At 38.7% G+C, this 248,446-nt stretch overlaps 1 protein-coding gene and 1 long non-coding RNA gene across 21 annotated transcripts; one reads left to right on the top strand and one right to left on the bottom strand.

Moving 5' to 3' along the window:
* Window positions 1–30,426: 30,426 nt before the first annotated feature.
* On the top strand, window positions 30,427–243,393 carry PEX5L (peroxisomal biogenesis factor 5 like). Of its 20 annotated transcripts, none has more exons than XM_070583179.1 (16): window positions 87,129–88,216; window positions 89,718–89,789; window positions 153,835–153,900; window positions 156,184–156,288; window positions 166,117–166,228; window positions 174,047–174,241; window positions 177,129–177,255; window positions 178,174–178,270; window positions 187,691–187,786; window positions 223,267–223,383; window positions 225,637–225,780; window positions 228,362–228,432; window positions 229,738–229,935; window positions 230,617–230,782; window positions 231,214–231,371; window positions 236,721–243,393. In XM_070583179.1, exons 1-16 carry the CDS (start codon window positions 88,124–88,126, stop codon window positions 236,923–236,925), a joined length of 2,022 nt encoding a protein of 673 aa, XP_070439280.1. In that variant the 5' UTR covers window positions 87,129–88,123; the 3' UTR covers window positions 236,926–243,393. The 20 variants fall into 20 exon arrangements, with proteins under 20 accessions (XP_070439287.1, XP_070439298.1, XP_070439292.1 ...); XM_070583180.1 differs by having other exon boundaries at window positions 87,135–88,216; window positions 177,132–177,255; XM_070583186.1 differs by lacking the exons at window positions 87,129–88,216; window positions 89,718–89,789 and adding an exon at window positions 30,427–30,967 and having other exon boundaries at window positions 177,132–177,255.
* LOC139077100 (uncharacterized) lies at window positions 215,464–225,707 on the bottom strand. The gene is made up of 2 exons (XR_011529350.1): window positions 225,573–225,707; window positions 215,464–215,745 (listed from the first exon to the last, which is right to left on the bottom strand). It is a non-coding gene; the product is annotated as an uncharacterized lncRNA (long non-coding RNA).
* Window positions 243,394–248,446: the final 5,053 nt, after the last annotated feature.

Here is a 248,446-nt window from a genome sequence, read left to right as displayed (position 1 = left end):
CTTACGAAAACAGCTACCCACTTAACTCCCATCAATAAACCGTGAGATACTTATTTCCTTACACCTTCATTAATAATGGGCTTTATCTATGTTTTTAATCTGTACTAATCCAAAAACTAAAATACTTTTTATTATTTTCACTTCTTTGATTATTAATGAAGTCAGATATATTTTCATGTTTCCTAGCCGTTTGTATTTCTCCTATCAATCACCTTTGTATGACCATTGTTCATTTTTCAACTAGGCCATTGATTTTTTTCTCTCATTGTGGGTCTCATTTTTTTCTCCTGCTTTGCAAATTTGTAATGTTTGTAATATTAATATTTTGTCATTTTTACTGCCTAGGAATCAGCTTTGTTTGATATTAATATCATTCCCTCCTATTTTCTTTCTGCCTGTGTTTGTCCGATATACTTTTGCCATGTATATTTATCTATAAATTCCTCTAACAAACTCTAAAGTTATTCAATTTTTCTATCCTCTCAAAAAGATGTCCTCAGTACCTTTTTACCCTCATTCTCCCAACATTTCTTGATCTTAACTAGATACTTTTGTTCTGTTTTAGAAGAACCCACATAAAAATTTATTTTTTACATTTAGTAGTTAATTGCTATTTCAATATGTTTTACCAATTTCTGAACTCACTGTAGGTCCTTACACCCTAGTCTTTCACTTTAGGTTCAATTTTAATAGGTTTTTATGCAAGAATTTATGAGTGGTAAACTTTCTATATCGAACTGTGTTTGAAAACAATGATTTATTTAGCCCTTATTCTGGAAATACATTTTAACTGAGAACAGAATTCTAGCTTAACAGTTATTTCCCTCAGTTCTTTGAAAACTTTCTTCCTTTGTCTTCTGACAACTGTTGCTACTGATGAAAATTCTACGCCAATCTGCCTCTTCTTTCCTGTTATCTTGCTCTTTCACCTTCTGAAGTTTCACTTTATTTTTCCTGTTCAGTATTTGGAGACTGTTATGGGTTGAATTGTGTCCCCTAAAAAAGATATGTTGAAGTTCTAACCCCAGCACCTCAGAATGTGACTTTATTTGGAAATAGGGTCTTTTCTGGGGTAAAGTTAAAATTAAGTGGAATGGACTTTAATTCAATATGGCTGGTGTTCTTATAAAAAGAGAAAATTTGGACATAGAGACAGAAATACATAGAAGAGACAGAGACAGAGAAAGAACGCCATATGAAGACAAAGGCTGAGATTGGGATGATGTGTCTACAAGCCAAGGAACACCAAAGTTGCCGGAAAACTACAAGAAGATAGGAGGGAGGCAGGGAAGAAAGTTTCCCTCACAGCCCTGAGAAGGAAGCAATGCCGCTAACACCTTGATTTTTGACTTCTAGCTTCCAGAACTATGAGACGATAAATTTCTGCTACTTTAAGCCACCCAGTCTGTGATATTTTGTTAGAGCAACACTTGGAAATTAATATAGTGGGCATTTTCAAAGGAGGCTCATGTGTTTCTTTAATTTTAGAATATTCTTAACCATCATATTTTTGAATATTTACTTTCTGCTATTCTTTCCATTCTCATTTCTGGATTTTTATTAAATTAATATTAGTCAGTTGATCCTCCATGTTTTTTAACTTTTCTTTCTATAAGTTTTGGTTGAATTCCTATGCTATATTCCAATTTGCTAATTCTCTCTTTGATTTTTTCTAATATATAGTTTACCCAAATATTCATTTTTTTATTCCAATATTTACACTTTTAATTTTCAGGATTAACCTGAAAGTTAATTAGCACAAAGTTAACCTGAAGTTAATTCACTTCCTTATTTTCAGTTTTCTTGGTTTTCTTAGTATTATTTTCCTTTGTGTGTTTGAATATTTAATTTGAACTCTTACCTTCAGTGGAAATTTGTTTTTTACTTCTGTGCACACTCCTCCTTGCCTAACAGTTTGACAGCTATCTCAAGCCCCCCTTGTCCCAGGGTCCCCTTTCAAGTACCTGATGACATTTAGTTGTTGAGCCAGGCAGTGGGTGGATTGGCCCAGGTCTTAGCTTTGAATCTGTGTCTGCTTGCTCCTGTCTCTCAATATACGTAATCTGTAATCCAGAAAATTGTTGGTGACAGCTTTTTACAATTTCCTTTCATGGATGATGGAGCTCCAACACAGCCCTTGTTTTTAAGCAGTAAGCTTGACCCTAGTCTCCTGTCTTACATGGGCCACATTTAGTCCCTGTTTCTCCAACCCACCTTTGCCTGCTTCTGCTCCCAAAGTCAAGCAGGCTTATGGTTGACTAATTTTGGTTTTCTCTTACATTTTCATATTCATAGGTAAACTTTTAGTCCAGCCATGTATTTTCAATTTTTTTGCCTTGGGGTTTTTTTTATCATTGCTATATATTTAGAGTGGCAAGTATGGACTCAAACATGAAATCACAATTCCATCTTGAACAGAAATCCTGGAATGCTTTTTAACTTTAAATCTTTGTGAGTCATTCCTAGTTAACTACTGTTAACACTGATTCTACAGCCCAAAGCAGAGAACTTTGTTGGCCTGGAATGGCCTGTGTGAACTATTCCCAGGCTGTAAGCAAGATAGATTTAAATAGCTTTGACAAAATCAGGCTAAGATAGGCCCTATTTCTTTTCTCCACATTGATAAAATACACATATACAAGCACCAGGTGCAATGTAAACAAAGAAACATAGGTAATGATTTTTCCTTAATTCCAAACGCTGATCTGGGATTATTTTCCTGCCATAGTGCTGAGTCAAGGTTCTTGGTCCTTACCACCTCAGCATTATAGAAGGGAAATACAGAAGAAGGAGACATATCCACTTGCAATGATCTTTTAACTTTCACTACACAAAGCCTCTCCCCACTAGCAAGCCTAGAATATGTGTTACTGTAGGCTCTGACTAACTAAGATCAATTTTCCTCTTTCCTAGAGTGGAAGAAGTGAAGAAGAGAAGCCTTGAACTCCTTCATTGAAGACTAACAACATTCACTTTTCTCAAAACCCTTTAATGTTGTTCCATTATCTTCTACTTCTAATGAATCTGCTAAGTCTGAGACCACACTGATTTCTTTTGCCCTTGGTGGATGTTCTACTTCTTCTGTCAATCTAGCTGAAGTGCTCTTTATTTGTTATTGAACTTCACTAAGATTCTATTCCTTGTTTACCTGGGTATGGTTTCTATATTCCCATGGAGTTGGAGATTAAAACCTTGTGTTCAAGCGCATAGCTCTCAATTAGTCATTCACTGACTACAGGCTGTGTGAAGATTAAGCTGGAGAAACTGGTAGCCAAAGTTCAGGTGAGTTGTATCTGCCTATTTCTGTGAAAATTTGAGTCCCTTGTTCTGGGAGCTTTCCATTATCTCTAAGGAAAGAGTAACTAGCATTTAGCTGTTCCCAGCTTTGGCCTCCCTAGTCAGTCTTTTATAGATTTCACTAAGTAGCTGCAAATCTCCCACCATCATCACCACCAACAACAAGTATTATTTATAACCTCTCGTTAGGTTTAATCTTGCCTCCAATTATGCACCAGATTCCTGTTAAAAACCCATCTAGGGAGTTAAAATAGTGGCACGATGTGATTTTTCCATTAGACCTGCTCCTGTCCTTTTCTGTGGAAGAAGGATGAGTCTCAAATAGGCTACTTCCTTTTTTTCTCCCATGGCTCTTTCATCACTGGAACTTCCTCACCCACCTACCAATCCAAACCTTAGTATCCTCCTTTGTCTTCATTCAAATGTACTACATCTAGCGAGCTTGAATATGATTTTGTGGTTATGCTGCTAGTATTCCTAAAGATGAAGTTTTATCTCTATTTTTGTTATTCATTTCTGTATCTTTTAGGCAAAGGCATAAATTATGCAAACATGCCCTGACTTTAAACTCTTTCCCATAAATCTGACAATAAAGTGGGCTTTAATTTAGCAATTTATAATGAAAATTGAGAGCTAGTAGGCAACCAGCTGAAGAACAGGACAAGTACAGAGGGAAGTCAAAGACACTGAGGAGGGCTGCTAGAAGTTTGATTTGGCTAAAATAGATGACATCTAAGAGAACCATATTTACTTCTTAGATTCTTATCAGAAGGTATCATAGACAAAAATTATAAATAGTAATAGTATAGTAAATTTTATTGCTCCTTATATTATCATAGGACAATGCGTTTGACAAAGTAGAACTTTGTGGAATAAAAAAGAGCGAAGGAGTAGGATTCATAGGACCTTTTTTTCCTTTTTCTTTTTTATTTAACTAGAAATAACTCCTGCTAACTAGCTATGTGTATTTGGATATGGCCTCTGACATCTCCAGGGTTCATTTACTGCAAGCGTCAAATAAGAGGGTGAAATTCTGTGTTCTCTAGGGTCAATCCGTGCTACATTTATTTATGCTCAAATGGTAGAAAGATGACTTCTTCTCTGTAGATGAGTTGCCTGCCTACAGAAAATGTATCTTGATCCGTGGCTACCTACTTTTCACAGTTTTGGTATCTGTGACATCACAATCAACAATCATAAAAATAATTGGGAAAACTTAATTGAAGACATTCAAGACTCTTCAAGCAGAACCTAGAAGAAAAGAGTTCAAAATTGCACTCAGATGAAATGTTTATCTTTGTTTAAATTTCTACTTCAATGGATTTTGAAGCAGAACTATATTTTATTCAAAAATAGAGTTAAGACAGTCATCATTAATATTGTTTTGGGAATAATTCATTATAATATAATTTAAGTTCAGAAAGTGCCTTCTGAAGAATCTTAAAGACTCTTTCAAATTGTTTTCACCTACCTTTGAAGTGAAGGGCATTTTACACAAGCACAAAGTGGAAAAAAAAATTATAATATAAACAACTATGGTTATTAATAGGAAGGCAGGTGGCATTGATTAAAAGAAAATAGTAAAAGCTTCTCATTTGGAAGTAATTTCACAATTATGTACTGGGATTAATCTAGTCTGGAAACTACTACATGAGAGTAATGCAAATTTTGCTGAGCTTTATAATTATGAAGTATTTAAGGTGAAAAATTATCAGCCTAATCACAGTATCCTATACATAGGAGCCCATGCTTAGATGTTCTTGCATCTGAATTTCCCTCCAATCATAAGTTATTGCTGTGATTATCGCTATCTTCCAAGCAGTGGAGTTCAGAAGAGGGAAATAGTATTTGAGTTTTTGCTCTATTTCTTAATGCCCAATACATAATGAATACTCAAAAAATACTGATCAATAATGTCTTTAATGAGAATTCAGATTAAAATAAATGTTTTATTACTAATCATCTTTCTCTGAGCACAATAAGTAGCATCATCTTGACAATTGACATAAATCATAAACTGGGCAAGTCTGGGCAATTGGCTCATGTCACCACTTATCATTTTCAATATTATGAAGTCTTCTTAGATAAGAATAGAGCAGACCTTTGGTATGGTGTAATCTTCTCTGACATCTCATAATTCACTTATGCAATGCAGAAGTAGAAATATTTTCAAGTTTTTGGATAATGACACCTTTGGCCAGGGAATGACTTTGAATAGCAGGGAGAAACTTCTCCCATTCTGCTCTTCTTTTATAAGACATTCTTCTTTGCAAACGTATGCACTGCCTAGTTCTCAAAATCAACTGTGACTAAGATAACTTAGAGATGTTGAAAAAACACTCAGTTCCTGAATCTGACCCAAAGAGATTCTAATTAAGTAGGAAATAATGATGGCTGCCCTCACCACTTCGTAGAACTATGAGATAGCAGGTATAAAAGCTATCTTTGTAATCTGGAATTGTTTTCATGGTATTTAAAATATTATTATAATAATTAATACCTCTCTAGGAACTGTATAGGGAAAGATTCTTTTAAATACAGTTTTTCTAATTGTAAGAGTATTATATGCTCATTATATAGAAAATTTGGAAAATAAAAGAGGTCACAAATAAGAATCTAAAATTTGCTTATATCTCACTATGGAGAAATAACAGCCATAACTTTTCTTTCTTTTTTGGAGCTTTTTAATTGTTTCAGAAAAATACAAAGAAAATCGTGAAAATTGTATGTATTTAGGTAAGCAAATTTTCACAAACACACCTGAGTAACCAGCTTCCAGCTTTCTGATCAGGAAATAGTATATTATTAACACACAGAATCCACCCTATTTCATGCCCCCTTTTGTCACAACCCTCCACCAAAGACAAATACCGTTATCCTGACTTGTAACACCCTAAAGAAATTGTGTCTGCTTTTGATTTACACACAACATCTTCTTTCTCTCAACATTATGCTGAGAGAACACAGACGTTTATGAAATTTATTCGTGTTGCTGTATAGTTACAGTTCATTTGTTATAGCTGTGAGCATGCTACCAGTTTTGGGCAGTTACAAATAGTTCCCCTATGAATATTCCTGTACATGTTTTGTGGTGAACATAGACATACATTTATGTTAGATATTTACTTAGGAGTGGGGTTGCTGGGTCATAGGACACGTACGGAATATGCATCTGTTCAGCTTAGTAGATACTGCCAAATGTTTTTTCAAAGCAGTTACCAATTTACACTCCTACCAGCAGAGTGTGAGACTCTTGGTTGCTCCACATCTTCTCCAAAACTCGGTGTTTTCTTTCTTTTTTATTTCAGCCATTTAGGTGGATAAAGTGTTGTCATATTATGGTTTTAATTTATATCTTCCTAATGACTAATAAAGTTGAGCTCCTTTCAGTGACACTTTGATGTATTTATTTCCAGTCTTTTTATCTGTGTATCTGTGCATATGACTTTTTAAAATTAAGAATATATTGCATATGCAGTTAGGTGAACACGTAAAATTACATCATAAGAATTCTCCATGTTTATAAATATTCTTCAGAAATACGATTTTTAGAATACCATTCTGACCCATTTCATTAAAAGTAATTAAATTATCCTCTAATGTCTGGATAAAAACAGGCCCAAGAAAACAATACCCGAAGTTTAAATTGAACAACTGATGTCACCAGTTTGGTTTCTAGTTCTGTCTTTTTCTCTTGTCTAAGTCGTGGACATCAAATTGATTAAATTGTGATTATTTTGTCACAGGATGAGAATCGGGGGAGTGGCTCTGCAGTGGTCCAGTGAGATCAGGATGAGGGTTCACTCCCCGGCTATGCTGGAAGTGTTTGTGCAGATCAACGAGGGTCATTTGAATCTGAAAACGGTTTGTGCTATAAAGCATTGTGATAAATTAGGAACTATTATTCTAATTTTAGCACAGCCTCTTAAATATGAAGCTCTCAATAAATGTTTGCTCAAAGTCAAAAGTGCAAGTGGCCTCTCCACAAATAAACGCTATTCTGTAATGTTCTGTAGTTGAAATATTCAGAATTCCAGACTCTGTACAGATGCCATGAGGATTAATTTCACTTCTAATCATTGTAAAGAAATTCAGTGCTGAATATAAATTTGCCCCATTAGAATGGACATAAAAGATTCCAAGGTTTAAAAAAAAAATAAGAATACTGCCGTTAGCCAGAGTTTAGGCTTAACCTGTAAACATTCATGCAACAAATGGTAGTCTATTACTTGCATACTCCTCCAGAGAACTGATTTAGTGGACTCACTTTCTGCAGGCTCTTCTTAGCATCAGATTCTCAGTAATATTCTGGGCATGTTGGGAGGTATTTTAACATGTATTCTACCTGGTGAGCCACAGCTGGCTCAGTAACCAGGTACAGCAGCTACTAATATGTTAGAACAACATAACAGAGATCTTTTCTTGGTACAGAGGGAGAGGGTCTTTCCAAAGAAGATTTGAAAGGAAAAGAGTAATTATTCATTGCGTATGAACCACGTCTTATGAACTTCACAAAGTAGTTTAAATGATAAAGATTTCATTTAACTGGAAAATAAATCAACAGCTTAATTTCTGTCACTGTATGTGATAGGTTAGGATTAAAAACGTGAGCATTCAAAAAATTGATGTGAGCTATACTGAGAATCTGCTTGATTAAGGAGGACAAGTCTGAATTCAGTACATATTTCAACACCCCCTCCCCGTCTTATATTCCCCCTTTTCCCTTTGTTTGTGTGGTTCATACAGTTATACCTAACACCCTGCACTTTCTTGCCTATACCTAGGCCCATTCAGTAATAACTTGCATTGCTCAGATAGTGAACACTACTAGCTTTCCCTTTTCTCTTATTTATTTGTAGATTTTTATGTAGTTTTGGTTCAACTTATCTACCGATACATTATATGGATCTCAGCCACTTGGCGGCCAGATGTTGAGAGCACCCAGGTCCACATAGTGACATTTCTGGAGCTAATTACATATGCTATATATCACAGGTCACCCAAGAGCTTACAAGACAAAAGATAAGGTCACCAGACTGAAATCCCAAATACAAACATTTCTGAATTTGTATCAAAGATCACATGCGTAGTCTTGCTTATCGCAACCTTTCCCGTGTCTTGCAATGCAGTAGGATGTGGATTGTCATGGTGATGCAGCATGGAAAAGAGTACAGCCCAGCTTTTCTCAAAATATCATTCCAGAGTTTTCTGCATCAGAAGCACCTGGAGTGCTTACTAAAAAATGCCACACCTGGACCCTCAGAATCAAAATCTCTACGGGTTAAGCGAGTAAAGTTAGATTTCTATGAGTTCCCTGGGTGATTCTCATGCATGGTGAAGTTTGAGCTTCTTTGCTACAATGTATAACAATATTTATCAGTTAACTCCATCAAGCTGAGAAAATAAGCAAGGGGCATCATGAACACAGGTCAGGACATTTTTCTAATGTTCTTTAAGCCAAGCTGTTCTCGGTCATCACCCTCCCACCCGGATGCTGAAGGGAAACCATGTTGACTAACAGCAGGTCCTGATGGCGGGAGCAGTGGATTCCAGTCGGCAAGTCCCAGATTCCTTTCTGGTTCAGATTTCCCTTTGAAAGTGCACACGGAGGCATATGCACATATGAACATGTGAGGCACCACGAAATAGCGAAAAATAGCGTGGAATTAGAAGACTTGACTTCAAATCTTAACTCCAGTAGTTACCCTTAGTTAGCTAATGCCTTACTCTGCTCAGCCTGAGGCTTTTCTGTGACATCTTAGGGAAGTTGTTTACATTTAAACCTCAGTTTCCTCACCAGAAAAACAGGTTCATAAAAATCACTTCACAGACGTGAGGACTAAATGAGTACTAAACACAGTTCCTAAAATGTAGTAGGTACTCAGTAATTCCTTATATAGACGTGTGTGTGAACAGTGTGTAAATTATGAAGAGCTACACAAAAGGATGCAGAATTGTGTGGTCAGAATGAGCCAGACAAACCTGTGTTGGAATTCCACTTCCATCACATGCTATCCATGTGATGTTGGGCAAGTTACTTAATCTCTCTAAGCCTCAGTTTCCCGTAAAATGGGGATCATAATAGTAACCATCTCATAAGACAATTGTAAAAATCAAACAAGACAATATATGTAAATCCATTAGCACAGAGTCTGATACATCATAAGCATGCAACAAATGTTCCCTAGCATTATGTTAATAGTCTAAGATGTTAATAGTGATGGTTGTGTATTATATAATCATTATCTTAATTGACCTCCATGATAACTCCATCAGGAAGGTTGATAAGTCTTGTTTTCCTCATTTTACAGTTGAGGACACTAATGCTATAGTGGCTAAGAGCGCTGCCATCACCACACAACTAATAAATGGCAGTCAAGGTATGAATCTAGGTCTTCTGACTCCAATGTGGTGATGCCTGGTTCCCTGTTCCTTTTTCCTCAGTAGCAAGAAGTTTGCTCAAATTATCTAGACATTTATTCCAGACGTCCATTTTACTTTGACTGTCTAAACCTAGTGTAGGCCTAGTAAAACAAATTTATTTTCAGATAAGTGTTTTTCATAAGGGTAGCAATCAGAAAATTCTAAAGACTGGACAGAGTAAGGAATCATCTCCCTAATTTGTTTTAAAGACATTTAAACAGTATCTCCATTGTCGTAGATCCTGGGATTTTCTATTAAAGATATGTTTATTTCTATATTGAAGACTTCCCAATAATCAAAGACCACCTGTAAAAATACTTTTTTAGCAAGTTGTTGTGGCACTAATGGTTCTCTCATAGAATTAATTCTCTTTTGAATTCTGCCCCTCCTCTCCAGTTCAAATACCCCTAACCTGGTTTAGCACCTCATTGTCACTCCCCATAACCAGCACAGCAATCTCTTATTTAGTCTTCCTACTCCGGTCACTTCTCTACTCTGTTCCCAGAAATATTCTAGAAATTAAATCTCATTGTGTAACTCCTTGGCTTAAAAATCTTCATTGTTCATGGTGTCTGTTTGAAAAAAATCATGTTACCTTGACTGGCCATTAAGACCCTCACAACCCAACTTCCTCTCCAGCCTTGTAGTACCGCCACCCCACTGCGGCCATACTGAACACTCCAGGAGATCTCACTTGCTGCTCCCTCTGAGTGAAATGTCCTTCCCTCACCAGACTGCTTTACCTGGAAAATACCTACTTATCTGGCAACTCTCAGCTTAAATAGAACCTTCTTTATAAGGCCTTCCCAGAGGACTTTGTTACGCATGGAAAAATATAAAATGCGTCATGTTGCTTCTGAGTATATGGTAATTCCTTCCTTTTATGCCCTGAAGCCTTTCTTCTATGGATTCAATCCTCAGTAGCTGTTGATTACTGTGCTTGGCACATAGTAGATGTTCAATGAATCTTTAATACGCAAATGATTAGACAATAAGAGCTAGTTTGAGCCGGACCTTGTGGGAATGGATCCCAGGATAGGAGAAAGAGACAGGCAAGATGCTGGAGAGAGGAGGCAGGAAATAGAACAACTTTTTTTTTGCTGGAGTTCTGCCTGGAGCTAATGTTTGCTGAAGACACTCCCTCGGGCTTCACACAAATCTTGAGCTCTGCTTACCTGTTTGCTATTTCCCATCCAGGTGGTTTTGAGCTACAAATGTCTGTTGAGATCCCCCTGAACCAGATGAGTACCAAAGATAATAGAAAACAATTTTTCGAAGTTCGCGCAGAGGATAATATTGCCAGATTTAGCAAACAAAAATGTAGGATGCCCAATTAATTTGAATTTCAAAGAAACAATGAATGCATTTTAGTATAAATGTGTCCCATACTTATATCCTGTATTCTATCTGGTGACTCTAAAATAGGGCCATCAATTGGGTTTGGCGATGACGAGTATTTTATTGAATTTATAAATGTCCCACTTTTCTCCAAAAACGATTTATATCAGCTTAAACAAAAGACACAAGATAGGTTCGTAAATTAGAAATAGAAAACTAGGAATGAGTAAAATCTATAATTAATATGTGAGCTTTAAATTTTGCCCCAAGGCTTCTGAAACAGTGCAACAAGTCCTGATAAATTGCAGATGTCTTGGGATTAAAAAGACCATTTTTTATAGTGAAAAAAAGTATTATTATTATAATAGACTGTATTTCTAGCAAGACCGTTTGGATTCAAATCCTTAAGCAAGTCACAACAGCTCTCTGAACCTCATTTCTTAGTTCATCTATAAAATGGGATTGTTATTGTCTGTTCCAGTTATCTACTCATGGCTGTGTAACAAATTATCTTATAACTTAATGGCTTAAAACAACAACCATTTTATTATAGCTCATGATTTCTGGATCAGGAAATTGAGGAGCAGGCCTTAGCTAGGTAATGTGTCTGCTCTGTGCAACATTGACTGAGGTCACTCAGAGCTACTGAGGTTGGATATGGGCTGTTCTGAAGGTTAAAGATAACTTCACTTACATATCTGTGCCTTAGCAGGATTGTGTGAAAGGATAGGCTCAATTGAGACTGTGGCCCAAGGTACATACACATAGTCTCTCCAGCATGACAGTCTCAAAGTAGTTGGCATTCTAACAGGGAAGCTCAGGTCTCTCAGAGAGGTTGTTCTAAGAGACAAGAAGTGGAAACAGCCAATCCCTTAAAGCTTGGACCCAGAAATGGACACAATGCTGTCTTCTCCATATTCTACTGGTTACAGTCATGGGGCTAACCCAGATTCAAAAAGCGGGGACACAGACCCCATCTTTCAATAAGAGAAGGATCAAAAAAATTGTGGCCATCTTCCGCTCTGACTCTTCGCCAGTTCTTGGGAAGATAGAATGAAATGGTGTGTGCACAAGTATAGAAAAGATAAATGGTGTAATAGGATCTAGGGTGCCAGTCCTACCAAAATCTTCCTTAGCTATGGCCTCCACCTAGTCCCTGCTGCAGACAAGCCTTTAAGCCAGGGAAAACGTACACACGTTCTATGTAAATCAGTTGCCTGGGATCCTCACAGGCACTCCTTGAAAAAACACAAGAACCCTGAAGTGGGGGCCAGACCCAAGGCCGAGTGGTTAAGTTCGTGTGCTCCACTTCAGTGGCCCAGGGTTTCACCGATTGGGATCCTGGGTGCGGACATGACACTGTTTGTTAGGCCATGCTGAGGTGGTGTCCCACATGCAACAACTAGAAGGACCCACAACTAAAATATACAACTGTGTACTGGGGAAATTTGGGGAGAAAAAGCAGAAAAAAAATTTAAAAAAAAAAACCCTGAATCTTAAGAGCAGCTGATAGATCAGATACTAATTTCCAGCTGTTTCTAGTGTGCTGAAGCCTGTCTTAGACCACTGGACCAACACACCCAGCTTGGTGTTCTGTGGAAGTGACCCACATGCCTAAGAGTATTCATTTTAACGATAGTTCCCAAGATTGGAAAGACTCTCAGTATATTAGGGAGTCAGAATACTGTAATTAAAAAAAAAGTAGCTGGTTCATAAGAGAAAAAAATAATTTTCCTTAAAAAGATTTCTAAGGATTTTGTGCTTTGTTCATTCACAAAAGAAAACCTTTAAAACTTCACTTCACTTAATGAGTTGCTAGCCTGAGGAACGTGCACCCAGAATTGATTCCCTGCCAGTGTTTCTCCCGGAATGCTGGACATACCGTTCCCATCTCCAACAGCAGCACCAAGATTCTGAAACAACCAACGCTCCTTTCATTGCTCTTCTTCCCCAAAATAGTTCTTCTGTTATCACCTTTGGGTTATTAATCACTTCCTCGAGCTGAAGAGGTGCTTTACAGAGACCTTTGTTAACATGGCATTTAGCACTTGTTGGCCTTTATGACCCAGGGGACTTCAATGCTGGAGAGGCCTCCGCTGTCTTCATCCTTACCTATAGCAAAGGAAACAAAAGCCCAGGTAGGTTAAGTGACCTGCATGAGCTCACAGGGCTTTGAGTAGTGGACACAGAACGTGATCATGACAACAAATTTACATCTATATAATATTTGACAAGCTACAAAGCTCTTATGCTTATTTTATGCCATTTGATCCTCATAGCCTCTTACAAGGAAATTCTAAATGCCAAAACACCCGAAGACCAGCCAGGACTTCTTTCCACTGTATACCTGCCACATCTTGGCCCCGAGAGAATGGGACACGGGACAGGTAAACTTTGCTTTGCAGGATCCAGGTGGGAGAGAGCTGAGGGTGGACCAGGCAGGCTGGTCTGGGCGGGTGGGCTGAATGGGTCATCAGGGGGAGGAGGAGCCAGGGAGTGCAAACTGGGGAAGGAGCTCCCAAAGGAAAATAGCTATTTCCCAAATTTCCTTAGGGGTTAATCCGAAGAACTTCTTCCTTTTCCATGAGTCATTTTAATGGACTTAAAGGACACTTGGCCTCACGCGATCTTATCTGCAGAAGAAGGGCTTGCCCAAATACAGACTGCTTAGCCTTTCTTTAACTGCTTTTGCTGAACTGCCAATAAATTCCCAAATGTTTAGCTAAGCAATGAGAGGAATAATTTCCATTCCTGCTTCTCTCAGCATGAAAGAATTCCAATCTAGGGAATTTGGGTAGCAAATGTTAAGAAGCACCAAGAACCACCAATTTCTCTGGCCCTTTTTTACTTTTTCAAAAATAAAAGAAAAACAAAATATGATTTTTGTTTGTTTCTTTTGCAGCAGGAAGTATTTGCCCTGAAGCTTCTGAGATGTTATTTCTAGGCTTGTTCTGTCATCTGAAGAACACTTCACAGCAATGAGATAGCTTTTGGGTGCATGCGGAGAAAATGAGCAGCATACAGACCCTCAAGGGACACTGCTGCAGCCATGGAGCCCGAGAATATGGCTCCTACCCTTTATCACTGCCAAGGGCCCCCGAATGGCGGGTCTTTCATCAACAAATCCAGTGGTTGCATTTCTAAATTGAAGTTCCTGGGGCCATCTTGCAGTATCTGAATTTAGATATATTAGACAGACAGATAGATAGATAGATAGATAGATAGATAGATAGATAGATAGATGGATGGATGAGAGGGATGAGAGAAAGAGCGAGATTGATTGATTTAGGTATACACTTATATATTAAAATAGCTAAACTTATCAAACGTTTTATGAAAACACAATTATAAGAAAGCATAACTGAGGGTAAATACTGGTCCTGCTGTGGTAAGAAGATAAGGAAATAATGGTGCCATCGACCCCAAATGTGTCTTGGTGCTGGGGACACAAAGTGACACAAAATTGGCATGGATGGTAACAGTAATCCCAAGAGATGTTATGGTACTAGAAATTTCAGATACTCTCAGGAAGATTTTTTTCCAAAATTAATATATTTAATTGTTTTATTATACAATTATTTTGTAATTTTGACTTCAAAGATCAAATAATAAAGAAAGGAGACCAAAAGAGTTCCCCTCCACCTCCACACACTGTCCTCCTTACCCCTGCAATGCATACATCTGCTGTGATCCCAACCCCTACAGGTATCCACTGTTAATAGTTCTGGCCTTCTATGCACAGATAAATATTTTAAATTAATGTGTTCATACTTTCCATAATGTTCTATAATATACTTTTTTAATCACCAGTATATTTTAGCCATCTTTCTACTCCTCACATAATAAAATCATCTTGTCTTTTGTAGTGATTACATAAAAATTCATTTCCCAAAGCCCACTTTAACCAAGACCCTACTGAGTTTAGATGGTTTCCAAATGTTTCTATTTCAAAGAGGACATCCTTGAATTTATATCATCATACACTTTAATGAGGCTATCCTTATGGTAAATTTCTTGCAATGAAATTTTGCGCCAAAACATTTGTACATTTTGTAATGTAATACATTTTTCTAGATAGCCTTTTAGGAGATTATAACATTCCTCACTCCCATTAAGATCCTATGAACATTCCTGGAAAAACTTTTGTGCTACCCATGACTGCTTCACGGGAAGAGAAGATCATCTCCTCCATTCATTGACTATTGAGTAAGTGATGATTTCTCCAGAAGCCAAAGAATCAGTGGATAAGACACACGGACTCAAAGACTGGTTCAAAACCCTGATAGTGGCTGGATAGCTTTTTTCAAATCTGGTGTCGTATAAGATATATGACTGAAAAGTGTATATTCCAGTGTCTTCACTGAAGACTATGCAAGTCCTCCAGCAGCTGCTTGATGGGATGTATTTGAGTTGTTTTCTTTTTTCCTTCCATACAGAATGCACTTAGAGCACAGCATAATAGGGGAAGCACTGGGGAGGAAGTTATGGTGCATGGAGCTGATGCCACCTGTGCCACCAAGTAGCATGTGAAGTAGGGAAATTGATCTGTCAGGGCAAACCACAGATCAGGCTAGGCAAAGCTATCTAAAGTCAGGGAAGTATAACAGTTGCAGCTATTGCCTGTGTTTAGATGGGATCTGAGGCAGAAATACTGGTTTGCATGAGCAGAAGTCAAAATTAGGTGAGAAGATGAGAATAACACACTTCAAAGTAAGCAGAGCGAGAGACCAGGCAGAGAAAGTGCTTCACAGAGGAGTAGTCCAGGTTCTGAACACTGTCCTAGATACATATAACTTAGACTTAGTTGAAGGTCCTCTGAATTGTAATCTATTCAATAAAGACATAAACACAACAAACATAAAGATATGTATGTGTGCACATATATGTATATATACGTACACACACGTGTATGTGTGTGTATATATTTTTGTGTTTGTATATATATGTGTGTGTGTGTGTGTGTGTGTGTGTGTATTATATATTTAAGGATATATCAGTAAACAAAGAGTATCATTACGGAAATAGTGTTTCTGGATCCTGATCACCAATTTCAAATTACTGTTTGTGTGTGTTATAAAAGGGGTTTTCCCCACACTACCAACAATTCTTAGATGCAAGCTGGGTGTCCTACCATTCAACTCAATTCTGACACTATTTATCCAGAGATAGCATCAGATTCCAAATGTTAAGGGCTCCATCCACAAGGCTGCCTTCCACTTCAAATGCCAATCACAAGTGCAGGTTCACCTGTGCTCTGAAGGGAGGTTCCAAAAACCCCCTCCTTGAGTTCAGTTACTTTGCTAAAGCTACTCACAGAACTCAGAACTTACTTATTAGATTGCCAGTTTATTATAAAAGGATATAACTCAGGAAGAGCCAAATGGAAGAGATGCATAGGGGAAGGGATGCAGAAGGGACGGGGAAGGGATGGGGAGCTTCCCTGCCCTCTCTGAGGCTACTGTCCCCAATTCTGCACATGTTCACCAACAAGGAAACTCTCTGAACCCTGTCCTTTTGAGGTTTTATGGAGGCTTCATTAAACAAACATTATTGATTAAATCATTGGCCATTGGTGATTAGACTCAGTCTTTAGCCCCTCTCCCCTCACCGGAGGTTGAGGGTAAGACTGAAATTTCCAACCCTCTAATCACATGGCTGGCTCTACTGGCCATCAACCCCCATCCTAAAGTATAATCCAAAAGTCACTCATTAACATAAGAAAATATACCTTTACCACTCTCATTACTGGAAATTCCAGTGGTTTTAGGAGCTCTGCATCAGAAAAAGAGGCAAAGAACAAATGTATATTTCTTATTATAGATCACAATATCGCTGGGATACAAAAAATATGTATGAAATCAGGTGATGACGAATGCTATGAGAAAAATTAAAGCAGGATAAAGGGCATAACAAGTAATCAGAGTGTTATTTTAGACAGAATGATCAGAGAGGTATCTTTGATAATGACTTCTGAGCAAAGGCTTAAAAGAAGTGAGAAAGTGATCCATGTAGATAGCTGGAGGAAGAACCTTCTATGTGCAAATTTCCAAGATTGGAGTATGCTTGGGATGGTGGAGGAGCAGCAAGGAGGCCAGTGAGCCTGGAGCCAACTGATGAACAAAATGAAGTGTAAGAGAAGACAAGATCAGAGAAGTTACGAGGGCAGATCAAGTAGTGTTGCAGGCCTGAGGACTCCAATTTGAGTAGAATAGTGTTAAGAGTTATTCTGGCTGTTGTGGAGAAGAGTCTGCAGAGGGGCAAAGGTGGAAGCAGGAAGACCAGTTGGGAGGCTACCACATGTCCAGGTGAAAGATGATGGTGACCCAAACCAGAGTGGTAGCTGGAGAGGTGGAAAGAAATGGTCTGCCTATTTCAAACGTAGAGTGCACAGGATCTGCTGATGGATTGGATTTGCAGTATGACAGAAAGAGAAGAGTCAAAGATGATTCAAGGTTTTTGGCCTGAACAACTGGAAGAATGGGATTGCCAGAGGGAAAGCTGTGGAAAGAACAGATTTAGAGGGAAGCAGGAAACAAGATCTTGATTTGGGGAGCCTGTGAGGTTTGAAATGTTTATTAGGCATTTAAGTGGAAATGTCAGGCAAGCAATTGGAAATATGAATACGGAGTTAAAGGGTGAGAACAGAGCTGGAGAGTAAAATGTTGAGTTATCATTGTAAAGAAGCCATGTAAAGAATCTAAAGAAGCTATGGAACTAGATGAGATCAGCTTGAGAATGAATGACGATAAAGATAAGACCCAAGGACTGAACCCCAGGACACCACCATGTTCAGCTGATGAGGAACCAGCCAAGGAGAGGAAGACGGAGCATACAGTGAGGTAGACGGAAGCGAAAAAGACAGTGGTGTCCTGGGGGTAAAATGAAGGAAGTGTTTTAAGAAGTAGGGAGTGACAATCTGTATCAAATGCTTCCAACAGGTCAAGTAAGATGGGGACTGAGAATTAACCATTAGATTTGATGATGTAAAGGTCATTAGTGACTTGACAAAGCAGTTTGGTGGTACTTGATGGTCAAAAACCTCAATAGATTAGATTCCTGAGATATTATAGAGGGGAAATAAAAACATCTGGAATAGCCTCAAAGAGTTTAGCAGTAAAGGAACAGAAAAAAAGAGTTGACAGCAGGAGAACGACGAGGAGTGAAGAGTGTGTTGTTGTTTGAAGGTGGGAGACATTATCCATATTTTCAGGCTAATGGAAATGAGCAGTAGAGTGGGAACAAATTATAATGTAAGAGAGAGATGGAAAAAGTGCAGGCATGAAGTTCTTGAGGAGATGAGAGAATGGCATCCAGTTCACAAGGGGGAAGTTTGGCCTCAGGAGCAGAAAGTTTTGTCTTTTGAAACAAAAGGAAAGTAAAGCATTCAGGCATAGATCCAAGTAGATTAAAAGATGGGATGGTAGGAGATTGTGGAAATTATCTCCTTGGTTCTTCCTATTTACCCGGTGAAATAAAAAAATGACATAGTGAGCTGGGAGTGAGTTGAGGGAAAGAGGCTGAGTGGATCAGGAGCATGAGACAGTGGGTTGACCAAGGAAATGAAGCAGGATTGCCTGGCAGCACCAAAGACCTATTTGAGATTTGTGGTCCTGAACTTAAGATGAGGCCAGCAATGTTTAGCAGGTATGAAAATAATAGAAGATTGGATTTAATCAGAGTGGGGGTTTTGCCAGGTGCTTGTGACAAAGGGAAAGAGGAGTAAGGGAATTGAAGATGTAATCCTCATCATCATAATTAAATCACAATAGTCAAAATTTATTAATCATCTATGATGTGCAAGACACCATGCTCTACAGAATTTGTCTACAATCTTTGCTTCAAATCTTAATGGTAGGTATTGTTAACTCCATTTTACCAGCGAGGAAACTAAGGCTCAATGATACTCAGTGATTTACAAAAGCCGCATGTGTATAATCTATATCAGAGCTGGCATTCAATGATATTTTGAGTATCTTAAATTAATAATAATGACTGCAGTATTACTAATTTTACTTTCCCAGCCGTGGCTCATTAGAAGGATAACGGGAAAAAAGTACGACTGCTGGAGTCTGCTTTGGAATCTACCCCCCTCACACATCCCCAAGCAATCAATGTTAGGGCTGCCACGACATACTAATTCAAATTCTTGGAAAAGTTTTCTATTTGCAAAGACTTTTGAGAGAATTAGGGGAGAATGGGAAGAGAGGCCAGGTTCTTTTAGCTGAGCTAAGCCCAAGAAATTGATTCTAAGAACCTTGAAACTTTTTGAAACACCCTTTAATTTCAATGTTTCTGCATTTCTTTCTGTTACTCATGGTGGGGGCTTTTGGGCTCAGGACTCTGGTTTAAAAAAAAACAATTCAATGGGTCTTTGGCAAAGCAACTAGAAGAGCAAGATCTTGATCTCAAATGGACGCTGAGGAGTGACATTGTTGTGCATAATAAATAAAAGGCCCTCTTCATTGAGTGTCATTTCTGGAATCCAGAAATGCCAGGTTTGGGGGCTCTGGACTCAAGAACGAGAGTATTTGGTCAAAGTCACTCCTAAATGATGAAGAAGAGCAGGCCCCTCTAACACGGCGTTTAGCCAAAGAAAATGGATGAAGGGCAAGTTGGAAATAACAATATCTACCCTCTAGTTGTGTTTTCCATCTTCTACATTGTAAACCCTATTCTGTGAACCTCAAGACTTCTGTAAGTTTTATTAAAAACCAAAGGCTGGTCTTACAAGTTTGGGGGATTTCAGATGGGACCTATGTCCACACATACAACAAAGTGTCATATGAATTACTGCAGTAGACTGAAAAATAGTTATGAGAAAGCAAGAAACTCAAAGAAGCCCTCTAGATGAACAGGGACACGTAAATATTCCCTGAGAAAGTACAAAGAGGACTTCCTGCTAATCAGGTGGTACAAAGAGCCTCCACTGCTCTTACTAAAGGAAGAGACTCTTGAAGACCAGAGAACTTGGGGACAGCTGAGTTACAGGAATTGGATCTTTCTTCTACTCAGTTTTAACAGTATGTGTAAATATTCATGTTCCTTTTTTATAGATAATATAAACACAAAGTATTCATCCTAATGTTAAATGCCTAAAATTTGTGATTTGTCACCTAGAGTTGGTGGCCCTACCGTCTGGCCCACAATGCCACTCAAGAGACACCAAGTGACATGAATTCCTAAGATGCAAAAGAGAAAGAGGATCTTGCTAAGTAGTTATTCATAGACTCTTTTCTCAGATCCCATGTCATAAACTTAAGTTTTAACTGTGATAAATTTATGCAAAAACACTTCCCACGCCCCTCATACAAATGTGGTCCAACTTCTTCCCCCTTCACTGAAGTCACTGGAGTGACGTTCTGAGGCCCTCATTTATCTCTCTTCCTTCTTGGCCTTATTGGAAAAACTTTATGGCAAACCTCATTTTACAAAATTCAGAAAACATGGAAATACAATGTAGAACTCAACATAAACTCACAGTGTCACAGAGGAGACACTGCTAACACTTCATGGACATTTAATTCCAGTACAAAAGTCAAAAATACACACCCACACACAGGCATCTCTCATCTGAATATTATCTGTGTCCCAAAGAATGTTGGGTAGCAAATTCTCAATTAATAGGAGCTATATTTCATCACTCTAAATACAAAAAAAGTTCTCAGCCCATCAAAACCTTCCAAATAATTTCCTCAAATATCATTAAAATACTCTTAAACACCAAGAATTTCTGCATAATGTAAAACACAAAACAGCAACTACTTAATTATTAAACTCTTAATAAACTCATTAGTAGGTATGCTTACACACAGTACACACAGAGCAAACACAAATTGCATTTTCCCTCTCTACCACAGGAAATATGTACTATAATGTAAACAATAAAATAATGAATTAGATAATAAAAATAGCATCTGAATTGGACCTGGGCTGGCAGAGATCTTAGGGGCCTCACAGAAGCGATTAACGGTAGTGTTGAGTGTCTAGGCAATTGGGGAGAGGGTTGGAAGATGACAGTAATTGTCCATGGCAGGTTCACACACCTGCAAGGCACAGGTGGAGAGCAGGCAGCGCTCTATAAATCCTCCTGCCAGGACTCAGGAGCAACTGAAGAGTCTTCCCTAGACAATGTTTGCAAATGCCTTACAATTTTGTTTTTAATTTAGATAATGAATTTGGATAGTGAATTGGCTGGTAAATTTTTGATAATATTTTTTACAAGTGATCACAATGAATGTTCATACAGTGAGAATCAGATAGCAAGGGATTATATATATATGTATATATATGTTGATATATATATGTACATGTATGTGTACACACACATACACCCCATATGCTCATACACATTCTACTATACATAAGATTATGACAGAAATCATTTTTTTCAGTAATATTTACCAACACTTTTCGATGCCATTTCCAAATCATTATTTTTAATGACGAATAGTGTTTTATCATATCTAAATTAATTAATTACCATTTTCTTATTGTTGGCCAATTGTTTCCAATATTCCGTTATTGTAAACAATCCTTTAGATATAAATCTTAGGGTAAATTTGTGATTATTTTTAGATTCTTGAAAGTTGAAATGCTAAATCACCAGGTATAAACATTTTTGAAGCTCTTGATCCATATTGCCAAACCATTTTATGGAAAAGTTGTACTAATGACGATGCCCCCTGCAATGTAAGAAAGTATCCATTCCAAGCACCTGTCCAATACTGAGCATTTTCTTTTAAAAAAAACCTTGCCAACCTGATAACTGACAATGATGTGCCTATACTTAAATAACCATTTCTTTCATTACCTTTTTTTTTTTTTTTTGAGGAAGATTAGCCCTGAGCTAACATCTGCCGCCAATCCTCCTCTTTTTGCTGAGGAAGCCTGGCCCTGAGCTAACATCCGTGCCCATCTCCCTCCACTTTATATGGGGATGCCTACCACAGCATGGCTTGCCATGTGGAGTGTGGGTCTGCACCCGGGATCCGGGCCAGTGAACCCCGGGTGGCCAAAGTGGAATGTGGGAACTTAACCGCTGCGCCACCAGGCTGGCCCTCTTTCAATACTATTTTTGCCAGCTTTTTTATTTGTTGATCATTTATTTTGATTAACCATTTATATTTCTTTATTGTGTGAATTTTCTATTCATGTTTTGCCCATGTTCCTTTTGGATTATTTTTTTAAATTTATTCATAAAGGTATTTGCATATTAAGTCTAGTTGCACATTGTCTGTCTTTTATGTTGTGCATATTTTTTCTTCTCAGGATCTGAGAGATTTCAAAGCTTGAGCTATATTCCCATTTACTGAACTGAATCGATCCCCTTAGGAGTACTTGCTGGTATAAAATGAGCCTCATCAACTCATTACAGGAGAGAATCTATCAAATTTCCCACCCACCCACCTCACCTCGAAAGCTTTTCTTCTTTATATCGGGTGGGAGGACCACATCTTCAGCACTGGTCTAGGCCTCCCCAGGATGGGTTTTCAGGAAGTTCTGATAGGCTGGTGGCGCGGTTGTTAGCCTCCTTTTCCTGAAGTACTCGAGAGCCCTGAGATTGCAGCACTTTTGAGCTGGGCAAAGAGGGCTGGCCAGGTCGGAGGCTTGATCAAGTTAGTCTCTTAACTTGTCTAGGTCTGGGCTTCTTTATCTATAAAACCAAGTGCATGATCAAGGTGATTTCCATCATCCCTTAGAGTTCTACCCTTCTGTAGGTCTTAATTTAGTTAATACTGCATGTGCCTGAAAATAACTTTTTATTAGAGGGCTTAAAAGACTCCACTTACTTTGAATGCCTAATTCCTTATTTTACTAAGTGGATAAAACCCATAATTTCTTTTCTTGATTAGCATTGACATGTTTCTTGCATATTTACTCACTCAACATTGACTGCATCGCTTCAGAAAACTCAGGACATGTTATTAATGAAAAGATAGAAGTTTATTCATTCAACAAACATTTAGGAAGCACTCATAGTGTGCCAGGCACCGTGCTCAGCCCTGAGGAAACAGTGATGGGTAAGAACAATCTCTGCCTGCAAGGACCTCGCAGCCTAGTGGAGGAGGTAGATTTGCAAAGAAATAATTACACTCGTGAAATAACACTGATGACATGCGTATAAAACTAGTATGCAGTCACAAACAAGGTGTGCCAGAACAAAGGAAAACTTACAGTGGAGATGATATTTGAGCAAAAGCCTGAAACAAGCACATGGATCCCCCAGCACGTGAAGAAGAGGAAGGAAGTAGAAGAGCTGTGAATGGAGGGAGCAGCGGGCCAGGAGGCCTGGAGGTGCAATCCAGGGTGGCACTTTCCAGGGACGGCCAGCAGCTGGATAACCCTGTCTTATACTTGGGGACTTGTGGGAAAAGAGGCTTGGAAGGAACAACAATGAAGAGCTTTGCTTGTCCTGAAAATAATGTGGATTTTATCCTCCTGTTAATGGAGAAAGGTGAAGGATTTTTTTAAGTAATTTGTACTTATTTTGGAATGTTAGCTCAATACATTATAGAGAATCTTTTAGAATAAAGAGAGAGAGGAGGCTGAAAAAATTTAGGAGGCTGTTTTAAATTAGTCCAGACGGGATATAATAAGAGACTAAACTAAGGCACTATGAAGGTTTATTATAATAATATACAATATTATATAATATATAAAATAATATATATAATATATATACAATATATGCACAATACAATATATAAAATTATATACAATATTCTGGTGATTCTAGTGATTCACTCTTTGTGGAATTAAGAAAAAATTAATCTTTACCATCCAGCTAAAAAATGCCATGAGCTTCACCAAATACCCAGATTATTTTATTTTTAAAAAGCTATAATTTAACAAGCATTATTAGCCCACAGGCATTTTATTTCATATTAAAATCTTATTTCTTTCAAAAATAGCCTGAAGTTTTCGTTTTCCTCCATACAACTGTCTGTCATAAGAGTAGGTAAATGTGAACAGGATAATCTAAGAAAAGAGAATTATCTGAACCAGGATTAGAAACCATGGATTTACTTTGAGAAATAATTCCTGCTTCCCTGTAGATTATATCACCCCTGTAAATTGTTTTAATGTTGTGTATCTCTCCCTCTAACGTGAACTCTTTAAAAATCAAATACCCTCTTTGTGATGTGGCAAAAACAAGGTCATTCTCATTGATATAAGATAAACCTTTGGTTCTATCACACTCTTAAAATGCGTTTGCAAATCTTTATGAGGATACTGGCTTTTCTGAAGTCCAACTATTCATCCATTGCATTTTCTCCCTTAGAGTACTAATTCATAAAAATAAAAAAAAAATCAGATATCAGCATTTTGTGGCACGAATTGAATTTTATCATCGCTAGTGTAGTTTGAGTGGATTATACTCCCAAATTCCTTTATTCAGTCACAAATAGAATTACTTGTTTCACATCAGTAAAATCACGTCAAGAGTAAGGTACTTGACTTGATTGCTTCTCACATTCTTCATTTGAAAAAGGAGGGAGTCAGCCCACAAAAGCCATAAGCTTTTTTCCAGCCTTAGCATTGTGTGATTCTACATAAAATCAACACATTTTCACAATTTTATTTTAAAAAATTATACCTGAAATGTGCCGCTCGAGTAAATTATTTTTAAATTATTTTATTTTCAAAGCTTTTATACTGTTCCAAATACTTACAAAATAATTTATGTTCTTGAATTATCATTGAGAATTTTCTATATACAAGATGTTGTAAGTTATTGAAGCAAAACAAAGAATAAAATAAGGTTCTTGTGTCCATCTGCCTACATCTAATAGGGAGCAAAAAAGCACAGAAATAATTAAACAAGGGGAAACTTTATGAATTAAGAGAATTTCGTAGCATAAAGGAGTTCCTAGCAAGGGGGTGGATTCAACTGGAGGATCAACAAAGGCTTTATGAAAATAATGGAATTTGAGACTAAACTTGAAAAATGAATGATTTTTCATGCCAAAGGAGTAGGGAGAGAGAGAACATTCCAAGGAGAGGAAAGAGTCTGAGTATCACTTGGACTGTCTTAGGGGAATAATATAAAAGTAAAGTTATTACAAAAGAGAATACACAGAACTAAAAAAAGGACAGGGGCCAGTTTGTGGAAGACCATTGTATTAATAAGTATTCTTTTGGTTGCAAGTAATGGAAAATCCAACTCAATCAGAAAGAATGTACTAGCTGAAAGAACTAAAATTTCATAGGTAGACTAGCTTAAGGTGTGGTTTATTTAATGGTTCAAATTTTGTCCCCCTGAGCTTGCCTGGACTCTGCCTCCCCAGGCTGATTTCCTTTCCAGGTTTGGAGTGCTAGATTGTGGCAGCTTCCAGCTTACATCATTAGAAGACCCAGGTCAGAGGAAGATTCAGTCTGCTCCCAAATAGTGCTGGAGCTGAGTCTATTTGCCCTGGTTGGCTGACTTGGGTCATATGTCCATCCCCCCCCATGACCAATGGGGATTGACTGCACTGGTTGGCTCAGCCTGGATCATATATTCCACCCCTAAAGCCTGGTACTGAAACATTGCACGGCACAGAAATGGGCCAGAGTCGGAAAGAGATGGTTCTTCAAAGTCAAGAGACAATTCCTCCTGCCACTAGAAGAAGATGTGTCTCTGGAAGGCAAACTATATTCCATGACTATGAGTAAAAAGCTGAAGTTTTTGGATATTAGTAGGCAATAGGAAGCCAATAAGCTTTTGGAACTGGGCAGTAATATGAACAACGCTGGCCTTTATGAAATGAATCTGGCTGCAATGTATATGATAGCTCAGAGTGGGAGATGGATGGAGGTGATAAAACTAGCTTTGAGATTGGTAAGAGGTTTAGGGAGTCTGTGCTAAGATGGTGGCGGTAAGAGTAGGAAGGAAGAGTCAAAAGCAAGAGATATTTGTGTTCGCAAATGTTTTCTCACCAGGACTAAGAAACTCTAGAAAGCACATTTAATATTAAAAGCAATATTGGATCACTGAAAGAACATCGCCATAAAGACAAAAGCAAATGAAAATTATTTTAGTGTAATTTCTTAAATTGGTTTAACGGGAGGGCCAACTCTGAGGAATCCAGTCTGTTTGTTCCTTTGGAAGAACACTGCTGCCATCTTCTAGTCACCAGAGTCCACGTACTTTTCTTCAACCCTAATTCCCCCTGGGGTCTGCTGTGTGGGCTTGCGAAATTCTTTTGGATCTGATGCCCTGAATACCAGCTAATCCCATTCAATGTGTCAGAGACAAAAAAGGCAAGCGGGCAAACTTTAACAAAATGTTTCTCCCTCTGATTGAACAATAAAAACCAATTCGCCATTTTAATTTGAGTCTACAGTTATCTTGACTTTTGTTCTCTCCTACACCATCTTTGAACAGCAGGATTTGAACTGTACAGATTATTTTAAAAAATGGTTGAATTACCAAAAAGACTGTTATCCCTGATTTTTTCAAGTCCACAAGCATACTGACATCACCATTATTACTCAGCTTTTTAAAACATTTTATAAATCCTGAATTTTCAATACCATTTAATATTCAGGAGGATTCACTTACTAATAAAATTTAATTTGGTCAATACAAAACATTCTGCCACCACTCAACTCTCTAATTTTATTATAGTGATTAAAATTCCAAGTGGGATTAGAACATTTCCTGCTGTAAGAAAGCTGGATGTGCTATGATTTTATGTCAAGTCCTCTGACCGCTCAAAATACAGTGAGATTATCTTATAAATGGAGATGGATATGCATTGTGCTTTTTCCTTGGTACTGCTGTTGCTCATGTGCTATTATTGCAAAAGGCAAGAGCTAGCTTTGCCACTTGCGTACATGGATAAATAAACCTTCCAGGACACAGTGCTACTCAAATTTGATGGTACATACAAAGCACTTGGGGATCTTGTGAAAATGCAGATTCCAATTCAGTAGGTCAGGGCTGGGCCCCAGAGTCTGCATTTCTAACAAGCTCCCAGGAGACTCTGATGCTGCTAGTTGGCAGATCACACTCAGAGTAACAAGGGTCTTTGAATTTAAAATGAGAAATATGTTCTGGACCTGAGATCTGGTATTTAATCATGCCCATTTTAGGTTGCAAAACAACAATGGGAAAGGAGTGAGGCATAGATTATCTTTATTTTCCTCAGAGACAATGCATGCCTTAATAATATGAATGATTCTGGGTTTAGCTGGGCAATCATGGCCCAGCTACTTACAAGTCAGACTTGCTGATGGCAGCATTATGCCAGTGAGATGTGTACCTGTGAGCAGGTCTGCTGAGGAAAGATTCGTTGGTAACTGTTTCTTCCACAGTGTATATGGAGACGTTCTTCTTTTGCTTCATATGATGGATGTAATTGTTTGAGTTGAAACGTTACAAATTCATCTTCACAGTTGTTTTTCCATGATTCCACTTATCAATATGAAAACTAGAAAATCTGGGGAAAGGTCAAATAAAGCATGCAGATGTTTGGCAGAGATTTCCATTTTTATTCAAATATTTCTGGTATCAGAGAAGCAGACATACAGCTGTTACCACTTGCCTTTGTTCCGAAAGAACCACACCTTTTCCAAATGGCGGCATCTCTGGTTTGTTTATTTGCCTTCTGCCAATTTACCTTAATGATTCCCTGGGGGGAACACAGGTTACACAAAAAGATGCTTCTGGCCATTACCTCGGGCAAAGGCTAGAGAAAGTTATGGACATTTTCTCCTTTCAAGATCTGGTAAAAACAACCTAATATGCAAAAAAGATTTCCACAAATATAATTATATTATAATTCAGCTTTTTGTTATGTGTATCATAAAATTCTTAGGCTTCACCAGAACACAACTCACACCTGCTATTCCTATTGATTTTCTACTGGTTTATCTACTTGCACGTGAAGTTTCTTTTGGCAGCAAAACACCATATTACTTGAGCTAAAATGCTAGATTTGGATGACAATTTTGGGCCTAGCCAAGTGAGATGTATAAATTGCTAGATGGTTCTGTCAATCAAAAGTATCTCAAGATGCTGATACTTGAATTGATAATTAGCCAAGCATTTTTGCTCTCAACACTCATAGTTACAGGCTTTAAAGGAAGTATTTGTACCACAGGGAGGGTTAAAGTTCAAAATTGAGGGGAAGACGTTGACTAGAAGAGATTAGACGTGAACTCTTCGGGGAAATGGGAAAATTGTGGAATCTCTGTAGACAGGTTTATCTTTCTTGGGATGGTAAAATGTACTCCTGTCAGGAAGCTGGACTGTGGGTTCCATGGAGATAGAGACCATGTCTGTCTTACTCATCAGTGTATTTCAGCCCTTGGCACGGCCCTCCCACACACTGAGTTCTTAATAAATATGAAAGGATGAATGAAGAGAGGGATGCCTTCACAAATACACTTGGATTCCTGAGATTTTGTGAACGAAGGGAGTAACCAAATGAGTTCCTTAGGTTTAAAAGAGGATATATTGAGTTCTATCTTCAACTGTAGGTAGATGCCATTCAGGTCCAAATGCTTTTATGGTTGATGTCTAGTTGAACCTGTCATTAGATAGTAATAAGCATATAAGGGATTGGAAAACTTTGGCCCCACTGGTACTTCACAGATTTCTAGCACTTTCAAATCAAACAGCAGAATTTCCACCAAGGTTTTTGTATCAATATGCTAGCATTTCATAACAAACAATTCCCCTCTTTTAAATTTGTAGAACTTGAAGTCTCAGGAAATCATCACTCATCTTTTCTGGAATGGAGAAATGTCTGCTTGCCTACTCATATATGGTGGTTTATAATTTAAACTCCCTTTGCATGCATTCAGTCCTCAGCAGCCTTGTACAGAGGCTGGACAGATATTTGCCTTACTTCAAAAGTAAGGAAATAGAGAATTAGTACACCTGCCCAAGAGAGCAGTGAGGGAGTAAAACAGAACTAGCACTTTCTACTTGCTGAATCTTAGTCCAGTGCTCTGTCCTAAAAAGGACAATAAAACAAGAACTGGATGGTACTTTACAGTTTGCAGTGATTATGCACATATCTCAAGTTTCAGGATAAAACCATGAGTTTATCATGCAGAGTTTAGACATGAAAAAGCTGAAGTCTAAAGAAGGTAAAGGAAATTGTCCAAGGTTAACTACTGGTGGAATCTAATAAGAATCCATGTCTCCTGCCTACAAGTCTTGGTCATTTTCTGTTTGGTTGGTTGGTGGGTTGTTTTAGGACCTCAGATGCATTGAATTGGATTAATCAGTTTTTTCATTCATTTCATGTTATCCTCATTAGTCCATGCATGGCTCTGTTTTATTTAGTTACATAGTAATTTTTATAGCATAATACATGCCTGTGAATCTCAGCCCAACATACTAAGACATTGCCAATTATCCTTCATATGAAATGCCTCCCCACCCCTTTCCCGTGCCTTCCCTCACCCGATGTCACTGACATTGTGAATACTCCATCCATTGTTCTACTGCTTTCCTTTTCATATAGTTACATATGAATATATATATTTATATTCCTGGAGGGGGTATATTTTTATTTTTTTAACTTTATGAAAAGTATATCATGCTATAGGCAATGTTTGGGAGATATCTCATGCTGTATATAATTTGGGGGACATGTTATTGAGTGATTGGAGATCTTTTTACCAACAAAACTAGGTAATCACAGTATACATACGTACACCAGCCCACGGTGTGTGTCTGTGTATGTATACACATTTATAGTGTAAAGACTATATCAAACTATCCAGTCTCTTCAACTTGAGACATATTTAAATGTGCTCTACCTGTTTAATGTAAAGACTCATTCATTCAACAAATATTTATAGGGTACCTACCATGTGCCAGGAGGTACTGTACTGTGCTGTTACACATCGTGCAAAAACAGATACACTCCTCCCCCCAAAATCCCTGATTTCACGGAAATAACAACCTATGTATACAGAGAGATAGACAATAAATACAACGCGTAAAATACACAGGATGTTTGATGATGCTAGGGAGAAAACGAAATCACGGAAGGCCTGGGGTTTGCGATTTTATATGGAGTGCTCAGCCATGAACTGGGGATGGGGTGAGTGGGGAGAGTCCTTATTCACCAAGTGACATAGAGGTAACTTGTGAGAGCTGAATCAGAACAGAAGTAAACTCTTTGGAAACCCCCATGCTCAGCCTATTAAGTCTGTAGGATGACGGGCCCCGTCGGTATTGATGGCCCCCAGGAGAGACAATGCATTTTCCTTCCACTTTTCTTGCAGCTGCCATCGGCTCGCCTGAAGCCTTCCTTGAAGCCGAAGCCGCACCTGAACGCCTCTCGCGACCACCACCCGCGAGCGCTTCGCCGCCGCGTGCGCGCATCCTGGAGCACGTGCGCGCGAGGGGCGCGCACCGCCCTCGGGCCGCTCCCGGGCCCTCCGGAGACGCGCGCGCGTGCTTGGGCCCGCGGCCTCGGCAGGGACGCGGCCGGGAGGGCGGCGCGCGCCCCGCTCGGCAGCTGCGGCGGCGGCTGGTGTGGGAGCTCACGTCAGGGCAGGGAGGAGGAGGGGGTTCGCACGAAGAGAGGGAGAGAGACATGAGGTAGCCCGGCAGGAAGCGAGAAAGAGTTCCGCGGAGAAGGAGGGAGTTTTAGAGCCGCCCGGCGAGCAGGACCTGCGCCCGCGGAGAGCGTGGCCGCCCGGGCTCCTCGCCGCCTCCCGGCGCTCTCCTGTGTGCGCTTTCAGCACCCCGAGCGGAGAACAGTTCCCTGCAGCCCGCAGCGCGGCCAAGGGCCGGGCTATCCGGAGCCTCCCACCCGGCTCAGAGACACCCTCTGAGAACCCAGCGTGCACGCTGCCTTCTCCTCTCGGTTGGTGTGCAAGTAAACACGAGGGAAAAGCATCCGGCGGCCTCAGGGAGCCCTGAAGAAGCCGAAGCAGAATGTACCAGGGACACATGCAGGTAAGACATTTCTATTGAACTGGAAAGAAATCTTGGGGGCTAATTTAAAAGCAAAACGGTTGACCAAGTTACTGTGGTCAAGTGCTGCCTTCACACAACTCAACAAGTGAAGTGGTGCAACATGACCATGGCATTTCTGTCCGGTGCTATCCGTAACACTAGACGGGTTTCCGAGGGTGGGAGAAGGGGAGGAAAGACCTCGGAACTTCGGTTGGGGAAGTTTGCTTTCTGTGCATCCCCTGAGCCTGTTTCTTTAAACAAGATCAAAGACTCCAAACAGAGGAAACGTGGAGATGACCGTGTTTCCGTTGTAATCCTGTTGATGCAACTCGGCATGTATGTCAACTGAAGGGCAAACTAATAGGAAAGACAAAGCTTTTTCCTTACTGTCTGCAAAGGTTTCTTGACAGAACACTTTGCCACTTCCGTATTATTTTTTAAAGTGATAATTTTTAAAAATTGTTTGTGCTGTGTTTTCCCCCTTCAGATGATGGGACATTGTCGCCTATCCCTATAGTCACAGGATGACTTGGGAAGATGAATTTCAAACATATGTCCAAGAGGCTCGCGTGTCTTTCAGGGGAGATGCTGCCTCTGATTATTAATGCTCATCTGAGCTGAGCCGCTGCTTCTCGCTAATGCAAACACTCTACTCTCTTGGGCAAGATTACTTTAACCTTGACTCCAGTTCTCATTCACATGGTTGGTTCTTCATTATAAAGGCAGGCGTATGCTTTGGGGGATAAAAAGGAAATACTAACTCAGCTTCCTAAAGTATGAACTGAGTTCTTTTTGCTGTTCATAAATGCTTTAGTCATCAGATTTGATGTTTGGGCTTTCTTCCCATTCCAAAGATGGTCAAATACAGTCATCATATGTGATGCTCCTATCCTGCTGTATAGCATGTGTGAATACTGAGGATGTTGCTTCTGTGTCTTTTAGAGCAATTGAAAATAGATAAATAAATATGCTATTGCATTCATGACTTAATATTACCCAATATTTAATTTCCAATCTGTGGGGAAATTATTTTGGACTAGAATTTACTTCTGTATAAAATGGTATTGTATTATACTCCTAAGTTTTGTAAGAATTCTGAATCAGCACTATCAGAATTCCAAAAGCATTTCCCCTATTACTGACATCATCCTGTTTTGAAAATTATTAATGGAATTATATCACAGTTGATGGACAGTAATTAGTGACTGAAGCATATTTGTAAATATATGTAGTAAATATGATGTGCATATTTCTTATTAAAGCTACATTAACTGGAAAGTTTAGTAACAAAAAAGCATTCAAACAATGACTGCTGAAAAAATTACCAAAGGATTATTGCTATAGTTTTCTGCTTCATCTTCGCCCAAGAATGATACTTATGATTTTACATATTATGTATTTATTATCACTAAACAGTTTTCTCCACAGGAGGAAAATAGGAAGATTTGACTAAATAGAGTCAATCTTCAGAAACTTGCTAATTCACACAAAATTCATAATTGACTACTTGAGCAATTTACAAAAACTTTCCACATTATTCTTTTGTTTGAAAATATGTTTTTGTGCATGAAGACTTGAAACAACAATCGGGTAATTTCAGGCACTCAAAAACAATGTTAACTTAGTTTTCTGAATATTTCAAGGGAGGATGTTATTGAAACTTGAATTGTCTAGAACAATGTCTGAGGGTTTCGTTTCACTTTGAGAGAATAGACAAAATGTAAGACTCTGCTTATGCTCCCAACTTAATGATTTCTGCTTGTGCACTGCTGTAAGAGCAAATATGATGGCTTGCAGTAAAACACACAAATCTTTGCTGCCAAGCTTAACTTGAAAACGTTACTAAATAAAGATTGTAATCAATATGCTTGCCAAAATTTCAGAGCACAATACTTTTTCCTATTTACTACTGACCATTAATGTTAAACGTAAAACTTCTAAAGCTTTAATAGTTTAGTAGCTATTAAATGATAATGGTCATCTGAATGGGAACCCCCCCAAAAATAGCACCTATTACGAACTGATTTATAGTAGAGTTATTTGCTTACATTTTAAAACCCCAGTCTCTTTCCCAAAGAATGGTATTTAGCCCAGAGACAAAAATCTCCATTGTATTGGTATATTTAAATACATATTAGATTTAATATATATATTAAATATATCTTTTGTTATCAGAGATAGCATCATCTTACTATGTGTACCTGACTCTAAACATAAGGGAGGAGAAACATAGCTGGAACACTCCAAAATATTTGTGATTAAAAATCTGAATACATGTTTGCTAAAGTGGACCAGGGATGAGCAGATTTACTAACATTTCTGCCAACTTTGGAGTTTATTTGAAACACTGGTGTTACTTGGCTAATACCTTAGAACAGGAGTGGAACAGAAAATATTTGCAATCATTTGCTGTGCCTTCTAACTCTTCTCTTTTCTGTATCCAAGAGATTTTAAAATGAAATGCTTTGTAAATAGGCAGTCTGGAGTGGGGGAGGTGTTCACATGAAGCCTTAAAAATAGTCTAATTTAAAACTCCTGTAGTGCCTTTGTTTCATGATTTTAAATAAAGTCTATTAATTCCTATACATGTGGCTAATTCATCCAGTTTACCATAGAAACTGAATTCATTTTAGAAGCCACAAACTTTTAAAAACACACATTTGGTTTACTCTGCTAATTCAAAAGAAGATAAAAGTTGATGTCTATTGTAGATAGATAGACAGGGCATAGCGTAGCAGCCTGTATTTCTTGGTTTCATAGTAACGGCCACAGGTATATTTCTGAGGATCAGGGCCGTAGAGTTGGGCTGTTTTCCAACTGCTCACCGATTATTTCCAAGGAGAATTTATCACCCCAGCAGCTTAAACAAATGTTGTTTTCTTAGGGACTGTTTTAGATTTACATTTTTTCCCCTTTTGACCAAGGGGGCCGGTGGTGATTAAATATACTGTAGCATCAATTCTGACCAAACTCTCTATTCCTAATAGATGATCTGTGGTCTTAAACCCTCTGTGGTCTTAAACCCCGTGTATTCTCTACTGTGATGCTCATTCGTACGCATACATGAGTTAACACTGTCAACTAGAGCAAAATAATTACGTGGCTCTGAATATTTCCTTAACTAAGGCTTTTTTTCTGAAATTATAGAGCAATGCAATTTCAACTTTGAACTAAGATTTGTTTTATAATTGTTAATAAAGCACCCACAGTAATGTTTTTTGTTATAAAAGAAAGTTATTTCAGAAGGCAATCAAATCTATTTCTAATTGTAACTGATGTGTATTGTAGACATTCAAGCTGGCTAAGGAATCATTCCACACCCTCTGGCTTCACAAAACATAAACTAAAGAAAATTTAAAGGACAAAAATTTTAAGATTATTAACAGTTCTAAAAATAGCCATTTTATTTGTCTTCCCCCAAAGGGGTTTTGTGTTTGTTTTTATTTATGACTTGACTTAAGCTTTAAAAAAATCTTTTTGAAGGGGAACAGCTTGGGTAACATAACTTATGTTAATACGTTAGATCTGGCCACTTGGGATTCATTTGGGTTCACTAGAAACAACAGACGTAAGAAGTCAATCCAAGGTAAGATTATGGAATGGTGTTTTCCACATCTATAACAGCAGTTTGTCATAATTGAGATGCTAAGCAAAACTGCAAAATAGGCAAGATTTAGCATGGGTACTTCCACTTCTCTGATGGATCCATTTTTCCCTCCTGATGCCACCATTTTCTGTCCTGTGTCATTTCTTTATTAACCCTTTGCTAACAAAGATATAATTAATACCAATACACCACACATACCCACACACACACACACACACACGCCCCACAGTGGTATTTGCATTTACAGTAATCTTTGAAGATTACTTTGGGGGTGGCATGTGTTTTCAGGAGAATGAAGCAACGCTGGCCTAGGGCTGGAGTTGGTTGTGCTGTTTTGGTCAGGAGTAGCTGCTGCCCTCCCTTCTCTCTCCAGCTCCAATGGCACCTACGCCTCCTCCTCACAGTCTTCCTATGAGTGATCATGGGCATTAATACAGTGAATTTATTGTCCGAAATATTATTAACTAGAGCTCTATTGAAGGAAATTCATGTAGAGTGAAGCTGATGCTCAAAATTATGACACAAGCTCCAGTAAGATTCTGAAGTACCATCCGATATATTTACAAGCAGATCATGCTTGATATGAGTGCAATATTGAGCTTCTAACACTTAAAAATTATAATTCTTATGGTAGAATATTGCAGAATATTTGATTAACCTGAAAATTTCATTCCCCAGCCATGCCGGCCGACAGTTTACATTATATACTTACTGTAAGAAACACAATATGTTCTTCCTAGATTTTGTTTGTGGTTGATAAACATTCTTCCTAAAAATATGTGTTTGAAAGAAAAAATTCCAGCATATGAATGTTTTGACTATAAAACATTTTTAAAGTAAAGAATAAGAAAAGGTTAAAATAGAACTTGTTAATTTTAAAATCCGGAATCTCTAGTATTGCCAGTGCCAACCTAGGAAACATTAAGATGTGGTGCATCATGTAGTCAAAACATCTGGCAGGCTGCTTTTTTACACTTTTCCTTGAGATCACATGTTGCCAACACAGGCATCAACTAGAGCTGTTTAAAGGTTTTCTATTCCAGAATTAACTTCTTGGTATGTTTGTAGAATAACTAATGTGCGTTTCCTGCATTAAATGCGAAGGTAACCCCCAGCCTGATGTTTCCTTAAAAGAGACCTAACTCTGATTTGAGTGTTTTCGGACATCTAAACGTGGTGAATTTCAAGTACACTGATAGAGAAAATGGCATTGCCAAGTTTCTGAAACATGTATCACCTTTTCATAATTCAGATTTTGTAAAAGGGAAAAGTCATCTTGTAATGCATGGATCAGAGACCAGAGTGCTATGAATTGGTGGTTATGTTTCTTTCAATGACCTCTTCCTTCCTCTCCACCTCACCCACTGGCACCCCTCCTCACCCATGCCATCCCCTTTACAAGGGATACCAAACAGAAGACTTCTTCCCCAGTCTGCTAAGAAAGATTTTGATCTCTTACGTATTATTATATTATACAGAATTTGAGTAGGGAGATAGTTAATACCCTATTGGTTAAACATCAAGATTATTCCTGATTGTTCAGAGCTCAGAGTATAATACGACACACTGCCAATGTTGTCTTATAATGTCATTTTTGACTGATCCTTATTACTACCAGTATACGTCTTCTCCTGTTAAAGCTCCATTCGATAAATGAGCATTATTATTCTCCATGTGGCATTTTACTAAATTGATCATCCTTATGTATTATTTTTAGACAATCACTGTTAGAAATTGGACAGATGAAAAATAATGAACTCATTTAGATAGGAAGAGGCTACTTATCCATCGTTTCATTCAAGAGAAATATGTAGAACCCCGCCAGCAGCTGAAATGGGGTGAACCGGCGCCAAGTGGGCGAGTTTGCATTGCAGGTGCATATACAACTCCCAAAGCCCCTGCTCGTGCATGGATACCTCTGAAAAGACAGAGAAACCCTGCAAGTGGGACTTGGTGTAGCAAAACCTTTTTTTTTTCCAAAGAGAATGCCATATGGTGATCTATGAATCATGGTTCCAGGAGAGGATTGGTGCTGTTGTGATGCAGAAACCTACCTAGGGAGCTACAGAATTCCCACTCCCACACACCCTCTCAAAAATTATGTATTTTTTAAAACAACTGGTATGGCAGAGGAATTCAAAACCTTTTCACATGAGTAATGATTAAAGGAACTGGGGACGTTTAGCTTAGAAAGTAAAGACTTGAGGAGACCGTGATGACTCTATATAAGTATTTGAAGGGTTATTATGTAGGAAGGGGATAGAATTGTTCCATACAGCCTTGAGGGTTAAAACTGGTTTTATATCAGGATGAGGTAAAAAGTGTCCTCAAGGCAATGACAAGACCCTGGATACAGTACCCAGTTCCCACTGTGTTAAGATGCCTACTTGGAGCTGGAAGAGGCCTAGGGTGTTGAGAGAACTGAAGGTGAGCATAGTGTCCCTGTGCACACATAGGCCTCTGTTCCAACACCATTGTGCCTTGTATATGAAATCCAGTGAAAGGCTCCATGGTATGTGTATTTGTGTGTGCATGTCTGTGTGTCCTAGCAAAAATGGTTGTAGTCAACTAAAGTAATCACCTAAAATAAGCAAAATCCAACTTGTCCTGGGAGGAATATACCCTGGTTACTGGAAAGTATATGGGTGAACATCACACAGAGCCACGCCAGTACCATCACACAAAGTGATCAAAAGCAGTAAAGGGTCAGAAAATATGGAAGCTGTTTAAGGAAGTGAGAAAGAGCAAAGCATTTAAATATCAAGAGAAGATGAAGCTGCTAGAGCTGCAAAACATCTTTTTACCTCCTTTCACACATGTGATACCTGTAACATGCGTGCTTATACTAAATGGTATCCTTTGATCATATGGAGATGTAACATCTGATTGATGGGTGATTATGTGCACATGAAATGCCTGGAAGCTGATTGGAAATGTGGAATCTCAGGTCCCATCCTAGACCTACTGAATCAGACACTGAATTTTTCAAGATACCCAGTAATTTATATGCACATTAACATTTGAGAAGCACTGGTCAGAAAATGTCTACATAGAGAAAGGGCGTGATCTGTTGCACTGAGACCTTAGCAAAAAGCTTGATTCTTGGATAGCTTTCTGATATCACAAAGGCAGGATGAGGTCCCTGCCAGATTTACTGGAAAGAGCAATTATCACAACTGTATTTGAAGAAAATTTCTTCCTTATGCTGACACCATAATCTCTGCCCAATTGGTTGTAGTTTTTCCAGCTGGAGAAAGTATGGCCAACCTACTATGTTCCACCTGGATGAAGCAAACCTCCAAATATTTAGTGAACTATCATATCCTCAGCCCATTAAATCTTTTCTTCTCCGAGATAAACAGCCCAGTTCACTCAATCGTTTCTCATAATGACATTTCTGATGTTTTAATGGCTCCATGAAAGTATGGCCCTCTGAACAAGACACACTGCTCGAGATGTGATCTGACCAGTGCCAAGCACCGTGAGATTGTTTGTCTCTTGGGAAAGACATCTACTCAGACAGCCGAAGACTGTGTTAGTGTCTTTAGACTAAATTGTTCTCTAAATTGTTCTGATGTTTCTATTATCTCTATAACTTGAGAGTTATCTCACAGGCATTAGGTCTTTATACCAGAATAATGTTGGATCCAAATGTGCTGGTTAGAATACTCTAGGTTAGCATTTCCTTATGTCTCCTACAATTGCACTAATGTTCAGTTTTGAGTCATAGAATCCTGAGTGTGAAGGACTCGTGACAATGTTGTGTTCAACCATTTCATTTCACTCAGATGAGGAAATTGAGGTCCAGAAAAGTAAGAGACTTGCAGAAAAAGTCCCACATGGTTAGTTAGCGGAGCTGGTACTGGAATGAAAGCTGCCTTACCCCAGGGTGCTGTTTCCGTTACACTATTATTTTTTTATTTTGATGTTTATTACAATAAAAAAATCTAAATGAAAAGTAAACATTATAATAAACTGCTAGACTGTTTCCAAATATCCCAGTGTTTGGCATTTAGTCACAAAAATTGACATTTTCTTGCTTTTCAGTTTTAGCATAACTAGTATTTGATGTTTTATGTATTCAATTTTGGTAGTAATTTGGCTGACAGTGGAAAAAAGTCTGGTCTGTAAGTGTGTTTTGAAAGTGGAATCAGGTGCCATAAAAAGTTGTCATTTCTGTTCCGAAAGGTGTTCCCCACTGTCTCTCCTTGGGCTGGCTAGATTGACCATTTGAATGAACTGGTTGACAGGCTCTTGGAGCTAGCTGCCTAAATATGCAAATAAATCAATCAGGCGTTCTTAGCTGTAAGCAACAGAAACCATCTCTGGCTCATTTAAGCAGAAAGGGAGTTTATTAAAACTATATTCAGATAATTGATAAACTTAGAAGAATGATGATGGAAAAATCACCATTTTACAGTCAACGTAGTAAAAACTGATGCAAGCGAGAATGATCAATGGATGCTAAGTTTGAGGAAGGGGAGAGAAACAGAATATTTATATAACATCAAAATATCATCCACATAAATTACCAAAAAAAATAGTAACTTTTCAATGGAGAAATTGGACAACACCCTGAGTAATCAAAATCAGCGTCACCAATGAGGTGATCACCTGGATGTCCATCTCTGGATGCGGTGCTCTGAGAAGGACACAACGTCGCTTATGTAACATCACTACTGAGAATGCACAACCTGAATCCAGTCATTGGAAAATCTCAGACAAACTCAAATGAGGGATATTCTACAAAAGAAACAGATTATGTTTTTCAAAAATATCAATGTCATGAAACACAGGAAAAACTGAGATGTTTGCAGATTAAAAGAAGACTAAAGAGATATGACAACTAAATGCAATCCATGATCCTGGACAGGATCTTGGATTGGGAAAGAAAATTGTTATACAGTGCACTGTTGGCACGATTGAAACTTGCATATGGACTAGAGATTAGTATTAGTGTTATATTTATTGAATTTGATAACTAAACTGTGGCTACGTAAGAGAATATCCTTGTTCACAGGAAACACATGCTGCAGTGTGAAGGGGAAAAGGGACATAGTGTATGTAACCTACTCTCAAGTGATTTGGAATCATGAAAATAATAATATGTATGCTATAATTACAGATATATATATAGAGAGAGAGAGAAAGCAAATATAGCAAAATGTTAAAAACTGGTAAATCTGAGGAAAGGGTATTATGGGAGTCCATTGTACTATTCCTGCAATTTTTCTGTAGGCTTGAGGTTATTCCAAAATGAAAAGTTTTTTTTTTTAATGTTTAAAAAAAAAAACACTGGGGCACTCACAGACGCCTAGAACTATGCTCAAAATGGAGGAACCAGGCAACAGGCAGGGGCACAGCCCCAGTCAAACCCCAGACCAGGCTAGTGTGGCCCCCACTACTGCCCTCACGAAACAAGGAGCATCAGAGCTTGCTCCCCTGACACCCTGGACGCGGGCACTGGTTCAGCCGCTTGCCACTGCTGCTGCCCAGGAAACCCCATGTTAGAGCTTCAGCTGCTGCCCCCACTGCCGGGCTGAATTATCTACCATGACTGCTTCTGTCTGCCCCCAAATCCGGATTCCAAGTTGGGGTGGCTGTGGCTGGTTGGTGGAGTGGAGTCACATGTCCATACTCTATCTGCAAGATAGTCTGGGAAAGTGCATATCTGCTTCCCACGAAGACTCCAAAAGTGGGCAATTTCCCCAATACAGAGTTTAGATTTGGAAAACAAACCAAAACAAAGCCAATGTCCACTATAATATGTTATAGATATTGCTTGAAAGTGAAATAGACTCCTGTCTGTCCTGACTAGACTAGAGTTCAGTCTGCCTTGAAGGATAGGAGTTAAAAGAAGATAATTCTTTTTAGCCCTATGCTTATTTGGTACTACCTGCCATTCCATGCAGGCCTGTAGGAGAATATAGTAAAGCTAAAATATGTTGTTTTTTTTAAATTGTTCAGCAAAGAAGAGCAGAATGATCCCTCCATCGTTCATCAATGTCCATCTACTGCTCACTCCTATTCTTTCTGAGAAATTGGAAAGAACCCTGTGAAGAATTTAGTAATTAATCAGGGAATTAAAATACGTATCATGTACCTTCGTGATAAGAACATTTTTTCCCTCCATATGCAGGAATTAAATGTGGAAAACTGGGCACATTAGTGTTTCATATTCATCCAAAGGATGATTATAATCAAGATGCCCTGTGCATTTGAGTCATTAATATTGATACGCAGTCTATTATATGTCTTTAGGACGATTTATGTAAGACAAAAAGAACGTGTTCTTAAGCTTGGGGCAAGATTAAATTAAAATGGAACTTTAGAGATATGAAGGTCTTTAGAGTTCACATAGCACAACTTTGTCATTTCACTTATGAGGAAACTGAGGGCTACGTCTTGATGACTCAGACTTCCGGAATTAATTGCCTGTTGCCAAAATGGGGAAAAAAGGCATGCTGAAAGGCTTTTGATGGCGTGCATCAGACATCCCTTCATAATTCCTCACATTTGAAGACGCTGAAAAAACATACTGGTTAAGAGCTTGTGCTCCACGATCAGACAGCCCCAAGTTCAAATCCTGGCTTCACTGCTGGGTATTAGCTGTGTGAACTTGCACTAATGACTCATCCTCTCAAAGCTTACTTTCCTCATCTGTGATGTGGGGATAATAAATGTACCCGTGCATTGCAATGACTTTGTAAGGATTAGCTCTTCTGTTTTCATGGAGCTGGCAGAGTGTTCCATGTACGTTGTGTGTGGAAGAAGGAGTTTAGCCACAGCAGTGCCCATCATACTTGGTTGTTTGCAATGGTGGCAGATACTTGAGTTCCTTGATCTCTCACAGTTCTGGATTTTTTTTCGCTTCCTCATCCCCGAACTCTTGCCTTTCGTACACTGAATATTTACTCATCCTTTAATATTCCACTCAAGTGCTGTCTCCTCAGTGAGTGTTGCTCTGCGCCCCAACCAGCAGCCCCCACATTCCCCCATGCACAAGGTAGAAGTAGGAATGTCTTCCTCAATGCTTCCTTAGCACCTTATATGCGTTGCTAATACTATTATTAACATACAGCTTTAATTATTTATTTTTGTCAGTCTCTTTAACTACTTGTCAGCCCTTCTGTGGCAGTGACTATATTCAGTACATCTTTATATCCCTGGAGACTAGTAGTCCTGGGTACATACTATTGATCTGGTATTTATTGAATGAATGAATGAACGGATGATAGAAAGAATGAATGAATGGATGATAGAAAGAATGAATGAATGAAATACTCAAAAGAGTCCCTTACTGTCCTGAATAAGGACTCCAAATGTCTTCCTGAGACACACACGGCCCCAGGATCTGGTCTATTCCTGTGAGTTTTAAGAGCAAACGCATATCAAGTGAAGTTTCCACACACTCTTGAAAGGGAATCAATTACAGGGAAACCTTATAATTAGATTGCCACTGTAATTAACCAACACTCTGCTGTCAAAGCAGTCTACGCAGTTTAATGGGTTCAACCTCTTTAAAGCCTGAGGACAGTCTGAGGCTGCAGATTTAGAAACGTAATAGATTTTCCTAATGGTTTCTAACTATATCTCTAACTGGCCAAGGTCATTTGGAATTAGAATCCATGCTTCTAAGGTTCCGGACACCTCCTCACCACCTCAGCTAGTTGTCAACAGCGATTTTGATAATAGTGTTAACACACATGCCCCTGAGAGCGCTGAGACGGCAGAACATCATAGTTAGAACTGCCTAGGAGGCCGTCACTTGCTTACACCCACTTGTAAGGGTTACTTATGCCTCCAGCCCTGACCCCCTCAGTTATTCACAGACACACACACACACATTTTTCCAAGGATCCAAGGAAGGAGCTGCACTCACAATGGTCATCCAGGAGATGTGTCTATTTTGTGAGCCTGTCTGAATATAGAGTTCTTATTATGTCTCCCACAGTTACGCTGAATAAGGAAGCCTGGGTTATGGAGGAGTAATTCTTCCCATTCAGATACAGGGTGAAAAGATTGAAAAATCACATGTCAAAGCTCTCTCTAATAAGAGAGAAGAAATAACTATGCCAGTGAGATGTGCCGCCTCTGGGCAAATTATAAAAAGGGACCTTCTTTGGGTAAGCCTAACACACAAAAACTCTTCTTTTCCGTGGAGAACACAATCCCACACTCAGGCACATGCTTTGGCAAGTGGAGTTAGAGGGTTGGATTTCAGACCTGACTTGTGCCCCCTCATCCAGACATCCTTGCACAACCAATACGTACAACCACACATATGGCTCTGAAAGGAGTCTCCTCTATCAACAATTGTGTGTGTGTGTGTGTGTGCAGGTGTATGATGAAAGGTGAAGAAATGAGCTCTATTTTACCAAAGATATTCAAACACACATTGGATGCGAGTTTGCTAAAGTCTTAATGGGAGACGGTAAAATGGTTGGCTTAGAGGATTACTGGCGTTCCTTCTAGTTCTAGGATTCTGTTATTATCAGGCTGTTAATTAGTGATACAATACATCTCTGAGTGTTCGGTCAGGGCAGATTTCCCCTGTTTATTAATAACCATATCATAGAAAATAAATTAAAAAGCTTTGCTAATATCAAGATACTCTATTCTTATGAAGCGAAAGATCAACCTTTCCTAATTCTTCAAAGGATGTGCTACTCGGGAAGATCCTGCTGTGTTTCTCCTCCCCATTCTGCAAATAGCAAGAGATACTTTTCTGCAAAGCTATCCCCAATATGGCAGAACTCTCAGCTGCGATAGAATGCTGATTATCTCCGCTACAATAGTCACCTTTTGTGAGAGCTTCGTAAAAGTCAATCTTTAGACTGCTTCAGTGAGGTTGGCAAAGGATAGATATTTTATCTTCATCACGCTGATAAAGAGCACGCAGCTCACAGGGTTTAGCTGCCTCTCCCAAACTTCCACATCAAATCAGTCGGGGACTGAGGGCCAGAATCTGGGTCTTCTGTGTTTCACTCTATTGCTTGAGCCCACATAGCAAATTCAGGCCACGTCTCCACGTCAGTACCTCAGCTCTTGCAAAATGACTCAACTAACAAGGGACAAATAGGATTTTGCACGTTTTCTGGAACATTGCATAGCCTTGGAGGGTAGAAATCTCTGATGCATTCTTCCTACCATTTACGCAAGACAGATGCTAGATCCGTACAGCTTTATCAATTCTCTGAACTCAACATCTGTGTATATTAACTTAGTACCTTGAGAGTACCTTTGCGTGTGGAGGGGCACACTCTCCTAGTGGAGTACAGAACAGCTGTGAAACATCCATCTTTTTGTATAGAAAGCTTCCCTAGAATGAGAAATGCCCTGGCGGCCGGGAAAATAGTCAGGCTGTGAGATTAACCAGACCCCAGAAGCCCAATGTGGGTCACTCTGTGTTGCCTGTGTAGAAGCAGAATCTTGGGTTGTGTGTATAAACTAAGCCAAAATACCACCATCATTAAAGTCTGTCACTGACCTAAATATTTTTCTTTTACGTTTTATTTTGTACTTTGTTTGCTATTATAAAAATTCAAAAATAATATGGTGGTGAACCAAATGTCTTATGTTTTACTTTAATGCTTTAACCTTTATTAAACCCATCTTTAAAATTCCTAACTTCAGTCTTGAGAAATTAGTCATTACTGATTTGGGGAGCTCTCTTCATTTCTTCTGCTCTCAGAGATCCATTTTTTGCAGGGAAAGAGAAAATATTAGTTTTGTTAAAAGAGAACGTCTAAATGGCAGCATCAAGATTACTGTGGAGGAAATATGTATAGATTTTCCCAGTTTCAACTGATCTTAAATTATCTACTCAAATGGAACTACTATTCCCTAGTTTCTTAAAATTAATTTTAAACTTTCCATTACTTTAGAAGTAGAAGGCCAAGAAGTAACATCATAAAAATCAGAATGGACAGTATTGATCAACTAACTCAATGTAAAATTAAAGGTATCAAAATAAAAATCATGTTTTCTTTCATAGCTGATTTTGTTAAAATTAATTTTTCTCAGCGATCAACTTCTAGCACATTCATGTGATTATGTCTTGGTTTCAGAATCAATGATAAACGAACTTAAATGTTCTATGGTATATTAAGGAAGCATTAATCTAACTAACCTTCTATTTTAGGAGTTCAAGTACAATTATTGTGCACCTAGCTTGTCAAAAATTACTTTACCTATGGCTTGTACTGCGCATAATTCTGCCATTTTAGTATATATTTAAATGGATAGTCAGCCTGTTTGCAGGTAAAGAAATGTTAAAGTAACTAAGCTGAAAACGTCATCTGGCATCTGTGCTCATTCTACATATATATCTATGAAGCAGTTGTTTCTTCCCAATTAAATACCAGGATCACTGCCTGATCCAACTCAAAGTCAACGTGTCCCAAACTGGGCTCCATGTCACCACCAACGACCTCCGTAACGCCCGCTTCCTCTCCTCTTTTCCTGGATTGTTTAATAGCACCACCACCTGCTCGATTACTTAAGTCAGAAACCTAGGAAGTCTCTTCTCCTCTTTCCCCGCTCATCCACTCCTCTTTCTCCCTCCCTTCCCAAATCAAATCTGAACGCTCTAGCACTTACTTCCTAATTCACTCCTACCCTGCCCTCTCTCTCCATCCTCACAGTCACCATCGTAGATCATTTTATCATCTTTACCTAAAGACTCACTGTAGCCCCAACTGGTCTTTTTGCTGCCAGGATCTCCTGTATCTTACCACCCTCTTTGCTACAGCATTAGTTTGATAATATCACACTTCTAATTAAAGTCCGTTCAATCTATACCATCATCTATATCACACCATCTAAGTGCAGTCTTCTCTAGAATCTTTATCTAGAATACTTGTTAAAAATGTAGATTCCTGGACCCCACTGCAGCCCTATTGAATCAGGCTCCATCAAGGTAAGGCCTGAGAATCTGCATTTGGGCATTCTGCAGGTGAGTTTAGTGCAGGCTGAAGTGTGAAAAACACTGGTCTCCAGGATAAGCTATGACTTATGAGGCCTACTTATCTGGCCTTGTCGTCTACGCCCTCCCCATAAGCACCCTGGACCCTAGGCTTGCTCAGTTTCGGTGCTTCCTCATATTGCACCTGTGCTTCCGTGCCTCTGGGCCCTCTCTAATGATGTTCTTTCTGACCAGAACACCCACCGTCCCCCCTACTTGGCTAATCCTTGCTCATCCTCCAAAACTCAGTTAAAGGGTTATTTCCTACGAGGAGTCTTTCGTGAGTCTCAGCGCTGGGAGGGCTCCCCTCCTCTGTGCTCTCATAGCACCTGCGCCTGTGCAGACCTCTCTCACCTCCCCTCACCCTGCTCTCTGGTGAGCTCCCTTCGCTGCATCTTGTTCATCTTTTTAACCCTGGCACCTCGCACAGAGCCTGCTCATGGTGGGTGAGCAACACATGTTGGATTAAGCCATGAATCGTTGAACGAATTCGTCTTTTAATTAGTCTGAATGAATCTGTTTGGTTTGGTTTAAACTTCTGGAGCTTCCCACAGACCAATATAGTTTGCGCAGCTTATCTGGGCTCTTTGAAGATGGAATTAAATGAAATTATGAAAATAGACTATTCCCTTTAAAAATCAGTTAATCCTGAGTAATGCATTCAAATCTCTATCTGATTAGTTAAAAAGGAGAGGAGGGTCAGGTGTGAGGAAGCAAAGATAGGGTATGAGCCAGCAGACAAAAAATTGGACACCACGCCTGTTTCCTACCTAGGTAGTTGCACTACCTAGTGTATGATTTGGGAGCTCCTCTTAATCTCTGTGAGTCCCAGATTTTTCATTGACAAAATGACTAAAGAGAATCTTAATCTTGCCCCAGTACTAATATTTTATCATTATAAACTAAAATTTAGTAAGTTAGCATTTTGAGATATTACTTAATGCAATAAAAAAGCAATTTCAATAAGTGATATGTAGAGTCTATCATATGTATGAAATAAGATTTTGGAGAGGAAAAATTATTGATCCAACTTTACCATAATTATATTTACTATACTTTTTTTCTACTTAGTTTTAATATTTTGTCATGTGGGTTTGGGTTTTTCTTTTATCAGTTCATTCCATGATTTGCTTGTTGCATGAAACAATAATCATCTGTTATTCATCCTCATGAATTATGTTATTATGAAATGAATGTCATAGCATTATTTGATGATCTTCACATTTGCTTCACAGTTTTCAAAGACATGGGGAAAATTTTGAGTGAGGTATTAATCGAACATATAGCACTCCCTACCTGTGTGACCTCGAACAAGTCACTTAACCTCTCTGTGCATCTCAAAGTAGAAAATTGAAGTGTGCAATAAGGCATACAAAAGCCTGATTTCTTGGTTTCTGACTCTTAACAATAAGAACACAGATTTTTTACCAAATTTTAATACTGGATTCTTTGCTTAAGAAATATTCTTATGTTATTGAGGATGAAAAAAGGTTGCTCACAGCATCCAATTAATGGAGTGTCTCATTAAAACAGAGACTAGCACTTCCCCTTTTTAGAAATTCGATAATAAGATTATCATAATGGAAATTATACCCTCAAACTAATTCAGGGAATAAGTTGGTTGCAGTGAGAAGTGCTTCTGTTTCCTTTCATCCGTCTGCTTTGCTCGGTGAGCTCCCCAGGACCGTGGATATTGGTGTGCTGCTCCTCTGGTACAGCTGCAGGCCCTTTGTAACTGCCTTTGGTGTACCGGTTTAGAGAGCATTGGAAGAGGAAATGTGATGATGAATAAAAATGGGAAACCAGACCCTAAAGCTGTGCTTCTCCCCTAAATCACTGAAAGTGCCTGTTTGAAAATTTAAAATAAGGTGACCTGGTAAGTCAAAAGTAGAGACCAGAAACTAAAACTCTAAGCAGAGCCAGGAGCTCCCTTTTCCAGGAGGCCAGCAAATTCAATGCCTCGGGGCAGTGAAAGTTTAGGACTAACGTTGATTCTTTAGAGAACAAAAAAAGCTGATCAAATGGGAGGAACATTTATGCATTCATTCATGCACTCTTTAAGTAAGCACGATTCTACAAATGAATCACAATCTACGTAAAAATCTAAAAGCCCGGAGACTCAGCGTTCGTATTTTTAGCTTGGTTCCCAGCTATGACTCCATATGGCCTTAAATTTGATCCATTTGATCCATTCCCTGGCCTTCTGCACAGCTTGTCGGATGCTCCCCAACTTAGTAACGAGAAAGATTATTTGCTCCTTCTTCCCTCTCCCTTCCCACCCCCTTACGCACACAATTAAAACAGACACCAATACACAGAGCTGGCAGAAATGCTGTCTACTTATCGACCATTCACACCTGACCGTAAAATGCAGCTGGTTGCCTGGACCTCTGTTCTCCAAAATGCCCTTCATGGAGCAGCCCAGGAGCTCCGGCCCTGCTGCTGTGGATCACAGCAAAAGTCCCAGACAGTTTGCACAAACAGATCTGCAGCAATCGCCAAGAGCCATCCCAGAGGCAGGGGGAGCCCTTTGAGAAGCGTAGCAGCTGGATGTCACCAGAGAGGACAGGCAGGCGTGGATGACAGGCTCGTTGGGAGCTGGCTAAACGCTGGACCTTGAGCCCTCTGTGAATGGTGTGCTGCTTTTCAGAGCAGCAGCCGGTCTCCTATTACAGGGAACAAAGTCTCCAGGCCAAAAGAAGCTCTTCCCCTCCTCCCTAAAAGCAGACCAAACAGGAGGCTGGTTTGGAAAGAGCTGCATAGTACAAATGTTTGCATTGTCTTTAACCAAAACTTTTCACTAAAAAGAAAAACAATGGGGGCCAGCCCAGTGACCTAGTGGGTTAAGTTTACACACTCCACTTCGGAGGCCCAAGGTGTGCAGGTTCAAATCCCGGGCACAGAGCTATGCACCACTCATCAACCCATGTTACAGCTGCATCCCACATACAAAATAGGGGAAGATTGACACAGAAGTTACTTCAGCAACAATCTTCCTCAAGCAAAAAAAGGAAGATTAACAGTAGATGTTAGCTCAGGGCCAATCTTCCTCACCAAAACAAAAAAAAAAAGTTCAGATTTATATCGTAGTTTATGTTCACAGTACCAATTTCAAATCAAAAGGATAGGTCATAGCACTAACAGGCACAGATTGTTAGTCACTTGGCATTTCTGGTAATTCTCAGTTACAGCTGGTTACTGGTAAAGCTAGGACTAGCCTCCCAGTGCTCCATTCAGTGTTATTTCCTTTAGGATATGCTTGCATGAGCTACATGCTGGCCAAAATGGCTACAGCCCATTCAATAATAAGGTTAACACAGACCTACCAAATGATGGAAAAATTACAGGTATAAAACTAGTCAGAACAGCAATTAATATATGTATTTTGTTTTTGTTCAAATGAGGTATCATGGTATATAGGTGCAAAATCAGAACACGACCTGAGGAGGGGAAGGACACGCTCATGTAGTGTGTATGCTCCATACACTGCCTGACACACTGTACAACCATAATAAACATAAACCACTGAAATGCAATTTATTTTCTGGCCATACTCCCAGGAAAGCTTATCTGATTTCCAAACTGTGGGTGCTAAAATAAAATCTGAGAAACACAGAACAGAATAAGAAATAGACGTCTTCAGCATATCTGATGTCCGCCCACCCCGAGTCCTCATTCTTCCTCTTTCTTTTTCTTTATTTTGAATCCTGATCCCTTTCTCTGAACCTAAACCTTTTATGAAAGTCACGTATCCAAGTCATGTTGATAGAAATAAATGCTCATTCATTCATTATCAAATGTTTTTGAGTAACTTCCTTTTTATAGAAACAAAGTTTTATGATAATCCCTCTCATTAGGGAAGTTAAAATTTATCTGAAAAGACACAAGAAAACTTATATAAGAAGATCAGTTTTAAATAAAATAAGGAAATGATTCAAGAATTTTCACAAGGCAATATAAGTAAATATGAAGTATATGGAAAATAAGCTTTGAAAAATATGGCTCGGTTAGAGGCCAGCCCCCTGGCCTAGTGGTTAAGTTCAGCACGCTCCACTTCAATGGCCTGGTTTGGATCCCAGGTGTGGATTTATACCACTTGTCAGCGGCCATGCTGTAGCAGCAACCTGCATACAAAATAGAGGAAGATTGGTACAGATGTTAGCTCAGGACCAATCTTCCTCAGCCAAAAAAAAAAAAAATATATATATATATATATATATATACGGTTCAGTTAGATATGACTTATAGAAATGGTACAGTTTGAGCATAAATTAATAGACCATATATACAGTGTTTTGAATTACGTGTTAAAAAATAGTCGCCAAATAGAATAGTTTTTTAAAAAATTCCTCTATCGAAAATAACAGTTTTTCACATAGTTCAAACTGACTATAGCTTTAAAATACATTTTAGGAATGTACAGAGAGAGAGAAACCTGCGAAGGCGTCCTGGGGCCTGCGTCAGTTATCCATATATTCTTTTTTTCAGTGTTATTTCATAGCCTAGATGTTATGTGAGGAAAAATGTCCCTTTCCCAAAAGAGCAGAGAGAAAATCATAAAAGATATTTCCATCTGGGGATAGGTAAACATTAAAGTTTGGTAAAGTGCTGTATCAAGCTGTTCGTAAGTCAAAATATGGTGGCATAGTGATTCTCCTGATTTCCTTCATACTGAAGAAATCAGAGTCAAATCTGTAAACAGATCTTCTTTCCTTTTATCATGACACAGCAATTTACCCACTAGAGAGAATCTCTTATAGCAGTTAACCGAGTATAAAATTTCATCGTGGAAATATAACTTCATATATGAATATAACATGTTAATGAATATTATTCACTCTTTTACAATAAAAAACTTTAAGAATAAAATTTTAAGTTAAATATTTGGCTTCATGAATCAGTGATGCTCTGTTCTTCAGGATTCCCATTGATTTAAGTGTATTGATTAACAAAGCAAACAACCCAGGTGATAAAGGCAAATTTATTTACATTTATAAAAAATGTTCAGACATTGATGCAAATAAATTAAGTAATAAATAAGAATAGTGCTTTACACCTAAATATAGTATTTACATCCTAAAAGTGATAAAAATCCATCAGCAATCCTCTGTCTGAGTCCTTGGGAGCTCAGCATCATTCACCGTGGAGGTAAAGGTCAAGGCCAGGCGTTTACTGAGTGCACGTGATTTCCAGAGCCAGACCTGGCTCCAGCTGCTCTGGTGGTGTACATCCATTTCTTTTGAGAGAGAAACCAGTAAGAATTTTCTATCTTGTTCATCCTCAGATAGATAACCCAGCCAGATATATTCAAGGACAAATGAAACAACTGAATTAAATGTCACGTGAGGATGGCAGTTTCATGTTAGTATCTTTCAAGTCTCATCTATTTTAAATTAGAAATTCCTGAAAGACAGAAGCAGGATCTTAAACATTCACATGGGGAGAGAAATGGGTATAAATATAAAAAAATATTTCATAGCGCTAGGCTGACGTCTAGTTCATAAGAAGTTAAACATTGGAGATAGCAGTAAGGATTTCTGTGAAACTTGGACTACTCTGTTCTAATGATCCATCAAAGTCCTTCTTCTCCATGGTATGACCTACCACATATTCCTGAGGATAAGGCTGAGATATTAGAATAAAATGAAGGATCAAATTAAGGACAAGAAGGTGGGATATTTTGTGTCGTGATTGGGGTGGTGGTGGTGGTATAACATTTACTTTTGTTTTTCCTGGAAAAGATTCACCCTAAGCTAATATCTGTTGCCAATCTTCTTCTCTCTTTTTCTTTTTTCCCTCCCCAAAGCCCCAGTGCATAGTTGTATATTCCAGTTGTAGGTCCTTCTAGTTCTCCTATGTGAGCCACTGCCACAGCATGGCTACTGATAGGCAAGTGGTGGTGTTCTGCTCCCCGGAAATGAACCTGGGCCACCGAAGCAGAGCGTGCTGAACCTCAACTGCTGGGCCATCAGGCTGGCTCAGCATTTGCTTATTGCTTTTTATGGGAAGGAATGTTTTCTCCTCAAATTAGTCATGTCTATTTGTTGTTGCCTAAATAACTATTAGCCATTATTTTTCTGTCTCTATAAAATTAAGCCCAAATACCCCCATTATATTTTTCTATAATTCTACATGTTGATTATTCATTCCACTTTTATTCTTTTATTTATTCATTATACATTGACTGAGTGTCTACTATGCATCAAGAAAAAAGTCCAGTCCATTCGTTTTAAATCTTTTCCATCATTGCCTCCCATCCTTCTAACTTGAGTCCTCTCTGGAATTTGGCTTCCTGACCTGCACAGTGAGGAGATTAACACACAGAATGGTCTGAGGGCCCCTCCAACTCTGAGATTCTAGTTCAATGCAATGGGCATCAGGGATGCTGCTTTGTTTTGGTTTTTAATAATACAAGATGGTGATCACTTTAAGGAACATGTCACTATATGAGACGGTTATAGACGCCTGTACCATGAAAGGGGCTTATTCTTCTCATTCTTCTATTATACTGAAAGCAGAGAGTACATAACATTACATCAGAATTAAAAAAAAAAAAGCAAGCTTATTTTGGAGAAAATGGATTTTCTGTAAATGATGATTAAATTCTGGTAGCTTAGTCTCTAACTTAGCAAAGGTGGGATTTAAGCCCAGAAAATCTGGCTCCAGAGTCCACCCACTTGTGTATGATATTATTAAACAAGCATATTGTAAGCGTTCACCAGAGTGTCAGCAGCAAAGGATGTGGAGATGAATGAGGTACGGTCCTGTCCTCGCGGGGCTTACAGAGCCAACCCCTCTTTCAGTGAAGTGTTTCTCTAAGGCTCTGCTGAGGAAGAAGACAGAGCCGCTTCTGCCCCGGATCCCCACAGCACTTCCTCCATCCCTTTCTCACAGCGCTTGTACAAGTGGGTTATTGTTATTTGTGTTCACCTCTCAGATCCCTCGCTTGAAAGGAATATACCTTATTCATGTTTATACTCTATGTTGGTGCTGAATAAAGTGGTTTTAAAATAATGGCAATACTGCTGATGTTTACAAGTAGCAAGCATCTTCTAGTAAGTACAGTGCAAGGATGAAATAAGAGCCTTTAGTGAAATAGCTGCAATTGCAAGATCAAAATCACCATAATAATCCAAATTCAGACTTCAGGGTGGTTATTTTTTTTCCCCTGCCAGAAGGAAAAAGAATTTAATGGAAAGAGAGTTGGCTTATTTTTTAAGTACGTATAAGACAGAGCACACTTTTTATTATGCATTTTTAAGACTATCCTTATAGGACTGAAGAGTTCGGCTTCTGCTAAGCCAGACCACTCTCTGTAGTTTTTTGTTGTTTTGGGGGGGTTTTTTTAGCAAATTCCCAGATTTAAATTTCTGACTTGCTTTCTGGAAACTATAACCTCTTAGCTTGTTTTTAAAATTTTAATTAAAATAATAGCTTTGGATGCCTGTAGTTTGGGAATTTTTCGTCTCCTTTCTTTGCCTTTTCTTGGCCTGAAATCATGTCCATTGCACATTGTACCTTAACTGAAGCACAGAATTCAGAAGGATGCTTCTTTCCTCGACTGAGAGTTTCTCTAAGACACATCTGCCAACATGTCACAGAAAACATGAAACACATTTCATTAATTTTCATGCTGCTCTCAGACTCTCAAGGGCATAAGCTTGGATGCGTTATCACATTTCCCATCCGATGGTGCTAAGATTTCTCAGTGCCATCAGTCCACGCTGGTAATTTTGACAGTTCACGATGGAATATGATAAACAGTCGTGCTAAAGAAGTTCTTTAACCAAAACTTGAAAGACGATTACAAAATTAAGATCTGATTTTTTTTCTGGTCATAAAAATCATAGTTGCCCATTGTAGAAAATTTGAACAAAAAAGAAAGGTAGGAATAAATACAAAATCATCCACACTACAGTAATTATTAATTTTTTTAGTCATATTTCCTGGACTATTCTTTCTGTGAGTGGAGGTGAATATCCTCTGGAAACCATGAAATGATAATTATATTTCATTCCTGTTGTATGAATAATAATCATAATAGCCAAATATTGTAGGATGCTTACTATCTATTAGGCATTCTACTGGGCATGTCACTAATACATTGTTGAACCTAGTTCTCTCTGGAAATGAAGTTCTGAGGGAATGCTTTGTAGTTCCAAACCATGGCTGAAGACATCGGGTAGAGTCAAGACTAATGGTCTTAGTCACAAGTGATCCAAAATTGTGAAAAATAAGCATTAAAGTGATAAAGATTAAGACGTAGATTTAAGGGATTTCTTTATAATGAAAGTAAGAATTTTAAACATAGTAAAACTTAACCTTAGGTATTCTTGTTATCCAAAAAATGTTCTTTGCCATCATTTTGAGTTACTGAGACCTAATCTGAAGGTGAGAAAAGTTAGTCTTGAGAATTTTAAACTTACACTCATACATATTATGTTTAATGCTTTCACATTACTAAATATATCATGGACAATACATTGTTGTGCATTTTCTTTATTAAAAACCAATCATTTATACTTTTGTATTTGTATAAGGTAATTCATGCATGTTTGATTACATAAAAATAATACTAACTTAAGGGAACAGAACTGATCATTTTTCCTAAAATGAAAACAATCTAGAAAAAAACTGCTTCTATGAAAACTCAGAAAGCTCAATTGAGAACCATTTGCAACTTCTAAGTGAAGATTGCTGAATAATTAAAAAAGAAATTTCCTTTGTAACATAATTATGAATAGAATTCTATTCTTTTTAGCTCCATGGAATGAATATTTGATTTTTCAGTGTGATTCAGAGAGACATATTTTAAAATTAACTCTGCATCCCAAAGAATTTCTTGATCGTATAAAATCAGAGTATTTCCTACAATAAAAATGTTAAAAAGGGATTACCATAAGTAATTTATTTTTTCCCATGTATGCTGTATATTCCATATACTGGAATTTATCATTCTCTTGCATAATGTATATTCCATAAAATGAGGGTCATTAACCTTTTTATTTCCTCCTTGTTGAAACCTTCTGTCTATATTACTTTATGTCCTCGACTTATTAAAGTATGTTAAACATAAAATTAAACACAATTCAACAATTTTTTTTGTAGTGCCTGAACCAGGGCCAACATTTTATACATCAATTCTCCTTGCTGAGTACTATAAACATCTAATTCTTCTAAAAAAGATATTGGGCTTAAATTGCACTGACTCCAAGACAAAACCTACCAGTTTGGGGTTGTTGCTTTCTTCTTACTCACTTATTTATTTTCAATGAAATCTCTGTTATTAGTTTGTTGTGATAGAGATGGTGGGAGAGGGGAATTATCTGCTTCTTTCTCATAAAAAGATTGTACAGAAATACTCTACTTAATTGAATATTGTTTTGTGCTAGTGTTCAAGTAACCCTAAATAGATCATGGTTGATAGATGCTGGCATTAAGATATAGATAAGGCAAAATGTCTGTCTATTACCATAACTTTTACAAATAAATTGGGAATCCTTTTCTTCCTTGCTCATCTCAAAATAGTTTTTAAAAGTCTAGTTACAGATTGTATCACTTCTCTTCGAGGGGCTATTTACCAAACCTTGGGCAAATGGAATTACCATGAAGGTGGTGGATAGAAAGCCATTTAAGGATTAAGTTATTTTAGGCTCCTTGATTCCCTTCCACTAGGCAAATTGCCACAAGATGATGAGAGGAGAAAATAAAATTAAGAGGGCAGATTGTTTTCTTTCTGTAAGGATTCCAGCGGCCGCGTTAGATGTTGAGTTTTCTGGGTTCTTCTCAGACAGGCAGCGCTAAGAAGCTGCTCTTGCCATTGTTCTTGCCTTCCAAGGTTCGGCGCCTGGTTACATTTCGCCTTTGAAAAGCTCTTTTCAGTTTTCTAGAGTTTAAAAAATAGCCCTTTAAATGTGATCTGTTGTCATTTCTTTGAAAAGGATAAAAAGAAAAGAGAGAGGATGGAAGGGACAAAACAGACACTGAGGGATCGCTCGCTAATTGAACCTTACAGTTCAGGCATGAGGAATACAAGACTGCATTAGGAAACTATATCTTATTTGCATTCAAAATCAAATATTCCATTTCCTTTAAAGTCACTTAAGCAAATTATCACAAAGATCTATTAAACAGTACTTTTTATAATTTTCTGTAGTGGAAAAAGATGGGAAGGAGAAGAAGGTCATGTTATCAAAATGCTTGGCAACTTCTAAATTATTAAGCATCTTAGTAACCATAAGTGGCATGCGTTTCCCCAGTCATCTTTTCAGGAGAGGATGCTACTGTTTTCTTACAATATAGCTTACACTGCCCTTTTTGGTAATTAGTGTAATTTGACACGTTTGAAGATAATGAAGCCACCTGCTCTGAATAGCTAAATCACCATTAATGCTGAAAAGCTTTTCTCTCAGCAGCAAAAAAGTACGAAGGAACTCTTAATCCAGCTTTTCTTTTGAAGTTTCATTTCCCAGAGAATTTTTAGAATCATGATGATTTGGATTTCAATAATACACTGTAATTGACAATGATCCTTGTTTTAGGTGGTGATCAACAAGGGAATTTTATACGGTGTGTTAGTTTCAGGTAGTTCAGAGTGTTGACGGGGAGGAAGGGAAGATGAGGATGGATGCAGTCTTTTATGGCGTCAGGCCCGGTGCCAGGTGCTGTCACTTTTGCCTCTCATTTATATGGCTCATCTTACCAAACAAGATAAACCCAAAGAGGCCCACGCCAAGACACATTATAATTAAAACGTCCAAAATTAAAGATAACAAGAGAAACCTAAAAGCGGCAAGAGAAAGTCAACAAGTGACATACAAAGGAAAGCCCTTAAGGCTATCAGGGGACTCCTCCCTCAGCCAAAACCCTGCAGACTAGAAGAGAGTGGCACAACTTATTTAAAGTGCTGAAAGGAAAAAACCTACAGCCAAGAATACTCTATCCAGCAAGGTTATCATTCAGAATGTGAGGAGAGAGAAAGAGTTTCCCAGACATGCAAAAATTAAAGGAGTTTATCACCAAGAAACCAGTTCCACAAGAAACCCCTAAGGGACTTATTTAAGTGGGAAAAAGAAGACCACAAATAGGCATAAGAAAATTATCGAAAAAACAAAAAGCAGGTAATAAAGCCACTGCTAAAGGCAAAAATACAGTAAAGGTAGCAGATCAACCACTTATGAAGATAATATGAAGGCTAAAAGACAAAAGTACTAAAATTACCTATTTCCATGATACGAGGGTAATGGATAGACACACATAAAATAAGAGGTTAGATATGATTTCAAAAACATGAAATGTGGGAGGAGAGGAATAAAAAAGTAGAGCTTTTAGAAAGAGGTCAAACTAAAGAGACTGTCAACTCAATATAGATTGCTATATGTGTAAATGGTGCTTCTTGCTCAAGGCCACACAAGCTAATCAGTGGAGGACCCTGTATTGAACACGGGTCTTCTGTGGACCAGCACCCTTTCCGCTACTCCTTGCCAATTCTCTTTTATTACTTAATCCATTTCACAGGGGAGATCGAAAAGGAGTATATTAAATGAGAATTTTTAAAAACACTTCAGTGAATCACACAAAATTAGTAACAATTAATGCCAATAAGCGTGCACAAGAAAAGTCAGTTGGGGCAATGGGATATGGCAGAGATGAAAAGAGAGGACACTATTGAAGTTTTTAAATGAAATGACAGTTTTATACAGATAAAAGCATGAGACTCATACTAAATGAGAAAAAAGTCAGCTGAAGAATATTAGTTTTAGACATATTTTAATTTCATTTGCCTTAAATACACATGAACTAGGAAAAAAGCATGAGTGGCTGCATCATTGGATAAACCACATCTATAATTCAGTTTTGCCTCTCCAGTCTAAATGTTATATTTTCTCAGTGGACAATCCTTATAGAAAGTCAACTAGAGTTTCTTGTCCACCCACTAGATGCCAGTAGCACCCTCCCAGATCTGACAATCAAAAATATCTCTAGACACTGCCAAATGTCCCCTGGGGGGCAAAATCACCCCCTGCAAAGAACTCTTGAAGTCAACAAGCATTTACTGAGCACTTGCTATAGACCAGGCATATAGAAGTGATGTAAACAAAGACCCTGCTTTTGGAGAAATTACATCCTAGTGAGGGAGACAGGGAAGAAAAAAGACAATTATATAATGCAGCGACAAGTCTTGAAAAGAAAGATAAGGCAGGGTAAGGGCATAAAGAATGATGTGGCTGACATCTAGATCAGCCCTCTCCAAGGAGGGGTCCAGCAGAGACCTGAAATGAGATGTGACCATCTGGAGGAACAGTGTTTCAGAAGGACAGAATAGCAATTGTGAGGGCCTTGGGGCAGGACCAGTTTCCCAGAATGTCTGAGAACAGCAAGGGGCCTGTTGTTGCTAGAGCTGAGTGAGTACGGTGAAAGGAAGTAAAGGGTAAAGTCAGAGAGGCAGGCAAGGGCCAGATCATACAGAGACTTGGAGATCAGCTCTGCCCAATAGAACTTGCTGCCTCGATGAAAATGTTTCATATATTGTACTGCCTAAAACAATAGCTGCTGACCACATGTGGCTACTGAGCACTTGAAATATGGCTACTGTAACTGAGAAATGAAACTTTTAATTTTATTTAATTTTAATTTATTGAAATGCGCGGAGACACAGGTGGTGAACCAGTATATTGAACAGTACAAGTCTAGAGCATAAGGACTTTGGATTTTATTCTAAACATCATAGAAAACTACCAGAAGATTTTGAGCAGAGGAAAGACATGATCTCCTTAGCTTTAAAGGACAGTAAAAGTCATAAAATCCAATGTATTTCTCCCCATTTTAGGAAATCACATCTAAATCCAGTGAGAACTTCAACTAAATAACTCATGCTGGGTTCCTACCATCTTCTACTTCCCTGGTCCTTTTAACTGGCTTTCTTCTGTTTTTATTTTTTAAATTATTGTTTGCTTGTTTGATTGCTTAATTTTGCGAAACTGTTTCAGATCCTTTTTGGAGCAAGGATAAATATAACCTAGGTAAATAAATGGTAAAAGGTAGGAACAGTCTCCATTAATCAATGACTGGGAAAAGAGAAGTAATTAAGCTATTATACTTTATGAAGACATATAACAAGATGGAACCAAAAGTTGAAAGATATAAGAAAAGTTAAGGAATGTGATCTGTAAACAACCATCTCCATCTACACATTGTACTTGCTCATTACTTGTTTAGTAAATCAATCCATAAAGAAATGCTCTCTGCAGACTGTCTCAATTCCTGTGACCAAGATATGGAGAAGAGAACATAATATATTAAGGTCAAATGCTGATGAATGGGAAAAATAAATTATTTAAAAAGTGGAAATATCTTCAACCAATTGGAAATAGCAGTGATGAGTAAAATTATCATTTACCCATCAACAGTATGTTTATACACAATGAAATGAGGTTAAACTTTGGCAATTATTTGATTAATCTGAGGTATGCAAATAGATGAATTAAAGCATTTCATTCTAAAAATCAACTGTTGAGCTGAATGAAAAAGCCAGAGAATGGCGCCAAAAGATCAATGTGACCTGAGGGTTCATTTCCATTTTCTGTATTCTTCCTAGGACCCTCACTCCATCTTCCCCTAATTTTGGTACTTTAACAGAAATAGATATGTTTATCTTCCACAAGTTTAGGACACACTTTTGACCTTGTATGTATCTTCACTTCTGCAGGCTTTGGGTTTATGTACACTTGTAACAAATATAATTAATAAATAAGGAAGGCAACGGTGAAGAGAATGTGAGACCTTGAGATGAATGAAAATGAGGTTGCAGAAGTAATTAATTAAAAATGTCATAGATTGCCATCAAGGGAAGGATTAGGAATTAAAGCAGAGAGGTTTTGTTAATTACTCAAAGTTGAAGCACAGGGCAACCTTAGAGCAATGAACCATTAACAAGCATCATTTCTAGGGAAAACTGGGTAATTCTTTGTGTCACTTGATTGAAGTTGTATTGAGAAAGTTTGAATGAACAAGAATAGCGAGAGGCTTCTCAAAGAGAAACATAATAAGATGGATGCACTTACACCTGGATATTCCATGTCTAATAGGGACATATCACATTTGTACAAATTTTAATTTCGAACAGATAGGAAAGGAAAACATACCTGTAAACTAAGACTTATCAATTCATTTACCCTTAGTTGTTTTCAATTTTATTTTTCTGTTCTAGGAAGTAGTCATTTGGGGCCAGCCCTATGACTGAGTGGTTAAAGTTTTGTGCGCTCCACTTCAGTGGCCTGGGGTTTGCAGGTTCAGATCCCGGGTGCAGACCTATTCCACTCATCAGCCATGCTGTGGAGGCATCCCACATACAAAATAGAGAAAGATTGGCACAGATGTTAGCTCAGGGCAAATCTTCCTCACAAAAGAAAAAAAAAAGCAGTAATTTAATCCAGAGTAATTCATTATAATTTCACCATTCTCAATGCCTATCTTTAATACATTATTTCTCTTCCAATCAGAAAGATTCACCCTCTTGCTATGTATTACAAAAAGAAAAAGTTATTCTCTAATGCTTAAACATTAACACAATAAGACAAAAAATGTTCATGAGCTGAAATTTTATTTTAAAAATATTTTTAAAAACCTTTGGCAGATTTCATAAACTTACTTTAATGTATTCTAGATCCTGCATTTATAAAAATATTAAGCAAAATTTTGACTGATCAGATTTATATGAAATACCTAAGTTTTAAGCAATTCTAGTCTGTGTTTCTCATTTGTTTTATTCAAATTCTTATAGAGTGATTCAGATCAAACAGCTGATGAAGTCAGCTAGATATTCTGCTTTGTCAAAGTCAATGATGTTCAAACTTGAGTGGATTACAAGTCCACCCAGGGTGCTTTTGAAAGCACAGCCCCCTGGACCCCATCCTGGAGATCTGACTTCAGTGTATATTGGGTGAAGCACAGGGATGCCATTTTTAACAAAATTCCAGGTAGTTCTGATGCAGCAAGACTTCGAACCTCTGCAAAAAACAACAGGTTAGATAGCTCAGTACCAAACTGTTTCCATTTTGTTTTGTTTGCTGTGTGTTTTGGTCCCAGTGTAGAACTGATATCATTTTTGTTCATATTAATATACCCAGTTGTTTTGGACATTATTTCAATATTGTGTGAACCAGATATGGTTTCCTTTAGACCTAAAAAGCTTTATCTTCACTTTGAGTCTCCATTCTATCTTATTTCCAAATTTTGCCAAATGATAACCATACAATAAAAATTCTTAATAACTAACAATGAATTTGGCTTGCCTATCATAAATATAAAACTGTGAAAACATCATCTGAAATGGTTTTACTAAATTTGACCATCTATACAGCTAGCAACAGAGGTCTCTAAATATTAAGTCTGAGGACCATAGTGGATACTGGTAAAGTATCCAAGATTTAACTTTCCAGCCGAGGTTTTTGTAGTCAGTTCAAGAGCAAAAAATAACTTATAGGATGACCTTTCTAAACTCTTACTATTCAAATAATATCACTTCCAAATTGGAAAGGCTATTCCAAATAATACTCTCTCTTCATAACTGAAGTTGTCAGATATCTTATGGAAGGGAAAAATATCAGATTCTCTGTATAAATAGTCATGGGAGATATTGACTGGGATAAAAACTGTGGTCAGTAGCACTTTTTAGGGCGTTACTTCACAGACCTCATTTGTAAATTCAAATCATTATCATATAAACCCTCTTCCCTTATTTGTGCATCAGATTTCTACTAGTCTAGTGGGGGTTTTTTGTTGTGTGTTTTTTTTTTTTTGGTGAGGAAGCTTATCCTGAGCTAACATCTGTGCCCATCTTCCTCTATTTTGTATGTGGGATGCCACCACAGCATGGCTTGATGAGCAGTGTATAGGTCCACACCTGGGATCTGAACCTACGAACCCTGGGCCACTGAAGCAGAGCTCCCAAACTTAACCAATACACTGCTGGGCCTGCCCAAGATTGCTACTAGATTTTAAGAAGTTTGATTACTCTTTTAATATTATCACTTTAGTAACCAAAGGGAGCCCAAGAAACATTTTAAGGAGCATTAGGTAAGATGTAATTATTATTTATCTGCCTTTTGTCCTTCTTGAAAAAAATTTAGGTTACATTCATGACATTTTCATATAAAATATTTAAAAATATCTTCCAAATTGAAAAATAGTTGTACTGTAATTAAACTTGAATCAAAGATTTGAGGCCTCTGGAGCTTTTAGGTATGAGACGTTTTTGTTTTTATTAAAGTTTTTATTTTTTGTTAAATCTTTGAAATAATAAAAACCTATGGTTTTCCAGTTTACATAGGTTTGGGCACCTTATTTGAAGGATTTAAACACCAATAATAAAAATTTGATCAAATAATTATATGTTTCCTCTCTTGCACTTTGGTATTAAAATGTATGGCAGTTTGGGGTTTTTTTTAAATTGTTTTTATTGCACACATTCTGCAATAAATTCTATAAATTTATAAATAAAATATAAATAAAATTTAAAATAAAATATGTTTTTATATATTTATATGTAAATATATTTTATATATTTTTATATTTATATATATTATATATTTATATATAATATGTTTATATGTTTAAAATACAATAAAATAAGATTTATACATTTATAAATAAAAATAAATAAATTCTGCATTCTGAGGCCACAGAAATTAGACAATCTTTTTTGAAACCTAATATGCTCCTTATTCAGTAACACATAAGCATGGGGCATAATACAGATTGTTCTAATAATGGATTAGACCCAGATGTTTTCTGTTTCGCATGATAGAATAGAGTGAGCTAAGCTCCCTTTGGAGACTTGAGTTTTCTGAATCAACTTGTTTACAGAGCTGCTAAGACTTCTGGCTTTATTTAGAAAAGTCTCCATAGGGTATTTGAAGCCAGGTCCCAAATCCTCACCTGAATTGTGTCGGTTTACATCTCTGTTAATAACCCAGAATGGATAAGATTTATATTGCTTTCTTCTCTGTTTAAAAAGAGAAATTCTTTAGTCGCATCCATCATAGTTTCATAGCCTGTGAAATGAGTGAGGATTTATCTAAAGATAATATTTAATGTTCCCCTCCAGGTTTAACATGCTATGAAAATGTAAGATAATTTAGATCTTTATGGGACATTCTATATTGCTATTGCAATCGTCTCCTGATTTAGCAAGATTATTAACTATACCTGTTGAATTTTTCTGAAAGGAAGAGTTTTATTATGTTTGCCATTATCTCTGTTTTCTCTTGCAAAATACTGTGTTAGCTGGCCTCTCCACAATTCTAGGGCAGCTGAATTTCTAGCAGCAGTTAAAGCTCAAGGAAATTTTTTCTTGATGGAAAAATTAAGAATATGCACCAAAAAAGGATTATATCGATAGACAAAAAATAGGTTAGGAAAAATATTTGTAACACAGCTGACAAAGGGTTAATAGCAATACTATGCAAAAAGTGCTCACAAATTGGCAATAAATAGACCAACAACCCAATTAAAAACCGCGGAAAGGATACAAATGGGACTTTTCTAAGGAAGAAACTGCAAATGGTCGACAAACATGAAAAGATGTTCAAATTAACTAATAGGGAAATGCAATGAAAGATAGCACTTTACATCCATCAGATCAAGAAAAAAATTTTAAAGCAATTAATACCTATTGCTGTCAAGGATGGAGGAAAGCTATAACTGTATAATGCTGATGATCTGGCAATATTTTTAAACAATTTTAAAGTTAAAACTATGTACACTCTTCTACTTGGCAATCCCACTCCTAAGAATCTATCCTATAGAACTAAAACAACCAGAACCTAAGGAAATAGGCACAGGGATGCTAATCGCAGCGTTATTCAGAATTGGATGACAAAGGAAACCAAGTTAATGCCCATTTAAAAAATGGTTGAAATTTTTTTCAACCACAGTACAGCTATACCTAGAATAACATGCAAGCCTTAAAAAGAATGAAGTAGATGGGGCCAGCCTGGTGACATAGTGGTTAAGTTCACACGCTCTGCTTTGGCGGCCCGGGGTTCACAGGGTCGGATCCTGGGCGCGGACCTAGCACCATTGGCCAAGCTGCACTGTGGCAGCATCTCACGTAAAATAGACGAAGACTGTCACAGATGTTAGCTCAGGGACAATCTAACTCAAGCAAAAACAAGAAGACTGGCAACAGATGTTAGCTCAGGGCCAATTTTCCTCACAAAAAATAAAAATTAAATTAAAAAAAGAATGAAATATAGCTATGAAGGTTGATTTAGGTGATTGTATATGAGGTACAGTTGTGAGAGAAAAACAAGACAGAAAGAAGTATAATATCTTATTATTAGTAAAACAATGACAACCCAGCTAATGTATATATGTATATGATTAAATGTACTCACCTACAAATATGTGTTTGACTATGACTATGGCTAAAATAGAGAAAATACATATTACGTTGTTAATTATTCATGAAATGGATAGACTCTGTATTTGGTAATATGATTATATCGGGAAGCAGGAGGAGTAGGCTAGCAAAAAAAAACAAAAAACAAAATAAAGGCTAAAGGGTAAAAATAACACAGATGATATGTGTGTTATTAAAGCATTTATGTCAAATTACATTTGTGTATAAAATGCTTAAAATAGTCAATTTAAAATGATTAAAATTTAATGTTTTTAAATCAAATTCATAGATCATTGCTGAGAGCACAATGAAAAATAAATAACATTATTTATCAACTTCCCTCCAAAGGATGTACACATAGGTCTAACTACAAGGACGTGGTTTGAAGCTTTATTTTATGAGTAAAGACAACAAAATTCAACAAAAACTTAAAACATCCACCAGTGATAAACTATGTAACTGCACAGCCATTGAAGATGATATTGTGAGAGTACACATATTTACACAATGGAAGTTCCTAATATATTAGATTAAAAAACAAGTTATAAAATGACATATATGCTATGATTCCTTTTTTATTATTTATATATCTATCAAAAACTTAATAGAAAAATGGGCAAAATCAGAAATAATTGATAAGCTAGATTTTGTTAAAGTTAAAAACTTCTGCTCTGCAAAAGACAATGTCAAGAGAATTAGAAGTCACAAACAAGAAGATATTTGCAAAAGACACATCTGATAAAGGACTGTTATCCACAACATACAAAGAACTCTTAAAACTCAACAATAAGAAAACAAACAATTTAGTTTTATAATGGGCCAAAAACCTTAACAGACACCTCACCAAAGAATATATACAGATGACAAATAAGCATATGAAAAGATGCTCCATCATATGTTACTGGGGAAAGGCAAATAAAACAATGAGGTACCACACACACCTATTAGAATAACCAATATTTGGAACACTGATAACACCAAATGCTGGTGAGGATGTGGAGCAACAGGAACTCTCATACAGGGTTGGTGGGAATGCAAAATGATACAGCCACTTTGGAAGATGGTTTGGTGACTTCTTACAAAGCTAAACATACATTTTACCGTATGATCCAGTAATCGTGCTCGTTGGTATTTACCCAAAGGAGTTGAAATTTTACACCCACACAAAAACTTTCACACAGAGGTTATAGCAGCCTTCTTCACAATTGCTAAAACTTAGAAGTAAGCAAGATGTCCTTCAGTAGGTGAATGGACAAGTTGTGGTACATTCAGACAATGGAATATTATTCAGTGCTAAAAGTAAATGAACTATCAAATCATGAAAAGATATAGGAGAAACTTAAATGTATATTACTAAGTGGAAAAAGCCAATGTTAAAAGGCTACATACTGTAGTGATTACAACTATGTAATATTTGGAAAAGGCAAAACTATAGAGACAATAAAAAAATCAGTGGTTGCAGGAGGGAAAAGGCACAGAGGAATGAAAAGGCAGAACACAGCAGATTTTTAGAGCAGTGGAAATACTCTTTATGATATTATAATTCTGGATATATATCATTATACATTTGTCCAAACAAATAGAATATACAATACCAAGATTGAAGCCTAAGATAGATTGCTGAATTTGGGTAACTATGATGTGTCAATATAGGTTCATCCTTGGTAACAAGTGTACCGTACTGGTAAGTGATGTTGATAACGGGGAGGGCTATGCAAGTGTAGGGGCAGGGGTATGTGGGAAATCTCTGTCCATTCCTCTCAATTATGTTATGAACCTAACAATGCTCTAAAAAAATAAAGTCTTTAATGGGCAAAAGATAGGAGTAGACATTTCACCAAAGAACGTGTGCAAATTGCTGACAAACTTCTGAGTTATATGTTCAAATTCACTAGTAGCCAGGGAAATGAAAAGTAAAGAAACAAATACTTATATAAACTCTGGGAGAACATACACCAAAATGTGAACAGTGAGCTCTGGGTGGTAGTTTTATTAATTTTTATTTCTTTCTGTGTCTCACCTATATTTTGTACAATAAACATGTGTTTGTTATAATAACGAGGGAGAGTTTTTTTTAAAGTGCTATCCAAACCCAGTAGCTATGGTCATACAATCTTTTAATTAAATCTTATTTTTCATCACTTAAGAGCCAGGTCAAGAATCAGATATTTCATGAAGTCTTCTCAAACAATTCCATCCTACATTCTTCTTAACCGTTTGGGACATTCTTGTGCATTTATAGTACATTCCACATAGTTTAATATTTGTTCTTTAGTTGCTTCACTTTTGGAAATTTTATCTATTCAGCAAATAATTATTGAAGGCTTCGGTGCTACACACAGTACTTCTTTATGAGTAGGAACAGCTTGTTACACTTCCGTTACTTCTCTTGTTTTACCTACTCCTGCTCTGGCATAAAATCAGTGTTTGATAAACACACAGTGGTTGATTTTTCTCATCCGCATAACAAACACTTATTGAATGCCTACCAGGCATGATAAGTATGCTAACTACTAAAATGAAGCTTTGAGGAGATCTTTACTCCTGATAAAGCAGAAAGAACACTATCCTAGATGACAGACAAGCTCTAACCCCAGCTCTGTCATTAACTAGTTGTGTAACCTTAGGTAAGTCACTCAACATTTCTTGAGCCTCATTTTTTCTCTCGTCTGTTATGTAGGGGGAACAGAGCTTGGATTAAATGTTCTTAAGATTCTTTTCAGCTCTAAAAATGAAATAATTTTGTTTCTACGTTTTCGAAATGTACCTGGCTTGACTAAATCTTTGACAGTCTCACAACCTGGGCACTTGTGTGAGCCTGGGCACAAGAGACTACATAAAGCATCCCTTCAGAGCTTTGTCTAGGTCTGCTCTGTTCATTTGAGTCACTAGACTGCTTGCTCTCTGAGGCACAATCTGGGTGGAATTCCCTCATATTCCTCACAGACCCTCACACATAAATAGGGCTCAGGAAGTGCCATCACTAATACCTCCTTCTGTTTTTTAAGAACAAAAACAAATGTCTAACGTGCTACTTTCATCAGTAAGCACAATGGTATTTAAACATCTAGGAGACAGGATAGTCTATATTTGATTTGTTGGGTCAAATGAATGACTAAATAAGATATACTTCGTTATGTGTTTGATATGATTTATTATCTTGAACATTAAAGAAACAGAAATATTGTGTATTTTAGAGGGAAGGTGGAGAGAGAGGATATATGGTCTTAGCAATAATTTAGGCTGCAGGAGAGCTGTGCCTGTTTATGCACAGAGGGAGAGAACTGAGGGAGAGACGGAAGATGCAGGTGAGAGAATAATTGGTGAAGCAAAGTGACAAAATCCATGTGAGGGGATGAGACCTGAGCCACAGGTGCAAAACTTCATCCTGTCAGGCAATGCTTTCTCCTAAAAAATGGGCAAGAAGGAAGAACCACAATGTGAAGCCCCAGCGATGAGTACAGAGAAAGAAAGGATGTTGAGGCCATGAGCATTCAGAAAGCAGCCAAGTCATCCTGAAGAGGAAAGTCCTCCAGTTGGGCCCTAGGCAATGGCAGTCAGTCTTTGCAGCAATGATGATAAGAAATTGCCAGCAGCTGTGAGGACCCGGCTATTATAAAACAGCATGAGTCTGCGGTGGATATAGTCACCATGGCATTGTGACTTTGCTTGTAAAATTTGATGATCTGGATGTGCCAATGCATCCGGGATGCAGTAAGCACATCACTGAAATGTCTTATGGGCAGCCCCAGTGCTATGCTGTCAAGGGACCCTGGAGAGGGTGAAGGTCAAATGGGGAGAAGTTCGGCAGCTCCATGTCAGCTTAAAGACAAAGAGTAGGTCTGGTGCTGTTCCAGTGGAGGTGAGGGGAGGAAGCATGCTGCTGAAAGACCAAGCTGTTGTGGTGGAGGGGAATCCCGATGGGAGTGCCCAGGTTTTGCAGCCACACCCAGGAATGGATGTAGGACCCAAGGAGCCAGGCGGTCCCTGTCTGGGTCATGCTCTCAGATTTTTCATGGATTACAGACTGCAGATCCTCTATCCTTTGGGACTATTATAGAGTTGTTTACACACAGGGATAGGAATTGTACAAAAGGGTCTGAATTACAGCTCCCAAACTAGCCAGATGAGCTAATGGAAATGTGCTGAGTACCTTCACATCTCAGTTTCCTCATCAATAAAATAGGTGTAATGAGAGTACTGACCTCAGGAAGTTGTGAGAATTACATGAAATAATGTAAGTAAAGTGCTGAGCAAAGTTCCTGGGACAAGGTAAGCACTCAATAAATTCTTGGTACCAACAATCAACAGTTTGGATATTATCAGAATGACAGAAGTGATGAGAAATAGGAACTCATGGAATAAAAAGAGTTTAATGTTATTTAAAAATGTAGGGAAAATATGTAAGTAAGATATAGGCCAAGATCTTTTCTCTACTGAAAATAATTGATAATAGCACCTACTCAAGATTTCTAAATGCAGCAACCAAAGAAACATTCTTTTGTGAGCATAGACATATAGAATGATGGAGCTGGAAGACACTAGAAATAATCTCATCTGATCCAGTTATTTCATGTAGAGGGAAACCAAGATTCAAATGTATTAAATAACTGACAAAAGGTCAAATGATATTGACTGGCAGTGGAGCTCTAGAACAATGACATGCTTGACATATTTACATCTAATATTAGAACCATATTAAGCAATTTCATTTCCCTTTAATTTTGCCTCATGCATTTAGATTATAAAGGCAAAATCAAGATATCCTGATTTTTAGCAACAAAGTACTGTCCAATGTACCTACATATCATTTTTACCTCAGTTATGCCGTATTTAATACTGTAATTTGATAACTGCCCTCCATGTGAATGTTGGGAAATACATGCTAAGGAGTTGATCAGAAAGTGGCAAAGTTAAAATGTGATTTTATAATATCCAACAATATATTCTTAATTTCAAGTCACTTCTGTATCGATACATGAGTCACATTTTTATCATTTGAGTTGAAATGTACCTGTGAAAAACGACTAGGTTTGATTCTTTTTTATGGCATTCTTTTAGGTGACCACTTTTGTCACAAATAAGATTCTTGGAATGATTCTGTCAAAGTTCATTGGAAAAGCTACCGTTCCCGGTGAATAATTTCCATGATCTAAATGCATAATACAAAGTTAATGAGAAATGAAAATTGCTTAATATGATTACGAATACAAGATATAAATGTGTCAAGTATATCATTAAAGAACATAATACTATTAAGCATATCATAACATAGTTAGTATGGTAGAAATACTATATATACATGGTTAAATTTCGTGTACCAGTTGTCTGATAGTTATGTGCTTTAATTTTTGTCTACTAAAAAGAAAAGAGGGAATATGTGTCCCTCCCTGACAAGTATTTCGTGAGAGGTTTGTAGCTAGGAATTTGAGTATATAAAATAAGCATGGTGAGCATTTTTGAAAAATTTATACATAAATATAGAAGCTCCCTTCAAAACAGCAAATGATTAGTACAAATAGTCCCTTTGAAAGCGTTGTCATGCTCTTCTGGTAGACCGTAGTGACTATTTATGTGACTCTAAAGCATCTACGCTTTCCAACATTTGCCAAAGAATACATTGAAGATGCCAGACCCCATATATTGAGTTTTTATACTGGGATGACTGCATAAAAACTGTGTTTATATGAAGATTTTTGAGTCTCTATTCATAGCAAAATGCCATCTCATTAGAATAGTGAGACTTAAAAGTTCAAAGTATTTAATATTTTTGTGATAATGGGACACCTTATTTATGGACGGTATGATGGCTTGACGGAAAATGGTAGCTGTGGCACCACTCAGCTTCCATTTAATGTTTATATTGGAAGCCATTATCTAGATGGCCACGGCCGCCTCAAACTAGGGCGCCCAGAGCGCAGCTGGGCTGGTGTGTAGTGGTTCATCCGTACAGTCCAAGACGAGCAAACCTGAAAATATCGCTTGGCGCACTGTGGACTAAGCTGGTCTCTGGTACATTGGTCTGTCCAAATCTACTATGATACGTAATTTAGGTAAGCTCCTTCACTCTGTTGTAAATAAAAAGAAAACTATTGGCCCTGAATGTAGGAACACTAAGTTTTAAAGTTAGCAAAGGCAAACTTTTGAAAGCTGGTTATAGTTCTTCAAATGGATACATATAAGAATCACCCTAGTCCCCAAAAATCTTGGCTGCCCCTGTACCTGAATCCTGAGTCCAGAACCTTGCCTGTTCACTTGTCCCATTAATTCTCTCTGATGATATTTACCCCTGTGTGTCCTTTCTGGAACTTTTTCCTTTCGTGCAATCTGGCTTTGGCATTCCACTCAAGCTTCCTGGCTCCCACACTCTGACCTTCCCACCTGGCTTGGCTTAACCCCACCTTGGCCTACAATGATGGTTACACTTGACCACACCCCATGGTGCAATGGATAAGAGAAACCTCCAACTGCACAGCACCAGATTTAGAAATTTATGTCAGAAAGGATTTCAGTGCATCAGTTGGTACATTATTTGACTGCTGTAACTCAGGGAGCAGCTGAGTCTAAGGACTTATGCTAACAGGGGCCATATGGTCCCTTTTCCCTGTGCTTCACATCTCTGCTGCAGACATTAATAAATCTGCTCTCTGTAATTCAGCCAATTCCTCAATACATTAGATTCTTGGATTTCATGGGGTCTATAGACTGTCTAGATTGCACTGAATTTGATCATTTCTTACATTAGTCAGAAATGCAATTGTTCTGATTGTAAACCACTGTGTAGTTGGAGACGCTGACTATGCTCATTTCAACCTTTAGCTGCAATTTAGAAACATCTGAGGGGTTTTTTAAGTGATTACTTTTCTAAGTAATACTGATGCTCAAACCCACCCCAGACCTATTGTGTCTGGGAGCGGGACCTGGGTATTTGTGTAGATTCAAACTCTGGCTCTTCTTTGGGAAAGCTACTTAACCTCTCTTTTCCTTAGTTTCCTCATCTGTACCATGAAGGGGTTAAAGTTCTCATAAGGATATCATGAGAGCTGGGTGAATAAACATGTGTAAAAGACTTGGGATAGCCTGGCCCATCAGAAATACTCAATGTTGTTTTACCTCATAGTGTTATCACGAGAACAAAATGACGATATGTCCAATAAGTATTAAACAGATGAATAAAAGAACCTTGTAAACACTGATGTGCTATTCAAGTGTAAAATATTTGCGCTATTTTATGTGGCATGTAGTATATAGGTCTGCACATTACAGAAATTTAAAGTTTATTTGAACTTTGCATGGCTATAATGCCAATCACAACATATGTACTTAATTACAACTTTAAAGTTGATTTGATTGCATTTTAAACTATCGCGACCACCAGAGACAATTCTGTAATGATTATTGAAAATCTCTTGACAATCCAGTAGGATGGGAAATTGTGGGAAATGGTTTTATCTAGGTAGTGAGATTCTGGAGGATAGGGTACTGACCTAATTCATTTCTGTGTCTCCTGAGCGTTGTACAGTGACTGGAACATATTAGGAACTTGATAAATAGAAGGAAGGAATTGGCAAGTGAGGACAGGAAGGGTGTACATCTCTTAGTTGAATTTATGAACCCAAAGGAAAATATTATGGGATATGTTTTTAAGGACGTACGTTGTCTAATCTTTACTAATTTTGATTTTGAACAAGTAATTTAACCTTTCTCTGTGATTCAATTATTTCATCTTTAATATTAATATTATCATATAAATTAGTATAACTGTTCAGTTTTAACAAATTTGAAAGCATTTTTTAAAAGTTTAAATAATTCTTAATACAATGGTGGGGAAGATAAAGAACTGGAGGGGTAGGTTGGTTTGCATTAATTCAGTTGTTTTCATCAATACAACAGTGTTATGTAAGCTGGGGGATGCTGATCCTTATCAATTAAGTAATTAACTTTAAATATTTACTGAATGCCTACTCTGTATCAGAAACTGTAACCACTGCTGGTTGGACAGACAAGGCAAGTAAGAGCCGTGGTCCCTGGCTGCAGGTGGTGGCCAGAGCCAGGCAGCATAGTGCTGTTCCGTGGCCTCAGACTTATCCCTACTGCTGAGTTCTGCCGGTTTCCTTGGAAGCCTGTGCAAAAGAATGCCGGTGAATTCAGGCAATTCCAAGACCAATGCCAGGAAAAATATTCCAAATCCATCCTCCATTCTTTGTGACATAATAGTTATACTTGTCTTTTAAAGTTTGATCTTGATAATGGCATTTTACTGATTTTTCAGTAAAGAAATCTTCCAAAATGGTACAAAGAATATACATCCAAGTTTAGCTCTATATAAATACCAACTTGCCAAAGCCTGGCAATTCCATTCCTTTTGCTGGTACCTTCTTTCACACTTGTTACCTGTGATTTGGCTTCTAACTATGTTTGTTTCTCACTTTTCACTCCCTTCAATGAATTTTATACTTCGTTGCCTGATTAGTTTTCCTGAATAGGTGTTTACACATCCACTTAAAGACGATTCAACACCAACATATTCCTTCTTGAGAAACATATTTTCACATCCAATTTCAACTGCTTCTACTTGTTGCATTAGAATGGAGAGTTAAGTTTGTGGCAGCCCTTGCAGTTAGTTATTAAGAGATGTTGAGTTTGATAGATATGGAGGAAGTGTATAGCAGCTTGTAGAAGACACTGAATCCTCCTCGGTATTTGAATTAATGTTAGATTTTATTAGGCTTGTCTTCTTTCTTTAATTAACAATGGTCCTCTTAATCACTACAAAATTACTAATTAACTGACTTCCCAATAGTTTCAAAAGAAATAATAGAATTAACAACATTAGAGATCATCTAGTACAAACCCCTACTTTGAAAATAGAAAAACTGAGCTCAAAAGAGTTGAGATAACTGGCTCTCTAAGAAAAAAGCTATAAAAACAAGGCTAGGACCCAGATGTTGACACTGACCAAAGTCCTTCTCTACCTACTTTCCAAATCCACCATCTGTAGTCATTCTTTTTCTGTATCCTTAATATATTGCACCATCTCTGAAACATACTGTAAAAAATCCAGTTCGTGTTAAAAGTAGATTTAACAAAGCGGTGAACTTCAAAAGGTTAGCAGCAAAGGCTCTCTGCTGGGCTTCTGCTCCAGTTACTTGACAGCAGCACCTGAGTTCGGGTTAGTTGGCTTTTTGTAAGGGGATTTGATCGGGCCAGAACTCTTCATGTTGCTTGGTTTTAGGTTCACAGGAAAGCGAATCGTCAAGGGGATGTTCTGATGTATCCGTGAACCGCAGCTAAGCCATTCAGGGTCTTCTTAAAATAAAGCTCTGCTGGCTTTTCTCAGTACAGCATTCTAAAGTTGACACAGCAAGAATTGCTTCTCACCAGGTCCTATTTTTAAATACCAGTCAAAAAAATTTCTTTAACTTCAAGGTTGAGTTTCTGAGCCATCTTTGGTGAGTCTTACCATCGTGCTAGAAAGATTGCTTAGTGGTTACACACTGTCAACTCAACTTGTTAGAAGAGGGAAGGGAGAAAGGGATGGAGGGAGGGAGGGAGGAAAGCAGGAAGGAAGGAAGAAAGGAAGGAGGGAGGGAGGAAGAGGGAAGGGAGAGAGGAAGAGAGAGAAGGGGGAGAGGAAGGAAGAGAGGGAGGGAGGGAAAGATATCAGCTAATAATAAGTAATATTTATTGAGTGTATTGAATGTGTTAAAAACTGTTCTAAGCACTTTACATGTCTTAATTAAATCATTTGCCCCAACAACTCAAGAAGATAGGTTCTGTCATCATCCTCAAATGAGAAAACTTAGTCATAGAAGAGTTAAGTAATTTGCTCAAAGCCACACAGCTAGTATATGTCAGAGCTGGCTTTAAACTAAGCAATCTGACCTCAGGGACTGACCTCTTACCTCTCTACTATATGTGTTTGAGCTGGATGTTTGTCTAAACAAATACTGAAGGACTGTTGACTTTTCTTGAATTTTTTCTTTTTCTCCTCAAACACATATTTTTGCCTTATGTCATCCCAACTTTCAATCAAATGGAAATATGCTGGAGGCAAGGGGCTGAACTGAAAAGAATCCAACCTTAGGTTCTAATTCTGCTCTGCTACATTTGGTCGTGTGACCTTGGACATGACCCTGAAAAAAAACCCTAAACTTTTAGGACTTTCCACTTCCTCATTTGAAAACTAAGAAAAATATAAACAAACTCCTGGTATTGTTTTGAGAATTAAATGAGATAAGAAATGTAAAGTCTTCATTCGAGTGTATAGTCAACCATCACCCCCAAGTAAATTTACTGTCACAAGTTGAAATTTTTAATGAGTCATTCTCATTTTCTTATTATTGCATGAAGTTGTATATATCTGTTTAGAAATAAAAATGAGATTTTTACTATGACTACTAGCTGTAATTATCTTATTAGGTATCAATATGTACATGTACTATGTTGGGATCCATGTGCAAAGACAGCTAAATTAATATCATTAATATTCCTCTGCTAACAAACTACTTCTTCCACAAACTCTTACCTCCCTTAACTGCCGGAATTTGGCTCATCTTCTGCTTCCACACCCAGCCAAATCTTACCAGTATGGCTCCTGAACATCATGAGGTTGAAGGGCTCTGTTGGAGCCACCAGGAAGGCTGACTCTTGCTTTTACACTACGGGGCCTCTTTTCAGGTCTAGTACTGAATCCTCCTGCCTCTACAAGTAGGGCTCGGAAACCTGGGTCATAAGTAGGTTTCCTTGTGTGCACCCAAAGTGGGACTGGGGTGGGGCAGCTAGGGCCCCAAAGAGGCACTAATCAAGATCCTGGTGAGTCATCCAAATGGTGCATCATTCTGAAGGGACTGGGTGGAGAGAGGCTCCAGGTGTGAAGCCAACAGGACCAGAACAATGTTTATAGAGAAAAGAGAGTTTAAAGCTAAGGTTGGATGGCCTTGCCTGGATTCTCAAGGCCTTTTATTTGCCTGAAGCAGCCTCAGATAGGGACAGGGAAGAAACCATTAAAGGTGGTGATGTCCAGCAGCCACTCAAAGCTTGTTTGGACCAGGCCCGGCAAGCAGAAGAGTGACGTATTGTCCTGTCTGCTCACCTCTAAATTTGAACACTGAGTCAATGTGTAGGTCCACGGAATATATAGATTCACTTTCTGGCTTCTGGCCTAGAAAAGGCTGCATTTCCGTTGTTGTTGTTCAGGCCTGCAATTGTTCTGAAGCTTTTTTGTATGCTATTCATCTATTTCTGTCTTATTGACTGAGTCCTTTCATACTTGACCTAAGAGTTGAGTGCAACCCAAGCTACTCTGGTTATATTGTTATGCTAAATAGAAAAAATAATAATAAAGGAACTAATATATACTAAGAACTATTCCAGATGCCTTGGCATATATTATTTCCTACAATCCTTATATATAGGCAGAGGAAATGGTCTGGGAGAAGTCAGGAGCCTTGATCAAATCCAAAAGGTATGTCAGTACCCAACCCTCATTTCTATTGTACAACAGCTGAAGTGCATAGTCTATGCTGATGATAACCACAAGACTATTTGTTTCCATCTAAACATGAAAAAAGAGCACAGGCACACAAAGTCAGCAGACCTGAATTTGATTTTGTGTTCTAGCTCTTTCTAGATGGACAGAGCACTTATTCTCTCTTAGAATCCATTTCCTCAGCTATAAATAAGGAGAGTAATACCTATCTTCATGGAATTGCCTATGAAAGGTAAAGGATATAACCCATCTATAAGTATCTGTAAACTCTAAAGCTATAATAATTAAATATAATTCAGATAAATGCTAAGTAATACACAGAGCATGGGATAATTTTTGACATAGGCTATTATTGAATTTCCCACCAGAATTTAAAAGAGATAAATTGGCTTTGTTTATCATTATTAGAGAGAGGGAAAATAAAAACTAATTCTCCAAGGCAAATTGTTCTGTCACCTCAGAACAAGTTTACATTCTTTCTAGTATATCAGTGGTTTTAAAACTTTTGTCTCAGCACCCCTCTGTACTCTTAAAAAAATATTAAAGACCTCAAAGACCTTTTGTTTATGTGGATTATGTCTATTGACGTTTACTGTATTAGAAAAGAAAACTAAAAATATTTTAACTATGTACTTACTAATTCATTGAAAAATAGCAATAAAACACTCGTTACATGCTAGCATCAATAAAATTTTTTAGCCATTTTTAAAAAATAGAAGTTTTAGTGAGAATTGTGGCATCATTTTACATTTTTGCAAATCTCTTTAATAGAAGCGCTTAGTAGGAGCAAACTGAATTCTCTTATCTGCTTCTTCATTTAATCTGTTGCAATACATTTTTTGGTTGAATATAAGAATAAAAATCCATCTTCACACAAATATGCAGTTGGGAAAGGAAGGCGTATTTTAATAGTCTTTTCAAATAATTATGGATATTCTTCGACATTACACCAAAACTTGACAAATGTCATTTCTTCAAGTTTAGTAGCAATGTGGAATCTAAAGTGATAACAATGAACTTTGTGTATTTTTTACATTAAAATCCATTGATTTTCCTTAACTTTGATTGGGTCTTTAACTCATGCATAGTTTTGATAACATGCCATGTATGGGTTATTTGGAAAATATTGGTTCACTGAGTTATTTATATCTTCCAAATGTTGCCGTACTTCATTATACAATATCAAAAAATTCTTCATCAATATCACCGATCTTATCCAGAAATGTCTTTAACTATTGAGAAAGTATGAAGCTTATAGTGACAGCTACAAGTTTTCCAAAATTCTGTTTCATTGAAAGTTTGAATTTTGGCAACAAATATCGTTGGTTGTTTTCCTTGAAATGAAAGGTCTCTCCATTTATTTGGGGGACAAAAATGCCAGATTCCCAAGTTTGAGTAACCGTAATTTGTCTGTCAGTCATTTTTTCAAGTAAATGGCAGTACGTTTATTTTAAAGTGGCTAGTTCAGTTCCCAACTAGTACAGTTTGGTGTCACCAACTTGACTTCTGCTAAGATGCTAACAGTTTTACCCACTGTTGCTTTTGCATCACAAATGCAAATGTCAACACAGCAGAAAAGGTAAATAACATCTTAGCACTATTATGAAAATGGTTTTAATTTCATAGACCACATGAAAGAATCTTGTAAACCACCAGAGTCTGCAGACAAAACTTGTGTGCTAGCATTGTCTCTTAAGTGTTAAATGCATTCTTCATTCTGATGGTTTCCAGGATTTCTTAAACTTTCTTAACAAAAACTGTGAATGTAAGGTGGATTTGGATGTGTGAGGTAGATATGGATGTGTGTTAACATGAAAAGATATTCACAATATATCGATGAATAAGAAAAGTAGCGTTTACGCTATAGTCACAATTAAGTCATAATTATATATATGTAAATATGAATATATTTATTTATATATATCAACAAGAGAGAATAAGGTGGCTTATGAGTAATGGAAGTAATTAATCTTTTCCTTTTTGCTATAGAGCAAAAGTATTTCATTACATATTTACTAAGCACCAACAATGTGATAAGCACACTTCTGTACTTTTAAAAAAATTTTTCAGTGTTTCTTATTGGGAGAAGTTGCTGCTTTTATAATTTTACAAGGCTTTTTCCATTTAGGGCACGGTACTCTCCATGGTAACTTTGCTGTTCCTTACGAAAGCCTTGCTTCATCTCTCTTTAAAAACCCCACACTCACCTACCCAGGCCAACTTCACAAGAGTGCAGAAGTCTTTAAAACACTCTTTGTTAAAGTCTATAGCTACTTCCAAAGATATATTTAAAGTAACGTATTTAAATAATATCAGTATACACTTCACTTGGGGGTAGTAATCAGAGGTTGCAAGAAAAGTCTTCAAAGGAACCCTTCCAGTGCTCTTGAGTTGATTTGAGCTTCATGCCCTTCGTCACTGAAATTTCTCTGCTCTGTGCTGTTCAAGAAGTCTTTCTCACTGTCTTTTTAAAATTTTATGATGACCTCTCTAACAGAAGCATCTAAGATTTGGGGTTTGATTCCTAAAGAGGAAAAAAGGAAAAAATGCAAAGATTAGAATTGCAGATGGAAGAAGCCGGTCGGTCTTTATCTGTACTCACTGAGATGCTGGGACCTTGTAGAAAGAAGTCCGCTCTGTGGCTCTGAGGTTTGCTTACATGTAGTTAATATCCTTCAATATTTTGCATGTAACATGTAATTATTTTTAAATATTAATAACAAAAGAATGTCTCATTAAGTGGCAAGAATTCTGAAACTTTGAGCAAGAAGATAAATATCATGGTTGAATCTACCTTACTTTACCTTACGTTACTCCAGCTTTCTCCCATTATAAAGTGTTATCTTCTAAGTTAAAAACAAGTGAAATGCAATGGAAGTGACTGTTGTTGGTTTTTTTTAACCAGGCTCTAAATATGCCATCTCAATTCTTTTAAAAACACATTAGGCTTGATGATATCCCAAATACACTTGAGTAAATACATTTCTTTTCAATATCTTATACTCCCTGGGCAGTTCAGTTCCTAGGTTTGCATAAAGAATTCCTGTTGTTGAGGTCCAAAAACCACAATAAATCCTTTCAGAGGCTCTGCTGCACTGAACAATTTCACACTGTATTCTTTTAAACAGACTCCCTTTGTTTTTGTCAAATAGCAAGAAACTACAAGAAAAGTTTAGATATTGCTTTAGGACTTTACAGAGTCCAAAAATATATATCCTTCAGTAAGTGCAAAATGTTTTCCTATGTTAGTCAAATTACGTTCTTTCTCTCTAGTTATGTCTATGTCTCAAAAGTTTTTTGTTTCATTGAATTTTTCCTAAAACGATTTTACATATCACTAAGTTAAGGAGTGCCTAGAATGTGTCTGTTGTAGACTCCTTCACTGCTAATTTAATTCCTGACTACAGAAAATACGGATGCTTTTATCACTTATAGTAACCAGTATTGAAAAAGCAATCTCATGATACACAAAGTGATGAATTAAGCATGTCGTAATAAAATTGGTGTATGGTCAGCTATCTCAACTTACGTTTTAACAGCTTCCTTGGCGGTCACACACCCACCGCTCCATTAGCCCCTGACTGCTCTCCTTGCCTCCAGTCTTCTTTCCTCCAATCCATTTCTCACACTTGCCAGAGTGGGCTTCCTAAAGCACAGATTTGATAATATCACTCTCCTGCTTAAAACCCTGCAGTAGCTCCACACGGCCCTTAACATACAAGTGTAATTTTCAAGACTCCTCCTTTCACTCCAGCCTCACCTGGGATCACTCCCTCAAACCCCAGCTCTGTTCTAGCCATACCATCCTTCTCTCAGAAGTTAGAAGGGCCTACCATCTCTTGCCTGTGGTCTCCCCTCTGTATCGCTCTTCTGCATGCTTACTCCCCAAGCCCACACACACCAGCCCCTCTGCTCTATCTGAGTGGCTTCTATTCATCATTCAGATCCCAGTGTCTCTTTAAGGCCTTCTCTGACCTTCACACAAAGTGAAGTCCCACAGCTTCTTTCAGGTCCCAAGACTGCTCTGTCATAGGCTCTTCAGGTTTTTATAATTTCTTGTTTAATTACCTCCCTTCCCCAGGAGGCATCAGGCAGGGACCATGCCTGCCTGTGTGCTCTACAGCCCCAGAATTCAGCACATTCATAGTAGGTGATCAAAAATACCTGGAGAAGGAATGAGTGAATAATGCAGCCCCTGACCTCAAGAAGCTCACGATCTAGTGGTAAAGTAGACCAAAAGTAATGCAAAATCTGTTTCATTATCACCTCACACACCCAAGTCTCTTTTTAAAAAAGAAAAAAACAGCAGATATTGTGAATCTGTAGAACGTATTAAAAATAAAAGTTTAGTAATGCACTTTTATTGTAAAGTATAAAATACATAAAATGTTTAAAGTACAAGAATAAAATGAACATACTCCACACTCATGCCAAAGAAAAATAAAATTACCGTATTTGAGAAGCTCCCTCTATCCCTTATCTCATCACAAAATAAGGGAGGTTTTATAGTTGTTTATTTTTTGAATACCATTTCTTTCTTATCAGCTGATTTAGTCATATGGAATTTCCTGTAAAAATCAACAAAGTGCCAAAAATGTGATGTGTATTCGAATGCATTTGTGCTTATTTTTTCCAGTAATGGCTGTCATATTTGCTGAAAATGTCAGCAGTAATCCCCTATTACTATTTTTGTGACAGTAACACAGAAACATATTGATTGTATCTACCATCCCTAGTGCTAAAAGAGTGATCACACATCCGCATGAAGCAACCATTGTTCTAAACTAACATAATTTTGCCTAAGCAAAATCATCAAGTACTTGAATGTCCAACTTTGTCACACACTCTACATTGCATCTCCTCAAATTAAAAAATTTTGCCTTCATGATTCAAATACACAGTTTCTAGACATTAAACACCTTTGTACTTGAGCCAAGGATTCACAAAATATTTGAGTTCAGGTGGTTAGTGACAATACTTTACAGAAATGAAAATTATTTAAACTTTACCTTTCATTATAAGCCACTATATTTTTCCCCTCATTAGCAGCAATATTTTTCATATCAAGCAAGATGTTAGTTGATGTTTGTCATAAAGTACTGTATGCAATTGGCTACGTGCTCTCTGGACTCTGATGTTTTAATCTTTTAACTGATTGTCACATGTCCAGTAGATAAACAAGCTGTCTGTGGCCCAAATATTTCTTGCCCCTGTGTATCCTGCAGCTTAGAAAAGCTCCCTCAGCAAGTAGTTGCCCAGAAGGCCTCATCCATGAAGAAGATGGATAGGAACCCCAGACCTGCCCTCCCTCTAGGGATTGCCATGTCTTATCTGTAATGTTGTCATCAGTGAATTTAGAAGCCACTGGAGAAAAGGGATGAACAAAAGAAACTATAGAGAGACTGATGGAGAAATGACAAGAATTGTGTGTTGAGTTAGGATTCCTGAGGTTATCAAGGCCATGGGGGAGAAACCAGAGGTGAGAGTAAGGGGCCATACCGCCAGAAAACATTGTCACTCTCAGGAATAGGAAAGATTTATTCTAAGCTGTCATGGCTGTGAGGAGATCCATGTAAAGAAAAATCCTCAAAAGTTATTTGAGCCATCATAGAAAAGCTGGTTATAAGTCAATCAGTCACATAGGTATATCTTAATGGTAAACAACTTTAACTTTCCGCGTGGATTTTATGGCTGAAGCACAAACTTTGGGTTGACTCTTGTCAGAAACAAAATTTCATAGACAAATTTTTCTCAAGCATGTGTCAGTGTCAAAGCAATGTATGAGTTTAGGGAAAGTGTGAAAATAGAGGCATAATATAGTTGGGAAACAGAATGCTCACAGAAACAGCTAGGTTTTTCTTTCCATTTCATTAAAGTAAAAAGATTGCTGTTTGCTTTCAAAAGGGCATAGTACCATCATGTTCAGATCAGCTGTTATAATGGAAGTCAGCGGCAGGTGTGCAAGGCCAGGTGCACAGACTGCTAGTGAGAGGGAAAAGAGGCCACTGGAGAGGCCGATATAAGCACACCTGTGTTTGAGATGGTAGTAACACGATTCCGTCCCCCATCTAGTAGGGCCGACTCGTATAAAAAGAAGAAATGTGTCAACAGGGATCAGAAACAGAACATCAAGTAATAGTTTTAGTTTAAAATAGACTATTTCTTATTTTTTTCAAGCTGCAAAGATATGGAAAACATAGTTTACCCTTTTATGTGTTTTTTTGGATGAGGGACACTTTTTTTATGTGATAGTAGTGTTCATTTGCCATTTGCATGTCCAAAATAATGTCATCTCTCTTGGGCTCTTTACCTAGCTACATCAACAACCACTCCAGTCCTGCCGTTTGAGTGATGACGTTAAAATTGCCAAATGGGAGTACTTGTTAGATTCACCTTGCCTTGGAAATAGTGCCAAGAGCAGATAAATGCCAAGAAATCTAGCAGATTAAAATATATCATTTTTCAATCATTATTGTCTTCAGCAGGCAGAAAATAATTTTTAAATGTTAGTCATTGCATGCTATACCGCTACATTGACAGCTTCAAGAGCCGAGTCTAGAGGAAATGAGAAAATGATTTTTATAGAGACAAAAACCTTCCAGATGAAAGCAGTGACTCAGAATTTTCCTGTTAAAAAGGACATCATTTTTTGTTTTTGTTTTTGTTTCCTCTTTGAATGTGGTTTTGTTTGGTTTTGGGGGTGAGGGAAGGTTAAGAAGAGTTTACTTATTGTCCTCCAAGTTATGTGGAACGTTGCTGAATCTGACATAACCGAAATTTCAAGTTTAGTTTTTGTTTTCTGTCTACTTAATCTCGGTAAACCACCCAAGTACTGTTCCTTAGAGCATATGCAACCCCTCCGAGAACGCATTAGCCATCCTAGCTGTGTCCTGAGGCTTGCTACTTTTGTTGCATGTGCCAGAGGTAAATACTTATCATCTAGCTCAGAGTAAAGTGAAGTTGTTTGCAGGAATCATTGATGATCAAAGGATATGAAATTGAGGATGTGGTGATTAGTATCAACTGGAACTGTCTGTCACACCATGGATTTGTCTCAAAAAGTTGAGTTGTTTGATCACTAGAACTATAAAAACCCCAACCTTTTGATCAGAAATCCTCTTCCCTAATCTTAGCGATAGGACCCATCACTAACACTTGAGGCTAGAAATGTAGTTCACTGATTTCCTTTTCAAATGCAAGCAACAAAATCAATGAAGAGGAACAAATCCTGAACTTTTAGTGCTCTTATTTTGGAAACTTACTGAGCCAATGGTTTTGCTTTGCTGAGTTTAAAAATTAAGTTAAATAAAATAAACCTTGAAGGAAAGAATGCATAGAAATGTGATGGCATGTACTAGACTTTAAAAATATATCACAGCAGATAGATGTGCAAAGAAGCAAGTATAATAAAATATTAGTGGTAGAATCTAGGTAGTAACTATCTAGGTGCTCACTGTAAAATTCTGATAACTTTGCTGTATGTTTGAAACTTTTCATGGTAAAATATTGGAAAAGACATAGGAAGGTACATACTGAATATTGAATTTGCTTATTTAAGAAAATGTCATTGCACAATGACATAAGATTGAGTAATCTTAATGGCTATTTATGTTGGAGAATGCTCATCTTTGGAAAATAGAAAACACTTTTAGGAAGATTTATAAACTCTTCAGGTAATTCTCTTACAGACCAAGAGCCACCCTAAAGATAGGTTAGCCAGCATAAGGGAGGGACTGTGAGGCCATAGTGAAAATTGTACTGTATGCCTGCCATTTTATTATTCAACTAGTAAGTAACTGGAGTATCTATTTTCCCAGTTAGATTTAGCCATACAGTCAAAAAAATGCTAAATATCTGGACATATGCATATGACTTAAAACATGGTTTGAAATGCATCAACATATTTGTTGTCCTTGTATTTGTTTTCACCCAAGAATATACCTTTAGAGCTGAGTTTGATTGCCATATGTTGTTTGCCCAAGCCCGGCCCAAAACTAAAAAATTGCACTCTGTGGCTATTTTGTTTAGCATAACATGATCACAGTTGGGGGGATAAATATGACTGTGAATGTTTTTTAAAAAGGAAAAAAAAATAGTTCTTGAAAAATGCCAGACTTAAGCCCTTCTGCAAATGATTTTCTGTAATGATGACATTTTTTCTTCAGAAAGTTGATTTCCTCCAAATATAAGAAAAATAAAAGTTCTGAAAATTGTCTTTGTAGTTGTTAAGGTGATTACTTTCTATTTAAAAGGTCTGTCCAGGCTTATGTCCTAAACAGGGGGAAACTCTGAACTTATTTCAGGCCTTTAGAGACACTCTTCCATCTCCCTCATTTCCTGTTTTCTTTTCTCATTGTTTCTTTGGCTGCCACAGCAGTGGTGTTTGTGGCTGTGCTGACACTGTGGATCTTTAAAAAAAGAAGGGACATGGGGCCAAAATAATGTCAAAGGACTGAGAAGCTTAATATTATAAGGGACAGTCAAGAGGAAAAGAAGCATATTAAATGCAATAAACAAGCATTTGCTCCACCATCCTACCACACTTGCCACAAGGGACAGAAGCAATAACTGCAGCAAGAATCTCTACATTTAAAAAAAAAAATAAGCCATTATTCCTCCAGAAACATAATAAAGGAAGGGTAAAGCCCTGACCTAGTCGTTTTTCTGCAAAGTAGACTTTAAATGAGTCTTTTCAATGGCAATTTTATGGATCTCTCAAGCAATCACCTTTTCTTTACTTTTTTTTTTATTATAAAAGAATTCATTCTTATTTCAAAAAGTACTCCCAAGTATAAAGGGAAGACATAGATCATGCATAATTCCATCTGCCGTAGAAAAGGACTTTTAATATGTGGTATATATCTTTCCAGATTTTTCTTCTATAAATATATGTCACATAATTGTAAATTTTAAAAGAGAAACATGCAGGTTTTCTCCAAAAAGACTTTGTTCTTACTTTCTTGCTTCATGCATTAGCCCACCTCACCCTCTGGTATCTACATTTTCACTTTTCTTGGTAGTTCCTTTTTGAACTATAAACATACTCAATACCTTTACACAAGGGAATGGGGGAAAACTATAATAACTTTCCCATTATTCTTTCCCTATAATTTTTGTCTTTCTACTAGCATTCTTGCTGCCTCTTTCCCCCTTCCCTTTTTCTAACTGTGAGTAAGAACACTTAACATGAGATTTACCATCTTAAATTTTCCCCTTTTCATGCAAGCTTTCCTAGGGGAAAGTAAGTCCTTTCTCATTACCTTCACTCCCTTTCTGCCAATTCATTAATTTACTCTAATCTTGCTTCCATCTTCACTACTTCTGCTGTTCCTAAAGTACTTGACGACTTCCAAAATGCCAAATACAATGAAAGTTTGCAGTTCACATCCTTTCTTGACCTCTCAGCAGCATTTGACACCGTCTAGAACTCTTTTTCTTTCAACTGCTTCTCATGGTTCTCCTCCTACATCTATTGACCACTCCTGTTTAGCCTCCTTCACTGGGTTCTTTCTTTGGCCCATTCTTTAAATGTAACAATTCTCCAGGACTCTGGCCTTAGTCCTCATCTCTTCCATCTCTACATTTTCTTCTTTAATGAACTCATCCACTCCTGCAATTTTAATTATCCCTAGCAATCCATATGCCCTGCCGTGATCTCTCTTCTAAGATATAGACCCGCATATCCAAATGGCTGACTGGATCTTTCCACTTAAATGAACTTTCCAAAGACACTACAAACTCAGCAAGTATCTTCTTAGCACATCATCTTCTTTCCCAATCTTCCTCCCTCTCATCAATGCTCTCTCTCTTCAATTGGTAGTAACACCATTTAATAGCTGTAATAGTATAAATAACAGCAAAGACCTTTTTTGAAAACAGTTGGTACAAACTTGAACACTGAAAGAAGTAATATTTGCGTTTACTTTGACATCTCAGTCAATTACAAGTTTCATTTTGGGCTAATTTATACGATTAGCTCTAAAGAACTGCTAGAGAATTTGATAATTAGGAGTCCATTGGTGACTGTCAAGAATGCAGTTATAGTAGATTGCAACCTGATGGTGACTGGTTCAGAGTGAAGAGAAAGGAAGGAACTGCTGCTGGTGAGCATGGACCACTCCTCCACGTTTGACAGAGAAGAGATAAGAGAAGTTAAATGAGTGTCTTTAGGGGAAAGCAGTTGTGACGAAGTCATATTTCAGAACAGAGAAAACTGAGCAATTTTGCAAGCTTTGAGAAGGAAGGTGGTGAAGAAGAAGGGATTGAAGATAGGGAAAATAAGAAGGTAGCAATTGAATACTGACAGCCGTGAGGAAGAGAGTAGGAAGGTGTTTGTTTCTTTTGTCTATGTTATTTATTCTTCTTGTAACATTGCTTTAATAAATTCAGGTTTATCATTTATCATTCACTGCAGTGTTGGATAAATAATAGTGAAATTTTTTAGTATTTATATGCAATCTTTAATCTTTACATTTATTTTGACATCTGTAATTAGGCAAAAATTACAATTAAGGCTAATTTGTACAACTAACTAAATCATGTATTCCTTTTCCCTTTCAAAATTTCCTTTATGTATTCCATTCCTGATGAGATGAAGAATCCTATTTTTTTTTCCTCTCCAAAGACCCAGTACATAGTTGGGTATTCTAGATGTAAGTCCTGCTAGTTCTCTGTGAGCTGCTGCCACAGCATGGCTGCTGACAGACTAGCGGTGTGGCACTGTGTCTGGGAACCGAACCTGGGCTGCCAAAGCAGAGCACACCGAACTTTAACTGCTAGGCCATCAGGCCTGGCTCAAGAATCCTTTTAATTCAACCCATACGGAACCAGCATCTTTCAAGTAAAACACTTACTTTTTAATAAACTGTTATTCTAAAATGAACATAGGGTGCTTCATTTTTCAGGTCTCTCTCCCATTAGATTCTGTTGTTGTTTTGTTGTTGTTACTTACTTACAAAATTTTCTTATATAACATATCCTCTATCTGTGGCCATATACTGTTTTCCTATCCAGTTTCCAAGTTTTATGGTTTATATAATTCAGGTGAATAAACCCACCTTTCTGTTCTACTTTTGCGGAGGGGAGAATAAAAGGGTGGGAAGCAGGAGGTAGCTAGGGTTGAGAGACGGTGGAATGTCTGCAGAGAGGAAAGGTTACCAGTTAAGCTCGATGTTCCTAAGAAAACTGCAGAGCTGATTCAGTGGTATTAAAGAAGTTATCAGCACTAACAAAGAACTAGATGGTTTTCCTTCCAGTTACTCAGAAAGGATTCAGAATGGAGCGTGGAAGATGGGAGATACTGTGTTTGGGGTTTCAGAGATGGGGTGCTTATCCTGACCTGAAAGCTTCTTACAGGGAGTGAAGCATTCTCAGCAAATGATGGCTGTTTCCCTTCTCTCTTTCCTCACTTCTCCCACCTCAAAGTGCTCCCCATTGTAGCTGCACTGCACTGATGCTCCCCCCTCAGCTGCACGTAGGTGAGCAGAGCAGAGAAGCAGCTATCAGCAGGCAGCATGCTAAGGCTGAGGTGGTGAGGGGCCTAACCTTACTGCCTCAGTGGAAACCCTCAGCTCCAGAGTCGGCCAGGGAAGGTGGGAGGAGCACAGGAAGTGATTACCCTCTGGCTTCTCCTCCCACAGAAGCCCTGCCTCCTCACGCTTGGACAGTGGAGAGGTTAGCTTTCTTTCTCCTTCTAGTTCAGTCCTTTGGCTAATGTGAAAGACCACGCAGAAGCTATGGAGTTGCTTTTGGTGCTTGACAAAAGTGCATAGATAAGAAGACAGGGATTCCTGGCTGGGAGGAGGGAGGAGAGCTGAAGATCCCTGCCTGTACTGGCTGATCTAAGCAGGCAAAGTGGGAAGCTGAGTGCTGGAAAGAGGATTATGCTCGCACTAGAAATAAGCAGTAAGTGAGCGAATAACCATTATGGCTTAGAAAACGATTAATCCCCCAGGGGTTATGGGGTGAACTAGAAAATAGTGCTTGACTCTAGTGTAAAACTGTAAGGCTCCTGACTCTTTGTACAGTTGTGTGCTGTTGGGAGACTAGGGGCTTAAGTACTAAATCAGAGCTCTAAATGCCTCCTCCCACTCTTGGAAAATGCCAACTTCTACTTACAATAGTTGGGATATAACCTCCTTTCCTGACCTAGCCTCTTTCCAGGAAAGTGTCCCACTAAGTCAGATAAGGAGTTGAGCTTAAATTGGAAAAGTGGAATTTGGTATTGGTAGAAATTGCAATCTTGAATTATGTTCTGTGAATGCTGACACGTTATATCAAGTAGCAGTGATTTGCTAATCACAGGAAAGTCTGGGGCAGGGCATTAAAAGGGGAAAATTGAAAGCTTTTATGACAAAGAGGCTGAGCAGTCCATGTGCATGGGATGAAATATAAAAATGTATATAATTAATAATAGATGGATTTTTTAAAAAAAAGTATTAAACTAGAACAGGAGTCAGGGAAGGTAGAAATACTTGGACGAAAATTAGTTAGAAAAGAAGAAATTTTAGTTTCAGTGACTTTCTGTGCTAGCCAAAAATTTCACAATGTTTACAAAGTCAAGACAATGATTCAGGGATACTTCGATTATTGTCATACATTATAAATACTGTTGCTGGGCAAGATCTGTGGTTCTCTGGTCAGCAAGTTCTGGCAATGAAGTCACTGCCGCTGGGGCAAAGAATTCTGGGATGTCTGACAGTGGAATGGATGGAAGGACCCACATTCCATCTCTACTTAATGTCCTTTTGTCCAGAAATCGGGTCATGCAAATGAACTACTTGGTATGTATACAGATCAATATTCGGAAAGGCATTTCTAAATGTTTTGCATTAGAGGGTCTCTGGACAATATCTCATGGCAACCAGTGGACTAAAAGGATGCGAAAGCAAAGTGATAGGAAGGACATTGGCTTGAGTGAAACCGACATTGTTCGTTTTATTTTCCATCAATCCTGAAGTAGAACCTCAAATGAGGACAAGATTAATAATAGAGAGAAATACTGTGGTCGTCTGTTCTAAGTGGCTAAATTCATTAATATATGAATGAGAAATCAGATTTTATTTATGCATCCTAATACTTGAAGATTCAGAAATCTGTTACAGAAAAAAAAATAGAAGGTATGTTTACCAGGGAGGAAATGTGGAAATCTGATCTTGAAATGTAGTAGAGGGAAAAACTGACAAGAATTGTGTCCCACAGCGTAGAGAAGATTTATATCATGTTCGCTGAAGGATATAGCTCTTCTCCTGAGATGGGGATCCTAATATGGCACAATAGGTGCAAACATAGGAAATATTTTTAATTCCCTTAATTCTAGTTGATGTAGTTAATACCTAAAGCAAGGATTATTTTTTTAAAATAATAACCTTGGACTACAGCTAACTGTGTAGTGAGTTTTCTTTTCCTTTTCATACTGGTCCTCTACAGAGGTACTATGATTTCTAAAATTATGAAGAAGCAACCTGTGGTTTCTGGTATTTCCATCAGCCAGTGCATTGGGAGAAAGAAAAAAAAAACACTCAGACATATTCCCTTGCCCCTGTAGCACAACAGTAAAATGGTTGTCATGATCTATGTCCTTTTCTAACTTTACAACTCTTGCTATGGGGGAGATAGACGGGGAGTGGTCATTGGAGAAAAATAAAAGACAAAATGCCAATAAAGTGCATTTTAAAACATAATCTGTATTATTCCAACTTTTCGAACTACCTATGAAAATTATTTTATTTATCTTTTTAAAATTAGTTCTGAGTTCTTTTTTCCAATGTTAGTTTTCATTGGATTTATAAGCCAACATAGAAAATCTGAAGATTTGTTATCTGAGTTGTGTAATACTTGTATTATTCTTAAGAATATATAAGAGATTAAAATAAAATATTTAATAGTTGAAGTCTTAATCATAGTACAGTTACTCAATACAATTTCAGTCTTTAAGAAAAACGAGCTGGGACTCTTGAAAGAGTTGCTTATTTATCTCAAAGTATTAAAGAATCTTTTCTGAAACAGAATTGAAAAGAGAAGCATAACGATATTCAGAAGAAGATTAAAGGCATGGTTTGAATGAGAGAGGCTAAGCAAAAATACTTAATGCGTAATTATAAGCCAACAGTTGAACAATAAAAACATTTGCTGTTGTCCGTGAGAGACTGACATAAAGAATGATGTATTATGACTAATGAACAAGGCTAAGTAATGACTTTTGTCTTTAAAAAGTGTGAAGGGGGAATTAACATTATTAATGGAAAGAAACTAAATGATCATTTAAAATTATTCTTTCACAAGAAAAGTAAAGAAAAAGGATATGGAAAACTAAGCAGTGATGAAGACCTCGAAATAATTGTTGATCAAAAGCAGGTAAGTGAACGCTTCCATACATTTTCTACTGTTGCACTGTAGATTTTTGACAGCTGAAGCCCTTTGAGCATTCAGCCCTGCCCTGGCCGCTGTATTAGCCTGTCTAACTGAGGCCTGCATAACGGGATAGATTTTGAGAGCAGCTAAGCCTCCCCATATAATGCCTCTGATCCACTGACATCTGCATAATGTCAACATACATGTTCTATATGTAAGAAGGATGAAAAATAAAGCAGAACAAGAATAAGAGATCTTTTGGGAAATTAAAAGCCCCACTTGAAAAATGAACCAAACAACAATGATAATTTGGTTGGAAAAAAAAAAGATTTAAACAAGAACCAGAAAGTATATTATTTTGAAAATGAGAAAGTCTGTCATTAATGTAAAACAGCAAGTATGATTTAGAGGGAGGGGGATAAGAGACTTTAAAAAACTGAGAAGTTTAAAACATATATATTGCCAAATTTACTTTCTCAGAGTGTCTGCAGTAAGTTTACAGATGATTTTTAAAAAAACAAAAAGAAGCAGCTATTTAATATTCTTTAATACTGCCTGTAATTTAAGAAACATCCAGCTTGGACTTTATATTGGCCCATAAGGTGAAATGAAAACTGCTTAATAGACCATAAACAATGACATACCAGGTAATGGAAGGTATCCAGCTCCTGCCACTGAATTGGCATTAGTCCTTGACATCTTTGTTAATTATTGGGGCGACGAGATAATTGCATATCTATTTACTGTGTAAGTGGTGCTGATTCTGAGGGTGATGTAAGCTCAGGTGGAGCTAGAAAAATAACTCAAAGGGATCTGAGCAGATGAAGAGGTTGGAAAGAAAGCAGTCACCAAGTTACAGAAAGGCAAGTTGAATTTGGACAATTTCCTAATCACGCAGTAAGTTCGTTTTGCATCACAATGATTACATTAAAGGAGCCACTGTGAATATTTCCGAAAAAGAAAAAATGACCACCAGAAGATAGCAACCAGAAACAGTTGACTTAGAGTCCTGCTTATTAGGCCTGGAATAATTGAGGTAACTGAAGTGATCTTCTGGGAGAAACTGGCCAAAAAAAGCATTCTCTCCGGGAGGTGCAGAATAGGGCGATCTTACAGGGTTCACTCAAACTGCCTTCAAGTTTTTCCTGCCTTGTCTTCACTCTCCTACTCCAGAGGGAATCGGGGTGGGATGGAGAGGGTCTCGGGGCGGGGGGGTGCGGGTAGGAGGTGGCCCTGTATTTCTTCTTGGTGCCAAATTGTCAGTTTAGTTAATAAAATAAGTGGGGCTGAAGCCTGAGTGCTCTGCTGGGCTATCAGCTATCATTTTAACTATGCCACATTAATTACTTAGGTTGCACAGTCTGCATCTCCCACAGATCCTGCCTGTAGACTGGAATTCTGACTGTAGGACTGGACCCCCTGGCAAATGAGCTAGTAACATGTGTTTGAGTATATCATGTGAACACACACACCTACACATTTCTCTCTTAAAATGAAAAGTTAATTTTTTAAATTTCTTCCTAAATCATGTAAAAGTTAAAGTTTTGCTCTTTTTTGGTACTTTAGTATCATCTTACCCCCAAAGCTACTTTTCTTTTCTTTTTTTTTTTCCCTAAAGCTTCTTTTTGTTTTAACTAAATTTTGGGATTCAGAAAACTATAAAAGTATACATTGACATCTTTGAAGTAGAAAGCCCAAGGGAGTCGTTAATCTTTTTTCCTGATGGCACCTTTCCCAACATTTATGTTGTTGTGCCTAAACACTTTTTAATAACTGTTAAGGAATCTTTAAAAAAAGGAGAACCAACTTTCTTACTTCTTCAGAAAATAACACTTTCCTTACCTGGAACAAATGAAGGAGGATTCTGTTTGCCCTGTCATTGTTTATCTCTGTAGTTATCATGTTTCCTCCAGTGCCATCGCACCAGTTGGCACCAGTTGGCAGTGACCCAGCGTTGCTGAGTCATTCATGTCAAAACACGTTTCAAAAGATGAGTAATTATGAATATGAGTTGGCTTTGGTGTTTGCTGTTGGCAGCAAGAGTAATCCATCCTTTTTGGGAAGGTTTATTTGGTGTTGATGTTGTGAGCAAATACTAGTTTGAAACAATGACAATGTTGATACTTCAAAGTAAAATATTTGAAAAAACACTCTAATTAGTCTTTATAATACTACAAAAAAAATGTTTCCCATGTTTAAGAAATCAACATTAAAAGTGTGGGTGTGTTTATGTTTGTAAAATACATTTGTTGAATATGGCTTCATCTCACAGATATTATCTATATATTTTGGGAGGAATTTTTACGTTCAATCTATTCTCCCTACATCTTTTCAGAAACATGGTAGAAATTTGTTAGTCAGTCTTCATATAATTTCAAACAGCTTTTTCTGTAAGTGGTGCCAAAGAAAATCTAAAAAAGATAAATAAAATAGTTGGAGTGCTGTGATGAGCACAAGTCTGCTAATCTCATTAAATCTGTCATTCGGAAGAAGCTCTACAAATGCTGTGCAAGCTGTATGCCATTTTATCAGTCATGTAATTTGAAAGTCTTGTTCTTCCACGGAAAGCCCACAATTTTGCTTGTATAAGCAAATTAGTAACAGAAGCAGCACAGAGTATGTGGATTTTGTTCTCCCTGCCTGCCTGCATTCAAGGGGGTAAAAGGTAATTTTTCCATTATTTCTACAAGAGAAAAAGTAATTTTGGAATTTTGTAAAGTTTTATTCTTAAAGGCAGTATTGTGCTTCTCTTTTTGTGATTTTTTTTTTCCATGAGGGTGATTGGCCTTGAGCTAACATCTGTGCCCATCTTCCTCTATTTTGTATGTGGGACGCTGCCACAGCATGGCTTGATGAGTGGTGTGCAGGTCAGTGCCCAGGATCTGAACCTGCAAACCATGGGCTGCTGAAGCAGAGCATGTGAACTTACGCACTGCGCCACCAGGCTGGCTTCTCTTTGTGAAATTTTATTGGCAAAATTTATTTGTGATGCATATAAAAACATTCCAGAGAATTCTTAGATTGGCGTTGATGTCCTAAAGCAATCAGTGTCATATAATATGTACTCACACACATACACACACATCTATAGTCATTTAAATATAAATGTATCACATTGGCTTGGAGTTCATATTTTTCACCAGAAATCCCTAGAGTTTTCAAACTTCAAGCATAGGAAAGCAATCAAAGGAAATGTTATTGAATTAAAACCTTAATGCCTCTAAAACCCAGACATTTGACAGAACTACATATAGATTTCATTATATACATAATTATATCTGTTCTATAATTGCATCTGTTGTATAATTATATATAATACCTATTATACATAACTATAATAAAATATATACAATTAATGAATTCTATATTTGGCTTTCTAGAATATTGAAAGAGAAGTTTTAAATATATATTTTGGATCATTTTTGTTATTTATTAAAACATTCTTTTCTGATTGGAGGGGGTAGGTCTTGTTTAGGAATAAATTTCATGTAAAATTGAATTTCCTTTTGAAGTTACTGAGTTTTCAAGGTGGGAGTGGGGAGTAGGTGGTCAAGTACCTTGTGTAAGGGATTAGAAACATTATCCACTTTGAATAAATGTGTTCTATTTTTAATGATTGGAGTCAGCTTAATTCAAGGTTTATGATATGCTGAACCGAGAAAGCTTTTTTTCTAAAATGTTTGCAAATTCCAAGGAGACTTAAAGAAAGTAACAAAGACTAAGACAAAATTATAGAATATTGTAATTATATGAAGGATACACTTAGAGGTACAGCATTTCAAAAATGATTTTAACAGGATACTGTGGATGCAGTTGGTTATGGGACTCAGAGTTGTAGCTGCATATCCTTCAGTGAAATAAAGTGGGGAAATGTCAAATGTCAGCCAGTTACAAGGGGAACAAAAGTACAGAGATCAGCGCATTGGTTCTCAAATTTCATCAGCCTCAGGCTCCCCTGGAGAGCTTGTTAGCACACACACTGCTGGGCTCCACCCTGGAGTTTCCAATTCTGTAGGTCTGGGGGATCCAAGAACTTTCATTTCTAAGTCCTCAGCTCCCACTGCTGGTTCCAGACCACACTTTGAAAATTACTGGGTCAGAGGAAGCAATTATTGCAGTTCTAAGGAAAAAATAAATATATATGACTTGTGATAAATTTGACATTCTTCAGCTGGGCACTACCTGGAAATCTAAAAGCTAGAATTCATAGACGTCCGATGTAATGATGCTGAAAACAAGAAAACCACAGCCATTTACAACCAAAAGTGCCTTGAAAGACCCAGGTTTGCTGTCTGACTGAATTCCACTTGGTAGCCTTGTGATCTTGAATCTGTCTGAGGTATTTCCTTTTATTTGTGAAATAATACCCTGTCCTTCCCACCTCCTAGAATTTCTCTGAGAAGATAATTTTGTACAAGTGCTGTATAAACTGTAAATCGTTATGTCATTTAGTCATCACCACCTGTGTTAGTCTGCTCGGCCTGCCATACAAAATATCAGAGACCAGGAGGCTTAAACAACAGACATTTATTTCTCAGAGTTCTGGAGGCTGGAAAGGCCAAGATCAAGGAGCTGGCGTGGTCGGTTTCTGGTGAAGCCTCTCTTCCTGGCTTGTAGATGGCCACTTTCTTGCGTATCTTCACGTGGCAGAGAGAGAGAGCTCTGGTGTCTCTTATTATTATTATTATCATTACAGCCCCACCCTTAAGGCCTCATTTAACCTGTATCACCTCCTTGCAGGCCCTATCTGCAAGGAAAGTCACATTGGAGGTTAGGGCTTCAGCATATGAACTGGGAGAGGCACAAACATTCAGTCCATAGCACCAGCCCACAACCCCAATTTGGCAAACAGGAACACTGAGATCTAGAAAGTTGATTCTAGTTGCTCTGAGCCCCTAGTTAGGTACAGAGAGGGCACTGGAAGCCAGCCCTCCCTGGATTGACACCCAGTCCAATGCTCTACCACCCCACCTAGCTCTCTACAGTTGCCCGTTACTGATCTTGAGAAGCTGTCTTGCTTCAGTGGTCTAATTATATAAAATAACCATCTACTAGGAAGTGTCGTAATTGGCCAATATTTCTTTACTGAATCCTCACAGGGATAACCTTTTCTACAAACCCTCCTTAACCATTTACTTCCCTCTTGGCCCCTATGGCTTTGTTAGGAGAGAAATGCCCTTCAAGGCAAATGCAAACTGAATCAGAGCTGAAAGGTGGTTGTTGACATCCACTCGCCCCTGTCTTTCTTCCCTACGCAGCCACCTCACGGAGGGCCTCTACCAGGCCTGAGAAGCCCCAGGGAGAGACCTCACATTCCTTTTTTAGCCCAAAACCTTTCTGAGAGTCTCCTTTTGAATCTGTAGGGGAGGCCAGAGCAGAAGGCAATGGAAACTAGAATTTCTGTGACTTTCCTCTAAAGAAAAAGAAGAGACACAGGAGAGCTGTCCCCTTGTGTTTCCAATGACACGTAAACATTTGAGTGGGACTGCAATTCTATCCTACTGGTTGTTGAGGGAATGAATCCTGAAGAGGAAAATATAGGCCAGTGTGAAAGAAAAATGGAAGAATGAGAAAAACAGATTAATGGGAAAAGATACCCAGCTTCCTTCTGGTACTGACAGATAGTGTGGTCATACCACCACCTAAGCAGCTGACCTGAGTCTCAGATTCATCATAGTGAAAGGGGTGGGCATGACATGTGTCACTGCCTTGTTGTACTCGGCACCATCTGGCCAGTGCTTTCTTTGCCATATCAATGTGCTTACTTAATTTAAATATAATTCAGATCCAATTTACTTCTGAGGAGACTTATAAAGCATGAGACCCTATCTCTTGGTATCATGTATAATGCTCTCCCTTGGTCACCAAGGTCATCATTGGTCACCAAGAGCAGAAACCTCCTCTAGAGCTGCAGAAAAGAGACAGCCTGGTCAGCCTGGAGGTTCTGAAGCAGGAGACTCTGAGATCCTGAAAGGACAATGCATATTATGCAGTCATTGGTTGCCTGGATTACGTGCATGGCAGAGATAGGCTCGTTAGGGATTTCCTCAGGAAAGACTGAGAGGTGAGACAGGGTTCAATGAAAATAAGCCGTATTTATTTGTGATGAGAGAGACTGAAGCTGTGCAGATTTCCCGTAAACAAAGGTTCACTGCCATAGACCGATCAATGCCATCGTGTCTGCAAAAGTATTTATCATCAATGAATATTGCACAAGGAAGGAGGAAAGTTTTCCACTAAGTTAATTAGAAAAATTACTGGAATAGAGGCATGATTATCCTGTGATTTGTTCCTCAATATTCCCCGTTTGTGTGAAGTAGGACAAAAATAGTTCTGAGTTACTGGTAATGTAGGGGTGGAGGGGAATCACAGTAATGCAAAGTATCTTACTTTATATTTTCCTTGTAAACCCACAATGGTGAGTTTATTATTTGCTTAACTTCGTGCATTTCAATTTAGTGTACTGATTCCCCTCAGCGCCTCTGACTCTAGGAAAAACAAAAAGGGCAGGCCTAATATCTTAATTTCAGAATCTTCTGACGTGTTGCTGAGATCTGAAGGTAGAAGGCCAGAAAATGCAGAGGGTCACTCTTCAGGGAGTGACACAGAGGCAGGCAGGAGGGACCTGCAGTAGGAGGTCATCATCCTAGTTTCTAGTCTTGGCTTTGCCACTTACTGAGTGGAAGACTTTGGAGGGAGCAATTTAAGTTCTCTGAGTTTCTGTTTCTTCTTCTGTGAGATAGAATGATACCATCTGGCTTGACATCTGTGGTGAGGTTCCAATGGGGATACCCCTCTGGAGAGCCCTGTGTCCAGCTCAGTCTGGAATCCAGGGACACCGCTATTTTGTTTCATGCTCTTGCCACCAGCATCTCGCACTTCCTGAATGTTGAGTTTTTGTTGCATCACAGCATTTTCACTTTGCTTATTCCCACTGCTTTACTGCTAAGCATTCTGCGTGCCTTCTGTGGGACACTGTTAGATAATCCAGTCCAGTGCATTTTCAGGGGTGCTGGCCCCTCTGCCACTGCACCTGCTGGACATTGTGAATAGAACAAAGTTGTTACACAGTGGTTAGGAGCAGGGCTTTCACAGTCAGGAATCTGAATGAAAACAGGCTATAGCCACATAGTAGCTATTTTACCCTGGGAAAGTGAACCAGCGTCTCTGAGCCTCAGGCTGCTCTGCCATAAAATGAGGAACATACTATCTGCTTCCTAAAGTAGTTGAGAGAATTAAATAAGTTGCTGTTTATCAATGCTTAGCAAAGTGCATGGCGTGTAATGAGTGCTTTACAAACGGCAGGTACTCGGGTGGGTGAGTGGTGGGAGTTGATGGTAAAACCCTTAAATGTATTAGCTGTAGAATCCCCTGGGATTTCTTCAGGACTGAGTTATAATAATTCTAAATATTGAAGTCTATTCTGAACTCATAGATACAAATGCCTCCTTGGATCAGTGAGGTACAGAAATGAGGGGAAGAGACTGCATGTAAGAGAAACAGGGAGTGAGGGGGACAGTGTCATGTTCTAAGCTGGCGCTTCTAGAGGAGGCAGCACCTACCGGCTCCAGTTAATTGCTAACTTGCTGGAAATGAGCTCAGTGTCACCACATACTAACTTTTCAAGAGAAGCAGTTAAGCTGATGCTTTTAAAATGTTTAAAATCAATTAAAAATTTTAAAACAATGCGTAGTCACACAAAACAGTCCGGGTTTATATACAGCCCTAGGGTTCCCTAGGACTATTATACTTGTGAGACTCTGGGATCAAAGCGGAGTAGGATGTTGACGTGGACCTGCTTTATACCCTCCCTCTTGAAAACCGACCTAACCTCACTGTTGATCTGATCAAAATAATGGATGTTAAAGTATAATTGTCAGATGGCCTTATGTCCCCCAGGAAGTTCAAGTTCCTCAAAAATGTAAAAAATCCTCATCGGATAAATTGAGTAGGGCAGATGTTTATAAGCAGAAGATATTGCTGACATTTCTACCTATTCAGGACTTTTACCACCTTCTATTCTTGCCAAAATATCATCTCAGTGAGTAGATAAGGTACCAGCCTTGTTGAGTAGCAAGGCCCCAGCTTTCTTCCACCTGTCCATCTTCCCCGGTTTTCCAAACAGTAATGCAAATCACAGGAATCAGGCAAAAACCATAATCACCAAGAGAGAGACCATGAGCTACCACCTCAAGTTCAACAAATATCTGAAATGCCATTATGTATCTTTATTTTAAGATATTAATGTACAGCCTATGTTCATTATGTGCAGCGTAAGATAAAAAACTGGACTCTCAAGCTGGAAAAATATATAGATGTTAAGTAATTTTCAAATAGCCCATGTTTTTTTCTCTTTAATCTAATGGGAAAAAGTGCTGGCAGCATGTTTAGTCCCTGAGAAAATAAATACAAAATTGAAATGACATGAGCTGACGTGCTGAGTGAAAAATGATGTGATATGTGAAAATAACAGCCAGAGACGGTAACACTGAAAAGCAGGCTCAGCCATTTGGACTACAACTTGACAGGAAACCATTCAGCCTTTCTCTGTGGAAGATTTGTTGTGCTTTTACTGGTTTTGTTTTTGTTGTTTTAGGTTGTTCATTTGATCAATATGAGAACTGTAGACATTAGAGCTAGAAGGAACATCAGAAGATAATCTAATCCAGTGGTTGTAAAACTGTGCTCTGTGGAACCCATTTCCAGCCATTTGGAATCGAGGGTGGGTCCACGTATGTGGTCGCACCCCTCGGAGTGCCAATGAGCCCTAGGTGTGCAGACAAGCTTTGTTTGATGAAGGGGTGCTGCTCTTAAGAAGTTTAATTATATTGGTTCTAGTTCAATCAAACAGGTTAAGTGAGTCTCAGGGGATAGAAGTAGCTTGGCTGTGTCACTAGGTTATTTCATCTCACAGGAAATTTTAGAACTTGGGTCTACAGCCTCTAGTCTTGGATTCCTTCATCTACCCCTATAACTGCCTTTCTAAATTAGGCCAGTTCTTATCCTTTCTTCTAAACTCCCTCATGTCGGTAAGCTAAACATACTCAACCAGCCAGAAAAATCACTTGAAGAATGAGATCATTTGGCCGAAAAAAAAAATACTATGATGGGGATAAATAACAATTGTATTGAATGATCATTTGTGTGTGTGTGTGTGTGTGTTTTCTAGATCACAAGATAGGAAGGAAGTGGTACTCACTCTAATTGGGGGTAGACCATGTGAAAAATTAATGACTAAAAATGACGGAATTATAGAGTTGTATATTTCTAGTGCGTATCTAAATCTGTTACATTTGTCTGATAGATTTTTATGAAAGAATGTTTATATGAGATGCTTCCTACTTTGTAAAGAGGTTTTCACAAACTTTGTGACAACTTCCCAGTATATATCAGGGTGCAGATAGTCAAGATTTTAAAAGTGGAATTTGAATCTCCTAAGATGCTCCTAACGAAATTATCAGTGTTTCCTCCATGTTGAAGCAGACGGCTTTTCTACTGCTCATCTCTCGGGTTTTCTCCACCTGGATCAGTTTAACATCTCCCTTCCATTTGGCGGTGAGGATTGTGAACCGTGCCCACAGTTCAGCATCTAGCTTCCAAGACCTTGCATTTTGAAGCGAGCAGCCAGCACTTTTGTGTAATGGCTCCTGCCAGTGAACTCACTGATTACTGATGGGATCAGTGTGTATTGTCATAAGGGCTTTGAAAACCAGTTGTGGGTGGAAATATTTACACTGAAATGATTTATGTTACAAATTTAAAATCCGATAAATAAAAATGACAAAGGAACAGGCAGACCACTCAAAAAAATTCTTCTGATTCTGGTACTTAAATAGCAGAGAGAGTTTCAAGAGTCGACTTCCCTTCCTTCTCTTCCAACTTTGGACCTAGCTGCCTATGCTCTGCCACGGCCCTGACCTTGTCATTTCTGTGCTTGTGCTTATATTTCTCTCCTACCCAGACTTTGCACTGTATGTCTTTCCTTTTCTGCTCAGCCCCACTCTCTGATCCCCGTGTCTGGAATGTGTCTCTTATTCTGACACTGCATATATAAGGTTTGACAGAGACGCAGTTCTTGCAAACCTGCTTTTTTTTTTTTAATGCTCCATTGCTTTCTTCCCTTTCTCCAAAACAACTCTATAATTCTGTCATTTCCGTTTTTAGTCATTAATTTTTCACATGGTCTACCCCCAATTAGAGTGAGTACCACTTCCTTCCTGTCTTGTGATCTAGAAAAAGCACACACACACACAAATGATCATTCAATACAATTGTTATTTATTCCCATTATAGTATTTTTTTTGGCCAAATGATCTCATTCTTTAAATATATGAATAAGTGACTTATTAAAGAAATGGTGAGAGAATGTACCATCTCGGCTTTGTGCTGGATGTTCTGAATAGAAAAAACCATTCATTCATCACTTTTTTCTAACAAAATTACCTCATTTGTATAATTTGTGAATAATTAATGAATTCTTGTTGTAGAAAAACACTCAGCATGGAAGTAGTTTTCTTCCAGTCAAAGATGGTCCAATTATCACTTCCCTACACGCCCAGCTTCTATCTATAAACTTTAAATGTGCCCCCAAAATTGACACAGTTAATTTTTGTGAACTATAGGAGTAGTTTCTGAAAAAAATGAGTGATGGTGCATCAGATGATGGGTTTTTTAATCCAACTATTTAGTACAGAATAAACCAAATTGAAGCCACAAACAGGCTTAGATATTCTTGAATTTTTAAGCTAAAGATGTAGAACCTTAGAAATTTCGCATTTTAAAAAAAGGAAGCAGTTTGTCTTTCACTAAATCAATGAGTTAACTTACCCTTCCATCCAAACTCCAAGGAATTTGATTTAAAATCACCCCCTTGTGGGTTTATGAACCACAGTAGCCATGCAGGACATGCCCTGTGGACCCCAAAACTGCTTGGTTTAGTGCCAGCGTGCAGGTGGTAGGCACTCAAAACATGGAGAGAACTGATACTTCTCATCATTTCCCAAATAAAATGCCAACTCCTCAGTTGGGCTTACAGGGCATGCGTGGTCCAGTCCCTGACCACCCATTATCCTTATCCACCGCCACCTCGACTCCATGGCCCATTCATACTGAACGACTGGAAGCACCCCAAGTGTGCAATGTTCTTCCTTCATTTTGCCTTTGCCCTGTGTATGCATACACGTATACGATATACATCACAAATCTTCTGATCAATATCCCCCAGGAGTGGAGGGGTATGGATTGGAGGGAAGGAGCCCTCCTCACGGTTCTGACTGAGACTTGCCCCTTTGAGAATCCAAATGCTAAGAGAAGAGAGAGAGAAGAAACAAGTCCCTCTTGGCTCTATAGACGAGCAGACTTCTTAAACCCTATAAATGTAGGGCAAAATGAGAAGGGAAAAAAAATTCAAAACCAAAAACAGGTATAAAGCCTCTTCCTGGAAAGAAGAGGGAGCAAATGGAGAAACAGAAAAATCTGAAAATACATTGTTTATAGGAATTTGGTATGTAAACAATTATGTATCTTCTGGGACTTGGTTGTGGGAGAAAATATTTAGTTGTATTTAGTACGCTTATACCTCTTGTGGTTCTAAAAAAAAATGGGCTTGATTCTGCCCTGTTCCCAAGATCCGTCCTTCCATGTGCTATGCAAGGAAGAGCAGTGGAGAGCGCTGCAGAACCAGCTCACAGGACGCCGGCAACATTTCACTTTCAGTATTCAGGGGCGACAACTAAACAGAGAATCATATGTTCAAAAACTGGTTCTAAGATAAACTATGTGAACAAAATTAAATTGTCTTTTCTTTTTCTCTATTATGAGATGAAATAAAATAACTTCAGGAGGAAGTTACATGGGATGCTGCTTTTGAAAAGAACATTATCTCGATGGAAATGATCTAAACTTCTGGTTCATTCTCTTATTTTACAAAAGCTTCCTGACAGCCTGTTTCTCGCTAGGTGTTTGCCAGGTGCTGGGACACAGAGATGACATAAACACAGTCATGGCCCTTAAGAAGCCGACAGTATGGTACAGACCTTCTGTCAATAGACAGTTACGGAGCTGATGCTGCAAGAGAGCTGGAACCAGGACTCCCAGGGAGCCCTTGGGGCCCTCAGGACTCTAATGTGTGTGTTATTCCATAATCACGGTCCTGAAAGAGTTACAGAGTCTTTCTAGTGCTCAATGTATTCCCAAGATAGGACTTGGGTTTGGGGAACAATGACCAAAGATGTTTTTAGAGCTTGGCTGCTCAAAGAGAGATTCATGAAGCAGCAGCATCAGCATCACCTGGAGCTTGTTAGAAATTCATAATTAGTCCCAGACTGAATCAGTCTCTGAGAGTGGGGCCCAGGAATCTGTTTTAACAAGCCTTCCAGGGGATTTCTATGCACGCTGTGGTTTGAGAAGCACTGTGTCAGATTATTCAAATTTTTAATGTCAAGAAAGGAGCAGTTACTATTTTGGTAAAGACATGAAACTTTTATTTTCTAGACCTACAAAAGAAAGGGAGTTAAGGCAAGTTAAGTATCTTAAGTCACTTATCTGAATGTCCCTCTCAGCCTTATTCATTAAAGTGAACCTACACAGTGATCAATCCTGTGACCCAGGTTGTTACAAAAAGAAAGTATAAATGATGGAGACCAAGAGGTAAAGCTTATTAACATAATCTTTATCTTAAGTTTTTCTAATCTTAGACCACTTCATTGAAAGATTAATAATTATAACACACTCTTATATAGTATTTACTATGTGCTACACACCATTCTAAACACTTTATATATCTTAACTCATTTAATCCTCTCAACAACTCCACGATGTAGGTACTGTCATCCCCATTTCCCACTGCACACCAAGGCATGAGGAATTTTATGCAGGGCCGCTGCATTTCACAGCCCCAAGAAGATGTGCTGTGAGGCAGTACATGGCAGCCCTGGGTCCAGGGAGCTCACAGTCAGGACGTCATCCTTTCACCATCCTTCCCTGACTTATCAAGGAGATCCATTACTATCCTGACTGTGCTGGGAAAAATAATGTAATATGGTAAAATCTGTTTGTACAGGAAAGATATATATGATAAAGAAAGGCATACATAAAGATAGGTAAATTGGAAAAGAAATATTCTCCCTTCAAAAAAAGTATCCTTGTGTGTGTGTGTGTGAGAGAGAGAGAGAGAGAACTAGAGACTGTGTGAATACATGGCCATAAACACACATAACTAAAAGCAAATCTCTTTGAGAAAAAGCAGTGGCCCAGTCCTTGAATAAATGCCAACTTCTGAGGCCGTTGGGACACTGCACTATACTGTATGGTGGCACCAGGTGACCGGACAGCCTTATAGAGTAACCAGTAAAAGACAAGTATTCCATTGGAGTTGCTACGTGTGTTTTGAGTTTTCCCATCTGAGGTATTTCTCATGATAAGTTAAATCCTTACTTTGTGCCTAGAATTACCTCTGTGCTCACCACATTTGAAAAATTCCATGCCTAAAACAAAACCAGAAAGTCCGTCACTTCAGCATTTGTTGAGTAGCTTTCTGTTATGGGAGGAGATTACTGTGCTCTGAAAATGTCACTCTGACAGCTGCCCTCCAGGGGCTGACCTTTCTTCTCAGGCTGAAGTCCCTGCTAAACTGCTCAGTAGAGCTAGCTTATCCCAAGTTGTTGGCACATCTCCAGTTTCCCTGCATGGCCATGTAGACTGGTGATCTGAGAATTAATATTCTGCCATCCCTTCAGACTTTGACCGGACATGACTCTGCACTTCCCAGCTCCCTCAGGATGCCTACATCCTCCCATAAGCAGCACTCCAGGCTTCCTCCATGAGCCTTACCTGTTAGTGCTCCAGGGCTGACAGGCACCCTTGGGGTCCCTTCTCACTGGTTACTATGCTTATGAGTATACAAAACCCCCCTCAGAAACATGGAACAAGATAAAAAGTATCACCCATATTCCTAGGGACTCTTCATTTTGCCTACTCTCTCATTTTTCATAGTCACAAGCGTAATTTTAATTTTTTGCATAGTTGCAGTCAGTATGCATTCAATTTTGTATCTGCTTCTTTATGTAGCATTATGCCAGACTCATTTTTCCATATTGCTATTTAGTTTTTATAAATGTCATTTTAGTGGTTGCCTTATATTAAATCAAGGTGATCCTCAGGCATTTTTTTCTCACAGCTTTCCCTGGCTTATGCAGTGACCATCAAAATCTTTCCCTTCTTCTTTCAGTATGCAAGTTACCAGATTAAAAAGGAAAGGATGGGATTGCAAGAAAACTATATATATTACTATGATTAGACATATTCTGATTTACCATGAATTATGCATGATGTTTATGGAAATTTGCACAGTGTCATCTTTTCATATTCCTGCTGCACCTTTATTTTATTTTTTTTCATTTTATTGCAGTAACATTGGATTATAGCATTATATATAACGTTATAGTGCACCACCTCACATGTGAGCCTAGTCACCCCTTTTTGCCCTCCCCTCTCCCCCCTTCCCCTATGGTAACCACCAATCTAATCTCCATTGCTATGTGTTTGTTTGTTGCTGTTTTTATCTTCTACTTATGAGCGAGATCATACAGTATTTGGCTTTCTCCCTCTGACTTATTTCACTTAGCATAATATCCTCAAGGTCCATCCATGTTGTCATAAATGGCCGGATTTCATCATTTCTTATGGCTGAGTAGTATTCCATTGTGTATATATACCACATCTGCTTTATCCATTCGTCCCTTGATTGGCACCTAGGTTGCTTCCAAGTCTTGGCTATTGTGAATAACGCTGCAATGAACATAGGGTGCAAGTATCTTTATGCCTTTGCGTTTTCAAGTTCTTTGGATAAATACCCAGCAGTGGGATAGCTGGATCATATGGTAGATCTATTCTTAATTTTCTGAGGAAACTCCATAGTGGCTGCACCAGTTTACACTCCCACCAGCAGTGAATAAATGTTCCTTTCTCTCCACATCCTCTCCAACACTTGTTGTTTCCTGTCTTGTTAATTATAACCATTCTGACCGGAGTGAGGTGATACCTCATTGTAGTTTTGATTTGCATTTCCCTGATAGCTAATGATGCTGAGCATCTTTTCATATGCCTGTTGGTCATCCGTATATCTTCTTTGGAGAAATCTCTGTTCAGATCTTTTGCCCATTTTTTGATCAGGTTTTTGGTTTTTTTGTTGTTAAGAGGTACCGCTGCACCTTTAATATCACTGGAGATGCCAGCACATGTGTTGCACTGCTCTCATAAAATCTCAGGTTTAAATCAAATCCTACATGACAGTTATACGGGATTCTGCTTCCTGAGGCTGACCACAGCCAAATCACAAACATAGATTTGCATAAATTTGGTTTGCATGAATTTTTAAGTTTGCTGAGAAAGGAAATTGACTAAATATTGTTAGAGCCACAAATAACTTGGGATATAATTTACTTTGATACCATATGCATTGAGGACACAGATGTATGGACCTGCTAGGATACTCCTATGCCAAACAAATACATAGATTTCAAGACCCATATTGAAGTCTAAGCAACTTATATGAAGGGGGTACCGCTAATGAGATTATAGAATTAAGACCTATGACTTCTTCATATTGAAAGGCAATGGTAAAAAGAAATAATTGTGAATGCACTTTAGAATATATAGTCTTTTTCTAAGCATTCTAGATTTTAAAATTTTTGCTAGGGTCCCAAAATGCAAAACTCTTACATAATACAGATTCAAGGAGTACAGGAAGTTACTAAGCCCATTAGCAGAGCTAAAATACAAGTGAGGATGCTAGGATTTAAGTTCCTGCCTCTGCCAATGACTTTCTCTTTGACCTTGAACAAATCTCTAAGCCTTGACTTCTCTATCAGCAAAGTGATAATATTTTTCCTACTTCTATCTCACAAGACTTCTGGAAGAATTTCTTAAAGAAAACTAAAAAAATAATCATCTGAGCCACTCAAGAGGATTATTTCCTGTGAATAAATCCAAGACAGTATCATCTGTAAGGAAGCCACTCACTAATGCCCTGGGGTTATGAATCAACCTCTTGTGTTAAAGAGCAATTTAAAAATGATATCCCCAGTAGAAAAATGAACACATCCGTAATTATTACTTTCAGATCAGTAAAACTTGAGGAAGGAAGCAAAGTGTGGCTTCACTTTATGAATGTACAAGTGATGGAATTACATTGCATTTCTTTTTGAGTGATTCTTTTCATAATTTTCTCTCTAATCATCATGAGAGAAAAAGTGGATAAGTTTTCATATTTATGTTTTTCAACTGTCTTGGAAAGATTACGTAGAAATAGATAGTTCTAAAGAAATAACATTTACTGTTTTCATCACTACTGATTCTATTTTTTTTAATTAAAAAAACTTATTTCCTGGAAAAGCAAAACTTATGCTGAGGCTTCTAAACTTTATTTAGTAGTCAAGAATTTGCATATTCCATGTAAAAACCACGTATCTGTCCCTCTAGACTAGAAAGAGACCTCCTGAATGAATTTTGTTAACACCTGAGCCTTCTTTGAAAAAAAAAAAAAAAATGAAAAGCCTGCAGAATTCGTAATGAGTCTTTCGCAGGAAAGTCACATAATATCTCTCAAAACACGGAGAAACCAAATTAGCTTCCGCAAGGAGTCAAGAAAAGGAAAACTTCCTCTCACAAAGTAAGCTGACATTTAGAACCGCTCTGTATCGTTTTGAAGGGAATTCAGTCTTCTCTCAATAAGCTGTCTTTGGAACAATTATTTCAGGGTACACTGCGGCAAAAAGTTAGTAACTACAAGAGTTCTTATTTTTCTTTCTTGTTTTCTGTTTCTGACATCACAAGGGAGGCCTATGATCAGTTTCCTCAGAACTTTCATCATATCAGGAAGGAAAAATAATCCAAAAAATACATATAAGTTTTAAAGTTCTTGGTGAGGCCAGATTTGGGGACAGAGGAAAGGAGGGTGCAGAGAAATTCAGGTAAATCAGCTGGCGCAGAGGTCATTTTAAACACATGCATAAGCAGTGGAGACGAGATTGGTGGAGGTGGTGGGGCAAACTGTATCCTCCAACTGTCTGATTTAGTCACGTTATGACAGGAGTCGGGGAGGGGAATTAACACTGCTGAGCACCTACTAGGGACCAGACAACAACCTGAGAGGTATTTTTACTATTATGCCAATTTTGCAGAATAGGAGGACAAAAACAAGGCTCAGAAGGGTTGAGAAACCTGAAAAGAGTCACATAACTAGTAAAGCAGCAAAAATGGAATTAAAATAATCTGCCTCCAAAGCCCATGCTCTTCCTGCCAACTGCCTGCCCACAAGCCATCGAGAAAATTAAACTGCAATGCCTCTTCTTTAATTTAAAGATACAGTCATTAGTTACTGTATATGGCTTAGCACCCGTGGGAGTTTAAATAAAAGTCTTCTTTAAAAGAAAAAAAGTCACAGCAAATAGAATGGTGGGGCTGGGTCAGGTCAAAGCAAAGCCCCTGCTGGTCACGGGCTGTGGAATTGCCAGTTCCTTCCTGGAGTTTCTTTGGAGGAAGCTGAGGGCTGAATAATGGAAGTGGGCCGACAGAGTGTTCTCTTGAAACACAAGAAACAAATAAAAATGAAGAATGTGGTGTTCTGTTTCCTAGTTTGCACACAACTGTGTTTGTATTTTCCTCATAATTGGCTTAAAGATAAATTGTACTGGAAAAATGGTTCATTTCACCAGGTTTTTCTCCCATTCTGGGCACCAAAGCAATATTCGTGGCAGATTTTTTTTTTTTTCCACTAAAAGTTAATTCCTGGGTTTGTTCTTATAGAACATAAAGAGTAAAGCTACCCAAGGCAGGTGCAAAAGAACAAAAAGAAATCTCTTCGGAATTTAAGGAGCAGCCAGGTTTTCCAGTAGCCAGATGAGATCACCACTCACGTCCCTTCTGGGATTTATAGAATTAACAACGCTGGTAAACACAAGAGTTAAAAAGTTTGTAATCTTTCCAGATGGCTAAAGTAGATAAAGGAGGTTACCTAAGCAAAATCTTTCACCTTTGGGGATATTCTGAGTCCTTGCCCGCTTTTAGCTTCATTAGTTGCCAAACGTTTGCTTTCTCACTGTATTCCTGTTGGTTGACCATGGTCTCCCTTCCAGCCCTTCCACTTCCCTTGTGATTGACCGCACGCTGGCCTTTGAGTCTCTTCCTCAGAGAGGCTGTTTGCTCCTTCACTTTCAGTGGAACGGATCTCCTAACATCATTCAACCATTTCCATCCTGAGTCGTGGCGAGGCCCCCAGAGCTCACAGTCTCTCCATGACTGAGGATGGGTCATTTAGAGCCCTTCCTCACAGCACTAAGGAAGCCAACTTAAAGACGCTTATAAATGATACAGACTTCTCGCTTCTAAAAACAAAAGAAAATGAAATCTTTTAATGTTATACAGATCAAGAATTTTTCTTAAACAACGCAAACTGCCTTGATTACACCTGCATACAAATAGATGGCATGGCATCAGCAGCGGAATCTTTAAATAAGAAATTATGCACGATGTAAGCCACTTTGTTTCATTGCTTTTAATTTAATGATCATCATCATCATCATCACAAATTGTTGAACACCCACCGTGGACCACATGGCATAAACACTGTTCCTGCTCTTGAGAAGTATGTGCTTTATATATATTTATGAAATTAATGCCTAAATAAAGTGGTTTAAAAGGCATAAGTTTATTTCTCTCGCACTTAAAAGAAGTCTAGAGTTAACCCCATCCAAGGCTGGTTCAGGAGCTCCCCAAAGTCATCAAGGATGCCGGCTTCTTCCAGCTCTCTACTCCGCTATCCCTTGGAAGGAGTCCTACTTTTCATATTCTAAAATGGCTACTTAATCCCCAGCCATCATCTGGGAGTTGCGGCAAGCAGGAAAGAAGAAAGGTGGGGAGAGAAGAGCAAGGGACCATTTTTTTAATCCACCTCTCCTCTTGAGGATACTTCCTGGAAGTGCCATAGAGTCCTTTTGCTTATATTTCATTGCCCAGAACTTAGTCATATGGTCACAACTGGCTACTGGAGGGGGGTACTCCTAGGAAATATAGAGTCATGTATTCCACATGGTAATATGTCCTCCTAAAAAGGATGTTACTAAGAAAGAAAGATATTGGGGGAGAAAACTAGCAATCTCAGCCATAATGCTTGTCCCTCTCGATCCCTTGCCCGTGACCACAAAAGTACTCCAGACTCCACCTGCTGGTGGAACTACCAATTCCTCCTACCTCTGAGGACTCAGTTGGTCTCACTCTGCATGAGGAAGGTAGCGTCTGGAGCGGATGGGAAGGCCACCTGCCCCCACACATGCTCCTCCCTGCTGTGGACAGCAGCCCAGCATTAACACGGGCAATTTGGTGTGCAGTTGTACCAGACAGGTTATATAAAAGTAGGAACCTCAAGAGCTTTAAGTTCAAAAGCTGGCAATTGGTTGGCCTTTCATTTTTTTAAAAAGGGAAATAATTTCTGGTGCATCCATATTATAGAATAGTACATACAACTTAAAATCATGCTGACAGAGTTTATGACATGAAAAATATGCTTACAACAAATTAAGCAAAGCGCAAAGGCAAGACAAAAATTTGGAAAGATCCAATGGTGTTAAAACATGCTTGGCAAAAAAGACTCAAAGGAAACATTCTAAAATATTAACAGTGATTATCTCTGGATGCTGGAATAAGAAGTGATTTTTAAACTACTTTTCTTTTCTTTTCAGTTGTGTATTTTGCAATTCATTAATTCTCCCAAAAACAATTTTTAAAAATAAAATACTACAAAACTGACTAAACGTTAAAAATAATGAGAAAGACCCATACAATAAATTAGACTAGAAATAATGCTGTTCCAAACCTCAGCTACAGATAGAGCCTTGTGTCTCATCTAAATAGAAGAGACACAATGGAATTGGAACCAGGAAAGCTGGTCATAGGATCTGCTCACTGTTGATGTGGGCTTTGATGAAATATTATTAGTCTCTTCCCATGAATGTGGATATACTGATTGCTTGTGTTTAAAAAGCCACGTCAGGGCCAGCCCGGTGGCATAGTGGTTAAGTTTGTGCACTCCACTTTGGCAGCCTGAGGTTCACTGGTTCAGATCCCAGGCACAGACCTACACACTGCTCATCAAACCATGCTGTGGAGGCATCCCACATAAAATAGAGGAAGGTTGCCACAAATGTTAGCTCAGCGACAATCTTCCTCAAGCAAAAAGAGGAAGATTGGCAACAGATGTTAGCTCAGGGCCAATCTTCCTCACACAAAAAAAATAAAATACAATGAAAAGCAACATCAGCAAATATGCTCTGAAAAACTACTTCGTTGCCAGTTTACATAATTGTGTTAAAATTGCATTTTAACAATGAGCGTTAATAGCTTTAGCGGCTTCAGATTAATAAATGAGCCCTGTGCTTGCACAGAGGAATGTCTGAGGTCGGCATTCCTTTGGTTTATCTGGGACTTTGGCTTTTCAGAGGCTGGTGGGGATGGGGGATGGGAGAAGTGAAGAAATACAGCCTGCCCCTATCCAGTTTTAAAACTGATCGTCTCATTTATAATTTTCCAGGATTGAACTGGTAACTCCTGCAGAGAGGAAATTTCACTGAGCTCTAATTCTCTCCTTGGCTCCACACACCTAATGTATTCCTCTGGTGCTTCTTTCCTATTTGTCTCCTCATTCATCTTCTCTGGTGAGGTGACAACTCTGTCGGTACCCACTTCCAAATTCTAATTTCCCCCCTCGTCATTTCTCACCTTGCTGACCACAGTCAAATAGGAGACAAGGGAAGCCAAGCTGTTTTTGGCAGATGCTTTAGATGAAGACCAAACAGAAGCTAAAATCCTACAGGAAAGAAAACAATTTGCTAAATAAGGATTTCCTTAGGGTTCTGCCTGCCGCTTCTTTTGTGACGTTTTACCATTTAATAACTTTAGGAGGTGTCTGTGCCTCAAATGTAAAGACTGTACTATGAAAATGTGGACTGAACCTCAGGTCCGTTGCTCTGAAATACAGACCCATAAAATTTATTTATAATTATGGAAAGTCAAACATGTTTTTATTTATTCCTGGATGTTAATGTTTTTATTTAAGAAAAAGCATCTAATTAATAACAATGTTCTGAATGATAGATCTGATCCCTCTTCTTACCAGTACTTTTCCCCCCTTTCAAAATAGCTTTTGATTATAACATGTAAAACACAGTTATCGCAAAAAATTTGGAAACTACAGACAAAGGAAAGCTGTTTACTTCGTAGCACTGTCTTTACATTGTTTCTGCTTTGTTTTGGAGAGTCAAGGTCCTGTAATCGAATAAGCTTTTCAGACAAACCTGGGTTTTAATCCTAACTCTGACTAGCTGTGATTATGGACAAGTTTCTTACCCTCCTTAAAATTCTTTTCTTTGGCTCAAAAATGAGGGCAGTCATACCTGCCTCACGAAGGTGGTGTAAGAATTAGGAATAATGTATTCTGGGCCCATAGTAGACGATCAATTAACAGCAACTATGATAATTATTATTATTACTGTTTAAGTTTAAACTTTTTTATACCATTTTTTAATGCTTAGGAATTTCAATCCTGTTTTGTAGTAGATGAATATACCTAGTCTATGGAACTGAGAAAGGCCACCACCAGTTTCTCAGGCAAGTGTACGTTCTCAGTGCCTCAGGAAGGGCTTTGCCATGTCTGCCCTGCTTGCTAGTTTGTGAGTCTCCATTCAGTTGGAAATTCCCCAAGGAGGGGGGTCCATGTCTCATATACCTTGAAATCCTCTACAGCCAGCAACCGCTCAGGGCACACCCACTGCCACGGGCATTGGCCCACAGAGTTAATAATACACATCAGATATTGCCCATTGATTCTTCTCTGTCTTTTGGTGCAAAAGTCCGTGTACATCCCAGATCTATTTTATACCACTTAGAGGTGGGCCCTTGGTGTTCTGGAGATCCCAAACCAGCAAAAGCTGCCTCCACTAATTGAAGGCCTTTCTGGCACTGTGGCTATGTGCTGTACCGATGGGAGAGCCTCCAGCTCCAGGTTCTCAATCATAGCTGCGCACTGGAACAACCTGCAAACTTGAAAAATACTGATGCTGGGGCCGGCCCAGTGGCATAGTAGCTAAGTTCACGTGCTCTGCTTCAGTGGCCCACAGTTCGAGGTTTGGATCCTAGGCATGGACCTACACATCAGCCATCGGGCCATCCTATGGCGGCATCCCACATACAAAATAGAGGAAGACTGACACAGATGTCAGCTCAGGATCAATATTCCTCACCAAAAAAAAAAAAAAAAAAGCTAATATTGGGGTCCCATCTCCAGGGATTCTGATTTAATTGGTCTGCAGTTGGGCTCAGCTGTAGCTCACCTCACTCCGAGTTTCCACCCTTTCAGTAGCCATTGAAACCTTGTTACTGACTCTGCTCAGAGTTATTAAGAGTCCAGTATAGCTTTGCAAATTGGTTGTTTTATCTTCTTCTTCCCTGCTTCTTGTTCTCATCATCAGTTCTCTGCTAACATAGTTCTTCACCTAGCTTCCTCACCTCTGATATTTTTCTTTCTTCAGTCTCCATGTTGGGCCTGTAAACAAGGAATTTCAGTGGGGAGATAAGGGCTGTCATGCAGTGAATTTGTATTTCTTCAGTCCGTGCCCTGTGCCCAGCACTGTTATAGGCACTTTATTTCATTTAATCTTCACAGCAATCTTGGAAGGCAGGAGGGAGCAGACCAGTTGCCATTAAGGAAACTGTGATTCATGAAGTTCACTTACCCTGTATTATACACCAGCAAGAGCATGGATTCAAGTTCAGATCATTCTGATTTCAAAACACTTCCTCTTTGTGCTCACTATGAGTCACAAAATCAGAGATTGGGGGCAGAGGGGAGACCACAGAAAAGAGTGAAGCTGAGGGTAAGGCAGTAGGGAGAGGTAAGGACTGTGGCAAACTAGAGAATGAATGCCCAAACTAGAACATTCAGATACAAAATTTTTCAACACTGCAAGTCAACAAGACACTTCTAGGTATACACTGAATTTGGCTTGCAGGTCATCAGCTTTTAAGCCTTTTTTCTTTTCAATTGAAAAATACCATAGTCATACAATTTCACTCTGCAACCACATAGAAGAGGCAGGGAACATACTGTGTGACCTTGAGTGGGATAACTGAGACGAATGAGTGGAAGTAAAAGGAGGAGGATTCTGATCTGGTATGTTTAACAGACCTTCCCATCAGAGCTGTACAGCAGAGGAACTGGCTGCCGTGAAGCAGCAAGCTCTGCACCAGAAGAATAGGGCATTGAGCTACATAAATACCACGGCACTCCTCAGGAAAACTTTCTTCCCCTGGGTGGAAGGTACAGCTCTGTTAAACATTTACTGAGCTTCTAGCATGTGCCATGTGCTGTGCTGGGCACCGTGGAAGCCATCAAGACCCAGAACCCACAGGGAGGCTGCAGTCTTAGCTAGCCTTGCATCATGCTAAGAAGTTTCTATACATTATTTCTTTAACCTTTATCATAAGCTTGAGAGGTAGGTGCCATTAACCCCATATAGAAGATGAGCATATTGATACTTAGATTGAGGAAGTTGTTGAAGGGCATTAGATGGTATGTGACAGAGAGAGGACTTTATAATTAAAAGTCTGTGCTCTTATGACTGTGCCAAATATCCTCCCTCGGTGGGGACACCAGCTTGGAATCCTGAGTCATCCCTCAGGAAATCTGTCCAGCCCTGGTGTCCTAGTGCTCAAGCTTTAGCCCGTTGCACACTGTCTAAACCATATCAAGAAAAAGCAACCTAAGAACTCCCATCCACCAACCCTTCCTGGTTACTGTGGATGTGATACAAGGACTGCAGTTAACTTGGTTCCATCCCATCGGATCACAGGGGAACCAGTTGCAAGCGTCTTAAATGTTTCACTCTGCTGTGTGTAAAGCAGACTGTAAGACAGGAGATGATCTGAGGGCAAGCACTGCACAGCTTTCCTCATTTCAAATGACTTTGAGGTCAGCATGACAACAAAATATCAAGAAATAAACATATTGAGAGGCAATTTTGCATTGTGAGGAGGACAGAGAGAGAGAGCTTCAGAGATCTGAGTCTAAGTCCTGATTCTGCCATTTACTAGCTTAAAAAGAGCTTTGTAATCTTGTATCTCACTTCATGTCAGTGAGTTTCTGTTTCTGTATGTATAGAAATGGGGTTGGCAGATTGTTATAGGGAAGCACTTTGGTGTGTCATAGGTGTTCAATAAGTGTTTGTGTTCCTTCCATGAATAATAGAAAAGCTGCTAAAAATGCCTTAAAATCAGCATAAATTGAAATCTAACAAAATTTGCAATTAGTTTACAAATTGAATATAGCAGTAACATGTGATATGGTCATTTTAAGGAGCATAATACATTTTGTAAAAACTATTTATTAAACTGAAGGGAGGGACAGGAAAGGAAAACACATTTATTGAGCTCCTGGTACCTGCCAGGCCATGCTAGACCTTTCCAGACATTTCATTTACTCCTGACAACAGCCCTGTGAGACAGGCAATTTTATCCCCACTTTCTCAAATGATGAACCCTAAGACTGCGAGCTTGTGGAAACTGCCTGACTGGATTTGAGCTCAAGTTCCCAAACTGCCTGAGCCCTTCCGGCAGGGACCATAGAGTCTTTTGATTTATGTTGAACAAAAGTTTCTTCTTAAAGGGCTGGGTTGACTATAAACTCCCATCGTTTATGCATCTCTGAAGGCAGCAATCTGTTATCATCTGAGTTAGCAGTTGCTCTTCCAACACAAACTCCTGTGGACACATATTTCTAAAATTTCTGGTGTATTCTCTCTGCTCTGTACAATTTGCAATAACTCCTGATAAAAATATATTGGCATTGTGATCTGTTTTTATATGGAAAAGTAGTCTGTGCATTTATAAATGGTTCTAACTGTAATTTGAGTTGCTATAAGTTTACAAACTTCTTTACTCATTATAGTTTCTCTAAGAGGATATATTCTTCTGGAAAGTTCGTCAAGAGAGTCCCATTGAATTAAGCATCTCTTGCTCTAAATACTTGTTACACAGTTTTACCGGGAAATCTTATCTGGTCCTGTTTCTTTCTGTTTTGCCCAGGGAATCTGAACAGTTGATGTAGAAAGGAAAAAGGAGATAGAGTAGAATTGGTAGAATTAAGCATTGTGTTGAGAATTGTGACTGAGCCCTTCAAGAGACCTTTGTCTGACTTAACCATCTAAGAATTCAAGCCTTGTTTTTTTTTTTCTCGTATATAATGACAGCAGTGGGCCACAGATGTCACATGCTTTGAATGCACCACCTCATCTGTCTTTTTGTGATTCTCCACGTGGTAGAAGAAACATTGCTCACAGAATTCAGATTGCATTCAGCTTCCCAGAGAATTAGCTTCCAGTGGGCAGAAACTGATTTTCCATATCCAAATACTATAGCAAAGAATTTAACTAATTCAACATGAGTTTCTGTTCTTCTCACAATAATTTAGTGCAGGCTAATTGTTACACATTTAAATACTTTGAATAAATGAATTAAAAGCCAGTTTTCATCTTCGTTCATCCAATTCATTAGATGATTTCATTTTAGGAAATGAGGAAGTAGTTGTAATTCATTGTGCAACAAATGGGCAATTCACTCATTTATGCAAGGAGTAAGTGTTGGCTTGCTTATCTCTGTGCTAGAATATGGCATGATTTGTTTCCCTGCTGCCAAGATGACCACCGGGCATACTGTGAGCACTCAGGCAGTGCAATTGCTGATGGTGGAGCTAACTTAATATAGAGATACTGCCTTAAATCCAGGGCAACCTTCATGCGCCATAAATAGAAAATCAAGCATGGTTCTAAAAGTAAATATAGTAAAAGAAATAATAGTAAATTCTTGGGGGCCGGCTCCGTGGCCGAGTGGTTAAGTTCGCGCGCTCCGCAGCTGCGGCCCAGGGTTTGGATCCTGGGCATGGACATGGCACCACTCGTCATGCCACGTTGAAGTGGCATCCCACATCCCACAACCAGAAGGACCTGAAACTAAGATATACAACTATGTACCGGGAGAGTTTGGGAAATAAAGCAGAAAAGAAAAAAAAAAAAGAAGGAAGATTGGCAACCATTGTTAGCCCAGGTGCCAATCTTTAAAAAAATAAATAAATAAGTAAAATAAAATAAAAATAAATTCTTGTGTAGGTGCATTATTTATTTTCTTATTTTTTTAACAAATGCCATGCAAGTTTGGATTTTCTGAATCCCTCTTTGATATTCACACCTAACACTCTTTTTTTTTTTCAAAGGATGCTTTTTGGTGAGGAAGATCGGCCCTGAGCTAACATCTGTTGTGAATCTTCCTCTTTTTTTTTTTTCTCCCCAAGGCCCCAGTACATAGTTGTATAGCCTAGTTGTAAGTCATTCTAGTTCCTCTAGGTGGGACGCCGCCTCAGCACAGCTTGATGAGCGGTGTGTAGGTCCATGCCCAGGAACCAAACCAGCAAACCCTAGGCCGCCAAAGTGGAGCACGTGAACTTAACCACTCAGCCACAGAGCGGCCCCTGTACTGCTTTACTTTTGCAAGTGCTCTGATATATGTTATATCATTCAGTTGTTACACAACATTCCTGGATGTCAGTATTATTATTATCCCCATTTTACAGATGAGGAAACTGAAGTTCAGAGAACATTAGTGCATTGCTCAAGGACGCATAGCTTATAGCAGCAAGCCAGAATTAGAACCCAGGCATCCTGATGCCAAAACGTCATGCTCTTTCCACTATATCTGCTATAATTAACACAAAAGGACAGAATGGGGAGAGAAAGAAAAGGTCAACCTGAAAGCTGTGCCCTTTGGTCGTTCTAGCTCCTATCAGCAGGAGACGCAGCCTGGCTCCCGGGGCTAAGCCAGGGTGTGGTATCTGGGAAGCTCAGTTGAAAAGTGAGCTCTGTCCCTGCCTATTGTCTTGAATGTGTGCACCCCAGGGAAGCAAGAGCTTGGGAAGAAACCGTCCATCTCATGGGCCTGAGCAGAGAGAGAATCTAAGTGCAACATGAGGCAGGTGGGGACCAGAAGATTCAAATGGGGCAGATTTTGTCTCTCTCAGATCTGCGGGCCTTGAACATGCGCGAAGAGGGAGCGTTCAGAGGATGCCCCGGAGCACCGTCATTGCTCTGGCCTCTGTAGACACATCCTACTCACAAACAGCAGCGAGATGTTCAGCACGTTGGGGGTGACCCTCCTCAGGCTCCAGTTGCAAACTGCTGTAAAACAGTCAAAACATCAGAAGTATCAGCCACAGAAAGGAGCCCCGGGAGGGAAAATGCAGCCCTTGTTTGTTTGTAGAGACACAGAAAAGGCCTTCACAATTATTTTCAGTCTGGCAGCCGCTTTCCGGGAGGATTCCATAGGGTAGTAGATGTTTTTACGACAAAAGTTTTTCCTCACTGTCGTAAAAGGCAGTGAACCTTAGCTCCAGATCCTCTTCCTCCTATCAACCCTCTTTTTGAAATAACTGATTAGTAATCTTGTTACTATCAAAGGTAGAGATGTCTTCTTCCTATAGCTAGAGTGACCTATATCTAAAAGGTTTGGGTGGGTTTTTTTTTTAGTTTTTGTCCCTACCCTGACTCCCTACTCTTCCCTGCCAGGTTAATTAGTGTTGTGGTGAGGGGCTTGGGTTTGAGCACTACACATGCTAGGGTTCAAATGCAGGCTGTGCTGCTGATTAACTGTGATTTGTGAGCCAATAACTTCTCTGAGGGTTGGTTACTTCATCTGTGAAATGGGGGAAATGCTACCAACCTGATAGGGCTGTTGTGAGAATTCCATGAATTACTGAGTGTTAAATGCCTACCATAACATGATATTTAGTGAAGTAAGCCAGACACAAAAGGACAAATATTGTATGGTTCCATGTACAGTCATGGCTTACCCAAGAACAGTAACACATTCTGAAAAATGCGTCATTGGGCAATTTTCATTGTGCAACCCTCCTAGAGTGCACTTACACAAACCTAGATAGCACAGCCTACTACACAGCTAGGCTATATGGTACTAATTTTATGGGACAACCGTCGTATATGCCATCCATCACTGACCGAAACATCGTTGTGCAGTGCATGACTATATATGAAGTACCTGAAATAGTCAAATTCATAGACACAGAAAGTAGAATGGTGGTTGCCAAGGGCCGAAGGAGGGGGTAATGGGGAGTTTAAGGTGTCTAATGGGTACAGAGTTTCAGTTCAGAAAGGTGAAAAAGTTGTGGAGATGGATGGTGGTGAGGGTTTCATGACAATGTGAATGTGCTTAATGCCACTGAACTATACACCTAAAAATGGCTAAAATGGTAAGTTTTATGTTACATTTATTTTACCATAGTAAAATAAAAAACTAAAAAATAGTTTGTGTTTACAATAGCACTTTGCATATGATAACTAATAAATAATTGGTACTTCCAATCCTTTGTCCTGCCCTTTGCACACTTGTATCATATGCCATTTTTTGCACTGTATTTTTATCCACTGTGACTGTCACTACTATTATACTTCAATGTCCCGGAATGTAAGGAACTGCCGATTGATTACATCTTATTCATCTCCCCTGCCTTCACAGTGTCTGGCACATAGTAAGCACTCATTAAATGATTTGGAGCAAGAGAGAAGATTCCTAAATACCTTTTCCCTCTTATGTTTTACATCTGAAAACCTCTAAACACAGTAGTGGTAGGTCACTTATTTCTCTTGGGTGCTAGAACATCATTATTTGGACTAAAATAATGAGCTCACACTACTGTACAAATGTATTAGTTTCTTTAATCTTTAATAAATGACAAGGATATTTCTCTAAATTGGGTCTCTGAGGATTGAATCCATGTTGTTCTTAAGGAGTTATATCTGGCTCTGAAAATACAGGCAGAATGAAAATGGACCATAAGGTTGCTGTTCCTTTAGAGGGAAATGAATACTACATACAGTTTATTTAACCTGAATATAGCTGGAGCCCCACACGATCTGGTCTATGTGCGGTGGTATTTCAAAGAAACAGTGGCCAGATGCCGTAGCTTTGAAGAATAGTGTAGATCACCAATGAAGTGTCCTGACAGTGGTGACTGAGTGGGTCCCACAGCACCTCACACAGAAAGTCTCTCAAAAACCTTCTGTGGATCTCTTTCCTTCTCGTTAAACTTTCCCACTCACAGGAAGTGCTAAAATCAATCTCTCCTCTCTGTCTACCTCCCTGCCCATCCCCCTCCTCCATACTCGGTTCTCACCCATCTCTGCCTCATCCATGCCCAAAGGCCAAGCTCCTGGGACATGACTGTGCTTTCTGTACACAGTCTCTGGGAAGCATGATCAAGTCCACAGCTCTGACTGGTACCCAGCAATAGTCAGCATGTGCTCCCTCCGCCTTCCTGGAATTCCAATGAATAAAATTAAAATTCTGCATCTTATGAAATGCTAAGGAGTCCCAATGCCAAGCATTTCTGGATGCTCTCATGGATAACTATGTGGTTATGATCATATCACTCTCACTTAAATTTTTTTGTCCATCCTCGTTGTATAGGATGATAAGTTGACAATAAATGATGTGAACTCATTCTTTCTCTGGGTAAGTGTGTCCCAACTTTTTTCAGCTGTATACCATCAGACCCTGCTCTTCTCAGGCCCCTCTCCATGGAGACTTGCCTGGTTACAGACTTTGCCTATACCCCCAACCTGCCTGGTCACTCAGTGGGGATCAAGGGCAGCTCATGGCCCAGCTGTAACCTCTTCATGGCTCATGAGTGTGTTAATTGGGATGCTTGGCTCTGGGTAACGGAAGAAGTTTAGGAATGTGAATTGTCAACTCATTGGACCTCTCTGGACTTGTATAAATGAGTCCTAAATGGGCTGTATGTGCTCAGATCTCCTTCAGGCCTGAAAGTCTCTGTTTCTTTGGTTAACACAGAAAGGCACATGCATTCGAACCTAAGCCCTAGCTTCCGCTTTCTTTAGACTTCCTTTGAAGCTTTAATTCCCCAAAACTTAAATATTTTATTTGCTCTTCTAAATGCTCTAGAATATCTTGCTTTAGTTTAAACTTTCAAGGATGACCATCAACACGTATTGCTGGGCCCCACCCCGGAGTGTCTGATTTAGTAGAGAATTTGCCTTTCTAACAAGTTTTGGAACCACACTTTGAGAACCACTGAACTAAGAATTTCAAGAAGCTTTTACCAGCACTTTCTAGTGACAGGTATTAATCCTGTTTTTCAGGGCTGATCATTCTTGTTTTTTTTTTAACGTATCTTTATTTCAAAGGATGCCTACTCTAGGCACAGACAACAATAAAAAATTATTGTCCTAGAACCTCTTAAAAAAGAAGGCCATTTAGAAGTCTTTATTTTTAGGACAAGGAAACTGACATGTAATTCTTAGGTGCAGTGAATTTCCCAGAGGAGTTCAAATAGCACCAAGTCATGGGGCAGAGTTCCAATAGCACAAAGCAGTCTTTTCCCCAGTCCACGAGCCATTTGCTAGGCGAGGCCATCCGTTTGGGGCTGGTGTTTTATGATCCCTGTGAATAAAACACTTCTGACAATTGCTGCATCAGAACTTAACCTCTAATGCAATAGGTGATTGTACGCTGAACTACAGACGAGATTTGCGACTGGGGTCTGATAGTTTAAGACAGGCCAGTGCTGGTCTCAACCTGCGGGAAGCAGCAGTTGCAGGTCCCAGAACATTTACAAAATGCAGCCCTGCAAATCAGTTTCTGAAATTGAACAATGTCTCCCAAATTTGAAATACTCTAAGAAAAGAAGCTTTTGAGCTTTTAGCCTACATCTGCATCCTCTCCTTGAGGCATAAAGCTCCTTTCCCTCACTTAAAGTATTCACCTTTTCATTGTGTTGCTCCGTGGTGTTTTCCCCAATAAACTCTTATTTTGTATGGATATGTTAATGAACCTTATATTGCCAGTCCCGATGGATGCAGTTTTATTAAACACACTATTTCCCTTACCCACCAGGGTTAAATGATGCTTTAGAGGTTTGAATTCGTCATGCCAATCTAATTACACCAGACAGCTCTCATTGTATTTCCAGAGTAGCCGGATTTGAAGGCCTTTTGTGCAGATGCACAATTTTGAAGGGATTTACAGATTAAGTATCTTCTAAACCTCTCGCCCATCGATGTTAGGAATGGGCAGGGGGCCTTCTCTAGCGTCTGTACTCCAATGAACCTAACGGAAAAGGGTAGTCAGCTAGCTCACATTTTAACAGGTGAAAGGAGGGATTTCTTGCCTGGATGTCATGAGCAATTTCATCTCTATGGAACTTTGCTTGAGAGGATTCGCCCTCATTTTGTATGTTCACTTCAGCAGAGTTCATCGTAAAGATATTTACCTCTTCAGAGTCATATGTTTAATAAGCCTTCTAATGCCATAATTATGTGGTGGTGTTGATAGCAGTGGGAACGGTGGTGGTGAAAGTGATGTTGGAGCTGGTGGAGGTATGGAAGGCAGTGGTGTTAATGGTGGGTGGTGGAAGTTGTAAAGGCGGTGGCAGAGGAGGTGGAAGTTGTAGAAGTGATGGAGGTGGTAAAAGTGGAGATGAAGGTGGAGGTGATAGAGATGGTAGAGGTAGAAAAAGTGATGGAGGTGGTAGAGGTAGAAATGGAGGTGGACGTGGAGGAGGTGGACGTGGAGGTAATAAAAGTGATAGAGGTGGAGGAGGTGGTGAAGGTGGAGGTGGTGGAGGTGGTGACAGAGGTGGTAGAGATCGTGGTGCTGGTGCTGCTGCTCTGCTTGGACATAGTTAGGGGGGACCAAGCAATGCTAAAACTGGTAGATACCACTCTACTTTTCAGATGAAGAAACTGAAGCCCAGAGAGAAGACAGCGTTATTATGTCACACAGGGGAAGCCTCACATTCCTGCCTCCTTCCTGTTCCAAATGCACAAAACTTGGTGAATGTTGGACTGCCCTGAGAAACGACACCAACACCCTTGAACTAAGATTTCAGAATTACCAAACCCTTAGAAGCAGGCCTTCAGAAACTGGGGACACCCTGCTTCTCCCAAGCCAAAGAGGTGACCTGATTTCCACCTCAGCTGGTGATATACGTCTCATATCCATTGCAAGGGCAACCCCAAAGCCTAGATTCTGTGCAGCTGAGACATGCAGCTGGAACTAGTGAATATGTTGGGCTTTCCCGGAGAAAATAAAATTAAGGTGATTGATTGTTATATGATGGTTACATGAAAGGAAGCCAGGGTTGAAAGATTGTAAGTGTGCTTGCAGGCAAAAATGTTGAGTGTTTAACAAATGCTGTTTGATTTTTTTTAAATAAACTTTTCTTTTAAAATAGTTTTAGATTTACAGGAAAGTACAAATATAAAACAGACAGTCCCCATATACCCTGACGTCAGTTTCCCCTATTGTTAGCATCCTACATTACTATGGCACATTTGTCACAACTAATGAACTAACATTGGTTCTTTGGTACATTATTATTAACTAGACTCCACACTTTATTCGGATTTCATTAGTATTTCTCTAAATATAAGAAAATAATGAACTTCTTACTATTGCAGGGTGGTAAACAGCATCACTCAAGGTTGCTTGAAGCTCCTGAGTGTAGGATCTACTTTTATACATTTGTTTGTATTTCTTTTTGCACCTTGTATATGTGAAGGACACAATAAACATGTGTTGGCTGACTAGATGACCGTAATATCCCACTGATTCCATTTTAGTACACAATAACGCACCAATCTCACTCATTCCAGTGGTAGTTTTATACACGTGGAACATCACTGAGTAACTAGGGAAACTCATGCTGTTGTGCATGCTGTCAAGTGTATTCCACTTTTATTTTCAGAAAGCTCAACCCAGCACACCTCACAGTGCTGAAGACAGTGTTTGTAGCCATGGGGTAAGGGTTAAGCCTTTCAAAGCAATCTCAGAGAAAGCACACGGGAGAAAGGCTGGTAGGTCGAGAACCCTAGAAACCCCAGCTCATCCTGATCCTTCTCCTTGCTGACTAGACTCTCAGAGAGGCACGGGACACCCTGTCCCTTCTCCTGTCAGGGACACCTACATATAACTCTGTCCAGCCCTCCCAGCAAAGGCCTGATTCCTTGGTAGTCAAGCTTCCTGTGCAAATTGAAGGTTTTCCTGAAAATTAACAAAGCAAAATTACGTTACCTAGAAGGGACATAAAGGGGAAAATCATTAGACTCAAAGCTTAGATTAGAAACTAAAAGTAGCTCCTTTTGATTCAATCGTAATAGCTATAATTTCCTGAAGGCCAAGCAGTGTTCTAAGCGGTTTATTAAGTGACTTTATCCTTCAAGAACCCAAGAGATAGGGTCTCTCTTACACAGACGAAAACGTGGTAAGTGGTTTATTAACTCACTTTGTCCTTCAAGAACCCAAGAGGTAGAGTCTCTCTCACATAGACAAAAACTTCTTCCTCTCCTTCCTACTCCACATGCTGAACTGTATTAGCATCTTTGATCATGAAAGATGGTAAAGTGCTTTGTCAATATGTGAACCTGATTCTAGAACCCTGAAAATAATGGCAGGAGAAACATATCAGCAGTCATGAACTATTTGGCCCAACCCTACCATCCTCTCTACCCTATTCCCATCTCTCTCTTTCCTTCCTTCCTTCCTTCTTCCTATCCTTCCTTCCTTCCTTTCATCTCTCTGTCCATCTGTCTGTCCCTCTCTCTCTCACACACACACACACACACACACAGTAGAAGGCGGGCTACCACGTTAGCTTTCAAAATAATTTGTACTGCGTGCTTTAGACTTTAATAGAGAAAGAATCAGTAGGTTAACTTTTTTAAAAAAGATACATTTCCTATTATTAAAGTAATACATATTCATGGTAGAAAATAAACAACAAAAAATTACATACAGTTTTAAAGAAAGCAAAAATGACCCATAAGCATATCCCCAAGATAGCCATTAGTACTATTTTGTTGTAGTTCCTCTAAATCTCTTCTTTCTGTGCGTATGTAGTTTTCCTTAATTGAAATCACACTGCAGACAGACTTTGATTTCTGCTTTTCTCACATAACATTATACATTATCGTTTTCCCATGTTATAAATTCTTCAAAAATATATTTTGTGGCTATAATAGTATATTTCGTATTGTAAGTGAGGGGTAATGTAAATCTCTCCTTCACTACCTCCCTCAGCTCTCCTGCCTCCACGTACACAACTCTTTTTAAAAAAGAATTCTCATTTAATCACAAAATCATACAGGACTTTTCATAAGCTTGGTTTCCCTTCTAGGTTTGATTCATGGCCAGATTACTTCTGCCAAAACCTCGTCCTCTGCTCTCCAAAAAGCTTTAAAGTTGACATCTGACTATTTGTAATGGGGAGGAACATAACACAATTACTTTTTAATTTACGAGATTACACTATAAAAAAATGATGTTTAAAAAAAGTACATTAATTCAATCAAATACTCCTACATAAAACAATCAATATTTTAGAGATGGTAGTTTCCAGACAATTAAAGTATTGATATTGAACCCTTTTGTGTACTCAGCAAAAACCCACACAATCACAGTAGTAAACGGTCTGCGGGATACAAATTGATATTAGATTCATAGTAATATTTTCTTGTTAGATAATCTTTTATTTCCTCCATATTCTGTCAATGAGAATAGAGTGGAGAAAATATAGGCTTTTGAAGTCAGATATAACTGACATCAAATTCCAGATCTGCCATTCGGTAATTTCATTTTTAGTATGTGAGTTGTTTAATCTCGGAGACTCAGAGTCCTCATCTACCGAATAAGGATCATAGAGTCCATTTCATTGTGTCATTTGTGTTAAGGATTAGTTGAGACAATTTGTGCGAAGGTTCTTAACAGTGCTGGGTCGATAACAGAGGCTACGTGAATGCTGATTCTCACTTCCCTTCCTTCTCCCTAAATAGCCCAGTTTACCCAACAGACGTTAGGCTTAATTCCTGGTTCAGTCCACACATTCTTTCCAGTCTTCCTCCTTTGTATAGACATAGATCCTGCCATATCCGCTTGCACAAAAATGTGCTATATGTAAATGAAAATTTTACTCTATGCAAATACATACAGGATAACTTCCAGAGTAGCAGCTATTCAGATGCCTCAATTGTATGCCAACCTGCTCAGACTGAATAGGGTTGGTGCAGACTGGATGTGAAAGCAAGCTGGCCAGGACATCTGCTATGCTCATCAGTTGCCAGGCTAGATCTGCCAGATCTTCCTGGCTGGTCTGAGAGGATAGTCCCTTCTTCTTTTGTGTCTCATTGGGTCCTTCTGAGCACTAGGACAACCTTCCCAGATAGAGAAGCGCTCTTCTTCCATCAGGCCTGTCAGAATGGGCCACAATTCAAATTCTCAAGTGTCAGAAAAATACAAGGGACAGACTGCAGTCTAAAGCAATGTTACTCAAGGTTATCCATTGGCACCACCTGGAAACTCATTAGAAATGCAAATTCAGGGACTCCCCGCAGACCTACTCAATCAGAATCTCTGGGGAGGGGTCTCTTCTGGCGCTCACAGAAGTTTGATATAAAGTGGAACTACATTCATTCATCAAGCGTTTTTTAAGCACCTGCTACTCTCCCCCTTGCTCGCTTGACACCAGACACACAGGCCTCCTTGCTGTCCCTTGGGAATAGGAAGAGGAAAAGTAAAAACTTCAGCATAATTAACTGGAACGGTTAATATTCTATCTGTATTTTATCAACGTTTCTAGTTCCAAATTTTAGCCTATTTTCCAATTTCAGTTAAAAACTCATTTTGAAGTGCTTGCTTTTTAGTAATAGCTCTTTCACTGGTATTGAAATTAGTTTTCTCAAAAGAAGGAATTGTGCATTGCTCTGCTGCCTCCAGTCACTTAATCTAGGATGAGCTCCCCGAAGGGCCAACGTTGGCAGCATTGGCCGGTGCAGTGGGTGACAGCTCCTGCATGGAAAGCACATGTGCATGTAGCAGTTGTACAGCAGGAGGCCATAGTCATTTCCATGACTGGCCATAGATTTCCTGATAACAAGAGTCACTGGGGACATGAGCAGGAAGAACACACTCGGTCCAGGACGGCCGTCTCTGCTGGAACAATACAAGACGTGTGTGGATAATAGACTGGGGTCATGAATTATTTCATCAAATGAGTCTTTAAAAAAAGTTAAGGACATAAAGGGAGCTGAAATTAACCTTTATTTTTCCAATTTGGAATAAGAATCAAATCGAATTATATTTGAAACTCTATCACTTGTGACTTTGAAATCTCTTACATGGCTCTGCCTAGCATTCGTTCCTCAGAAGATCATAGAGCAGAATTTGACAATACCAAAACATATTGAGCTTCATTTTGTTTAAGATAGGATCAATTTGGGTTTTTTTCCCCTTTCTAAGAAAAAGCTTATATCTGTTCATGTATAAAATTCAAGCAAACATAAAAAGCAAAAGAAAAAAAAAGGCAGGTCAAATTCACCATCTTGAAGTAATCACTTTCAACATTTTGAAGGTTATCTTTACACCTGCTTCCGTTTAATCATATGCACACACAAACACACAATTTTACATAAATATGATCGTACTATACCTGAGGTTTCAAACGCTATTTTTTCCCCTCCTTGCTATGTCCTGGAGATCTTTCACTCTCTGTAAATGTAAGTATGATTTATATTTTTTAATAACTATGTAGAATTTTGTTTTATGGATTGTCATAATATATAACTAATCTCCAATTCATAGACTTTGGGTTGTTCCCAGTTTTTCACAATTCTAAATAATGTTGGGATAAACATCCTTGTATATGAACATCTTTGCACTTTTCTGATTATATCATTAACATAATAGCTAGAAGCAAAATTGGTGGTAGAAGACCAGGAGCACTTAACAGTTTGATTCCATCAGCAAGTGACCCCCCATTTCCTTCCCATTGACAGTGTATGACTTCTTATTTGCCTATTCTCCAACCAAAATGGTGTCACTCTTTAATTTTTGCCAATCTGAAAGACAAACATTGACATCTCATTTTTATTTCTATTTCTTTCATTGCAAGTGAAGTTAAAGAAAATTGAGTTTAGGATCCAAGTGAATTTATCTGAATATCTCAGGACCCCTCTGGTTAGCATGTGACTAAATTGGACCATGCCGTATCCAAGGAATTTTTCGTTTAGAAGTGTGGAAACGACACTTCTTTGAACCTCTTCAGGAGAAAAACACAGAGCAAGTTTCTCTTAAAAGAAACAGATAAGAATAATTTAAATACATCGGAGCATAAGGCTTCAGGCATCTTGTCATTTTTAAAGATATTTATAATCTTGAAAAAAGTATTTGGGGAAAAGTCATCCTTTCCAATTTGGTTCTATCATTATAAATAATTGCCAAAAGTGATTTCAAAAGCAGACTGGGAAAAAATTGATAGGAGGCCTCAGCTCTGTTTTAGGTTTGCTACCAACCAACTTCGTGGTGACCTTATAAAACTGACTTCAACTGTATAGCTCTCAGTTTCCTCCTCCAGAAAATGAAAGGGGTTGAATAGATGTTCCTCAAGGTCTTTACAGCCTAAAATGGGATGAACACCTGCATCATAAGGATAGTAGCTTTGCCAGGCCCTTTATTGACAGAAATACCCTACTCTGGCACTAATTCAACCCTAGGTCCTCATCTTGAACATGACAATAGATACTGAGCTTAAATCTTGGTCAAATGTAAACAGTCTGTTTTTATTTTGGTAATATTTAATACTCTAGACATTCCAGAGAAATCTATGTTTTATTTGTGCCTGTGAGTGTGTGTTTCCATTCACTCATTTGTCAGACATTCATTGAGCATCTACCGTCTTACAGGCTAGTGCTGGAAATACACGAGTGAACAAGACAAAAATGTCCTTCCTCAAGGAGCTCACCGTCTAGTGAGGAAGTGGACAGATAAGCAAGCAGGTGTTGTCTGAAAGAAAATTTGAAGTGGTGCTTAAATAATACCATTTCTTTCTCAAGATTCATATTTGTATGAGATGGCATTTTCGCTTTCCTCCATTTCACTACACAGATGAAAATGATGAAAGGTTTCAGCAAGTGTAAAATGTCTTTTGGGACAGAAAAAGGGGAAAAATTTGGGCCTCTTTTAGAGTGAAATTATCTACTTTGAATGGCAGATCCTAACATTTCCTCTTATTTTAACTGCTCAAATATAATTTTAAACAACTCAGACAGCCTTTACCATATTTAAAATCCAAAGATGGTTGATGGTCATAGTAAGTTAGAGAAGGACCAGATGTAGCAGAGGATCTGCCTGCCAAAGCAGAACAGGTCCTCGGGGCTGGCCCCGTGGCCGAGTGGTTAAGTTCGTGCGCTCCGCTGCAGGCGGCCCAGTGTTTTGTTGGTTCGAATCCTGGGCGCGGACATGGCACTGCTCCTCGAGCCACGCTGAGGCAGCGTCCCACATCCCACAACTAGAAGGACCCACAACGAAGAATGTACAACTATGTACCTGGGGGCTTTGGGGAAAAAAAAGGAAAAAATAAAATCTTTAAAAAAAAAAAAAAAAGCAGAACAGGTCCAGGGGGAAAGCCCATCTGCAGGAGACTCGTGTGGGGTGGACAAGGACCAAGTCCTTGGGCAGCACAAACTCCAGGAGCAGCTGACACTAATGGTCACTTCCTGGGTTCCGCCGGGTGGGCAGAGGCTAACACTGTGGAACCCAGAGTGGGTGATATCAGCATCCCAGGAGGGTGGCATCTGGCAACCAGGAAGTCATTCCATGCATAGCAGGGGTCCAGCTACGAGCCTGGGATTCAGCTGAACTTTAAGCTGCTAGGAAGGAAATTAGAAACTGTCTAGAAAAAGGCAGTTGTAAAGGCCATTGACAACAGAAAACAAAGATCAAAGGAGAAACTCACCTAGTTCAGTGGTTCTCGACTTTCAGCATGCATCCAAATCACCCAGAGGGCTTGTTCAAACTCAGATTACTGGACCCCACCTCCAGAAGCTCTGTAAGTTTAGAATGGGGCCGAGGATCGGCTTTTTTAACAAGTTCCCAGATGATGCTAACACTTCTGGTTCAGGCCCTGGACCAAGCTTTGAGAACCACTGACAAAAAACAGACCAAGAACTCACTCAAGGCTCAGCAACTCAAACATAGAAACCTTGTTTTCCAAATGGGGGCTCTGAAATGAAGGCTGTGGAGCCCGTGATTTTAGCTGTAGCGCTGACCTGGTCTGATAAGCAGTGAGAGTGATGGAGACAGCAAGGTGAACTGGGTACCAGGACAGAGCAACAAAGTGAGCACAGATAGGGGGACTGAAGCTGAAGATGTGATTGGCTCAGGAACAGACACCATAGATGGGGGGTGGGCAGTATCCATGATCTCAGTTGTGGGGAGCAAGGAGAGGCAGAGGCAGGGGATTAAACAGGAACTGGCTTCATTGTCCACGAGAATTCATCACCGTCTCTGAGCTGAGGGCTTTTGCTGCGTGCAAACATGTGCCTGTCCTTAGTGTATACTTGAGAGACTTCTACATCTACATTCTGCTCCGGAATAGTAGGTTTAACCCTTTGAAATTGCCAATATTTAATAAGTTTAGATGCACGCAAAAAAATGGCAATTTCATGAGTTCAGCCTAATACAAACTAGAATATGAACTGAAAATAAATGAAAAATTCTTATACTTAATTCAGCTCTTTAAAAAAAATAAATTTAAAATGAGGAATCAACTCTTACGTTTTCCATATTTAGATTTAAGCACTTGGAGGATTTTTCCACCGCAAATTTTCCATCCGTGAAACCATTTTCAAGAGCCAGTGCGGACTCTGATCTGCTGCCCCCTGCTGTCAGCTGGGGAAGCAACCTGCTTTTAACTGTATTTTGGAGGCTGGAGCCATTCTTTAAAAAACAAAATCCGGATTTTTAAACATGTCACTTAGGATTATCCCTTATTTCGAATAATCCTTGCCACAGGTTTTCTCCTTTATAAGATTATGAAGACTTGATGGGATAAGTCATTATCATGTGAGTCCTACTAACTTGACATATTCCCCTGTTGGGATATAACTTAGAGTCAGAAAAGAAGGAGAGAATTACACTTGGACTCTCGATAACTCACACTAAGGACAGGGACAACTGCTTACAGATTCCAGTCATCAGGCTAAAGAGGACATAGGGAAGGATAACAGAATAAAGGGGCTTCCAGCCTGGATCTGGGTGATTTTGCTGGAGAGAGTTTGCATTTAATTACCTTCAACAAAAACTGGGGTTTATACTCTGGTGGTTTTGTTCTCCTTGTGATAAAACTGAATGAGTATAAGCCAACTCCAGTCCTTTGCCCTCAATTCTTCTCCGTAACGTCAAAAGAGACTGCTGAGTTTTTATAAGAATCACTCAGTTTTAGATCTAACACAGAAAGAACTGTGTGCTGCTGCTGGTAACTGATGGTTGCTTGCAGGAAATGAAGGAAGTGCTTAAAATTCAAGCCAGAATCAGTTGGAAAGTCGAAATTTTAACTCAGATTCGCACTGTTTGAATTTCACCCCCTCCCCACTCACCATTTGCTCTCAGTTGTTTTTAAAGGCCACTCAGCGCACTATTTCTGAATCTTGGGATGGGAAGGATGAGAGTCCTCGTGAAGCCCTAGCTCTGCCTCCTTCCCCTATTTCAGAAGGCTCTTCTCTCTCCTGCACAGTGAGCCTTGGACAAACCAGGGGTCCAAAAGGGAGTGGTACAAGTGCTCCCAGTTGGGTCACGGGCTGAAAACTTTGAGAATGACTGTTCTGAATTATAGGTGTAATTTAATTCAGCAAATATGGGTGAACTTTCTGTAATTAAGTAGACTCTGGAGACATAGGAACAAATAAGTAAGTCTCATCTAAAGGCTCACAATCGAGTTTCCCATAAGTGCATGCAGGTTGGTTTTACTCAGCTATTATTGAAGTAAAGGAAATTGTTGGCTGAAACAATTTTCCTCCATTCAAACTGTTCATTAGTATGCCAGCAACATGAACATTTCACACCCTTTACACCCGTATCTCACAAGATGAAGACCCAGATCTTTGACTTGGCTCACAGGGCCCAGCCCAGAGGTGCACAAACTATCTTTACCGAAGGGCCAGTTTTGTTTTGTTTTTTATTGTCCAATCTGTTGCTGATGGATGCTTTTATAATTACAATAAAGATTAGTTAGTCAGATAAATAAAATAAAAACGAAAAGTCATGCAAAAGGCAAGGCCAACTTTTCTATTGTTAGGCTTAACAAACATAAAATTACCTTGTGAAATTGCTATAAAAATTTCCAAACGCATCCTTGCCATCTCTATACTTGTTTCCTCACAGTATAGTAACAGTCCACAGGTCTACACAGCACACTTTGAGTAACACAGCTCAGCCCCTGCCTCCCTCTCCCTGTCCCTCTGCAGACAGCACGCTAGCCTGCTTCCCCTTCTTAGAATGTGCACCCTCCATGCACTGGCAGGGCTGTCCTCTCTGCACGGGAGTCTCCCCAACCCCTCTGTGCCTAATTAACTAGAACCACCCTCCAGATCTCAAGTCACACGGCTCTGTCTTGACATCCTAGACTTGGTTAGGGCCCCTGTTCTGTGCTCTCATTGTATCATATATGTCTCCTCATCACGGTTATCACCATTTGAAAAATGTGACTCCCTCACTAAGCTGTAAGCTCCAAGAATGGAGTGCTGTCATCAGTCCTGTTCACCAAAGATCCTAGATGCCTAGCACAGTGCCTGGACATACTAGATATTCAGTAAATATTTCTTCAATTAGTAGACAATTAAAATATAACTTGAGTTCATATCATTCAAATCTTCATTTTACAAATGAGGAAGCTGAGCTACAGAGAGTTTAAGCAATTTTCCCAAAATTCCAAAAACACATATATACTTTTAAAACTAAAACCCAGATCTGCCAATTTCCACACCACTGCTTTTCTGTGACATACTAAAATGGGGCATTACCCAGACATTATGAAAGCTGTTTTGGATGATAGCATTTCTATGAGTTGAAGTCTAGTTTTCAATACTATTCCATTTCCAAACTATCCAAAAATTTTCACAGTTACAATTTTATTTTATAATCCATCTATTCATGCCACAGATATTTACTGGACATCTACCATGTGCCAGATACTACTCTGAATGCTGTAGATGTAACAGCACATGAGAAAACCCAGGCTCTGCTGAACGGTCTCAGTCTAGTAAGAGAGACATCAGCAAACACCTAGAAAAATACCCATAATAGGTGCTGAGTCCTTTGAGGAGATTAAGCACAAAATAAAAGGATAGAAAGTTATGGAAGTAACTATTTTTGATAATGTGATAGTCTGAGGAGGTGACACTTGAGTTGAGACCCAAACATGAAAAGAAGCCACAAAGGTCTGGTGGAAGGCAAAGTGGACAGCAACCGCAAAGCTTCGGGGTGGAAATGAGTCTAGTTCTCTTCCAAGATCAGGAAGTGTGACAGGCACGGGAATGAGCAGGAAAGGGTCTAACTCAAGGTTGGAAAGGAAAATGGCGGCCAGTCGTGGCTGGCTGGGGCAGAGGGCAGTGACACAATCTGATTTGCCTTTTCAAAACACCACTCTGATTGTCAAGGGGAATACTACGGGAGGCAGGTGGAAGCGGGCCATCAGCGAGGATGCTGTCAGCAGTCCAGGTGAAAGATGAGGCCAGGATAGCAGCAGTGGAGGCGTTAAGTGGTCAGATTCAAGATTTATTTTGAAGGTCAAGTTGACAAAACTTGCTGATGGGTTGGATGTTGGAAGTGGGAGGAAGAGAGGACTCAGGATGATTGCTCAGTTTTTGACCTCAGCAACTGAGTGAACACTAGTGCCCAAAACAGGAACGTCAGAAGACCTGGGAGGAACACATGGGGGTTGAGGATTGGTTTGAAATCAGCAGTAAAGAAATGTGTGGAGGAAATGACACGCAGTATGAACCACAGAGAGAAAACAATTTTCAATATAATATATCAGAAATCTCTTGATGCTGACATTTTCTTTAATAACTTTGTGCTTATATTTTGGGCTATAATTTAATTATTATGTAAGAGAAGATTTAGCCAAATTTAGATGGAATAATAAAATCAAGTAATTGAAACACTAACCCTTTTACAGAGTATTGGTGTAGTTTTTTTGTTTGTTTCTGTCTGGCCTAAAATCAAGATAATTTTCCTAAATTTAAGGATAGAGAGTTAATATTGCTCCTTGAAAATACGTAGCACTATGTTCAAGGTTATTTACTACAGCAATGATCATAATGGCAAAAAATAGGAAATAATCTAAATAGTCATTAGTAAGATACTAGATAAATAAATTAAGGTATACCCTTACAACTGAATATTATGCACATATCATAAAAATGAAGAAATTCTGTGTGTACTGGTAAGAAAAATCTTTAAGATGTATTAAGTGGTAAAAGCAAAGTACAGAATAATTGGTATAGTATGTTACCTCATCATTAAAAGGGTGGGACAGTAAACATATTTCTAGTATCTGTGTTTATTTGTATAAATATAACGAAACCCTGGAAGGACACCTAAGAAACTAATCACGGTGATTACTTATGAACGGGCACTATGGATGGACGGATTAGGAAGATGGGGAATGAGGTGCAAAGAAGATTTTCCACTGGATACTTTACTAGTTTTTTTATTTTTGAGCCACGTAACACCTATTGAAAAAATTAAATTTAAAAAAAAAGGAAACATAACATTAGGCAGAGTTCAAAGAATGACCAGGGTTGTTAGTGAAAACATACTGCTGCCAGTGAAAACCTTTTTAAGCAAGGCACTTCCTCTGGCCCCAGTGCATCCTCCCTGAGGAAGGGGAAGAAAAGTTTCTGATGCAAACTCTTCCCTCTACTGGACTTTCCAATCCTTACCCACCAGATTCTGCCCATAGCCTTCCAACTTGAGTAGGAAAGAGCCAGAATCTCTGACTTCTAAGATGAAAGTGATAAGCCATCTTATTATATTTGCTTGATTGCTTCCTTCTTCCTCTGCCAAATTCAGTGTTTCACTGCCCTTTTTCTTTCATTCATTTGTTCAATAAATATTGATTGAGCACTTCCTATGTGCAGGGTACTGCACTATATCCTAAAATACAAAAGCTAATATGATTTGTCATTGATCCTGTTAAGAAATTTAAAGTATAAGGTGGCAAGGAAATACCATCCTCTTTGCAGGTAGGGATAGTTCCAAGGTCCTACGAGATGAAGTCACTGGCCTGAAATCATACAGTACTTAATAAGAACAGGATATGCATTTCCCAATTGGATCGAGAAAGCAGAATCCACTTGCTTCCATTTCTTTTCTAGATGATAATAAGGATCAAATTTCAGTTTGGCAGAAGGTAAGACAGCTGGTCTCTTCTCTTACAGTGAGTACTTGTCTACTGTGGTAAGAGCATGAAGTATATTGTTTCAGCTTTGCACTTAGGTTTGAGAACATTAATTCACTCATTCATTTACTCATTACAAAGACATCAATCCCGTCCAAGAGGCTAGGCATGATGGTAGGAGCTGAGGGAGGTGTGAAGATGACTCAGATTTACGGCCTGTCTCAAGAAGGTGACATCTAGTTGGTGAGTAACCGCATGCTCAGAAAGAGCTATAATACTCAGCAGAAATGATCAGTGCCTGAGAAGAGGTTCAGAGAAAGAGTTCTAAAGAGACGGGTATCAGCTGTGCTGGCAGGGCAACAAGGAAGACTTCATCTCAGAGCCCAGGAAGAGGTCACTCTGATATGATGTGGGTCAGACCTACCCCAGATAACACTGAAGCCTGTGAAAACCTTCTAGTCTGAGAGGGGCTTCTGTACCCAATCCTCCCAATGTGGTAGCAAAAGGATGTCTCTTGATTATATATCTTAGTTTGGGGGTTTTTTTCTGTCTTTGAAATATACCGATAGTACTAATGATAGTTTTCATATTCACTGCCTACTTGAACACGATGTCACATGATTAGAAATAAATATAGCCCCACTTTGTCCTGCAAGTGAACAAGGTCAATAACCCCATTAGTCCAGTCACATAGATGGAAAACAGCTAAAACTTCATTAAAAAATAACAGCCAACACTTTTTAAATACTTACTGTTATTACTTTACAAGCATTGCTCCTCTTAATCCTTACATCAGACTTAAAAGTTAGACACTATTATTACTGTGCCTGTTGTACAGATGAGGAAATGGAGGCTTAAAGAGATAGTTATCCTTAGTTACACAGCCACTAAGTGTAGAGCTAGGAGTTGGATCCAGATCTGTGTGATTCCAAACCCATGATGTTAACCATGTCAGTGGTTTTCAAATTTTAGCAAGCATCAGAACCACCTGGAGGGCTTGTTAAACCACAGCTTGATGGCTCCACCCCTAGAGTTTCTAACTCAGTGGGTGGAGAGTAGAGTCTGAGAATTTGCATTTCTAACAAGTTCCCAGGTGATGCTGATGCAGGTGCTGCATTTTGAGACCCACTGCATTCTGCTTCTCTTCTACCAATGGCAGTTTTCCCAGTGTTCCGTGAAGGAACTGGAACCCAGTCTCACTGGGTAAATATTTATGCCACTTCTCCTTTTATTGGAATAATCAAGAATTCACTTGAAGTCTTTGAACACATTGACTCACAGAGAGTTTAAAGCAAATAACCAATATATTAGATTTCCTAATTAAATAATTCATTTCCTATGAAATGAATATCAAATTCCTTTTCATTAAGGGCAAAGTTGATCTTCCTACATGAATTATGAAGATTTTTAAATTATTTGAATAGCATTCTGATCACCAGCTTATAATAGTTTCAGTGAATATTTTTGTCCTTCAAACAGAGGTATAATATGAGAACTCAAAGCAGGGAAGCTCACGAATTCCAAAGGCAGCACCGGACAATCAAGAGAAAGAGAGATTTTCCTGGCACACCTAAATAAAGGAATAGGAATTTATCTTACATCTGCTGTTGTTTCTTCCCTTAGCGCCCTATGCTTCTCCTTGATAGTATTTATCGCACTTGCAAGTATTTGTATAATATCGCTCATGCCTTCCAAATTGTAAAGATTGCATCTGTCTTGTTTACCACTATCTCCCCAGCCTGGGACAGTGCCTGGCAATTGTTGACTGGCTGATTTAGTGCTCTCTAATCCATAATCTTACAAGCAAAAAATCATAATCCCAGCACTTACAAATCTGCCTGGCTAGCTCCAGGCGGAACTCATTACACGATATACAATAAATACTTGTTTATTGTAGGTGTAGAGGAGGAAGATTGTGTGAACACTCCATAAAACAGAAACAACATGTTTTTGTTCCCCATTCCAAAGCCTTTTCCTGAAGCACTTCTCTGAGATGTCTTCTTCCTGTTAAATGATTTCTGGGCTGAAATAAAGAAAACACACATTGCTTGAAGAAAGTTACAGTTTAATGAAGTAAAAAGTAAAAACCTCTTATGAATTCAATACAGCTGTGTAGATATTTCTTGCCAAAAAGTTTAGGAGTCAGAGCCTTAGGGGATGTACCTGGAAGTGAATGTGAATGGATGTCTAGAGGCCCAGACGGATTGCAAGCTCTATCAGGAAGAACCAGTAACTGTGTTCTCATTGTCATGGCCTTGCACACCAAGGGAGAGCATGTCAACTGAGTCATCTCTCTCAGATTCTTAGGTCACGTATGTCTCTCCTCACTCTTATTGTGGGTGTGATGTTACTTGGCGGGTTGCAAAGTATTGGAAGAATAGTCGTAAAGATTGAAGGGATAAATATTAAAAACTTTAGATGGACTCCAAACAGATAATTGAACAGAATACATTTGAAATTTAGTTCAAGTGTGTTACCGACATCAGAGAGATGAGTACCACCTGTGCAGACTGAGACCTTAAATAAGATCCTTCATTCCACAAGTTTCTTAAGCTCACATTCGATTGACCTGATGATGTTTGCTGGATTATGCTCTAGCATGATGCTATTGGCCGTGTGAAAAAAACAGTAAGAAACAGTCTAATAGAATGCATTCATTAATCATGCCTGCCTTAGACATGATCTTTTAGGACATTATTTGTTATATTATCTAGTACCCTCTCTCAGGGTAGAATTCCCTAGGAGGGAAGAGATTTCTTTTTAGGAGACCTGCACATGTCCAGAGCAATTGGCTTGTTTCCTTTCTTAAGGAAACTAGAAATTGTGTAACTGGTTAGGATTCAGTGTTCCTAGTTAGTAATAAATATCTTAGGGAAATGGAACTCATCGTATTCATTTTCATACCAGACTTCCTTTTGACTCTATATTAAGCTACCATTGTTTTCTCCTTGAATCTATATACATATATTATGTGTTTTCTCTCTCTATTAATTTTGAAAGCTAATTTATATCTAGTTACATAGCAAGGTGCAAATAAGTTCATTCAAAACTACTTTCTGAGCATCTATTTAAATGCAAAGAACTCTTCTAGACGATCAGGATTCCATAGTGAACACAACTGATATGGTTCCAACCTATACTCATGGAACTTAAGTTTGTGAAGACATGAAAAGTTTATTAAGGCATGTCTAGAGAATAGATGTATATTCTCCCAATGATCTTGGGCAAATTAGTTAACCTCTTTGAGCCTGTCTTCTTTTTATTAAACTCGGGCAGAATAATACCTTCATTTTCCAAGATTTTTGTGAGGATTAAATTAGATCAAACATGTAATATACGCCTGTCACAAAACAGGTTCTCCATTAATGCCTCTCCTATTTGCAGACAAATTTACAGACAAATTACTACAAAGGAAAGAAACACCTCCAAAATTCTGACCCTACAACTTCTACGTGTAAGCAGCATGGAGGCTGAGTTCCATCAAGTATGACTCAAGGGCACCTGTGAAGGATCCCCATAATCATTCACCAAAATAGGAGATCTATCCGTTAACAAGCAGTCCTGGCTGGGAAGGGTTTTCACAAGGCTAAAAACTGTCTCCATTTAGCTCCTGCTTGGGTACCTAGAGGGAGGCAGCTTGCTGGAGTAGTGGGAAGATCTTCAGCTTCAGAGTTAAACAAACCAGATTAAATCCCACCACGGCCACCTTAACCTTCAGCGTTATTGAAGGAAGGATTAGGACCTGCTTTGCTGGAGTGTTTGAAGGATTCTGTTTGATCTCCAACATAAAGAGTTTGGCAGTGTCTTGTTACTTCTCTGCCCTTGCCTTTCCCCTTGTGCTGGTAACTGTGGTGTACACAAAAGACAATCCGGGTTACATAGATGTGAAGCCACGAGAGCACAGAATGAGATGGTACTTGATGAAGCCCTAGCAACTATGGAATGTGCTTCCCAACCCACGGCTGGTATTGAGCTGGCCTGACATAGAGAGCACATTAGAGAACTCGGTAGGACTTGAAGCCTCTGAAAAAATTCTCAAATGTTCTCATTCCATAGGACTCGTTTTCTTCTCTTCTGTCTGTGGATAAGTCTCATGGGTACACACAAATATACACCAATTATAGCATAGTGCTGCATCATTTAAAAACGGTAATCTTTCATCTTGCCAAGAGAAGAGAGAGATGAGAGAGAAAGGAGCAAAGAAGAAAGAAAAGGAAACTAATGTCTATCAGACACCCACAATGTTCACTCCCTTTGCTGAGTTCTTTCACACAGCACTGTGAAGTGGGTATCATTATTCCTGTTTTAACGGATGAGAACAGAGAAGCTCAGAAAGGCAACTTTACCCAAAGTTACACCCTCATAAGTGGGAGTGCTGGTATTTAAACATGTTTTCTGCCTCTTGGTCAAGAGGGAGGTGGAGAGGGAGTTTTACTAATGAATCACTTCAGTGACACTAAAAAAGCTGCTGCCCCATGGTGTCTTCAGGGCTTTCCACGTAAGGTACCCAGCGCAGTATAGAAGAGAGAATATGGGCTTCGGGGTGGATGTGCCTGAGCCCAAATCCTGGCTCCCACCTTACCCACCAGCTGTGTGACTTGAGTCACCATAGGAGTTTGTCCACATACAGCCACTTGGAATCCATATGCTTTTGTCCAAGCAGGAAATTAACTGCAGTGGAAACTCTGAAGTATCACTAAGTAGAACCTAGTGGTAGTAGGGGGGCATGGCTAAGGACGAGGGCCCCACTGTTATACAGGCTTGACTTGTAATCACAGCTCTAACTAGGGACAATAAAACATAGTAACTAAAAACATAGACCCCGAGGCCAGACTCTGGGCTCCTGTCCCAGCTCTGACACTTACTAGCTCTTCCTGCTTAACTCTCTCTGTCTCAGTTTCTTCATCTGTAAAATGGTTATAATAAAAGTATACACCTCAGGGCCGGCCCAGTAGCGCGGTGGTTGAGTTCGCATGCTCCACTTTGGCGGCTGAAGGTTTGCAGGGTCAGATCTCCGGCACAGACCTAGCACCACTCATCAAGCCATGCTGTGGCAGCATCCCACATAAAATAGAGGAAGATTGGCACAGATGTTAGCTCAGGGTCAATCTTCCTCACACACACACACACACAAAGTATACACCTCAAAGATTTCCTGTGACTTGGGACTATTGAAATATATGTAAAGTATTCAGCAGAGAGTCTGGTAGATTATAGATGCTCAGTAAGTGATTACTATTATTACTATTCCTACTGTTATTAGGTACCTGTCTTTTGGCAGGTTATTCTCTCTGAGCTTTAAGTACCTCTTCTGTAAAATGAGGATACTATCATATCCACTTCAAAGAGGTGTTTGTGAGAATTCAGTTGGAAACTTTATAACATGCTGAATACCGTTTTGGTAGTTATTTTTACTAGCTAGACGCTCTGATGTTCACCTCTTCTTTGGACCACAATGCTCTTCAAATAAGTTTACGGTTCTGAGTGGTTTCCTTACAAGTAGAAATTGCTGTGTTCATTGTCACACATCAAGAACTGTTTGAATCTCGGAGGCTTCAAAGTGAAGAGCGCATCTAATACACACAGCCGTCTTCTCCAGGGGCCACTCTGTGACACTCTCCCTGTGCCTCCTTCATTCTCATACTGTTTAGGAAATTGTTTAACGCAGAAAGTCAGAAAATGCTCTCTACCCTTCTCCAGGAAGAACACCTAATCATTCTACTTCCACGTACGTAAAACATCACTGCAGTTTTCAACTTTTTCCAATAACCTTCAAAAATGGGGTGACTTTTCCTCAAATCTCTCAGCTCGAAGTTAATTTGCATTGGTTTCAATATCACTGAACATGAAGGCACTAGTTCTTCCTTAAGCCATCTTTGATTAAAGTGATAGTTTCTTCTCTTTTATTTTCTTTAACCTCTGTGTCAGCTGGATCGCCCTGAATCTTAGGATCCAGATAAGATCGGCTCAAAGCACTACTGAACTCTGAAACTCAACACCTCTCCATCCTAGCACCACCTCACAAGATTTCTGCAAATTTGAGGGATGTCAAGTTGTCTGGCTCTGAGCTCCTGCTTCTGCTTTATCAGGGTTGTTTGTGGATTTTTAAAAATTCGTTCAACAAATATTGAAGTACCTACTCTGTGCCAGTCACTGTTCTAGGCTCTTCATATACGGCACTGAGCAAAACATACAAAGTCATGTCTCTGTCTCCTCTCCGTCTTCCACACCTTGTCAATGTGAATGTGGAATTTGGCTCTATTCTTCAAGCTCTATATTTCAAGCAAAAAGGCTACATCTTACAGAAGGTATTTGTGTCTCCAGCAACTATCACTGAACGTTTGGGGATATAACTGAAAGGGGAGTGGGGTTGAGGGGAGGACCAAATTGCTACCTCGCAAAATGTTTAATTATGCAGAGCTTTTTTAACCAATCTTCTTTCTCTCCTTTCTCCGTCTTCCAGATTGGTACTATATTTTAATCCAAAGTAAATGTGATTTCTACCACCCTCACAAAGGGCTTGGTGGAAAACATGAAAAGAACCCATAGGTGAGCCGTAAACTCATAACAGCCTTTCCCTTGAGATCAAAAGGTTTTAAATTATCACTGGTAACAACTCCATTAAATTCTTAGCCAGGAGTCATTCCTAGTCTTTGCCTTGGATGTTGTTGGAGGGTTTGGAAAAGATAAGGTTTCTTCCTTCTATAACCTAGGCTTGGAAGAAACTTCAAGAAGTCTTAGGCAGGCAGGACTATATATTATCTATCCATCTATCCATGCCTTCGTTCATTCACTCATTCATTCAATGAGCCTTCATTTAACACCCTATACTCACAAGACACTGTGCTTGTGGCAAACACAACATAGAATGTGAGACTCAGTGTTCATCTTCAAGGTTACGGTCTAGACTTCAACAAAGACAAAATGGTAATTGAGCTGGATCTGGAAAAAGATACGGAATTCAGCAGGTGGAGATGAGGAGATGGCGATTCCAAGTGAAGGAAACAGTCTCTGCCGAGACACAGAAACTTGCATCCACACAGCCTTAACTGGCATGGTGAGTGGTGCAGAAAAGCCGATAAGCACGGAGCTTCAGGAGAAAAAGTGACGGAAGAGGATCCTGCGGACCTAAGCAGGGGTACAGGCATGAAGAGCTCCTTCCTACAAGCACATTCCCTGCCGCCAGGCAGCTCTTAGAGTTTGGACTGTCCTCTGTGGAAATTTGATGCCCTGTAGGAAGACATTCTAAGAGCCATGTTTGCACTTAAAGAGACATCAACTTTCTGAAACCCAGGCTAACGGAAGGAAAGATCCTGTCTGTGTTTTTGTCAGGACTTGCTCTTGCCTCTGCAATCACAAATATCATATAGAGAGAAACCGTATTTACAAAAGATCCCAGAGTTCTGAAGCAACTAATTTCATTGCTCGTTTTGGAAAAGGAAAAGAGACAAAAATATTGATATGGTATAATATGATTTTAGAATAAAACTATAAACCTTCACAGAATTTAAACTGAAAGCAAATAAATAAGTAAAATTCTACAGTACTAATTAAAAGGGACCTAATAGGAAATAAGTTCTGTAATAGAGAAATGCAAGTTAAATTCTTACAAAAGCTGTCAGTCAGTTCCTTTGTTTACTGTGATGTGGTTTGTTTTATTGTTATAACTGAAACCACTATGATATTAAAATACCCAAAGTCAGGAAATACATTTCTACTTCCAATTAAATCTTCTCTAAGAAAATAAGCATTTTTTTAAATGAGGGGAAAAATGCAAACTACTTCATTTTTACTTTTCAAAGAAAAGGTCAGAGTAACTCTAAGCCTACTGAAAGAACTGTTTTTTAAGTGTTGAAAAGGTCAGGCAGAAAAAAATATGTCTGGAATTTCTAAATCTTGATGACTTTAACATAGAAAGTTCTACAACAGACTATTCTGTATTTTTACTGAAATTTAAAATCTCTTAAAACACATTTGTAATGAGGTCTTTATAAACATTTATTGTAGATGGAGATAAGACTAGAAAATGAATCTAACTTTTTTATCCTTCTGAATAACTTAGCTAGGACATCAATATTGATATAGATAGATACTATATATGTTTAGGCACAACAGAACCTATGTGTATATGTTATACCTAAAAGCAACTGTGATCTGTAATGGAATAAGGGGGAAAAACAGGAAGTCGGCCTTTAAAATGACTAAACTTCCATGACCTTGATGGTAACATTTGAGGAAAATCGGTGTTTAAGTATAAGAAATTAAAAAGAAGTCTTTGCGTTTTTATGTCTAGTGAAATAGCACAAAGTTTCAATTAACCAGAACAGTCAGGGCCATTTGAGTGTTGTCATTAGTGGAAATTTTCCATCACTTCAAGATCGACTAAAGGGAAAAAAAGCCCAAAAAGTAGCAAATCTTTCTAAAATGTATTAATGCTTCTCTCTACATTACTAAGTACAATATACTGTACCTAATTCTTTCTTTGAAGAAGAGATACTAGACGCCTCAGGGCTATTACCCAATGCATCTTTCCTCACTGAATGGTCCCCACACATAGTTGTCAGAGATGGGCTGAATATATACTGACTGTAGGATATAACTCGGAATCTTTAAAATCCTTCAAATGAGCTTGTTGGCTTGTAAATTAATTTTCTCTTCTAAATATGAAATTTTCTGGAAAAATTAGCTGAGGTTACTGGTTAATTAGGTTTTTGTTTTACTGTACCTGAGCAGATTATAAGTGGTTAGAAGGAATAGTATGGTATTGTTAATGTGTGGGAGAGGGAGCAGTAATTGTAAATTTTCAGACAAATTTTGATAGCTTTAAAGCGTTTTGAACTTTCCTTAATTCAGTCTTTATAGGAATAGCCTAAGTGGAGAACCTAAGACCTCTTATACTTTCTGGAAACCTTTTAAAAGTTTAATAAAATTTGGTGTATGTTGATGTGGGAACAACTAGGATCTTAAAGAAATTACGTTTTTTTCTGTACCCATAACATCGATCGAGAATTAGTAGCAATTCCAATGTGTCTAGTGAAATATCAGTATCATGTAGTTGCTTTTATCTTTAAATCTAAAAGACCATATGCATTATTTAGCAAGTTGAAATGAGTTCAGGCCAAATCTCTTTTAAATGTTAATTTAATCTCTTTTGATATATATCTGAGAGTTAGGAGGAAGAAAATGTAGGGGATAGCAGAGAATCCATTTTTAGGAGATTGAGAAAAACCTCATAGACAACTTAACATTAATATTATCAAATTACTCTTCTGCCTATTTATGGTGCCTTGGGACACAGATTATGGACATATTTCCAGTGTGAGATATCTAGGCAATCTGCCTGCAGCAGAGCGTAGAAATGACCCAACACTTCTGGGAACTAAATGGCCCCCAAACCATCCTAGTCCTTCAGAATAAGGAACAAAATGTGAATGTGGTGCCTATTTATAATTCACCAGACAAACCAATGGACTAATTAGTAAAAATATATACTTTTGGAACTGCTGGAAATTTTTCGACAATCTTAAGGTCCCCTTTGTTGAATGCTTTCTTAGACTTTGAAAGTTGAAGGTCATCTTTTTCATTGTAATTGTGTACCTCTGGTTGAACAGATTTCCTGACATGGCTCTATATTTGTCAGTCCTAGAGCACATAAAACAGCCTGTGAATTCATTAGCAATATAATGGTAGCTTGGAGTTTACAACTGCTCCTGGAATGGGCCAGATCCAGACTTGCCTTGGGTTTCTATTGTTAGGAGAAGTCCATTAACTTTTTCATTTCATTATAGCGTAGCATTATCAAATTACTCTTTCAAAATAATAGATAGTTCTTTCACATTCTATAGACTCCCAGGTACACATGGAAAATAATTTACTCAACTAATGGGATTTTGCTGATTTGTAGAATTGTTAAAGCATATTGAGTGCTCACTTTACATATTATTTATTTGATCATCACAAAAACCCTGCAAAGTCAGTGAGACAGTTATTAGTACCATTCTTGCTCTCCCACTTACAGAAAACTAAGTTCTCTGCCTTAGGTCACACAAGAATGGAAAGTGCTGTTTCTGGGTGTCAAACCCTGGGTTTCCAACTCATGTTTCATGCTCTGTCAACAGAGACCCCACTAACTAACCTCAGTAACCACATGTACGTAAAGCCAAGTTGACACACACCACTGGGTTATGGTACCCCTTGGCAACCTGGAGTTGATAGCTAGGAAAATGGAATAGTAGCAGAGAAAAAGCAGAAACTTGACAATTATTTTCGTCCCCTTCTGGTTTGTCAGTTGAAGGGGAACCTCCAAAAAATGAAATATGTAATATAGAGAGTGTGATACGAGTCTAGGCACAGTATAGACACTGGCTTCAAAACCACTAGAATACTGACTAGCTGGAATGGCCTGCCTGGTAGTCCTCCTAGGCCTGTCTCTCATGTTCTCGGGTGTCAATACATACCATGGTGGAGAGGCGAGAGGTTGTTTTTTCAATAAGCACTTAAATGGTAGCTTCAAAAGCAAATTTCATACATCTATTGATATTTATAACAGTTCTACATTTGGAATTAATTAGGAATGTGATTTTAGCCAGAAAGTTTGACAGAAGAGTAAAATGAATTGATACATCATCTGCATAACAATACAAATGTGAGTTACAGATTTATGGTGATTAGAAAGAGGGAAACTGGCTTTACTTAAAACACTCAGGCACTCCAGGGGCCCTGATTCACTTAAAGTCCCCCATAGACATCATCCCAAGGTGACATCTTCATACAGAACAGTCCAGGCTGTATGTGACAGCCAGAGACAAGCTGTAAATTCTGCTCTAAAATCAGCTGCAGAGATATTAGCAAGAGCTTTTGAAAAATAAAAAAACTATGTGTGATACATGATTTCCTTTCATTTGTAGTATTTCCTCAATGGTTCTATGTTTATGTACATGTCAATTATATCTTTAACTGATGTAAATATTAAATAATTGAAGTCTCTAAAATGTATATAATTTAATAAACTCTTAGTTGGGAATACAAAACTTCTTTGGAACATTCCAACTTCAGAATCAAAAGAAATTTGTCTTTTCACAAGAAAATTCTTTTCAATAAGTTCCAGACTATAATTTGAGGTCATGTGGCTGAAAGTTCAGTTCAGTTTGAGAGCACAGAGCTCCTGTTGGCACTGGCTGACCATTCCAGGCACCATCTTCATTCAAATTTCTTTTAGGCAACAGTCCCTGACAGGACACTACCATAGTGGCCAGTTGTGGCCACCTGAGTTCAGATTTCTAGCTTTCAACATCTATGCAGTCCTTTCAATCAGATTAAAGGTCACAAAAGGAATTAGCTGAGAAGGCTTAAAATAACCCTGTTACTGAATTATCTTTGGATATTTCTAAACAGGTTACTGAAGTACAAAAGTAAGACTACTGTGTCATCTTTCATAGGCAGTTGTTTAGTTACTGTATTAGTTTACTAACACTTCTATAACTAAGTACCACAGGCTGGGTGGCTAAAGCAACAGAAGTTTATTTTCTCATAGTTCTAGAGACTAGAAGTTCAAGATCAAGTTGTTGGCAGAGCTGGCTTCTTCTGAAGCCTCTCTTCTTGGCTTCTAGATGGCTGGCTGTTCCCTGTGTCTTCACATGGTCTTTCTTCTATGTCCTAATTTCATCTTCTGATAAGAATACCGGTTATATTGGATGAAGGCCTACCCTAATACCTCATTTTAACTTAATCGCCTCTTTAATAAAGACCCTTTCTGCAAATACAGTCACAGTGAGGTATTGGGAGTTAGGTCTTCAACATATGAATTGGGGGGGGGGGGGGACACAATTCAGCCCGTAACTGTTGCTAATCTCAACTCATGAGAAACTGGTTTCTCATGATCTATTGGTGGCTAGATTCAGCATCCCAGTCTTGCTTCTGACCCTTGGTTTCTGTGACTTATCAGTCTCTTTTAAGTCATCTCAACCTTGGTTTTATCTGTTGGCTGCAGAGACTCAGACTTCCTCTTACTTTGCTCATGGATAAGACCTCTTACCCTTACTGTGACTGCTCTCTTCCTTTGTTGCTGTTATTGAAGTCTCTTTACTCTTTTCACATCTATTTTTCAGTTGTTTGCTCCTCTTCCATTCCGTATGGATTCTAAACTCAAGTTCATTACACTGTTTTCTATAGTGGTCAAAAACTGGAAACAATCCAAATGTCCATCAACAGTTGAATGGATAAATTGTGGTATATTCAGATGATTGAGTGCTATCTGTAGTGAGAATGTAGTAACTATCACTTCTTATTCCATGTATGAATCTCACGAACATAATATTACATCTTTGGCCACATACCTCATAAGGACAGTTAGGCCACAGAGTCCATGAGCTCAGCAGTAACAGTTCATAATCAATTAATATTCATTGACTACCTACCATGTGCCAGACATTATGGAAGTACTTTCATGGATGCTGTTATTTAATTCTCACAAATTTATGAAATAGATAGTATTTCTATCCTATTTTCAGAAGGTAAAATGAAGTCTTAGATAGGATAATTTATAAAAGGCAGAGCTGAGATTGAAACTCCTGTCTTCTGACTCCAGTCCTGGTGTTGGTGCCAGCATGCCACATGGCCATTCTCTTTTTCTTCCACTGACCATGGAGGCTGAACTGGATCCATTAGCTGGCAGTCCCCTTGACCACACCTGGCCACACACTGACTGAGGCTCACAGCTCCAAGATCTCTCGGTACTTTCCCTAACTGCTCTCCACAAGCTGAGAGAGACTATTCATCCGCTTTCAAGGAACTAGGAAGCATTAGGGAGGAGCCAACCCCCACATTGCAGATGACCCCCAGAGGACTATCAAGATACTCAGAGATGCCAGAGTCTGATCTGAAATTAGAGTAGGAATTCCCAAAGGCTCAGCTTCTCTCTTCGAGCTATTTCAGGGAAGTGAGGTAGATGGAGTACCTTAGCTGAGAGCTTCTCGGCTAGTAGCTTGTGAATTAAGGAAACTTACCTTTTGTAAGTTATATCAACAAAACTGAGCATTTGGGAACAAGTTGGTAAAAACACTTGCACCTGCCAGAAGATGAGGAAAGCCACTAAGAAGGCTACTGAATAGTCAGGCTCCAAGGCCACAACTCTTGTTCATAAATTAGTAATAGAATTTGCCTAAAACATTCATAAAGGGGATGAATTCCAGCTCACTAGTTATCAGTCCTCTTCTAGAAAGAAAATGGATACAATGTAATTCTACCTTATGACGTCTGGATAAATTTGCTATCTCAAATTCAATAATTTGGTAAGAATATATTTACCATATGGTCTTTCTATCTATTTTTGCTCTAAGATAATGACTGTCAACATTTATAAACCTCCAATTTGATAGAGGAAGGAAAATTCTTTCTCATAACTTGTTTTTTGATTTGGTATACATATTTTCCTTACTAGTGGCAAGAAATTGGGGGATGCATATAATCACTGATAAGTAAAAGAGTTTCACAGGTAATCATATCAATCCAAGGGAAATGTTTCATGGTCCTGACTACATATTTACCCAGCGGGATTCTTATTCATTACATTTACTTTGGAAAATTTTTCAATCATAGAAAATGTGGAAAAGACAGGAATGATGAAGAAAACAAATTTTTGTACATGATTCCTCCCAAGTTTCTTTACCACCAGACTTCAACATTCTAAGATCTTATATACCACACCAGCTTGGCCACTGGCATACACTTAGAAACCAGACCTCAAGACCTCTTCTCCTAATTCCTCCCAGAAAGATGCCGTATCTCACCTCCCCCTACACCCTAAAGACCATTGATTCAGTATAGTCTAAACAACTACTTATGCTGTGATGTATGATTCTCATAACTTTACTTTCTCTTGAGTGTTGGAACATCCATCCATTTGTGCAAGTAAGATACAAGCAGTCTGGAGTGCTTGTATTTAGGGGGATATTTTTCAAAAAAAAAAATTAATGTTTGGGATTTTGTGTTTCTATATCATTTTCCTCTTTCTTAAAACAATTCCTGTTTTGCAAATCATCTGAGATATTTCACAAGAACTTGAAAATAACAAGAGTAACCCATTAATTACGGTTACCTTTTTTTGGATACGAACTTCACACAATCATGAAAGGCCTCTCAAATATAAATAGGTTTATAGAAGTGTAAATACAAATGACAAATTTGAGATTTATCACAAAAAGAAGAAAACTTATCCCATTCTACATTTACTTCTTAATTATCAAATATGTATTATTTATGGCATCATCAATACAAGGCCAAACAAGGATAGAAGAAAATAATTTTTTAAGCGAGACTACCCTAGGTAGCAAAAATTGCTTTCAGGTGCATCATAGAGAAACTCACTATTAAGATAAAATAGGTTCCAAGTAATTTAGAGCTACATTAATCAGAGTAAACCTGATAGTAAAGCTTCACTAATTCAGAATTGATTATAGACCAGTGAGAACTGAGTGTTGTCACTTTGACCACTTGTCAGGAAAGCTTGCTATGCAGACAGGGTAAATAAGCGTGGGGGACACCATAAGAGTGAGATGGGGAAATGTTTAACCTTCTCAAAAGAACAAGCAAATGGTAAATTGTGAACAAATGGATCATGTTGATTCAAAATAAGTCTTACCTGTCCTTCAGAGCAAATTTTAAGTATCTTTACTTGGCAACAATTTATTAATTTTAATGAATTCTTATTTAGATGTTTGAAGTTATTTCATTTCTTTAAATGTCTAATTAAGACTTTTTATCTCATTCAGAATCACCTTCTATCAAAGCTGGCCATACTATGTGATTTCAATATCTTAAATAATTTGAAAAAGCTATCTAATACTTGTATTTATTGAGCAAACTTGAATGTCTATTACTATACCAAATGATGCAAAATGATGCAAAAGAAATGAGCACAATCTTGGTTCACACAAGGAAGTTTCATTGATGAGACACAAAGAATATTTCATAAAATAATTATAACAAGGACCCTGGGAAGAGCTTAATCCACATGCACAACTCGGGAATTGTGGGTACTGAGAAGTTCTGTGCCTCAAGTGACCCACTGTGTAACTGGAAAAAATGGTGAGGAGTGCTTTGGAACCAACTAAGGGCTGATTTTTTTAATAGAAGAAGAGACACAGGTTGACTCAACTTTCTCAGAAGTGTTCCCGGCTGGTCAAGAACACACCCAGAATGAAGTGCGTGGACTTGTTGCCTGGTGGAGAGATTACATTTTAAAGTCACATCAGTTTTACATATCAATGTTTTCTGCCTCAGGCCTAAACGTTCCAGGTTTTCTGAGCGTGTTTTAAGAACTGCAAGATGAGGCCAGCCCAGTGGCGTCATGGTTGAGTTCACACGTTCCACTTCAGTGCCAAGGGTTCACAGGTTCAGATCCCAGGTGCAGCCCTAGCACTGCTCCTCAAGCCATGCTGTGGCGGCATCCTACATGAAATAGAAGAAGATTGGCACAGATGTTAGCTCAGCAACAATCTTCCTCAAGCAAAAGGAGGAAGATTGGCAACAAATGTTAGCTCAGGGCTGGTCTTCCTCACCAAAAAAAAAAAAAAAGGACTACAAGATGAAAGCTACTGATTGGGCACCCAAAAAGATTTGTGATTACTGTTGGGAGAGACTCCCTGAATCCTACCAAAAATAGTGAGAACAGCAGGAGTCACAAAAGGCCTGTTAGGGCAGGAACAGCCAAAATGGAGGAGCTGCGGGGAGATGGAAGCAGCCGCTGCCAAAATAGACCACCCAGAGGTGACAGAGAGAGCAGCTCCAGGGACACCATACTCTTAAAATCAGAACCCCCAAAATGGCTATTATATTAATATGTGGGTAATAATAAATCCAGTCTGGAATTTGTTTGTCTTTATACCAATGCAGTCATAAAACACAATTTTTAACATTTTTTTATGGAGGAAGGGGCCTATGGATGCAAAAATACTAGGCCCATGTGGCCCAGTGGTATAGTGCTTAAGTTCACACACTCTCTTTCAGTGGCCCTGGGTTCACGAGTTTGGATCTTACACACTGCTCCTCCACCCGTGCTGTGGTGGCATTCCACATATGAAGTAGAGGAAGATGGGCACGGATGTTAGCTCAGGGACAATCTTCATCACAAAAAAAAAAGAAATGCTAGGCCCATGAAAGTCACAATGTCCCCCTGCACCAATCATTCACACCAAGGAAAGGAAAGTGAGTGTGCGTGTGTTGGGCTTGGAATCCCAGTGACTTTCGTGGGTGGAGGTTCAGAGTTAAAGACCATAGAGATTGTTATCCATGACTTTCTCCCACTACCACATACACAGTCTGGAAGGGCACAACAAGAAGTGCGATTAACACATAACACAAACTGAGGGCATGAGAGTTGTATAGTAGAATGCAATTAGAGCCACTCCTCACTCATCCCAGAAGACTTCCTAGCACAGGGCATGGTTTGGGGAAGAGTGCAACTCTCAACTGGAAAAAGCAATGCTGAAGGGGAAAAGAAAAAAAGTAAGGAAGAAATAGATGGAGGATCAATTGAAAGTCATCCTTTTAAATGCCCTGTGTCATTATTTTAAATAGAGAGGCATCAATTTCTTTACTGCAACTTGACTACCCTTATTAAGGAATCAGAAATCACATTATTTCCAGCTACAAATGGGTCGCTGAATCAATGGTGAATGCATTATGATCTGTGAATTCCACATATGAATCACTAGTTAAGAGAAGAGGAAATTCTGTCCATGGTTCACAATTGTTTACATCTAGATCCGTCTCTTCAGGATGTTTAGAAACAAGGATGGACCAGTATGCCCAGACTTAGTTCTATTTTTACCACTTTTTAAATTTAGAAAACATTCTGTCGAGGGAGAAATGGGTTAAATGTAACCGTGATAGAACCAGCATGGTCTGAACCCTACTCTGTGTTGGAAGAACTCTACAGGAGCACACTTACCTGGGAAAGCTCACAATATGGTAGGCAGAGATAGCTGGCGTTCAGGGGACACTGGGAAACACTGCTCTCACATTCTCCCGTGTTGAAAGGGAAGTTTGAAGAGAGCATGACACTTGCCATGACATTTACCTTCCCGAGTAAAGGAAGGTTATCCTGGCTCTGCACGTGAGAATCAAGAACAACCAGCAGAAATTAGCCTTTTTGTAGTCATTTCCTGCAGGTCTGTTTAAGTCCAGGGTCCAGAATTTATGAGATATATAATTTTTTAGCATATGCAAAACTGAATGTCATTTCATTTCAAATGATGTCGCTAAAATGATATAGATGGCACGTATTTACTTGCATGTGTGTATATATGAAGAAATATATTCAATACATCCACACTTCTAAGCTTGATGGTAGTTTGTTTATCCTTGGAACATTCATTCTAAAAAACTGTTTAATCTCTAATATTGTAAATATGAAATTTTGGGAAAAAATGTATGAAATATCAGGATTGCTGTTTTTATTTTCTTATTTCTGTTTTTTCTCAATCTTTGGCAACAGCATATGTTAATGTTTATAATCAGAACAAAAGGAAGACTATTTTTTAATTTCATATATCAGATAATTTAGGGTTAGCAGAGATGTCTACTACTGTAGTCTTTTACTCTTTCTCTTATTTAATGTATCTCCATTTCTTCTGTTGAGTATCTCTGATAAAGAGACTGGATTATTGTTGATAGATTAAGAATAATAAGAATCATGTTAAGTTACAAACTTCATAGCAGCAGTAATAGAATCTGCAACTAGAAAATTGCTCACAAATGGACGGTGTAACTGTGGAATTGCATACTTTAAGTATTTCATCTGCTCAAAATAGATCTCAGGAAAACCCTAGTAAAAATGGCATTTAATAGCATTGAGTTAGCGTTTAATAAGAATTAGAGAGATGCTAAAACTTATAAACCTAATAAGATCTGCAGAATAAAAAGAAATGTGTGTACATGGGATGCTTAGGTTAGTTTTCCATGAAGATAGGAGAAACAAAATCATTTTGTTAGAAATGCACTCATGAGTGAAGTTATGGGTGGCTGGTTTTTACTGACCATTGCAGACTGAAGAAAATATTTCTCAGAAATGTTTTCTTAGATCCGGACTGTGCGATTATACCGAGAAGTGGTTGCTGCCCCAAACTTGAATGATCTCATAAACAAGCTACATTTATGGTGAAGGCAGTCAGTGAGGGCAGTGTGGGAGAGCGCTCCGGCCTCAGGAAGCTGAAGGAAGAGAGAAGGGTGTGGTAGAGAAGGAAGCACGCAGGCTGGAACCTGGGTCTGGGTTCCAGTCCCAGCTCAGCCACACACCAGCTTTGAGGCCTTGGCCAAATTGCACTGTCACTGAGCCTGAATGCCACGAATTATCTAGCAAAGATAATAAAATCTACCCCACAGAGCTCTCATGAGATCAAATAAATAAAAATATGTAAGACATCTAACAGAGTGCCCAGCACACAATAGCTCCTCCAAAGATTAGTTCCTTTCCTGTGAGACAAGCCTAGAACTGACACATCTCCACATGTCCTGGTGACCTCTGGTGGCATCGTAGCCTGGTATCCAGCCTGAGAAGATCCTGTGACTTCCAATACTTTTTACTCTGTTTCTTATCTTCTATATTTAAAAAAGGAGAAGAAGTGGGCCAAAATTTTTTCTTAATAAATGTTAGTCACTTGCTGTTCATTCATTTATGTGTATCATTCATTTATGCCTGGGTTTATAATAGAAGCTAATTAACAGATTATTCTCAAGAATTATTATTTGTTAGAAAAGCTGCCATTTTATATATTTCATTGGTGAGAAAACAAAATGATAAAAGAAACAAAAAGAAATAGAATTTTCTGTAACAAATCACCAAGAAAAAGAGAAGTTTCCCCTTAAGCTGATATTGTTTTCCACACAATCAAAAATATTTCAAAAAATTCATGAAGGAAGGGGGAACAGGTGATTTTCAAGTATTATTTGAAAAGAAATTTGCTGAACTAATTGCTGAAGAGTGTCACAACGTGGTAATCAACTTGTAACTTTTCGCTGTTCTTTATTAACAGAAAATGTTATTGCTAAGTATGATGGAGAAGCATCACGTCTTACTGTAATCTAAATCCACTTATATGCTTGAGTGTATATTCAGTGTATATTTCATTTTTCCTGTCTTCATGTCATTTCAAATAATAGGTTAATATTGACCCTTTGGTGTAGTTATATTTAGAAAATTGAACTTGAAGTCCAGATAATTATGCATACAGATTTCTTAGAACATTTTAAGCCACTGACTTCAAAAAAGCAAAAATACACCTGCATGGTTGTATTACTGTCAGCCCTGCAGAGCTGCTGATAAGCACAGTTGTATAGTTTCATGAATTGCCAAATCAATTATCAGCCAGGTTCTGAATTCGAGAAGCATAACCCCACAAGATAAATGGACAAATCAGAAGTAACACAGCTTGATTTTAAGATACCAGGTGGAGGTGGCAATATGATCTGAGGGAAATCTTGCTTTGATATCTGAGTGTATTCGCTTGATTTGGTAGTGGTTGTAGACACGGTCTCTGGAACCTCGGAGATGTCATTGTGGCAGAATTTCCTGTTGTTCTCAGACTGTACCTTACTTGCAAAACAGTGAGGCTCATGGGGTAATAACTCAAAAGGCTATAAAGACAAAAAGTTGCTAGCAAGCACTAACATGGGTGTCATGACTCTTTTCAGGTAGTAGGTGTAACCTTGAAGAAAAAGTGGCACTGTCTTCAAAAAAGTGACCTGACCCTGGCTTTGGTGGGTTTTTCTGCAAGAAATAAAAAGCACCGCATGTGTTTATTATACATCCTTTCTAGCTGACCACTGCTTTGTTCTAGAGTTCAGCATGAAAGGACTAATTTTTGTTTTGTTTTGTTTTTGTTTTAGTGAAATGGCATGTCCGTTGCTAATTCTAGCTACTATAGTTGCACATGTGAAAAATATCTATATGTAGTTTATGGATTGGTAGCATTTCAAATAAATGGTATATTGAAATATCGACCTGAAATTTTTTGAGATGCTTATCAATTGACATTTTTTTTCTTAGCCCAAGAAAAGAGTCTGAATTATTATTATTTTTTAAAATTATACCTTGTAACATTAGATTTGTTCTTTTAAATATAGTAGGAATTTAAATATAAGCATGCCACTTTGTTTATTGCTATATTATTAGAACTTCTTGGAGCATGGAAAGAATTCTTCACAATGATTTTGCTCTTTTGAAAAAAATAAGCTGCAAAACTATTTGTTAAACTATATTTAGTCTGTAAATGAGTGTAGCTTATAAAGGTATACTAAGCTATAGTGTATAATGTTTCATCCAAATAATTTTTATATTTTGAAAAAATGTTAAATAGTTTAATAGAGCCATAATAAATCTTTTCCCAGAATTTAGAATTGTATGCACCTCTATTTTAGAAAATTGAAATCGTTTCTTTAAAGAAAAAACCTGGGATCATTATGCAGCCTAATTTGTTATGCAGTGAATCATTGTTGCCCTTTATTCTTCCTGAAGTCAGTTATTCTAAGGATTGTGGCCATATTAACTTTTCAGAACACATACAAAAATTGCTACTGTTATACTTACTGAATAAAATCTCTGGTAGTTGATTTTCCACCCTGGAAATAACACATTATCATTCAGTAATGCTAGTTCTTAAGTCAAAACAAACTTTCAGCAATGTAAAGAGATTCACACATTTTAACAGGTAGTGACTATACAGAAAGCTTTTCTTTGTTTTCCTAAAGAAAAGCTGCCACTCGTTACATTTTAGAAAGACAATGCCTGAGAAAATGGACAATGTTTTGCTTCCTAGAGTAAACCTATCTTCTGAATACTTAAAGCCCTGTGCAAGCCCAAGCTAATAAGGTAATTCTATCCTTTTTCGTTGCATAGAAACCATCAAGATTTATTAACCTCTGTAGTTAATATTGACCCTAGCTCTTAATTCCCTTTCAGACATCAGATCCCCATATGTCCATTTTTGTTTCTTTGCCTATGATATCTCTGTATGCTACATTTGTATTTTAAGTAGATTTACAACACAGATATCCATGTGTGCTTTTAGTATACAAGTGTTTTCTTCAGGGAGGCCAGAGACCTAAGAAAATGGAAGATTTTTGTTTTTAAAGTGTTTAGATTATTTAATTTTTACATAGTATGAGATGTTTCTAATTGGGTTGGGAAGGTGATATTTTGTTTTGCTTTTTCCATTTATGCCGTATCTACTCTCAAAAACTAAGTAGTCTGGTAAACTAAAAAGACAGAAAGCCAGCCCACCTCTTTACAGTCCATAAGCTGCTTGTATGAGACAAAAAGTGTAGCTGTGTATATGTATATGTATCAGTGCCTCAATTATTAACCATCCTTTATTCACATCTGGATTTATGGGGTTCTGCAATTAAAAGACATTTCTAAAATTCTTTGGTCTCAAAAGCATTGAGAGTGGCAAATTTTTTTCATACTACCACCACAAATTAAACAAGCTGGGTGAATTCTTGCGATGTTAGGCCTTTGAAGGCTTTTTAGAGGTTTTATGACACTTATACTCATTTTATGCCCAATCCACTAAAAAATGACAGGCTCCGGAGATCACCCAGCAAAAGCCCTCTGTGGGAGTCAGACTCTGTTCCTAATGCCCACCCCAGACTCCTCACTGTGATTCAAAACATTTAGGGATTATATAGAAATAATTATAAATGAACATAACAGGCAATCCATAGTGTTTTTAAATTGATACTATAAAAATTATGTTCATGTCATGTAAATTGCCTTAAAATACATTATACATATAAAATACTATGTTAAAATTAAATATAATGTCAGCTGTAAAGGTGAAAAAGTAGCTAACTAAAAGTTCACAAATAATCTTTTTTCAGATTTTGTGTGTTTTCTCCTCAGCCAAAAGCCTCAAGATTCACTTGCAGCAGCCTACCTCTTCATATATGTTGGATTGCTCTTTAAACATTAGAATATCTTGTAATAAATAATAAGTTAAAGATTTCTCCTGACACAAGTCATTGTTGATTTCACTGTTATAGGGCAAAGGCTCTAGGGCGGCAGATAAGGCTGTTGCCATGGTGATGAAGGAGATACCGAGGGAGGAGTCTGCTGAAGAAAAGCCCCTCCTAACTATGACATCACAGGTGGGCAGACCCATAGGGTTCCTGTAGGAAGCTGACATATGTTAATATATCAGACACTGATTTTTAACTAGCAAAAAAGACATTAACTTGAATCAATTTTTTAAAAAGCACAGTTTCAATGAAACAATTATACAGTATAAAATGAAAAACAAAATTGCTAAAAAAGGAAAATGGCATCATTTAGTGATTTATTCACGGATATTCATTTCCATTACTCAACTTTAGTTAAAAAAAAAGAAAATGTACATGCAAGTAAAACATGTTGCTTCTTTATAAAGGAGTCTTGCTAACAACTTTGGGAAAGAAATAACAATTAAGCTAATGATACATTTGAACAACAACGACCAAAAAAAAAAAAATCAAATTCCTATGAATAAATACAAGTTATATTGTATACATATGTCAGTTTACCAGTAGAATATCTAAATTTTCTTAAATGTTAAATATATTTATGTTGTGACTATGCATACTACATATATGTCTATACATATTTATGTGGATAAGTAATTTACAGGAATGAGCCAGAAGTCCCTGAGTCCCCATGCAGAAAATGGCATTTGTGACCCCTCTTCTACTTAGTGACCTTGACAGTAAAAATACCATCTCTATTATAAGCACATGAGGGCCATTTTCAGCATTTATTATAACAAGTATAGAAAAAGGTTTGCATTTGTATGCAAAGACACGCTGAGACTGTATCCTGTATGTCCTCAGGGACTTTTGAAACACCCTGTAAAATCCACATAAATATGTATAATATACTCATCACTACTCTGTGGAGCTATCAGTTTTAAATTCTTAAATGAAAAATATTTTTACTTGCATTTATCTTATAATTTAGATTAGATTGTTATCTTAAACATTTCTTTTTTTCTGTAATGCAATAGTAAATGCAGCGATTCAGTTCCAATTATATGAACATGTCTAGAATTAGAAAAATGTCCATTTACAGTCCTCATGAAAGGCATTTATATCAAAAGCTAAATTATGGCAACTTATTTTTAGAATATCATCAGAGCGCATCCCCAGCTGTTGCCAACATGTGTGGCTTTATTTTATTCTAAACACTATGTTGTAAGTGATGAAAATTATAACATATAACATCAAAACTGAATAATAAAAAAAGTTATTAAAGATTCCCAGGACTTTGGGATAAATTTTATATCGTGAGTTTTTTGTCTGTAAAGAAGACATGCTTCTTCCCAATGACACATAGTAGTAGTTGGAAAGAAATTTGCTCGATATTTACCAAGTCTCCATTCTTAATTTATTTACATAGTAAAACGTATACGGTTTTACATTGATCTCCTGCCCTTTACAGAATCCGTGTCCAAAATATTCAGTCCACAGTTCCTCAGGGGAAGGCTATGGAAGATGAGAACTACTTGGAGTTCTCAGCTAATGACAGAGCTGTATACATCGGTAGATAAGACTTACCCAAATTTGCAATTGGCATAGTTGTGCTATAACATGTTTTAGGACATCACAATTTAGGACAGGCTCCAGTCCCCAGAATTCTTTTTTTCCAAAACCATGCATTGCTATGTGCTTTCCAGTAATCCTTTCCAAATGTCCGAAATTACCATTATAACCTAAGCTTGAATTTAAAATTTAATGCAAAATAATATTTTTGATTTTTTAATTTAGAGAAGAAATTGTGATTATTACCATTTTCTCATATTCAGAACATTTGTGTGTACCAAGTTTCTTCTTTAATTCCTGTCTAATGTTGCATTAAGTGTTTTTGAGGTCTAGTTACAATTTTACTGCATGAAGATTATATAATGCTTTCTTTGATGCATCATATTCTTGTTGCATACCGGCTAGTTTATGAATCAGCAAACAGAGAGTTCTGATTCATAAAATGTAATGCACCTGCTGTGTTGATAATGTTATGGAGTTAATTCAGTGACAGCTGTGATACAGTTATTTCTCAGTCAAATGCAGTTTTGTTAGTTGATATACTTTTTCCACTATACACAAGTGGCTTCTTCCCTGCTATGCACCAGTGGCATGCACAAGCCAAAAAGCAGCAGAATGATCTGAAAAAGTGAGTACTTTTCATGGCAACCACAGCATCCAGTCCGTGTACCATACCACATTCTTACTCGTTATCCTGTGTGAATGTATTAGTGTCTTGAAACATGTCTGTCCTGGTGTCTCCTGTAAAGCCCCTTACGATAGTGCTACATACTGCTGAACACATTGACTCATCCTCACCACTGGTATGTCGATGCCAGCTGCTCATTCATAGATTCCAGATATGTCTCAAGCTAAGTGCTGCTCTGTCAATAATGTCTTTGGGACAATCATAATCGATAACATACAGAATAAGTCCTCGAACAACAAGTTCTTAACTTGTTTAGTAACTATTCATTCAACAGATTGTAAGAGTAAAATAGTTTATATTCAAGCGTTGTGTTTGTATTAGGTGATTATTATGATCACATTTAGAGAGATTGAGACAAATATACTCCAGTGAAGTCATTAATAGAACATTGAAGAAATTGAACAAAACAGAAGAGTTGGCCAGGTGACCTGAACTCAGAAATTGCTGGGCCCCTGAGAATTGCTCTTTTTGTTTAACTTAATTATTAATTCTGTATTAACAAAAAATACGTCAAGCACTTCAGAGAAGCTCAAATTCATGCTGGTCTAGACTAACACTTTAAGTCAAACTGTATGTCAACAAGAGTGCATTGATGAAAGGTTTGAAGAAAAAATTACGTGAATCATCAAATCTTTGAGGAAAAAAGTTTCTCTAGAGCTGTGCTGTCCAATAGAGTAGCCACTAGCCACATGTGGCTATTGAATGTTTTGTGTCTACCCCAGATTAAGATTTACTGTAAGTATAAAATACACATTGGATTTTGAAGATTTAGTCCAAAGAAAAATAATGTAAACTATTGCATTAATAATTTTTATATTGATTACATGTTGAAATGATATTTTAGATATTGGACTAAATAAAATATAATATTAAAATTATTTTTACCTGTTTCTTTTCACTTTTTTTAAAGTGGCTACTAGAAATTTTAACATTACCGGGTCTTCATTATATTTCTATTGAGCAGCCCTGCTCTAGATTGTAATGGTATAAATAAACCCAATTTGAGAATAGAAGGAAAAACTATGTACCAGAAGTTGACTATATCATAGGAAAAAAATGTATTGTTGTTTATGAGAATGAAATGACTTTAGTGAATATTTTTCTCTCATAAGGAACCTTCAGAACTTTTCATTTTAACCACCTCTCCTGGTACATGTTTTAGCAAGGTGTATCCCATTAATTTTTTGCTCTAGAGCACAGTATCTTAAAACTGTGTGTTCCAGACCTCTTCTTGTTAAGGGGTTTTTGTGGTTTTTTTTTTGCAAACAGCCTTTGTTTTTCTATCTCTCCCCACCCATTATACCTCGATATTGATTTAATCTTTGCATCTGATAAAGATAAAAAGAGTAATATTCTTGATTCGAAAAATTTTCTCAGGACTACTAAATATAGCCTTGTTTGGGTTTCTGTTACTAACTTGAAACAATTGCTTTAATTATGTTCTCCTGCCTGCCTTAGTGTTAGTACTGCCCAAGTTGTAAATGGTAATATCTGTTTGTTTCCCTGTAAATAGATTCATATTTTGTAAGTCTAACTATCCTGTCAGGAAAATATTGGTAGTCAGTTGATTGACTTTTAGATCAAGTTAAAGAGTTGAAAGTTGTCACATGGTTATCCTTTACAGGAAGAGCCACTGGGACCCATATATAAGAACTGGGCATGGGGCAGAACCATTAGTACTGTTAGTTCATAAGAAATTAACTCTATAGGGTGTCAGAGTTACCGTGACAAAATTCTCAAAGTCTGAATACTTAAGGGATGTGTGGTAATGATTTAGCTGTCTTGTCTTTTCAATAGATTGAGTCAGTTAACTCAGTTTTGATACGGCCACTATTCTGATGGGCATTGCACAAATTTCTAAGCTTGGCTAGGACCTATAAAGCCGTAAACAAATAGTTCAATTACAGAATTATGAATGAAAACCTACTTAACAAATGACACATATTTTGAATCAACAAATAATGTCACAAATAATAAAGAAATTTTCAAAATGCATCAAGATATATCTACTAAAAGCATGTTACAATCTTACATTTTTTCTATTATTTAGATTAGGTAAAAAGACATGGTATATTATTACAAACTGTTTAAGTCAACATTACAAATATGAGATATTTGTCAACTGTTTTTTAACTTAATAGCTTCAATGTTTTAACTTTTTAAATTATTCTCTAAGTACTAAAATGTTTAAAATAAAAACAATATTTTTAAACTAAAACAACAATTTAAGATCATCAATCTGAAGTATAAAATTATAGGATAATGGATTATTATCCTTCATAGACCTTGTTTTATCATCTGAAATGTATTTTGATTTGGAGTTAATTCTTAGTGATATAAATTATCACAAACTTTTAGGTCTATATTTTTTTAATGAAACACCTAAGCAATATATTGTTTAAGATAAACAAACAGATTTAAGTCACAAAACAAGCTATATAAACATACACTGGAGCTTAAGTAATGGCAGATTGTAAAAGCAAAATACTCTCCTCTCCTCTTGATTAAATACCCCCGTAGCTTAGATCATATAATAATTTAATTTTTTTAACATTGAGATTAGAGAAATCTAGGATGAACTAAGGCAAATGCATTTTTAGGCAAAATTTTAAAAGGGATAATAACTCATTAAAGCTGGATGATATTGTCTGCATTTTGTTCAACCCAAAACAATATTGATATAAAATAAGAACCAACTTGGTCCTGTGGTGGCTAATATTAACCACATCAACTGGCCCGTCTGACTAAGTCATAAGTAAATTGAAAGCCTTTGACTGAATATTTCATTCACTGCCCATGATTGTGAGGAAGGTGCAAAGTTTCAATCATCTTTTGAATTCTGAGTGACAAGAAGCCCCTGCATGCAACTCCTCACCTGCCTTCTTACTTCTACTGCTTCCTTTTGTTTCCATGTCCATTGACCATATAAGAAGTTTCCCTCAAAATCTCCACATTGGAATCTCTGATTTAAAATTCCCAAGTGAGGTAGTAGTGTTATGTCTTGAAGTGTCTCTGGCCTCCCATTTACATTGGTCCATGTCCTTCTTTCAAGGATGGGGTGGGGCAGGCCTATGCCTTTATTTCAATTTTTTGCATTTAGTTTTCACTCTTTGCATTCTTGACTTCTTAGTAGAAGCCTTGCATTTGGAAATGTCCCTTTAGGTACCTCTGGGTTTCCAAACATTTAAGTAATGTGAGACTAGAGGAAAATGGACTTCAATTTGTCCTTTAAAATCTGCCAGGAAATTGGTAAACATTTCTGAGGACCACTAGCCTCTCTGTGAGTTGATCAAACCCCGTATGAAATTGAGGATGCCCATGCAGTCATTCTTTTGTACAATTTACCATTCAGTTAGACTATATAAAATCAGTCAACAGTTGTTAAACTGCTAGTATGAGATACAAAAATTAATTGTATAAGGTCTCTACCCTCAAAAAGGCCATAGTCTGGTGGGAAGAAAACAGATAAAACTAAAGTTAGAAAACTGGGTAAAGCATGGGAACGTGGAGATGCCAGAAGAAGGCACCCACTGCCTGGTGCTGAAGAAGGTTCCCAGGCAATGTGCCTGAAAGAGAAATAAGAATCTGTCACCATTAGAAAGGGCTTTGAACTGATCCAAATACTGAAAAGAGGACAGAGGAGGATAAGAAATGAAAATTTAAAATGTAAACAAAGTGAGACAAAGGACTTAGCATCTAATAACGAAGTGGGTCATTTTCACTCAATTATGATAATCTGATTGGACCAAAATTGCAATCATTCCAACTCGGGTATTCAAAAAAAATTGGAAACCTTTTGACTCGCCTTTTATTATTTTTATGACATCAGTGTACTCTGAACCGAAGGATGAAATGAGGTAAGTTCGTAAAGTATTTTCAAACTGAAGGAAGTAATTCTAAGAGAAAGTCAATAAGCCATATCTACCAATGAACACAGAGAGAATAAATGGCATACGATTTGGAAGTAAAGCTTAGGGGAACTATCTGGGGGATTCAGTTCAGTTTTACAATTTTCTTTTATGACCTAAAAGATTTATTTATTCTCAGGTCACCATAGGAAAACCATAAACTTGTTTGAAAATAAGGAAGGGGTCATGTGAAAAGCTATATACTAAGCTATACAAATAAAAAGAAAATGGGGCTTAGTATGGCTAAAATAATGATTCCTGAATTCATCTGACTGAAGACAGGTCAAAATTGGATTGTTTGAGATAGGTATTATTATATCTCCAGTTTCTGCAAAGTCACTGTCCCATTTGGTAGATGTTTATTGAGCCCTTCTTATATAAAGACGTTCTTATATATAAGACATTATATAAATGTCTTATATAAAGACATTCTATTCCAAGTTGTGAAGGATATAAATATGAGTAAGACATAGCCTCTGACCTCAGAGCTTATAAGAAAACATTTCTTCATGATATCTTCTTTTGCATCTTCCATATCTTAATCAAAACCAAAAAAACTTTCAGTTCCCAAATTACCTTTCCATGCTATCTGAAATCTGGCCCTTTATCTTCTTCACCTCTGAGCCCTGCCGCTCTCTCCCACTCCAACCCCAGCATTTCGGAGCAGCTAAACTGTGCTCCAGCTTGAAAAACACTGACTCAGAAAGTAGTTTCTTGCTTCCTCTTTGATTTATATCCGCGAAAGAAAGCCACAGCAGCAGCTCAGTCATGGGAATCGGGCAGTCTTAATAATTCCATCAGTCAAGATGTGAACCGTGGTCAGAAACAAGACAGTAGGTCTGGAAGAGACACTGACCTTATGAGGTGGGGGTTTAGGAGAAGACTGGAGGGGCCACGTCTTAGCCCTGGGCTCCCTGGGGTCTCTCTGAGCAACCCCCTCTTTGGTATTCCTTTCTTCCTATGCTGAGAAAATTGGGAATATAGAGGTACTTTCTCCAGAAAATAGGTTTGAGGTTTGAAGGAGGAGACAAGCTTCAAAAGACTCCTTTGATAAATTAGATTTGCCTAAAAGGATAGGTCTCTCAATTGTGCCTTTTCCTTTGTTTTTCCATCTAGATGTTCATGTGGACAAAGGCCTCACTTTCTAGAGTTCTTTTATCAGATTTAGACTATAGTTTTTCAGGGTTTACAGCTAAAAGTATATACAGAAATTTAGGCGTATTCCACACATCTTGTCACAGAGCTGTGATTTGGAAGTAGATTATTTGTACTTTTTTCTACAAAGGAATTTAATTGTATCCAAAGTAAAGAAAAAGTACAAGGGAACTTTTGTGGGATATAATTCTTACTTATCTTTGTATAACAAATGCTATTTCTCAAAATCGTGACTAAGAGAATAAAACTTATTCTCAGTTATCTATTAATAAATTTAAGCTTCTTCAGAGAAATAATGGCTATTAAAGAGATAGTTATGACATCACACATACATATTTGTACTTTTAAAGTCACAGTTGTATTTGCTGTGTTTAATCTTTGCACCTTACACACTTTAGCCCACGGTCAATAAGACCTACAACCAGAGACCAAGTAATCAGAATGTACTGCTGAGTAAATGCAAACCTGTTGCAATACCTTCTATGAGTATAGTGTGGTGCCATATTTGATGGTGACCTTCATCCTCCATGAATGTTTATAGCACAGCAGAATTCAAGTCTCTCTTGAGGGCCATGAGAAAGCCACAACCTGGAGGTTGGGCATTGTTTCTAAGTCAGTACCACGCCACTATGGCAATATCACACTAAATGGGTTCGTTACTCTAAGCACATAATGGTTAAAAGGGCAAGTTCTACCAGGAAATATACATTAATGTGTGGCTCCTTTGGAAACTGTTGCATACACACCGTTTTTACATGAACTAACTATAAATGAAATACAGATCCTGGAAAACTAATCACATTTTCAGAAGAGCTCACAGAATCACTGATGGTTAGCCATTTCTTCCTTTTCTAGTATATTATATTCTATATCAGTGCTTTCAACTACATTTCTAGATAATAATATTGACTTTTATGCCAGAAAATATTATAAATCACTCCTAAACTCAAATAGACCATGGCATTTACAAAAATTCAAATCTACTTTATCCCAGAAACATAGAAGGCTCATAGTTCCTCTACATTCAAAAATATTTCAATATAAATAGGATGGATGATATCCAGGAATGTTCAAATTCAGAAAACAAAATGCAGTTTCATTTATGGGTTAAAGGAACATCCTAAAAAAAGGTTAAGACCAAAACAGACCTTGGATAATTTGATTCCTAGACAAATCTGTGTCTTTATACTTTGTAACATTAAAACTTAGAATAAGTGAAGAAATTTCTATCACTGGAACTTCAACACTAAAAGAAAAGGGGCATTCTCAACGTTTATCCCCCAATAATGTCCACAAATTAATATGTACAAAAATCAGATTGCCAACTCTATGTCAAAATCTTAAACACTAGTGAAGATCTGAGATTTATCCTTGTTCGGATAATAGTATGACTATGTAAAAGTACCAAATGTGCCTCTTGGGTTTCAGTCCCCAAATGATCACTGAGTGTTTCCATATTCCTCCTTCAGCAATAATAGAACTGCATTTTTTCCTTCCATTTCCACCATTATTTGGGTCTCTTGTCATCTTCCATAAGCCCTAAGTTATAACACCATTGACATTGTGCCAAAGAAACAATGGAGTGAAAGTGAGTAGAGTCATATAAAATATTTTGATTTGGTAATACTCCCAACACTTCATTTGTTATTTTGTGTCACTTAAAATACAGCCTTGCAAATAAGTATTTAAAAATCTAGAGATTTCTAGGCGCATCATTTTCTTATAAGAAGTAGAAAACTGGATAACTGTGCCCATTTTAAGAAAGGCCAATATAAAAACTCCTGAAAAACTAAGACAGTTAATTGAGGGATTAACCACTTGTGTATCATAAGTGTATTTTCTCCCTTAACCATAGAAACAGAACTTGAGGAAGTCTGGATTCAAAGAGGTGCAGAATAACTGGAAGGAAATAGCCGTCTGCCACTGATAATTAGAAACCTACTAAAAATCAAACTGAAAGATTTCTGAGATTAGAGAGCAAGCCAATGGGAAAATATCATTGAATTTATAAAAGTTTATTTTACATGCAGATTTTTCACACACATATTTACTGGATTACAGTTAATACAACAGTACCGTTAATATAGCAATATTTTCCACTCTCCCAAAATAATGTTTGTTATGCACTACAAAAGCATTCCAAGGAAATGTAAAGAAAGTTGTGTGTGACTTGGGCTTTTTAAGAGAGGGAGAAAAGGAGAGTGTTTATCTACACACACATAGATCGGCGTGTGTGCATTTACCACGTAACACTGGTTGACCATCCTAACCAGAACATCTGAAACCAGTGTTCCAGGTCTCAGTAGGAGCTTTTTGTCCATGTGAAAACCAGGCCTGCTCCTTAGGAGCTGTGATTCAATAGATGTCATTTTCTACACCTTGAAATTAGACAATAACTCTAAAACTGTTCTAGGAGGAGAAAAAAAGGCTTGAGCTTTAAAAATTGAAGTTGGCTGCATCAAAAATACATTGACAGTGCTAAAAGGCTCATTCCCCATCCCTTAGTATTTTTTTTCTTGCCCCATCCCATTATTTATTGATTTATTTATTTTTTGGTAGGCTTGCTATTCTCATTTTGTTGCAAGGCTGCATTTTAATTCATCTGATTCTGCAGTTTAACAAAGCCCTTTGACACCTGTGTTCATTTGTTCTCAGCTGGTGAATGAACAGCAAGAAAGCAGACCCCTTCTGAGTCCCTCCATCGATGACTTTCTTTGTGAAACCAAATCGGAGGCAATAGCGAGGCCAGTAACGTCCAACACAGCCGGTAATTCTTTCGCTTTTAACTGATCTCCAGGAAGAGTTAATTTTCGCTATAGTAAAAGGCACATTTTCTCTCCACAATGCATTTTAAGTAGAGAATAATGTTTGCAACCAAATGAAACTTTAGAGCATGTACTATTCAGCATAAACCAATAAATCACTTTTCATTATATAAGAAACTGCGATGTATATTACCCAACCAATTTTGCTAAACATCAGTGTACCACTATTAGCAATGAATCATTCTCCTATGCATATTTTCATATTTACATCTTCCCATCTTGTCACATCACATTAGGAAATTTTTAAAACAAAAGCTACTTGCTACTTCAGAGCAAGGTTTTTCAGGTTCTGACTGGAAATATTTTGTATGACAAAAGCCCTGTAAAATTAAAACGTAGGCATCCCCTTCAAGTGGATTGAAATGACAATTAAAACGTCTTAGAGACTTGGGATATTATAGAGCCGATTTCATTTTGCTGTCATGTAAATGTGTCATTTGCTACCTCTTACAACAATTTATTTGAACGTTCTTCTGGAATTAAACATACTCAAACGGTAAGCTATCATCTTTATAGGCCCGTATAGGCATGGGTAAGTATTCATCCAATGAGTGAATGCAGGATGCCACTGGTATGAATCACGCCTTCTCTTGTGCCCTCTGCACTTTCCAGTTCTCAGTGATGCTAAAACTCAGTCACTTAAGTAGGGCCCAGCCTGAGGGAGCGACACAAGACTGCACTCAAGCTACTTTTCACGTTCTGGATCAGAGGCAGCCTTTCTGCATTGATTCCATTCAGTCAGCATTCACATTCAAAAGCACGTTGTTTAAATAAGGATGTAAATATGATGTTTAGAATCAAAGAACAAAGGTTGTGTTGGATTGCGGGAGAGAATTTAACAGAGAAAGAAGAGGCTAATCACATACTGTCTTGTTCAAGTCCTTCCGTTTTGCCATCACGTCCTCAGCTTGCTGTGGCCTGACGTATTTTCATTATACTTTTAAGTGAATGAAGAAAATTACAGGTAAAGGAAATTGTGATTTTTTTTTAAATGCTAAAAAGTGAAACAAAAAGAGTAACACAGAATAGAGGCACTTTATGGAGGAGTGTAGTCTGCAGTCTCCAGGGTCAAACTTCATGATTTCAAACCCCATCTCTGCCACTTAGCTCTGTGTCCTTGGGCAAGTTGCTTAACTGTCTGTTTCCTCATCTCTCTAATAATAGTAAGAGCTGTATCTCATGGCTTACTTAGGAAGATGAAATGAAGCAATCTATGCAAGTGCCTAACACCATGTAAGCTCTTACAGATGTTACCATTAACGTTAGATATCAGCTGAAAAAACAGTATACCCAATGCTTTCCTTTTCCAATGCATTAACTTTCTTACATCACACCAAAGCAATCATTATCTAAATTCAACTATCTCTTGAAGTAATCAAGCAAATAAAATTTTACTTGGTACATTTTAGGCAGGAAATTAAACAAGTTCAGATGCTATCAAATCAGATTCATACTACTTATCTATGAAACTGGAGCTCACCCCTCCAAAACTAGAGCGCTACCTCCGGAAAAACACAGAGGAGTCTTGTGTCTCTAACTGCAGGAAAACCCGTGAGAATTGGATGCACTGAGAAGTTCCTGCTGTTCTAGGAAAAAGCTGCCAAGCATAGAACTCTCAGCTCTTGATTCTAGTGCCCTCTGCACTTTCCAGTTCTCACTGATGCTAAAACTACGTCACTCAGGAAGGGCCCACCAGAGAAAGCAACACAATATTTGACTCAAAAATTACTTTTCACCCAGACTTTTCTAACATGTAAAAGAGAGACCTGTGAAATATTGGAGGAAAAAAGCCTACAGAATGTGTAATTTCTTACAATCCCAATATCTACAGTATTGCCTCCTGTGTTAGTTTCGTAGGGCTGCCATGACAAAATACCACAAACGGAGTGGATTAGACAACAGAAATTTATTGTCTCACAATCTTGGAAGCTAGAAGTCCAAAATCAAGGTGTCGGCAGGGCCATCCTCCCTCTGAAAGTGCTCGGGGAGGATCTGTTCTGGGCCTCTCTTCTACTTTCTGGTAGTTCTTTGCCTTGTGGCAGCGTAACTCCGATCTTCACATGACATTCTCCCTGTGTCCATGTCACTCTGTGTCCAAATTTCCCCTTCTTACAAAGACACCAGGACACTTATAAGGACATATTGGGCCCCTACTCCAATCTGACTCGTCTTAACTAATTGCATCTCCAGCAACCCTATTTACAAATAAATTCACATTCTGAGGTACTGGGGGTTGAGACTTCAACATATGAATCTTGGGGGACACAATTCAACCCATAACACCCTCTACAGTAGGGGGTCAGGAAAACTGGTATTTTGAGACTGTGGATTTTTCTTTCTTCAGCCTCGGCCTTCAGTGCATCCACGTCACACAGATTTTTATTCTGAAGGAAGACTCTTGTTTGATATGATGTTTTCTAATCTTAAAAGTATATCTCAAGGCAGAAACACTATATTTTTTTAATCCCTGAAGAATATACTTTTTTTCAAATTATTACAAAACCCACAGTCTATATCTCAAGATAAAACATAATTCACATTATTATACATCTTTAAACAGGGAAAATTATAGCATACCTTGGAAAGAATTCTAATTTGGTCCAATAATTTTTAGCTAAAGCTTCTGGGCAAAACGTAAAGTTATCATTTTATGTTCAAATTGTTAATAAAAAATAGTAATTTTAAATGGAACATTGTCATTTTATAGAATAGTATGAAATTACATAGAGATATCAGAACAGTCTTTGAACATTAAGGCTCTGTTTCATCTTAGGCTTTATGTATATCTTTACACATAAGGAATGGATATTAAACAATCTCGATGCAAAATATGGCAGAAAACCTGCTTCAAGTTTGTACCAAGTCAATCAAGGAGAAATTTGAAGAATTTTCTATCCAGATGAGAGGGATTTATACTTGGCATTTTCTTCCAATGGAAAAATAAAGCCAGTGTGCCACCATCTTGACATTTACTTAAATGTTTAAGGAATATATTTCTTGTGTAAATTAACACAGAGTAAAAAACATAGGAAATTTATCTCTTCCAAAGTTCAGTCAAATGATGAGGTTTTTTCTCTACTAACCTAATAGAACATATTAATCTTCCGCTTCATGGAAGTTCTAAATTATATTTTTCTCTTAAGTATTTCAATTATCTTTTTTGCTTTCGACTTGTTTCTACATTGTGATTAACTTTTTGTCATCCAATGAACATAATTTCAAGCTGTCCAATAAGGGTGTTTTACACGTTTTTGCCATTAATATCCTAAATTACCTTTAATTCATCCATAATCTAGAGAAGTAGCTAATTCCTTGGCCCTCTCAAACTGTATCCCTCGGTGGTCGGTAGGCCAAGATTAAGTATCCTTGATTTTAAAATGGCAAATAAATATATATTATACACAGGTGCATATATCAAATGCTTTGAAAGTAACTAGATAATAAAATATTTTAAGATAGTGATTATATTGTAGGACAAGTAATTACCATAAAACTTGCAATAATAACTTGTTGGTCTGTAATCTCCAAAAAAAATCTAATATATGTCAAGTACAGGAAAAGCTCTTTTCTAAAGAGCAAGAAAAACAGGAGTCCTTAGTTTGCACTTATCAATCTACATAATCTAAAAGAACTTTATCCATAAACGAGCCATTAGGTTGACAGTTACTGTAGAAGAAATATTTTTCAAGGTTTAAAAAAATAATCTTGCTCCTTGATATAGGACCCATATACCTATATGAGACCCTTATATATAAGAGGAGAGCTACCCTTAACAAAGTTCACAATCCCATCACAGCTGCCTAATTAAATATCTCAACAGCAAGATTAGTGTACTATTTACAAAATACATTCTTGTGAAGCCCAAGTATCCATAAATCCAATGGCATGTCTCTGGAGAGAACTTAGAAATTTGGGAAGTAGCTTTAATTACATCTTCCAATAAAAAGGCAAAAGTTGGTTTCATTATTTAAGTCCAATTTATTTACTTGATGTCACTGGCAATATCCTTCCTAAAGGACTTTGCTTTATAGCCATCATATTAAAGAAATACCATATTTTCTGGAATGCCAGAGTAGCTTACAAAGCAGAACAGAGATGCCATCAGCTCTTTGTGGCACGTTCTGTGACTGCGCTAGTCAGGATTGTCCCATGATCTGTCCTCTCTAAGCACCCCATGTGGATTCCTTTACAGAAATTCACTAAAAATCTGAGGCTCATTATATGGTAGTGGTGTTAATAGCATTGTGTTTATCATCAAAGTATAAAATCAGTGCTTCAAAGTAGATGCTATTTTATTCTAATCGTTTTAAGCAACCTCACCTCCTAGGGCCCGGGTAATCTAGTATTTATAAACATCTTCAGTGCCCTGTGGGAGCTTTCCAGCTCAATAGGTTGTGATCTTCAATCAGGTGTTCTTGAGATAGATGGAAGCAAATACATGCCATATTACATCCTCCATCTTCAGGAAACTCCACCCAACAGAGTTGGGTTATCCAAATAAAAGAAGTTTCTGTGATTGTCAACTATTTAAGTTATGCCTCAGACTACTCAAACTGCCAAATAATTGGGAGCTAAACAAACAAACAAGAAAATAAAAGGCACATCAATAGAGTCAGCACATTGCCTCCAGGTTCAGATAGGAGAGGAGTGGTGAAGACACAAGCTTCGGAGTGATGGAGCCTGTGTTTGACTCCCGGGATGGACAACGACCTTCCAGCTGCATTACTTGCCTCTTGCTGCTGACTCAAATGACCAGAAATTCAGTGGCTTACAACAACACAGATTTATTATTCTATAATTCTGGAAGTCAACAGTCCTAAAATCAAAGCGTTGGCAGGGCTGCATTCTTTCTGGAGACTCTAAAGGACAGTTTGTTTCCTTACCTTTTCCAGCTTCTAGAGGGCACCTGGATTCCTTGGCTTGTGGCCCCTCCCTCATCTCCAAAGCCAGCAGCATAACATCTTCAAGTGTCTCTCTCTCTCACACACACAAACATGCCCGCATATACACTTGCACACACACATTTTCACATCTACTATAAGAGGTTGTTATCTTAATTTAAACACACAGATTCTGGAACCCAAACTTCCATGTGCCTAAGAGAATCTTTAAAACTGGGTTAAGAAAATCAGCAGAGCAGGTACCCCCTTCCATGCCAAAGTATGCTATTTTGAAGCCCATGTGGAACAGTGAGACCCTTTATTTTCAAGTCTTAACTAGAGTGCACACACACACACAAACACACACACGCTAAAATGCGATTTGTCTTCCTCCCGAAAGTAAAAGGCTGCACCCATCCTTCTATGCTTTTGAAATTGTGGTCCTCAAGGACTCTCTCCGCTTCAAAGCCTGCTGTTCAACCTCCAAACCACCCCTTCATCAACTGGGTAACAAATAAGGCCTTTTGTGTGTGCCAAGCATTTGTTTCACATTTGCTGGGAAAAGAACAAAGGAACAGAGGGCTAAGAACAAACACAGGAAATGCCGAGGACAGTTCGGAGGGGAGAGGAACGGTACTGAGCCAAGTTTGAATTCGCAATTCACTCTTTTAGTAATTCATTTATTCTGAATGGTGAGAAGCAGATATAGAATTAAATTAATACTCACCAGTTATTATTCTGTAACAAACATACTTCCTGTGTGCAAGTAGATGATTCCTATATAATTTGCTTCTAAAGGAAGTCTGGGAGCAAATGACTAATTCCTAATTGTTTGTACAATTAGTAAAAAGATATGTATGGCATTCCAGAGACTTTTTTCTGTTATAAGGAAATCACAGTGGGCCTAGGATCTCTGCCAATGTAACGTGGCCTGGAAATTTCTGTGTAAACGTTCAAAGGGTATGAAATGTGTGGCATCCTAGCATATCTTGGCTGCTTGCCGTGCTTAAATTTTAGACATAAAGGCAGGCAGCTTAGCTCTGAAAGCCACTTCTTTCTTCCACATTCAAGTACTTGCTAGCCACAAAACACTCCTATCTCAGGGCATCTTAGCGTTGGAAAGTGGCTCCCATCTCAGAAAGACTCGAATGGGATAAGCTGACGCTTTCAGGCCTTTTTATGATAAATTTACTTCATAGCATCTTCTGTAGAGCCAATATCTTTGTCTCATCCTCCATTTTATTCCCGGTGGGCTTTCCTCTTTCTTTCAGTGTATGGATCTGATTCTTGCCAAAAATAGAAAGGAGCAGGGAAAATAGGAGATAAAGGAAAAGGAAAGAAAAACATCACAAATTGGCCACCAAAGAATGGAAATAACGTTTATTGAGTACCTATTGTATGCCTGGCACTTTACACATTCAATTTACAAATAAGATCATGTAACCTTCATATCATACCTAAAAGACAGACTATTAATTCCCCATTTTTCAGATGAGGAAATTAAAACTCAGAGAGGTCGAGAAACTTACTCCAAGTCACACAGCTAAGCAGTGGTAGAACCGGGTCTTCCCACTTCACCATCAACATCCAACCACTGTGATTTGTAATTGAAATCAGAAAACAAGATTATTGAGAGTAAAGCTTGACACACTATCCTAAGGATCCCAGAGGGCTGGTTAGCTCATGAGGGCCATGCAGTACTACAGAAATCTTGGTTGTGAGCTCAGTTGAGCCCTAAGCCTGCGGTGAGTGCAAGGAGGAAGCAGATGGAAGAGTGTTGAGGCATCAGCAAAAATCCATTCCCTACCAAGAGGAAAAGCCAGGAGATCAGAGGAGGAGTGGGGCAGTGGTTGTTGTAGATGGTGCCAGGGAGGGTTAACACAAGGAGTTTCTCTGTCATTTTGGTGGCTTTTGTAAGTTGGCTGGGTGAAGAGATCCCAGGCCCGGCAGCCACCAGGCTGGTTCAGAAGCCAGCCTCTCAGGTGCCAGGGCTGGTGGAAAGGTGAGGCAGAGGGCCCCTCTCTAATCGAAATCTTCCATTTCTCACAATGGGCTAGTCAAACACCAGTTGCTTGCACCATAAGAGAGAGAAAAAGGAAGACTTACAAAGCTTGCCTTTTTAATTCTCATTCTCCTAGTTTGCATTTAAACAAATTATTATTTCTGCCCTCATTAGAGTATTTAATACAATGTAATCAACCTGCTAGGAAATAAAAGTGTAACCATTTTATGGTTTGCTATGTTGAAATTTAAATTTGCATATTAAGCAGCAGAGGTATTAACATATGGACCTAATCATCAACTGTGGATTATAATATACCTCTCTAGTGTGAAACCAAACAGGGAGCCATTTTCTGATTGAACAGCTTAATTAAATAAAAGATGATTAACAGCAATCTTTAATACTCTCTATACTTTAGTAGTTTAAAATTAGTACACAAAGATGTTTAGAAACTTCACCAAATCTTCCTCATAACTGTTTTGCAAATATGTTTCTGAATATGATAGATTGACTTCTCTGGAAAAGCTGCAATCTAAAATAAACCTCTCTATAAATAAAGCAAAGCCATTAAGTAAATAGTACCTGAACTCAGATTCAATTTTATCGTGTTAATTTCATTCAAACCTTCATCACTGGGAGGCTGGTCCAGCTCCTATCTTGTGGATTTGTACCAGGCCAAATAAAGGAGGGCATGCCACTCTAAACTTCCCAGTCTAAATACAAACTGTCTTCATAAATCATTGGTGACTTAATTTAATTTGGTGCTTCTAACCTGCACTACAAGCACAAAATCCTTCTGTAGCAAACTGAAACCTATTTTTAAAAAATAATTTCAGGATAATGAGTGGGCTTATCATAACCTCTTCGGTCTCTGATAGTTTTGACCACAGGCTTGGATCTCCTTGACCTGAGTGAACCCGTCTCTCAAACCCAAACCAAAGCTAAGAAGTTGGAGGCCTCATCGAAAACCTCATCCCTCAAGAAAAAGGCTGATGGATCTGACCTCATCAGTGCAGATGGTGAGCAGAGAGGCCAGCCCCTCCGAGGCCCGGAGACATCAGCCTTAGATTTAGGTAAGGCAATAGCTTGTGTCTGTTGATGCTCACCCTTGCCTTGAAACAACAAGGAAGTTCCACAAATGACATTAAAACCGTGGGCAAAGCAGTAGAAAAGATGAATTCTATCTAAGAAACAGGGCAGGACACACTTCGTTTTGCTTGGATTAAATAGCAGCTGGGGAACTCAACTTTGCATAATTGATGTGCATTCATTCATTTATTTATTCAAACCACATGTATTGAGTTCTTGATAAATGGTAGACATTATACTAGGCACTGGAGTTACACATAAAATTAAGACATGAATCTTACTCTCTAGGAGCATTCAGTCTAGAGAGGAAGAGAGATAGTGGAAAGAGAGAGAAAACTCTAACCCAAGGTCCAGAAACAGCTAGATGGAACAGTAATGTGTAACATGCATGGGGATACGTCTGATACAATCATATCAGGTACCATTTATTGCTGGCTTACAATGTCCAGAACTGAGCTACACAACTGACATGTATTAGCCCATTAACTCACCACAATTCTTTGATATAATTGAGGAACCAGATTTCAAAATTAAATAACTTGCCTAAGATCTCAGTTAGTGTGAGGAAGAGCTGGAATTTGAGCCTAGCTCTAAATAACTTCAAAGCCCATACTTTTATCTACTGTACAGCTTCCTGAGAAAGGAGACCGTCACCTCAGCTCATGGAACCAGTCAAATTAAGCTCTCCTTTCTCAGGAAAAAGAAATATGGCAGGTATTTCAGAAAGCCAAGGGGAATACATATCTCTCCAGATTGTGACTGACTGGTGTGTACAAGTACACATATTTGTGGGTGAATATTCATAAAATAAGCATATTAGTAATGTAGTTGCAAGGTTATAGAGATTAAATTGGATATCTATGTGAAATCGCTTGGCACTGTAATATGTACATGTTAGATGGTCATGAATTAATAAGAATACAAAAAAATTCAGGAATACAAACATAAATAACATAAGCTCTCTGCCCCTTAGTAAGTTTAGAGTCTACTGGGGACATGGAAAAATGATTAAATGATTTTAATAAACTATGAACTATATGCTGCCATAAAGAGAAGCCCAGGTTAGTTACTACATGAACAGCTTCATAGAGCCCCTGACCCAGCCAGGGGGTTGTAAAAGGTGTCTTATAGGAGGTACTATGTGAGAAGAGTCTTGAGGGATGAGTAGGGATTTGCCAGATGAAAAATACAAATCAGAGAGAGGTGGGGAGAAGGGCAGCCTATTCCTGATGCAGAAGAGAAAGGGATTCACACACACAAATAGACAAACACAGAAAGATGTCTTTTCAAGCACATACAAGTATTGCAGTAGTATTCAAGAATGGTAGAGTAGTGAGAAATAAGTCTGAAAGTCATAATGGAAGTTCTCGGATGTCATGCATGTGTTTGGGGAGAGGGCATGGTTGAAGGATTTTACTCAAAGGAGTGACATCAACAGATTCTATTTTAGAAAAGTTCTTCTCTAGTAGGTGTGTGGAGAAAAGAATGGAGGCAGAGACCAGTACAGACACCTAAGAACATGACAGAGGGGATAGTGAGAGGGGGACAGATTCAAAAAAAATTAAAACAGGACTTGTGGACTGAGTGAATGTGTATGCCAGCAAGGAAGACATATAGAATGTGCCAAACTCTGTGATGGGGACACAAGAGGGGAAGGAGGGAAGGAGGAAGTCAAGGCAGAAACTATCGAGTTTAGTTTTGACTTGGTTATATTTGAGGAAACTGTGGGACTTCTCTGTGGAGATGTCCAACAGACTGATAAATATATAGATCTAGAACTTGGGAAAGGGAGCCAAACAGGAAATGGAGACTTGAAAATCAGCAGCCTATGAATGGATGTGACACTCATGGGTGTGGATGCGATCACCCAAGGATAGATCATTGAGAAAGGGAAGAGAACCAACACATTGTTCAAACCAGTCGCATGCACAGGATCTCCTCTCCCCTGCCACATCCCTCTTTGAGGCCTGTCTCTCTGGAGGAAAACTTTATAAGTATCTCCAACACTTCCTTACCATCAATGTGTTTAGTCAACTGTACAAATGAATAAATGAAATTTTTACATTTGAAATAAGGATATATTGTTAAATACATTACAATATAGCACAATAAACCTGTAAATGAAAATTTCATTTCTCTTCTTTTGAAAAAATGCCCCGTGAAGAAGTCACGAAAGTAATTAAAGAACTTTAGAGGACATGGACTGCAAGCCTATTTTTAATAAATGAAAACACTGACTCCTAAGGTTGTTTAAGTGGCTTGTTTGCAGTCACACACCTGTTAATGAGAGAGAACCCAGCCAGATTCTTTATCTGCAAGAATTAAGCCACAGGGAGAAACCAGTTCTACCATTCTCTTGGCTTTCTCCCTTGCCTCCTTTCTCTCTATCCCCATTATAAATTCCCTCCTTTGGTGACAAATTAAGCAGTCTATACAAAAGCTGTGAAGAGTGTTCCAGCTTCTTTCCACTTCCTTTTAACAACAAGGTTCTTCTCTTTAAACAGAATTTCTCTCTAGAAACATGGCTGAAAAGCCTCAAAGCATTAGCTGGAGGCTGATAGGATACTAGTCCATATGCTCCTTCTGTATCAGAGCCCATGGGATCATATCCAGAATTAAGAATGCACACAGCTCTTGAAATAAATTCAAGGTTATTTAGCTGTGAAAGCAACCCAATTTCTCTTAGTAGGTCTCATTTTTATTTAGCTGCACATGTTTTAATTACTTTGCATGCAACCTTTTGTCTTGGGTTTTGAGAGCATCATTTGAGTCAAGTTTGCTTGTATGAGAATTCTCAGTCTTAATTAATCTCTCTTCTGTCTGTACCTCATATTTTCCCTCTTCCTCCTCACTCCCTTCCTCTCTCCTTAGCAGACATTCAAACACAACTGGAAAAATGGGATGATGTTAAGTTTCATGGAGATCAAAATAGCAAGGGACACCCAATGGCAGAGAGAAAATCATGCTCATCTAGAACTGGATCAAAAGAACTCTTATGGTAAGATATTTTAATATCAGAAAATGGCCTTTTATGTGTCAACTGTGTGGCTATTTCTCTCATGTACTGAAGTAACCAATGAGTTAAGTCAATCCAGACACTTTGTGTCATTGTAACCACCTGTATATCAATATTAATTATTGTGGCATCTACAAACTAAATTAATTCATCTGAGTTGTCAAATATTCAGCCAATAAGGATTTTGGTAGGTTCGTAATTCAATATTTGTTGATAATTCTCTGAATGTGTAACTGAGCTTATCAATCAAAATAGGTGCATTCATGTGTTTACATATGCATGTGTATTCAATATATTACATGAATGATAGTTAAATTAAATTTTTCTGGTTACCCAGGTAACCTTTTCTGACTTTCTTAATGATCTATTGTCAGATAAAGCACTAATTAAGAATAATCCGTGGATGCCCATGAGAAAATTTGGCCTCCTGAGTTTTACCATGTTTTTAAAGCTTCCTAAAGGGCAGCCTGTTTCAGTCTCCTGTTGCCCCTGACACATTTCCATTGATTATGACATTTCAAATTCTATATAAAGATCAAATCACATCTGAGACACTTTGTGAGAAGCTCCCCTCCCCAAAAAGATAATTTTCAATAAAGCAGAACTTCCTGTAACGAAAACATTTATTTACTTTTTATTGCATTTCTTTACTTTTTGCACATAGTTAAACTAAACTCTAAATCAACCAGAGACAGTAACACTTAGTACATTGCAGCCACTTACACTCCGAACCTTGTCATTATAATAGAAATATATAAAGTTTATCTTTTTCATCAAAATTCTGATGAGAGCTTTGTTACCATGGCTCTCAATGATCCAAGTTAACTAGGTTCCTTGGCTGGGTTTCTAGCTGAATTTATTTCTCAAGGTGCACTGATTTCCTGCATTCATCCCTTACAGGTCCTCAGAACACAGGTCCCAACCAGAACTGAGTGCTGGGAAAAGCGCCCTCAACTCTGAGTCAGCTTCTGAGCTGGGATTAGTGCCTCCAACACAGGTAACAAAAATGATTCTTCAATCAACCTATATTTTCTGATAGATAATTTCTATCATATATATTTTGCTTAAATTTTGCACAAAAAAGTTTGACCTTTTTTCTGCATTTTGTATTTCATATGCTTTTTTATTCAGTATCCATCTCAATGCTTAAAATCACTGATGGTATATATATATATTATATATATGTATATACTTGGCTGGAAATGTGTTGATTAATTCACTGTGTACGTAGCACTTTTTCCTTGTTCTTCCATTTACTGTTCTGTTATTTTGCCATATAAAATCTGTTCTACTCCAGTATTAGCACTACTTATGTAACAGAACACAAAGAAGAGGAAATTACATCCTGAGTGTTCATTCACATCCATACCCTGTGGAACAAGGTACTTATACATCAGGATCCTAACTGTCACGTTAAAATATACCTTATGCTAAGGGATGAATAATTATAATATTAGCAGTAATGATAATACTCAGAGCTACCGTTTGTGAGTACCCACTAAGCATAAGGGACTTTACTTTGTGCTTTTCACATGTTATAGCTAATACTCAAATAATCCTGTGAATTATTATTAGCCTCACTTTAAAGATCTTTTAGAGAGTCCTGGTGAAGTCAACAATCCCTTTTCTGGGGCACCCAACCAATCACTGGTGAAAGTGGGGTGTGACCCAGAACTGTCTGTCCACTACTTGGCTCTCGACTCCAGGATAACCGGTTTGTCGATAACTAGTTCTTTCCTATGGTTAAGACTGTGCCAAGAAGGCCAAAGTCTGTCTCAATCTTTTCTTTCACTCAAACCCTTTACAAGGGTACAGTCTTGATCTAAACCTACGAAGATCTCTTAAGAAATGTGTCCACATTCACGCACTCTACAATCTCCTTGAAAATAAGTGAGACAAAGTGAGCAAGAGAAATTTTCTTGAGTTTACTAGATAAGGTATTTAAACTAAGAGGGGAGATATATTGTTTGAGGTGTGATAAAGGGATAATTATGATAATAGCAAGTATTATTGAATGCTTTGATAAGGTCTGCTAATATTTATTACTCATTTGAACCTAACAAATGGCTCTATGAGGTAAGTTCATTTATTACTCCCATTTTATAGAAGGGGAAGCCAAGGAACAGTGAGATTAAGAAACTTGTCTCTGCACCCACAACTAGTAAGTGGCAGAGAGGAGGAGGACACAGAGAGGAAATGTTGAGGAAATGCAGAGTCTCTGGAAACCTTCCTAGGGCATTAATAGCACCCCCACAAACAGCTCACCCTTCACAAGAGAGGGGTGCGCCCAGAACTCTGCTGGAAAACAAGTCAACTAACTTCCAGAACAAATAACCCTAGGAAGCTTAATGAATTGTAAATATAGCATGAAAATGTATTTTCTTCCTCTATGTTCATTCTAAATGTATCTTTCTTAAAAGCAAATTGATAACATTTATTAGAGAAACATTTCTTAATAAGTGCATTTGAGATTTAGACTCGGCTAAAGTAATTGGTACTGTTTCGTAAACTAGAATCCTTGGAACGATTTAATGTAGCACTAGAATGTTTGCTCCTGCAGCAGGGGAGACTTGGCACAACGGGGCTGCTCTACTCTGAGCTGGAGGAGTGGAAGATCAGCTGGGGTCCTTGGTTGCCATGAAGACCCACATTCATTTATCTTACTATTCCGGTGACTGCTACTCTCCTGCTGGTTGTCTGATTTCATCCCACCAGATTGTCCTTCCACTTATCCACCAGTGTGCCTTTAAGCAAACACCATGTGCTTTGGAAAATTTGTATGAGATTTCTGATATTTTCCTCCACGACATAATTTAAAATGCACTGTGACAGTTCTCGGTCTAGATAAATCGTAGCAAATCTTTTTAGAAGGTTACCAATTATTTGTAAAGAATTGATCCCTTCATTTGATTTTTTAAAAACACTGCATGATTACTTATCAAGATTTGCCTAAACTAAGGAAATTCATAATCTGTTAGTTTTTAATTCCAGCCTATGGTTAATTGGGATTTAATCATCTGAAATACCAAGTCACTCCAACGCAGCAGCAAGAGAATACACTGATTAATCTATTTGTAATAAAAGCCAGAAAGATGTTTTCACTGTTAGTAGCATACTACTCTTAAATATATGATCTCTTTACATAGATAAGGTGATGAAGGTAGTATAAAAATTCAACTTAAAACTGACTTGCAAACCATTCAAGTAAACAATTCCAGCTCACCAAAACTTGTTACTGCTCCACTATCTCTCAAATCGTTCACAGGAAAATCAAGGAAAGGTTATCTTCTCTCTCAAGTCAACATAAATTATCTTAGGGTCAACAGGTGAGGAGCTATTTACAAGCCTTGTTTAAAAATCATAGTTCAGAATCACAAAGAGAATCGAAATTCACAATGAGAAAAATTCTGTGAGTTCATTTTCTTTTCAAGATGGGGAAAAACTAGTCTAGTCTCTTTCAAATACTGTTTTTGAATACACTAATCAGAGTGGCAGATTATAATAAATTATATAATCTCTATATATTTAAGAATAAAGTTTCTTGACACTTATGCAAACTGTGTAATTAGTATTCCTTGGAGTTAATTGTTTAAAGAAATCACGCAATCTGAAAAATTAGAAAACATTTGAAGAATTGGAGAAAAACGCAGAAGGCAATGATGTAAAATTAGCTTTTTCCTTAAATGGCTTGAGATAGTGGTGAGGCAAAAGCAAAAGAACCCAACTTCTGCTGGAGAGTGATGGTTCAAGCATTTCTTTTTCAAATCCGGACACTGGAAGGAGAGCTCCAAGGCAGGCTCTTGCCAACCTGAGTTGGACTTCACAAGAATGTGTGGCAGCTAGGCTCTCCAAATTCTTAGTCACAATCATGGAACTCTCTTATTTTGCTGACTTTGGCACAGCTTCCTTCCACACACTCATAATTCCATCAAATTGGCAGTATCCCAAACCAGAACAATTTAAACTTTAAGATATAAGTGCAGATATGTTTTCTAAATTTTTTAAGCAGTAATGCAAAAGGAAATGCATGTTAATAGCTGTCATCTTACACACTTTATTTATTACACATAAAGTGTGTAATATGAGATATTCTAACATATTATTTGAAATGGTTTTAATAATCTTGGGAATTAATATGCCCATTTCTTAGAAGAGAAATGCATCTTGGAGAGCAGAGGTAATTTTCCCAAGATGGAGAAGCTGAGGAGAAGAGGCTCCAGCCCTCCTATCACACGCATCAGCTTCTAAAGCCCTTGTTCTTAAGCACACACCACCTCGTATCAGCCACATCAAGCTTATCTGCCTGAAAGAACTCACAAACCATCTGTTTCCTTTCTCATGGCAAGCCCTGATTATTACTTAAGTTTGTAGAGTTAACATGAGCTAAGTGATTTTAAAGAATAGTTATCACTTTCTTCCAGAAACTTTGTAAGATAAATTAGAATTATCATCTGATCTGAGGCCATATACACTTTTGTGCCTCCCCTCCCAAATTCATTCTCACCCTCTTACTCTTACAAATGCTGATGGCTGCCATTTCATTCCACTTCAATTCAACAAATGTGGTTGAGTGTCTACCATCCATAAGGCCATAAGCAAAGCAGTTAAAAAGTTAGAAAGAGGAGTTTGGTTATAAGAAGTATCAAGACCTTTATGTCTAATAGAAACAATTAGATCATACACTATAAATATGGTTTTGCTTATTGGAAGATGTTGAAGGAGCCACATCAATATCCCTTTTCCCCTCCGAGATACACAGTGAGCTACCAATGAGAAAGGAAGCAAGCAAAGAAGGAAGGAAGGAAGGAAGAAAAGAAGGTAGAAAGACAAGGACAGTAGGAAGGCAAGAAGGAAGGAAAGAAATCTGAAAGATCACTTTCAGCTTAGTAGGAAATCTGCACATAGTAGGTACTCAACAAATACTTGTTGCAATGAAAACGTAAGAGAATACTAACAAAAAAGGAGAAAGAACAATGGTTGTCAAATTTACCAATTTGATAGTAGAGGCTAATGGCTGACTAAAGCATGGAAAAACTAAAAAGACAAAATTTTATTCATTTATCATTTTTGAAGCTAGTTTCAAAAATAATTTTTGGTTATGCCTGACAGTAGACTGTCCATCCCTTTTCAAAATCAGCACTGATTTTCCTTGGTGTTCTACAACATAGAATTTCATAGTTGGAGGGAGATTGGAACCGTATGCTGCCTGCCTAGCACAAATCTCTAGGAATTTGCTCTTGACACATAAGCTACAGCTTTTTTTGTGTATCTTCAACGATAAATGTCTGTTGATTGATTAAGGAAAAAAATCCTGCCCGTCTCAGTGAGGTAGATGTTATCTGCTCCAGTGTAAGGATCCAGCTGGCCTCCATTAACCACTTACAAAAGTGCTCTAAACACAGATTTTTTTTAATGAATTTCTAAAGTCACAGCTGATAAGCACTAACCAGAAAGATGATAACAAAAGCCAAGTTTTATTGAGCACTTCCTGTGTACTGAGCATTCTGTGTGTGTATTTACATGATTATTGTACTCAATTCTTATATGGACTCTGCAAGTGAATATACACTTTGCCGATAAGAATACCAAGGATTGGGGAGATTAAGTAATTTGTCCAAGGTCACCAATGGCAAACGGTAAGCCAGGATTTGCCCCCAGGCAGCCTGACTCCAGAGGTCATGCTTTTAATGACTATGTTATACTGTCACCCAAGGTCTCCTAGTTGCTGTAGATGTTTTTCTTTTCTACAGTTAAGCAGATCGCTTGTCTCCTTCAATTTCTTTTGAAAAGATCCTGAGCTTTTGTACAATGTATTTTGGTGGGAGATCTTTAGCAGTAATCTAAAGGCAATCGCATGAGAAGATGTGAATGACTGACACAGAGGTTAGCCAACTGGGTTAAGCTAGGACAACCACAGCCACAAATACAGTCATTTTCAAGTCATAATTTTGGTCACAATCATAATTTTGAATAAAAAGAATAAAACATACTCTTCTTAAACAGTTATTTAATTCTTCTTACCCTTCGCTCGGTGCTGATCAGAGCAATCAACAGCTGGGGGAACTAAATGCTTTCTTCTCTGGAGAGTGTGAGACCCTAAAATCCAATTAGCTTAAACCAATTAAAATGCTGTTTTTAAAGTCGAGGTACTTCCAGGAGGTCGCTGTAACTGTGGAGCATTTTTCAAAATCATGCAACAAAGACAAGAAGTGCCTGCACCGGCGTACATTTGTGAACTCCAGAGTTCCATCTCCATACACGTACTGCCAGTAACTAAATCAGAAGCTCTCATAGTGTGGTCCCCAGACAGCAGCAGCAGCAATTAACTGAGATCTTGTTATAAATGCAGATTCTGGGGCCCACCCCCACACCTACTGAACCAGAAACCCTGGCGGTGGGGCCCAGCAATCTGTGTCTGGGGACCTCCAGGCGACTCTGCTGCCCACTAAAGCTTGAGAACTAATAGCGCTGTCGTGCTGCCATAACAGCTGCTACTCAATCTTACGGGCGTCATTGTGTCTTTGACCATTCCTCTAGTTAAGTACTAAGCAATGTCTGCGGTTTATAGGCACCACTTCTATATGTTTATTACTTACATATGTTGTCCCATATTACTGTTTTCATGTATAATGAATCAGATGTAAAAAAAAAAAATCTTGGTTGAAAGGAAGTCTTATCTTCACCATGTGCTATAATCTATATTTCATCCTCAGTCCTAAACCAGCATGTCTGGGCATGCTGCTGTGCTCTGAAAAGTTTCAGAATCTTTAGTTTCATACTATTCTCAGCTTGAAAACTGCCTCTGTTTACATTCAGTATTTGCCAATATTTATAACATTTACGCTTCCCCGGGCAAAATCAATAGCTTTAAAATGTGAGATAGATAATACCTGAGTTAGTAGTAGCCTAAGGCTTTTCTAACAACATGGAAAATAGCACATACCTAAAGAGTAATTGTACTAGCAAATAAAATTTCATTTGCACAGTAAGATTCTATTTACACTTGCTGGTTCAAGCGGTAGAGAGAATATTTAAGTCTAGAATCCTGAGATTTTGCCTCTTCTTCCTGATATATGGTGCCCTTTGCAAACTATGATTCATAATCCGCTTGGGTCGTGAAACATTGATGAAGGGAAGCCGGTGACAGTGATGGAGTTAGGTTAGGGCAGGCTTCACAAGAAAGACAGCTCATATTTCACTGGTGAAAAGTACCTCTAATGAAAGGAGCTGCCTTGGGATAAAAAGATTAGTGCTTTCTCTTTCTTCTCCTCCCGCCATTCATGGGTCATTCATAATATTGTTATATAATTGCACAAAGTTTATTTCTTACCCTATGTCTGCCTTTTTAAAATTTATGTTTGCTTATTTTATTAATGAGGGAACCAGCAGGAAGACAAAAGAGTTAGTTCCAAACGCAAAGGATTAAGGAACAGAGATTTATATAGCCAATTATGAAAGAAATGCCGAAATATTTGCCGAGTTTGATATAAGATTGGGTTAATTTCCTACAAGACAGTAGTATCATATCACCTTTAGGGTAAGTCCTCTACCAGGCTGTAACATCCTAACAACTTATCGATTTTAAAAGGTTGTAAACCATCTGCACCTTTATATTTGTTGATTAAATATATTATGACCCAAGAGTGTCAGATGAGGGTTGTGGTGGGCTGAATGGTGGCCCCCGAAAAGATAAGTCCACATCCTGCTCCCCAGAATCTGTGATAGTCAATCTCACTTATGTTTTTGGAGATCCCTCCCCTCAACCCTGCCTCAAATGTCTGCATTGAAAGTAGCAGCTTTCACAGGGGCCTGGAGAATAAGAGAGGATGCTTGTTCATGGTGGCCATTGAGACTGGCCAACCCAAGAGTGAGGCACTAATGCCTAGGCAGGCCTGGGCATGTCCTTATCTCCCTCCCTCTTCTGACCACAGGCATGCCTCCAGAGGTCTCACCTCTGTGCTGCTCACAGGCCTTGCTCTTTACTGGGCACCCCACTAAGGCATCCTGCAGCCCTTCCCCACCACCAAAACCAGGGCAGCAGGGGTTTGCAAGCATAGATCTCTGCCACTCTAGGCACAGGACAAAAAACAAGTCCCCTCTCAATCTCCAATAGGCCCCCCTTAGCCTCCTGGGTTGACCAAGAAATCTTGACTGAGATCCCATAGCTACCATCCGGGAGTAGGGGAGAGAAATACCTTTTATTCGTTCCTTCTTATATTCCTTGACAACATATTTTAAACAAATATTTACTGACTATTTATGGAGTACCTACTGTTTGCAAGGGATACAGCAATGAAGCATCACAGAGATACATAAATTAATGTTCCAATAAATTAACATTTAGTGTTCATTAATGCAAAACACAGACTCAGACTGTTGCTTATGCTCAAAAGTATTCATAATAATTACTTCATTATTGTTTTCAGCCCACAATATTCTTGAGGGCTTCTTGGTTGAGTCTCTCAACATGCATGAGCCTTTGAGGAACAGCTTTTCTATATTTTGCAGCTTCCTAAAACAGCCAATTGAGTACAGCCTCCCAGGAGAGGCGGTATAATGCAGTGATTATGAGCATGGCCCCGATGCACCAGCCCTGCCACTTACTACCTGTTTGACTTTAGGCAAGTTAATTAAGCTCTCTGTGCCTCGATGTCATGGAGTTGATGATAAGAGCTACCTCATGGGTTGTTGAAAAGACAAAATGAGTGATAGTATCTAAAGGACTTGGAGCAGTGTCTGGCATGTCACGAGCCCTGATATTACCACTGTGTAATGAGAAAAGAGGGGGGTCCTCCTGAGGCCCAGTGATGATGGAGAACAGATGAGAAGCAGCTGAGCTGTATAGATGGTAAGTGCTGAGTGAAGGCCAAAGTTTTGCTACAGAATGGTGGTTTTCAAATACGATTGCTTTTCAGCATCACTCCAAACTTTTCGAATATTTAATGCCCAGACTCCATGCCCAGAGATTTTTACTTAATTGGTCTTGGGTGGGGCCCAGGCCTTTGCAGTAGTTCCCATAGAAGTCGTGGGTGGGCGTCCCTGCGGGAAGAGCGATCCAACACACCACAGGCCAAGGAGCCACACTGTCCTGCAGCAATGGGGAGACTCGGGGGCACATGGGACGGGACTTGTCTCCGTAAGCCTCTCTCCTGCTACTCCCAAGGCCCAGCTGCCCTTATTGGCACGCTCCCTCATCCTGCCGTCTGTAGGCATCCTTGGGCACACAGCACCTGTCAGGCCCTGGGCTGGGTACACAGACTATAACAGTTACCAGCCAAAATCGTACCCCCACGGATCCCACAGCTGAGCGAGAAGATGAACAAGAAAATGAGCATTACATGGAGGAAAATCGGAAACACCCTAGATGCTCACGGAAAGAAGTCTGTTAAACTACAGAATACACTTACTGAGAAACCCCTGGGAAAAGAATGAGGCAGATCTTTAAGTACTAAATGTGGAGACTCTCCAAGATATATTGTTGAGTAGAAAAAAGTAAACTACAGAATAGCATACCATTTATGTTTCAAAAACATTTTTGAAACACATTATGATGTTCTATCTATGGGTGCATAAATATACATATGTAACTGCAAAGAAAAAAGATCTAGAAGTACACCTCTTATTTTCCATGACAAATTTTCTTCAGAAAGAGCGTATTTATTATTTATGAAATCAAAAATTAGTAACATTTTTTAGATTCCAGCAGACTCTTTGGGGGGGGTGGTTTTCTGGAACTATTTGCATTTAGCTAAATTAAGATGTATATGATGTATGTCACATTGCCTGTTAATTGTGACAAAGCAGTTGGCATTATCAGATATGATTTTATCTAAGTGATTATTATTTAACGGAAAGCAATGTCCTGAGAAAATGGGACACGAGACAGAGGTGTGCCAAGAGAGGAAAGGGAAAGGAAAGAAAATTCAGCATGAAGACCTGCTGTATTTATAAGGAGAAAGACCTAGCAGGCACCTTCCATCTCTGCAGCTTTCACACTTTTACCTGAGGCTGGACCTCCTAATAAGCTGAAAGCTCAAATATCAGTTTCCAGGTCTAGCCTTCTAATGGAGGTTCTGCATCACAGCTGTGTCTTAGAATCAGATGGGGAGGCTTACTAAAATGTGAATGCCTGGAACCATGACCAATGAAAATAAGATCTTTAGGAGGTCAGACCCGGGTGTTGGTTTTAGTATGAGCAGGGCTGAGACCCACTGTTAGAAGAATCATGCGTGCATGCTCACACACATTTTGGCACCATCCCAATTTGGGCAACATCATGCTTGCAAAGTATTCCAAAAATGATATCAGTTGTTGGTGGCTCTTTAACTCTAGGGGAATATGGGAAAAAAGAAAAATGTTTGTATTTCTGTATTATGTGATTCCAATATTATAACACCATGTGTTTGGCTTATTTCAGGCTCGACTGACCAAAGACCAGCGCTGGGGAAGTGCATTGCTTTCCAGAAACCACTCCTTAGAAGAGGAATTTGAAAGGGCAAAAGCAGCAGTGGAGGTAATGTTTTTTATTATTGTTTTTCTGTTTCCTGTTTCTCAGAGTGGAATTCAAAAAATCAAACTTCAGCAGGATACATGTGAAATGGGTCTTACTTTATGGACACAAAATAACCAAGATTATGATTGTTAGAATGAGACTTGTTACCAGAGAACCTGGACTTCCCACCAGGGGTGACTAATAGATATCCCTCGGATGCCAATTCTGTGATAGATGAGCAGTGACTGGAGTCCTGGCTCAGAAAAAACTCTGAGCCTCGTCTGGCTTCCATGAGGAACTGATGCTATAGATTTGCTATGCCTCTGTAAGGAGCCAAGGTTCCTGCCTGATGTTTTTCTTTCTCTAGCATCTAGCACAATGTCTGAAACACAGAAGGTCTTGCTGCCTCTAAAGTATTATAATTTTCCTAACTGGATGAAAAAGCCATGGCTGAGATATTCTAGCCAGCGGATATCCCATCTTGACTTGAGTCTTAATTTTTTACTGCTGAGTGTCCAAAACAATGACAATGTTGATAAATCAAATGAAATACTTAATTTGAACATTAATTTCCTTATTTAGCCTTCTAATGAGAAAGAGATAGAGGAAGAAAGAAAGGAGAAAGGGAAGCCCGGAAAACCAACCTTTGCTGTTTTTTACCGGTTTCCTTCTGGTTGGAATTGCAGAGTCCATCACAGATGCGATCTATGATACTCATCAAAGCTTTGCTTGGTTACTATTTGAGAGTGGAGCTTTTCACCGAACCCAAGTATGAACTTCTTAGGACCTCGATGTCTACTACTGATAGGAAACCTTGGAAATTGAAAGTATTCCTGTAACGTGGTTCATTTATGTGGCTGTCTTACCACTAGAGTTTGGATAAAATTATTATACTGTGGGCAGTCTTTCAGTAACTTCATACTTAAAGTGCAATTAAATCATATTTTCAGTTTAATATTAAAAGGATTCTTTATATTCTAAGAAATAATTTCAGCCATAATTTCATATCATCATTCAGAAACCCAATAAAAGAACACTTTTATCTCATCACAATACAATCCACCCAAATTTCTTCTTTTAATTTTAACCTTTTTTTAGTTAAAAAAAAAGTTAATGCATATTTCGAGCTCTTGAATTTGATCAACTGATATATTTGATTGCGAGCAGCTGAGTTCAATCAAATTGTTCAACTGCCTGGAGCCTGTAGTTCAATTTATCTTAAATGTAAATTTTTCCAGACTTAAGAGCTGATTTAAATTTATCTTTTGGACTCCTACTGTGTGCAGCACATGGAATTAGCACTAAAAAGAAGATTGTTTAGAACCATGGAATCTTGGGTCACTAAAGACATTAGAATTTATCTGGTCTCATTTATAATGAGAAAGATAATGGGTTCACACTCAAAAGAATTACAAAGTAACATATCAACAAGGAAAAAATTATGCAATTATCTATCTATCTATGTGTGTGTGTGTATATACATATATACTCACAAATCATTTCATCTGAATTTTGATAGAGACCTTAGAAGTCATTTATCCCAACCAGGCACACAAAACAATATTTTTTTCTGTTCAAACATGCCCTATTTCTACTTTAACACTTCCAATTAGGGGAAACTCATTTATTTTCAAGAAAATTTATTTCAGTTTTGGACAATCCTAACTATTAAAAAGCTCTTCTCTGTATTATCCTGAAATTGGCCTGCCAGCAACTTCCAGTTTTGCTTAGTCTTGGCTTTGCCCTCTCTGGAACAAGGCAGAATTGGTTGGAAACCTCCTCTACATGACACCCACCTCGTCCCACGAAGCCTGGTCTTCTCCTGGCTTCTCCTTGTCCCTTGTGGGAATTGAGAGACCCGAGCTGTTATTCCAACTTGCCAGTAGTAGCTAAATAACAACATACATCTTATCAACCAATATAGGCCTCTCTTTCTGCACCTCTATGGTCTTTTCCAGCTACAAAATCCTAGGAGGCTCTAAGTTACTTCAAACGGTCGTTTATTCAGCAAACATTACTGGCTGTCTACATGTGCTGACTGCTGAGCTAGGTACCTGAGATAAAGAAATGAGCCAGCCTTGATGGGCTAGCTAACAACAGCAGGGACCAGAGGACCAACTTTGACAAATCACTTGCTCCCTCTACTTTTGTTTCCTCATCTTTAAGGTGAAGGGCTTGGATTTCTAATACCCTAAAACCCTATGAGTTTATGGCTTCAAGAGAAATAAATAGTAAGTACAGAATTCCCAGCAAATCAGAAAATTGTAAGCAAATTTGCTCAGCTGGAAACCTGGAACTGAGAAACTTCCTTAGGGAATGAGGGAGGATGATGCCGACCAGAAGGTGTGAATAGGTGTGGAGAAAAGAGCTGTCCGGGGGAGAGAGTATTTCACTAAGCTGATGGTAAATCAGACCTACAAAACTGCCCACATATGTGGACTGTTTACTTCCCGACATCATTCTTATCCAAATATAATCTAAATTCATAGTAGAAGATGGAATAAAATGCATCAAAGAGTCTTGTCCTTTGATCCAGCCACTTCTTAGAATTTATCCTGAAGACATAATCATGAAAGTTCACAATATTTTGTCTGTAGAATTTTTTTAAGTCATGAAAATTTGGAAACAGCTTGAGTTTTCCCTAATAGAGAATTAACTAAATTATATCTCTACAGTAAAATGCTATATAACCATTAAAAACTACAATATAGAAAAATATTTAAGATCATGTAAAAATGTCTAGTAATAATTAGAATAATAATTTTTATACTGACGGTTTTGCAATATGACCCTAACTTTGTAAAATGATGATAGCGTAATATCTAACATGTTAGAGTATGTACTGCGAGCAAGCCACTGAGTCAGCAGCATTACATGGATCCTCATTTATCCTCACCGCAGTCCTGTGAAGAAGGTAACATTACTATTCCCATTTTGCAGATGAGAAAGTTGCGACTTAAAGAGATTGCAGACAGTTATGTGGCACTTTGTAAGCAATTAAGATAGATTGAAAAATGAACAACTCTCGCTTAGCAAGTTACAAAGCTATGGTTTTCACTCAGACTCCGGGGCCCATATTCTGAATTGCTGCACTATACAGGCATAAAAAGAGTTCGTGCCCAAATGTTAACAGTAGTTATTCCTGGGTGGCTGGATTTGGAGTGATTTTATGTCTTCCGTTAACTTATCTATATTTTCCGAATGTTCCATCATAAACATGTATTATGTTGGTAATCAAGGAAAATGAGGTAAACGATAGACACTCCAGTGGGATATAAGATTCGTAAAAGAACTGAAAGTGCCTCATCCTTCGTTTCAAGACAAATAAAGAATGGTGCTGCAGATTGGCTTCCTCAGAGACAGTTCTAAACACTAGGAAGACCTAGATGAAAATCATGCCTGGAGCAAGTTGAATTTTTCCAGTCTCCATCTTATGTTTTTATCTCATCTGATGCCAATATTCCATCACACACTCTATTCCATTCTTAAACTCTAATTATTTTTGTCATCATCCTGCCTCATGACCTGGCACCTGGTCCCCTTTCCAGCTCTTTCTGCTCTTCAGTCCCCTCATGGGCTAGGGACGCTGCCATTCTCGCTTTTCTCTCGCACAACAACCTCATTGCCTGCTGTCCCCACTCTATCTTTCTTCCGTGGGGAATGTTCTTCCCCAGATCCTCATGTGCTAGACCCCTTCTTGTCATTCGAGTTTTAGGTTGAGTGTTGACACCTCAGAAAATCTGAACCTGACCACCCAGCTGCTATCACAGCACCTAGAGTTTTGTTTTTCATCCTTGTATTTGTCACTTGGTCTTTTCTCGACTGTTTTTATTTATTTGTCTTTTTGTTGTCTGTCTTTCCACTTGAAAATGTAACCTCCGTGAGAAAAGGGGCCTTGTCTCTCATTTACCACTGTACCCCAATATCTAGAACAATGACTGGTACCTAGTACGTATTCGATACATATTTGTTGAATTAGTGGATGGATGGCTGATTGTTAATCACTTAATATGGGCAACACTTCTTTCTATCTATTGTTACATATAAAGTGTCACATCACCTCCTAATATAATTTAGTATCTGCATTTTCATAGCTGCTGTAAACAAATGGTTCTGTCTGTGACATACAGGTTTCTGCCAGGGACTGTCCTGAAGTGTCTTCTGTGGTTGTATTGGTCTCAGTGTCAGCCAGTGAGACACACTTATAAGAATTCAGGCGGCACCAGCCAATCTTGCCATGGAGTAACGATAGGCATGTTTTCTGTTTTACATGGTCCAAACTAGTTTTACTTGTATTAAGTAATACCTGATAACATGCAATTCAACTAATGTTTGAGCTAAAATACCCTAAAATACAATAGCTTCTGCTGGAGAAAAGACAGCTAACACCACGTGCACAGTTATTGCATATTGTAAATCACCCGGGGACCTGTTTATATGCAAAGGCTGACATTGCTCAAGCTCAAATTGAACTGTTAGATCGAGTAAGGCCTTGTCTGGGTGAGGCTTTTTGCCTCTGTATCTTATGTTTTGCTGGAAAATCACTGCAAGTTCATCTCTGCTCAAAGTATCATAATTTTAGGACAAAGAGCCAAATATTCCAATTCTGAGCTTTAAAAAAAATGCATCCCCCCGAACAAGAAGGGAGAGAAGCTTCCTCCATGTTTCCTCCTGGATTTTCTTCCAAGTCAGCATCCTAAATGTGCTGTCAGCTGCAGCAGGTCCCTAGGAACAATGCGCACGGAGGCACAGAAGTGAGGGGCAGGGAAGGAGCCCAGAGCTCAGTGAGGCCTGAAACTGCCTTCCAGGAATGGAGCTCCCTAGAGAGAGCAGTGCTGTGTCTGCAGAGGACAGAGAAGGTCAATGGGCAGCCGGTACACCTGCAACCCCACACCGAAAATATCTCCTTTATCTCCGTTAGCAGGGAGGGAAAGAGCCCACCAGCATCTGGTGTTATGTTTAGCTGGTTAGCTGCCCCGGCCTTCAAAATAAACTGGATTTAGCAACCAATTCATCAGACACACTTAAGCTTCTTCTATGGGCCGGGCACTGTGCTGGGTGCTAAGAATAGAAAATTAAATAAGACAGTCTCTGCCCTTAAAGTGCTTGGAGAATCACAGGTATATACGCAGCTCAGAAATCACTCAGGTAGAGCTTGTCACGTAGTGTGGGTTTACGCATCAATCTCCACACTAGACTTTGACCCCTGACAGGCAGGACAGTGGATCATTCTTCCTTATGTTCTCAGCACCTTTCTGAGAGTCTGGTGCCGAGCAAGGCCCCACAAATTTTTGCTGGATAAATAAATGAACAAATTAGCAATTTATTCCTCCAATGCATCTATTTCAGCAAAGCATCTCTTCTCTAACGGGTGTTTAAGAAATATCACAAGCTTTCTGGCTAATAGAAGATGAATTTTGTGGCCCTGGAATCAAAGTCACATTTCACTTGGCCCCAGTACTCTTATAATGCTTGCCGTATGCGTTTTAATCCACGTTTTCACAGCTCTCCTTTTACCCCGAGGGAGGTATTCTTGGGAACAAATTTTGAAAAGAAATAATGAAATACATGAATGAGGAAAAATGAAGATGCATGGGCAAAGGAAGGTACAGAGGTCAGAGGCAAGGAAAAGAATAAGAAGAATAACTCTAAATCCTTTTGGCTAATTAATTGAACCCATTAAATTCTCCTAAAACATTTAAATTCTAGAGCTCTGAACTCCTCTCATGCCCCACTTCTCTTCCCTTTGAGCTTCGCTCGAGATATTGCTTGTAACAGTTTAAAATGTCCACAGATTCTTTGATGCTCGCTTCAAAATATGGAGCTTAGTTCTCCTCCCCTCAAGTGTGGCCTGAGCCTTAGTGATTCACTTCTAATAAATAGAATAAAGTGGGAGTCATGGTGTGTGACATTACAGATTAGGTCATAGAAGGTAGTGTGGCCTCCTTCTTGCTGCTCTCTCTCTTGGATCACTTGCTCTGGGGGAGAAACAGCTGCCATGTCACAAGAACCCTTGGCAGATGAGGAACCAAAGCCTCTACCAACAGCCAGTGAGGAGCTGAGACCTCCTGTCAACAGCCACATGAGTGAGCCATCTTATAAGTGGACCCCTCAACCCCACTGTGTCTTGAGATGACTGCAGCCCCAGCCAGCTGCTTTGTTCCATCCAACCTCATGAGAGACCCCTAGTCAGAACCCCAGCTAAGCTACTCCCAAATTCCTGACCTTCAGAAATTGTACAAAATAGTAAATGTTTGTTTTTTTTTAATGTTTGCTATGTGTTGGGATAATTTGCTAAGCAGATAGATAATTATTGCTTTGCTGGGCTCCTTCCACCCCCCAACTTTGTTCTGCTCCACTGATCTCTTCCCCATCTCCATCCCCAACACATTTCAGTATTACAAAAATGGGAAGATTACCCTAGTAGCACAGAAACAAGGTATTCATTCAGTCTAGAATGTAATTTTTCAAACAATCCCCCCTCCCATTTCTACTGGTCTTCAACCTGTCTTCTCCGATCCTCAAGGGAGAATGAATAAAGAAGATTTTGTGACAGTCCATCTTCCTTAGGGGCACATTCATCCCTTCACCAAGGATCTGGTCAGGGATTGCCTTTTGTTCCTCACAGTACCTAGGCCTCTCTTCATAACAAGCCTCACTGAAAGTTACCTCCTAACTTTCCATTTCTATGTTCAGTCTCAAAGAACACAGCCCTCAAGATAACTCCTCTTCAGGCTTCAGGCTAACTTCGCGTCCAGCAGCACTGTATGAAAAATCACAGGCAAATTGGTATTTACTGTTTGAGAACATGGCTAGTGAAAGAGTTTAATACTAACAACTCCTGTTCTAGAAATATGGATGACCCTCTGTCTCTCTCTGTTAAGTTTAACTAGGAAATGCCATATTCAAAACAACACAACAGCTAAACCCAGCTCTGGTGACATAAGCTTAAAAATTCTTTCCATATAGAAAATTTCTTTTCACCTGAAGTTATTCTGTGTGTACTATAGATCTGATAGGCATCTCAGAAATATTAAATGACTGAAGGAAATTGGAGACCATTCTTGAACTGCTTTTATTAATATAGGATTATGTAAGAAACTGCTGACTTGAGTGCCCTCCTACCAAGGAGATTATCTGTCTGTACCACCCCCTCATATTTCCTCTTGCTTTCTATGACAGTGTCACTTCTTTGAAGTAGGTGGAAGAGATTAGTGGATTAAACACTACTTAAATCGTTCTGACTTCAATTCAATATCCAAAAAAGAAAAAAATCTTCTGAAAATATGTGAAAATATTCTTTGGGCAATATTGAAGGAATCTTGAGGTTACTGCTTAAGAGACAGATTTCCTAAAGCTTAGTATGTCATGTTAGCTAACATGCTCCCCACGTCAAATTGTAGATAAAGATAAGATGTGTCATGTGTTCATTGGGAAACTGGCAACTTTACTCTCATATTGATTCAATTTCCTTCCATTTTAAACAAACAAAAATTGATTTCCAAAAACAATATGAAGTATTGATGAGAATTATTGTAGAGTGACGTGATAAACCGTCATAGGTGATGTGGATGAAAGTATAAAAAGGTATAAGATAGGCTTAGATAAATTTGTGGATAAGTGATCTATTTAAAGGAAAAGCGATATTTAGAGTCTACCTCCAATTTTTTTAAGTCGGTGTTATAGGTAGTTACCATATTCTCTCACTGTCCCTTAATATCCACTGTGTAAATATTAAAGTAGTAAAACCTTTGACTTGACCCATTCTAACAAAACCTCAGTTATCCACAGATCTGTCTTCTAGACCAAAATATTTGTAGACAGGCTCCAGACCAAAAAGTAGCTTGGGTAAATTCCCTCAACTTCAAATCTGAGAAATACGGGATCTGCATTCTGGGCATGATCTCGTCAACAAACAGTTCCCGAGCAAGTCAGGGAGAAGAGGGTGGACATGAAGAGAGAAACGCTATCGGAGCCGGCCTTGAGCAGCTACAGACTGCTCTGGGCGTCTGTTTGTCCACTGGCAAGACCAGGACAATAATTTTTATCCTTTCCTCCTCAAAGAGATTCTCTAAAGATCTGCATGTTAAATACCCTATTTTTATCAAACAGTGAAGTCAGGGATTAAAATAGTTCTAGTCTTTAGTTCAAGTCAGTAGAGCTATCTGCCTATTTTGGTTTTGAAAAACTTTTTGTAAATAAAATCAAAATTCTGGATGATGAGAGACTTCTCTTCAGATGACAAACACTTAAACTGCTCGTTGGTTTAATAAGTAAAACATCAAACACACAACCGTACAGAGTTCAGTGGAGAATCGGTAAACTCCCTGAGGGCAGAGCAGCATCTTGAATTTCCTTTATTCATTTGACTAAAGCATGTAATATACCATACAATGATGGGTACATGGTTGATGCTCAACACATGAATACTTCCCACTGATTAAGAAAGTGCTCCTTTTCCATGGAGTGACCAGTTCTACCTCTTCCTCCCAGATGATCAATTGTCAGTCTCTTAGATCTTGTATTAGTCAGGGTTCTCCAGAGAAACAGAACGAGTAGGATATATAGATGGAGATAGAGACAGAGAGAGATTGAGATTTATTACACAGAATTTGTTCACACAATTATGGAGGCTGGGAAGTCCCACAATCTGCCATCTGTAAGCTGGAAACCCAGGAAGGTTGATAGTGCAATTCCGGTCCAAACCCAAAGGCCTGAAGACGAGGAGAGCCGATGGTGGAATCCCAGTCTGAGGACAGAAGACCAGTGTCCTAGCTCAAGCTGACAGGCAGAGAGAATGAATTCTCCCTTCTTCTACCTTTTTGTTCTATTCAGCCACTCGAAAGATTAGATGATGTCCACTCACATGGGAGAGGGCCATCTGCTTTACTCAGTCCACCCATTCAAATGCTAATCTAATATAGAAACACCCTCACAGATACACCCAGAATAGTGTTTAAACAAATACCTGGGCACTCCAGAACCCAGTCAACTTGGCACATAAAACTAACCATCACAGGTCTTAATGACGTTTCTAGAGGGCCTCAGTCTTCTCTGGAACCTCTGGTGCTGTCCGGTGAGCGATGTCATAGGCCATCTTAGAGTTTGTGCCTCATACCAGGGATTCATAAGCCCCACCCCATCACCACAGGGAAGAGGCTGAAATCCAGAGTTTCTAAGGGGCTTGCCCAAGCACAGACTGAGGATTGCTGGCAGACAGAACTAGAACCCACATTTGCACATTCCCTTGGAGCTGTTGATAAAGGGAGAAACTTCTGAATTCAGATAGTAAACAATATTAAAAATTACTTGAACTTGAAATTTGGTTTGGAGATGTATTTTTCTTCTCTTACATCAGATTTCTTTATTTAATATATTGATTTTAATTTACAGTAAAATTACTTGATATTCTTTGAAATGCACAGTAACACCTGCCAAGGATAGCTACTTTTAATGGACCAAGAGGGTTGGTGGTATAGAGAGAGAGTAAGTAAAAGGCAGAGAGGTGTTAAAACATAGCTGGAAATTATCAATACCATACATGAGCCACATGCAAATAACTGGAGATGAATTTGATTTCCTGTGAAAAGCTGAATTTCATGGTGAAATCTGAGAATAAACGGTTTACAGGGCTATCCTATCTTAGTTAACTTGTAGGCAAAGGATAAAAATGGATTAAAAAAAAAACCCTCAAGTCAAGCCCAAAAATCAGAATATTATGTTTATTAAATCCATTTGCTTCCTACATCAAAAAGCTTGGAATCTAAAAATAAAACAAACAAATAAACATAAAACAGGAGCAGACTCATAGATACAGAGAACAAACTAGTGGTCACGAGAGAGGAGGGGAGTGGAGGAATGGGAGAAACAGGTGAAGGGGATCAATAGGTAAAAACTTCCAGTTATAAAATAAGTCACGGGGATGTAATGTATAGCATAGGTAATATAGTCAATAATACTGTAATAACATAGTATAGTGTCAGAGGTAACTACACGTAGAATGATGATCATTTTATAATGTATAAAAATATCAAATCACGGTTATATACCTGAAACTAATATAATATTTTATGTCAATTCAATAAATTTAATTTAATTTAAAAAAAGAAAAAAGCTTGAGTAGTCGTAGAAAAGGGATGAATGGTCAAATATTCTATTTCCGGTCTCTCTGGAGTAAAAAATGCAGCTATTCAGCATTGACTACCTGATCTGACTGCACAAAGGAAGTAGATAGATCACTCTATCCTGAAACCTAAATGCAAAAAATGATTTCATTTTCACGGAATGAATAAAACCAATCTGAGTGTGTTTCCTGCAGTTAAACTCAGATGTATTTCTGTGATGGTAACAGGGTGTTTATTGAAGCCACTGATGTAGGCCCCAAAGTAAAGAACACATTTGAGAAAGCCACATTTGAAATTCACCACTTCCTTGTCTAAATCATTTCTTATGACTCATTTGGTATTCTAAAGATAGTCTTCCTTTTCAGAATAAGCTGTTTTTGATACTAAAGCATTCATTCTCTACCTATCATCAAGAGACAATGAATTGTGAGCATCAGATTTAGGTCACCTCATAAATTAGGTTTTAGTTTTAACTGGCCAAGTGGCAATAATACAATATGGTCTTCAAAGTTGGAATCATTTCTTCCTTTAGTGAAGTTTGATTTTATGGATCCACCAAATCATAGTGATTATTTGGATCAATAATAAAGATATAGCCCATTTAAAATAATAGCTGTGCATCCTTCAAGTTGCCTGGGATGGGCGAGAACACACACACGCGCACGTGCACACACATGCACAGACCACTGTAAATTTAGGTAAGGTCCTGACTCATTCAGGCAAAGATCCCAAGCATAATGGAAGTGAAGTGGCCACAGGAGTGGAAGCAGATGCAGCTTCCCCGTCTAGCTTCCTCTAGAGTCCCTAATATGGGTGTGCAGCTGTGTGACACTAACTCCACATGGCAGGCCTTTTACACTTGGGCTTTGCGTCGTTACTCAGGAAGAACTTACATAGCCCATCCTGAACCCATTTGGCTCTCAGGCTAATTTCAAACATGCCCTGTGTGTCAGATCAGGGTCAGGCGTCTTGGGCTGTAGTTCTCCTCTGCCACTCGCTGCAAGCTTGGAAAAGTCCCTTTGCCTCTCTAGGTCGCAAATTTCTTCATCTATAACCTGAGACCATTCAGTTAGAACCATGGTACCCTAATTAGGCTGCCCATTGGAACAACTGAGGAGCTTCCAAAAATCCTCCTGCCTGTGTCCCACCCCCGGAGACTGTGATTTCACTGGCCCTGGCTGTGGCCTGGGTTTTCGAATTTTGGAGAGATCCCCAGGTGATTCCATGTGCAGACAAATTTGGGAACCTCTGGATTCGATGATTTCTGAGGCTGTCTTCTGCTGTGATGGTCTGCAAGTCTATGATTCTTCACTTTTGCCTAGGGCAGTGTGTGGGTATCATCAGTTCTATTTTTAGCAATTGCTAAGACAGAATATTCCAAAACTTTCCCAGGTGACCCATTTCAATGCCTTGCAATCATTTCAATCAGAATCTATTTTCTTTATGTCTAATCTAAATTCCTGCTGCAGCAATTGAGGCCATGATGGGAAAAGAGAACACGTAGTTAGAATTGGATTGGTTGTTGAATTCCTTACATGACCTTACATCACCAGCTTCCTTTGTTTCTCACTCCTAACTAAATTCTCTCATTACCAAATCTTTACCTAACTCTTTAGCAAATTCCTTGTCAAGGTTCTAATAGTGAGGAGGAAGTGCAAGATTTCTTACTGGTATGTTGTCCGGAGTATATTTTCCAGTTTCTGCCAAAATCATTCCTGGATCTGTGTTCCTGTGAAGTTATTAAGAACAGTATATTTTCAATCCTTTAATGTTTTTTTATTGTTTTCCTTAGCCTTCTTCCCAGATTTTCTTTATCACTCTTCAGTGTTTTTCTTCCCTTTATTAGTATACTTATTGAAGTTAAATTTCAACAAAACTAATTACAAAGGACATGTCACAAGATACGTTCAGGGCAGATGCTCAAGGTTCAACTAAAATGACTGAAGATACTGTGCCATTTATAAAATAATACTTTCCCAAGCTGAAAAAATATGGCTTGATGCTCTTTACAGTTGTACCAGGATTCAGGAAGGGTGAATGACGTGAGTGTGAGGCCTCTTTGTAATTTTTCTTAAATAGGTTCCTGTTTTAGCTCTTCACACTAGCTCCGAGGCTAAATTTTTCTTTGTATATATGTATGACCCTCCAGTGTGAACCTTTCATTCGTCTGGCTGTGCCCAAATGAAAACAGAAACAGTTATGTGTCCTGGTTATGGAACTCTGGTTACAGAGCCCTGATGAAATCTGGACTGCATGGAAGGTCTTGGTTCCACATCACAGCTGTGTCACATCTGTGTTTTAGCCACCGCAGACGAGAATGCAGCAGCTTTGAAAAGTCGATGGTGCGTGTGTAATATTGCCTCATTGTTATGAGATTGGTTGAGCGGCATTGTGATCCAGTAAAATTCATTCCAACTCATTGGACTTCACAGTTTTTACAGGATCTTTGAAATATTTTCCGAAGAGCAGCAGCGTTTTACATAAATCCACTGAATGATGCTGACTGCTAAGGAAACTTTATGACATGATGTGAACCATGCTGTATGCTTGTCACCTCCTCTGCACCAGTGATATCTAAATTATTTCTGGGGTGAAATGGTGACATTTCTAAAAGCCTATCGAAAGAGGCCTCTCTTGTATAAAATATGGATGCGATATGGACAGAACAGAAAACTTCTTCTGTTTCAGGAAAATAAGCACAAGTAAAGAGCTCTGAGCATTGTGCCACCTTGTTCTGTGGGTTTGGTAAACGAACCAGGAATCTGCTCATAGATTTTAAAGGTAACACATCAGCAAGCGGGAACAACTTAAAGTTATTTGGGAGGTTGAACTGATCCTCACAAATTGAATCATGCATTCATTTATTTGTTTAAAAGGGATTACACTTAAGTGACTATTATTGTCAGACCCTACATGAGGTATCGAAATGAGAGATATCATCCCTGCCCTCAACTTGCTCAAAATTTGGTGAAAGATAAAGACAATTAAGAATCCTAATACAATGTAACAAGTACTCCCCAGTCCTCTGAGTACGTATTGAAAGGGGCCTGCCCTGCCTGGCAGACACAGAGAAGGTTTCCCGAGAGCAGGCGTCACACTCACAGTTGGAAGAGAGAGTGGGAGCAGAAGGAAGAAGGCATTCGAAGCAGAGGGAAAAGTACGTGCAAATACGCAGAGGCATAGATGAGTGTCTGGTGTATTTGAGGACCTGCAGGTGTCGTTGGGTATGGTTAGAATGTAGGGTGGGGACAGAGGAGTGGTGGGAGATGAGACAGATGCAGGGGAGGCAGAAGCCAGATCCTTCATGCTTCCCTTCAGCCGATGTGTATGGAATGTATACCATGTGCCAAGTAATGTGCTGTGTAAGATTCTGGTTTTCTGCCACCCCCCAGGCCATTCCTCCCCGGTCTCCTTTGCAGGCTGATCTACTTGTTTCTATCTTCTAAATATTCAGAGCCTCAGGATACAGCCCGCATTCCTACTCTCTTCTCCATCTACACTTTCCCTTTAGCCATCTTTTTCAGTCCTGTGGATTTAAATACTACCTAGACCCTGATGGCTCTCAATCTGATTTTTCAACCTTGATCTCTCCCCAGAGATCCCAAATTGAATATCCAATTGCCTACTGATAGTGCCACTTGGGTTCTAATATCCATCGTGTACAAAGTCACACTCTTGATTTCCTATCCCAAACCAGTCCCTCCCCCAGTTCAGTAATAGCACCACAATCTGCTCAGACCCAAATCCTAGAAGATGCCCTTCCTTTCCCTACAACCTCAGAGCCAATCCAGCAGGAGGTCCTGTTGGAATAACGTCCAAACTAAAGGAATCCAACCGCACTTGTTATCTCCCTTGCTCAAACCTTCCTCCACACCAGCCGCATCCCTGACCCAAACTGTTGCCACAGCCTCCTACCTTGTCTCCCAGCTTCCAGTTTTTTCCCTTAGAGAACATCAAGTTTTCTTCTCAAAGGGTACATCAGATTCTATTACTTCCCTGCCAATAGTGGCACTTAAAATCTGCCAATAGTTTTGCATCACAAAAAAGTGAGATCCAATGTCCTCACTTATGGCCCATAGGACATGATCTGGGCCCTGCTATCAGGGGCCTCTGTCCCTCCTCCCAACTCCTTAGGACATTCCAGCCACACTGGCTTTCTGCTCCTTCATCCCTTCCAGCTCATTTCCATCTCCATAGTCCCTGCCTAGAATTCTCTGACCTGGCTTGTTTAGGTCTCAGCTCACATCACCCCCTTTAAGAAAAGAAGTCCTCAGTAATTGTCCTACGTAATTTTTTCTTAAAGTGCTAATAACTATCTGAAATCATATTATTCATTATTTATACATTTTGTATTATTATATCCTTCCACTAGACTGGAAACTCCGTGAGAATAGGCTCTTCGTCTTGTTACTGTTGTGTCTCCACTCCCTAGAATGGCACACAGATACAGCACTGCAAACTGTGCTCAGTGCAAATGAAGGAAAAGTACAGAAGTTATGTAAGTTTATATAAGATTGAAAAGTAGAATTCAACCTTCTGTTGACTGTACCTGAAGAATCCTATTTATTCTCTTCAGCATACGACATTAGCACAATAGTACTATTACCACAATAGCATAATTTGATAGTTTAGCATTCATTTGGACATTTCTGCCTTATTTTCTTCAGGGAAATCTGACCAAGTGGCAATGTTTATGATTTTGCAAAAGCTTGACTGAGGGGTGTGTCCCACTTATATTTTTAATGTAATTTTAATGTAATTTAATGTAGCTAAAGAACACAGCCAGTATTGTTTGTCACCATTTCAAAAACATGATGCTGACTTATAGCCTATTCAAAGAAAACAGCAGTCCAAAAGCCTAGTAACGGTTAAGTCTTTACTCAAAAACTATTAATTTATGGCAGTTGCTTCTTAATCTATATTTGATTTGGTAAACAAATTTGAATATCTTCTTGAAACTGGAATTTTTCGTGAATCTTAATTTGCAGTCAAATCCTTATGTTTCTTTACCTCAAGGCCAAAGACAGAGGCAAATCAGTAGCATTACACCGTAATACATCACCTGCCAGAATGAATCCCCATCTCTTCTGCCACAAAGAGTAGATTTTCTCTTCTCAAAGGAGAAAGCCTCTTCCGTAAGATTATCAGATGCTAGACTTGCTGATTAATTCAGAGACTATGGTCTCCATAACGACCAATACATTCCACAGCCTGTGTTGGAAACTTTTTTCTTTAAAAATTGGCACCTGGGCTAACAACTGTTGCCAATCTTTTTTTTTTTTCTGCTTTATCTCCCCAAACCCCCCTGTACACAGTTGTATATCTTAGTTGCAGGTCCTTCTAGTTGTGGGATGTGGGACACCGCCTCAACATGGCCTGACGAGCGGTGCCATGTCTGCGCCCAGGATCTGAACCCTGGGCTGCCACAGCAGAGTGCGCGAACTTAACCACTCGGCCACAGAGGTGGCCCCTGGAAACTTTTTTCTACTTAAAAGCCTGTCACTAGAGAGCAAGCTACATCAGAACACTGAGAGGGGGAAATAATACTTTAAAATATATATATAAAGTGTTTTTTACTTAGTAAAGTGGTCAATATATTGGTTAAATTGTTTATTTTTCAAATCTCTTATTTTGAGATATCTTTATTTCCTGTTATTCTACCATGCTATAACATTATTAAACATTATTATTTGTCAAGCTTGTACTAGCTTTTGCACATATGCTATCTCTCTTAATTCTCAAAATAATCCTGAGTTAAATAGTAGTAATCCATTTGCAGATGAAGAAATTACCCAAAGGCGCAGAGTAATACGATAGTAAGTAGCTACTGTCGGAATTCAAACTCAAGGCTTGTTGGTCCAAGACAGTGATTTTTCTGTACAAAATGTTGCCTTCTCCAGAGATTTTAAGTAAAATTTCCCAAATCTATTAAGACAAGTGGAGCTGAAATCTAAATCTTTTACTTCCCAGTGAAACTTACATAACATCAGAAGTAAATGAATTTATGGCTTTGAAAAGAGGGACTGTTAATATTTCTTCGTGAAAACCTATAATAAAGATCTCCATTATTCTTTAATGCACTTGCAGTTGGATTCCTGCGTTTTAAGGATGTATCAACATGGAGAGGCAGCCCTGGTACAGCCAAGTTAAGTAGGGTTTAAGGGAAATTTAATTTTCAGATTTACAAATTTTATTTCTCTGATTTTAACCTGTTCTTAATTCCTCTGTTCCAACTTATTATTGAAATAATCAAAGAAACAAAACACAGGGAGAAAAAAGTCTTCATAAGTACTGGATAATATGAATAGATGCCACTAAAATGCCAGAAAGTTTGAAGAATTTCTAAAAATATTCTAAGACTATTCTTGAAAGAAAACACACATTCTGTCTTTATGAACAATCGAGGTCTAAAAACTCAATTTTTCAGCAAACACCAGAAGGCCAAGGTAGAAGCAGAAAGGAGCAAAAGGGATAATAAATCTCTCACCTTAAATGAAGGAATTCAATATTATATTTGTTACTGAATCAGTAGAGAAATAAAAGGTCAAAATTGTGTTTAATTGAGTATTAACTACTAATACAATAAAAATTAATGTAATACTTCCAAATTAATAAAGGATGAAAAGAAGGAGGAAAATGGCTTATCAATATGGCAAATGATGGGGGAAGAGAGCAAAAGTAAGTCCTCTTATCTCAATTATCACAATAAATGTGAGTTAAAGTCTTCATTAGAAAACAAAGATATTCTTCACAGTTTCAAAAATAAAATACAAGTTCTTTTAAAAGAAATACAAATAAAATTATAAAGAAAATAAAATTATACATACAATTAAACAAAACTATACAGAAAAATTATAATAACGAAAAGGGTGAAGCTATACTAGACACATTACTAGATAAAAGAGAATTCACACCCAAAAGGATTAAATGGAATAAGGGACAGTTTAGACTGATTAAAGGTAAATTTTACATTGAAGATATAATAATTATGAATCTTTATGTAAACTTAGAAAATCAAAAAGTAGAAGTACAGGGGCCAGCCCAGTGGTGCAGCGGTTAAGTTCGCATGTTCTGCTTCCGGGGGCCGGGGTTCACCAGTTCGGATTCCGGGTGCAGAGATGGCACCCCTTGGCACGCCATGCTGTGGTAGGCATCCCACGTATAAAGTAGAGGAAGTGAGCACGGATGTTAGCTCAGGGCCAGTCTTCCTCAGCAAAAAGAAGAGGATTGGCAGCAGTTAGCTCATGGCTAATCTTCCTCAAAAAAAAAAAGAGTAAAAGGTAGAAGTACGATAAAAGTTCTGCAATATGGTAGACTAGGTACCCTTCAACTCTTATATTATAAATATTAATATTTAAATAAAATGTTAAATATTAAAACCAGCTTTTTAAATGTGTGGATTAGCTTGAAAGAAAGTAAGAAAAATCCTTAGAGGCTAGAAATATGAAGTGGGAACATAAATTCAGAGTATGAGCAAGGACTAATGCTAGCTGCTACCTTAAATTATCTGCTAATCTCATTTACCTGCAGCTACAGATTTTAACAGTCACATGGGTGATAATAAACAAAATCTTGGGCCCAAACAAAGTGGGGAGTCAAGTTTTTAAAAAGCCGAGAACCTTGAAGGGCCACACTTTAGTGACGGATAAACTAGGGAGGAAATGTTATCAGTTATTGGTGATAGATAAGGATTCATCAACGCACCAGAAACTTTGAGGAATTCTAAAAATTACAGTATTGGGTAGGGGAGAGTCTCCTAAGAGAATATGGAGCAATAAGCAATCTTCATGCAAGTTAGGCTGTAATTCACACAACCTGCATGGTCCTGAAACTATCAAGCCAAGAATTCAATTTAAAGTGACCCCTTGTGGTAGTACCCGCACTGCCTGCCAAACGCGCATACATGCACGTACATAAAGAGACACACATGAACACACATATGTATATACATAAACATACACATACATAGATACATATATAAACAAACACATATACGTGCGAGTACATTAAAACACATACATAAATATACACAAACACACATGCATCCTTAAAATACATGCATAAACACACATACGTACACACACATGCATACACACAGTTGCATAAACACACACACATTCTCTCTAAAGGAATGCTCCTCAAACCAAGCCTCAAGAAATTTTCACAAATAAATTTCCAAAAATATATAAGTTCAAAATCAGATATCTGAAAACACATAAGAAACCATGAGTGAGAGTCAGCAGAAACAGCAAACAGAAAGATCATACTTCAAAGACTTGAGAATTGTCAGATATAAAATATAATAGAAGAATGCTTCACATATTTAAATAAATAAAAGAGAGAATTGAAAACATAAGTAAAGGACAAATGACTATCAAAGTAACTGGGCAAGTATGGAAAAAATAGAACTTTTAGAAAAAATATAGTAATAACTGCAATTAGAGTCTAAAGTTTTGTGTTATTCAGGAGGAATATAAATATATTTATTAATTTTAGACTTTTAAATATGCATGTTATATTTTTAAGGGTAATCACAAAAATGATAGAAATGGAATATATGACACAGTAAATTAAAGGAGAGAAAAATGGAATTAAGGAAAAAGAAAAAGCTTAGTCATTCCAAAATAAGGCAGAAAAGGAGAAAAACACTTTTAAAAGGTAGAACAAATAGAAAGCACAAAATAAAATGGAGAAATAAATCCAGATATATCTGTTATTTTGTGAATTAACCTATCTCTACAATTCAGTGACAAAGATTAGCTGACAAGATTTAAAATAAAATGAATTCTAGACTGCTTATAAAAGACACACCTAAAACATAAGGACACAAAAAGTCAGAAAGAATAATCATGGAAAATATATACCAGGCAAACTATAACCAAAAGAAAGCTGACATAGCTATTGGTATCAAGTAAAAAAAAAAAAAAACTCTTTAGGCAAAAAGCATTTCTAAAGGCAAAAAGGATTTGTAACTAATATAATAAAGTTCAATTCACAGGAAGATAAAACCATTCCAAACTTGTATACAACTAAAAAGATATGTTCAAAATATATAAAGCAAAAATGGAGAAAACTACAAAGAGAAATGAATGAATCTACTATCATAATGGATATTATAGTATGCCTCTCTAAAAATTGATGTCATACAGAAAGAGATCAGCAAAGACACAGAAGATTTACTCTAGTGGACACACACAAAATGCTGTACACAACAATTGTAGGAATATGTATGTGAAAAAAAAGTGTTCTGCCTCTAATGGGGCAAAGAATTTTTAAAAATATTATATTCAGTGCTAGTGGAAGAATGGACTTGTACAATATTTCTGAAAGACAGTTTCGCAAAAAATATCAAAAGCATCAAGATTTTTGTGCCTTTTGACCCAGCAGTTGCTTAATAATCCTGAAGAAATACGAACTCATGTGCATAAAGATACATGCCCGAGGATATTTGACGCAAATTTTTACAATAGCAATAATAGGAGAAGGTGAAACGTAGTAAGATAAATCTAAAGGCTCATTAAAATGATGTAATAGTTATATATTTATTGACATGTAAATATGTCCATAATAAAAGGTTGCCCAACCACATGTACAGTAAGGTTCCATTTTCACAAGCAAATGATAAAATAATGATAATAACTAACATTTTTTGAGCATTCATTATGTTCCAGCTACTCTGCTAAATATTTTAGAAGTATTATGGAATTTACTTCTCACAATAACCCTACAATATTTTAAAGTAAATATTTTAACTTCTTTTTATCGATGAAAAAACTGGAGCTCAGAGAAGGAAGTAACTGGCCCTGAGACTCAGAGTTGATGAGCAACGGTTTTCATATGTCAACACAGGAGGAAAGCCTAAAATAAGATTGACCAAACTGCTCCCAGTTATTATATCTGGGTAGTGAAATCATTTTTTGTGTTTTCATCGATTTTTTCTAATCTGTCTACAAGGAAGAGCCCTACATGTGTTTTTAATTTTTAAGTATTTTATCAAAAAGTATCAACCCAAATAAAAATGCATAAATGAAATAAAAATCCGTTCCTCTCATATTTTGAATGAATTTTAGGAAGTCTCTAGAATATGATGTTAACACCCACGTTAGTATAGTTTGAAAGACTTGGGCGATCCCTAATTTAAATTCAGTTTAATCCTTCTCTTCCCCTGCCATCTGGACAGTTAATAGGCTCTGAGGAGTTCCCCTCATGAAAACAGAGCGTGTTTATAGTTTATTGTCATTAAATACTTAGTTAAAATGTGGGACGGAAATTATCTCTGAAAACAACCTTTTAATTATTCAAATGTCATGACAGCATAGCTTAGATGCAACAATTGACTTTTCCATTCCTCTTGAGTCAACAATGTTCTTCAGATTCTAAATATCCTTTTAAAAAATAAATCACAAGCTCTGCCTCCAAGGAAAAAAATAGCCCTTAATGTGGTTTTGTCCTCACAGACCTTAAACAGGGTTGTTTGTGCTCAGCTAGTTAGCAGCATCCATTATTGACTGATATATTGTGTCATATTGTTGCCGGCACGTTGGGTTCTTGTTGTCTCGCAGGATAGAAATCGAGAGACAACAAATGGGAGTAGAAAAGTAAGAGTTTATAAGCTTGTGCACAGGAGAGGCACAAGGGAGCCGGTACAGAAAGGAAAGGGGCAGGTGACCGGCTCTTTAGGGAGCAGGATTGTGGGGCTTTTATTAGGCAAAGCCTGGGGAGGAGGGCCTCATCACGGCATGTAGAGGCGGAGTTGTGCTTGCACCTGCACTGTCGCGTAGCATGCTACCACATGCGATGCATGTATCATTAGCATGCTAGCTCTCTACCCCTGGAGACACAGGCCATTGGACATCTACCCAATTTTTTCTTGGCTAATCTGATGATAATAGAGTGGAAAAGCACAGACTGGAGTCAGGAAGACCTACATTGAAATCTCAGTTCTGCACTGTGAGCCATTTTCTTTGGGCAAGTTATTCAATCTCTGTGACATTGGCTTCCTCATTTATAAAAATGGAAATCGTGTTCATAAGCCCATTTGAGGAATTAAGTGAAATAGGGTGCAAGAAAAGGTACATCCTAGGAAGCTCGGGAAACCATTCATTCAACAGGTATTTGTTGAGCGCGTATCAGGCACCAGGTCTCTTGGCTATCATCTCTTTTAATGGGCAGAACTTGATAGGGTGAGAATAAAGGAAAATTTCGTTTTGCCTTCTCCGGCCCATTCAAACCCCATTTGTGAGCTAGTTTTATCCAAGCCTCTGACTGAAATCACAGCTTGGTCCCTTGTATTAGTTTCCTGTGGTGTTATAACAAAGTACCACAAACTAAGTGGCTTAAAACAAAAGAAATTTATTGTCTCACAGTTCTGGAGACTAGAAGTCTGAAATCAAGGTGTTGGCCATCCTCATTCCAAAGCCTCTAGGAGAGCATCCTTCCTTGCCTCCTCCAGCTTCCGGTAGCCCAGGTGATCCCCGGCTTGTGGCAGCATCACTCCAGTCTTCACATGGCCGTCTTCCCTCTGAGTCTGGGTCCAAATTCCCTTCTTCTTATAGGACACCAGTGATACTGGATTAAGGGCCCACCATGAGAACCTCATCTGAATTTGGCTATATCTGCAAAGACCCTATTTTCAAATAAGATCACATTCACAGATACCAGAAGTTAGGACTTCACTGTATCTTTTGGGGGAACACATTTCAAACCGTAAGAGTCCCATAACTTTTCCAGTCACTCTAAGATAATAAAAAGTCCTCCAGAAACTTTGGGTCTCAAGAACAGTGTTGTTTCAGTAACCAACATTTCCAGTCCTCAATAAAAATGATGTGACTCCTTCCCTATTCACAATTTAGAGATTCTCTCCTCCCGAAGCTAGGAGCGTGTTTAGGCTTGATACTCTGTGTGGGGAAGCCACCAGCTGAACCTTCTCTCTCCTGGCTCCACTTCCTCCCCCTCCCCTCAGTAGTCACAGTTTCTGAGCCCTCCAGTGTGGGCCCAGAGCAGTGACGAGGAGGGGAAGGAGCCCAGCCCTGCGTGGCAGGTACAGTCATGGCCTGGCATAAGTGCTCTCCGGGCTCGGTGGGATATTTAACGCAATGAGTACATTCTCTCTTGTTCTGATTTTGTGGGTCTCTGAGAGATTCCTGCTGGAAGTAGCCAGCTACGGTTCCAGTGAGAAAGTCACCAATCCTCACCCTTCCAGGAAGTCCTCTTGGGTGGAATTCAAGACAGCTGCAGGTTGGCTCACCCCTTGATGGCCCAAACCTGGTCATGAGAAACACACATCCTTGAACATTCACCTCATAGAATGCTCTCCCCTGACACCTTCAACTCTAGCCCTTTTATAAGGATAGTAGGCTAAATGTTGGAGAAAAAAATATATAGATATAATATAAAGATAATCAATATTATATATACATATATATATAAAACCATTCCCTTTGCAAGTCCTGCATAGGTAGTCAGGCACCGACTTTTTCATTTTTTTTCTTTCCTTTTTTTGAAACTGCAGCTGAAACTCAGACTGAGAGAGTCCCATGTTAACATTCCATCGTAGTTTCCTTCATTCCTGATAGAAAAGAAGCTGAGTGCAGTATCGCTGACCTTGTAGTTCTAAACAGAATGAACTTGGTTTGTCTCAGAAAATTAAGTGACAAGAGACAAGCAGAGGGGCTCTGTTCTGCTCTTTCCTCCACCAAGATAATATTTGCCAAGCAACAACATTGATTGATCCTTAGTGCTCAGGACAGGTTAGAATTGCAGAACAGGATGAGGGAAACCAGAGTGCATTCATGAAAAGGGTGTAAGAGTAGCAATTAGGCAATGTGGGTCTGGCCCTGGTCTGGTTATTAACTAGCTAGTGACCTTGGACAAGTCACTTATGAAAGTCAAGTAAATTAATACACTTGAAAGCTCTTTAAAAATTATACATACTCAAGGTGACAATACTATTGCTCTTAGTAAGAAGCAATGTAGTTTTGTGACTAAATCCTCATTTCTTCACTTAGAAAATCTCTGATTTACTCTTTCCTCTCTATTCTCATTGCAATCATCCTGGTCTCAACCCAGATTACTGCAATAGCCTCCTAATTTCTCTCTTCTGCCCCACGCCCGACAGTTCATCCCCACAGGGGCAGGTTGGACTAGATGCCCATAAGGCTTCTTCCTTCTTGGTGTGATGCTCGGATTCTATGAGACAATAAACAGGAAAAGAAAACATAGCTATTCCTTTTCCTACCTCCTTTCTTAGCGTTGGCTACAATTCAAATATGGCATTTGGCTTAACAGTTAAAGATTAGATAGATACATAGATACATAGATGGATATAGATAGATAGGTAGCTAGGTAGGTGGGTAGGTGAGTGGGTGGGTAGGTATAAATGCATGAAATTTAGGGGGGAAAAGCAAGTTAAATGAAGATCAGGATTTTTCAGCTACTTCATAACAGTTTCAGTAACTCCACAAACACTCCAAATTTATTGTTGTATTTATTGTTACAATGTACGACAGCGTGTGTGTCTTTTGATCCTCATTTTCTCTCAATCTGTGGCGATCTGGCTTCCACTCCTATTCCACAGACATTGCTCTGGACAAAGTCATCACATCTCCACTACTGTTCACGCCCATAGATGCGCTTCAGCCTAATTTAACTCTCCACAGCATTCGACACTGTTAAACATTTCCTCCACTTAAGGATTCTCTGTCAGTGGGTTTTCTTCCCTCCTCTCGAGTGAGTTCTTCCTCCTCTGCCTCTTCCTTGTTGCTGATATTCCTGGGAGTGCAACTCCAGGCAGCCTGTTCTCCACTCCTGACACACTCTCGCTGATTGAACGCATCCCCTTGCCTGGTTCCAGTCACTATTCACATGCTGATGACTCAAAATCCACATCTCTGGCTCTGATTTTTCCTCCTGAGACCAAACCCACGTAGCCCACAGCCTACTCAACATCTATGCTCGAACATATCAAAGGCACATCAAACTGAACATATGCAGATCCAAGCTCTTCACCATAACCCTGCTTCGCTTTTTCTGTTCTCCGCCTCAGGGAATAGGATCCCACAAACGAAAAGCCTCATCTCTCTCTCTCTCTCTTTATCCTCCAAACATCTATGTCTCCTCCAACATCTAATCAAATACCAAATCCTATTGATTCTACTAAATATCTCTTCAATCCACCCATTTCTCTTCATCTCCATTGCCGACACCCTACTCTGGTCGCCATTGTCTCTTATACAGACAACTCTATCAGCCTCGTAACTGGTCTCGCTGCCTCCAGAGTGGAGAATGGAATGCCCTACTTACTCTATTCTCTTCACTTCGGTCAGAGTAATTTCTAAAACACAGATCTGAATTGACTTCCCATTTGTCCTTAGAGTAAAGTCCAAACTCGCTGACCCAGCTTTTTAAGGTTCTTCATGATTTGGACCATTCGCCTCTACATCCTCAACTCTGACTCCCACCTTGATACCTATACTGGCATCATAATAAATTATCTGTTCCCAGAATAGGCCATGTAATCTTCCTCTTAGCTTTTGCACGTGCTGTTCCTCCTATCAGAAATGTCCTTTCCTCACTCCATTACTTGGCTAACTTTTCACTCTTAGAGTCTCAGTTGGCTTTTACTGCTTCCAGGAAGATGCCTGAACTTCCAAGTCTGGGTTGGGTTCGTTTTCTCTTTGCTCCCAGAGCACCTTTTCCCCCCTTGTCTTACAGCTCTGTATTGCATTTGTCTGTGCCCCACCAGACTGCACACTCCAGTGGCAGGATCAGCATCTATCTTGTTCATTGCTATACTCTGGTGACTAGAACATTGCCTGCTACATAGTACGCTTGTCAATAGTTTTGCTAAATGAGTGAATTAAATTTGTAAGTATTTATAATAAATTACTTTGAGAAGATGCTACCCTTCAGATTTTATAATAACCTCAATAAAAGAGGTTCTGTATGAAAAAAAATCCGTTTTATAAAGACATTAGAAAAACATCTATCTTGAACATCTAAGTATTTCTTTTTTAAAATGTTGTGCCTGGCCTTTCAAAATGTGTTCCTAATTATATAATAGCTCCTGAAACCAGTGCGGGTATGTATATCATTTATTAAATTGCAGCAAAACTTGCCAGGACAGTCTAAGAACTGAAAATAGAGGAATTTCAATCCATCCATAGCCGCCTCTCCATTGTTTGTTAGGTTCTGTAGAAAAGAGTGTTCCAATGGTAGACTTTCTTCCAGGCCGGTGGAGTCTCTGGCCTGGCATTTTATTGGGCTTCTCTTCTGTGTTTTGATACTGGGAATGAGGCAGCTGCTGCCAAGAAGCTAGATCCAATGCCTAGTATCCTTGGCAGAGAAAATATTTCTCCAGTTCTATCCAAATTAATCCTCACAGGTCAATAAATCAATACACAAGGAGAATGTGTGATGATTTTGACCATCTGGACTTTTTTTAAGGCTTTGGTGGGTGTAACAGAGACTACCTAGCTCCACAGTGGCTATGAACACCTGGACATTAACTCAACGTAGCATGGACACGGTCCCCTTCCCACATAATCCCACCACCCTGATCCAGGGCAGGGGAGCTCCTGGTGGCTTTTCAGAATCCTCGCCTTGCTATTGAGTCAGCCAGTTTGATTTCAGTGTCAAAGAAAGCAGCTTCAACCAGTTTCCTTCCCAATACCCACATAAGATAACAAACTGGATCTAGACTCTGTCTTCACACCTGGTCAACCATTGTGACAATCAAGTAGTCAAAAAGATGAAGGGAACATGTCAAAATTTTGGTACAATATGATCAACACAATATGAGTGATCTTTTTATCTGAATTTTCCTGCCAAAATGACTGACCCAGTTTTTTTTTTTTCTTAAATACCCCTAAAGAATGGGGCAGGGGGTGGAGAATTTCCACCAGGGAAGGCAGTGTCTACATGAGTATTAAATATAGCAAGTTAAATTCTCTTTCACCAGGAAAAAATGTTACAAAGGAAACTGCTTCTAAACCAGTCCCTCCGATGCCTTGCCCTGCAGCAAAGGAAAGGGCGGGGCGAAAGAACCTGTTTACACGCCCAGACATCCTAAGGCTGCTTTAGTTGTAGCTATAAATGCTACCCCTGGTAAGCTCTATGTTCTAAGCCCAGTGACATACTTTCATCCTTTCACTCACTGCTCACAGCAGCCCTATCAGGTGAGTGTCACTCCCATTTAATGTGGGAAAATTGGGACAGAGAGAGATTTAGTAACTTGTTCAAGGTCACACCACAATTAAGTGGTGGAACTGGGATTCCAACCAGGTCTAACTCCAAAACTCCTGCCTTTAATTGCTATTCCCAATATAAAGAATGTTTGCGTGTTTTGCAGGCCCTGAACCAACCATAGCACTTAGAGTTGTTGGTCACCAGAAAATGATTCCTTTCTCAAAGATTCTCTCTTATTTATTTTAAAAGCGACAACAATAAGGGAAGTCAAAAAGTTGGCGGAGGAAAGGTCAGGGACTATCCAGAAATCCCACTACACTAATAAATTAACTGTTTTCATTTTTTCAGGTTTCTCCCAGTCTTTGTCCAATCTGTATACGTAATTATATGTAGTTTCAAAGGCCATTTTAAATGACCAGTTAGTATTGAAAAGATAAATACATCAAATGAGTTGTCTCCTCAAAAACATATAAAAATTGTTTTAATTCTACCCTCCACATTCTGGGTTTCATTTCCTTTTCTGGAACAATAACAAGAAAATCTTGAAGAAATCTGACTCACACAGCAGATGTGAGGATCAGAGAACCTGCTGGCTAATTGGAGATGAGTTTCACTGGAAACAATCATACAAAAACAAGCTATGTATGGTAAGTTCCTATTCCTGATGGCTTCTCAGGATACACCAAATTTATCTCACCAAAGAGCTCTGTTTTGTGGAACTTCAGATGCTCATGCCCTGGGTCTCTATATAAGCGTTTTCCAGGCTGTGTTCTGGAGAACCTTAACCACACACACACTCAGAGTTTGAAGGTAAATACATTTAGGGACTACTGTTTCCATCCTCCTCTTAGGGATTTAAAATGTACATTAGCATAGGAAGATCCTGGGAAGTCATGAAGTATGAAACCTGCTCACTTTTGTCCAGAAGTTGCAAACTCAGTTGCCAGGAGCCAGGCAGGTAAAGGCAATGATCTGGTGGGGACCGGGATGAAGTAGAGAACACATGTACCACCTGAGAGTTGCTGTTTCTAGACATGCAGGCCTAAAATTAACAGATCTTCGTGAAATGTCTGAAATCTGAGTTTTGATGTGAAATTTCTCATGCAGAATGTGGGGGGATGAACATGTCTCTTCGCTAGATCTGGCCCACAGGCCACCAATTGGCAGCTTCTGGTTTAACCTAAAGTTTCTCAAGCCCATTTAACCACAGAACTTTTTGTTTCTAGAACACTCTTTGGGGAAATGCTACCACACTTCATTATTCTGCCAACGCTGCAAGGAAGCCCAGTCAAAGGTCCCTTCTCTACACTTAGTCTTCCTTCTCTGTTCCGGTCCTCTGACCTAAGTATGTTCTAGTTACTCTGACCGTGTAATAAATTACTCCAACACTTGTGGCTTAAAACAGCAATATTTATTTTACTCGAAATCTGTAATTTGGGTGAGGCTCAGAGAGGATGGCTCATCTTTGTTCCACTAGGTGTCAACATGGCTTGAAGGCTGGCGGGCGAGGGGTGGGATCCATCTGAAGGCACTCTCATCACAAGTCAGATGACTTATGCTGGTGGTCACCTGGGATCTTAGTGCAGGAGATGGCTGAAACACCTACAGGTGGACTTTCTTTGGGGCCTGGGCTACCTTCCAACATGGTAGCTAGATTCCATGAGTGACAGTCTGAAGAGAAAAGAGAGAGGCAGGGTGAATCTGTATCACCTTTTAGGATCTGGCCTCGAAAGTCACACCAGGTCACTTCCATTGTATTCTATTTGTCAAGTGTTCAAAGACAGGGCAATAGACTCCATCGCTAAACAGAGTGTGGCAAAGTTCTGAAGAGGATGGGAGACAAGAAATACTGTTGTAGCCATTTTTGGAAGATACAATCTGCCATAAAGGAAAGGATGAAATCTCTTGAATTCTGGCTCTTTCATTTACCAGTAATAGTGTGACTTTGAGCAAGCAACTTCATCTCTTTTTGCATCATTTGTTCACCCTATCCTGAATTACAATCACCTCTATTTTTATTTTATCATTGGATAGTGAGCCTCTTGAGAAGAGCATCCCCATCTAGGTGTTTTGTTTCGTTAATATTCCTATAATGCAAAGTACAAACACGTGGTTTGGGTTTAGTAAATATTTCTAATACTTTATTTTTTAAAACTATTCGGAGTTTCCTAGTAACTTTTCATGACTTGTAGACGTGACTGAAGGAGAAGAAACTCCCTCTGGAACTGAGTCACACGGCTTGCAGTTCATATTGTTCTGTGCCAGTCTTAGCCTAGGGATAACCAATGTTGTGGTTGGACCAGCCCTTGTGGGTCTTATTATGATTGCAAGATGCCCTCAGAAATAAGCATCAGGAAACTTTGGGGGGGAAAAAGTTTATTACTTACAAGTCCTGGAATTTACATGGCACACCTGGGGCCATACAGTGAGATAGCAGTAGAAAGGGATGGGGCAGGGGGTTCGGGGGCTTGGGAGCTGAGGGTCTGCTTTGATTGGGGTCGAGGGTGGGGGCCTAGAGTCTTGAGGGCTCACTCTTTATTGATGAATTTAAAACACCAGAGCATAAATTTAAAGCATGGGGAGAGAAAAAACAATTGGCCCAATGGTCAGTTATTGAAATCAACCAAGATCTCTAAAACAAACGATCCTTGCAGGGGAGGTGGGGGACAGCCTGGCTCTTTATCTAGTCTGGTGGCTGGCAATGTGCTTATTCAAGATAGCCATCTTTGAAGTAGATGTCTCTTTGAGGTGGATGCCTTGGCAAGCGAAGCTTAAGTCAAGGATCGTCCCACAAAAAGAAAAGCCACCTGTCGGGGCTTACACTACAACTACCCACATGCCGCTTCCCTTGTCACATGACTTGTTGTCACATTGAACATGAGACAAGGCTCAAACCCAAGGGCCCTCCCCACCTCCTCATGCCTGTGGTAAAGTAGCCCTCTAGTCCCCTGCCGCTGGTGGCACAAAGAGCAACCAGGAGGCCTGCAAGAAATAAACAGCCTCTAAGAAATTGGCCCCATAAAAGTCTACTCCCAAAGCAGCAGCAAACACCAGACTTAGTCTCCAAACCTCGCTCCAGTGCACTTAAGAGCTGTTCTTTGTTGTGAATACAAATAGCACTGGAACCACAAACCCACATATAATCATGTGAAACTTGGGGTTCTGCAAAGGCATTCATTTGCAAATAAATATGCTAAGAGCCCTTTCAGAAAGGACCGCTGCCCATTGGAACAACTTTTGCTCATTGTGCTTTCATACTCCATTCCTTTTCGCCACTTGCCAAGTGAAGAAGAATGGAAGGGAAAGAACAGGAAACTTCGATTCTCTGTTAGAAATGGCTCTTGGTTGCCTTCCGACATCCTCCTCAAGCCTTGTGTTGCATTATTCCCAGCTTCCTACACCCTTTCCTCTCCTTCCCATCATTTCCTAGTTTTCCTCCCCACGTTTCTGCAGCTAACTTGCTGCCATGTTGTTTGGTGAGAGCCTCAGGCTATTTACCCAGGTGCCTGCCAGCATCAGCAGTGATGGGCGACTGAATTAAGCAAGAAGTGTGTCCAACCCAGAGGCAACTGGAAAAATCTGTATTGAGTGCTAGTACCAATATTTTTGTTTTTCAACACGTCTGAACCAACCAGTTTACAGTTCGTGGGATTGCATCCTCTATCCTGGGAAATATTCTTTTTCGTATATGAATATAAAATAACATTAACTGCCAATTCCTTGGTCCTTATAAGTCACAAATTCTAAGCACTTTACGTATATTGTTTCACTTAATCCCTACAACTGCTCTAAGAGACTTTTTACGTTTGACAGATGAGGGGACTGAGTGAAAGAGGTGAACTAAATTGCCGAAGGTCACTTGACAAAGGGCATAGCCGGGATTGCAGCCTGTTCTGCTTGCTGCCAAAGCCCATGTGTTTTCTTCCCGAAACTGTTTAGATTGAGGAAGGGGCATGCATGACAGATTCTTTTCTTCTCTCATAGAGATTTTATTAATTTTGAGCCTTCCTGTTTGACTCAATAAATCAATTCATTAATAACGCTGCAAGCAGAGATACTCAGGGTTGTAAGAGACCCTAGAATTCATAAGGTCAAACTGATCTCTGAATCGTCTTTACAGCACTCCTCACATTGGCTATTCTGTGTCTACTTGAAGACTTTGATGTTGGGGAACCCATCTGTCTGAGGAGGAAGCTATTCATTCCATTTTCAGGCAGCTTCATGTCGCGTTTGATAAAAATCTGTCCCCCTGGAACTGCCATTCATTTATCCTAGTTCTGCTGTCTGCAAAAGCAGGCTGAGCCGGCTTGCTCAGCTCTCATTACCCTCTGAGCCTTGCTTGACCAGGCGAATTGCTTCACACACTCGGTTACTGTTGCCTGTTTGCTCTTGTCTGAATAGACTCCAGTTTGTCAATGACCCTCACTACCTGGGACACCCAGGACTGCACCCAGAGCTCAAACTAATTCTGACCAATCAAAATTCAATCCCCTCCTCGAACACAGTGCTGCACATCTATGATTGCAGCCCCAGGCTGAATGTGTTCTTTGGGCATCCACGTGGAATTCTCAACTAATATTGAGCTCTTCATCAACAAGAGATGTGGTAAATGGGAACATTTCAGCCACTCTTTGCCAGCCTAGGCTGCTGGATCCCAGGGCAATGAGGTCCCTAACTCATCTGCATATAATTTCACTTCAACAAAAATTGTTTGTTGTGGCAAATACTTCATCCAAACTTGCATGGTGATTTTCATTCCTCATCATGTAAGGGGTACCTTTTTTTCTTTTGCATATGCAGAATGGGTTGATTGTCTGTTTAGGTTTTTTTTAACTTTGATTCAGTGACAATTAATCAATGGTTGTCTAAAGAGGCAAAAGAAAGTCAGACTCCTCACATGCAGAATTGGCATGTAATCTCACATCAACACAACCCCAGGATCTTTCTAATCAGTGATTGTGTTTGACCACAAAATTGAAAGTATCTTTACTTTAACTCAAGGATGACCAAAATAGACTGGTGAATGGGAACTGATTATCTGCTATTCCTTAAAATTCCCTGGTTCTAAATTAAATTATTTTCTTATTCTTTATATTTTGACTTAATTAATATTTAATTTTGTCATGGTTCTTATAGAAATTTTTATTTTCTAGTTTTACAATCAAAAAGGAAAGGGTAAATGTCAAATATACTTTGGGGAAAATGCTTTAAAGTATAATTTTTAGAGATCAGTGACTAGGCTAGAAGCCCCCATCAAAAAAAAAAAAAGAATGATCTTGGGCTAAGATCTCCCTTCCCTCTTATTCTGATCTTCTGCATCCATCTGTGTAGACAAAGAAGCCTGAGCTACTGTCTAATGAACCCAGTCTTCTCACTTTACAAATGATGGAACATAATGTACAGATGGGTTAAAGTGACTTGCTCAAGTTCACATGGATAACGGCAGCTTCTAGCACATATCTCTCTTCTTCCAAGCCATTGATACAGAATATCATTTTGAAGGAATTCAGAGAGGCAAGAGATTACTCTCGTATGGGGTCTTTGGAGAAAACATCATGGAAGAATTGAAATTGGAAAGAAGTAAAGCATTTTTAACCAAATCTTACTTTTTCACCAAAATAACACATGCTAGCAATAGAAATTTTGGGAAATGCTGAAAAGCACAAGGAAAGGTGATGGAACAATTGCTCATAATCCCACCACGTGAAAGCAGTGTGATTGGTGAATTTCTCTATAGTCTTTTTTTCCTGGCACGTTATTTGTTGTTGTTTTCTATCACTGTGAACATACTACTTATCAGGGAACATTATAATTCAAAGCCTATTCCATCTTGTAATAAACTCTGCATAGGTATTATTTTAATTGCTACGTAACAGTCCATTTTTGCCATAATCTTCTTAATTTTGCTCCTATTTTTTAATAATTAGGTAGAGGGAAAGATTTAAATGAAGAGAGGAAAGATATGTAGAAGACAATATGTATTTACAGCAAATTAAAACACCAAAATACAGATGTGTATTTGAGCTTGAGCTTGTGGGTGATTTTTGTTTCATTCTTTATATTTTTCTCAATGGTACAAAGCACTAATAAGCATACCCACTTTTATTGAGCACTTACCATGTGCTTTATGCCACAGATATGTTTTCTTATTTAGTCCTTATAATGACCAACCAACTATTATATCTTCATTTTAAAGATAAGGAAAATAAGACCTAGAGAAGTTAAGGGACTTGCAGCTCAGTGATGCAGCCAGAATTTGTTCCCAGGTCTGTCTTAGGAGAAAACGGCTATTCTTAACCACTATACAACCTATCCCAAGTTTTTTACAAACATCTACCATTGTTACAATGAGAAAGCTATTTTAAAAAATGAAAATGGATTGCAAACAATAGTTCATTTCTAGTATAAGCAGATAAGTTATCACCAATAGAGTACAAAAAACAATCTACCAAAATCCCACAACAGCTAAGAAAATCATCAATACATAAAATCCCCTCAGCCATGTCTAAAATGTTTAAAATTCAAGTATGTTTCAGGTTTCTCTGAAATTGATTAGAAACAGAAAAAAAGAAGCAACGTTAATTGCAGCTACGTGAGTGAAGTCTGGATTCTGAGACTGGATGAAAATTGATTGTGCTAAAAGTAGTCTTCTGTAATTAAGTGAATCTGTGCTGTGCACTTTAATTAGTCGGCAGAACTAATTCTAAGTGGTAACCTTAAGTCCTGGTGTATGTCATTCAACAAGAACGTGGCAGCCCCACCTCAGCTGAGTTCTACCTGTTTTCCGCAGCAGTCCTATTGATGCATCCACGGCTCTAATGTGAAACTGCAGGAAATGTGATGCATCCTTTGGTAACCCAGATGTACACATTATGAAATCTTCCTCATTCCTTCATTCAGAGGACTTGTAATAGGTTTAGGTTCCAAGGAATCTCACTGGGGGAACGTAACTGCCTTAGAAAGTCCTTGAAGTCATTGGCATTTCACATCACACACTGGGGGACTTGGCAGAGTCAGTAAACATTATAAAATTCACTTGATAGGTTTCTCTTAGTTTCTATGCAGACAAGCTGAACCTGTGTCTTTGAAAAGGTGTTCAAAACAATGAATCTCCAAAAATTTTCTCTAAACCCCTCAGTATCAGATTTCATGGTATTAAAAAATGGAAAGATGATTTATTTTTCTTTTTATTGTTGTTTTTAACCTTTTTTTAATTATAAAAGTAATGCATACTCATAGAAAATTCAAGAAGTAAAGAAAAGTGGAAAGAAGCAGGAAAAACATAACCCATCATCTCTTCATTCAAAGAGGGATTGCTCTTAACATGGTAGCACATTTCCTTCTAGTCTTTTATCTAGCCATTGTCTAGCTGAGATATCATTTTGTTTGCACAAATTGGTATTCTACTAGAAAGATTCATTGAAAAAGAAATTTTGAATTTTATTCCTAACAACTTGGGTGAGTGGTGGCCATTCCACGTGCTTCTAGCATCTCAGACACAGATTAAGATGCCTGCTGCCCTGAGCTTTCACTAAGGGGAGGCCTCCCCTGAAGGGACAGGACCCACTTTGTGGTAGGAATGAGTATCCTGGACATAACAAAGGAGGAGATCATTCCTACTATTTATTTAGTAGCCTGGGATTAATCCCATTGGGCTGACCCTCATTCCCTGAACATTTGCATCCAGAAGTATGCTTATAATTCGCACTCAGAGCAACTTTAAGAAGAGTTGTCACCACAGAATAACCACTACCCAGGCATGAGGGTTGAGTAGAGGATGTGACTGGAAGGATTAAAAGGCAAGGGGCAACCTCGATGGTTTGTCAACAAGTCGCAGGACTCAGAATCATAGAAATTGAGATTTGCGGATAAAGTGTATGAATCTCAGTCTCAGACTCAGGTGTTCAAAGAATACTCATTTCTTTGTTTTCTTAAAAGAAAATAAAGTGGTTTCCAAGCATCTCGCTTACCAAACTGGCAGATAACTTAGTCTCAGGTGCCAAATATGGAAGGCTTATGTGGTGCCAGAAAACAAGGGCAGAGTCTCCACCCTCTTGTCTGTCATGCTGACTGCCAACAGCCAATCAACCCCAGCTGGTTCACTGAAATCCAGTTGATCTCTATTTCCCAGCAATGTGGGTGTCAGAGTTCAAGTCAGCGCCCCCAGTCACACCCTCTGTCACCTTCTTGGTTGGGCCAATTTGCCAGGGAACTACCTAAAAGCGATGTACCAGTCTCCTACTCATCTCAGAACCCACCACCCTCCTTCTCTTTTCCCACCCCTGGAAAGTGCCCCTTCCTCTCTTAAGTTCTGCCCCTTTTTCCTCCCCCAAGACACGGAAAGTACTTTCTTCAGGCTTCTTCTATAAAATAGAAGCGAATGGGGGAGAAATCAGGCAGAAAAATTCTGCTTTGGTCCAGGAACACACACCTCCTCTGAAGTAAAGGAGAGCACATGGCCTGGTTTCCCTTTTGGAAGATGTAAAGGAAAATTATAATGAGAAAAACCTATTTTTCAAAAGATCATCCTGCCATAGAAATGACTTTGCATAGGACTCAGTCAAGTTCATACCCAAAGCTGAGGTCCTTCATTCTTTAGCACCCAGAGGCCATGTTTGCCAGGAGGTGATGAGCTTGGACTTAGAGGCCAGACTGGAGTTCAGATCATGTGCAGTCCTAGCTTTGTGACCATAACCCTCTAGGCTCAGTTTTCTCCTAGCACAGTGCTTGGCACAGAGTAGGATCAATTAATGTTACTTTCCTTTGTCCTTGGCCAGGGATCCCTCCCCAAGTCACTGCCCAGCCAGTCCCAAAGCTGTGGCTCTAATTCCTCATATCCTAGGAGCAACTCCAGGAAAGGCTGTCCTTCCTAAAACGTGTGCTTGGTACCCTCATTTGAAACTGTTCAAGTAATGTATTTTTAGCTGAATTTGGTTTATATGATCCCGGTCGTTCAGATGGTAGCTATTTTCCTGCCAGAGAAAATCACATCTAATCCATTTTAATATTTTGCCCACTGTGTACCCTCCAGAAGCTCTTCAACCATGAGTATTGTTGGATGTGGACAGTTGGAACATTTGATTCCTCCTCAGAACTCATTTTGACCTATGAGGAAAACCGTCTCCCTGGAAATAAACCAGATAATGTAGCATGTTCTTAAATCCATCTCTCTTCATTTCTTCTGTCTCCTAGTCAGATACAGAGTTTTGGGATAAGATGCAAGCAGAATGGGAAGAAATGGCCCGGAGGAACTGGATATCTGAGAACCAAGAAGCCCAGAACCAAGTTACGATCTCAGCTAGTGAGAAGGTGACCAGTTCTCTTATATATGCTGACCAGTTTTCTCGACCACTTTGGATCACATTTAGTTGATAACTATCTTGTGAAAACATCCAAGAGTTAAACATAAAATGTAATGTCAATCTGACCTAGAAGAAATTCTAATAGATAAAAATAATATAATCATCCAATGTGTGAAGGCAGCAGAGCTAGAATGGAATATCCTTATTTTTATGCATGTTAAGACAGACAGTGTGGCAGCCAACAGAGTTTGGACCCTGACTGCTGGCCAGTTACTGAAATAACTGACATTGGAACAAGAACTGGGCAATCCCACAATGCTTTTCGTCAGTCAGCCACATGAGCCATGTCCATGTGCTAACAACATCAGTGAAGCAGGGGAGTGAAGCAGGGCTGAGGACTATATTTCATAAGTGGTCATTACACAGCTAGCAAAGAAACTCAGTGGAAAAGATAGGCTTCATACAACCACGTCAAGCCCCAAAGGATTCCTCACAGATATTCCCCCAGTAGGAGCCCCAGCAAATGTGAGTGCAGTGAACAACCAGCCAAATTACCCATGAAGTCCCAGTTGCCCTGGGATTTATGCTTCTAAAAACTCTTGGGGAAAAAAAACAAGAAATAAGTTTAAATGATTTGAAAGATAGAAAGAGATCTCGAATTTTCTTATACAGGAGAAGAAAGACATATATATATGTTTACATAATGGGGTTTTTTTGTGGTAGAGGAAGTCTCAATATTCAGTTCTGGATAACTTCCATGATATTTAGTTCAATCCAACAAATATTTATGGAGTGTCTACTCCACACTTGATACTGCGGAAATGATGATTAATTGTCTCTGATCTTAGGGGATTTGCAATCTACATAGTCATTAAAATGTCTTCCTCCTCCCAATATTCTCTATCCCACAGGAGGCCAGGCAATCTCATAAATCAGAACCTATCTCTTTAAAATTAACTGTCTTTTCCACAAAGTAATAAAAACTAACTAAAAAGAGAACATTGATGCGGACCATCAGACTCTGGGCTGTAATCCATGCACCTGAGGCATGGCTGGGACCCTGCGCTCCTCACTCCTGGGACCCTACATTCGTAACCACTACAGAAGCTAGTCATACCCTGTGGCTTTTGATCAGGGTTTTGTCTTTCTAAGCACCTTTCCAGAATGAAGGTCTCCATTTGATCTATTTTAAAACCCTAGTAACATCATCAACAAACTAGCTTATTTGTATCTATCAAATTGGAAGGATTTTATGATAATCTATGTTAGTAAGGTTGCAACAAATAATGTCTCTCAGATATTTTCAATGAGAGTTTGAGACAAACTTTCTCAAAAACAGTTCAGCTACACATATCAAGGGCCGCAAAATAGTTCCTAGCCTTTAGCCTAATAAATCCTTCTAGAAGTCTATCCTAAGTTAACAATCAATGCAGACCAAGATTTGAGCCTGAAGCTTTCACTATAGCTTTATTTATGATGACAAAGAAATTGAAAGTAACCTGAATGTCCATCAATGGAGGGTTGATTAAATAAATTTTAACATAATATAAATAATTATATTAACTAAAACTAAGTGAGGCTTAGGTGTCAAAACTGCATATATAGGATGGGCTTATTTGTTTAATTTGTGTGCTCATAGAAAAATACTAGAAGAATTTACTTGTAAATTCTGTATTGTTTAAATTTTTCCAATAACAGAAGATCTATAACATTAAAACATGCATTCTCAATGGGGAGCTGTAGCCATCAATGAAGCATAAACTGGTTTGAGGAGTGGGTAGGTGAAAAAAATCATGCATATGGTTTGTAGCCCTCCAAAGGGCCACAGAACAGACAGATGTACAATACATGGTATCAACATTTCAGGGGCTGGGTGGCAGCCCTTAGCAAAAATATGTCCAAATGGTCAGTATTTTTAAAATCTTTGGGGGGAAATGGTTAAACCAAAAAGAACAAAAGAAATATCCAAAGGAAAACAAGCTCCAAAATATTAGCAGTGATCACATTCAGGTTGTGGCGTTATGGGTAACTTCTTGTTTCTTTTTCTATTATTTGATAACAAAATAATATTATCTAAAATTTATACAATGAAAATGTACTACATTCATAATAAGGAAAAACAGTAATTAAAACTTAATTGAAATTAAGTTAACTAAGCAATTAAAATAAATGAATTAAAATTCAAAAAGAACTTACTGAATGGAAGAAGGAAGAGATGTCGAATTGGATGTCGATGGGTTGGCCTTTCTCTGTGTTATAGGGATATTACTTCCACACTGAAAACCCCTTCAAGGACTGGCCTGGAGCATTTGAAGAAGGCTTAAAAAGGCTGAAGGAAGGGGACCTGCCAGTCACCATCCTGTTCATGGAGGCAGCGATCCTTCAGGACCCCGGAGATGCAGAGGTGTCCTTTCTTCTTCATCCTGCCAGGCTCAGAAAGTGGCTGCATGTGCTAATGAGGGACAGAACGGGACAGAGCTCTACTGGGTTGCCTTTTCATTAAGTAAAGGTTCCCCAAGGAGTTAACCTGGTTTAGTCTGATATTTGTTTGAAACTTAACAAATAGTGACCTGTTTTCTAAGCAAATCTGCAGTATCTACAGTGTCTGAAAATGAAGGGTGGGGACAGGAAAACGAAAAACTAAAATTGCCAACCTGAAAGCTCAGCGGTTTTCAGGGGCCAGTGTATAGTTTTGTTTGGATCTAAAGCCACAATATATCTCACCCTTCATTTACTCAGTCGACATTTATAGAGCACATACTGTGTCTCAAGAATTATGCCAGGCACTGGCTTAAAATATTGAAGAGCTGGAAAGATAAAACAGTTGAAAGGACACATTTGTGGTCTATCTGGAGAGACGAGTAAATAAATCAATGCAGTGTAATAAAAGCAGTGTCAGATAACACACAGGATGCTAGGAGAGCAGAGAGCAAGGCTCCTGATCCAGCCTTCCCCTCCTAGTGAATCCAAAGCCGAGTTTTGAAGGAGAGAGGTTTAGTTAAAGACAGCAGGGGAGTGAAGCTGTTGTTAAGAGGGAATGCTTAAGCTTCTAGGCTCTGCTGTCCTGTGTGGGTTTGAATCCCCACTCTACTGCTGGTCAGCCATGGGCCATGTGACCTGGGACAAGTCATTTAAACCCTCTAAGCTTCAGTTTTGTCACATGTAAGATGGAAATCATGATTATAATAACTATCTCATTGGATGTTGTGAAGATTGATTTAGTTCATACAAATAAAGTGCTCAGTTCAGTGCCTGGCACATCAATATTTAGCCTTCATTAGTATTATTGGTTGTACTTAGTTTGTATAGAAAGAGCAAATAAACTGATCACTAGTTAAAGCCCCTAGTATCCTGTTAGTCAATGAATGAGACTGAACGGAGAGCTGGGATTCTGAATCAAATATTGGAATTTTTATAAAAGATGCATAAATCTTCTAGAAGAGAAAGTCGTTGCATTAATAGAAAACTGTAGGCCACACCCCCAAAAATAATAATGTCATCTTACATTTCTAAATGCTATGTGTTTTCATGTATAATGTATCATTTGACACAACAACCCTAGGAGCTAAAAAAAAAAAAAAGTATACATTATTATACCAGATTCATAAATGAGAAAATTAGGACACTTGGAAACTAACGGATCCTAGACAAGGACCCAGGACTTCTGAATCTATGGAGATCCCAAAGCTAAGATAAGGGACAATCTTCGGACAGTGAAAATGACACCAGGCCCAAAGGCTAGGAAGAAGGCCCCAGAGAAAGAGTGTTTCATCAGTCTTTTCTTAAGAAGCATTCTAAGATGTGTGGATGGTGAAATCAAAATAGAGGCTGCTCTGTGTACATTTGAAAGATTAAAAAGAATCACTGATATTCTTGTGGGGAAGAATCAGCATGAATTTATATGGAGCCTGTAATAATAACCCATGAGGGGAAAAGCCAATACAATTTTTACAGCACTTTAAAATGATTCTTTGTGTTTTCATATAGTTTTGTTTTAAAATGTCCATAATATGATTCTCAAAGGTGGGAGAGTTATGCTCTTCCCAAACCTTTTTAAATCCCTGAGACTCTGATACACCTCTATCCCTAGCAAATTTGAGGACAATGTGTATAAGGCGAGGTTTTGTTGATGTGTATTGCTCTTGCAGTGGTGCGAGAATTATTGTTATTATAAGTATACAAGTAGAAATTTGTTATAAACTTTCATTCTAGATGTGAAAAAAGTTGTCTGCTTGAAGATATTCTTCACATTATTGACAATAGCAAAGACTTGGAAATGACCCTAGAGAAATAAGGGAATTGGTTGAGTAAATAATGGGATATCCATTCAACAAAATTTAAATTATAACTAAGAGGATTTTGTAAAAACATGAAAAAGTGTTTATGATGCAATATAAAGTGTAAGCATAGGCTATACAATTATATATACATTTATATTGCATTTTATGTGTTTTTTATGCCTTTTAACAATGATTATATTAGAGCAGTGAACACATTGTAGGGGGTTATGTTTTGGTTTTTCTTCCCTAGTCCCTAAGTTTCCTGTTACCACTTCTAATAACTGCTTGACTTTCATTTATACAAGCTAATTGCATTTTGTGCATCTTGAGATTCCTTGTTGTAAACTTTAGACTATTTAGCTACATTTCTGGGTTATTTTTCTGCCTCACAAATGCATAATTTCATATATTTACCTTTTGGTTTGAAGATACCTAATATCACGAAATCTCAGAAACTCAGAGGTTTCCATGCGTCACAGGAGCGAATAAACACTGAGTTTGTAAATAATGACAGAGGATCTTGTCCCAGGAGTCACAAGAGAGTTTGAATGAAGAAATGCCTGTGATATTGTTCCCTTTTATAAGACTCTCACGTCTGAGACAGGTTGCTCTGCATAGAGGAATCTGTCACAGGTCAACAAACCAACTAAGCCCATGAGCGATTCTGCCTCCTCTTGCAATGCTGACATCAGTTGTTTTTCGTAGGCGTGGCAGTTCCTCGGGATAACCCAGGCGGAGAATGAAAACGAACAAGCAGCTATTGTCGCCCTCCAGAGGTAGATAAAGCTAAGTGCAAAACCGTGGGCCACTGGTTAATGGACTTCCTGTTGTTTCCGATTTGCCTTTTGATCCTTAAGTACATTGTAATGAATTGGGCCAGGATCAGAGCTGAGACACCACATAGTACTTACCCTTAGCTCTGGAAAACAAGAACTTACGAAGAAATAATATTCCTAAATCACAATGTTTTGCCATCTACAAATCCATTGACCTTCATGGGCACGAAAGAGGCTATGTCTAAGCAGTCACAAAATAGACTCATTGAATAAGTAGTTCCTTTTAACTTTCCAGCCTTCTGCAGCATCTGAAAGTTTTCTTTAGGCAAAACATACTCAAAATAATCTCAATGTAATTTTTGCTCCTTGTGTGTATGGAGAATTTCCTGAAATTCAAGTTTCAGCAACCTCAAAGTCTAACTCCTGAGCCCCCAACTAAAGACTAGTCTGCTAGACTGGTCGCCCTAGACTGCTTTGGGTGGGTGTAGCACCACACCATGCTTGATTAGAGGCCCTATTTAAACTCTGGAAAAATAGCCCCTACCAAATAAATTTCCATTTCCCTACCCTTTCTTATAAACAAACAAATATATATATATATATATATATAGACATAGGTACTGTCCAGGGCTTGCTACTCAAAGTCTTATCCAGGGGCTACCAGCATCATCACCATCCAGGAGCTCGTCAGACCTGCACAGCCTCAGGCCCAGCCAGGCCTACTGTATCAGAATCTGCAACTTACCAGATCCCCAGATAATTCTCATGCACACCAGAGTTTGAAAAGCCCTTGCTAGAGGCCAGTAGAATAGCATGAGGGGAGCAGCTGTAGCCTGTACCCCCTGTAAATCCACATCAGTAGTCTGCAAACACGGGAATTTCCCTCTCCTTTACAATACTGTACAATCTGTCGTCTCTGGATGTCCAAATTTAGTTCAAGTCAGTTTAGTTTGTGCATAAGGTACATTGAATATATTGATAGTAGAGGAGTGTTAAAATAATGATATCCCCTGCTTCTCATTAGATAAACCAACTACTAATAAATTATGTGCAGGGATTAGTCCCATTTTCTATAGTTTTAAAATAATTTATTAAAATCATCAAACTTAGCACTTGTTGGATGAGTTTTAACTTTCTTAAAAATATGCTTAGGCCCCAATTTTCATGTATTTCCCAGGGACTTAACATAAACTTAGCAATGCTCTTGCACCATTTAATTAATAAAGACTTCAAATTTTCTAAAGAACTATTCAGACTCTGGCTCCAAAAAAAATCTGAAATTCACTTCTTTTTGCCTTCTTTCAGGTGCTTAGAATTGCAGCCCAACAACTTGAAAGCTTTGATGGCTTTGGCCGTGAGTTACACTAACACCGGCCATCAGCAGGATGCCTGCGAAGCTCTGAAGAACTGGATTAGGCAAAATCCAAAGTACAAATACCTTGTGAAGAGCAAGAAGGGATCTCCCGGCCTCACCCGGCGAATGTCTAAGTCTCCGGTGGACAGGTGTCCTCCTCGATAAATTACACCTATATACACAATTAATCACCTTCAGGGAATTAACAAGCCTCAGGCCCCCACCACCGCCTATCCCAGACTGGTTCGTAGGACAGCATTCTGCTAGAAGAGCAACACTAATTAAAAGGACTGATGCTGACACCAGAGCCAACCTTTGGACATGTCATCTACATTGCCGGCACCCACAGACATGTATCTGAGTACAATATTTTAAAGCCAAATGCTTAGCACATATAATTAACCTAAAATAAATTAGAATAAGTACCAATGTGCCAAGTTTTATAAATCCTCAAGATTAGGTGTGAGTAAAAAATGGAAGTCCTTCCGTCTGAGAATTTTGTTTCTATCAGCAATAAATCATGATGTTAAATTCTCACTCACTGAGGCCTTGGGAAACTTAGCCCCGAGGGGTTTTCGACATTGGCTCCCATAGGGTCAATGGAATTCTTGTGAAAACCTTAGCACAGTCTGCACCTGTGTAGGACAAAATATTTTATGAAAATCAGCAGGTATTTTTTATCATGCTGTATTAATAGTCCTTTCATTAAGCTGGGATATTTTCAGCAAGAGTTTCCAGTTTGTAATGTTCTCTTGGAACAGAGAACGTAATAGTAAAATCATCTATGTTCGGACTATTTAGATTACAAATCTAATTTTTGTCCCCTGCAGCTCTGTTCTGGAAGGGGTGAAGGAATTGTATCTGGAAGCTGCCCACCAAAATGGAGATATGATCGACCCAGACCTGCAGACTGGTCTGGGGGTGCTGTTCCACCTGAGCGGAGAATTTAACAGAGCAATCGATGCGTTTAACGCGGCCTTAACTGTTCGGCCAGAGGTAAGCGCACAGCAAGAAACCACAGGTTCTCTGTTAAAAATAAGTTTTCACAGACTGCACTTTGTACATTTCTGCTGCACTGTATTTCCCCGCATCCAATGCTTTAGTGATCAGTTCTAATGATATGCTACCTTGGCTGTTAATATTTAGGTCCCTAAAATAGAAACAGGAATTGCCTGACAGCATCAAAGGATAGCTGCTCTGTGATGAATGAAAGTCATTTCACAAAGTTGTCTATAAAGATTTTTGAGTAATTCACTACGTCCTGGTGACGTGGTGACATCACCATGATGACACGGCCATTGGTGACGTCACCTTGTCCATAAGCACTGGATCCATTTTTAGCCATCATCCTTCTTCTGCAGGGGATGTGGGACTACTCTGTCATTGTGGCCCCACTGGTTGTTAGAGAGCTCTAATTTTGTCATCAGGACTATTCATTGTGGAACCGTCTCGGGGCGACCTTGGCGAACGGAGACCGCAGTGAGGAAGCGGTGGAGGCCTACACGCGAGCGCTGGAGATTCAGCCAGGCTTCATCCGATCCAGATACAATCTGGGAATAAGCTGCATCAACCTGGGCGCCTACAGGTGAAGTATGGCAGCAGGCTGAGAACCAAGAGCCGTGCTCGCGGCCGAGGTCCAGTAACCAGAACGGTTCTTTCCCAGTCCTCTTCCTCCTCCTGTTACGAGTAAACTTGGAACCTTCAGATCCTGAGGCGAGTTGAACGGGGCACAGTTTGCTTCAGTGTTTCACAGTCTTTAGAGAGCAGCAACCATGGGGCATCTTGAGAGAGGTAGATTCCCGGGCTCCTCCCCCAGAGATTTTTATTCAGTCGGCCTGGGTGGGGAGAAGTTCCCTGAGTTTTTAATACCCCCAAGGGCAACTCCTTGAGAAACAGGAACAGTCCAACCCTTCATCTTTCAAGTAAGGAAAAAAGAAGCTTGTGGGGCAGGGCAGGAGGACCCAGCAAAATGGCTTAAGAAGGTCCCAGGGCCAGCTTTTGGCAAAGCATAACCAACATTACAGGTTTTCTAAACCTAATTTTAAAATGGTGGGTTTATAGTTTGGAATGTCTTTCTCCTTCTTTTGTGATTCCTCATTATCTTTCTGGTCTATATCTTCTCTGTCTTTTCTCCATCAATAAGGACCATAAATGACCTTTATTTCTTTGGGGTAATGAAAGTTTGGGTGATTTTTTCTTTTTTCTATTTTCTAAATAAACAGGTGTTATTTTCATAACTGGAAAAAAAAAAAGAACTAAATGTTAGTTTTAAGCCTCACAAAAAATGTAAACCCTGGGGCCAGCCCGTGGCGTAATGGTTAAGTTTGCATGCTCTGCTTCAGCAGCTGGGGTTAGCAGTTCGATGCCCGGACACCTACACACTGCTGGTGAAGCCATGCAGTGGCAGCGTCCCACTGCAAAATAGAGGAAGATTGGCACAAATGTTAGCTCAGGTATGATCTTCCTCACCAAAAAAAAAAAATGTAAACCTTTTCTCATTCTCAAAAAGAGCCAGGCTTTTAGAGTCAGACAAGCTTGGGCTCAAAGTACAGCTCTGCCATCTGCTGATTTTATGACTCTGAACGTATAACTTTGAGCCTCAATTTCTTCACCTGCTTAAAAAAAAAGAGGTAATAATATCCATCTTGTAGGATTATTGCACAGGTTAAATGTAATTGCCTAGCACAGAGCAGATGTTCAACACCTAGTAGGCATTATTATTATGATTATTATCATTGCCTTCATCATGAGTATCCTTATCATTATTATTACTTAGATACGTCATCAGAGAGATACAGAGCTGGATTGCATTCTTTTGACATTTGAAGAATTGCTTCTTCTGAACTGCTTTAGGGCCTTGTGCCATTGGCAAATACTGAGGCTTTAGGAACTCTTTGCTGTGTTTATACTAAAAGGATCTTAGAAAGAACATTAGTCACTGGATTACACTGTCCTCTAAGAGGATCTTGCTCAGGTCAAAACCAGGAGCAGCTGAGTGACTCCTGAGCAAGTAGATTGTTTTATTTTGTGGACATTGTGAAATGTGCCACCACGAAGGCCCTCTTTACATCAGCTGTGCAAAGGGCCAGGGTTGAATCTGTGCCGCCTCCTGCACATCAGCTGACTGAGGCCTGACGATGTCCGTTTTGTACACTAACTTCAGTCCTGGCTTTATCTCCTTTCCCTAACCTGACTTTATCTTCACTCCTTTTTTTCACTTATTTTCTAGTTATGTTGTATATATTTATTTTATGAGACATCTTAGATCCTTTCTTTGGAACAAGGAGAAATGTAAATAAATACATATGTACCTATAGACGTATTGAATTCCATTAAAGGAGGCTTTTAAAAGCTTCTGGATGAGTTTTTCTTTTTTTTTTTTTAAAGATTGGCACCTGAGCTAACAACTGTTGCCAGTCTTCTTTTTTTTTTCCTGCTTTTTTTCCCAAAATTCCCCCAGTATATAGTTTTATATTTTAGTTGTGGGTCCTTCTAGTTGTGGCATGCGGGACGCTGCCTCAGCATGACCTGATGAGCAGTGCCATGTCTGCACCCAGGATCCGAACCAGCAAAACCCTGGGCCGCCGAAGCACAGCACGCAAACTTAACCACTTGGCCACGGGGCCAGCCCCTGGATGAGTTTTTCTTAATTGTAATGTCTTAGTATAGAAAACAATACTTGAGGGGCCAATAAAATCCTTTGTTGGCATTCACAGATGTAAGACTCAAGAGGGCAACTATTTGCAGGGGAAAGGTCTGTGACAGGTAGAAATGGGCAACTCGGTGAAGATGTGAATTTTTAATCCTCAAGCACAAGGTCTCCTGTACAGGAACAAGGCAATTTTAGGGTTGCCAGATAAAATACAGAATGCCCAGTTCAATTTGAATTTCAGATAAACAGCAAATATATCTTTAGGATAAGCATCTCCCAAATATTCCGTGGGACACACTTACACAGTCAGCCCTCTCTATCTGCAGGTTCCATATACACAGATCCAACAGTTGCCAATCAAAAGGACTACAATGGTTACAACTGTGTGGAACACATACAGACTTTTTTTCTTGTTATTATTCCATAAACAATATGGTATAACAACTATTTACACAGTATTTACATTGTGTTAGGTATTCTAAGTAACCTGAAGATGATTTAAATTATACAAGAGGATGTGCATAGGTTACATGCAGATACTACGCCGTTTTATGTAAGGGACTTGAGCATCCCATGGTATCCATGGGGGTCGTGGAACCAATCGCCTGTGAATATGGAGGGACAAGCTGTACTAAAGATTATTCACTGTTTATGTGAGATTCAGGTTTACCTGTGCATCCTATATTCCTATTTGCTAAATCTGCGCATCTTGATCAATTAGCTACTTGGGAACATCTCAGCTAAGCTTCCTGGGTCTTTTATTGTCATGCTCAGTATGGGAAATCTTGTGAAGGGATAAATATCTTGCACTTTTTCCTGAGAAAAAAGACCATCAAGGGAGACATAAACCTTAAATGAATTCTGAAAATAAGTTTAACTTGAAGTGTATGTGTATGCTTAGGGAATAACAACTCTCACTAGAGATGTGGCTGAGAAGAAAGCCAGGAGCTGGTACAGACACTTCCGTATCCACGAAAGTCTCGGGACCTCTCCCTCAAGAGCTGCAGGTGTCTGTGTGCGTAGCTATAACACTGCTGTTTGTCATCTCATGTTTTCTATAACGAGTCAAAGGCAAGTCCTACCCTAGTCCTGCATACAGTTGAAGTGAGAGGAAACTGTTGGCATGAAACTTTGCGTAGCTTAAACTGCTACCCCTTTGTCAGTAGGAGCTCCAGAGAAGAACTTAGAGCAAAGAATGTAACCATTTCAGAAGTGAGGACCCTTTTTTAATCAAAAAAGAAATCTCATCCCCTTTGATAATGATATGTGTAGTATTAGTATAATGACGGAAAGCTACTATAAAATAAAGAATGTATTTAAATGAATGTGCTTTTTGTTAATTGTGACATACACGAACAATTTAAACTTTTTCATACATGTATATGTGAAACATTTTAAAACTATTCCCACATATACTTGTACAATCTTCCGAGTCCCCCAAAAGGACTCTGAATTCCCAAGTTGGGGAACAAGGTTAGACTCTCTTCATGGGAAAAACCTCAAGTTACTTGACAAGGCTACCAAATTAGAGTATTCTTCTGTTACTCCCCATGTCCCTCAGAGACACTGCCACACACCTGGGGGCCAGGAGCAGCCTGTGCGGGAAGTGATTCCCAGATCTTCCTTCCCCAGTTCTTCTAGGTCTGGGATGATGAGAGGAAATGGAGTTACTGTCATTCAAGCTGCCGCTCTGTGACAAGGAAGCCAGAAAGGGCCTCCTTTCCTTCCCCATATGCCTCTGTTTATAAATCCTTCCTCTCTTCCTGGATTACAAGACATCCAGAAGAGGGGGTTATTAGAACACCCACTCCCTTCCGTTACCCAGGTCGTCACATACAGCGCAAACATTTCCGGATTGCCTTTTATTGCCAGGCAGACCTAACAACATAGATGAGCAAATGCCTGGATCATGTACATGGAATCAGAAATCTAGCCTCATTTTCTTTAAGGATTCTTACCAAATGCTTAAGAATGACTACCTTGCAGTATGAAAGGAAATCAAGTGTGTGAAAAGCTTTTAAGAAGAGGAAAGTAGATACAAATTAAGGCGGCATCCTTATTCGTAGCAAAGACCAGTTTGTCAGATACGTAATACATATTCAGGTGATGTGGGGTGCTGAAGAGGGCACAGGAGCCCGGGTGAACCAGAGGAGCTAGACGGCCTTGGGACAGCATCTCACCCAGCAGTTCACACACTGAGTTTGTTCTCAGGACCCCTGACACTTTTAACAGTTGTTGAGAACTTCAAAGCGCTTTTGTTTATGTGTGTTATAGCTATCAATTTTTACCATGTTAGAAATTCAACTGAGAAAACTTTAGACTTCATTTAAAAATAATAATAAACTAATTACATGTTAGCATAAGTTATAAATTTTATGAAAAATAATTATTTTCCAAAAGAAACAAATAAAAATGTTTAGTGAGAAGAGTGGCATTTTTTTTATCACTTTTGCAAATTTCTTCAATATCCTGCTCAACAGAAGACAGACTCTTATCTCCTTCTGTACTCAATCTATCGAGATATCATAGATCATGTAATCACTGGAGAATTCCACTGTACACTTGTGAGAAAATGAGAGTGAAAAGGTAAAATAACATCTCAGTATAATTATAAAAATAATTTTGACCTCACTCATCCCCAGCGTTCCCCAGATCACTCTCTGACAACTACTGATCCAACTTGATAAGAGCTTCCACATAAATCCATTCAACTGCCCCTCACAACGTGGTTTTAAAATGACTTCTATTCCCCCGGTTATCCAGTCAGGGAAACTGAGGCTCGAAGAGCATGAGAAATTTGCCTAAGGCTGAATAACTGAGACTGAAACCCAGATGCTCTGATAAAACTCAATTCAACCCCACTGCCTCTTGTCTTTCTGTCACTAATAGGAAAAGTTGAACCACTTTGTTTCCGAGTAGGGCCAGATTCTCCTCTTCAATTCTAGTTATATAAAACACATCTGCAAATGGATGAAATCTTCAAGTCGCTCCTGGAATAGGGGAAAATCAAATGCATTAATGAGTTAGCAAGGCTTTTACTATTACTCTTCCTCTCCCACATGGCATTCCTAACATAAAATTTGCTTTCCTTCTTTCTTTCTGATTTCCCTATATTTAACAATGATTTTTCACAAAAGAATAATGAGGGAATCAGAATATTGTTCATCTGATGATCCAAAACACCACAGACAGGTGATTTAGAATTTTTATGCATTTTTTTCTTAAGTTTGCCAGCTCTGAAGTTTGTTGCATTTTAAAATGTCTGTTCTTCTACCCTCTTAGAGAAGCTGTCAGCAACTTCCTCACCGCCCTCAGTTTGCAAAGAAAGAGCAGGGATCAACAGCAAGTTCCTCATCCCGCCATCTCTGGGAATATCTGGGCTGCCCTCAGAATCGCACTTTCTCTGATGGACCAACCGGAACTCTTCCAGGCGGCTAACCTCGGTGACCTGGATGTCCTCCTCAGAGCTTTCAACTTGGATCCTTGAAGGAAAAGAAAAAAAATAATAATCTTTCATCTGAGTAGTTGAGATACTGAGAAATGCAAAACTCTTTTATTATGAATTTCAAAAAGGATAAACCAGATGTTCAAAAGGCCATGGTGATAGAACCCAAGGGGATTCCTCCACACAATGCCCGGTCTCTGTCAGACCCAAAAGCACAAAATGTTGTCTGTAGAGTCAAGGTCGGGCTCGAAAGAAGAACTGAGAGACTCAAGACAAACCAAGACAAAGTAACTGTGTGTGAATACTCTTTTCACAAGCTGCAAGCAGATTGCAAAACGTGTTCTTTCGGGGTTTTGTCCCCACCTGCAACTGATGACACATCTAAGGAACTTGCTCGTGGGACCCCTGGAGAAAGCACTGCCTCAGATCAGGGAATTCTGACTATTTCTGAACTGTCCCCTGAAACTCCCCCTTTTACAAGATTGAACATAGTTTGGGCCGAGGTGCATGCACATATACTAACTCTTGACTAAAGAGAGGCATTGCTTTAAACCTGTTCCAATTTTAACTTCTACTGTAGCTCTTTGATTCCAGAGAGGGAGCTTTGCTGGCAAAAGCAGTTTTTGCACTAGAAATTTTTGCTGTTCCCAATCAACACTTTTCTGGGACTGTATATATGCACTTTACTATCTTATTTATGCCTTGCTGGAGTTTTGTTTTGTTGCTCCAATTTTTAACTTGGGGGTGAAAGCTTTGAGAACTCAGCCTTGTCAGATCAACGGACCAAATAAAAATTCCTGAAAATAGTTTTTCATAGTGTAGGGTTTTGAAGGAGTGTTTTTCTTAAAGCAGATAGGACACAGGGTGTAAATATGTCAAACACAGATGTTCTTATTCACAAGCTTTCTGGATCTGTATGAACTTAAGCAAGAGATGAGGTACTGTCTCTTCATGTATTCTCTCTAGGGAGAAAGTTTGATGATATCGTGATTTCTATGGAGTTAACATTAACTTGCTTAGATGTCATAGTTTACTTGCTTTCTAACTGCCCTGCACATCAATATTCCTTTTAAACTGTTGATATTTTAAATAGTATTTCTTAAGAGTGATAAATACATCTTTCCTAAAAATTATGTGTTTTCTTAGTTCCATAATAACCTGCACTGTTCACCCTTTTGCATTCTAAGTGATAAGAGATCAATATTTTCTAGCTGAATCTCACCGACTGTCGGTGGTTTAAAATGAAAGATGCATGCCCTTTTGGCTCTCATTTTGAACATTTATCATGTATCAGGAATTTTCTGTTGGCAGCAGGGTTTTATTTAATTGGTTACATTCCACTCAGTTCTTCAGAGTGTTTTGTGCCTGTTGGAGGCTTGGTGATTACTTGGAAAGACATCATTTTTTAAAGAATTGGAAAAATTGTTTGCAAAGTGCTAATCAAAACATAATTTCACCAATGTCCAACTATATAATTGTCTTCGTAAGTTGTCCCAATCTTCTTCTTGTCTCCTTCCTCCCTCCACAATCTTCCCCAACGCAATCTGATCCCAACTTTTTCTTCATGTTCTTTAGTTAGTGACAGCTGGTTACATTCATGATTATAGTTACCAAGCAAAATAGCATTTGGGTCAAAACAGTTTAATTGGGGAGTTAGCTTTTCCTGGGGGGAAATGTGCACACATGCTGAGAAATCAAACTCTGGGTGCAGGTCGAAGTCCTCGCCTCTGTTACATTTGAAGTCCCTGGGGTAGGAAGGGGCCTCGAGTAAACGTGAAACCACAAGTCCTTGAGGCTTACGTATATTACAACCTATTCTAGTTTATAAAGATGCAGAGTTGAGGGCACCGTGGTGGAGGTTTTGATATTCATCGTCAAACTCACTTGGGCAAGGTGATGCCCCTAGCGGGACAGCAGGAGGCAGAGGCGTTAAGGCATTCACCCACCATTGGGCAGTAGTGACAGCCCACTCTTGGCCTACTTCCCTGCAGGCTGAGAAGTGAAGTAAAGCTCAAGGATATTTTCAAGAATGGTATTCTTAGAATTTTAGAATTCTAGAAACTCTGTCTGGGAAGGACTCTTGGGGACAGCCTCCAACCCATGGTAGCTGCCTGCTTGAACATTCCCAAGAGAACAGCATCCATTCTCTACATGTTCCTTCCTCCTGCCAATCCCTGTGCATTCACTGGCTGGCCAGCTGACTTGCATCCACCATAGTCCATTAAGAGCCTTCAAACAAAGGATTCAAAGCAAGCTTTTACAGGTGTCCTGTTCATGATGTCATTCTCTACTTTCAACTGTAACTGAATTTGCAGTAATAATGATAGGCTGTTTTCTTAGCCTTGCTGGCACTTCATACATGAGATCACTAATAACTGAAAGCCTGACAGTAGGGTAAATGTCGGATACCTTGATTTAATTTGGTTGTTGCTAACTGGTAGCAAATTTTGCTGCCCAAGCTTTATTTTGCTAGTGGAATACAATGTGACTTCAAACTCCAAAGAGTTGTGTCAGAGGAGAATAGACAATTTTCCATTCCCATCAGAATTGGGTAATTTGCAGAGCATTCGGTAGGACTTTCTCTGATATAATTCAGTGTCCATCCCAACCAGGATTTTCATAAGCTGTTGCCTGTCAGGAAGTGCAGAATTATTGCCCAAGACATTTTTTAATAAAATTAAGTAAAAACAGTTACTAAAAGGCAAATGAAAGTTTATAGAAATCAGAGCACCACCAAAAATTACGCAGCAAGATTTTGGAACAGTCTTTATTGTATGCATCTTTTTTTTTTTAAGCATATACACATTTTTTTAAGGCAAAACTGTTTTCGGCAGTGAAATTGTCATTTAAATTACTCTTTCCATTTAAAAAGGTAGTGTTCTTGGTTTTCTTCGGAGGCACTCTGGGAAGGCTTCGAGTTCATTTTTCTTGTATTACTGAGTAATAGCCTAAGACCTCTTAGAGGATGGTACTATTTTACTAGAATGGCCACTCAGTTGCACAGATGTGACTTTCAAGGATCGATTTCACCAGCAGACTGGATGAAAATGCAGAGAAAACTGGTGACCGTTACTGAATTTCAAAACATTATGTCTAGTGGCCTATTTCCATGTGCTGCTGTACCCTTACAGTGAGGAGGAGGCAGAGGGACAGGGAAGAGGAGGAGTAAAACATCCACTTACTGGCCAATCATATGGAGTCGTCTTGCCTTTTGCTGTCTCCCAAGATCACTCCCCACGACTCCTTGAAAGAAAGGCTGATCTTGTCCACCAGAAAACTTTAATAGAAAACGATGAGCTGTGCTTTCTCAGCAAATCTGCATTTCAACTAGAATGGCAAATTCACGATACTTAACTGAGTTGGAATGTCCAGGACACAGTCACTCTCAGAGTTTTATGCCACTTCCCCTCATTCTTTTCTTTAAAGAGAACTATTACGTTGAATCTTGGGTCCCCGTATAGATACTCATACTAGATAAATCTTTCTAGTATATTCTTGCTATACATGCAAAACTTGAACACAGTTGTGGCTAGTCCCCTTAAGACAGGAGCTCCCAAACTCTATACCATCAGCTTTGTGATCTCCTTGGGAATATAGAGAGAGCAAGATGGTCATCTTGGCTCCCTTCCTCATTTGCCCTGAATCAGTTCCACAAGACTGGACTGTACTTTAAGTTGGTTGTTGTTGCTGTTGTTTTATACCTTGAAGTGCTTCTAAAAGCATTCTAGAAACAGGGTATTCTGAAGGCTTGATTCATGTGCCATCTTTTTGAGGCCTCCTATTTTAGAAATTATTACACATGCACACAACATGATTTCAACTTTGTAAAATGATTTCAAATTTATTCCCTCTCCAGATTTTACTGCACCCTTTCCCTCTCATCTCAGTATTTATAGAACTGGTTGAAATTAAACTGTTTTGAACTAAGAAGTAGATATATATATATATATTTTTAAAAAGTGTTCGCAAATGAACTCTGGCATAGGTTTGTAAAAAGGCGATTTTTAAAAAGTAAAGCATATAACCTCAGGTACAAAAATAATGCATGCATTAGTACTTGCAAATCTGCCTACTCAAATATTAACCAAAGCATGCAAGATAACTTTACTGAATGTCAATTTACCCAGTGCATGATTAAGTCTCATAGGTTAGCTTATTTTTCCTTGCTTCTGAACAAGGAAGCATTTTCATGAACTTTGTGTTAGTTTTTCTATTTGCTTTTAATATCCTAGCCTTAAGATTGTTTTCATGCCATCCCACTGAACTTTACAGATATTCACACGTCTAGTTTATGCAGTATTGCAGCCAATGCCAAACTAATCATCTGAGGAACCCAGGTACTTAGACATCCAAACGATTTTTAAAAACCAAGTGGAGGCACAACAGATCCAAAACTCAAACAAAATCCACGTGTCTGAATGCCACTGAACAAAATCATGTTGATTGCCTCAGCACAGTTTTGGCTTCTAAATTCTGAAATAGTGCATTTCAAATTTTTTCTAAAAGTTTAGGAATAAATTAGAAATACTGACATTCTAAATAAAGTGGGGAGATTAATGTCAGGCGCATGAAAACCATCATAAGGCAAAGTGGTCCCAGGGCCTTAATTTCCACAAATAGCATGTAGAGTGTGAGTGTCACACCGTTATCCTCAACGTGGTCCTATTTGTATGGTAGGTGAGCTTCTTGGGCCCACATCCCTTGAGAAATTGGATTTGGTCAATATGTCTAAAAATATTGATATTCAGGAGTGAGGAGGTGACCTCATGGTCACTCAGGACCAACTCCAAAGTCCTCTTACTGCCTTTTGCTGTAACCACTGCTTTAGGAAAAAATAAGGACAAGGAGAAATGGAGGGAGCAAAGCTCAGTAAGACAACAGCTTTGCCACCATTTCATACACCCCCACACGCATACATATGAGCTCAAAGACAGAATTCCCCAAAGTCACAGCAAAGGCGGTTGTGTGGAGGCATTAAACAGTTAAGAGGAGAAAAAATTAAAGTGTGAGGTTTAACAAAGTCTCATGTGGTATTTTGCCTTGAATAAAGTTTCCACTATGTGCAACCTCTGCAGAAATACCAAAATAACACACCCTAGAAACAAGTGCCCCAGTCTCAGAACTGTTTTCTCAGGACCTTCTCTGCAGGAGAAACTGAACTTGCAACGTTGAAGAGTTGCAGCAAAACCCTGACAGGCTCAGTGGGACACTTTTAGAAACCTGCACTCAAAATAATATTAAGAGGAACGAAAGGACACCGAGGCCGTTCTTTGTTTAACAATGAAATGGAGGCAGGTTTTTTTCCTTGAATTTCTTGAAGAGGGAAATGGTGTGACACAAAAACGATTAACGGATGTACATGCTCAACTCGGTAGTTTGGCATTTTCACTGAGATATATAAAATTTTCACATAGATACTATGAAAGAATTGTGCCATGCAACAAATGTGTTCTTGATTGAATATGTTACCAGTAGTTAAAGGAAATACAGCAAATCTAAATTTTTACCAACTTCCTTTCGATTTCCCCCATATATCATCGAACCCAAACCCTCTTCAATGTTCATTACCCAAATTTATTTACCTTGATTGAAAAAAAAACTTGATTAATTTAGTAAACTTTTTACAAACTATAACAAGCATTTATTAACTATTTAGAAAAGACGTTTCTATATATTTTGTATATCTATGAATATTGCACATCTAGTCTAACCCAAAAATGTTGTTTTGAGACAAATTCTTCTGTGATGCTTCCTTATCACGCTCAATAATGTTTAAAACCATGTGATTTCATTTTTAAGCTGAAATAGATAATGAAGACATTTACCTTTAAATGTTTATATTGAGTTTCTAAATTAAAACCAACCCAAATTAAATGACCTATAGTAAATTCATGGCAATGGGGGGGAGGGTATGAAAGTTATTGGCATACTAGGTGATAATGTATCTGTGTATTTAGTGAAATATGATGTATCATAGCACAACTCTGTTGGGTATTACAGCTTCATCTTGGTATTTCCCAGCATTGCTCTTTGAAATAAAATTACTACCATAAAAATAACCTCTTATCATATTGATGTGTTTAATTTACTCAGTTGGCTTATAATTTGCAAAGTACCAAGATTAAGGTAGTATTTTTGTACTATTACTGGAGGCATGCCTTCCTTTTTTCACATTATTAAATTGTATTTATATTTGTGCAATTTTAAATTATGTTTTCAAATAAACTTCGTGTGTGGCTTCAAGGTCTTTTCAGGAATCTTTCAAAATGGGCTTTGGGGATCAGAATTGCTTCAAATAGAATTCAATTTGTACTACTGGTTAAAAGGTCCTTTTATTGAATATGACTATGTATGATTTTGCATGAGTTATCTGGAAATCAGGAATGCATTTTTAGATATAAAACAAAACTTTAAAATCTTCCTCCTTTGTTAATTTTTTAAGACTAAAATATTATTTAACCTGAAATTGGATTTTGTGATTTTCTTTTTAGAATAAAAGTCTTAAAATTATTTCAGTTTTAGGGTCTGTTTTATTTTTTGGTCAGTCAATAGACATTTGAGCACCTACTGTGTGCAGGTACTGTTCTAGCCCTTGAAGAGCTTGGGCTTGTGTGAGAGACCAACAAATACCTTAACAAATGAGAAGGTCATGCGTTGGGAAGTGCTGGAAGAACAGAATAAATAAGGTATTACGACTTGACTGGGGCCTCCTTCATCTATAGGTGGTCAGGAAACGTTTCTCTTAGGTGACCTTTGAGCCGAGATTTGAAGGACAAGAAGCCAGCCAAGTGGAGATGAGGACAAGCATTCCTGGCAGAGCCAACAGCTAGTGCAAGATGCCAAGACAAGAATGAGCCCAGTGTGAGTTCAAGGAGAAAGGAGCCCATGGTGGCAAGGGCTGTGAGCTGGGGAGACCCTAGGAGATGCCCTGGCAGGGCAGGAGATTGTCGGACACCTTCCTAGAGCAGGGTCAAGGGTGGATTTGCCCTCAAGCAGAGGAGGATTTGTCCCCAAGCAGAGAAGTGATGCCATTGAGACAGAAGTTTCTGTGTTTCCAAAATGTTTGCTAAGGAAAGTCCTTGCGTGGTCAGGTTGGTGATGGAGGGAACCACAGGCTTGGGTGAAGAGAGTTACACAGGGAGACTGGGGCATCCCCTTCTCCTTCTGCACTCTCCCCTTTTGATCAGAGGCAGCACTTAACCTTGGTGGGATAACACTTTCTCTTCTATAAAATCAAGCTGTACATCTTTCTTTCCTGCTTCACTGTGATTCTATATAAGGTAAAATTTCATCTACCCAGTGGTGACTTGTGGCTTCCCCCTTCCCCTTGCATAACACAAACCTTTTTTATATCTCCTACCCCACTTTTTAAATGTGAATTATATTAATTTCCTTAAATAGCTGCTTCACTCCATGGGTATATATAAAGCAGCCCAAGGTCTGAAGGTTCTTTACATTTCTTTACAAGTCTTCTTAAGGTAATACCTTAACTACCCAGCACTTTAGGGCTCACAAAGGACTTACATTTCTTTTTCCTAACTTATAGCTCACAATAAGGAATGCTGCCTGGTAATCATCTTAATGAATCAGAACTTTGGGAACTGATGGTTAATTTTAGTATTTTGCCCTGTGGAACTAAACTATTGATTCTCAGTAGGCCCCCTGCTCAGGTTTGCTCACCTGAGTGTACAAGGGCAGAGGCTAGGCAGCACTCCCTTCCCAGCCCAAGTTCTTTGAAAGGGAAACAGAAATGAAGCTCACGTTTACCGAAAGCTACCATGTGCCAGATTCCTAGATGGCACGTTTCTACTCTGCCATTTTAACCCCAATGGACACCCAGGTCCTATGCCTTTGCCCAACAAATATTTGTATCCAGTTCATAATTAATATTACTACAAATAATAAACATAATAATAGAAACTGTGCCAGATGAAAAAAAAGTCTTTTAGATTAAGAACAGAGTAAAGATCACACATAATACTAAAAATCGCAAAAACTGACCTGGGAAAAATCAGGCTTGAGAGAAATTAGCAAGATGATGGCTAATACTGCCCATAGTAAAATTTGCTATTGATTAAAAATTGACAAAAGAACAAAATCTTCTTGATAAAATTTACAGTTGCAAAATGTGACCTGGTAAAGCTAGACCCCGTTGGTAGCAAAAGGGAATTTGCAATGGCAAGAGTTCTAATAGGGACAATTTAAAGAGGACTGAAAACTAACTGATGACTCAGACTGTCAAAAATTTACAGAATTGATACCAATTAAACTAATTTCATTAAAACAGAAAGAAAAAAGTCAAAGCTGGGAAAGAGTTCAACTGGATATCTCATCACCTCTTGCCTGCAGCGGACCAGCAATTCTTCCCTCTCTCTCCTACGTCCTCAATATTTCATTTTCTATTTGGTCATCTTATTTCTTCTATTTAAAAACTAAAACTTCTCTTGGGGGCCGGCCCGGTGGCACAGCAGTTAAGTGCACACATTCTGCTTTGGCGGCCCAGGGTTCGCCAGTTCAGATCCCGGGTGCGGACATGGCACCGCTTGGCACACCATGCTGTGGCAGGCGTCCCACATATAAAGTAGACGAAGATGGGTACGGATGTTAGCTCAGGGCCAGTCTTCCTCAGCAAAAAAGGGGATGATTGGCAGCAGTTATCTCAGGGCTAATCTTCCTCAAAAAATAAAAAAAATAAATAAAAATAAAAACTAAAACTTATCTTGATCCCATCCCACTTCCCACCACCCACTTCTTTGCAAACCTCCCCGAAGAGTGGTCTGCATACCTCTTCTACAATTCTTCTCTTCCCAAACTCTTCCCCTGGAGATCACCCACGACCTCAAGTTGATCAATCTCACAGTCAAGTCATCTTACTTATCTACCACAGTTATTTGGCAGTTGATCACTCTCGCTTCCTCACAATGCTTTCTTTGCTTGGTTTCCACTTCCAGGCACCATTCTCTTGGTTTTCTTCCACCTTGATAGTCACTCCTTTCAGTCTCCTTTGCTGGCTCATCTTCCCCCTGACTTCGTATGTTGAAGGGGTTAGGCCCTGGTCCTCTTCTGTTTCATGTCTCCCTCCATTGGTGACAGTACCCAGTCCCATGGCTTTAAATACCATCTAGATACCAACAACTCCCAACTGTATATCTTCAGTCCAGACCTCTCTCTCAAGATCTAGAGTTGTATATCCAGCTTCCTACTCAACATCAACCATGTAGATCTAACAGGCATTTCAAATTCAACAGGATCCAAACTGGACTCCTGATCATCTTTCCTCATTACCAGCCCCCAACCCCACCAAGCCTTCCCTGTCTTGAGTGATTGCAACTACACTCTTCAGTTGCTCAGAACAAAAACTCTGGGATCAGCCTTAGCTATGCTCATTCCCTCACACCCCACATCCTGTCCATTAGGAAACCCTACTGGTCTTCCTTTCAAATGTATCCAGAATCTGACCATCTTTATTACCTCCACTGATACTACTCCATCCGAGCCCTCATCCTCTCTCACCTTGCTTAACACAGTCGTTTCTACTTCTATCCTTGCCCTGTTATCATCTAGCCGAACCAAAGAACTATCTTCCTGAAACTTTGGTCAGGTTGGGTCACTGCTCTGCTCAAGACCCTGTAACGGTTCCCCATCGCACTGTAGAGGCAAGCCCTTCCCATGGCCTCCCAGGCTCAGGCCATCTGGCCCCTCTCTGCGCTCCTCTCCCATTACTCTTCCCTTCACTCCCTTCTCTTGAACCATGCTGGTCCCGTTGCTGCTTCTCTGACATATCAAATACACTCCCACCATAGAGCCTCTGCCAAGCATATCCTCCCCCAAACATCTGTTTGGAAGATTCCTTCACCTCCTTCACATCTTGGCTCAAATCTCACCTTCAAATGCTGCCTTCCCTGAGTACCCTATTTAATACTGCAACCTGCACTTCCCCCTCTGCTCCACGTTTTTTTCCCCACAGCACTTAAGATCTTTTAACATATTACATAATTTACTTATTTCTTATTTTTAGTTTCTGTCTTTCCCTACTAGAAAAAAACAACAGAAGGGCAGAGATCTTTGTCTACTTTGTTTACTGGTAAATTCTAAGAAAAACAATGCCTAGCACTTAGAAGATGTTTAGTATTTATGAAATGATGAACCATGCTATATAGATTAACAAAATAAATTGACTTACTGGAATTTTCTCCAGAAAAATACTTTTGAAAAAAGTCATCAATGTTGGTATAATTCTGATTCTTTAAAAAAATTTTTTTTAGACTGAAACAAAGGGTCAAAACCTCCATGGTGTCAAACGCTATATGGGTTAAAATGGTGCTGTAAAATAGCACAGTAAAAATATCCTGTGCCCACCAGGCTGTCAAGTGCTTTACATAACTCATCTCATGTGTTATTATGCCCACTACACGGATGAGAAGACTGAGTCTCAGGATATTAAGTGCTTACCAAAGTCACATAGCTAGTCTGTGTTGGGAATAGGATTTGAACTCAAGTCTACAAGCCTGTGCTCTTGCCATTATACCACTCTGCCTCCCGACCTCACTGAAAGACTCTTCCTACTAGTTTTTTAAATAATTGGTTGCATGAGGATGAGAATAACTCACTATTTTCCTATTAAATTTCCCCAGTGACTGGAGTTTGTCACTGACTACATTTGACAAGCAGGATCACAGTTCAAACAGCATACACACACACTGGTAAACTCTCCCCATTGGGCAGAACGGGACATATCAAGTGAATGCGAGCAGCAGCTGACTTGCAGACATTGTCCTAAAAACTTCACAGTTCTCTGAATCATACATAATCCCACATCCCAATCATTTCCTTCTTTCATCCCCCTCACCAAAACATATGGCACAACACTGACGTCGGTCATTTTACTTGGATTTTTAAAAATATGTAGGTTCATTCTTTTAAAAATTTTCAGCATTGAATGGACATATTTTGAGTAGTAATTAGCATGCCCTATATGGCAGGCAAAACAATGGCCCCCCCCAAGATGTCCACATCCTCATCCTTAAAACCTGTAAATGTGCTACCTTACACAGCAAAAGGAACATTGCAGATGTGATCAAGTTAAGGATCCTGACTATTCTGGAGATATTCTGGGAAGACTATTCTGGAATGTCTGGGTGGGCCCAATGTAATCATAAGGATCCTTATAGGAGGGAGGCAGGAAAGCCAGTCAGAGGAGATATAACAGGAGAAGCAGATGCTGGAGCAATGCCAATGCTGTTAGGAGGCCATGAGCCAAGGAATGCAAACTGCTTCTAGAATCTGGAAAAGGTGAGGAATGGATTCTCTCCTACAGCTTCCTTGCTGACATCTTGATTTTACCCCTGTAAGACCCAAGTTCAGATTTCTGACCTAATAAATGTATGTTTTGAGCCACTAACTTTGTGGTAATCTGTTATAGCAGCAGTTAGAAACTCATACGCTCTAGAAATGTGGTGTCATAGAAATGCCCAAATCCTTTGATGCAGTCAGCATCAATTCTGCTTGTACGTGCATTAAGGGAGCCACCAGCAAACTGAGAACCAGGGAACCACAGAAAGGT

The sequence above is a fragment of the Equus przewalskii genome, chromosome 18 (genome assembly GCF_037783145.1).
Source record: "Equus przewalskii isolate Varuska chromosome 18, EquPr2, whole genome shotgun sequence".
In the NCBI taxonomy this organism is placed as follows: domain Eukaryota; kingdom Metazoa; phylum Chordata; class Mammalia; order Perissodactyla; family Equidae; genus Equus; species Equus przewalskii.
Note: the sequence above shows the minus strand (reverse complement) of the source record. Positions and strands in the feature narration are given on the sequence as shown.

Bases quoted from the DNA above. Each gene is read 5' to 3' on its own strand.
- PEX5L (XM_070583179.1), top strand. From the start codon at position 88,124: ATGTCTGACAGTGGAATGGATGGAAGGACCCACATTCCATCTCTACTT. The intron at 156,289-166,116 runs GTGGGCAGACCC...ATTTGTTCTCAG, and splicing joins TCCTAACTATGACATCACAG to CTGGTGAATGAACAGCAAGA. The intron at 177,256-178,173 runs GTAAGATATTTT...CATCCCTTACAG, and splicing joins GGATCAAAAGAACTCTTATG to GTCCTCAGAACACAGGTCCC.